The sequence below is a fragment of the Typopeltis vanoorti genome, chromosome 11 (assembly GCF_054136105.1).
Source record: "Typopeltis vanoorti isolate ZY-2024b chromosome 11, IOZ_Tvanoo_1.0, whole genome shotgun sequence".
NCBI lineage: Eukaryota > Metazoa > Arthropoda > Arachnida > Uropygi > Thelyphonidae > Typopeltis > Typopeltis vanoorti.
The window spans coordinates 78,751,233-79,039,590 of record NC_143559.1 but is presented as its reverse complement, the minus strand read 5'-3'; the positions used below and the strand labels follow the sequence as shown (position 1 = coordinate 79,039,590).

At 35.8% G+C, this 288,358-nt stretch overlaps 1 protein-coding gene across 1 annotated transcript; it reads left to right on the top strand.

Moving 5' to 3' along the window:
- The first annotated feature begins 79,833 nt into the window (after positions 1-79,833).
- Positions 79,834-273,370, top strand: LOC150101775 (GPN-loop GTPase 1). The gene is made up of 13 exons (XM_090400383.1): positions 79,834-79,984; positions 101,613-101,776; positions 116,581-116,674; positions 133,256-133,295; positions 150,197-150,263; positions 165,745-165,782; positions 184,841-184,919; positions 195,109-195,249; positions 213,291-213,520; positions 242,198-242,237; positions 250,885-250,975; positions 264,821-264,922; positions 273,204-273,370. Exons 2-13 carry the CDS (start codon positions 101,621-101,623, stop codon positions 273,278-273,280), a joined length of 1,155 nt encoding a protein of 384 aa, XP_090256509.1. The 5' UTR covers positions 79,834-79,984; positions 101,613-101,620; the 3' UTR covers positions 273,281-273,370.
- The last annotated feature ends 14,988 nt before the right edge of the window (positions 273,371-288,358 follow it).

The following is a 288,358-nucleotide window of genomic DNA, read 5'->3' as shown; positions in this document are numbered from 1 at the left end:
GAGGTTTAATATTTCCACAAATTTCGTGCCTATGAATTCAATTAGCTCATTGATACCATCTCCAAAAGATAAAATCCATCTCTATTGCTACCTGGAATCTATTCAGTCCCATGAAATTGCAAGTTATTCTACTTTGGACAAACAGACCAATCTGTTTCTATATGCCTTTCTGAACACCAATCCTACATCTCCCCCTGCCCTCCCCCCCCAAAAAAGAACATATTGGGTCTAGCAGAATATGATAATACAAATACTAGTCACAGGATCCTCCTTTGGAATGATGCTAGATTACTACATAAATGTTCCCATAAATATGAGTGTCTCTTTAAAGAAAGTTCTGAAGTACTTCATCATCATTGAATGATGATGAAGTACTTCGGGGAAATTATCTGGGAAATTCTTAAGAAATATACTGTTTAATTATATGTTTTTATCACATGTACATATATGCCTTATTTTTTTTAATCGCACACATGCTCACTTCAATTGATTCTAATAGTACTGGTTTTTTATCTGGCCTTCTCACGATTGCATATAATGAGAGAGTCCAAACAAAGTTTGCACCTGAAAGTATCTTCATCTTCAGGACTGGGGTAAAGTGGTACAACACCAGGCGACTCCTTGCAAAGGTGGAGCAAGCTACCAACACTCCTATCTCAATATCTCCCATAATGCAAAACACATCTCCTTGTGGATATGTATAATGTTATGCATTAAAGGAAGGGCCACTACGAAGACTAGTTTTGACCTTTATTGAGGTCTCTTCAGTGGGAGCCAGGCCCAAGTGGAGATACCAAGGCAGAAGCATTAGCAAGGTCATCTCCTCCTATAGGAGCTGCCAAATGGTGTGCCACCTTTTTATTAAATTACTCTGGATTTAGAGAAAGATGTTGAAAGTTTATTTTTCACTTGGTCAGACTATAATAAATTTGGTTTAATCCTTTATTCAAGTGTGTGCAAACAAAGTTTGCATAAAGGATTTGGATAAAGGATTAAACTAAATTTATTATAGTCTGACCAAGTGAAAAATAAACTTTCAACATCTTTCTCTTAATCCAGAGTAATTTAATAAAAAGGTAGCACACCGTTTGGCAGCTCCTATAGGAGGAGATGACCTTGCTAATGCTTCTGCCTGGTATCTCCACTTGGGCCTGGCTCCCACTGAAGAGACCTCAATAAAGGTCAAAACTAGTCTGGGTAGTGGTCCTTCCCTTAATGCATAACATTATACATATCCACAAGGAGATGTGTTTTGCATTATGGGAGATACTGAGATGGAAGTTGATATCTTGCTCCACCTTTGCAAGGAGTTGCCCAGTGTTGTACCACTTTACCCCAGTCCTGAAGATACTTTCAGGTGCCAACTTTGTTTGCACACACTTGGATAAAGGATTAAACTAAATTTATTATATTCTCGTAGACAGGCTTATACGTTGGTTATGCATTATTAAACACTTAAGGAATTGAACAACGTAGTTAAGGATATAAATTAAATTATACTTTAATAAATATTTTCCGATATTTCAGCAACGTCACGTTGCCATCTTCTAAAGGAACTTACAAAAAAGGTACATGCACGTAGGTACTACAACACAGAACTGGGAATGAAGAGATGAAGCTATTGTTCTCCTAACAGTCCTGATGGTGCCCTCTAGCGGGCTAAGTAGGTGTTCTTGGCCGTTGGGCTGAAGGTCTGTTGATGTAGGTCTCCCAAATTTGGGGCAGTCGCATACAACCAAATTTGTTGAGGTTTGGAGAATTTCTTAGGGCTGAGGCTGATTCCATAAATAGTCTTTCAAATTTGTATTTGCTACAGTGTATCACTGTAGCTTTCTTCCACCGTATTCTGTGGCATGTATCCAGAGCATGGTCCGCAAGCCCAGAATGGCTGTACTTGTGAAAACGGATGTAGTTCTTGTGTTCAGAAATTCTGATATTCGCTGTCCTGTCTGTTTGGCCAAAGTAAGACAGTTTACAACTGCAAGGGACCTGGTATACACCAGGTAGGTCTAGGGGAAGTGGTTGGTCTTTAGTGGAGCGGATAAGGGATGCCAATTTTCTGTAAGGTTTGTAACAGGAGGTCAGGTCATGTTTTTTTAAGATTTTGGTAATCTTTTCCGAGGTGCCTCAGATGTAGAGAATGGTGATGGATTTAGAGTAATCCTTGTTGTGGAGAGGGGGAGGGGATCTGTGGTGTGTAGGTTCTAATATTTTTTGGATTTTTTGGGGGGGATAGTCATTGGCTGAGAAAGTGTTGAGGATGTGATTTAGTTCAGTGTTTAGGGCCAAGTCGTTTGAACAGATTAGTTTAGCCCTGTTGTAGAGTGTTTTGACTACTCCATATTGTTGTGAGGGGGGGGGGGGATTGTTGGTGAATGTATCTGCCTGTATGGGTGGGTTTTCTGTAAACTGAGAAAACCAAGGTTCCATTAGGCTGGTGGGTGACTAGTGTGTCTAGGAAAGGGAGGCTGTTGTTTTCCTCTTTTTCCAGGGTGAATTTGATTCTGGGGTGTTGGTTGTTTAAGTGTGTTAAGAAGGAGAGAAGTGTTTCAGAGCCATGTGGCCAAATAGCGAACACATCATCAACATAGCAAAGCCATATGGTTGGTTTTTGTGGGGCAGAGGCTAAGGCTTTTTCTTCAAAGGTCTCCATAAAGAAATTGGCCAAGGGTGGGGAGAGTGGTGAACCCATGGCTGTCCCCTCTATTTGTTTGTAGAATTTTCCCTTCCAAATGAAATAGCCTGAGTTCATTGTGAACTGAAATAAGGCTGAGATATCGGGAGAAAATTTAGCTTGGATTAGCTCTAAAGTTTCCTTGAGTGGGACATTTGGAAATAAAGAGGAGACATCAAAGCTGACCATTATGTCAGTATGTTGGAGTGTAAGGTTTTCTATGCTGGCTTTGAAATGGGCTGAGTTTTTTATGTGTGATGGTGTGTTGCCAGTATAGTGTGTGAGCTCTTTGGCCAAATGTTTAGCTAATTTGTATGTGGGGGAATCAATGCCATCCACTGTGGGACGTAATGGCACATTTTCTTTGTGTATTTTTGGGAGTCCGTAAATACGGGGGGGGGGCTATAGAATTAACGTCTTTAATCTGTTGGTAACTTCTACAGGCAGAAGTGACTCTCTTAAGGAGCCTGTGAAGTTTTCTAATTTGAGAGTTGGTGGGATTGTAAATTTATTATAGTCTGACCAAGTGAAAAATAAACTTTCAACATCTTTCTCTACATTCAGAGTAATTTAATAAAAAGGTGGCACACCGTTTGCATCTCCTATAGGAGGAGATGACCTTGCTAATGCTTCTGCCTGGTATCTCCACTTGGGCCTGGCTCCCACTGAAGAGACCTCAATAAAGCTCAAAACTAGTCTGGGTAGTGGCCCTTCCCTTAATGCATAACATTATACATATCCACAAGGAGATGTGTTTTGCATTATGGGAGATACTGAGATAGGAGTGTTGGTATCTTTCTCCACCTTTGCAAGGAGTTGCCCGGTGTTGTAACACTTTACCCCAGTCCTGAAGATACTTTCGGGCACAAACTTTGTTTGCACACACCTGGATAAAGGATTAAACTAAATTTATTATAGAATAAATTGAGTGATTGGGCACGGAAATGGGAATGCGAGTTCAGTGTTGCAAAATGTAAGGTTTTAAAATTTGGAAAACAAAGATGAGATGTAGAATTTATGTTTGGTGAGGATATATTGTTGGAGGTGGAGAAAATAAGAGATCTGGGGGTGATAGTGGATAAGGATCTGAAATTTAGGCGACACATAGCCAAAATTGTGAAGACAACACAAAGGCTTCTGGGAATGATGAGGAGAACACTGACTTGTAGAAGTATGGAGATTCTTGTTTCATTGTATAAGGCTTTGATTAGGCCACACATGGACTATTGTGCCCAGATTTGGTCACCTGGTTTTCAGAAGGATGAAGAGATGTTGGAAAGGTTCCAAAAGCAACTGACTAAGGTAATTTCTAACCTCTGGAATGTCAAGTATGAGGAAAGATTGAGAAGATGCAATTTGCAGAGTCTGGTGGACAGGAGGAAGAGGGGAGATATGATAGAGATCTACAAGTTAGTAAGGGGTTGTTATTGGATCAATGCTGGCAGAAAATAGTGGGAGATCGAGGGAGAACCAGAGGTAAATCTTGGAAACTGTATATGAGTAATGGAGTGAGACGCAGTTTTTTTTTCGTGCAGAGTTGTAAATTATCGGAATGCCTTGCCTGAGAGTGTGGTGTCTGCAAGGAGTTTGAGTGTGTGTTTAAGACACGGTATGATGAGCTGTGTGTGTGATAAAAGGACCTCCCAGATGTGTTGTTGACTCCATGAAATCTTGGGGTAATAATAATAATATCCCTTTAGCATGACATACAATATATTCCTGCAATGTTTCTCAGCAGTTGGATAACTGAATGGCACTCCGGAAGGCCTTAAACAGGGATACTTTAATTGTAATTGCCTTGTGTCTCTGTTCTCACATCAGTCAATGCATTATCTTCATGATGCAACCTCACAAAGTGATTAGTATATAATTCAACTATTTCTTCTGCTTCTCTTATCTCCCCACCATCTGCATTCATTGAAGTTGTCCATAATCAGTTCTTGACAGTCTTGTTGGTTGCAGTTCTTATGTATCATCAGCAAATCCTCCTCTTCCTATGCTGTTATCTATTTGTTATTATTCAGCAATCTCAATTTGATTTTCAGTTTTCCATCACAATGTTTGATAAATTAATTTAATGTAATAACACTGGCACAATTTATTTATTTGTATGGAGTTTCCTCCCTTTTTCTCCTCCGTCCCTATTGGGGCGAGTTGAGCCCCCTCATGGGTTGGTTAAGTATTTATGGCTGTAGATCCGTGTGTGCGTTCACAGGGCTGGTTTGCCTGCTTGTGGAATGAAAAACGCCAGATAAACTGGCGGAAAAAAAACCTACTGCCCACGCCCAAGACCAGCTAACTTGGCTTCGTAGTGTCCCAGGTTTGACTCCCGTCAAACCTGGGACACTCCTTCCCCAGTCATATGGTTGCAAAGCGCACAGCCACTAGGCTAACCACACAGACTACTGTCACAATGAAATATGCTGAATCAATATAGAACTGAGTGAAATTTGAAACTTGGAATTTGTGTAAATATTTTTTTTTCTTATTGTATCAATTTTGATTTAAATCTATCTGTTTTTAGTAGTAAAGTTATTGGAAAAAATACAAAATTATCTTATAAATGATAATAAATCTTCTACAGTAGCAGCCAAAAACAGCTAGTGGTTCAGTTATATTAGTATGCTGTTGTAAAATGATCTTTTTTTTATGTTTATTTCAGATCATTTCCATATTTCTTTAATGTCATGTTTAGACTATATATATATGTATGTATAACAGGTTCTGCTTTTAGAAAAACCTCCAGGGGCTATTGTTTTATTGGCTATTGTGATACTACTCTGTGGTGTGGCAACTTTCTTTCTTCCCCATGAAACTAGAGGCACAAGTATGAAGGTATTTATTATGAGACAGCTTTGATATAGCATGCTAACCCTTGGTTTTTTTTTCAAGCCTAATCGTCAGTTTGTAAAATTTTTGAGAAACCATTGAATATCATAATATTCTACATTGTTCTCTAAAAAAAAAAATTCCAGTTTGCTTAATATATTAAGCAACTTAATGGTAATATTCACCAAAAAGTACCATTCCGAAGCAGAATGTGGCATTTTATCTTTTAAAGTCGATCACGACATAAATTTAATAGGTTGTGTAAGTGCATTTCTTCTCCAGAATTCAAAACTAGGATGTATAGTAAATCATTTATCAGAGAAGAAATAGTGATAATTTTGAGAAAGTGAAGCTTGAATTAAAACAAACAAGGAGCTAAGAAGATGAAGAAGTTAGTTAAAACTGGATTTGGCATTCATGTTAAAGAATGAACACAAAAATACAAGCACTAAAACAATAATAATTGGTATTGAATGACTTATTATCTCAGTTTTTACCAGTCATCCTAAGAGATAAGTTTATTTTAAAGACATGGACAGCTCTTTATAGCTAGCTCTAACTATAGCAAATATGTGATCCAAAGGAATATTTATTATAGTGATTATGGAAAGTTTGCTGAAGTTTCTTTAAAGTTGCATTGATACTCTGGGACTCTTTTTTTTAATTTTTTTTAGTAGTGTGTTATGTAGAGGAAGTTCACTATAATGACATTTACATAGTGAGAGCTAATGGTATGAGGGGGGTACCCAAAAATAACTGGAATTATTTTTTTTTAAAAAATTAATTAAATTTATAATACCATATTCTAGTCTCCTTCAAAGTACTCTCCATGTGAGTCAATGCACTTGTCTCAATATTTTTTCCACTGCTGGAACCAGTTCTGGAACTGTTTAACTGGAATTTGTTTATGGCCTCCAGCGACTTTTCTTTCACTTTATTCACTTCAAAGAATCGTTGCCCTTTCATGGGTTTCTTTATCTGTGGGAATAAAAAGAAAAGTCACATGGAAAGAGAGAGATTCGGTGAGTAGGAAGGGTGGGGAAAACCACCATGTTATTTTTCATCAAGAACTGTTGGACAGATAAGGCCGTGCGGGCTGGGGCATTGACGTGATGCAGCAACCAATCTCCTCTACTCCATGTTTCTGGCCATTTTCGTCGCACTCTACCATGCAGTCTTCTCAAAATGTTGAGATCAAAATTTTGGTTCACTAGTCTGTCCAGGAGGAACGAATTCTTTGTGTACAATTCCATTCACGTCAAAAAAAAAAAAAAAAATCAACCTTGTCTTGATGTTTGATCGAACATACCTTCTTGGGTCTCAGTGAATTTGCATGTTTCCAATGGCTTGATGCTTGTTTTGTTTCTGGATCATAACTGTAGCACCAAGACTCATCCTTGGTCACAACTTTTTAAAAGAAAGTTCTTGTCATTAAGAACTTGCTCCCTCAAATCGCAGCAAACATCACACTTTTTTGGATCCTCTGTGATCAAACAAGGCACAAATTTAGCAGGAATACATTTCCTTTGCAAATCTTCTGTTAAAATTCGCAAGCACTAACTCCAGTGACAAATTTGTCTCTTCAGAAACTTGCTCAATGGTCTTTCAACAATCTTCATTGATTGCCTGGCAAACCTTTTCAATGTTTTCTTCATTTCTGCTTGTCAAAGGTTGGCCAGATTATGGTTGGTCTTCAGTTTACATGTCCCCATTTTTGAAAAATGGGAAAACCACTCATAGACCTGAATTTTACCTAAAGATTTGTTCTTAAAGGCTGCCTGAAGCATAACACTAGTTTCAGCTGCAGTTTTATCCAAAAGAAAAATTTCATGCACACTTTCTGTTCCTTGTGGTCAGCCATCACAAAATCACCAAACTTGTTTGTAAGCATTAACAAAAAAAAAAGCAGCAAGAACAATGAACCAGTTCACACAGGACAATGCCACTTGCCAGACTGGTGCAGAAAACTGCACACCCACGATGCCTAACAGCATCATCCATAACTAGAAAATGCACGCGCACCAAGTTCAGATTCCAGTTATTTTTGGTACCCCCTCATATATCATAAATTGGCCAATATATTTTAATAAGTTCATGTTGAGCTACGTGAGATGTAAGGTTCACAGTTCATTAAAATAAACAAATGACATTTTTTTTTTCCTGTTGATTGATTCATTTTAAAAATATTTATATATTCTGCATGACTGGCATCTTCTCCTTTCTCTACTTATTCTTCTTCTCAGCCATTTTCTGTCCACTGCTGGGCGAAGGCCCATCCTCCAGTTCCTTCCACCCTTCTCTGTTCTTGGCAATGGTTGACCAATTTTTCCCAACAAAATTTGACAATTCATCACTTCACCTTCTTTTAGGATGTCTTCGGCCTCATTTCCCTTCATTTGGAATCCAGTTCGTTAGTATGGAAGTCCATCGCTCATCTTCTCTTCTGGATAGATGTCTAGTCCATTTCCATTTTAGTCTTGTGGTGAAGAATGATGTCAGTGATACGACACTGGCTTCTTATCCAGGTGTTTCACTTCTGATCTTTTAATGCGATGCCTAGCATCAGCCTCTCCATTTTTCTATGAGTTGTTACTAGTTTATTTGTCAATGCTTTTGTTAGAGACTAAGTTTCGCAACAATATGTGATGACTGGACGTATACACTTAAATGTCTTCATTTTTAAACAGAGTGGGATATCATTGTTTTGAAAAATGCTTTTCAATTTTCTGAATGCACTCCAGGCAAGTTGAACTCTTCTATTTATTTCCTTTTGGAGTCCACAGTTTAGATCAATGAGATGACCTAAATATGTACATGAAGAGCCTCTTTCTAAGAAATTGTTTTCTATTATTATGCCAGCCTGGTTGGCTGAATGGTTAGCTTATTCGCTCTCCAGCCAGAAGGCTGCAGGTTCGAATGCCACTGTGGGCATGGATGTTTGTGATTGTCTGTGAAAATAATAGTGATGATGGTGGACAGTAGATGAGGTGGTTTGTGGATGAGGTTGAGTGGTGGAAAAGGAGAGATGTAGAGCAGGTGCCCTCCCTCCCTCGATGAGTCTTAGGACTCCCTAGAGGTGTTAAATAATAATTATAATAATTATTATTATTATGTTTTTTGGTTTTCCATCATTATATTAAGGTCTTCTGGAGTGTTTGCAAAAATTATGATATCATCTGCATATCTTAGGTGTGTTAAGTTTCTGTTATTAATTTTCATACCAAGGTTTGTCCAGTTTATATTATTAAATATTTCTTGAAGGCTGCTGTAAAGATTTTGGGTGATAGAGAGTCTCCTTGTCGGACAACTTTTTTTCAATTGATATTTTAATGCTACTCATGTGAAGTTGGATTGTTGCTGTTGCAATGGTATATTTCGTGGAGCAGGTCCATATATTCTCCAGGAACTCCCTGATTCTGGAGTGCTTTGATTATTGCATTAGTTTTGATGAAATCAAATGCTTTTTCATAATTAGTAAAGGCTAAACGGAGAGGCAATTGGTTTTTTCTGCTTTTTCTATTATTTGTTTTACTGCATGAATATGATTAATTGTGTTAAAGCCTTTACGGAATCCTGCTTGTTCTGTAGGTTGATTTGAGTCTAGAAGAGAGTTAACCTGTTTGTTATTACTTTTATGAGAATTTTATACAGATCAGAGAGAATACTAATTGGTTTAGAGTTCTTTAGTTCTTCTTTGTCACCTTTTTTTTAAATAACAGTATCAGAGTAGCATTTTTCCAGTTTTCTGGTATTTTTCTCTCTTCTAGGCATAGATTTAGTAAGTTTGTGATATGGTGAATTATGTTGCTTCTTCCCCATTTAAATAATTCTATGTGAATTAGGTCTTCGCCATGACATTTTCCATTTGTCATTTGTTTTAATGCTTGTTTTATTTCATCTGAGGTGAATTGGGAGGGGGGGATGAATTCCATATGTGATGGGGAAGAGTTATTTATATTTGATTTATCTATTGAAGAATCACTATAGAGTTCTTTATAAAATTCTTTTAGTCTGCTTAGGATTTGTTCTTGGTTCCTTATTGTAGTTCCGTTCTTATCTTTTATTACAGTTATTTGACTTTTACCAACTAATAAATGTTTTCTTAGTATTTTCATATATGTTTATTGTTTTCAACTGTTTCTTTAATTTTTGTAGTGTTATAAGCTCTTATTTCATTTCTCATATTTTTCCTTATTGTTTTGCATAGTTCTGCATGACTGGCATATTGTATATAATTGTCAGGCAAAATATGACTGAAGTGCATATGTTGAAATAATATGGATATGAACAATATGGTTGATATATTTTATGCATCATTAATTGGGTGGTTAAATTAAAACTAATTCATATGGAATGATTGACTGCACAGTTTATACTTGATGTTGGATAATTCACAGTTGAAAAAGCTCAAGATTAGTGATTTTTCATGAATATTATTATTATTACATGATACCTCCAGGGAGTCCAAAGACTCATCGAGGGAGGGCACCTGCTTTTCAACTCAATTCACCAACTGCAACAAACCACAACGACACCAACGCCATCTACCACTATTTTCATAGACAATCACAAACATCCATGCCCACAGTGGGATAGATTGCACTGCTGCTTTGCATGGAGGGTGGTTGAACCACCCTCCATGCAAATTGTCATTGATATAAAGATTAAACAATATAGGTCCCAGTACTGAGACCTGTGGGACCCCACTTGTAACCCTCTGCCTCCTTGAAACTGCCCCACCATACACAACTCTCTAATACCTATCGGACAGCCAATCCTGAATCCAGTTGACCAATCTGACATCCAGACCCATGTGCTACAACTTAAATATCAGCTTATCATACATTACACTCATCTGCCCAATGCTGTATACAGTCCCTAACTAATTTCTCCAAGATCTTAACAACTACTGATGGAACACAAATTGGCCTATAATTAGACACATCCAGTCTGCTACCTCCCTTATGCAATGACACTATCTTACCTTCTTTCTATTCCTTGAGTACGGTTCTCGTAGCCAGACTTTCATTGAAAAGCCAGGTCAACAGAACTGTCAGTTCTTTAGCACATTCTCTCAAAACTCATGGTGAAATACCATCCAGTCCCACAGCTTTACTGACATCCAGAGTACTCAGTATTTGGAACACCCTCTCCTCCTGCACTTCTAAACCTCGAACCTGCCTTATTCCTCTAGTATTAAAATTTACTTCTCCAGGATGAAATTCACCAATAAAGTGTTCATTGAACAATTCCACTATGTCCTCTGCATCAGTCACTCTATTCCCATTTTTATCCCACAATGTCATTCTTCCACAATCATTTTTCTTCCTACTGACCACATAGCTAAAAAATTCCCTAGGATTTTCTTTGGATCTTAAGGTCAATCTCTTCTCATATTCCAGGTTTGTCTTCCGTACCATACTAGTCACTCTCTGGGCCTGTGTCTTATATTTTTCATGTGCATCTGCTCTTCACCTGTCTCCTTATATCTCTTCCATAGCTTCTTCTTCACATGCAGTTACTGTTTAATATTGTTTGTCATCCACTTTACTCCAAATTGTGTCCTCTTCTTCACTTGTGGACTACCGCTTACTGTTGCTGCTAACAAATATTCCTTCACAATTTCCCAAGCAGTAATGATATCCCGGCCTTCCAATTCCTCCTTCAATGAAACTTCCCCAAATTGATGTCTAAGACTATTATAATTACCTGCCTTATAATTCCACATACATTCCATCTCTTTGATACTCCTGCATTTCTATTCATCTTTCAAGTCAAAACCGCATGGTCATTCTCTCCAACTGGTGGGAGAGATATCATTTCAGTTATTATCAGCTCTTCTGATGCTGTGACCAAATCCAAGACTCTTGAACCTCTTGTTCCCTCTATGACATGTTTCCTAAGACATTTGTCCCTCAAGAATTCTAGAAATTCCATTCCCTTATTTCTACATGCATTTTCCTCTCCTCAATTTATACTGCTGTAGTTAAAATCTCCCATAACAATCATTCTTCTTGCACTTGCCAAGCTCAATTGCCTAAACATCTCCTGGTCCCCACCCTCCTGTCTTGCCCACCTCTACTTCACACCATATGCTTTCAAAATTAGTATTATCACTGCCTTCCAAAGCCTCCACTCTTAGAGAACATAAGTCATCACTTATCATAAGCAGTACCCTACCACCACGCTTTCCCTTCCCCTTCCTATCCTGCCGAAAAATTCTGTACCCTGCTACTTCTATTCCTGTTACTATATCCTCTTCTGTCAACCACGTCTCTGTGATCCCAATAATCTTTGGCCAGGCTGATGCTATCACCGTCACCAATTCCTCTCTTTTGTTCTGTATACTCCTGGCATTAGTGTAAAGCATAAAAATACCACTGTTTCTATATCCAACATTATCCCTTCTAGACTCCACTGTGCTCAGCATTACCTGATGTCATCGCCCTTTTCCCAAGTACCCCTTCCCACAAGAGGCCACCCCTGCTACCATCCACCCTGGGCATTCTAGTTTCCCTGCATTGACACACCAACTCGTTCAGAAAAGTAATCTCTCCAGATTCGTACGTCCTTTCCTCATTCAAAGTGGTTTCTCTCATACAATTCCTTTCTGTCCTCAAACACCCGCCAATCATCCATATATTCCAATCATGTCACGCTCGTCACTATCATACCTAGGCAACACACACGCTATCTTTCCTCTCTGCGTCTTCTTTCGTACCACCTCAAGCAAGAATCTCATATCTCTTGCTGCCCAATTTACATTACCTCTCAAGTCATTTGTTTCTACCATCACAATCATCTCATCTACCCTTTTACCCCTCTTAATAGCCACACTTTCTATCGTTCCTCGAGGCAAACACTCCTTGCGCATGCTATCCTGCACACCATGGATCATTGAGTCCCCATACATTAAACCTCTTACCACCCTGTTCCTCGATTGCTCACATGCATCCCTCACTCTCTCTCTCTCTCTCTCTCTCTCTCTCTCTCTCTCTCTCTCTCTCTCTCTCTCTAACACTTTCTCTCTGTGTTCCCCTACTTACCTGCCTTCTTGACATCCCTCTATCCCTGGTTCTAGTGCTCCCTCGCATTCTTCTCACTCTCTCTCTCCTACTATTTCCATTCCCTCCTCTTCTATCATTCCCATAACTCTCTCTCATTCCCTCTCTTCCACTGTTCCTATTCTCTCCCCTTCTATCATTCCCATCTCTCTCTCTCTCTCTCTCTGTCTCATTCCCTCTCTTCCACTTATCCTATTCTCTCCTCTTCTGTCATTCACATAACTCTCTCTCTCATTCCCTCTCTTCTATTGTTCCTATTCTCTCCTCTTCTATCATTTCCATAACGCTCTCTCATTCCCTCTTCTCCTGTTCCTATTCTCTCCTCTTTTAAAATTCCCATAACTCTCTCTCATTCCTACTTTGATTCCCCTTGCATTCGTCACTTCCATTCACCTAATCTCATCTTTCACACTTCTCATCTCATTTCCTAGATATTCCACCTGCTCTTTCAGCTCATCTATCTCTCCTGAAAGTCAGCCACTCTTATTTGCCATTCATCCTTCCAATTGAGACCATCTCCGAAAATTTCACAATCTTTCAACCTTTCCATACTACCCGCTCTCATTATTTTATTCATATTTCTCTCGTTATTCTCACCCTCAGATATGTCAAGCAAATCTGAAAAAATAACAGCAGAAAGGTGGAAATGAAAGAACACATTTAAAGAGCATATTTATTTATATTTTATTTATTTATTTTTATCATCATCAAATTCCTGACATATACCCTCAAGGGGTATACAGGATATCATAGTACTAAATGAAAAATTTACATCATTACTAACTTCCTATCTACAATTTTTCCCCAAATCAGTGTGTTACTTGTCAAGGCTCCAACATTATCAGATCATATATTTCTATCGTCTAAGGCACATTGTGCCCTATCAATCCACCTATATCTTCGTCTTCCTCTGAGTCGTTTTCCTGCCAACCTGGCAGAGAACACTTGTTTTGCTAATATTTCCTCGCCCATTCTGTTTAACTGACCATACCACCTGAGATTAGCTCTGCTAATGCATTCCTGGATGCTGACAATGTCAAGTTCTTACTTAATATCCTCGTTTTTAATATGATATTGCCATTGATGCCATCTGTTCATGCCTCTAATCTTTCTCAGGACTATCATATCTGCGGTCTCTAGTCTTTGGTCAACTGTTTTACTTCTGATCCAGCTCTCAGATCCATAAGTTAAAACTGGTTTGAACACTGTCTTGTATACAGCTAATTTAGTGTTCCGACTAATTTCTCTCTCTTATTCCATATGAATTTTTTTAATTGACTTCCTACCGTACCAGCTTTGTTGATTCTGTTGTCTATTTCCATATTTAATTTACCATCTTCAGTAAAAATCATGCCTAAATAGCTGAAATGTTCTCCGTTCACAACACAGTTGACATTTTCAACAATTCTACCTATTTTCATTGTCTTTGTCTTTTTAATGCTGACCTTCATACCATATCTATTACAACAGTTATTCAATTTAGTCAGGGAATCTTGCAAACTTGTAGCAGATTTATTTAGAAGTATAACATCATCTGCATAAAGCAAAGAGCTGACATTAACATCTCCAATTCTGATATCATGTTTAATACCACTTTCCTTCATAATGTGATCCATATAGATAATGAATAACAGAGGGGATAATGTACATCCTTGTCTCACACCAGATTTAACATTAAACCATCTTCCTGTACTTACTTCAATTCTAACTGCCGACTCACAACTCAATTACAGACTAAGTATTGCTTGATATAATGCCCCATTAACACAATATAACCATAGCGTATTGAATAGCTTCTCTCTTGGCACCTTATCATATGCTTTTTCCAGATCCACAAAACTTAAATACAGATCTTAGCTATATTCCCATGCTTTCTCAACTATTTGTCGTAAAGTGAAGATCTGATCCTGACAGCCTCTAGTTGGCCTGAATCCAGCTTGTTCTTCACCAAGCTTTTCTCCCACAATTCTTCTCAACCGTTTTTCAAGTATACTTGCATAGATCTTGCCAGGAACACTCAGTAGGGAAATACCTCTGCAATTCTCACATTCAGTTTTATTTCCTTTTTTAAATATGGGTACAATTAGAGTTCTACTCCAATCATTGGGAATTCATCCCTCTGTCCAAGCTTTCTGAACTATGCAGTGCAGCCACTGTAATGTAAGACTTTTATACCACCATACTTTAGCATTTCTGGTCAAATATCATCTACTCCTGCTGCCTTTCCACATTTCAAGCCTTTGATGGCTTTTTCTACTTCAAGTATGAATATGTATTCCTGACTGTATGCCTGTTGAGTGTTTTTTTACCACTGTGTTATCACTGCTTGTTTCATTTAGCAATTTTTCGAAGTAATTACTCCATACTTCAAGGATATCTTTTTCTCCTGTTTTCATTTCACCTTTATCATCTCTAACTCCTTTTACAGTACTCTTTCCTCCATTTCTAAGCTTCTTCAACAGTCTCCAGAATATCTTACCACCTTCTTGATATTTATTTTCTATGTTCTTGCCAAAGTCCTCCCATGACTTTTGTTTAGCTAGTTTTACACAGCGTTTCGCTTTCTTACATTTGTCTCTGTATTCTCTAAGAGCAAAAGCTGACTTATTTGCCAGGAACTTTTGATATGCTTTCTTCTTTTCCTTCACTGCCTCTTTAACTTCCTGTGTCCACTATGGAGTTCTGATTTTTCTATCCTTGCAGACAACCTCACCACATGCCTCTCTGGCTGAATCAATCAGGGTTTCCTTCAAGGCTTGCCACTGAATCTCCAAGGTTTGGTTCCTGTTCTCAAACTCTTTCATTTTTTTTTCAATAATCTTTGTGTATTTTAGTCTACAATTCACATCTGAGAGCTTCTCAACTTTTATTAGCTTTAAAACTTTCTTACATGTTATTCTTTCAATATTAAATTCAGTTTTATCCTGCTCAAGACTAAATAGTGATCGCTTCCAATTTCAAATCTTCTGTACACTCTGGTGTCCTGCACCAGGGAGAAAACATCACTATCAACAATAACATAGTCAGTGAGACTTTTCTTATTCCTAGCCTCTTCTCTCCATGTGAATTTGTGCACATTTTTATGTTGGAAAATGGTGTTAGTAATAATCAGTCCATGTCCTGAGCAGAAATCTAACAGGTATTTGCCATTATTATTTGCTTTGCTCTTTTCTCCAAATTTTCCCAAAATATTTTTGTATGTCTGACAATCATTTCCTACTCTGCTATTTAGATCCCCAACAAGGACCAACTTTTCCTTTTTCATTGTGTCAGTTGCTTTTTCTAAAGCCTCAAAAATTCCTCCACTTCTACCTTAGAAGTGGAGGAATTTTTGTGGGACCATAGGCACAAATAAGTCTCATTGTCCAATTCCCCATTCTGATATTTGCCCACAACACTCTGTTTGAGACTGCCTGCCATTCAAGAAGATTAGCCTCGTATTTTGTGTTGAATACTATGGCTACATCTTTTCCTTGATTGCCATTTCCTGAATATAACATTTTGTATTTATTGTTCAGAAAGATCTCACCAGTTTTTGTCTTTTTTGTTTCAGTCACCCCTGTTATGTCGATCTGGTACTTATCTAATTCTTCAGCTAGCTCCATTTCCTTGCCATTCAGGCTTCTTATGTTGATAGTACCGATCTTTAACTCTGGTGATGTTGAGTTAGGGTGTGCTTTCAGATTTGTTCCAGTAGCCAACTTTTCGCTGTTCGCCCTGGTTCCCTGGCGAAAACAACGGGGGCCTTGTTTAACCAGGCGACACCCCAGCCGGCATGAAATTTTGTCATGTTGTACCATCATTTTCTATATTGGTTTAAGCCAATAAGAATACAATTTGGTCAGCTAAATCCCAAATTGCCAACCCATCCTCGTTCAGTATCCAGGTAGATACCCAGCAGAGTGCACCACGAGAAGGTGAGGATGGGAAATTAGGTCAGAAGCCCTGGTCATTTCTCCGCATTCCTTTAAAGGCTATGTGGAGGTCTCTTCTCAGATATCCAGCTTTGACCCTTAAACACCCCTTTTATTTTTATTTATTTATTTATTTATTTTTAATTTTTTTATTTATTTATATTTATTTATTTATTTTTATTTTTATATTTGTGATGTCTTGAAATAACATGTGGTACTCTAACTACCATAGGAAGCCATACAGTGTGTGCAGTACACATACTCGATTACTAATGCCAGTGTTTCCTACCATTACCATTATGCTGAGAATTTTTCTATGAAGTCCTTCATATTTAATGGCTAAACTCTCCCCCTCCCCGAAGAGAAAAAAGTGGAGTCGTTAATTCTGGAAACTAAGGTAATAGCCAAGGTAGCCAGCTTTCCATATTGGGAATTGAAAATTGCTTCAGCTACTAAGAAAACAGTCATCTGAGGCAAGTCATCAGTTCCTTATAGTGTTTCAAGTTGCAACATCTTTTATGACTAAAGTTTTATGTTACTGATTCACCATGCTGTCCATAGCAGAAGTTAGAAATATGGTGATCATTTTTCAGTAAAAATCGTCTACACCCATAAATGCTTTTCCTGTTTCTCTGTCAGTGAAGTAAGGATAAATCACATTCCTTGGATATGTTCTTCATCCATGTATTTAGGCTCAGGTGCTGGTTTAAGCTCATCTTCAAGTTTAATTCTATGAAAACAGAATAGTGAAGTGATGAAATATAATTTCTTCACTGATATATAGTTTCTGCACTACTTTCAACCCTCATATGAAGCTGGCTGCCCTTATCCATTCTCCTCTCTGTTTCAGGTGTATACAAGATTCCTTGTTCTTGCAAATAGGAGATACAGGGTGTTCGGGATAAATTTGACATATTTATAATTAATTATATTTTTCCGTAAGTTACATGTATTAACACACACTTCTCTTCATTTAAAAGTTTGGACCCTTCTTCATTCATATACAAGATGTCAGAAAGGATGGATAGCTGGAACCCACCTGAATCATGGAAGAGAATAACTTGTATCATGATGATTCGTGCCCGCCATCAAAATAAGGATATTACGACTGCTGCCCAATGCTCCCTGAATACAGTAAAAACAATCAGGCATGAACTAGAGACTTGCAATGGTGACTACGAGGATGTAGCAAGAAGAAAGATCCCTAGCAGACGATCTGATTGCGTTCGTACAGCAGAATTCCTCGCAAATCTGCAGGAACAGGTGTTGAAGAACCCTGGCATTGGAATTCGGGCTTTGTTCATGGAGTTGCTAACTGTAGTCAAGCCCTGGATAACAAGGGTAGCCAATGGTAGGCCGTATGTATGGCAGCAGGATTCGGCCCCTTGCCACACCTCTGGGAAAAGTCAAAAATGGTTGTCTGAAAATTTCTACGACTTCACCAGTCCAAATGTTTGGCCTCCAAACTCCCCAGACCTTAACCCCATGGATTATTTTGTATGGGGCGCAGTTGAAAAAGACACCAATCGCACTTCCAGTAATACAAAAGCCCAGTTAATGGATAAAATTAAAACAGTTTTTGCGGCCCTTCCCAGGGAGACTGTAGCATCAGCTTGTTCGAGGTTCCGAAGCAGAATTGAAGCTGTGATCGATGCTAATGGTGGTTATTTTGAGTAAATCTTGTTGATAGTATTGTAATTAACTCTGCCTGTAATGTTTTTTTGTCAATTCATTAAATTTAATAGATACAAAGAAGATTTTCTTTTTCCTTACGAAACTGTCAAATTTATCCCGAACACCCTGTATTTGCCTTGAAGAACACAAGAACTATATCTTCCACCACAGCTATGATCAGTCAGGTCTTGCTAACGTTTGGACACGTTGCTCAGAATCAAATGTAAAAAAACTACCATGCTTCACCACAACAAATACAAACTTAAACACCTTTTTTGGAATCAACAGTAGATTTAAAATAAATAAATAAAAAAGGTCAGTATGATTGTACAAAACTTCACAAGATTTGGAAACTAGTAATTTTTAGACCACCTGCTTCCCAACAGCTAAGACTAGCTACCATCATCCAGGGCTACCCCCCCCCCTTTGGACTTCAGCTTCTAATCTAACATCTTCCACTTATTGTTTGTGTGTGTTACTACAATTTTTATATTGCATCCTAGATGATGTAATGGCTCCATTACAAAATATTTGAATTATAAAAGCTATAATTCTATTATAAAGCTATTCTATTAAATTCTTATAAAGCTATTTGAATTATAAATTATAAATTACAAATGGATTGCATTTGAATGGATTTGTTGTGAATCAGCTGGAGAGGCTTTTGCTAGAAGGAAAGGTAACAAATGATGCGATCAATGGTTCAATGGTTTGGAGGAAGTCAGAAGTGATGTGAACAAGCATGAGAATGAATTAGGTGATTAGGTGAGACTCAAGTGTGTTTGAGAATGGAGAGGAAAGTAGTGTGTGAGAGATGAGAATGTAAAAAGAAGAATGCAAGCCGGAAAAAGACTGTCTCTCTCCACCAAATGTTTTTGGAGAAAGAGAGACAGTCATACTGATTCAAGTTAGGCCAAAGTAAAACGGCTTCACAACTTTCTTTGAAAAGGCATTCATATATTAAACTACTTCTATGGAGAACACAAGTTTCATCCCACAGGATGCTTTGTTTAATATGAATACTATGCTGTGTCAGATTAGACTTTTGAGGTTTCACATATTCAACGTGCACTGGTAAAAAACCTAAAGGCAAATACTATTTCTGAAGATTACAACTGCAAATTCAGATGAATCAGCTTGCAGCAATTTGTATAACTCACAATTTCGAATGGAAAGCAGGCACACATTCAGATTTTTGAATCACGTGCAAAGGAATCATGGTAGCACCCAACAAGATTAAAGGCAAAAGGCTGCGCTAAGAAAATTGTGTTTGAAGGAAGCTCTTTTTGTAAAAGAATAAAGTTGCAAACTTGGATGTCTTGTAAAGTCTCAAAAATATCATCTAGATGATTTCATGTGGTGAAGAATTATTGGAAAGCTTGAAGAAAGCCACAGAATTATTGATATTGCCAGATAGTTTGGAATCTCCCATAGCATTGTATCCAGGCTCTGGGTAGTGTTTTAAACCAATGGGATGTGTTCCAGACATTTGTTAAGAGGCCTTCCTTATTCTACCACAGAACACGAAGATAGTTTTTGGTTATAACAGCAAAATGTAATGACACACCACAGCAGGTCAGCTTGCAAGTTGGCTCCATTCAAGCACATGTATGCAGATATGTATGGCAAGAAGTTTGCAACAAATAGACCTATATGCCTGAAGGCCTGGAGTCTGCGTCCTTTAATCCATAGCTCATTGTTGAGCGTGTTTTCAGTGGTGCTGTATCCATAAAAATTGGACAAAATACCAATGGGCTAATGTACTCTTTATAGATGAGAGTTGTTTAACCTTTCCTCTGATTCTATATGACACTTGATTTGTCATGAAATTGGTACTGCTTATCATCACAAGAATGTTCTTGAAAGGGATAGATACAGCAGTGCTGGGATGATGGTGTGGGACAGCATTGTGCTTAATGGACTAACCAAGCTACTACTGCTGGGAAAAAAAAAAAAGGACTATGACTAGTGAACGATATTGCAATGAAGTTCTTCAACATCATGTTCGATTGTTCAGTGGTACCATAGGCAAAGAATTCATTTCTATGGACAACAGGACAACAATGACATACCACATTGTACATGAGCAGTAGAGATAAGTCTGGAGACAAATGTCATTAATTAAATTGATTGGCCAGTACACTCACCAGATCTCATCCCCATAGAACATATTTGGGATGCAACAGGGAAATGCATTGCTGCTTGAAATTTCCCTCCAGGAAACAAACAAGGCCTTATCCTTGCTCTGAAGGAGGGGGCCAGTTTTCCTCAAAAATTCCTGACTCACTTAGTGCCAAGCATTGCATGACATTGTGAGAGCTGCATCACAGTTCAGGGTGGACATATTCCATATTGAAATGTCTCACCACATAGTTTTCTGTGAGCACTGTACATTAATTCCTTAACTACGTCCTTTGGAAATTTATAACTTTTGCCAAAAATGTATTGCAATATACAAAATTTATAACACATTTTTTGTGTAATATAATTTATTAGTATGCTATCAATAAATTTGTCCACATTTGGCTGTAGTCATGAAATTTTTTTCATATACAGCTAAAAATGTAGTTCGTCCTTAGTTTTTTGGTCACTAGTGTAGTATCCATGTTCAGTAATCCTTTTTTTTTTTTTCCACAGAATGGCCTGTCTGCCCAAAGTATGTCAAATTACATTCACAAGGGATCTGGTAAACACTAGCTAAAGATAAGAGATGACAGTTTGTCTTTTGTAAAGATAGTATGTTTGTCTTGTGTAAAGATAGTGTCTATGTCACCAGCTAAAGATAGCATATCAAATTACATTCGCAAAGGATCAGAGGTGGCAGTTTGTCTTTTGTAAATGGTAACAGATGAGAAGTTTTGTTGATAGGAAAATATATGGTATTAAGGTGATATTTCTTCAAAATTCTATCAATAAGTTAGAGATAACAGAAATATAAGGGATTGGAACCCTGTGGTCTGTCAAAGAATCCTTTGGTGTTGGAACATAGGAGTCAATTATCTGTTGGATTTCATGAGGGTTGTAACCATTTAATTCCCTTAAAGTTTTGAGAAGTTCTTGTTCTAAGCTTGAAATAGAGGAGTACACATTATATTTGCTCTAATAATTAATATTATTATTATTATCGACATCATAACACCATTTTTTTGAGAAGTATGATGAGCAGACTTTTTGATGAATGCATATGCCAATAAAGAAAGGGTTCTGATTAACGCTTGTTGATAAAGTACTAGAGGATGTGTGAGTAAGAAGGATGTCCAAGAATGGTAAACTAGCATTTTCTTTTTCCATGGTGAATCGAATGCATGGGTGGAGGTTATTGATTCAATGAAGGAAAGTGGTAAGTTCATTTTCAGAATGTGGCCAAACAGCAAAAACGTAATCAATGTAATGAAACCAAAGAGAGGGTTGGAGATGAATGGATGAAAATACGGAGAACACTGTATGTTTCAGTTGGTTCAAAAAATAGTTTGGGAAAAGTGGAGACATAGGGCTACCCATGTCAGTGACTGCAATCTATTTATAGATCTTGTTTTTCCAGCTGAAATATCCTGATTGTATAACAAATATAAAATTACATCAGGAAGGGAAGTCATCATATAGTAAACTAACAGTGTCAGAAAACAGAACATTGGTAAATAGAGAAAGTATGTCAAACTGATTGACATATCTGACTCTTGTATTTCAATATCCTTGATTTTTTTTTCAAGAAAATGTGTGGAATGCTTGATTAATTATTTGGATTGTCCAATATGCAGTTAATAAATGTGAAAGAAATTTAGCAGTTCTGCATGTTGGGAGAGTATACAATTCACTATGGCTCTTACTGGACAACCTTTATGAATTTTTGGTAGACCATATCAATGAGGAGCCCTTCCAAAATGAGTACGTAACGTATACAAAGTAATTTGATCCCAACAAAGCTTATTTAATTGTTTAATCTGTGTTTTTGTACAGTTATGACTAATTTCTTAATAGGCGGATGTATCCTATAAAAGGCAGTCTGTTTTCCTCTCATAGCTGGCCTTATCCATTACTGCTGCAGCTTTTTTTTTATCTGCTTTCAAAATAGATTTTTTTTTTTTTTTGTTTTAATGAAAGCAGCAGACAGAACTCACTAGTAGCTAAATTATATTGAGGTGATTTGCTAAACAAATTATAATTTGCCAAACATTCAATACCATGCAGAAAATCAAGATGCAGAATAAATTTAGGTACAATAGCAAAATCATGGCCTGTAGCTAACCCACTAGTCTGTCTCAACATCAGACAACAGGCATCTGGAAATGTTAATAACCCATGTATTAATAGGAGTGTTGTCAGCAGTAAATTTTTGCTTATGATATGATATTATTATTATTATTATTATTCATGACACCTCCAAGGAGTCTGAAGACTCATCGCAGGAGGACACCTATTGTACAACTCTCCGTCTCCACCACTACACCGAACCTCTACTACCAATCATCTACATCAGCGCCATCTACTGCCCACCACCACAGCTAATATTTTTTGTCTGTAAATTGCATGTGTTCTGAAGGGAAAAACCCTGCTATCTCCGTATGAGATCGGCTAACTCACCTTCGATTGAAAAAGTCCATATAAAGATTCCTCCCATCATGACAAGACTCAAACTTAGGCCTTTTCCAACTGAAGGGCACAACATACCATTTCTTCCAATTGCGCTACAGAGGCGCTGATATAATGATTTATATTTTTGCATCAGTCTGTATGAATATCTTTCATAAGCATAAGTTAATGATTGTTTATTCCAGACAAATTATGGAGTCTACAACCACATTAGAAATAATTATTTTAATTTCTCAACGTTTTGATCTTCACATTAAGGTCATGATCTGGAGTATACACACATATATATACAGAGACATACTATATTACATTTCAAATAGTGTGAAGCAGAATATAGCTTTGATGTAGTAATTTTATTTTATTTCATTTATTTTATTTTATTTTTTCACTAGAGGTCAGGCCAGTAGACTAAGCATTGATCAAATCATTGTCTCTTTAGCATACTATGCAAAATGTGATATAGCTTATCTCTGTGTATATATATATGTGTGTGTGTGTACTCCAGTTGATGACCTTAACGTGAAGGTCAAAACATCAGGAAATTAAAATAATTATTTCTAACACGGTTGGAATCTCCATAATTTATCTGAAATGAATGCTGATCATCATGTAAAACTAAAGGAAAGAATAATGATTGTTTAGAAACACATAGAATGATATTCAGTAATTCATCATCCAGAGTAGCTGAAATCCTTCTTTCTAATACTGAATATTAGAATCTAAATCTTTTTTTTAGCCACTCAAAGTTGGTTTCATATCAAAGAAAAATTTGCGTGAATATAAAATTGCATGAGCTCCATGTGACCGAATAATCCCTCTAAATTTAGAAAATGTAAGAATAACTTTTGTATCGTGACATTTATGCGAATGAGAAAGGTTAGTTTAGTGAATTCTTCCCTTTGATGGATAATAAGTTTAATCTTTAAATATACCTGTGGCATAACTATAAAACAACAAAATTACACAATAACCACAGTAATAAGCTTTAATGCCAATACTGAAAATGCTAATACATCATCAAAGTGTAGAAACAACACACAAATCAAATAACAGGATCTACATACAACAATCAGTTTACCAATCAAAAACAATTGCCACATGCTAGAAATTAATATTAATAAATAGTATTAAAACTATTTTTGATATTTACATAAAATGAGAATCTACCAAGCTCTAGAGAGAGAGAGAGAGAGAGTATGAGTGACAATCATTCCAGTTCAGGTTAGGCTGATGTAAAAAGGCTTCACAACTTTCTTTGACAAGACATTCATGTTTAAAACTGCTTCTATCAAGAAGAACATTAGTACTACATTGAATACCTGAAAAAGTCTGGTCTGGCACAACACAGTATCCTGTGTGATGAAACTCGTCTTCTCCATAGAAACAGTTTCAAATATGAATGGCTTTTCAAAGATAGCTGTGAAACCCCTTTTACATCAACCTAACCTCAATCAGAATGATTCTCTCTCTATTCCCCCCCCCTAAAAATTTGGGAGATTCACATTTTATGTAAACATTAAAAATAGTTTTAATATTATTCATTAATATTAATATTAATTTTTAGCATGCGGCAACTGTTTTTAATTGATAAACCGATTGTTGTATGTACATTGCATTCCTGTTCTTTGATTTATTATTATTATTATTATTACCCCAAGGTATCATGGAGTCAGAGACTCATCTAGGAGGTCCTTTTATCATACACACAGCTCATCATACGCACTTTAAACACTTAAATTCTCTGCAGACACCACTCTCAGGCAAGGCATTCCGATCATCACAACTCTGCATGCAAAAAACGTGCTTCTCACTTTCTTGCTGACACCAAGGATATCCTCTGGTTCTCCACTGATCTCCCACTGTTTGCTGTAAAACCTCTCCAACATTGATCCTATAACAACCCCTTACTAACTTGTAGGTCTCTGTCATATCACTCCTCTTCCTCCTATCCACTAGACTCTGTAATTGCATCTTCTCAACCTTTCCTCATATTTAACATTCCAGAGATCAGAAACTACCTTAGTAAGTTGTCTCTGGAATCTTTCCAACATCTCTTCATCCTTTTGAAAACCAGATGACCAAATCTGTGCACAGAAGTCCATATGTGGCCTAATCAAAGCCTTATATAATGGAACAAGAATCTCCTTACTTCCACAAGTCAGTGTCCTCTGCATCTTTCCCAGAATTCTTTGTGTTGTCCTCACAATTTTAACAATGTGTCCTCTAAATTCAAGTCTTCTTGTAAAGCCCGATATCTTCTCTACTCTTCGTGGTTCATCCCCACTTTGCATCATCTACAAACAACTGAATATCCCATCCAGATCTTCACCAATATCATTAGCATATAAGTTAAACAGCAATGGTCCTAAAACAGATCCCTGAGGTACACTACTGGTTACTTTCCTCTTCTTGGATATTGCTCTCCCATATATAACTTGATACCTATCAGATAGCCAGTCTCTGATCCAATGCACTAATCTAATATCCAGCTCCATCCACTCTAGTTTGACTATCAGCCTGTCATGCGGTAATCTGTCAAAAGCCTTTGCAAAATTTAAGTATACTACTGTGTATCCCTCTCCTCTGTCCAAGGAAGCTGCCACCTTACTGTAATTAGTAAGTAGATTACTAAAACATGACCTCCCTTTAGCAAATCCATGTTGTCCATCAAAGATACTACCATTGTTGTCAACCCACTTCTGGATCCTAATTCTCACCAGCTTCTCTAACAACTTAACCACAACACCTGACACACAGATAATTTGATTCTTGACTTCTATCACCTCCCTTATGAAGCAGCACAGTCTTATCCACCTCCTTCTACTCCTTTGGAACTCGACCCATTGCAAGACTCATATTAAAAAGATATGTCAAAGCAGATGTCAACTCCCTGCCACATTCCTTCAGAATATGTGGTGATATATTATCAAGTCCCACAGCCTTATTAACATCAAGTTTGCTCATTTCCCCCCACACACCATTAAATATCTCCACTATATATTTCAGTAGTTGTCCTTATACCATTTGATCCAATCACTGTCATCTTTCCATAATCATTCTTTTTTTTTTTTTTTTTTGCTGGCTACATATTGAAAGAACTCCCTAGGATTTCTTCTCTGTATTACATGCTTAATCTCTTCATTTCCATTTCATGCCTACCTTATTAACCTTCTGACCCTTAGATTGCTTTTGCTTGGATTGCATTTGCTTATTTCTCTTGGATTGCATTTGCTCATTTCCCCCCACACACACCTCTTGCTTACTTACAGTCAGTCTCTCTTCTCCATCAACAACTGCTCTCAATCTCTCCATGATGTTACATTCACAAGAATGAAAAACATTTATGAACTGCTCATTAAATATCTCCACTATATATTCCAGTAGTTGTTCTTATACCATTTGATCCAATCACTGTCATCTTTCCATAATCATTCTTTTTTTTTTTTTTTGCTGGCTACATATTGAAAGAACTCCCTAGGATTCTTTTTGGCTTCATTAATTAACCTGCTTATACTTCATTTTTGCTACCCTTACAAACCAAATCACCTGTCTTGCCTGGTCTTTGTAATCCTCATGGAATTGGTTATTATCACTTCTCTTATGCTGCCTCCATAATGCCTTTCTTCTCTGTATTACATGCTTAATCTCTTCATTTCCATTTCATGCCTACCTTATTAACCTTCTGACCCTTAGATTGCTTTTGCTTGGATTGCATTTGCTTGTTGTTTTTAAACACTGATTATGTACTATTATTTTCAGTACAAAGTATCTGTGCTTTCATTAAAGTTTGTTACTGTACTCAGCATTTAATTTTGCTGTTTCAGTGTTATGCCACAGGTACCTTTAAAGACAAGCCTATTTGTTGCAACTTAAATTCAATGTATCACAACAACTTATCAAATGCCTTTGCAATATCTAGAAAAATCACATTGTTAGAACCACACACACACACACACCAAACAACTACTCTTATTACACGCAAAACATATCACACAAAGGTGACCCAATTGTAATATTATCTTTACTTGTCCAATTCAATTTCCAAATCCTTACTAAATTTTCCAATATTTTAACAGTCAGTAAGAAATACAAAGTAGTCTCTTGTTTGATGCTTCTATTTTACCACAATCCTTATGAAATATAACACTTCTTCCATACCTCAGGAACTACTTAAGGTTGCAATTAAACAAATAGGTAAATAACACCGTCAGTCCTCAGCACATTCTATTAAAGCATGGTACACTCTCATCCAACCCGCAGCCATGTTGCAAATAAGTAATAAGTCCTAAATACACCTTCTTTAGTCACTTATAATCTTAAGTCTCATCCTCCTCTAGAAATAAAACCTTTTTCACCTGAATGAAATTTGTCATCCAGCACCTGCTCTGCCAAGTAAGGTAATTCTTCCTCAGTCATTTCTTCTCCTACTGACTGAAAGAACATAACGAAATAACTCCTTGGAATTTTCCTTGGATTATTTTGCTGTTCCCTTATGTTTTATTTTGTCCTTCCTTACTATACTAATAATTTTCCTAGCATTGTATTCCTCGTGTAACTGCCCTTCACATCTCTCCTTTATAAGCTTCCTCATCCTGCTTTTGATTTGTAATTCCTGTTTGATTGCCCTGATCACTGATTTCACCTTAAATCTATTTACTCTTTTCATTCTAGGGGAACAGTTTCTATTGCTATTAACAGTATTTCATAATGAACACTCTTACGTGAATAATTTCTCTCTTCAAGTTTTTCCATAACTGATATTGACTCAAGCTAGATATCTAAGTCTGTCATAATAAAGCTTGGGATTTGAATAAGAGGGCGTCTGACAGACAGCTATCAAACAATTGGTTATACGGTTACATGTCTGTCCTTTATTTTTATTATTATTACTTCTATTTTTTAATCATATAATTTGAATTTTTTTTATCCATAAATAGCTGATGTGCTATATTTTGTATTTCCTGAGGGCCAATAAATAAATTGTGGCATGGCACAGCCACAATCCATACTGCGAAATAATGCTGTCTTAATGCATACTTCCAAACTCTCATGCAACCACCCAGACATATTTAGTTTTCACTGAACAACAATTTGGTGTGGTGGGGAAATCACATCAACATGTGGCTTGGATAGGACTGGTTATAGACCTAAAAATGAACTGCTGTGTTTGTTACAAATGCCAGAAGTATCAGAAATAAGGGGGATGAAATGGTTTCAGTTATTGATCTTATTCACCCCAAAATCATTGTAATAAGCGAAACATGGTTAAATGAAGATGATATCATAACTGGAATAGAAATGAAAGGATACAGTATTTTTTGCAAGAATAGAAAGGGCAAGAAGGGAGGGGTGAGTGCTGCTGATGATAGCAGGGAAATTAAGTCCACATAAGGTAGACATGAAAGAGGCAAATAGTGGCAATGGTTAGGAGGCAGTGTGGTGTAATGTGGAGGTTGAGAGCAAGACATATTTAGTTGGATGTTGCTATAGGTCTCGGAATGTGGAAGGTGGTGATGAAGAAATGTATAAAAAACTTGGATTAGTGAACAAAGGAAGGGTAATTATTATAGGTGCTTTTAATTATGGTGGTATAGATTGGAATGAAGAGATAGCATTTGGGAATAAGGAAAATGAATTTCTCAAGTTCTTGAGAGATAACTATCTCTGGGAGCATGTAAAGGAGGCACATAAGGATTGAGAGGTCTAGATCTGATCATTTCATCAGAGGATATAATTGTGAGAGGGGGGGTTTCACACTTTCCTCCAGTTGGTGAAAGTGATTATGAAGTATAATAAATTTAGTTTAATCCTTTATCCAAGTATGAGCAAATAAAATTTCCACCTGAAGTATCTTCAGGACTGAGACAACTCGTGGTAAAAGTGGACCAAGCTCTCATCACTCCTTGTCTTAGTATCTCCCATAATGCAAAGCACATCTCCTTGAGGACATGTATAATGCTATGCATTAAGGGAAGGGCCACTATCCAGACCGGTTTCTACCTTTATTGAGGTCTCATCAGTGGGAGCCAGACCCAGAGGTGGTGATACCAAGGTGGAAACAATGAAGAAGTCATATTTACCTAACGAGTTGCCAAAAGGTGTTTCACCTTATTATTAAATTACTCTGGATTTATAGGAAGATCTTGGAAGTTTCTTTTCCACTTGGTTTAGACTATAATAAATTTAGTTTAATCCTTTATCCAAGTGTAAGCAAACAAAGTTTGCACCTAAGTATCTTCAGGACTCAGGCAACTCGTGGTAAAGTGGACCAAACTCTCTTCACTCCTTGTCTTAGTTCTTGAGAGATAACTATCTCAGGGAGCATGTAAAGGAGGACACATAAGGATTGAGAGTTCTAGATCTGATCATTTCATCAGAGGATGTACTCCTTGCGGACATGTATAATGCTGTGCATTAAGGGAAGGCCACTACCCAAACCGGATTTGACCTTTATTGAGGTCTCATCAGTGGTAGCCGATCCAGGTGGTGATACCAAGGTGGAATTCCCTTAATGCATAGTAGTGGCCTTTCCCTTAATGTATAGCATTATACATGTCTGCAAGGAGATGTGTTTTGCATTATGGGAGATACTGAGACAAGGAATGGTGAGAGCTTGGTCCACCTTTACCATGGGTTGCCTCAGTCCTGAAGATACTTTAGGTGCAAACTTTGTTTGATCATGAAGTAATCACCTGTGATGTGGCTAGTCATATGCAGACTTTTGTGAATTATGACAAGCTTAGGAGACAGCTTGGAGCTATAACATGGAATGAGGAGTTTAGCAGTTAGGAAATAAATGCTGCATGGGAACTGACAAAGAAATACATAACAGCATCAGTGTGTGAATATATTCTACAGTTTCCAGGGATGACCTTTGGTTCTCCCCTGATCTCTCACTATTCTCTGTAGAACTTCTCCAGCATTGATCCTATAACAACCCCTTACCAACTTGTAGGTCTCTATCATATTTCCCCCCTCTTCCTCCTGTCCACCAGACTCTGCAAATTGCATCTTCTCAATCTTTCCTCATACTCGACACTCCAGAGGTTAGAAACTACCTTAGTCAGTCACCTTCGGACCCTTTCCATCATCTCTTCATCCTTCTGAAAACCTGGTGACCAAATCTGGGCACAATAGTCCATGTGTGGCCTAATCAAAGCCTTATACAATGGAACAAGACACTCCCTACTTCTACACGTCAGTGTCCTCCGCATCATTCCCACAAGCCTTCACAATTTTGGCGATGTGTTCCCCAAATTTTAGATAATAATCAGTTTCATGAAGAGTATAAAGAACAAGCCAGGAGAGAGAGACTCAGTTAGTAAGGAAAACAAAAGTAGACTATGAGCAGAAATTGGCAAATCAGGTGAAGAAAAACCCTACAGAGTTTTTTTTTTTTTTTAGATATGTGGCAAGTAGAAAGAAGAATGATCATGGCAAGATGATGTTAACCACCTTTCCGGCCATTATGGATCAAATACCCATCCTCATACGCTTCGTATCCATCATATATTTCAATGTAATATCAATGGTATTACAATTTTAATACACTTCGCATCCATGATAACCTTGACGTCTATAAACGTCTTGGCCGGTAGCATGGTTAATGGATGAAAATGATAGAATGGTAACTGCTGCAGAAGACATTGTTGAGGTATTCAGTGATTGATCAATTTAAGGGTGTTTCATCCTGATCAGGGTGGAATCATGAGGAACTTAATTGTAGAGGACATAGGAGAGGATGGCTTAATTGTGAGTGAGCAGGAGACATTTGAGGAATAAATAAACTTGATGTCAATAAGGTTATAGGATTTGATGACATATCACCACACATCTTGCCTGGCTGGCCGAGTGGCTAGTGTGTCCACTCTCTAGCCAAAAGGCTGTGGGTTCAAATCCAGCCATGGGCATGGATGTTTGTGATTGTCTGTGGAAATACTTGTGGTGGTAGATGGCGCTGGTATAGTTGCAGTCAGTTGGTGGAGACAGAGTTGTAGAGCTGGTGCCCTCCCTCAATGAGTCTTTGGACTCCCTGGAGGTCTAATAATAATAATAATCTTAAGGGAATGTTTCAGGGAATTGGCTGTAGCATTGTCATGCCTGTTTAATAAAAGTCCTGCAGCAGCACAGATTCCAAGGGAGTTGAAGGTCAGTCTGATATCTGGAGTTATTGTTAAGGTACTGGAGAGATTGGTGAGAGGTAGGATACAGAAATAGGTTGATGACAGCCATATTCTCTGTGGCTATCAGCAGGGGTTTGTTAAGGGGAGATCATGTTTCACTAACTTGTGTACTATAACAAGGTGACAAATACCTTGGACAGGGGAGATGCATATACAGTGGTGTACTTATATTTTGCAAAAGCTTTTGATAGACTGCTACACAACAAGCTCTTAAATAAATTGAAACAGATGGGATTCTCCTACTATAGGCTAGTCTGTATAACTGCGGTTGTGTTCAAGGTGTTGAAGAGATCGGTAAGGAATAGAATACAGGATTGGGTTGATGGACATAACATTTTTTATGATGGTCAGCATAGATTTGTAAAGGGTAGGTCCTGTTTTAGTAATTTACTTGCATTTTATGATAGGGTAACAAGTGCATCAGATAAGGGAGAATCATGTACAGTGATATGACTTTAAATTTTTCAGGAAATGACAATGTACACTAAAATATTAATTAAAAAACTTTAATCAATACCTTCAAATATTTCGGCAATGTTTCATTACCATCTTCTGGGAACATAAAACTATGATATGTGCATGCAGGCACTAACAACGAGCAAATGAGACTGAAGAAGGCAACTGAAGTTGGTCCTAGAGTCCTAAAGATGCCCCATAGTGGGCTAAACTGGGTTGTCTTGGCTGATGTTGTTAGAATGCAAGCTTCCCAAATTTGGGGCAGTCTCATGCACTCAAATTTGTTGAGGTTGGGGAAGTTTTTTAGAGCTGAGGCTGATTCCAGGAATAATGTTTCATACTTATATTTGCTGCAGTGCAGTATAGTGGCCGTCTTCCAGCCTACGTATTCTGTGGTGAGTATCTAGTGCATGGTCAGCAAGTCCTGAGTGGCTGTATTGGTGAAAACAGATGTAGTCTTTGTGTTTGGATATCCTGATATTAGCTGTCCTGCCTGCTTGGCTGTACTAGGACATTTTCCAACTGCAAGGGACCTGGTATACTCCAGGTAGGTTTAGGAGAGGTGGCTGGTCTTTGGTAGAGTGGATAAGGGATGCCAATTTCGTATATGATTTGTAACAGGTAGTCAGGTCATATTTTTTTAGGATTTTTGTTAGCTTTTCAGACGTGCCCCAGATATAAGGAATGGTAATAGATTTAGTGTAATCTCTGTTATGGAGGGGGGGGAGGGGGAGTTGGTTAAATTGTTTTAATATTTTCTGGATTTTTTAGAGGTTGTAGCCATTGGCTAAGAAGGTATTAAGGATATGGTTAAGTTCAGTAGTTAGGGCATTGTTATCTGAACAGATTAATTTAGCCCTGTTATATAGGGATTTTATAATCCCATATTGTGAGGGGAGGGTGATTACTGGTGAATGTATTATTATTATTATTATTATTCAGGCCTCCATGGAGTCAAAAGACTCATCGTGGGAGGTCCTTTCTAAGAAACACAAGTCTATCAAGACTCATCGAGGGAGGTCCCTCTTAGGAAACACAAAGTCTATCATACCATTCCTTAAATGCATTGACTGTTCTCACTCTCACCACTCCATCAGGCAATGCATTCCATGGTTCAACCACCCTCCACACAAAGAAACCACTCCTTACCCTCTTTCTCACAGTTTCCTTTCGTAACTTCCAGGGATGGCCCCTTGTCATGACTCCTTCCCGCTGTTCAACCAAGCGAAAGAACTCCCCAGTGTCAACCCTGTAACCACCTCTCAACAGTTTAAAAGTCTCAATCATATCACCGCTCCTTCTTCTATCCACCAAACTCTGCAGTCGACATTCCCTCAGCTGATCCTCATAACTAACACTGTACAGTCTCAACACTATCTTTGTTATCTGCCTTTGTACCCTTTCCATAGTTAATTTATTCCCTTCAAATCCTGGGGACCAGATCTAAGAACAATAGTCTAAGTGTGGTCTGATCAGAGTCTTATACAACAGAATGATAACCATTTTATCTCTGCAGGTCAGTGTCCTTCTCATTATTTCAGCAATCCTCTGTGTTACCTTCACTACCTTCGCAGTATGTCCCCTAAATTTCAGTTTTCTATCAATCATCAACCCCAGATCTCTTGTCTCCCCTTCTTCCTCCAGTATAACTCCTCTCATAGAGAATGCAGCATCCCATCAATGTTTCCCAAACCTCAAGACCTTACATTTTTCTGAATTAACTGACAACCCCATTCATTTGCCGTCTATCTAGCTTATTCAAATCCTCTTGCAGGGCTACCACATCTGCACTCTTACTAATAACCCTTCCCAGCTTCGCATCATCCACAAACAACCGAATATCCCCTTGCAATCCACGGACAATGTCATTGATATAAAGGTTAAACAATATAGGTCCCTCTACTGAGCCCTGTGGGACCCACTTGTAACCCTCTGCCTCCTTGAAACTACTCCACCACACACAACTCTCTGATACGTATCAGACAGCCAATCCTGAATCCAGTTGACCAATCTGAAATCCAGACCTATGTGCTGCAACTTAAAAATCAGCTTATCATGTGGCACCCTGTGAAATGCTTTTGCCAAGTCTAAGAAAATGGCAATATATGCCTTTCCCTCATCTAATGCTCTTGTAACTTTATCATAAAAGACTAGCATATTGCTAAAACAAGAGCGCCCCTTCACAAATCCATGCTGACTCTCACTGATAATATTACCCTCATCTGCACAATGCTGTATATGGTCCCTCACTACTTTCTCCAAGAGCTTACTAACTACTGATGACACACAAACTGGCTATAATTAGACACTTCCAGTCTGTAATGAGATGCAGTCTATAATTAGACACTTCCAGTATCTACCTGTATGGGTTGGTTTTCTGTAAACAGAGAAAGCCAGGGATCCATCAGGCTGGCATGTAATCAGAGTGTCTAAGGAAAGGGAGACTGTTGTTGTTTTCCTTCTCTGAGGTGAATTGTTGGAAATATTGGAAGGTATTAATTAAAGTTTTTTTAATTAATATTTTAGTATACGTTGTCATTTCCTGAAAAATTTAAAGTCATGCAACCAACATATAAGTTTATCTACAAGAATATACATTGATATTCTTGGACTTTGCAAAAGCATTTTATAGATTACCACATAGATAAGTTGATGTACAAGCTGCAGAGGTTGAGAATAGATAGTATATTCGTTAGATGGATCAGAGATTGGCTCTCTGAACAATACCAGCAGGTTGTATATGATGAAGCAGTGTCTGAAAATAAAGGAGGGTAACCAGTGGCATGTCCCAGGGTTCTATTCTTGGGACCCTGCTGGTTAACTTGTTTGTAAACAATAGATCATGTGGAATGACTGGGGATCTTCATTTGCATCATCAGTTGTCTGCTGATGATGTAAAGTTGCAAACAATTATAAGTAGCACTGCTGATGTTAATTGCCTTTGGGTAGATTTGAATAGAATTTTTACTTGGACAAAGGAGGGGATTGTAGTTTTTAACATCAATAAGTACAAATATTGCATTTACGTGTGCAGAAATATAAGGTTGTGTATTATATAGATGATGCCTTACTGCAGGAAGTGGATTAGATTATAGATTTGGGTGTGATGGTTGACAGTAGACTGAAGTTTAGAGAGCATATTGCTAGTGTTTCAAAGGCTGCACAGTCTCTGACTCCATGGAGGTCAGATGTTAATAATAATAATTTTAATTTAGTCAGCCTGGCTGGCCGAGTGGTTAGTACGTCTGCTCCTCAGCAAAAGGCTGCAGGTTCGAATCCCGCCATGGGCATGGATGTTTGTAATTGTCTGCGAAAATACTAGTGGTGGTATTGGGCAGTAGATGGCGTTGGTGTAGTTGCAGTTCGTTGGTGGATTGAGTGGAGGTGGAGACAGTTGTAGAGTAGATGTCCTCCCTCGATGAGTCTTTGGACTCCCTGGAGGTGTCTCGGGTAATAATAATTTCTCCAATTATTAACACTATATTAATGCCTAACATTAAATCCTACAGGCTGTGAGTATGAATTCTGTCATGAGCAGAGATATGTTGTAAATGTCTGTAAGTGGCAGGTGAATTTTGTTACACAGTGTGGGACTGCTATCTTGACTTGAGGCCTGACATGGTTTCAAAAAGTTCCATGTATGTCTAGAGCAAGATTTCAGGATCTACCCACTTTACTAATGCTATTGTGCTACAGGCTAAGAGTCTTTTGTGAGTGGGATTAACATGAAAAAAAATTAAAAATTAAAAAAATAAACAAATAAAAATCCATAATAAAAAACATGGTGACACAGGGGGTCTGTTTTGGGTCCATTGCTATTTAATTTGTATATTAACAATATTGGGATAGGTTTAACTGTGATATTTAGGAAGGATAGACAGGATACAAGAGGAGGAGGTGTGTTGCTAATCATATCGGATGGCTTAGTGTTGAAACCTGCAACACTGGTAACAGTTTTTCATGTGGTAGTGAGTTTGAAGACATCTGGTGTGTAGTGAAATCTAACAAGATCAAATACATAGTGGGGTGTTGTTACAGACCTGGTGGATCGGTTGTTAGTGATTAAGCAATAGGTACTGATGGGATATGCATCACCAAATAAAGACAACCAATCTAATTACAAACAGAGTAATCATAATGGAGACTTTAATTATCCAAACATTGATAAAGTAGCAGTAAAATCTCATGAGAAGAATGAAACTGAATTTATTGAGCTGTCACACGACAACTTCCTCAAGCAGCAGGTGACAGAGTAAACTCAAGATCAAAAACTGTTAGATTTGATTATAGTGTCAGAAGGTGTTTCAGTTAAAGATGTAACTATTCTGCCTCTGGTTGATGACAGTGATCATGCAGTACTCACTTGGAATGTTCTATTCAGAAAAGGATTCAAATGCTAAGGCATTTGACAGACCACATGGAATTCTAATCCGTAAACTACAACATATGGGAATGGATATAAAGTTGGTGAGATGGATAGGTGGGTGGTTGATGGAGAGATATCAGAGAGTAGTTTATTCAGGAGTAGAGTCCAAAAGACTTCCTGTGACTAGCGGTGTGCCGCAGGGTTCTGTTCTTGGACCACTGCTGTTTAATTTGTTCATTAACGACATAGGGAAGGATCTAAGAGGAACAGTTCATTTGTTCGCTGATGATGCAAAGTTAGGTAGGGCAATAGTGAATGCAGAAGATGTCAAAATCTTTCAGGAAGACTTGGATAGATTGGAGTTCTAGACTAAGGAGAATGGATGTCAGTTTAATGTGACAAAATGTGAGGTTATGCATTTTGGGGTGAAAAGATTAGCAGCAGTATACCACATTGGTGGAACTATACTCCATGAGATTGATGAAGCCGGGGACTTGGGAGTGTTGGTGAATAGGGAGATGATTTAGGGGGCACATCGCAAAAGTAGCTAAATCAGCTCATCAACTCACTTGGTTGTTGATAAATAGTTTGACGAGCAGAGACAAGCAAGTTATTGTACCTCTGTACCAAGCCTTGATAAGACCTCATCTCGACTACTGTGCCCAGATAGTAGTCGAGATGTCGCCCGTAATAATACTGGGATCAGTGCAATAGTATCGGTTGCTGGATGGGAATAATATCAACGGTGCATGGGAAGCATTTAAAAAAGACTTAAATGGTACAGTAACAGAATGTATCCTGAAAGTTCGAAGAATAAATAGGGTAGGAGCCAAATGGATGTGTAATCTTATCAAGCAAGACATTCATAAGAAAAGAATAGTGTGGAAGGAATACCGTGTGCCAAAGGATGATGTCTGTTATGAAAATTATAAGCAGCAGGCCAGAAGAGTCGCAACTGTTGTATGAAAAGCAATGTCTGAGTGTTAACAGAAGCTGCAAGCTAAAGACAACCCCCCCCCCCAAAGAATTCTGTCATTATGCTGCAAGTAAAAGAAAGAATGAACATTAAAGAATAATTCAAATGAATGCTGATGGTGTGAGGGTGAACAGATGCAGAAGAGATTGTTCAACTAATGAGTGCCCATTTTGCTAAAAGTTATCAACCTAGGGTATGCAGCACTGAGCTCATTACTACCTCTTCACTTGATTAAGAAACTCAGGCATATGAGGACGAAGTAATAGAGAATTTGCACAAACTGAATAAGAATTTAGCAATAGGGACCGATGGAATATCAACTCATGTGCTAAAAGTGTGTTCCTATTCCTTTGACCAGGCTGTTTTTAATATGAGTCTTAGAACAGGGAAGATTTCGCAGGAATGGAAAGAATGCATGTAATTTCATTGCACAAGGGTGGTGGTGCAAAGATCAATGTTATTATTATTATTATTACGGGCAACTCCAAGGAGTCCACAGACTCATCGAGGGAGGCCCTAACATCATGTCAAGAACAACTATTCAACATTCACACAGTATCTATCATACCTCGCCTTGAACTCATTCACAGTCGTGGCACCCACAACAGACTCTGGCAGCTTATTCCACTCATTCACCACTCTCCAAGTAAAAAACTTAGCTCTAACACCCTTGCTAACCACACTCTTGCCCAGCTTCCACGTATGGCCCCCCTAGTCCTCCCACCACCAGTCCTGTTCTCAAAAATATCTTCTGAATTAATCTAATAGAAACACTTCAGTAATTTGAATGTCTCAATTATATCACCCCCTTTTCTGCAACCCACAAATCTTCAACCTGTTCTCATAAGGTTCATTCCATAGACCTGCTCCCCAGGTTCATTCTCCACCTCCCCCACATCAAGAAGAAACTCTGGCATCCATATCTGTGCACAGTAGTCTAGATGGGGTCTTATCAAGGCTCGATACAGAGGACAATAACCGGTTTGTCTCTGCTTGTTAAAGTATTTTTCAGCAACCAAGTGATTCGATGAACTGATTTAGCCACTTGCAGTGTGCCCCCCCCCCCAAACTTAAACTCCCTATCCACCAACACTCCCAAATCCCTGGCCTCGTCAATCTCCTGGAGTACAGTTCCACCAATGTGATATACTGCTGCTAATCTTTTCACCCCAAAATGCATAACCTTACATTTTGCCACATTAAATTGACATCCATTCTCCTTTGCCCAGTCCTCCAAATTATACAAATCATCCTGTAAAATTTTGACATCTTGTGCACTCACTATTGTTCTACCTAACTTTGCATCATCAGCAAACAAATGAACACTTCCTCTCAGATCCTTTCCTATATTGTTAATGAACAAATTGAACAGTAGTGGTCCAAGAACAGAAGCTTGCAGCACACTACTAGTCACAGGCCGTCTTTTGGACTCTACTCCTGAATAAACCACTCTGTGATATCTCTCCATCAACCACCCTCCTATCCATCTCACCAACCCTATATCCATTCCCATATGCTGCAGTTTACTGATTACAATTCCATGTGGTATCCTGTCAAAGGCCTTAGCAAGGTCCAGTAGAATCACTGTAAACCCATTACCCTTATCTCGTTCAGCCGTCACTGTGTGTTATAAAATGTGAGCAAGTTACTGAGGCATGATCTACCCTTCACAAACCATGCTGTCCCCCATACAGTATCCCATTTTCATCTATCCAATCCTGTATTTTTCTCTTGACTCTTTTCTCCAAGATTCTTGATAACGATTCCCGATATGCTGTTCGGTTGACAATTTACAACAGCAGTCTTGGAACCTCCTTTATGCAGTGGAACTATTTTCCCCTCTTTCCACTCCCCCCCTCGGGACTAACCCAGACCCGTGACTCAAATTAAACAAAATGGTCAAGGGCACTGACAATTTTTAGCCGCTTCACGTATGACACGAGCTGGTATATCATCCAATCCCACAGATGTATTGACATTGAGGTTTTGTAATAGACTATTCACCTTCACTTCATTCACCACAATTCCCCTATAAGCTATTGGTTCATTCATTCCTGCAATGTCACCACCTGGATGATATACTCTTGCAAAGTGCTCGCTCAGTAATTCCACTATATCAACTGATTCGGTTACCTCCCTACCATTGGCATTCTTTAAAATCATTCTGCCGTATACATTTTTTCTTTTACTTGCAACATATCAAAAAAACTGTTTGGGATTCTCTTTAGCCTGCATGGATAATGTTCTTTCATAATCCGCTTTTGCTTTTCTTACCACACTCATTACCCTTCTGTCCTGCGCTTTATACCGTTCATGTGCCTGCCAGTCACGTTTCTCCTTAAATTCCCTCGACAGTTGTTTCTTTTTTTTTGTAGCTCAAGCTTAACGTTGTTATTCATCCATTTAACCCCTACTTGATTTATTGTTTGGACTCTAGGTATACAGTCAGCAAGCCTCCTTCAAACACTCCTTTACCACTTCCCATGCATTATCAACGTTCAACCCTTGCAGTTTTACATGCCATGGCACTGAACCAATCAAACTCCTAAGCTTGTCATACTTACCAGCCTGATAATTCCACATGTACCATGTCTTAATTGTAAATTCCACACCTTTAGCCACCTCCCAAGTCAATACCCTATGATCACTCTCACCAATTGGTGGCAATGTGGTCATATTCATTACAGCCAAATTCTCAGATGCAATTACTAGGTCAAGCACTCTCTGACCCTAGTATTTTCCATTACATGCTGTCGCAGATAGTTATCCCTTAATAACCGCATAAAATCCAATTCCTTCCTCCCATGTGTCCCTCCTCCTTCCAATCAATGTTAGCATAGTTGAAATCTCCCATAATAATTACCCTCCTTCCACTCATTTCTTCTATTTGCTTATGCATTCTATCTCCACCATCTATTCCTTCACCTGGTCTATAGCAGCATTTAACTATATATTTTGTTCTGCTAGTCTCAATCTCACACCAAATAGCCTCAGATGTGCTTGCTCTTTTCTCTATCCTGCAGTTCCACTTCTATTTTCCTTGGCTGCAGCTCATCAGCTATCATCAATAACACTCCTCCCCCCATTTTATTCTCCCTGCCACTCCTGAACACACCATACCCCTCGCATTCAATCTCACTAGCTATATCATCTTCTGTCAGCCATGTTTCACCAATGCCAATAACCTGTGGCCTGGAGGTGCCAACCAAGGTCAAAAATTCTTCCTTCTTGTTCCTTATACTTCTGGCATTGGTATACATGAATTGCAGAAGCCCATTTGTCCCACCCCTATTTTGATGCCTTATACTAACTATCCCATTCTGATTTGTTGTCCTTCATACTCGCTCGGGCATATTACACACATTCATACACTCGACCCTAAAGTCTGCATATCTACTCCTCCCCCCCCCTTTAATAACTCTAGTTTCCTGATTCTGCACATCCACTTCCACTTCATTCAACAACACCTTTTCAAGTCTCCGTATGCCAAATCCATTCAAATGCAAATTATCCATCTTATATAAATCCTTTCCCCCATCGAACTCACTCCACACATCCACAAATTCCACACCACTCTTCCTTCATAATCTGCACATAAAGCCATTAGCAATTATGGCCTTCCTTCTATACTCTTCACTGTCATACCACGGCAACAGACTTACCATCCTAACTCTCTGACTCTTCTCTTTTGCTACCTCAAGTAATTCTTTCAAATCCTCTCTCATAGTCATTTTGTCTCCTTTCAAATCATTCGTTCCTGCTACTACTGTCAATTCTTTCGCCCTCTGCTTTTGCATTCTAATTGACTCGCTTACATCCTTAACGTTCGCACCAGGTTGATACGATTTTGTCAAACTCTCATCTATTACACCTCTTACTAAAGAGTCTCCATACAATACTCGCTCTTTCATTTTGTTGACACTCATGATCATACTCTTATTTTTCTTATCATACTTTTGCCGTTTATTAATTGGCATGCTCGGTAAACATTTTTGCCAACGCTCCAGCTGCCGATTCATCCTGTGTATTGCTTCGCACAGCTGTGCGATCTCACTCATTGCATCTGTCTCATCATTTTTATTATCCGTTAATTCATTCATTCGTTCTATTTTTACCTTCATTCTCACTTTCAACACCACTCTCACAGCTATCTGGTACCACCTCGCAAATATCACTATTCGTACCTCTCATATCACTATTTTCTGCATTCTGACTTTCAACAATGATATCACTCTCACGACCTGAAACACACTTTAAATCCTCACATTCCTTACAATTTCTGTACACATTCACTCCACTGTCATTGTCTAAGCAGCTCCAACCACTCTCCTCAAAGCATACATTTCACAAACGATACACTGAATAAACTCCTCTATATTAAAATTTTTGGACAAAGATGGCGATCTGGACACCATTGTATTCCTTCTTATTGGCGCCATGTGCACACTATTAATCATATCTATCAAATTACTAATTGAAATAACTCAGAAAACACACAATAATCACACTGACACGCTAAGATACGAAAAGTAAATAATACTACGTAAGATTCAAGCAAATTTACCATTTATTACTTAAAATAATGCTTATCTTTTCAGGAGCTTTCTACAAACACTGCACATCATGTAGCCCTCTAGTGGCAGTCCAATCCAACTATCACCCAATTAGTATCTCAGGAGTGGTGGTGGTGAAGATTTGGAAAAAGTTGGTCAGGGCTCACACTCAAAAATTGGCTGACAGAGATTCTCTACTTTGCAGTGAACAGCATGTGTTTACTAAGTGAAGCTCATGATTAAGCAACTTGCTCACATTCTATAATAATGTTATCATTGGGCTAGACAAGAGGAATGGATACACCGTGATACTTTTGGATTTCATTTACCTCCATTGAGTCAGAGACTCGTTGTAGGAGGCACACTCTATCTTACACACACACACACACACAAAGCTCATCCAACTGTGCTTTAAACTGATTAAACGTGTCTACATTCACAACACACTCAGGCAATGCATTCCACTTGCCAACCACTCTCCATGTAACGAACCTTTTACCTCACTCCTCTGCTCACACTCTCCTTATACAGTTTCCAGCGATCTCTTGTTCTGACCCCTCCGCCTCTCTAATTCTATGAAAAATCTCTTCCATGTCAACCAGATAACAACCCCTGACTAGCTTATATGTCTCAATCATATCCCCCTCCCCTCTGCCTCCTATTTTGTTAAGGCTTTTGACAAAATACAACATGGAAGACTGTTGCATAAATTGGAGAATATGGGATTAGATTGGATTATAAAATATTAGTGTGGATAAGAGGATGGCTGATGGGCAGATATCAAATAGTGGTGTATGGGAGATGAGAGTCTGTAGGATTTAAGGTAACTAGTGGTGTACCATAAGAATCCTTCCTTGGTCCACTGTTATTCCATCTGTACTTTAATGACATTGGGATGGATTTGACAGGCAATATACGGCTATTTTCTGATGAAGCAAAGATAGGTAGGGTTATCAGGAATGCAGCTGATATGCAGTACTTGCAGAATGATTTCAATAAGCTGGAATTCTGGGCATGGAAAAATGGATGTCAATTCAATGTCAGTCGATGCAAACTCATGCACTTTGGCGTGATTAGATATACAATGTTGTATTATATTGGTGAGATAATGATAGAAGAAACTGATCAGGCTAATGATCTTGGAGTGTTAACAGATAAGAAGTTGAAGTTTAGTGGCCATGTAGCAAAGATTGTAAATACAATTCAAGAGATAAGATCTGAAATGAACTTTAGCATTTAAGGATAAGGATGTCATTTTGCCTCTTTACAAGGCCTTGATAAAATCTTGGACTATTGTGCACAGGCCTGATTTCCTGGTTTCTGTTGTGATTCTAATACAGTGCAAAGGAGAGTGCTAAAAATGATATCAGGATTATGGAATACTTATTATGAAGACAGATTGATATGATTGATGGAATTTTTCATTTTATGGATGGTGGGGAAAGGACAAGAGGGCATCCTTGGAAGCTGAGAATGAATGCCACCAAGAATGGGATGAGATCTAGATTTTTCTTTCATAGAGTGTGCAGTCCATTCCAATCACGCACCACTCTCATAGAGTGGTGCGTGATTGGAATGGATTGCTATTGGATATTATGTATGCAAGCAGTGTGAATGGATTCAAGAACAAATATGATAGCTGGTGCATGTAGTATGATTCTCGATGAGTCCCTGACTCCCTGGAGGTCTTGCTTAATAATAATAATAATAACAATATACAACTGTTTGCAGATGATGCAAAACTGGAGAGAGAGAGAGAGAGTGATGAGGAATGTAATGGGCAACAGAATGGAATGTCAATTCAATGTTGTAAAGTGTATGGTTCTTAAATTTGGTAGACAACAATTGGATGCAAAGTTCACTTGGTGGGGAAATTTTGGAGGAAGATGAGAAGATAAGAGACTTTGGAGTGGTGGTGGTGGACAAGGATCTGAATTTCAGAGGTCACATTGCAAAATTATAAAGACATCCCATCAGATTATGGCAATGATGCAGAGAAAACCTTTTTATTCAGAAATAAAAAGGTTCTAGTTCCATTGTATAAGGCCTTGATAAGGTCTCGTATGATTATTATGCTTACATTTGGTTCCCTGCTTTTCATGGTAATGAGGATATATTGAAAAGAGTCCAGAAAAGATTAAAGTCATTACTAGTGTTTAGAATTTGGGATGAGGACAGATTGAGGGAATGCAGTTTGCAATGCCTTGTGAATAGGAGGAAGAGAAGGGGGATATGATTGAGACAATTAATTTGGTAATGGGTTGTTACTAGGTTAATGTAGAAGAAATTTTTCATAGAATGTGAGACAGGGGTTGGATATACTTGGAAGCTGTATAAGTAGGGTGTGAGCAGGGGCATAATGAGCAGGTTCTTTGCTTAGAAGGGGGGGTTGGTGAGTGAAATGCATTGCCTGACATTGTGATGAATGCAAGTACATTGAATTAGTTTAAATCATGGTTTGATTAGCTTTGTTTGTAACAATGTGTGCCTACTGATGAGTCTTTTGACTCCATGGAGATCTGGTGTTAATAATAATAATAATAATTTGATCATCAAAATCCAAAATTTAAATGGAGGAGCTGGATATAAACGAACAGTGTCATATCACCATGCAAGCTATTCACACTGCTATATCATTACAATATTATTACCATTTGATAGGCTACTGCATAGAACTCTGTTGCCTAAATTGGAGCAAATGAGTTGAATATGAAGCTGAGATATGAATAAGTGAATGGCTGATGGACAGATTTCAAAGAAAGTATATGTGAAAATGGAATCTAGGAGAAGATGGGTGACTAGTGGTTTACTGCAGCAGCATCTGTAATTGAAAATTATTTAAGGTGAAATATTGTGACAGGTCCATAGAATATTCTCTATGAGGACATACTGAAAGGGCTTTGAGTTACAAAAGCTAGTAGAAAGGCAGAAAAAAAGAGGATATGATAGAAACATATGCTATTAAAGGAGTTTGGGATATTGATACAGACGTCTTTTTTTTTTCATTACATGGTAGGAGATGAAAGCATAAAGGACCACACCTGGAAATTATGTAAGAATGTGATTAGCAAGGGTATAAAGACTACATTTTTGCTTTGAGGATGGTAAATAGGTGGACTGAGTTGTCGTGGATGGTTTTTAGTGCTTCTTCAGTGAAGAGTCCAAGGAGGGGGGGGTGATAGTTACCATGGACTTGTAATGAGTCTTTGACTCTGTGGAAATGTCAATACAATTGACATTTGAAAATAATAATAATTACTTGCCTTGAAATTCCGCATAAATGCCTTTTCCTGAAGACTGCTAAGACTTACCCATATTCCAAGATAGTTCCTCTCATCAATTGGACCAAGAATGATATTTCTGTCACGATCATATACCTGTGATGCGACAGTCACATCCGAAACTCTTGATTCTTGCTTTTCCTCCATCACATAAAGTTGGGGATTGTCTATCAAGAATTCAAATTCATTTCTCTTATTATCATATATTGTTTCTTCTGTCAATCTATATTACAGTCTCCCATAACGATTACTTTTGTTACACTTCCTGAACTAATTTGCCTAAACATTTACCATTTATTACCTTATGTGTTCACTGGCAGCATTCCATTAATTATTCTATCCTGCCCATCTCTATTCACACCATACACTTTCTAAGCTATTATGCTGTTTCTCTAATTATTCTCAATTGTGAGACATAACTAGTTGGTATCATCAGTAACACTTTCCTATTCTGTTCCCCCCCCCCTCTTATCCTAAAATGCTTTTGTTAATCTTTGTTTTAAAAATTCAATAAAATTATTAAAAAATTAATCCAATAGTATTAGTGTTTTATATGTTGTTGTTTTTTTCAGGATACTATTTGAGCTGTTAATGGTGCTGATAAAATGCAGATGAAGAAAATGAAGATATTGTGCTAAATTCTTAACCTTTGCTTGTCTTTATTTTAGCTGGATGATATACAGCAAAGCCTACAACAGTGTGTTACACACACACAACACACAGCACTGTTGTGTCATAGGTCTTGTTGACCTTTCATGGATGGGCCTGATATATATAAAACCATCTTCTTCTTCTTCTTCTCTCTTCCATCATCTATGTAGATGATGATGAGGCCAAATGAACTCTTTCCACTTCTGTCTATATATAAAACCGTAGTAGCACTTAATTCAAAATACAACTAAAAGCAAATTCTCTGTTATGGGGTATATATTCATTTGTTTAAACATTTCTACTTTTAGTTTTTATGCTACATCTTCTGGAGGGAAAATTAAAACAAAGTGTTTTTATTCAAACATCTCAATATGTTGATTTATAATTAAATATGCAATGAGTATGAGTACTTTATTTATTCTGAAGGGGATACCTAAAACTTCTGGAACTATTGACATCCCATCACATCTGTGCCATTGCACCATATTCCATATATCTATTACTATAGATATATTTACAAAAAATTCAAAACATATTTTAATTCTCTTACATGCATTGATACTGATGGTAAACATTTTGAATACATATTATAAAATTATAAAGTATTATTTTACCAGTACTTCCCTAATTTTGAACATTGCAGAAACATTGCTGATATGTATATGAATACTGTTGTGCTATTGTAGATATTATACAGTGTATAAAAATGTATTTTACAAATAGAGTAATCACCCCTTTTTTAACAGTACTATGACATGAAGGACTTGCACAGAGAGAAATTAACAGATCATCGAAACAATCAATGATCATTTCGAAAAAGCAGTATCAAAATTACATTCCTAAAAGAAAAAAAGCCAATCGTTCGATGCTGTTGGCACACTCTCCCTCGATGAGTCTTTGGACTCCCTGGAGGTGTCAAATAATAATAATAATAAAAATTAGAAGAGCAAATGAGTTGAAAGTTAAATGGATGAATGCATCGTTAAGTTTGAAAGCTATCTAAAAAAAGACAATAATGTGAAAAGAAAAGAGAAAGATGATGCAGAAGAGTTGTATAATCACTTAGAACACAGAGCAAAATAATCACAAGTATAATAAGAAAGGCAAAATTAGATTACATGGAGACTAGTTGATTATGAAAATGAAAGTGATTATGAAAGAATAACTTTCTTTATTGTATATAAGTTGTTGAAAAATGACTGCAGCAAAGCTGATTTAAATAATAAACAGTTATTTCTTCAGTATTCTGTTATTATTATTACAAAGGTAACTCCATGAAGTCTGAAGTCTCATCATGGGGGACCTATACTAAACTTTATACTTGCAATGCACATCTCCTTAAACTCATTCATTGTCAGGGCACACTAATTCTGGCAATCTATTCCACTCACTCACTAATCTCCAAGCAAAAAATCTAGTCTTCATAACCTCATTATTATTATTAAGAGAGACCTCTAGGGAGTCAGATTCATTGAGGGAAGCCACATATTACACACACACACACACACACACACCAGCTATTATACTTATTCTTGAATTCATTCACACTACTTACGCTACATCGAATGGCTATCCATTCCAATCACAGACATCATTATTATTTGACACCTCCAGGGAGTCCAAAAATTCATCGAGGGAGGGCACCTACTCTATAACTCTCCGTCTCCACTACTCAGCCTCATCCACCAACCTCATCATCTACACCAATGCCATCTACTGTTCACCACCACCACTAGTATTTTCACAGACAATCACAAACATCCATGCCCACGGTGGGATTTGAACCCGCAGCTTTTTGGCTGGAGAGCAGATATGCTAACCACTCGGCCAAACAGGCCAGCAAAAAAAACCTTGGCAGGGGTGGGATTCGAACCCATGCCTCCGAAGAGACTGGTGCCTTAAACCAGTGCCTTAGACCGCTTGGCCATCCTACCACCGTATGAGAGAAAAATCTAGCCCTCACCCCCTTCTTAGCAACATTCATTCTTGGCTTCCAAGGATGCCTCTTGTCTTTTCCCCACCCTCCATAAATTGAAAAATTCCATCAGTTGAAATCCTGTATGGCCCTTTCAGAAGTTATTAAGTCTCAATCATATCACCCCTCATTCTCCTGTTTACTAGTGTCTGCAGTCTACAAATTCTTAATCTGTCTTCATAATCAGTATTCCACAATCCTGATATCATTTTTAACACTCTCCTTTGCACTCTCTCCAATATATCAGAATCACAATGAAAACCAGGAGACCAGACCTGCGCACAATGGTCCAAGTGAGGTCTTATCGAGACCTTGTAAAAAGGCAAAATGACATCCTTATCTTTACATGTGAACGTTCATTTCAGAATTGCAATTAACTTTTTAGCTGTATTTGCAATCTTTGGTACATTGCCCCTAAACTTCAACTTCCTATCTACACTATAAGATCCCTAGCCTTGTCAGTTTTTTCTAGCATAATCCCACTAAAATAATATGACATTGGATATCTAATTATGCTAAAGTGAATGACTTTATATTTACTGACATCCATTTTTCCCATGCCCACAATTCCAGCCTATTCAAATTATTCTGCAAGTACTGCATATCAGCAGCATTCCTGAATTACCTATCTTTATATCATCAACAAATAGCTGTATATCACTTGTCAAATCCTTCCCAATATCATTAATGTACAGATTGAATAACAGTGGACCAAGCACTGATCCTTGTGGTACACCACTTGTTACCTTAAATCTTGCAGACTCGCATCCCTATACCACTTTTTGATATCTGTCAGTCAGCCACCCTCTTATCCATGCTAATATTCTATAATCCAAACCCATATTCTCCAATTCTGCCATGCAGTATTCTGTCAAAAGCCTTAGCAAAATCCAAAAGTATCCATTCTCCTTGTCAAGTTCAATGGTAACATTGTTATAGAATGGAAGCAAGTTGCAAAAACATAACCTTCCCTTAGTAAACTCATGTTGCTGATTGCAAAGTAGAGATTTACTGTCAACCCATTTCTGAATGCGATCCCTAACCCAATTTTTCCAAAATCTTCACCACCGCTCGAGATACTAATTGGTCGATAGTTGGATACATCGGTCTTTGCACCACCCTTGTGCAATGGAATTACCATACATTCTTTCCATTTCTGTGGAATCTTCCCTGTTCTGAGACTCATATTAAACAGCCTGGTCAAAGGAATTGCCAGTTCAGCTGAACACTCTTTTAGCATACATGCTGATATCCCATCATTCCCTATTACTGAATTATTATTATTATTATTATTCAGGCCTCCATGGAATCAAAAGACTCATCGTGGGAGGTCCTTCCTAAGAACATAAAGTCTGTCAAGACTCATCGAGGGGAGGTCCTCCCTAAGAAACACAAAGTCTATCATACCACTCCTTAAACTCATTGACCGTTCTTGCTCTCACCACTCCATCAGGCAATGCATTCCACTGTTCAACCACCCTCCACGCAAAGATACCACTCCTCACTCTCTTGCTCACAGTTTCCTTTCGTAATTTCCAGGGATGGCATCTTGTCATCACTCCTTCCTGCTGTTCAGCCAAGCAAAAGAACTCCCCAGTGTCAACCCTGTAACCACCTCTCAACTGTTTAAAAGTCTCAATCATATCACCTCTCCTTCTTCCATCCACCAAACTCTGCAGTCCACATTCCCTCAGCTGATCCTCATAACTAACATTGTACAGTCCTGAAACTGTCTTTGTATCCTTTCCACAGTTAATTTATCCCCTTCAAATCCTGGGGACCAAATCTGAGAACAGTAGTCCAAGTGTGGTCTGAACAGAGACTTATACAACAGAATGATAACCCTCTTATCTCTGCAGTTCAGTGTCCTTCTCATAATTGCAGCAATCCTGTGTGTTACCTTCACCACCTTTGCAATATGTCCTCTAAACTTCAGGTTTCTATCAATCATCAACCCCAGATCTCTTGTCTCCCCTACTTCCTCCAGTATAACTCCTCCCATAGAGAATGCAGCATCCCATCGATGTTTCCCAAACCTCAAGACCTTACATTTTTCTGCATTAAACTGACAACCCCATTCATTTGCCCATCTATCTAGCTTATTCAAATCCTCTTGCAGGGCTACCACATCTGCACTATTACTAATAATCCTTCCCAGCTTCGCACCATCCGCAAACAACTGAATATCCCCTTGCAATCCACTGGCAATGTCAATGATATAAAGGTTAAACAATTCAGGTCCTAGTACAGAGTTGTGCAACAGCTCTAATACCTCATCCTCAAACATCTGAGTTTCCTCATCCAGTGAAGAGGTAGTAGTTCAATATTGCATACACCAGGTTGATAGCTATTAACAAAATGGGCACTCATTAGTTGAACAACCTCTTTTGGTCTGTAACCCTCGTGCCATCTGCATTTAGAAGCGTTATTCTTTCCTATTCATTCTTTATTTTACTTGCAGCATATTGATAGAATTCTTGTGGATTGTCTTTAGCATGCAGAACCAGTTTCTTTTCATGCTCCGACTTTGCTTTCCATACAACAATTGCGACTATTCTAGCCTGCTGCTTATAACTTTCATAATGGACGTTATCCTTATGTACGGATAACGTCATAAGGATACTTATGACGTTATCATCCTTTTCTTACATCATCCACATCATCCTTTTCTTACAAATCTCTTACTTAATAAGATTATACATCCGTTTGACTCTTATCCTATTTATTCTCTCGGGATACATTCTGATATCGCATCATTTAAATGTTATTTAAATGCTTGCCATGCTCTGTCGATTTTCTTCTCATCCAGCAACCGATCCCATTCCATTGAACTCAATATATTCCTCATTTGGTCATCATTTCCTGCTTTGTAGTTCAGCATGTAACCTTTTCTGAATGGAACATTCATAAACTTAGCCACTTCCCAAGTGAGTACTGCATGATCACTGTCACTGACTGGAGGCAGAATAGTTACTTCTTTAACTGAAACGCCCTCTGACACTATTAATCAAATCTAACACTCTTTGACCTCGAGTTCCTTCTGTCACATGCTGCTTGAGGAAGTTGTCACACAATAGCTCAATAAATGCTTTCCATTCTTCTCATGAGATTCTACTGCTACCTAATCAATACAGCTAATTCTCTTCAGCCTTTTTTTACACAATTTCTAAATAACACATTTTTCGAAATTATGGAGACAACTACCGTGTTTGAATAAAAACTTTAGTTTAATATTACTAAAATTTTACAATTCGACGTTTCGACCTTTATGTCAAGGTCATCTTCTGGAGCGTACAAATATACACAAGAAACAAGCTATACTACAATCATATTGGTTCGTTAAAGACACTGACTAACCGCTACCACAATTGTTGGCCTGACCTCTGGTGAAAAAAATAAAATAAAATAAATTATACATCAACGCTAGAGTCCTATTATTTGTGTTGTCTACTACATACATATATTAACATCATTCCAGCCAGTTGGAGTGGAATGGTTTCTAATACTAGCGGATTGGCTAGAGTCCTGACTTATGTTGAATCTTTCATATTAGGTTGGCTGAATGTGTGCCATCCAGATCCTTGGAATTTTCATACCATCTTTATTGTTGATATTTGGGTGGTTTATCAGGATTTTGCAGGATTCTTTAAATTTTCTTTCGTACCATGTTTTTTGCGGTGTAAGGAGCAGGTGCTTTTCCAGTTGATTTGGTGTAAGGTGTTAAGTGCATGGTCTGAGAGGCCTGCTTCACCATAATGGTTATATTTAATGTGTCTAATGTGTTCTTTCTTGCGTATAGGGATTGTCCGTCCTGTTTCACCAATGTACGGTAAGTTACAGGTGCAGCGGATGCAATAGACTCCAGGATGTGCTAATGGGAGGAGAGGATCCTTAGAGGAGCTGAATATGGTTTTAAGTTTAGTGGGTGGTTTAAAGGTGGCATTGAGGTTATAATGTTGTAGGATTCTGTTGATTTTTTCTGATAACCCTTAAATGTATGGGATGGCTATGGTTTTACTGTAATCTAGATTCTTTTTTGTTGTGGTTTTGTAGAGTATTTTTGTTATAGCCATTGTTTATGAATGTGTCACTAATGATTTTTAGTTCTTGTTTCAGGGCTTGCTAGTTAGAGCAAATAGTTGCGGCTCTGTTTTTAAGGGTGTTTATGACTCCATATTTTTGTGCTGGGTGGTGGTATGAATTCGCATGTATGTATTGGCCCGTGTGTGTCAGTTTTCGGTAGACCGTGAAGGATAGACTTCCTGAAGGAAGACATGTAACTAGTGTGTCTAGGAACGGGAGCGAATTTTGGTTTTCGATTTCGATGGTAAAATGTGTATGCGTTCGTGTTGTTTGTTTAGGTGGCTGAGGAATGTGTTTAGCGTTTGTCGCCCGTGCGGCCAGATCGCGAACACGTCGTCAACGTATCTGAGCCAGATTGTCGGTCGAAGCGTGGCGGAATCAAGAGCCCTTTGCTCAAAGGTTTCCATGTAGAAGTTCGCGATTGGGGGGGGGGGGCGGGGATAATGGTGAGCCCATGGCTGTACCTTCCTTTTGTAGGTAGAATTTGTTTTGCCACACGAAGTAACCGGACTTTAGTACGTGGGCAAAGAGGGCCGTAATGTCGGGGGGAAATTTGTTCTGTAGTAGGAGAATTGTGTCATTGATGGGGACATTAGTGAAAAGGGCAGAAACGTCAGAACTGACTAATAAGTCGTCTTTGTCGAGTGTTATGTTTTTGATTTTGTTTATAAAGTGTTGTGTGTTTTTTATGTAGGAGGGGGAATGACCTACCAACTCCTTGAGTGTTGCCGCTAATTTCTTGGCTAGGTGATAATTGGGACTGTCTATTCCTTCCACTATTGGTCGAAGGGGCACATTTTGTTTGTGTATTTTCGGAACCCCATATATTCTGGGGGGGGGCGGGCGTAGTGGAGTTTGAGTTTTTTAACTGTGTCTGGTGGCCAAGAAGTGACGGAATTTAGTAGTTTTTCTGTTTTGTCCTTTATCCTTTTTGTTGGGTTATAATTTACCATTTTATATGTATTGTTATCGGCTACTAATTGGTTCATTTGCAGTATGTATGTTGACCTGTCAAGGACAACAGTGGCACTGCCTTTATCAGCTTTCGTTATAATGTTTTGTTTGGCTTATAATGATTTAATTGCTGCTAATTCTGTTTTAGTCAGGTTGTTCTGTATGGTTTTCTTGGTATTTAGGACATTACTGGTTTCTAGTCGTATTTTGTCTGCTATGTTGTTAGGTAGGGATCTGATGCCTCTTTCAATGTGGTAGATAAAATCCAATTTGTTTACCTTTTTTTTTCTTGTTTTGTTTCTTGTGTATATTTGTACGCTCCAGAAGATGACCTTGACATAAAGGTCGAAACGTCGAATTGTAAAATTTTAGTAATATTAAACTAAAGTTTTTATTCAAACACGGTAGTTGTCTCCATAATTTCCAAAAATGCATTCGGATCACCGTGCAAGCCTAAAAGAAAGGATCTGAATAACACAGTTTAGAAAACAGAAGCAATTCTATTTTTACACGGTTCAAATGGCACTTATTTTTAAAATTTCTGATTGAATCCAGTTCTGTTAAAAAGGTTATTTCCATTATAATTATTATTTCCTAGAACGATACATATGTATTTAAACTTGAATTTTGGGAACCCCCCCCCTTGATGTTTTAAATATCAGGGATTACTCTATGCTACAGAATGTAGACAATTGTGGCGACAACAAAAAAATCAATTTTTGTAATTCCGATCTCCCGAAGTTAAGCCAACAGATGATCCGTTGTATTCACTTGCCAATGGTTCCTGGAAGTAGAAGAGTGCTATGCTGCTTCCTCAAAGTTAAGTTGGCCCATTACCAGAGGCTTGCGTATATAAAGCTGCTTGGAAGGAGTTAAGCTGTTTGCTAAACAATTATTTCTTGTTTACAATTTGAAATGTTTCAAACCATTACTCATTAATTGATCCCAAAGACCACGGGCAATAAAAGGTGTGGATTTTAACACATTACCAGTGCAGTGAAAGGCAAACAAAAATTTTGGGTTACAAAATAAATTTAATGAATGGTTCCAGAAGTTAAACACTATTTGATTGGGAAAAAAAAAATCTGGACTTTAAAATGTTATTGATTATAGACAATGCACCTGGCCATCCTGTTTTAGAACCACCGAATGTGGAATTTTGTGTCACCTAATACAACCACTGGACCTAGAGTGTGATCGCTACTTTCAAAACTTACTACATAAGAAGAACATTCCATAAATTAGATAAGGATAATTTACTGACAGTCATTGATGTGTATAAGAAATTTTCTATTTTGGATTGCATCAAACTTGCTAAGTTGACATTATCAGAATTGAAACCATCAACTTTAGATGTATGCTGGAAAGCTACTTGGCCAGAATGTGTGAAAAAGAAAAACCCCATACCTTTGCATACAACTGAATATCCCAATAAAATTAAACATATTTGGCCCACATTTTAATTTGGAAAGTGACCTTTCTGCTGATGCGACTGTAACTGGACTGGTCAATAATATTTTAAATGTCGTAGTAATATTTGGATAAATATCTGACAAATTTGCAGTTATGAATTTTAAAATATTAATGGGTAAATCTTCTGGAACAATATTTCTAAAAATATTTAATTTTTGATACAGCTGTTTGCAGCAAAATTTTAGTTCAATTTCTGTCATTTTTCTTATTAATTTCATATCATAAAGAAATCCAAATGATTTTTTGTGAATTTCATACAATTCAAATCTTTTTTTGACAGATTGTAGAGCAGTATCTAAAATTACAAAAAAAAAAAAGAAATTTATCCTAAAATTATCTTTCTTATCACCTATGTGTGATTCATCAGACATTTCATAATCAAAAAATACTTTTCTTCGACGTACTGGACTTTCTTTAAATTTAATTTCTAATAGATTTGACAGTTCTTTAGCAATCTCAAAACAGATATCAAATCCCGATATTCTCTGCTCTTCAAAGTACTGCACTAACTCTTTAATATTCTTAGTTGCTACGTCTATGGGAATTTTTCATTTTGTAATACTTTACTTACTAAATTAACTTTTGACAAAAGCTCATACCAAATTACAAGGCTTAGTATGAACTCAAATGAATCTATTTGTTCATATATTGAAACCACTTCTACTTTGATAGTATTATCTCATGGTTTTAGATAATTCTTTTAGTGCATTTAAAAATTCTGGAATTTGAAAACATACAGCTCTAACTGATTCTATTCTACATTCCCATCTTCTATCACATAACGGTTTTGGGGTTAATTGTTTAACAAATTTCTTTAATATGTCCCAACGTGAAGTTGAGGCAGCAAATAATACATATATTTTTTGTGTAACATTAAAAAAATGTATTGCTATAATTTATGATTTTGCGACATCCCCTAAAATCAAATTTAAATTATGACAGGTGCAAGGAGTATAAAATGCCTTTTCGTTTTCATTTAAAATGTAAGCATGGACTCCCTTATATACTCCTTTCATATTCGCTCCGTTATCATACCCTTGCTCTCTACAATCTGACAATTTAAGATTTAATTTATTCAAAAGTGATTTTATATTTTCATATATACCTTTACCAGTAGTGTCATTAGTTGTTAAAAACGTCAAAAAGTGTTCACGAATTTCAATATCTGCTTCAAATATACGTAAAAATCTAAACATTACTGAAATTTGCTCCTAATGACTAACATCAGGAGTACAATCGAGAATTATTGAATAGTACTTTGCCTGTCGTATCATTTTTACAATATTTTGTTGAATTTTGATTCCCATATCAACAATTAATTCATTTTGCGCAATGGGTGATAGATACGAATTTTGTTTCTTCCCTATACTTTTTTTTCCGAACATCGCATTAAATGATCTTTTAAAAGTGGATAAAATTCTGCAATTAATTCTATGATTCCTAAAAAAATACCATTATGGGCTGTGAACAAAGTATCAAAATTACATCTAAAAGCTAAATTATTATTATTATTATTATTCAGGCCTCCATGGAGTCAAAAGACTCATCGTGGGAGGTCCTTCCTAAGAATATAAAGTCTGTCAAGATTCATCGAGGGGAGGTCCTCCTTATGAAACACAAAGTCTATCATACCACTCCTTAAACTCATTGACCGTTCTCGCTCTCACCACTCCATCAGGCAATGCATTCCACGGTTCAATCACCCTCCACGCAAAGAAACCACTTCTTACCCTCTTGCTCACAGTTTCCTTTCGTAACTTCCAGGGATGGCCTCTTGTCATCACTCCATGTTCGGATAAATAAAGAATTGCTGCTACTATTAGTCTTAAAACATTTCTTAACCGTTCTGCTTAATTTTTTATGACATTTTGATTTGCCTGATCAATTGTATTGTGATTTTTTAAATTACATTCCATTTGTGTCCATGAATACATGCATTTCATGTGCACCGGATTTCGTTCTTCGACTTTAATCTTTCACTTACATATTGCCAGTCAGAAAAGCCATTAATAGATAAAAATTTATCATCAGAAAAAAATAATTTGCAACAGAAACAAAAAATAGTGTTGGAAGAGTTTGAATATACAAGCCATCTTCTGTTTTGCTTCTCTCCGTTTGTAATTGTCCTAACATAGTGAGCTGTGGAAAGACATCTCTTGTCATCTTTTGGAAAATCGTTTTCAGTCAGAGGAGACGGTGGACCAAGTTGTGCAATTTGTGTTAGTGTTGCGTTGTTCAAAATTTTGGGCCATGTTGCTGGATCATCAATAGTAAATAGTTCACCTTCCTCTGGTGTCTCAGTTTTAGGATCTTCAATACTCATTGTTTGACCAAACGCATCATGTTCTCCGCTTCCTCTGATTTTAAAAACGCGGTGCGATGCCAACGAAAGAACGACGTGCCATTATCTGTATAATTTTAACGTATTTTCATGAAAATTTCGGTGTTTATTTTACCAAGAAAATACATAAAAATATTTCGCTTACTATAACGATAGGTGGTCGTAAAATTATATACATATATTTTTCTATATAAGAATATTTTTTTATATAATAATTACAATATTAATTCATATAATAATTTAAAAAAATTAATTGATTTTCTTTTTTCAATTGGTGCGGGGACCCTGTGCCACCGCTCAGTTTGCACACCAATGAATACGGCCCTGGTTGCCGAGAGTTAAAATACTCAGTGGCATAGCCAGAGCTTTTGCCCTCCGAGGCGGTCCCTGAGTTTGCCGCCCCTCTCAATACACATTAGTTGTAGTTGAGGTTAGTTGGTGGATTGAGTGGTGAAGACAGTTGTAGATGAGGCCTCCCTCGATGAATCTTTGGACTCCCTGGAGGTGTGAAATAATAAAATCGTCGATGACAATGGCGAAGTCTATTGCATAGTAGGTAATTCTTAATTAATTTTAATTTAGAAAATCTCCTCTCACAACTAGCAACACTTACAGCAATTGTGAGGAAAATTCGCAGTAGTATTACAATATTTGGAAATGAGTTCTCGAGACTGTATTTTAGAATTAACTGCAAAAGTTCGAAAAGGTTCAAAGTGTCGCCAGGGGGAGGACCGCACCCCCCCCCCCTTAGCTACGCCACTGTACTTACTTGACCACACTAAATATAGACCAACTCGGGAGCAAATCGAAATATATATATATTTTTTTTATAATTTTATAAATATATCTATATTGTGTATATATATATATATATATATATATATATTATATTGTGAATATTCATTTTTACTCGGTAGAAAATATAAATTATTTTAAATGACTGATACCGAGAGATAAAGAGGTGATATGGTTTATTTAAAAAGATACTACTAGTTTACTAGTTTCGTTGAATGGATCAACTTCTTCAGGTATCACAGTCAAAGAAATATACAAAAAATAACAAACTTAAAAATTGAATTAACAGTACTAGTCCAAAAAAACAGTAGTACATTTTGAAAACACTAATATGAGCTTGAGTTCCAAATAAAAGTTGACTAGATGCTGTCGCGAGTGCGCCAGTATTGAACAGAGGCAATGTGTGCGTCAGAAAGATTGAAACTCAGGGAGTTATTGATATGGGAAGAATCTAAGGCAATTTCTCTGGATTTGACAATCTTTCAAGTTCATCATAGCACACATGGATATTAGAAGTTTGTGTCGCGTCCACAAACTTCTAATATATAATTATATTTGAATATATAATTTATCTAAGTTACTGACTATGATTCAGTTTTTATTATTATCATCATCATTATCTGTTCCATTGCAAAATAAGCTTGTCAAAGCTTTCAAATATTATAATTATGCTAGGGGGAGCTTCCCCCTGACGTCTATGGCTCCCCCCTCCCGAGTTTCGGACTGGTAGGCCGGTTCTCCTTGAATTCTGATGACTCGACACTCAGAGTAGTCCATGAGTTTCAAAATGTTTCAAATAACGTGACAAAAATCATGACACAAAAATTACATAAAAAGGCTTATCATTTTATATCTATAGGGTATTTAAATTAAGGGATATTACATCCCATATTGTTTGTTATATCCCAATGTTACATCCCTATAGGGTATACTGTATGTGATCTCAGAAAATAAACCAAATTTTATTCCAAGCTAAGCGCAAAATTTGATATATTATTTAACGAAGAAAAGGTAATTTTAATTTAATTTAATATAGCAAGCCATTCTGCAACTTCAGTGTAATAATTCGATGGGAAATATAACACCCACATTTGTAATATAAATAGTTAATTATTTAGCTTCTTTCATGATGATTGCTTGATTTGTAAACAATGAGCATGCAAATAACGCGTGCAAATCCAAACAGCACTGCGTGATCTCATATAATATTCTGTGTTTAAAATATTGTTAAATCCATTCGTTTATTTTATGGTTAAAAGTCGGGGTATTGCCAATGAAATGCCATCAAAAGGAGGCAGTCGCATAAGTAAACGATCAGGCCTGACCCAAAAGCGACTGCTGAAGAAGTCACCCGTCCAAAGTAAAAATAGAGTGCCAATCAATGCACCTATACGTAAGATCTTAAAGAAAGTTTACACTAATGTTGATATTTCAAAAAATGCAATGACTGTTTTGGACAGTTTTGTATGGGACTTATTTGAACGAATTGGCAAAAATGCGGGTGCTGACCACAGTGCTGCACTGTATGTAGAAGGCGCCCTTGTGCAAAACCTTTTTCATAAAATAAGTTTCCATGAAAAATTTTTGCGAAAAATTTTATTTTGTGAAAAGTACAAAACAGTTTATACGCATATATAAAAATAAATTTTATTTAACAGTAGTAGAATATTGAAATCACCGAAATTCATTAATAAGGAATATTTAACTATAAACATTTTCAAAAATGTTTATTCCTTAATATATAAATACAACAGAAATACATAAGGAAAATGTGCCATTACGTCCCACAGTGGATGGCATTGATTCCCCCCCACATACAAACTAGCTAAACATTTGGCAAAAGCTCTCTCACACTATACTGGCAACACACCTTCACACATAAAAATCTCAGCCCCACTTCAAAGCCAGCATAGAAAACCTTACACTCAAACACACTGACCAGTTTTGATGTCTCCTTATTCACAAATGTCCCACTCAAAGAATCCTTAGAGCTAAGCTAAGTTAAATTTCCTCCCGATATCACAGCCCTTTTTCAGTTCACAATGAACTCAGGCTATTTTGTTTGGCAAGGAAAATTCTACAAACAAATAGAGGGGACAGCAATGGGTTCTCCACTCTCCCCACCCTTTTCCAACTTTTATATGGAGACTTTTGAAGAGAAAGCCTTAAACTCTGCCCCACTAAAACCAACCATTTGGCTTCACTATGTTGATGATGTGTTCACTATTTGGCCACATGGCTCCGATGCACTCCTCTCTTTCCTAACACACATAAACAACCAACACCCCAGAATCAAATTCACCCTGGAAGAAGAAAAAAAACAACTGCCTTCCTTTCTTAGACACACTAGTCACCTGCCAACCTGATGGAACCTTGGTTTTCTCAGTCTATAGAAAACCCACCCATACAGGCAGATACATTCACCAAAAATTCCACCGTCCCTCCTTGCAACAATATGGAGTCATTAAGACACTACACAACAGGGCTAAACTTATCCGTTCAAATGACAATGCCCTAACCATATTCTCAACACTTTCTCAGCCAATGGCTACTCCCCCAAAAAAATTCAAAAAATATTGAAAGCAGTAAACCACAATCCCGCCCCTCCCACCCTCACAACAAGGATTACTCTAAATTCATCACATACCTTATATCTGAAGCACCTTGGAAAAATTACAAAAATCCTAAAAAAACATGACTTAACTTCTTGTTACAGACCATATAAAAAATTAGCAGCTCTTATCTGCTCTACTAAAGAACAACCCCCCCCCCCCAGACCTACCAGGTGTATACCAGGTCCCTTGCAGCTGTAAGCTGTCCTACTTTGACCAAACAGGCAGAACAGCTAATATCAGAATTTCAGAACACAAGGACTACATCCGGTTTCACCATTACAGCCACTCTGGTCTTGCTGACCATGTGCTGGATACCTACCATAGAATACGGTGGAAGAAAGCCACGATAATACACTGTAGTAAATACAAATATGAAAGACTTTTCATTGAATCATCTTCAGCCGTAAGAAACAATCCAAACCTCAACAACTTTGGCTGCATGAGACTGCCTAACATCAGATGACCAACATTGCCCGCTAGGGGCACCATCAGAACTTGAGGAGAAATAATAGCTTCCTGCTTCTTCCTTATTTACTGTTTGTTGTGCCTGCGTGCACGTGTTTTTTGTTCTTAAGTTTCTTGAAAATGGCACCGTGACGTTGCCGAAATATTGAAGTATATTAAAATTTATAAAAAAAAAAAGAAAAAAATCAGCTAACGCCTTTTTATTCCCGTATACGGGGAGTAGGCGAGGCCATTTAGCCCTATCTAACTTTTGGAGACTGAGTGGGCAGTTCAATCTCCACTGGTACCAATCAGAGATAGATGGCCCAAGGCTATCACTAATTAAGCGGTACGCAGTGAAGAGAGACGGCTCAAATGTGCCGCCATCTCGTGGTCCCTAACCCTAACACAATATATATTTAATGTCTGAAATAATGTGGGTTCTACGGTCGATTTTCTTGAGTTTACAGGACGAAAAACCCGAGTTTCCGGGAGGAAAAACCTGCTTGCCCGTGCCAGAGATCGACTAACTCGGGAACCGGTCGAAAAAAGGCTTAGAAAAATTTCCTCTAGTCGCCGACTAGACTCGAAACCAAGTCTTCCTTCGTGCGGCCAAGCGCCGTGGTTGGCAAACGCCACATCCACTGAGCTACACAGGCTCCTTTAAAATTTATTTTAATGTATATCCTTAAATGACTTAGTAAAAAATGTTCTATAACAGATTGCCAATATTTTTTCTCCGTTTCGTATAATCTTTGTTGTGTGCAGTCAATAGTGCATTTCTTAATCAACGACATTTTAAGTTCGCTGTATTTTGAACAGTTTTTAATGTTCGCGGAACTTGTCTCGTGTATTTTTAGTATATGACTCCAATGTTGCCAATTGTTACAACCGTATTCATTAGTAAGTTGGGAATTTTGACTACCAAATATTTTGCAATAATAACAGAAACCGAATTTCGCGATTCTGAATAAACTAAATAACTTCGTAAAAGTTTTTCTCCATTTGCTAAAGTTCGATAATAGTATGAATCGGAAAACTTGCGTCCAGATTCATCTTTGGGAAATTCTTTATTGACTACTTGACGCGGGCAATGCTCAACTAAACAATCTCTAACTTTGGTAGTTATATGATTCGGCCAAGTACCTGGATCATTAACATTAAAATTTGAAGTTTCGTGTTTTGCTGAATGCACTCAACTGCAGTAATTAAAGGAAAATACTGATTTCCATAAAATAAGGATTAAAGAGTGCTGTTTAAGAAATGAGATGACATTCCAGGATTTTATTTAGTTACTTTTTATTTCTTTAAGTTTTTATACTGTCATTCACCTGTAATTAAAAGTCCCTAGTTAAAGCTATAGTAGACTTCAGGTGATCGATGAACTGCTTGGCCGAGGGGTCGGTATACTCACTGCGGGATTCCAATCCTGCCATGGATGTATATGTGTGAATCTTTACGTGGGAGATTAATTTCATCCCCACTGGAGGTATGAACTGGTCTGAAATGGAAGATTACTGGATTATGTAAAAAAATAAATAAAAATTATTAAAGAAATAAACAAACAAACAAAAAACAAGTAAATAAAAACTTAGCGCACTCGCAGGTACTAATTTACTATTGGTTTAGATATTTTTGTTGGTAGAATCACATAAAAATCTACTATCTGTTTTAAAGCTATTAACATATATTTAAAAAATAACTATATTAGAAAGCAATTAAAATTATGCCGATAATTTCGCATTTATAATACTCTTAAACCACGAAATTCTTTACGTCTAGAGCGTTGTTACATCTGCTAACAATTCATACAGTTTAGAAGGTGATACAGGCACGTTGTTAACCAAGCAAACAGCATAAAGAGATGCCATACACGACATCTCGTAAATTCAATCTCAGAATAGAATTCCATTTTTAACTGTTCGTTCAGTGTTAACTGTACATTTAATTGTATAATTAGGCGAACGTTTTTATAGATAAATTTTAAGTGTTACAGATTAAATATGCCAACTAAAAAGAAAAGCAGCCGACAAGCCACTTCAAGCCCACGTGCTCAAAAGAAAACTGAAGTATTCAGCAAATATGTGTATAAGATCCTGAAACGAAGTCATCCGGAAGTCGCAATTTCCGAAGCTGCAATGGATATGGTAAATAGTTATGTGTGGAATTTATTCCAAGGAATTGCAGCTGAATCGATCAAAGCTCATCGTGGTAAAAAGAGAACTCTAACTACACCTGCTATAGAAACTACTGTTCAACATCTGTTTCCAGACGAGTTACGGAAGCACGCTATCTCTGAGGGAAAGAAAGCGGTAGCCAAATTTCAAAATATGCGATGAGTAATATCTCTTGGTGAGAATGTTTAATGGTTGGTTTCCTAAAGAACTGCTAATGATGTAAATTTATCTGACAATTTAAGTTTCAATTTAATATAACGGCCATTTAGTACAAAATGCATACACAGGAACTTTGAACATTTTCTTTGAATGTGAATGGATTATAAATTAGAATCGATCATCAAACAGTAATTTCAGCATGATCGCACAAATTGTCACTGTATTTAAAAATTAATATGGAAAAAAAAATTATAGTTCATTTATTAACATTTGTAAGACTATGTAATTATTTTCTCCATTTGGTGAATCCGAAAAAAAAAAAAGTTTTTTTTCCTAAACTCTAATACTGTATCTCACAAAATACATTAAGTGCACACACACACACACACATTGCTGTGGATATATCAGTTTATTCATAGATATTGTAGAGAGCTGGAATTTTGAAAATGAAATTTTAAAAAAATCAGTTAATTCCTTTTATTTCCTTTACATGGAGTAGGCAAGATCGTTTTAGCCCTATTTAACCTTTAGTTAAATAGGGCTAAAACGGTCTTTAGGTGAATTTTAATCTCCTTCCGTAACAAATTAGAGCTAGTTGGCCTAAGGCGACTGTGGGTGCCAGGTTATTTTGCGCCCTAGGCAAAGTTTACAAGTGCCCCTTATTTCACAAGTTGGATATTTTTTAAGTGAAATTTTAAATATAAATAAAAATTATTTTGGCATGCTTTATTAATAATATACAAAGTAATATATAATATGTACAGTATATGAAAATCAAATTTTAATTTTTCTTGCCTTCAATTTCGCAAAATTTTTTACCATTTGCTTTAAATCTAGTGTAGAAGCACCCCTCCATGGCTTGTGCCCTAGGCCGTTGCCTAGTTTGCCTAAATTGTAAGGTCAGTCCTGCCTAAGGCTGTGACTAATTAAAAGCAGCATCCTAAGAAGAGACAACTGTGAGCTGTCACCTTCTCGTCGTCCCTAACTCTTACACAGTATCTTTATAATGTCCGAATAGTGTGAGTTGTACAGTCGATTTTCTTGAGTTTACTGGACAAAAAAAAAAAAAAAAAAAAAAATCAATGTTTTCGGGATAATAATTAAAAAAAAAAAAAAAAAAAAAAAAAAAAAAACGCTTGCCCGTCCTCGAGATCTACTAACTTGGGAACCGTTCGAAGAAAGACTTAAAAAAAAAAAAACAGTTCCTCTACTCAGCGACTAAAATCGAATATAGATTATTCTTCGGGCAACAAACACCACTTCTATTTAGTTATACAGGCTTATCTTTCATTCCACATTTTGCCTTAACGAGTGAGTGATTACTCTATATTTCTGCTCTTGGGTTGCTGTAACATACCCTCATGGGGTTTCTGTATCTCTTCTTGACTAGAATTTAGTTAATCTGGTGTCGTCAACATCTGGAAATCACAAAAAAATTATAAACCCATGTTGTTTACATAGCGGAATGTTCTTTTCAAATCACTAAACCATGGCTATTATTGGTATATACGTAAACATTGATACTTAAAAATTATTGGTAAATTAATGCAAATTTCCGGTTTTGTCATTCTAGACTAAAGTTGGCGCTATAAAAAAAAGAAAATATTGTACTTAGATTACATACAGGATTTATATTAGGCGGATTTTAGAAAAAGATCTAAGCGTTGAAAATGTATACAGCTAGCAATATATGATCTGGACAACAACAACAACAAAAAAAAAGGCCTATGGTCAATTTCCAATAAATATACCATGAGACACACACTCGCGGGTAATTAGTTTAATAATGAATTCTTGTGGAGAATTATTTCCTATTCGGTGTTAGCACATCCAAAATAAGTTTTAAAGCTTTCACTCTCTATCTTGCAACATCGCCGATACAGGTGCAGCTTTCTATGACGTGATAGGTTTATGTGATGAGAATATACCATACAACTTTCATCATCTCATGTCCCTAGACTTCTCTCCATCTTTAGGCTTAACTTAAAAAAAAAAAAAAAAAAAACCTCTTGATTCGAAAATATATAAATAAATATAAACATCATCAGAATATATTATATTAGAAAATGGCATACCTGTTAGAAACTCAAATCTGGGATAAAATATTTAATATGAAAATCAGATCCTGTTTACGCTTACGCAAGACCACATTGCATCATGCATGCTTTCGAAACTAAATCCGATGGGATAGGATGGTTAAATCAATTCCCGTAGTCTCTTTTATTTGAATATTGTGTGTGTTCTTTCCAGCTTACAGGTATAAAAAATCACCTTCAGATATAAAGCAGTGATAAAACTTCGTTGCTTACTAGAAGGGATTTGATTCAATGTCTTTTCAACCAAAGTTCATCGTCTGAGATGACGACCACAAGAAGGAATTTTTAATAGCATTGTCCTGTGTAGACTTCAAATGACGTTTGCATCCGTAGCGCGAGGATGTCGAAAAAAAAAAAAAAAGAGGTTATATGGTAGATTCTAGTCGACGACCAAAAGAACTTCATCTAAGCATCTATGGCATGCTCCCGAGTTATTCGATTTTTTGCAACGGCAAATAGAACCCCCCCCCAAAAAAAGTCGTTTTTTAGTTCCGTAAATCGAAAAAAAATCGACTGTAGAACAATTACAGACCATAATACTAGGTGTTATGGCTATATAAGGGACACATATCCTCCAAATTATATCTCCGGAATTCCCACAATGTTATGATTGATTGATAGTTTGAGCTTACTATCAGTGAAGGCTAAAGACTAGCCCTGCAACTTCTTCAAAAAGTTAGTTAATAGGGCAAAAGGGATAACCCCACGAGGTGGGATGACAGGGCTCTAGCCTGGGGGCCCTGGAATTGGGGACCGTTCTTGTCGGGTCAGCCAGTAAGTGAGAAGAACAAAAGACTATAAAATATGAATGAATATGTGCCGAGAGGGACTACTGGCTTTTGTAATCGTTTCCAACCCATTATCCATCTTTTCAGACTTATGGTTACGCTTCTGAAATTTCCATTCGAAAGGATTTACTTTAGTTTTCGTTTTTCGTTCACCTGTCTCGCTTTCTATGCACGCCGTAGTTTCAATGCCGACGTTACCGGCACACTACCGTACAGGTGCCTACGATGCGTATGCTACGGATGCTGAGAGAATTTTATTTTATTCGTAAAAGAGAAAGCGTTATTTGATAGTTTTAGTTGATCTCAAGAAACTAAAAATTTTCTACAAAATTCTTTATTTCAGAAGGATTTGTCTTATTTGAATTAAAATGTTGCTAGTTAGCAGTGGCGGCTCATGGCTTGAAATCATGGGGGATGTTGCAACTTTCGAAATATACATACACACTGTAAGTACAGTGTATACGTGTTTGGATAAAATATCAAAATCATGGTAAAAAAAAAAAAAATCAGCTAACGCCTTTTTTTTTTTTTTTTTTTATTCCCGTATGCGGGGAGTAGGCGAGGCCATTTAGTCCTATCTAACTTTTGGAGACTGAGTGGGCAGTTCAATCTCCACTTGTACCAATCAGCGATAGATGGCCCAAGGCTATCACTAATTAAGCGGTACACAGTGAAGAGAGACGGCTCAAATGTGCCGCCATCTCGTGGTCCCTAACCCTAACACAATGTATTTAATGTCTGAAAATAATGTGGGTTCTACGGTCGATTTTCTTGAGTTTACGGGACGAAAAACCCGAGTTTCCGGGAGGAAAAACCCGCTTGCCCGTGCCAGAGATCGACTAACTCGGGAACCGGTCGAAAAAAGGCTTAGAAAAATTTCCTCTAGTCGCCGACTAGACTCGAAACCAAGTCTTTCTTCGTGCGGCCAAGCGCCGTGGTATGTAAACGCCACATCCACTGAGCTACACAGGCTCAATTATGGTAAAAGTTATGGTAAAATTTTAAAAAATATTAAACATGAAAAAATATTGTTTATTATCTATAAAATTATACAGTTTGGTATAATTCAAAATTACTTAAAAATAAAATATATTCTTCTTGTTTTGTTTCCTGAAAAAATATTGTTTATTATCGATAAAAGTATACAGTTTAGTATAATTCAAAATTACTTTAAAATAAAATCCATTCCTTTAATTTTAATTAAAGGAACGTATTTACAATTTTTGGACATTAGAATTAAATCCTTTGTTGATGATAAAATTAAATATTACAAGCAAATATAAATAAATTAATAAATATATTTGTATATCGAGAAAAATTGGGGGTACTGCAATTCTGCAGTGTTTATGCATGACCCCCCCCCACACACACACACATCAGTGGCGGCCGGCACATAAGCACTGTGACACTGCAGCACCCTCAAGGAAAAAATGAAAAAATTAAATTTTGTTTGTGTTTATAAATAATACAATGCTTACAACGTTATATAAATGCAATACACCGTCTTTAGCTGTGATGACGGTCCTTTCATCAATTCAGGTGAATGTATGCATGGCAGTGTGTTGTAGGTTTCTGATGCTACGGTTGATTCTCACCTGCCAGTCACAACCTTGGGTATGTCATCTGAGTCAGCCATTTCTTCTGTGGTTGCTGGGGATGTCAATCCAGATTAATTAACATCTCTATCATCTTGTGTTTCTATAGTATCCCCTCTTGAATCTGATGTAAGGTAGAAACGAAAGATTGTGCAGTCCATTCCACATCTTCTAATATATTAAATGTTTTGCTTGTATTAATTGACTCGTATGATCGCAGAAGTTTTAATGTAATATATGATGATACATCTGGTTTGACTAATATCCCAAGTTTAAGTGATCATCAAGACTTCGCAGTTAGCTACCATCAGTCACATAGGGAACATATTATACAGCCATATCCCAATGTATCTGATAGAAGCATGTGGAGTAGACTGTGTGCAAGATCTCCTGAAACAAATGAACAGGCAATTTTAAATGACTGTAATATATTTTATAATTTTGATCGGACCAAATTGTATAATCAATCTTAGAATTCCAATATGTTCTAATGTTTTTTTATGGAATAGGAAGTATGGGGGGATTAAGAATGACAAAGTATGAGACCAACAGAAGTGAATATGTGCATGGAATAAATAGTGCAGAAATAGATACACACATATTGCTGAGTGATATACTAAAGAATGTGAGAGAGGTTCAGGAACAAAAACAAGCATCAGTGGGAGTAAACGATGTGAAGTTAATAAGAAGCAAAACAGATGTTGTGCTGTATGGGAATTCTATAATTAAGGGTGTGAAGGATGGTAGAGTAATTAAAGCGTGTTATCCAGGGTCAAAGATTAAGGATATAACTGCGGCTGTGAAATTGCAGAAAGATAGAGTGAGTGAGATTATTGCAGTTATAGGGACGAATGATCTACGTAGTGAAAGATTTTCTGTAAGACGGGTTTTGAAGGATTTAATGATAGCAATGAATGCAAAGAGTGAGAGTGGAAAGATCATGAGTGTGCTACCACGATTTGATTGTGACGAAATGAACAGAAGAGCAATTATAGTAAATGGAATGGTGTCAAGATTGTGTAAAAGGTTTTGCAAAGAAATGAAACTGAATATTCATTTTATGAATGTCTGGGATGAGTTTGATAAAAGGATGGAGTATTTTAAGAGAGATGGTTTGCACTTAAATGGATTAGGAGCTTGGCATTTAGAACATTTATTGATAAAGGACAGAGTAGAGGGTCATAAACAGGGAAATGGGATTTGCTAGGGAAGCAGGTGATAGAGTCAGCTGTAAATAGTACTAAGGTTATTAATCGCTATGATATTGGGATTGATTGTTCACAGAATGTTAACAGTATACAGAGTGGGGTAATTCGCACATAGGGAGATTATGGGAGGAAGGGAGTATTGCAGCTTATGTATACTAATGCTCGAAGTATTATGAATAAGTATGAAGAATTTTTGTCATTACTTAATACAACATGGCCAAAAATTATAGGAATTAGTGAAACTTGGTTAACCAAGAATGATATAGTTATTGGGATTGAATGTAAGGGGTACAGTATTTTCAGGCAGGACAGAGATGACAGAATGGGGGGGAGGGGTTTTTTATGATAGACAAAACATTAAAGCCAAAAAACATAGAAGTACCTCACTGTGACAGTATGTAGAGGGCAGTTCATTAGAGGCTGTTTGGTGTGAGATAGAGATTAACAAGGCGAAATATGTAATTGGGTGTTGCTATAATCCAAGGGGAATAAGGAAGAATGTAAATAGCATGTATTGGCAAATTAGCACGATGAGTGAAGGTTCAGTAATTATTACGGGGGATTTTAACTTTGGGGACATAGATTGGGGGAAGAAATGGTCACAAGGAACAAAGGAAATGGAGTTTATACAGTTGTTAGGTGATAATTACCTGATACAGCATGTGATGGAAGGGACAAGAGATTCTAGAGTGTTAGATCTGGTCATAACATCGGAGAACATATCAATAAGTAATTTAGTTACAATGTCTCCACTTGGGGAAAGCGATCATGTGGTCTTGACCTGGGAGATTGAAAGACGTGCTGAATATTCTATTAAGAATGGGTATATGTGGAATTACAAGGCTGGTGATAATGGCAAGCTAAGAAGTCAGCTGATGGCATGAGAAATTCAAGGGGAGAGATGTTGATGGTGCGTGGGAGATTCTCAAGGAGTATTTGAAGAAAGCTGTATCAGACTGTATTCCCAGAGTCAGAAGGAGAAATCAAGTAGGAGTAAAATGGATGAATAATACTATTAAACAGGAGTTGCAGATAAAGAAAAGGTTGTGGAGGACGTATAAAGAAAAAGGTGATGAGCGTTCCAATGAGCATTATAAGGTACAGGCAAAGAGAGTAACCTGTTTGGTAAGGAAAGCCAAAGCTAATTATGAGAGGAAGCTAGCTGATGAATCCAAAAGAAACCCGAAAGAGTTCTTTCGCTATGTGGCTAGTAAAAGGAAGAATATCCATGGAAAGATTACTTTAAACAGTGTTGATGGTAGGGAAATTACTGAAGCTAATCAAATAGTTGAGTTGCTTAGTGATCATTTCGCAAACGTGTACCATCTTCGTAGTGATAGTGCAGTGTCAGATGTGCCATTGACTGATGAGAGTATAGAGATAGATGAAATTGAGGTGCTTAATATATTAAAGAACCTTAATGCTAACACTGCCATTGGATTAGATGGCATATCGGCCCATGTGTTACAAGAATGTGCAAGAGAATTAGCAACTCCTCTAACCAGAATGTTTAATTTAAGCCTCAGTTCTGGTAAAGTGCCAATGGAGTGGAAAGAGGGGAAAATAGTTCCATTGCACAAGGAAGGCTCTAAAACTGAGGTTGCAAATTATAGACCAATCAATATATCTGGAGTGGTGGTTAAGATTTTGGAGAAATTGGTTAAAATTAAAATTCAGGACTGGGTGGACAGCAATATGATACTTTATAAGGGGCAACATGGTTTTGTGAAGGGTAGGTCTTGCCTAAGTAATTTGCTTACTTTCTATAATAAAGTAACAGTGGAGTTGGATAAAGGAAATCCTTACTCAGTGATACTGCTTGACTTTGCAAAGGCTTTTAACAGAATTCCACATGGAACTCTGTTACATAAATTAGAGCAAATGGGTTTGGATCTGAAGATGGTGATTTGGATTAAAGGATGGCTGGCGGACAGATATCAAAGAGTGGTTTACGGAGGAGCTGAGTCCAAGAAAAGGCAAGTGACTAGTAGTGTACCTCAGGGCTCAGTTCTTGGTCCTCTATTGTTTAATTTGTACATCAATGATATTGGAAATACCTTGAATGGAAATATCCACGTGTTTGCTGATGATGCAAAATTGGGAAGAGCGATAATCATTTCAAATGATGTGGATATTTTACAGGATGACTTAAATAGGCTGACGGTATGGACTGAGGTAAATGGCTGTCACTTCAATGTGGCTAAGTGTAAGGTGATGCACTTCGGGAGGATGACATCGCATGCTGTTTACTATATTAACGGAACTGAACTGCAGGAAGTTGATGAGACAAGAGACTTGGGAGTTATTGCGGACAGAGAACTTAAGTTTAAAGGGCATATTGCAAAGATTGCCAAAACATCACATCAAATTACATGGTTGTTGAGGAACACACTAACAAGCAGGGATAGCGAAGTTATTGTTCCACTCTATAAGGCATTAATAAGGCCGCATTTGGACTATTGTGCACAGATCTGGTCGCCAGGATTTCTTGGTGATGCGGAAGTGGTAGAGAGGATTCAGAGGCGGGTTACAAGGATTGTTGCAGGTCTGTGGGATGTTCCCTATGAGGATAGATTGATGATCTGTGGGCTCCACAAACTAGTTGATAGACGTAGGAGAGGAGATATGATAGAGGTATTTAAATTGTTAAAGGGATTTTACAGGATTGATACTGATGATATTCTTAAGACCAGTGCAGGATGTGAGAGAATGAGGGCCATCCCTGGAGATTGTGTAAGAGTGTGGTTAACAAGGATGTTAGAACTCGATTTTTTACTTGGAGGGTTGTGAATGGGTAGAATGCTTTACCAGAGGTGGTTATGAATGCTTCAACTGTGAATGAATTTAAGGAGAGGTATGAGGTATTGTGTAAATAATGGTTAGTGTGTCAATGTCGGATCTCCTGCGATGAGTCTTTTGACTCCATGGAGACACCGTTAAAATAATAATAATAATAATAATAATAATAATAATAATAATAACAACATGTTAAAGGTTACAGCTTATATTTCGACATTGAATAGTTAATAATTGGAATTGTTCTATTAACGCTTTAGATTACGAAATAAATGCACTGCGATCAAATGCCGATATTCGTTTGTCCTTGTCACTGCAAGTTACATCATTATATAAACTGCCGTCTGGGCAGTGATCTTATTATTGTGCGCGTTATTTCTGTGAGATATGAAACGTTTATTATTGGTGCGGTGCGTGTGCATGAACTATTTTTTGTAAATCTTATTTTATTTTGTTAAAATAACATAATTATTTATTTATTATAGATACAAGTCTGAATTATGATGAGTGTCACCGTTGAAAATATGAAAAGAATTATATTTTTTCAATTATCGTTACACGAAACAAATGCACTGTGGGATATTCGTTTGTGCTTGTCATTGCACGTTACGTCATTAGATATACATCATTATTGCGCGCGTTATTTCTGTGAGATATGAAACGTTTATTACTGGTGCTTGTGCCTGGTGAACTATTTTTTGTAAATCTTTTTTATTTTGTTAAAATAACATAATTATTTATTGATTATAGATACAAGGCTGAATTATGATGCGTGTCACTGTTGAAAATATGAAAAGAATTTTTTTTTTTTCAATTATCGTTACATAATTAGTTAATACAGTAATTGGAATTGTTCTATTAACGCTTTACAAATACACTGCGATCTAACGCCGATATTCGTTTGCGCTTGTCATTGCTATTGATACGAAACTTTTTTTATTGGTGTTTGTCTGTGGTGAAGATGAAATATTTTTAATAAAGTAATTTTTTAATATGTAAATTTATTCATTAATAAATTCGTTACTGATTAGGAAAAAAAGTTTTTTTTTTTTTTTAAATATGCAGCACCCCCACTTAAAATTTTCACCGGTCGCCACTGCCCCCCCCCCCATGCTAGTTAGTAAGTAAAAGAAAATATAAAGGTGGTGATAATGTTTGTGACATTTAATCCAAACAGAATATCATTGTCAAATCGAAAATCAAGTGACTGTTACATGTGAACCTCTTGCAAATGAAGAAAAGGCTGCAAGAGAAAAACCTACAGAAAGAGTGACTATGGAAGAATATAATACAGCTGATGCTTCAGTTGCAGGCCCTTTGAAAAATTTGATATAAAATATGATGCTCCTAGTACTTGGCCCAGAGTAATCTCAAACAACATGCGGCTAGAGACAGTAGTACGAACTATCAGCTTTCAAGAATTCCAAAAGATTTATAAGGAATTGCCAAGAGATCTTAATTGCATGAAATTTCAAGATTCTTTGCTGTATACGAAAATGAAAGATGAAAGAACAAGAGAACATTTTCCAAGAGAATGGTTAACATTGGGTGTATTGAAAAAAACTCTTTATTGTCTACCATGTCGTATTTTTTTGCGACTCTAATAACAAAAACTTAAGCACTTTAGCTCAAGAAGGATTTTCGCTAGAAATAAGCCTTGGAAAAAATTGTACGATATGTTGCCTCTTTACGAAAATAGTGCTGAACACAGAAAACAATATCTGGTTTGGAAATCAATCCCTTTTGTAGTCATTGAAAGGACATGGAATCGATAAAGACTTACCACTACAAATTCAATATGAAACAAATAAGTGGAGAGCAGTTATGCAACGGATTGTAGATGTACGTTATTTTTATCATCAAGAGGTTTAGCATTTCAAAGAGAGAGAGAACACAAAGATTGGAGATGTTCATAATGGGAATTTCTTAGGTATATTAGAATTAATTGGAAAGTACGATGAAGTGACACCACATCTCGGCAAAGTTCAACAAAATCAGATGAAAGGTAAATGTATGAAAGGATATGCACAATACTTCTCGTGAAATTCGCAAAATGAATTTATTGGCCTTTGCACCGCAAAGTTCTCCAAACCATTCTAGACCAAATTTCTACGGAATAATAGTAGACACAATATCAGATATCTCTCTCAATGAACAAAACGTCTTAATTCGCAGATACATATCACAAAACGAAGACTCAAGCGAATTTGAAATCAATGAACGTTTCATTGAATTCATGAACTTTACTGGAAAAACTGGAGAAAAAATAACTGAAGAAATACTTGCAACTCTGAAAAAAAACAGTATACCTCTCGAAGATTGCCGTTCACAAGGCTACGACAATGGCGCAAAGATGCATCAAATGCAAAAATGGCGCAAATATGGAAAAATGAGTGGCGTAAAACCTCGTATTTTACAAAAGAACAAATGTGCCTTATTTTCTCCTTGCAGTGCACATTCACTAAATCGGGTAGGCGTCAATGCTGCCAAATTCAACCAGATGTTATAGTGTTTTTTGGGAATATAGTGAGCTTCTACTCTTTCTTTGCTCACACTCCTGCACGCTGGGAAATACTGAAAAAACACATACCACTATCTCTTCAAATTCTTTCAGAAACAAGGTAGAGTGAAAGAATTCAAGCTGTACGCCCAAATGTTAAACATTGTCCCGGTGTACTTGCTGTATTAGATGTCATTCTTAAAGAGATAGACAAAGAATTAACTCTTTCAACACTGAACACAATTACAGGCTTGAAAAAAAATTTCAGATCTTATATAGGTATGCTAATGACAATGTTTTGGTGCAAAATACTAGCAAGTATTGACAATAAGAACATTATTATAAAAAGTAAAGGAATATCTCTTGAGCTAGAGTCCGCACTTATAAGAGAATCGGTGTAAGAGGTACAACCCTTACGTGACTCGTGGGAAAGTGTCGTCCAAGAAGCAAAAGGCAGTTGCTGAAGCAATCGGTGTGAAACCTCAATTTTGCGAAAATCGAAAAACTACTGTAGAACAGGAACAAGATTTCAAAATTTTTGTAATTTATGCAGTATTGGAATCCATTATGAATGATTTGAAAACAAGGTTTGAAGCAACAGATAATATAGGTGAATTATTCTCACCTATTTTAAATTTCCACAACTTGGATGATGATGATCAACTTATCACAAAACAGCAAAACTTGTGAATATGTATGAAAAAGATCTGTCAGAAGAGTTATTGAATGGAATTCTTCACCTAAAAAAGTATTCATAAGATAGTTTTTGGCACAGAAATAAGTCCGATGAGACCCCTGAACTCAGTTTATGAGAAAAACCTGAAAGGTATATTTGTCAATATCTGACTCGCCATTAAACTATTTTGCACAATACTGGTTACTGTTTCTTCAGCTGAGAGATCATTCAGCAGATTGGCCAATTCCTTGAAAACATGACAAAGAAGCACAAGTAGCCAAGAACGGCTTAATCACCTAGCAATTTTGTGCATCGAAAATGATTTGGCTAAGCTTTTGTGTTATCATTTAAACTAATTGATCCTAAACTCTGTAGAGCAATGTGTTGTCCTTAACCTGAGCGACTGGTAGGTGGCCGGCCAAAAATCCTCTCCTGGGGGCCCCGCTTCAGGATATGGGGCCATGGATGCTCTATTCCCTTTGGGAAATAAAATAGCTTTAAGTGCTTTTTATATATCTTATTTGCATTTGGGATTCTCTACATTAGATGAAATTATTCTTAGTGTACATCACGTCATATCAGTGTGAAGACAAACACTTAAAAGATGATTTTAAGATTATTAGGAGCATTGCTTTTATCAGCATACAGAAAATGCTGTTTTTCGACCACGATTTGCTTTCACATTAGTTATTCAATCTAATGGAGGCGTTCTGTATGAGTTCTAGCTGCTGAAAATCGGACGCAATCTTTCAAATAGAAATCAAATTAAAAAATCAGTGCACCTCCATGAATGTCATGGCATTTCATATTAGGAAAGTTTCTCCTTTCATTGAACCTTGATATGCACAGTTTATTGGAGATTTAGAGAAAGGAACAAAGGGATGCTGTTGCAAAACAGTTTTTTAAAAATAACAATTATACTCAGATATTATTTGGTATGTGGATAGGCTTGGGTAGCGCAGTAAAAGGGGCGCTTGCACCCATTGTGCTAGGCCACCCGAAGATATTCCGAATTTCGTCACAGACTGGAGGAGCTTATTCTTAGCCTTTCTTTGACTGGTTCTCGTGTAAGTCGATATCCGGCAATCGGGTTTCTTCTCCCGGAAACTCGGTTTTTTTCGTCCGTAAATTCAAGGACATCGACCATAGAACCTACATCATTTCAAAAAAGAATATATTCTGTTCTGTTGGTTTATGTACCAAGAGATGGCACAACCTGTTTGCCCATATCTTCATTGGTTGCTACTTGTATTTAATGAATTCTTGGGCCAGCTATCTCTGATTGGCTACCGGTGGAGAATGACCTGCCAACTCAGTCCCCAACACTAGATAGGGTTAAAAGGCTTCGCCCACTCCCTATAATGAAATAAAAGGCTTTATCTAATTTTCTTAAATTTTTTTGGTATAAGGTAGCATACATGTCCTTTAAAATTTTCTTCAGTTTTTATTTTTATTTTCCTGTTGTATGTAATACACTCTATAATAACTATAACTCATTTTTTAGGAATGTTAGTCAAGTGAGTAATATTTATTATCCGACTAGTTTCATTATCCGATTTATTATCCGATTTTTGCTATCGACATCTTCAGGGATACAATTGGTAAGCGATATGAAGGTAACAGACTTGGTTTTAACTGACAGTTCTAATTCATACAAAATTAGTACTGTGCGTGAGACAATACGCGTGTCGCGGGTACATGATTTATTAGTTGACAAACATAATGTAATTGGCGTGATAATACTGTTATCTTAAATACAAAAGATTATGAAGAGAAAATTAACAATCTATTATCAGACACGTCTGTCTATGATGTTCTCAGTAGTACAGATCCTATGCAAAAAAACCATAATGACACCAACTAACTATTACGTGGAATGACTAACTGGCATACAGTGTAATAAGTAAACTAAAATCCATGCACCCGTTGACTCCAAGATTGCATGGCGTTCTTAAAATACATAAAGAAGGTACACCATTACGTCCAATAGTTGATGGAATCTATTCTCCAACTTACCAACTGTCTAAATATCTAGCCAAAATTTGACAACAAGACATTCACAATTCGGATACTTATATCAAAAACTCACAACATTTTATTGAGAAATTAGAAACATCCCTATCTCTGAAGATGATATTCTAACTACACTTGACGTCACATCTCTGTTTACAAGCATTCCAGTTGTGGAAGTCATCAACATCTTAGATAACTTGTTACTAAGAAACATCACTACTTTGTTCAATCATTGTTTAATTTGAACTATTTTGTTTGGCAAAAAACCGTCTACAAACAACTTACCGGATTAGCCATGGGTAGCCCCCCCTCTCTCTCTCTCTCTCTCTCTCTCTCTCTCTCTCCTTGTGCTGACTTATTCATGGAAGATCTAGAAGATAAAATCTTATCTCAAATTACCCCGAAACCTACAACTTGGTACAGATATGTAGATGGCATCTTTATCATTTGGAATCATAAGAAAGAACTAATGGAATATCTCAACAAAATTAATCGTTTCCACCATATTATCAAATTTACATTAGAAATTGAAAAGATGAAAAACTTCCATTCCTAGACGTCCTAATAAAGAAACAAACCAATAACAGTATCAACCTGTCTGTGTATAGAAAACTTACGAATATTGGACGTTACCTCCATTTTAACTCGTCACATCATATATCCCAGAAACTTAGAATTATCCATATGCTTAAGAAAAGAGCTATGCAGTATACCACAAACCAAGGTGACTTACAAGAAGAATTAACTACAATATCCAGAAAGCTATTGTTAAATGGTTATCCTAAAAGACTCATCAAGAAGATTCTCTTTTCAGATATACCACAAAGACAACTTGATGACACCCAATACATCAGCACTGTAACTATTCCATTTGTGAGTACCATTTCCAAAAAATTGGCTATCTTTCTAAAACCACACAATATTAGAGTAATATTCAAGCCAGTCAACACTATTCGGAAATTTTTAAGATCACCGAAAGACCCTCATCTTCTACGCGTACTCTGGAGTATACAATATACCTTGTTCCTGTGCTGATAATTACATTGATCAGACCTCTGGAAGCTTCGAAACGAGACAGAAGGAGCACATAGGCTATGTGAAACAACAGACAAGATATTTCAGGCCTTTCTTCCCACTTCGGCACTACCATTCCATCTTATTGAGTGGGATAAGAGTCATATGCCCTATATAGAAGAGAACTACCACTCCAGAACCTTCAAGGAAGCTGCTATAGTCGCCCGTTCAACAGGAAACCTAAATAAGAATCAAGGTCTAATCCTACCTGATATTTGGAAAACTTTAATTAGATCACTAAACACTAAAGAATAAACTTTCACGCCAATTACATTATGTCTCTCAACCAATAAATCATGTACTCGCGACACGCGTATTGTCTCATGCACAGTACTAATTTTATATAAATTAGAACTGCCAGTTAAAACCTAGTCTGTTACCCTCTATCGCTTACCAATTGTATCCCTGAAAATGCCGATAGCAACAATCGATGAAACTAGTCGGATAATAAATATTACTCACTTGACTAACATTCCTAAAAAATGAGTTATAGTTTCTAATCCAAGTAGTCAAGAAAAAAAGTCACACACTGTATAATAGTTTTGACTGCCTAATATATTATGGAGACACCATTGACACTGTTGTTCATGAAAACAAAACTATATCGTATTACCTTTTATAACTATCATCACATATACAGTTCAGCTTCACTTTTTCTACAAGAATAATTGTAAACACATAATCTAAAACTTGCCACATTGTGTCTTTCAAATGAAAAGGCCTCAATTCTATTCTGGTGACAAGAGGAATCTTTATATGGCTTTGTTCAACCGAATATAGAGAAATAATCAGCTAATGCTTTTTATTCCCTTTATAGGAAGAAAGCAAGGCCTTTTAATACTATCTAGCTTTTGTAAACTGAGTAATAGCCAATGACATCACTTATTATAATAAGTGATGAGCCGGCCTAGTTGGCCGAGTCATTAGCGTATCCGCTCTCTAGCCAAAAGGCTGCGGGTTCAAATCCTGTCGTGGACATGGATGTTTGTGATTGTTTTTGAAAATAATAATGGTGACGGTGGACAGTAGATGGATTGGTGTAGATGAGGTGGTCTGTGGATGAGGTTAAGTGGTGGAGATGGAGAGTTGTAGAGTAGGTGCCCTTCCTCGATGAGTCTCAGGACTTCCGAGGTGTGAAATAATAATAATAATTGGCTACCAATGAAGAAATGGATAAACAAGTGTTGCCATCTCTTCGTACCTAACCCTAACATGATAAGTTACTGTCTGAAATAATGTAGGTTCAACGGTTAATTTTCTTGATTTTATGGAAAACGAAAAACTCGAGTTCCTCCAGTCGGCGACTAGTCTATAAATTATATATTTAGTTTAATCTTTTATCCAAGTGTAAGCAAACAAAGTTTTCCCCTGAAGGATCTTCAGGACTGGGACAACTCGTAGCAAAGCTGGACTAAGCTTCACATCACTCGTCTTAGTATCCCATAATGCAAAGCACATCTCCTTGCGGACATGTATAATGCTATGCATTATGGAAAGGGTCACTACCCAGACCAGTTTCGACCTTTATTAAGGTCTCTTCGGTGGGAGCATTTTTGACCATTCTTGATTCGAAAAAAGTTCGTAAACTTGCAGTATCGAATAACAGTTACAGTTTACGAACTGTTATTCGTAATCATGATTGTAGACCAGGGCTATCCAACTTAGATAATCCGAGGGCCGCATTAGAAAAAAAATTATCCGAGGGCCGCATTACAATGCGTATCTAGTAATTTGGTGAGCAGCAGCGACACAACCTCGAAAGCTGAACAAACGAACAACACTAATTGCTCAATAATCGAACGTCGACGTTCCCCGTGAGCGTTCTTGAATGCTCGTTGGAACAGAACAGTGTAAGAACGCTTCTTTGACACATCTAATATTCGAAAAACATGCGGGTATATACTATATAAAAAAAAATTAAAAATAATCAGCTAACGCCTTTTTGTTCCGCATAGGGAGTAGGCCGTTTTTAAGCCCTATGTAACTTTTGGAGACTGAGTGGGCAGTTAAATCTCCACTGGTAGCCAATCAGAGATAGCTGGTCCAAGGCTATCACTAATTAATCGGCACGCAGTGAAGAAGGCGGCTAGTAAGTGCCGCCATCTGTGGTCTCTAACCCTAACACAATGTAATTAATGTCTGAAAATAATGTGGCTTCGACGGCTGATTTTCTTGAGTTTACGGGACGAAAAACCGAGTTTCTGGGAGGGAAAAAACCCGCTAGCACGTGCCAGAGATCGACTAACTCTGGAACCGGTCGGAAAAAGGCTTAGAAAAAGTTCGTCTAGTCGGCGACTAGAGGAACTTTTTCTAAGAGGAATTTTTTCTATTACCGATTAGTGATAGAATTAGAATATCTAAGAAGCATTCGATTCAAATTGCTATTTTATTTTTTCGCCGGTGAAAATCAAAATCCACACGCGGGCCCCACAAAATCGCACCACGGGCAGTGCTTTGGACAGCCCTATTGTAGACGACCGTTGTTTCTTATTTATAAACTTATAAGGACTGGCTTAAAAGGGCGAAGCAAGAATGCTTTTCATGTTCCCCGTTATCTGTAGAGGACAGTGTAAGGATAAGGTGTTATTGAGCTATATAAATATAAATAAAGCTCTGATCATGGCAGGAGAGTAACAGCAATAGCTAAGCCTCAGTGAGAACTTCATTGGCTACAGCATTGCCATCCATTACCCTCCTAGGGTACCCATTTTAATCGCCTCGTACGACATGCATGAGCTACATTGGGCCTATTCTTATCCCGGCCACCACACTGGAGACCGTTGTTTCTAGAGAGCAGTTATACATTCTACGTTCGCTTATCGTGTGGTGGCGGTAATGTCGTCCGATGGTCTGTGTTTATTGCAGTTTGTGATGTTTTAGTATACTGTGTTTGTAGATAAATCTTTGTGTAGATAATGTTAGAAGCTTGGAAGTTGTTTTAATTTGATTACCAGGTTGAAAAAAAATCCTGCAAGAAACGCTGTACTAATTTACTAGCAGTATCACAACAGGTAATTAGTAGTTGTACAACTTAGTATTTGTAGACCATAGTTTACCATAGTGACAGGTGTAAGCTTTACCAGTTCATCTTGGTATGAAAAGAACACGTGCGCATTGCAGGCTGAGGGAACTGCGCAACAGCCATATCGCAGAATTTAGATTCTTCTGCAGTTTAGTTTATGGAATTTTGTGGGCATTAAATTTAACTGTTCACTAAATGATACAGCCTCCATAACTCTGGTAGTGACGATGTTGTCCTTCGGCTAAAGATACGTGTGTTCGAATCTCTTCGAGGATTCAAAGAACCTTTATTATTATTATTATTGCACCTTCCATGGAATCAGCAGACTCATCGTGGAAGGTTCATTCCTGACAATATATTTATCATATTGACTCTCCCAAAATCCTTAACACTCCTTGCTTTAATAACACATTGTGGTAATTCGTTCCATTTACTGACAATTCTCCATGTAAAATTCTACTCGCACCCCTCTTCACCACACACACAACAATTAATCCAGAGGAATAACCCGGTTTTTCTCCCCACCTTCTACTCTTTTTTATAATCTGATCTGGATTAATCCAATGAACTCCTCTCACTAACTTAAACATCGCTATCATATCACCTCATTTTCTGCTATTTTCGAAACTCTGCAATCCACATTTCTTCAACCTCTCCATAGCCAACATTCCAAAGTCTTGATATTGTGTTAGTCACTTGTCTCTGAATCGTCTCCAGTGTTTCCACATCACAATGAAAAGCAAATTTTTTTGGTTAGATCAGACTACACTTGGACAACCAGTATTTTATACAGTGGCAGAACCACTTCCTTATCCCTACATGTTATCAGGGTCGTCCGCCTGCAGAGCTGAAATTGGCGTCTCAAAACAAATGGCAATTTATTTATTTATTTTTATTTTTGTCATAGTCATGTGGAAATAATTTACAAGGATTTTTTGTAAATTTGTAACTGTAACTTTGAAAATTTGTAACTTTTTTTAACCGTAAATTTGCAGCAATTATATTGACTTACCTAATTATTATTACTTAATTCGTTTACAAAAATTTAAAGAAAGAATGAAACTTCATGCTAACACTTCGAAAAGTCATCCACCTATACTGGCGCCTGCCTGCAATGCAGGCCTGCTTCCACCGGCCCTGCTTCTTATCATAGGAGCACTGTGATATGCATCATTTGCAACACTAACAATATTACCTCTAAACTTCAGTCCACTGTCAACCATTGTTCCCAAATCTCTAATCTTACCCACTTCTTGCAGTATGGCACCATCAATATAGTACACAGCTTTATATTTCTGCACTCCAAAATGCAACACCTTGCTTTTATTAATATTAAAACTACAACCCCACTCCTTTGTCAAAGTCAAAAGTCTATTCAAATGAAGGGAATTAACATCAGCAGTGTTGCTTATAATTCTCCCCAACTTTGCATCATCACAACTGAAATCCCCAGTCGGTTCACATAAGGAACGAGAAGGAAGAATTTTTGGCCTTTGTTGACACTTCCAGGCCACAGGCTATTGGCATTAGTGAAACATGGCTGACAGAAGATGATATAGCTAGTGGGATTGAATGTGAGGGGTATGATGTGTTCAGGAGTGACAGGGAGAATAAGATGGGAGAGGGGAGGAGTGTTATTGATGATAGCTGATGAGCTACAGCCAAGGAGAATAGAAGTGGAACTGCAGGATAGAGCAAAGAGCACATTTGAGTCTATTTGGTGTGAGATTAAGACTAGCAGAACAAAACATACAGTTGAATGCTGCTATAGAGCAGGTGATGGAATAGATGGTGGAGATAGTATGCATAAGCAAATAGAAGAAATTAGTGGAAGGAGGGTAATTATTATGGGAGATTTAAACTATGGTAAAATTGATTGGAAGGAGGAGAGGACACGTGGAAGGAAGGAATTGGATTTTATGTGGTTATTAAGGGATAACTATCTGTGACAGCATGTAATGGAAAATACTAGGGGTCAGAGAGTCCTTGACCTAGTAATTGCATCTGAGAATTTGGCTGTAACGAATATCACCATGTTGCTACCAATTGGTGAGAGTGATCATAGGGTCTTGACTTGGGAGGAGGCTAAAGGTGTGGAATTTACAATTAAGACAGGGTACATGCAGAATTATCGGGTTGGTAAGTATGACAAGATTAGGAGTTTGATTGGTTCAGTGTCATGGCATGTAAAACTGCAAGGGCTGGATGTTGATAGTGCATGGGAGGCAGTTAAAAAATGTTTGCATGAGGCAATGGCTGACTGTATACCTAGAGTCTAAATAATAAATCAAGTAGGGGATAAATGAATGAATTACACCATTAAGCTTGAGCTGCAAAAAAGAAACAACTGTGGAGGGAATTTAAGGAGAAAGGTGACCGGTAGACACATGAACAGTATAAAGTGCAGGCCAGAAGGGTAACGAGTGTGGTAAGAAAATGAAAAGCGGATTATGAAAGAACATTAGCCATGCAAGCTAAAGAGAATCCCAAACAATTTTTTCAATATGTTGAAAGTAAAAGAAGAAATGTATATGGAAGAATGATTTTAAAGAATGCCGATGGTAGGGAGGTAACCAAATCAGTTGATATAGTTGAATTACTGAACGAGCACTTTGTAAGAGTATATCATCCAGGTGGTGACATTGCAGGAATGAATGAACCAATAGCTTATACTGGAATTGTGGTGAATGAAGTGGAGGTGAATAGTCTATTACAAAACCTCAATGTCAATGCATCTGTGGGATTGGATGGTATATCAGCTTGTGTCGTACGTGAAGCATATGGCAATGGATATAGGGTTGGTGAAATGGATAGGAGGGTGGAGTTTATGGAGAGATATCAGAGAGTGGTTTATTCAGGAGTAGAGTCCAAAAGATGGCCTGTGACTAGTGGTGTGCAGCAAGGTTCTGTTCTTGGACCAGTACTTTTCAATTTGTGTATTCACGATATAGGAAGGGATCTGAGAGGAAGTGTTCACTTGTTTGGTGATGATGCAAAGTTGGGTTCCCCCTACTTGAGTTTGGAGGACTGGGCTAAGGAAAATGGATGTCAGTTTAATGTGGCAAAGTGTAAGGTTATGCATATTGGGGTGAAAAGATTAGTAGCAGTATATCACATTGGTGGAAGCTTACTTCAGGAGATTAATGAGGCCAGCGATTTGGGAGTGTTGGTGGATAGGGAGTTGAAGTTTAGGGTGCACATCGCAAAAGTGGCTAAATCAGCTCATCAAATCACTTGGTTGCTGAAAAATACTTTAACAAGCAGAGACAAACAGGTTATTGTTCTTCTGTATCGAGCCTTGATAAGACCCCATTTAGACCCAGATTTGGGTGCCAGGGGGTTTCTTCTTGATGGGGAGGATCCAGAGACGAGTGACCAAGATGATAGCAGGTCTATGGAATGAACCTTATGAGAACAGGTTGAAGATTTGTGGTTTGCAGATATTGGTTGATAGGCAGAAAAAGGGTGATATGATTGAGACATTCAAATTGCTGAAGGGTTTCTATAAGATTAATTCAGAAGATATTTTTGAGAATAGGACTGGTGGTGGGGTGACTGAGGACTAGGGGCCATCCATGGAAGCTGGGCAAGGGTGTTAGAGCTAGGTTTTTTTATTTGGAGAGTGGTGAATGAGTGGAATAAGCTGTCAGAGTCTGTTGTGGGTGCCATGACTGTGAATGAGATGTTAGGGCCTCCCTCGATGAGTCTAAGGACTCCTTGGAGTTTCCCATAATGATAATAATATATCGTTTACAAACAAGTTAAAACAGCAGAGGCCCAAGAACAGAACCCTAGGGTACACCACTGGTTACCCTCCTTTCTTGAGACACTGCTCCATCATACACCACCTGCTAATATTGTTCAGAGAGCTGATATACTATCTATTCCCATCCTCTGCAGCTTGTACACCAACTTATCAAAGTGGTAATCTATCAATGACTTTTGTAAAGTCTCAAGAATATCACTGTATATGATTCTTCCTTATCTAACACACTCATTACTCATAAAAGGCAAATCAATTGCTAAAATAGGACCCTTACAGATCTTTGCTGACCATCATAAAGAATGCTATGTCCATAAATCAATCTGTATTCTATTCCTAACCAATCTCTTCAACACCTTGACCACAACTGCAGTGATACAGACTAATTGGAAAATTCTGTTCTTAAATCATGCTTGCCTATTTTGCCTTCTTTCCACTCCTTAGGAACCATTCCCACTGTGAGACTTTCATTAAATAACCAAGTCAAGAGCATACTCAACTGTGGTGCACATTCCTTAAAAATACGTGATATATCATTCATTCCCACAGCCTTATTAACATCTAACCCAGTCAACACCTGATACACCCCTGATTTTTTCACTTCTAATTCTCTTAATACTCGTCTCCTTTCTCTATATTGTCCTGCATCATTTAAACCACCAGTATGATATATATGTAAATAAGATTTTTTTACCTTGGGAATAATGTATATTAGGGTTACCAAGTAATTGTATAAACTTCGTTATTTTTCTCCTAATCCCAAGTAAGCAAACAGTTAAGTTTGCGTCTGAAACGTAGTTCAAGTCTAATGGTGGTGCAACACCAATGCAACTCATTGTAAAGGTGGGTAAAGCTCTGATCACTATTCTTAGTATTTTCCATAATGTAAAGCACATCTCACTAAGAGATGTATACTGCAATACATTATGGGTGGGGTCACTATCCAGACCGGTTTCAACCTTTTTTGAGGTCTCCTTAGTGAGTAGCTAGACCAGTGGTTCTTAACTGGTGTTCCACAGAAGGAGAATAGGTGTATCACGAGAAGTTCTGGAATTTGTAATTTTTAAATTAATTTGTCAGCACAAATTAATTTAATGATGGTTTTATTGATGTTTAAATTAATTATTAATTAACAATTAATTATCAATTATTGATTAATAATAAATCAGCTAAATTACCAATTAATTATTAATTTATAGATTACAAAATAACCAAGGTGTTCTGTCAAAATTTCAGGATTTGTGAAGTGTAGACCCTACATACCAAGGTTTTAGTAATACAGAGCCTTATCAACTTTACTTATGAAGTTGCTAAAAGGTGTTTTTATTTTGAATAATCTCTGGAGGAGATATAGATGTAAATAAGATTTTTTTATCTTGGGAATAATGTATATTAGGGTTACAAAGTAATTTTATAAACTTGGTTATTTTACTCTTAATCCCAAGTAAGCAAACAGTTAAGTTTGCACCTGAAACGTAGTTCAAGTCCAAAGGTGGTGCAACATCAGAGCTTTACCCACCTGTACAGTGAGTTACCCTAGTGTTGCACCACCTTTAGACTTGAACTACGTTTCAGGTGCAAACTTAACTGTTTGCTTACTTGGGATTAGGAGTAAAATAACCAAGTTTATAAAATTACTTTGTAACCCTAATATACATTATTCCCAAGATAAAAAAATCTTATTTACATCTATATCTCCTCCAGAGATTATTCAAAATAAAAACACCTTTTAGCAACTTGCATAGGTAAAGTTGATAAGGCTCTGTATTACTAAAACCTTGGTATTTAGTGTCTAGCTACTCACTGAGGAGACCTCAAAAAAAGGTTGAAACCGGTCTGGGTAGTGACCCCACCCATAATGTATTGCAGTATACATCTCTTAGTGAGATGTGCTTTACATTATGGAAAATACTAAGAATAGTGATCAGAGCTTTACCCACCTTTACAATGAGTTGCATTGGTGTTGCACCACCTTTAGACTTGAACTATGTTTCAGTTACAAACTTAACTGTTTGCTTACTTGGGATTAGGAGTAAAATAGCCAAGTTTATAAAATTACTTGGTAACCCTAATATAAATATATATATAAATATATATATATATATATATATATATATATATGCTGATACAGTGCTTATTCAATAACTCCACATCCTTTGCAACTGTTATTCTGCTGCCATGACTATCCACTAGTGTCAACCTGCCATAATTATTCTTTCTCTTGCTTGCCATATAGTGGAAAAATTTGCTTGAGTTAACCTTGGCCTGACCAGCCAATTTCCTCTTATTATTATTATTAAACAAGACCTCATGGAGTCAAAGACTCATCTAGGAGGTCCTTTTATCTCACACACATCTCATCATACCGTGTCTTAAACACATTCAAACTCTTTGCAGACACCACACTCTCAGGCAAGGCATTCCAATCACTCACAACGCTGCACGAAAAAAATCTGCCTCTCACTCCCCTACTCACACCCTCTTTATACAGTTTCCAGGGTTGACCTCTGGTTCTCCCCTGATCTCCCACTATTCTCTGTAGAACTTCTCCACCATTGATCTTATAACAACCCCTTACCAACTTGTAGGTCTCTATCATATCTCCCCTCTTCCTTCTCTCCACTAGACTCTGCAAATTACATCTTTTCAATCTTTCCTCATACTCGACATTGCAGAGGTCACAAACTACCGTAGTGAGTTGCCTTTGGACCCTTTCCAACATCTATTCATCCTTCTGAAAACTAGGTGACCAAATCTGGGCACAATAGTCCATGTGTGGCCTAATCAAAGACTTATACAATGGAACAAGAATCTCCCTACTTCTACACGTCAGTGTCCTCCGCATCATTCCCAGAAGTCTTTGTGTTGTCTTCACAATTTTGGCAATGTGTCCCCTAAATTTTAGATCCTTATCCACTATCATCCCCAGATCTCTATATTCTCACCAAGCATAAATTCTGCATCCCATCTTTGTTTTCCAAATTTTAAAACCTTACATTTTGCAACATTGAACTCGCATCCCCATTTGCTTGCCCAATCACTCAATTTATTCAAGTCTTCTTGCAAGGCCACAACATCTTCACTACTCTTTATAGTTCGTCCCAACTTTGCATCATCTGCAAACAACTGAATATCTCCATCCAAATCTTCACCAATATCATTAATATACAAGTTAAATAGTAATGGCCCTAAAACAGACCCCTGAGGCACTCCACTAGTGACTTTCCTTTTCCTGGATATTGCACCCCCATACACAACTTGTTTATACCTATCAGATAGCCAGTCTCCAATCCAATGCACTAATCTAATATCCAACCCCATCTGCTCTAGTTTGACTGTCAACTTATCATGAGGTACTCTATCAAAAGCTTTTGCGAAATCCAAGTATATTACTGTGTATCCTTCTCCTCTGTCAAAGGAAGCAGTCACTTTATTGTAATAAGTAAGTAGATTACTAAAACATGATCTCCCTTTAGCAAATCCATGCTGTCCATCAAAGATTATACCATTGTTGTCAACCCAACTCTGGATCCTAGTTCTCACAAGCTTCTCCAACAACTTAACCACAACACCTGACACACAGATAGGCCTATAGTTTGATGCTTGAGTTCGATCACCTCCTTTATGAAGTGGCACAATCTTGCCCTCCTTCCACTCTTTAGGGACTTGACCAAGTGCAAGACTCGTATTAAAAATATATGTCAAGGCAGGTGTCAACTCTCTGGCACATTCCTTCAGAATATGCGGTGATATATTATCAAGTCCCACAGCCTTATTTACATCTAGTTTACTCAACTCCCCAAACACCTCTTGCTCACTTACAGTCAGTCTCTCCTCCCCATCATCAACTGCCCTTAATCTCTCCATGAAGTCACATTCACAAGATTGAAAGATCTTTATGAACTGCTCATTAAGTATCTCGACCACACATTCTGCAACAGCTGTCTTTATACCATTTCCTCCAATCAATGTCATCCTTCCATAATCATTCTTTCTTTTGCTGGCTACATATCGAAAGAACTTCCTAGGATTCTTTTTGGCTTCATTAGCTAACTGCTGTTCATACCTCTTTAGCTACTCTCACCAACCAAGTCACCCTCCTTGCCTGGTCTTTGTAGACCTCATGAAATTGGTTACTTCCACTTCTCTTATGCTGCCTCCACAATGCCCTTTTTCTCTGTATTGCATGCTTAATCTCTTTATTCATCCATCTCACACCTACCTTATTTAACCTTCTCACCCATGGTATACATTTAGACATTGCATCTACTAAGTAGTTTTTGAAAATCCCCCAAGCTGCATTGATCTCTTTTCCAGCTAACTCCTCATTCCATGCTACACCTGCAAGCTGTCTCCTGAGCTCTTCATAATCACCCCCGTTGTAGTTCCACATATACCCTTTTTTCACAGGGGTCCTTGCACTGCTGGCAACCACCCAGGTAATCACCTCATGGTCACTTTCACCAACTGGTGGATGATTTGACACCTCATTGATAAATACATCCTCCGATGAGATGACCAAATCCAAGACCCTTAATCCTCGTGTGCCCTCTATTACATACTGTCTGAGGTAGTTATCCCTCAAAAACTCAAGAAACTCATTTTCTTTACTTCCAGTTGCTATCTCTTCATTCCAGTCTATATTGCCATAATTAAAATCACCCATAATGATCACCCTTTTCTTATTTGCTTGGCTTATTTGACTATACATTTCACTATCACCACCATCCACATTACCAGGTCTATAACAACATCCCACCAAGTATTTGATTCTATTCACCTCTATCTCACACCATACTGCCTCAAAACCACTGGCCCTATTTCCCTTTTGCATCTCTCTACCTTGTATGGACATAACTCTTTCTCTATCATCAACAGCACTCCCCCTCCCTTTTTACCCCATCTATCCTCACGAAACACATCATACCTTTCCATCTCTATTCCTGTCAGGATGTCATCCTCATCTAACCATGTCTCACTTATTCCGACAATCTCTGGGTGCACAGACGCAATTAGTGCAACGATTTCATCCGCCTTGTTTCTTATACTTCTAGCATTGGTATACAAACACAACAACTCATTTCTGGATCTACAGCTAGTTCCACTGATACCACTCACTCGATGTGATCTCTCCATGCTGGACTGGGGCCATTTGCCTTTCTGCTTCTTTATTTTAGAACCCTTTGCATTTCCATCTGTTTCCTCTTGATCCCTGATCATCCCATTACTTTCCTGCCTACACATGCTCTCACCTCCTCTTGGAGCATCCACCTTTCTCAAGCTGTGTACCCCTGTCCACCCTGAGCCTCCCCGTTTCCCTGCTCCTCTTGCACACCCATTCTCTCATTTTCTATACTCATACCACTCACTTCCCCATTCATTTCCACTTCTTCAATCTCTCCTGTCTTACTCTCCTGCTCTTCCACATCACTCCCCTCTCGATCTGATTCATTCTCTGTATTCACTTCTCTACTTTCCAGCAGCAGTCTCTCCAAGCGACTCACACCATAACCACTCAAATGCAGTCCATCGCTCCCATACAGCTCACTTCGTCCCTCAAACTCATTCCAACTGCACCTTTACTTATACTGCACCTTTTCTTTCTTTACCATGATCGTCACTTTTCTAGCCTGCACTTTATACTCTTCCTGGATCCGATCACCACCAACTGTGTTGTACTTCCTCCATAGACTTTTCTTTTCCAGCACAGCTTGCTTGATTTAACTGTTCATCCATTTCACTTATACTTTATTTAATCACTTAACTGTTGGCATGAGGTTATACGTTGCTTATGCCAGATACTGCTTTGTGAATTTCCATGCATTGTCAACATCTTTTCTGCTCAGCTCATCTATGCAGCATACTGATGCTAACTGACTACAGAGCTTCCTATAATCGCCCACTTTATACTTCCACATATATCCATTTTTGGCAGTAACCTTTTCTTGTTTCACCACTTCCCAAGCAAGTACCTCACTCTCACCAACTGTGTGACAACACCTCATTAATAACTACATCTTGTGAAATTAACACCAAATCCAAAACATTAAAACCTCGAGTTGCTTCAGTCACATGCTGCTTAAGATATTTATCTCTCAGAAATTCAACAAACTCGCTCTCCTTGTTTCCATACACTATCTCCTCCTTCCATCCTATATTCCTGTAATTAGTCTCCCATCAGGATCATGTTCCTTTTACATGCCCAATCAATTTGCCCAAACATTTCATAATCAGTATTCTCTGCATTCCTTGGCCTATAACAGCATTCTATCAGATTTACTAGCCTGTTAATTTTAACTTCATACCACACAGATTCAGAATCCGTGCATGCATTATCAGCTTCCACACTCTATGGACACAATTCCTCTGCAGTCATAACTACACTCCTCCTCCTCTTTTCAGATATGTCCCAGAAAATTATATACCCTTCCATTTCTATCCCCGTCATCACATCCTCCTCAGACAACTAAGTTTTACTTATTCCAATTATCTTTGGGCATAATGACTCAATCAATGCAACAAACTCGGCTCTTGTTTCTAATACTCCTTGCATTTGTGTACAAACATAACAATCCCATACACGGATTGTTATGTTTGTCCCTGGTAGGGAGGTCTACCAGCACAGCATTCGGTATTCTAGCTGCCGTACCGTGCTCCTCTCTCTCTCTCTCTCTCTCTTGTCTGATCACTCCCGTTTCCCTGATTCTGACCTCTGATTTCCATTCCTACCTGTCATTCTACCTGATTCAAATGCTGCAAAACATTTGCAGTAATGCATTGTGTGTCATGCTCATGCACAAGTGATATCTGGGGGGGGGAGTAGTTCCAAAATTCACCACCAGGGACATTCTAAACCCAAATGAATGAAATTTGCCAAATTGGCAGGTGCCAGGAGGGTTTAAAAAGGTGGACACAGGATTTTTCTCTTCATTCTCATTGGTAATACTGTCCAGTGTGGTGGACTAACCTTGCCCCAATGTGCTTTGCTCATGAAGCTGTAGAATGTAAATAGTTGTACTGCTGTTGCTGCACTCCATGAATTTTGTCACCTGAACAAATGTCGACAAGATCCACTATCTCCATGTACTCTGTGACAAATGATTAGTCATTTTGAAGAAACAGGATCATTGGGCATTCGACCTGGCAGAGATTGCAAACTAATCAGTTTCCTGACAAAATTCTTTTGCTATACCTGATTAATGGCCTGCTCCACAGTAGCAGTTTCATTGCTACTGCTGCTGTGGAGCAGGCCATGAATAACAGTGTGGTTCTTGCAGTGTACGTGCTGTATCAAGACATGGATGTGTCTTACACAACTGTCTGGAAAATTTTACAGAATATTCTGCATTTGTACCCATTCAAGATAACCTTGGCACAAGAGTTGTATCCACAGGACTTTGATAGTTGACTGACATTCACTTTAACAGTCTTTGTGGCCATGGATCACATGGATGATTTTGTGGAGAGATGAGACTCACTTTCACCTGAACTGAGCTGTGAATACCCACAATATTGCTGGTTATGGGCTATGCAAAAACTGTACAGAATCCAACAAATTCCTTTGCATCACCAAAAGTTACTGTCTGGCACAGGTTTACAGTTTCATTTATCATTGTGAGGACATTCACCACTCGGGTCCTGTGACCTGCTCAGTTACTTCTGAGAGGTATTGCAATTATGATAAACAATTTTGTTGTGCCACAGCTACAGCAGTGCCTATGCATGGATTTAATCATTTCATGCAGGATTGGGGCCCCCTCCACACATTGGTCGATCTGTACAGGAGGTTCGTCTAGAATGTTTCATGGTAGCCGGAGTGATCAGCATGCAGTTTTCCACTGCATGGCCATCTCGTTCAGTTGACCCCCCCCCCCCCCTTGTGATTTCTGGCTCTGGGGATTTCTGAAAGAGAGGGTTTATTGGAATGATCCTGATAATTTGCTAGTGCTGAAAGACAGCATAACACAACATATGAGCAACGTCAGTCCTGACAGCTGCGTTCTGCCATTGAAGACAGTGTGTAAAGGATGCAGTTTGTGGCATCCAGGAAGGGCAGCACACTGAACAGTACAGCCCGTGAATGCATAACGGAAGTGAATAAAAATGCGTTATTTATGCTTATGTCACTTTTCTCCTTACACGCACACAGAAAAATTACTACATCTTCATCCACTTTCGTCATACAGTGCCCCTGGTGGTAAATTTTTGAGCTACTTTTTTTTCTCCCCCTTAGATATCGCTTCCACATGACACACAATGTATTCCTGCAAAGTTTTGCTGTATTTGGATCACTGGGTGGCACTCCACAAAGCCTTGAACAGGGATACTTTAATTTTCATCACCTTAAAAACATTGACCTTATAGCTTAATTATTTCAGATATAATTCCAAGCGTCTACTAAATTGTAATATTTAGTGATCCCGAATTTCTTAGAGACTTGTATGTAGAGAAATCTTATTAGGAGAAATGAAAAATATCAAGGCAAGTGTATCAACTTGAGAGGAAGGGTTAGCTTGGACAACATTTTTAACGTGGAAAGAAAGAAATGCAAAAGAGCAGGATGAAAGCTTTCTGCTTATTAGTATTGTTCTTAATATTACGTGACACCTCCAGGCAGTCCAAAGACTCAAGGGAAGATACCTACTCTACAGCTCTCTGTCTCCACCACTCGACCAACTACAACAAACTGAAACTACTACCATCATCATCATCCACATTAATGCCATCTAACACCCACCAGTATTTTGACAGACAATCACAAACATCCATGTTCATGGCAGAATTCGAACCCGCAGCTTTTTTTGGGGAGGGGGGGGGAGCGGATACGCTAACCACTCAGCCAACAAGGCTGAGTGGTTAGCGTTGGGACTGTGCTGAAATGTGATAAGTGTATAGCAATAAATATAATTTTCCAAATTAGATCAATCATTCAAACTCTTAATGATATTACCAATGTTTGTATTCTTATGGCATTGGGACTGTGCTGAAATGTGATAAGTGTATAGCAATAAATATAATTTTCCAAATTAGATCAATCATTCAAACTCTTAATGATATTACCAATGTTTGTATTCTTATGAATGAGTTCAACTATAGTTTAATGTATAATGTTTGAATCCACTCTAGAGCCTCCTTTGACACTTCATGTATCTCTTACAGATCACTATGGAAACAGCAAAGGGGAAGTTACTGATGATGTGTTCAATAGTCTGTAGAATAGTGATGCAGTCACAATAAGGACTATTTGCCATATTCCATTTATGTTGGAGATAGCCGCATCCGTCCCGATTCACCCTGATTCTGTTGATAGTTGTCCATAGCCTTTTAGGAAGGATGAAGTCGGGCTGGCAACCACAAGGGTCTTTCACAAAAGAGCCATTTGTTGACAAGTTGTTGAGTCCACATGTTGTGAGTTGAAGGTACTGTACCAGAAAAGGCTGTGGTTATGTCCAAAAATGTGGGTACCTTGACTTCAGCTGAGTTCTAGGGAAATTTATAAGGATTGAGTGGAGAGACAGTAAGGAGTTATTTGTGATTTTCTCCAGTTATTTTAATGAAGCCTGTCTGCGTTTGAGTTAGAATGATTAGTCTTTTGCCACGGTATGACAGTGAAATGTTTAAAAGGAGGGCCATAATTGCGAATGACTTTATGCATGGGTTATGTATGACGAGTGGTGTGGAATTTGTGGACGTGTGGAGTGAGTTCGATGGGCGAAAGGATCTATATAAGATGGATGGCTTGCATTTGAATGGTTACGGTGTAAGATGGCTTGAGAAAGTGTTGCTGAATGTGGTGGATGTGCAAATTCAGGGAAACTAGATTTATTAAGGTGGGGGGGGAGTAGATATACAGTCCTTAGGGAGGCAGTTGAATGTAAGAATGAATATAATATGCCCGAGCGAATAAGGACAACAAATCAGAGTGGGATAGTTAATATAAGGCATCAAGGTAGGGTTGGGGCTAATGGGGGTAATAAATTCATGTACACTAATGCTAGGAGTATTAGGAACAAGAAGGAAGAGTTTTGGGCCATGGTTGGCACTTCCAGACCACTGGTTATTGGTATTAGTGAAACATGGCTGACTGTAGATGATATAGCTAGTGGGATTGAATGTGATGGGTATAGTGTGTTCAGGAGTGACAGGGAGAATAAGATGGGGGAGGGGAGGAGTGTTATTGATGATAGCTGATGAGCTACAGCCAAGGAGAATAGAAGTGGAACTGCAGGATAGAGAAAAGAGCACATTTGAGGCCATTTGGTGTGAGATTGTGGCTAGTAGAACTAAATATATAATTGGGTGCTGCTATAGACCAGGTGATGGAAAAGATGGTGGTGACAGTATGCACAAGCAAATAGAAGAAATGAATGGAAGGAGGGTGATTATTATGGGAGATTTCAACTATGGTTACATTGATTGGAGTGAGGAGAGGACGCACGGGAGGAAGGAATTGGATTTTATGCGGTTATTAAGGGATAACTATCTGCGACAGCATGTAATGGAAAATACTAGGGGTCAGAGAGTGCTTGACCTAGTAATTACATCTGAGGATTTGGCTGTAACAAATATGATCACATTGCCACCAATCGGTGAGCGTGATCATAGGGTCTTGACTTGGGAGGTGGCCTAAAGGTGTAGAATTTTCAATTAAGACAGGGTACATGTGGAATTATCGGGCTGGAAAGTTTGACAAGCTTAGGAGTTTGATTGGTTCTGTGCCATGGCATGTACAACTGCAAGGACTAGAAGTCGATAGTGCATGGGAGGTAGTTAAGAAGTGTTTGCATGAAGCAATGGCTGACTGTACACCTAGAGTCCAAATAATAAATCAACTAGGGGTTAAATGGATGAATAACACCATTAAGCTTGAGCTGCAAAAAAAGAAACAACTATGGAGGGAATTTAAGGAGAAAGGTGACCGGCAGGCACACGAACAGTATAAAGCGCAGTCCAGAAGGGTAACGAGCGTGGTAAGAAAAGTAAAAAAGGATTACGAAAGAACATTGGCCATGTAGGCTAAAGAGAATCCTAAACAGTTTTTTAGATATGTAGCAAGTAAAAGGAAAAATGTACATGGCAGAATGATTTTAAAGAATGCCGATGGTAGGGAAGTAACTGAATCAGTTGATATAGTTGAGTTACTGAGTGAGCACTTTGCAAGAATATGTCATCCAGGTGGTGACATTGCAGAAACGAATAAACCAGTAGATTATATGGGAATTGTGGTGAATGAAGTGGAGGTGAGTAGTCTATCAATGTCAATACATCTGTGGGATTGGATGTATATCAGCTCGTGTTGTACGAGAAGCAGCTAAAGAATTGTCAGTACCCTTGACCATTTTGTTTAATTTCATTTGAAGAGTCAAAAGACTCTTCAAAACACAAAGAAAGAACATTGTAAATTGAGCCAGTGGAAAAGAAAATACTACATATTTTTCTTCTGTTATCTGATTTTGTTTCTTGTAGTACAAAGAAGAAATCAATGCATATAATATGGAGTCTGCATGAGGGAAAAAATCTGGAAATTGGTTACATTATAACGAATAGAGAAATCATGTGAGAAAAATTATTCACGTAAGATTCTAATCTTACGTGAGTAACATAGCAGACATAACATTTTCTTCTAGATTACATATCTAAAGTAACTGAACCTTTGCTACTATTTTACACTAAAATGAATGGGTATGTTCCCCAAGTGATTTACGTTTGTAACAGCTCTCTTGCGAACGATTTATGAAATAAATTATCTGAAATATCCGCAGATTGATTAGGTCTATACCCCCCCCCCCAAAAAAAAGAAGATTATGAAACGCATATGCACCTTTTCTTTGAAAATAATTCAAATCCTCTTTTTCAAGATTATTGTATGATTTAATTTCTAATTTTTCGATAATAAAAGTGAAACTGATCATTATAAATTAAGCAATTATTTTGGCATAAATAATGTATAAGCATGTAAACGAGATGTCAGTAATTCTGTTAGGATATAGGTAATCAACAATCGAAAAGGAAACAAGACATTCTTGACATATTCTGCACTACAACCTGAGGCACTTTAGTGCGACTTTAGTGTTCTCCCCTTTCTTCTCAGTAGCACTGAGAGTAATAAGCCTTCAACTTTTCCTCCAGCTAAGAGGATATTACCAAGTATTTATAAGACGTAGATTATTTCAGAAATAGCTTCCAGCAGCAGAAGTAATATTTAGATTTTTTTAAAGAAAAACAAACAAAAATAATACTAATGAACTTTCTTTTGTGTGGTATGCATATAAACAATTTTGCATGGTGAAAATATAGCATATTATTTCTAAAATTTCACATAATTTCAGCGGACAGTAGAACAGCTGGTTTTAGATCGCAAATAAATAGAACAGAATTAGAAGCTTCACGGTACAATCTGATTGCCGTATATCTTTTGTCAAAATGGTAAAATGAAGTAATTGATTTTGAATACTGTCTAGAAAAGCTTTCAAACCTGTATAGAAATTTAGAGTAGTTATGCAATTGAGTTCCAGGAGAGAATAAGGAGGTGGCGGGGGGGGGGGGGGGGAAGCATTAGAAAATCTTCAAAATGAGCAAAAATTTTGAATCATTCCGTATATGATATTTTTCACATAGTTTCAACATATCTACAAGGATATGCATTAGATATTATCGTAATACGCATAATATAAATAAATAAATAAAAGACCAAGGCGAAGAATCACTGCTAAAATATCATTGGATATAAATTTTTGATACCAAAAAGACTCAATCGGAAACCGAGTAATGCAATTTAGCATTTTAACCTTTTTTTTTTTTATTTTCTCTTTATGAATAACAAAAAATCGTTTCTAAAACTGAAATGTGATGATCCATATAATGCTATTTGGCTAGAAACGAAAGCAAAAGGACATATTTATTTCAATAAATATTATTTAAAAATATAAATATTTGACATAATATTTTCAAAGCAAACATTTGAAAATTCTGAAATTCAAAAAAAAATTATTCAATTATTATATGTAAAGTGAAAGAACAATCAGTGCAACTCTTCCGGTGCACTGATTTGTAGAATAAAATACACAGAATTTTCTATCACTAAATAGATTCATTGCAAAAGCTGATCAGCGGTCATTTCAGGATTGATTTTTTTCGCATATGTGAAATTCGTTTCAATTTTTGGGAAGAGACACAATAAATCATTTTAGAAGCAAGAAAGGTCAAATAACTTAGGACAGTAAATGAAATTCTAAGCAACACAATAAACGTAAAGACAGGGGGACACAAAGGTCACTAAGCAACAGTTAATCCACTAATGGCTATAGAATAGCCGTAACGAGATTAACGGTGGAGGAAGGTAATGGCATGATAAAAGGTAGAATGCCGACGAAGTTTTGATCCATGAAAAAAGCTAGGAAGAGCTAACTATATCATCCACACCAGCCGGTTGGGAGGTTAATGAAATTCAAATCATGATTTCTTGGGAGCAGAGATGCTTCTACTCATCCAATCAAGATTTGCAGGAGTTTTTTGCTTGGCTGCTTTTTTCATAATTTACTCTACATCAGCTAAAAAATTTTACCCAGTATGAATGTGTGTAGGGGGAATTTATTCTGCTAACTTCCCTACAGAAGCCATTAACTGCCTTTGCATCTGCTGCTTCTGTTTCATTCATAGCAGATTACATCAAGTCATTTAGGGAAAAATTCACTTTGCAAATTTCTCAAAGTTGTATCTAGTTATGTATTTATAATTTGTGACATAGAAATTACTTTTACTCTCTTCTGTGGGACTGTACAGTATGGTTAATAGTATATTGCAGGGATTGCCAACTATGCATCCCTTTGGGGCCAAAATGATTCTGGTAAGACTTAGAAGAGCTGCAACCTTTGACCAATGCAGTGGTATGGGAATGAGTGTGCCACATGGCAAGATGGGTAGTGGGGATGCAGAAGCTATACCTGTCCATCACAACATGTTAATTACACTTCCGGTACTCATCTTTTGGTATCGTTCAACATGTGTGAGTCCATTGACAGTGTTTGTTGTTGTTGTTATTATTATTATTATTATGTGACACCTCCAGGGAGTCCAAAGACTCATCGAGAGAGAGAGAGAGTGTGCCAACAGCATCGAATGATTGATCCTTCCAACTACTAACTGCACTTAAACTTGCTTAACTTTTTGCATGAGTCATTAGTAGCAGAGGCTCTACCAATTGACCAACCTTTGCTGGGTAATTTTAGTAAAGAATTTCCTCTTAACTCTGATCTGAGGCAAACTAAACTTTCAACTTTGAAAGAACAACTCCATGGTCAGAGTAAATTGATGTCCATGTTTACTAAAAGGCTGATGTTACTACCGAGGTTGGTTTTATTTTAGTTTTTAATATTGCACAGGCAAAACGTCCGTACATGGAAGGAGAATTTGTCAAGAAAAATATTGCACAAATAATTTCAGTTTTAGACCCAGATAAGAAAAAAAAACTACTCAAATTGATTGAACAGATGCCGGTCTCAAGGCATACAATTGAAAGGAGAATTTCCGTTATCAGTGCTGACATTGTAAATAACTTGCACCATAACTTGAAAAACTGTGCTGCATTTAGCCTAGCTTTGGATGAATCTACAGATATTCAGGACAAACCACAACTAGCTACATTTGTCCACTTTGTATTGCATGACCTGGACATCAAGGAAGAGCTATTTGACTTGATAGTGTTGAAAGATACAACATGACCCAATCAAACAGTTTCTTAGAAGAAGAAATTTTACCCTCATCTCAAAGATACTCAGTGGTGTTTGTTAGACATGCATTTTCAGTAATGTTTTTTCCAACATCTACAGATATTAAAAGTTTCACTTCAAGGGAAAGAAAAGGTAATAACCGATCTCATACAGACCATGCTAAGCTTCCAAAGCAAACTGCAACCTTTCCAGAGAGACTTGGAAAATAAAACTTTCAATCACTTTGTCTGAAGAAAATACTCACAAATTCACCAGGAGTGGAATTAGAAATGGGATCTTATGTTAGCAAATTAAATGATCTGGCTGAAGAACTCAACAATTGATTTTGTGACCTTCGAGAACTTAAGCCAGCATTCGCTTTTACGGAAAATCCTTTCCTCACAAACGTGCTTGAGTGTGGTTGCCCTATTTTAAAACCAATTGTGATGTTTCATCTGCAGAACTGGAGCTTTTGGAACTTCAAGGGAACGAAGGACTGAAGCTAGTGAAGCAAAGTAGATTTCTGTAATTGAGTTTTGGAAGCAAGTTCCAGACCAACGGTTTCTGTAATTGAGTTTTGGAAGCAAGTTCCAGACCAACGGTATCCAACACTTAAGCAATGTGCTAGAAAACTGATCTCCATTTTTGGGACCATGCTTCTCCTGTGAAGCACTATATTTGATTCTTAAATTTATTAAATCTAAATATAGATCTTTTTTAAATGATCATTTGAACAATCTTGTAAGAATTGGTGACTAATTAATTACACGCCTAATTTTAAGGAGCTTACTAAGAAAATAGATACAAGGAAGGCCTCTGCAAGTAAATAAGTAACTAAAATTATTGTGTTCTGACTTTAAAATTATTCTAATTGTTCAAAGTAAACTTCATTTAATCTGTTTCAAATTTTTCTCTCCCTTTTTTTTTTTTTTTTTTTTGTCACCTCTTCTCTTTTTGTTTATTTTTTTTTCTGGTAGAGCGTGAAGTGACGCGTGGACGCGAGCCACATTGTGGCCACCCCTGGTATATTGTATACTGCATTGTACTGTTTCTGTTAAGTAATTTTTTAATATAAAATAAAAAAATCTGCTAATGCCTATTCCATAAGGAATAGGGAAGACTGTTTAGCCCTATCTAACTTTTGGAGACTGAGTGAGAAGTTCAATCTCTGTCAGTAGCAATCAGAGATAGCTCGTGCCCAAGATTATCACTAATTATAAGCGGCATCTGATGAAGAGATGACTGACAAGTGTTGCCATATTCAGTCCTTTGAAATGCATGAATGTATATTCCTCTTAATTAAATTTCAATTTTCATAACAGTGGTTTTTTTTTTACTTTGGTCCACTTCTTCAAATGGTAGCAAAATATGGGACATAATTGATGACTTTGCATCAAGAATGGGGCAACTCCAGTTTTATCAACTTTTGAAAATTAAGTAAAAACTATTAAAAAAAAAAAAAATTAGACTGTTACTTGAAACGTTTTACCAGCATACAGTATACATATGAATACACATTTGAGTGCTATTATTAATGTAAAATCACTTCATCCTCAGAGCTGGATGAATTTTCATAATTTGTAGCAGCCTCTTTTTGCACCAACTTGCATAAAAATACATTAATTTAAGGTATTTATGTATTTAATAAAATACATAAATACATTAAATAATGAAAATAAGTAAGAGTGCTGTTCTGATATACTCCCATATGACTACATGGGAGTATATCAGAAAATATCGATACTCGCAGTTTTATGAGAATCATGACATATTTAGAAATCATAATTGTTAGTCATAAAGTGGTATGGTACAAGTACCATAATCATTATAAATCTGCACTGGCTTATTGGAGCTGCCTTGTTCTTACACCCAGTCTGTTCAGCCTTTTTATAAACATACAGTTTATAAATCAATAACTCAGTTTTTGGCCAAAAATGGAGCTGCCTCCTTTTTGCATCAATGTCTTTAATTTCATTCTGTATAATGCAGAAATAATTGTATTTTTAAGATTCATTTTGCAAATGCAAAACTGATTTGTTTTGTTCATCTGTCCATATTTCTGGCTAAATGGATTTTATTGAAATTGGGTATTTAGAGCCTTGTGAAATTGAGCCATTCCAATTTATTTTGTTTGGAGCATTTTTGCAAGCAAAATATTTTGAACTTATATCTAGCAATAGCTTCTCTGTGACTGGATAGAATTTAATAAAGTTTGGTATTTAAGATACACATTAACATATATTCATGTGATTCAATTTTGTTTTCATTTGAATCATTTTTATTGGCAAATAGTATAAAAAAAAAAAAAAAGATTCAAACCCATCGTAATAATTCTGTGGTAGCTGAAACTTTGGTATTCAGAATCTGAAAAGTTTTCAGACTCATTCAGTCTTGGTTTAATGTAATCATTTGTAGCAGCCAAATTAGATAATACAAAACCATGTAGAAAAATAGGTCAGTATATATCAAAATATAGGTCAGCATTGCAAAAACATGTTCAAAATTTCCAGTGGTTGAATTTTTACAAAAGTATCGCCATTTGATTAGGGCATATTTTTGCGAAAATAACAAATGTGATACAATTAAATTCAACTTGGAACAGTTTAAAAATTGTATTTTATCTACATAATATACATGTAATTTTGATGTCTGTAAGAGACTGACGTGTACATTTTCTTATATGTACAATTCAGCAGTTTTCTGTTATGTTTTAGACTAAAGAGTTTCTTTTTTGCTATTATTTTCAGGTTCAAGATTATTTGAACAATAATTGTTCTAATTTTAGCAGGAAAAAAAAAAAAGTTTAAAATGCCTATGATGCTAATTCCTCTTTAGTTTGAATTGAATGAAATTTAATATTTCATTGCATTTAGGATTATTAAAAATTATGCATAACAAAATTGTCTATAACAGTGTGTGATAGTGAATGGTGTCACTACAAAAATGCTATTATGACTGCATACTATTATGATTATGTACAATCATTTCCTTATTTGTTTTTGAACTGTAATTATAAATTATCATTTAATGAAATAGTTGCTTTATATGTTTGTGCATGTACATACTTACACATGTATATATAATGTTAAATGAACTTTAGTTAAAATGCCTCGTCTCAAAATAAATTATGTTTATTTCTTATTCAGCTATAAAAATGGCAGAGGCACCAATGGAGACAGAGACAAACCCAAAATCAGTACACGAGAAATCACTGATACAGTCTGATGTGACCAATATTAAGTATTACAAAAGACCCATTTGTGTTATTGTATTAGGAATGGCTGGATCTGGAAAAACTACTTGGGTACAGGTAAGAATCTATGTAACTGTGTAATGTAACACATTCATGAAATAAACTAGGATAAACTAAGAAAGCATTCTTAAGAATCTTAATACATGCATATCCATGCCTTTCATTGCCCAGTGAAACACAACTGCCTGACTTATTGGAAACCTGAAGTGGCTGTTATGTTTAGTCCCCCACAGCTAGGTTTCCTGTTTCTGCATCCACTTTATTCTTACAAGCAGTTCAGGTCACTACTGTGGATAACTCAAACCTCTACCATTCTAAGGTTCAGCAGTACAATTGTGCAGGCTGGCTAACAAATAGCACATAGGACTGGACCTACTGGTACTAGATGTTTAATAGACATGCATGTTAGACATAGTATAACGTTTTAAATAATGGCATTATTGATATAAGAAAAAACTATATAGAATTTATTACTTCTATATATTTCACTCAATATGTCATGAGCTTCATTCAGGAAGAAGGCAGAAGAATTGGCTATAACATTTAAATTATGAACACCAGAATGAGTCATACAGCATGCATATAATATCACTTGTTTTGGTTGCATCTGTGCAAGTAGGAAAAAACACTGTTAGAGTTCAGAGAAGTAAGTATAAATGTATAATTAATTTTAAAAAAAAATTATAAACGATTTAATATCAATCACTTCCCAAAACTTAGAGATAGGCATACAACCTATCCAATTAAAATTAGATGGTATTGGGCTTCACACAATTCAAAAAAAAAAAAAAAGCTATCAGATTTGCACCTCCTGCAGTATAGCATCATCTTAGTTTGGTTCCAGTGACCTCTGTGTCTAGTGTCAATGGCATGAAAAGCAAGGCCTGAACCTTCTGATTCCAGAAATCTTATATAATCTTGATGTTCCTGGATTCTAATCATAGCAGAATGGCCAACCTGTCCAAAGCAACAAAGATAACGAGAACAGGGTATATGATAAACACCAGGTAAGGATAGAGGTGATAATGTATTTTTGATAGGCAGTAAGAAAGATGACAACTTTCAGGCTGGTTTGAAGGTGTATATAGATTATATCTGTGGAGAGTACTTTCTATATGTTCAGATGCTCCTTTAAGGTAGAGCATGCTGATCCTTTTAACATCAGATTGCAATCTGGGAGAGGGATGATAATTATCAATTATTTTTAAATTAATTATTAATTATACATCTGTTCTTACTTCTCTGAACTCTAATAGGGTTTCCTCCTCCTTGTGCAGCTGTGACCGAGACACATGATATTATACACATGCTGTATGACTCATTCTTGCGGTTGTAATTTAAATGAGCTAATTTTTCTGCCTTCTCCCTGAATGAAGCTCATGACATATTGAGTAATAAATTCTATTTAGTTTTCTCTTATGTTTGGGAAACTGTTATTTAAAACATTACACTATGAACCTACTGATAAGAAAGCATCCTAACCAATCCAATCAGCTAGTAAAATATCCAGCTGCCATTTACACATGTTGTGCCTGGAGAGAGAGTCGGAGTATGTTGTTATGTGCAGAGAACTGTTGAGGCCACACAGTGGACTGGAGACTGGATGCTCTGTGGGAGAAATACCTGTATCTCAATCATGCTGTATTCCCCTAGTTTTCACAAATTAGATAAGTTAGTATAAGTAATTTCATTAATGTTTACTGATTAATCAGTCCAAAAAGGAGATAAAAAATAAACATCACAGTAAGAGAATTTCATGATGGGTAGGCAGTGGGAGCTACATTTTCCTCAAATAACATTATCTAAATGTTACTGTTATGATGATACAGTACATTGGTATTCTAATAAAGAATATGTAAAAAAAAGAAAAAAATCCTTTTGTGACTTGTTTCTTCAAGAAAATATGTATGTTAAAATTAACGCAGCTGTAAATTATACTTAAAAAATAACATTTAAGAAGCAAATTTTAATGAAAAATGTCTTTTTTGGAAACCTACTCAAAAACAAAATAACACAAATGCAACTTTACTGCATTTTGATTAAAAAAAAAACTGATAAGACATAAAGGAAAAAAAGTTTCCTCTGGCAGTCTGTTCTAAAACTGAACCACATCTAAGGAATAACAGTGCCACACCTTTAGTGTGAGTGGTATTCTCTATAAGAAAAAGCTTCCATTTTTCTACTTTAAGAGAAAGTCGCTCCACTTCACTTATTCTTGGAGGGAGTAAGCCAGGGAACTTTAATGCTCTCCTAATGTTTATCATGTGCAACAAACAGTAAAAAAATTTGGATTCCTGTCTTGGAAGGGATAGATTTTTTACGTTCTTATAAAAGTGAGAAGGTGAAAACTGATTCTTTCTTTAAAAAAGAACAGTTTTCACCTTTTTCAGTTTCAACATCTGATTCAGGATAAACACATAGTTTAATATTAAACTTTGTTCTTAAACAAGCCTTGAATGTTCTATCATGGCCAGGGTCATATGATGACATAATGACTTCAATTTGTTTGCCTCATCAACAATTTCCCTCAGATTTTTGCATAATGAGATCTTTTGTAGTCTATGTATATGCAAGTTCTGATGCAGCTTTTTATTATTATTACATGACACCTCCAGGGAGTCCAATGATTCATCAAGGGAGGGCACTTAATCTACAACTCTGTCTTCACAACTACACCACCACTAGTACTTTCACAGACAATCACTTTGTCTATGCTGAAGATTTCTTTTTCAAAAAAAGGTCTTTGGAATGAGATTATACATGTTTCTCCACATTTTGTGATGTCACTTCAAGGCTGAGATATGCTCAAGCATATCTCAGCCTTGAGGTGACATCACAAAATTCACGTTCTCCCACACTTTGCCACCGTTATGCATAGGTTGTCTGGTGTTTATAACTCTTCCAGATTTCTTTTGTGTGTGTGTGACCACAAAACATTGAACAAGAGCTTACTTCATTGTGTTTTTATGTTGATTCTTTTATGAATCCTTTTTATGAATGCTCAAGGTCTAAGCTACACTGGTGTTCAAAACCTAAGAAAAACACTATTCCTGAAGATTACGACTGCAAATTCAGAGGAATCAGCTTGTGACAATTTGTATAACTTACGATTTCTGGTAGACTTTCAAATCATGGTCATGTGGTAGCACTCTACAGGATAAAAGGCTGTGCTAAGCACAACCTTTAATAAAGTTGCAAACTTGGATGTCTTGTAATGTCTCAAAGACATTATCTGGATGATTTCACATGGGAAAAAATTATTGGAAAGCCTGAAGGTCACAGAATTACTGATATGGCCAAAGAGTTTGGAATCTCACATAGTGTAGTATCCAGCTCTGGGTAGCATTTCAGACCAATGGAATGTGTTCCAGACATTTGCTGAGAGGTCACCCTCCCTCTACCATGAAACATGAAGACATATTTTTGGTTATAACAGCAAAACATAATCAATGCACCACGGCCGGTTAGCTTGCAAGTCAGCTCTCCATTCAAGCACAAGTACGCATATATCTCAAGACAAACTGAGGCAAGACATCTGCGACAAGCAGGCCTATACGTCCGAAGGCCTGTAGTCTGCATCCCTTTATCCAAAACTCATCGTAAAGCATGTTTTCAGCGGCGTTGAATCCATAAAAATTGGTGGCTTATGTGTTCTTTAAAGATGAAAGTAATTTTAGTCATTCCTCCAATTCTAGATGACACTTCATCTGGTGTGAAAGTGGTAGTGCTTACTGTCGCAAGAATGTTCTTGAAAGGAATGGATATGACAGTGCTGGGGTCATGGTGTGGGGAGGCATTATGCTTAATAGACACACCGAGCTACAGGTGCTGGAAAAATGGACTATGACTGGTAAATGATATGGTGTAGGCGAAGAATTCATTTTTATGGATGATAATGCCACACAGCATTGTACAAGAGCAGTGGAGATACTTCTGGAAATAGGATATTAATTGAATTGAGTAGCCAGCATGCTCCCCAGATCTCAACCCCATAGAACACTTTTGGGATGCAGTAGGGAGATGCATTGCTGCTCGAAATTCCCCTTCAGGAAACAAGGCGTATATGTCCTTATACTTGCTCTGAAGGAGGAGGAGTGGATCAGTTTGCTTCAGGAACTCCTGAATCACTTGATGCTAAGCATGATGTGACGTTGTGAGAGCTGCTTCACAGTTCAGGGTGGATATATTCCATACTGAAATGTCTCTCTGCATAATTTTCTCTAAGCACTGTACATTAATTCCTTAACTACATTCTGAGAAAATTTAACTTTTGCAAAAAAAAACATATTGCAATTTAATTTGTACGAAATTTATAATACATTTTTTGTGTGATATAATTTATTAGTATGCTAGCAATAAATCTACCAGTGTTCGCATTTTTCATAAAAATGGAGAAAAATTAGTTTCATGCAGTGATAAAACACTTTTGTTTGAATAAGTGGATGGCTGCGCAGATCAAAGCTGAGTTAGAAGCAGTTAATGGGGACCGCTGAGCGAAAGTGCGTGAGATTGCTGAGATTATAGGCATCTCAACTGAATGGGTGTATAATATCCTGTATAATATTTTTCATGTGCGAAAAATTGCACATGAAAAAGCTGTGTGTGGGACGGGTGCACACATTGTTGACTGTCGATCAGAAATGCATGCAAAAAGACATTTCAATTCAGTGTTTGGTGATGCTTAATCGCAATTCGCAGGATTTTTTGCATCGATTTGTAATTGCAGACGAAACTTGGATCCACCACTACACACACGCACCTGAGTCTAAGCAGCAGTCAAAACAGTGGACAATGTCCGGTGAAAGAGCACTGAAAAAAAGCAAAGACTGTTTAGTCAGCTGGGAAGGTGATGGCCACTGTTTTTTGGGATTCCCAAGGAATTATCATGATAGACTATTTGGAAAAGAGGAATCTATTATGCGTCATTGTTGGACCATTTAAAAGAAGAACTGAATCAAAAACAGCCAAGATTGGCACACAAAAAAGTGCTCTTTCATCAAGACAGTGCACCGTCTCACACATCGGCCATTGCAATGGCAAAATTGCATGAATTGAGGCTCAGATTTGTTCCACATCCGCTGTATTCTCCAGACTTAGCCCCCATGTGACTTCTTCTCGTTCAACTTAAAAATTTGGCTTGGTGGGAAAAAAAGTTTCTTTGAACGAGGATGTCACCAAGGCTGTCAATGACTATTTTGCACAATTTGACAAATCCTTTTTAGATGGGAAAAAAAAATTGGAAACTCTCTGGACCAAATGTGTAAAATAAATAAATTCCATGTGATGATACAGCGTTTCCCCTTTTTACGGGAGTTCACGGTACCATCTAGTCCCCTAAATTTTATCCGGGCTCCGGAACCGGCATATGTCCACATAGGCTGACAAATCAGACCTATGGCTGGGTGAGTATTCCTGACTGTAATCCTTGTGTGTCCTCGGACCGGTTTGCCTGCTTGCAGGATGAAAAACACCAGATAAACTGGCGGAAAAAGCCCTGCTGTCCACACCCAAGACCAGCTAACTTGGCCGAGGAAGATCCTTGAGCTCCTCACGTCGTCGACAGGAATCGAACCTAGGACACTCCTTCCCCACAAAGCTACTAGGCTAACCGCACGGACACCAAATGTGTAGACTTTGATAGAGACTATGTTGAGAAATAAAGGTGAGTTTTTCCAAAAAAAATGTGTTTAACTTATTTTTTTACCAAACTTTTCAAACAAATCTCATATGTCCACATTTGGCTGTAGTCATGAAAATTTTTTCATATACAGATAAAAATGTAGTTTATCCTTAGCTTTTGGATGCCAGTATATAAGCTAATGCTGGTTTTATTTCTGGAAAAATTCTCATGTTACTCTTGTAAGTAAATATTAATTTTATGGCAATTTAGCCTATTTTTGTTTAGGAGTGCCCCTTTTTATAATGTCATTGGCATTTTACTCAGTTTTAGGGCATTACTGAAGTTTTACATAGATTTAATAATAATTTAAGAGGGAAAATTTGGACATACCTTTGTAGGATGTTGCTGGCTGTTTTCTTATTCAGCAGCATCCTGCCATGTGGCGATACACATACTTCCTTCCTTTAACAGGGATGTGTTATTTCCTCAGAGCATGACCTAATTTTTATGTTATGAAGTTCAAGCACTCAGATTATGAAGGGCATTTGGACGTTTATTTAGTTCTTGTCACATTTTATGGCTATCAATTTGCGGGGTTTGTTTCTGTTCAAGGGCATCGACTGCTATTTCTGTTTTTCTTTTGGTTGTTGCATTTTTATTGTTTAAATGTTCTGGAATAGGGATGTTACGGTCGCAGAAGTGTTCTTGTAGTCTTGCCCATAAAGACCTGATAGTAGAACTTGTGTAGGTGGCATCACAGTCTTTTTGGCAAGGAAATTTGTAAACAACATTGTGTTGTTCTAATATTTCTTTTTGTGTGTATGAGATTTTGTAGGTTTTTAGAAGTGTTGCCAATTTTTGGTTTGTGGTGAACACCAGTTTATAGTCAGTGTGTTTGAAAATGTATTTGTATGTGTTCTGGATGTATGGTAGATGATTTTTTGTGTTGGGAAGTTTGTTTTGGTTATTGGATTGTTTTTGCTGTTTTGTTGGCATAATTTATTAGTTGTGTTGGGTAATTTCGATTTTGAAAAATCTGTGTTAACTTCTCAATTTCTGTGTTTAGATAATTATGTGTAGTTGAAAACTTGTAAGCATTGATAAACTGCTAGGATGACCGATTTTTTTAATAGAATAAGGATGGTATGAGTCGAAGTAGAGGTAATGCCTGATATGTGTGGATTTGTGGAATATTTTTGTGGCTATTTTGTTGTTTGTTCTAACCAATGTCAGATTTAGGAAATTGATGGATTTATCCTGTTCTGTTGCTGAAGTCGTTTAAGGACGCTTGTAAGGTGGTGATGCATGTTGGTTTTCCAATACATAGAATATCATCCATGTCAGCCATAAAAGGTGATGCGGGGGGGGGGGGGAGCTGAGAAGGTGTGATTCTTTGTGTGATAGGAATAATTCAGCTAATTGTCCACTGATTTTGGCCCATAGGGAGTCGGAAAATTTGGATATACATGTTTTTGTTAAAAAATGCTGAGATTACTAGTTTGATTAGGTTTATGATATTGCTGGGTGTTAATTTTGTTCGTAGCCAAACTACTCAAACCGTTACTTACCAAGTCGAAATCTATGATAAAAAACATAGATGACCTTTTCCAAAAAAATAAAAAAACTAACTACAAGTAACTTCCTTCCAATACTCAGGACAAACAATGGATCATAGAATTTTGTTTGTGAACCTAGGGTGTGGTCTTCTGTCAGTAGTGTGTGTCCAATGTTCTAGGGAAATCTACGTTGGTGTATAGCGAAGTTGCGTCCAATGAAGTGAGGACATCTTCGTGGGTTAGCCCTTTTTGACCTGAATTTTTTTTTCCAAGTGAAAAAAATTTTTCTTTCTATTTATTTTGTCTTTAGGTCTAAAAAAGCAAGAGTATCAAGTATTTTGATGAAAAATACATTTCTGGATAGGAATTCTGACTGACTGATTCCATATGGAATCATTATATTCTGGTAGCAAATATTCAACTTCTGAGCTTATACTCTATAATCCAATATATGCATATTATTTTACTAAGTCATAAAAACCGATATTAGTAAGATTTATACATATAATACATACCTGTTGTTATTATATTAAAGAAATGGAACTACGATATCAATTGGAATCATTCGCCACGTAATATGGGCTACGAAAGCCAAGACAGTTAGTGATTCCAGTTGGAATCACTAGGGCAGAAAGGGTTAATAGATTTATCTTCTATTCTGATGTTCACAGTATGGGGGTTTCTTTTCTTTCTTATTATCATTGCTTTTGTTTTCGTGAAGTTTATTCTCATGTCATATTTGGATATCTTGTTATTTATTCTTTTCAGCATTTTCTTCAGTCCATTAGAGCAACCTGCTATTATTGCTTGGTTGTCTGCAAATTTAATGACATTTACTCTTTTGCCATTTATCACAATTCCATACTCTTTGTTTAAAGCTTCTCTCATCATTTCATCTGCAATAATGTTAAAAAGGATTGGAGAGAGTAGCCATCCTTATCTTACACCTCTCTCAATTTTAGCTGGTTCTGACCAACTCTCTTGCAGAGACACTACTGCAGTTTGATGTTTGTACAGTTTCTAGATCAACTTTATTATTTGTTCTACTCTAATTTTTCTCAATAATGGGAAGAGTTGATGTCATGAGACCATGTCAAATCTCCTCTAAGAAATGTATATTTCAACTGTCTTCTTCATTTCCCTGGTATCTTCCCTGAAATTATAAATATGCTATAAGGGTATAACAATCAGATGTCACGTCAGCTTATGAATTGCCTAGATATATGTCAGGGAACTAGGTAAACAGTATAAAGTAACTTCTATGAAATAACCTTCACAGAACTAAAGATAGGAAACATCAGAGTAGAAGCATCAGTGGAAAAGAAGCAAAACTAGTAAAGGAATTAGATAAATACAATGACAGCACAATTGGTATTACCGAGACAAAGATGATCAGTACAAGTTGAGCCCCTTCTAAATAATAAATATAGAATTTATTTGGGCACAAGGGATCAGGGTAAAAGAAGCAAGTAGCAATAGTAAACATATAAAAAAAAAAAAATCAGCTAACGCCTTTTTATTCCCGTATACGGGAGTAGGCGAGGCCATTTAGCCCTATCTAACTTTTGGAGACTGAGTGGGCAGTTCAATCTCCACTGGTACCCAATCAGAGACAGATGGCCCAAGGCTATCACTAATTAAGCGGTACGCAGTGAAGAGAGACGGCTCAAATGTGCCGCCATCTCGTGGTCCCTAATCCTACCACAATATATTTAATGTCTGAAATAATGTGGGTTCTACGGTCGATTTTCTTGAGTTTACAGGACGAAAAACCCGAGTTTCCGGGAGGAAAAACCTGTTGCCCGTGCCAGAGATCGACTAACTCGGGAACTGGTCGAAAAAAGGCTTAGAAAAATTTCCTCTAGTGGCCGACTAGACTCGAAACCAAGCCTTCCTTCGTGCGGCCAAGCGCGGTGGTGTGCAAACGCCACATCCACTGAGCTACACAGGCTCTTGTATACAATGTTGCAGGAGAACAAAGAATATCTTGGAAGATATACAAAAGCTGAGTGAGTGACATAATGTAGTGAAACACATCAATTTTTGGCCAAGTAACTTTATTAGCAATTTTTTTTCATCTAATTTTTGTCATCTAATAAAGATGGCATGAAAAAAAATTGCAGAGTGAGCATGGTGTGTGTTTTGGTTTGAGAAAACAAAGTCTGCAACACGAAAAACATAAAATATGAAAATCTAATGAGAGCCAGTTTCAAGGGGATTGTTGTGGGATTTCAAAATCTAATGTCGGATATTCCGACTTACTTGTGCCTGTGGTTACAGAAGGTTATAGTAATGAACTTTTTGAAGTCATATGGTCAGGTAATATAGAAGCAAAAAAAGGGGGAAAGCTGGTTTTGGTTTAACATCAGAGTAGGGATTGAATCCCAGACAAAGGAAAATTTGGAGAAAGTTTTTTCAACTGACTTTCACATCCACCATTTCCTGGTTGATATACTATGTTTATATTAACAGCTTCCTTACCTCAAAAAAAAAAATATATTTTTCTTGTTAATTCAAAATACTGCTTCTCTCCTGACTCAAGATTTTTATAAATCTTAAATCCAACCAACCTTAGAATATTATTCTCACATTTGGGGTAGTGCACTCAAAAACCTTATTAAGAATTCTTGGTTGTATGCAGATGAGGGAAATCTGCCATAAAATATACTCCCTCCCCATCACTTTGTCATAGGAACTCTTTTTTTTATAAGCACTTTCATGGCATTGATCTGCTGAACTGGCCACTACTTGGTCAACACCTTTTATATAGTTCAACTCCAAACTTTTCAAATGATATGTATCTTCCTTCATTCATTGTACTCATTCTCAATGAGTACAACACCAGCTTTTCAAGAAACATTAATAGATTGCTTCTTTTTCTTTAAACACTTGTCTTGTGGCCTTTCATTAAAAAAAAAAAAAAATTATATATAAAACAAAACTAGCGATAATAGTGAGTACTTGCTAGATTTCTGCTTCCGACAACTTGTTACCAACAATGTTCTGACATAAAAATGTGCCTAAATTCTCATGGAGATAATGTGTACACACACACACACATGTCATTGATTGTGAGGTCACAGCTTTAATACATGTCACTGATAGCAAAGCAGCTGTAGTTCGCTCACCACCGTTTGTAGATCTCTCCTTGGCATTTTGCCAAGAATAGTCAATTCATGTTGAAGGGGAGAAAGAAATGAAGGATGTACGAATTGGTCGCCAACATGCGAAATCACGTGCTTTCTTGTCTGTCACTGTACTAGTACTAGCTTGATTTTTGTTGTCGCTTTTTTGCATTATTTTTTTATTATTAATTTGTATGATGGATCCAGTACAGCCAACAATTTCTGTTGTTAAACATTTCAGTAGCTCTTGCAAAAGAATATTGACTAATGTGCTGACATTCTGCAAAAAAGAATCGTTGAAAGGCAGTCTCATTGCTCCACTTGGTCAAGTCATAAAACGTGCAAGTGCAATTGCAGGCGTATCGCAATCGACTGTTAAAAGAATTCATAGGGAATCAAAAGGTGAAGGTAAGCCAAAATTTAAATCTCCTAAAAAAGTGCCAGAGAAAGAAAACCATCGAAACCATAGCTTTGAATGATTTTGATGTAGACGTTATAAGAAGAACTATTCACCAATTTTTCGTAGTCAAGAAAAGATTGCCAACTGTTCTGAAATTGATTCCTGTGCTTATAGAAAAAATTAATTTTCCTTGGAAAAGATAAGCTTTAAGGAAAATACTTCATGAAATCAGATTTTGTTTTAAAAAGTCCCAGAATAAAAGGAAACTTATCATGGAGCGAAGTGAGATTGTTTTATCTTGAGCGCAGTATTTGAGAGCAATACGACGTTTCAGGGAGGAGAAAAGACCGATTGTGTATCTAGATGAAACTTGGATTGATAGTAATTTAACTTATGGAAAATGTTGGCAGTCTAAAGAAGAATGTGGAGTGCTACAAACTGGAAATGCCCCGCGGTGCATAATAATTTTGTGTGCGGGTGGAGAAATGGGTTTTTTACTGAATTCAAACTTACTATACAAAGCCAATTACCATAGGCAAATGAATTCTACGATCTTCGAAAAGTGGGGAGAAGAAAAACCGATTCCAAACCTTCCTGAAAATGCTGTTGTTATAATTGATAACGCTTCATATCTTCATATCACTCTATTCGATCAAACAAAGTTCCAAATTGGTCTAATAAGAAGCAAGTTCTTATGGATTGGCTCTCTGCAAATAACATTTCTCATCCCCCAGATATGCGAAAAATTGAATTGCTTAATTTGGTCAAAAGCCCACAACTAAACTATTTAAATTTGAGACAATGCTCAAAGAGCATGGATTTCTAGCTTTGAGGCTACCACCATGTCATTGCGATATTAATGCTATTGAGTATGTTTGGGCAGAAGTGAAAAGTGTCATTCACTATCGTAACATAACTGGAGATATTGACATGTCGAAACTTTTTAAGCTTTCAGAACAAGCGATTGAAAGTATTACAGTTCAAAACTGGGGAAAATATTGCTTTCATGTCACCTCATTGGAAAATATGTATTGGGACAGAGACGGAATTATCGAAGGATTATATGAACCTTTGGTGATCAGTTTAAGTGAAAGTGATGGCAATTCGGACACCGATTCAGATGACGATTAAAAGGATTTGATAATGGTATTTTTTTCCAACCTTTTTTTGCATGGGTTTGTTAAAAGAGTCACAAAGTCATAAATAATTAATCGGTTTAGGACATTAAAGTGTCTCAGTTCTCTCAACTGTAAGTTTAGAATATCTAAGTTCATTTGAAGAAAATTCTGTTTTTCTGTATAATTATTTTTATTTTATAGAAAACTTTCTTAAAAATAAACTTAGTTTAATTTTTGTTTTGTGCTATACCTTTTTTAATTTTGTTAATACTCTATATAAATTTTTCCAACTGTTATACAAGCAAAATAGTTACACTTTAAAAACTACAATGTTCGTAAAAGAAAAGCTAAATTTTCTGACCTGTAATAATAAACGAACACATCCCAGAAGACAGATTGATTACCCTATTATTGGAATGGATTCTCCTTTTTCTGACATGCGCAGAAGTGTTGAGGGACCTCTAATCGGTGGGCGAACTATACTACCATTGTGCTATTCCACTAGCACAGTGTAATTCGAATATATACATGTTTATTATGTGCACTATGTACAAACAGCTCACTTCTTATTCAGATGGTGCTTTGCCAGTGTTGAAGTTGATTTTCACCTGCCAAGTATTGTAGAAGAATTGAACTCCTCACAAAGAGACAAATCAAGAACATAATGGCTTATATTTTGTTGAATATTATATCATCATCATCATCATCATCATCAAATTCCTGCCATGTACCCTCAAGGAGTGTACAGGATATGATAGTACTACATGAAAAAAATTACATCATTATTAATTTCCTATCTACAATTTTCCTCCAAATCAGTCTGTTACTTGTCAAGACTCCAACATTATCAGATCTTATATTTCTATCATCTAAAGCACTTTGTACCGTATCAATCCACCTATATCTTGGTCTTCCTCTGAGTCGTTTTGCTGCCAACCTGGCAGAGAACACTTGTTTTGCTAATCTTTCCTCGCCCATTCTGTTTAAGTGACCATACCACCTGAGATTAGCTCTGCTAACGCATTCCTGGAATATTATGTTTAAATTATTATTTATAGTATATTAAAATACAAAAAAAAAAATTTCTTGGATTATCCTTATACTGTATAAATATACACCAAATTTAACCTTGAAAGCAATCTCTCTGTGTGTATTTCTGCTTCTTAAGCTGAAATATACACAGAGGTTGCTTTCACACACACACACACACTTGCATACACTAGTGGCCAAAATTGTGAAAACCTTTTGGAAAAAGTGTATTTTTGAGGTTTGATGGCTCATAACACCACTTTTTTTTTGGTATAATACCATAAAATTATATATCAATGGAAATATAATTTAATCAAAAATGTAATGCAATAACTTTTATGAAGGATTTTTTTTATTAGAACAGCAGTTATAAAGAAGAAAAGTGAAACACACAGAAAAAATGAGATATACAAAAATTCTCACAATGTGAGTTAATACTTAGTTGGGTAACCTTTAGTGTTAATTATGGCCTTACAATGCCTTCCCATGGAGTGAACCAAGGTTTTTAGTTCTGCAGCTGTTATAATGTGAAACCAAGATTGAATTATTGCTTCTATTAATTGGGTTTTATTGCTGGGTTGCTTCTGACTAACAAGTTTCTTTAGTCGGCTCCATAGATTTTCGATTGGGTTAAGGTCTGGGGCTATTCCCAGGCCATTCCAGCAGTGGAATATGATTATCTTGAAACCACTTTTTACACACAGCAGCAACATGACATGGAGCTGAATCCTGTTGAAATATAAATACTTCATTATCTTGGAAAAGATCACGTGCAGAAGGCTTCAGTTTGGGCTCAAGTATTTCATTTATGTATTTTTGGGCATTTATATTCCCATTAATCATGCAAATTCTTCCCACACCCTTTGATGTCATACAACCCCAGATCATAACACTAAGTGGGTGTTTCATGGTAGGTGTAATGCAATCGGGATGCAAATCTTCTCCGATTCTTCTCCTTACGTATTTTATGCCATCAATATCAAACAGGGAGATTTTGGTCTCATCACTCCAAATAACACTGTCCCATCCATTGTTCTGCTGTTCAGTTAACATGGGTTTTAGCCCAGTTTAATCTTTTCAACCTTTGTTTGAGAGATAAAAATGGCTTTTTTCATGGAATTCTAGCATTTAGACCAAATTCCTGCAGTCTGCACCGAACGGTCCTTGCACTCAACTTCACATTGTATTGCGCCATTTCATCTTGTATACACCCAGATGATTTTCTTCTGTCACGTAGGCACAGTCTCTCAATTCTTCTATCATCACTTGCTGTTGTGCACCTTTTCCTGCCTTTTACCAGTCTGGTTTTGTGGTGACTGAGTCTCCTTATACCTCTTCAAAAATTTGGAAATGCCATCTTTGGTTAAGTTTCCACCAATTTTTCTTCTAATTTCTTCATAACTGTAGCCTTGTTAACTTAATAGTACTATTTTACATCACTTTCTGGGTGACCAGTCAACTCTTTGTGCCATCTTTAATTTTATTACGTTTTACAAGCTCACTAAATGAAAGAACATAAAAAAAAAAAAAAAAACCAACCAACTTGATAGCAATTGCATAACACACTGACAAATGTCCTCCTCTCAGCTCCAATACATGACATCGATAGCTGAATCCTACTGTGACCTTATTGGCTCATTGCCAAAACAAGATGACACCTGATTGGCTCTCTACACTCATGTCATTGGCTACATTCAAATGAAGGAAAGCTACTTCATATCAACCTAAGCAAGTTGTGCTTCTTTTTTTTCTGGTTATTTGTCTATAACTTTTCATAGAATACAGATAATTGAACAAACTTTGTTGCATTACATTCTTAATTAAGTTATCTTTCCATTGATATATAATTTTATGGTTTTTACACCAAAAAAGAGTGATGTTATGAGCCATCAAACCTCAAAAATACACTTTTTCCAAAAGATTTCTATAATTTTGGCCACTAGTGTATATACGTTATTTTTGTGTTAATTTTTTACATATGTACTTATGAAGTGATGCATATTTATTATACAGAGAATCGTAGCTCATCTACATGCGAAGAAAAATCCACCATATGTTATCAATTTAGATCCTGCTTGTCTTGAAGTACCGTACCCAGCAAATATCGGTAGGTGTTCAAAATAATATTTATTAAATTAAGAGAATTGCTTAACCTGACATTCATTTAAAAAAAAAAAAAAGGATTTGGTGCACTTTTAAATGAATCTTGAAAAATGTGAAATAAGATTTTATTGTTTAATAACCAGCTCATTCATAATTGTGCAGCACAAAAACGAATACTCAAATGAGGATTTTCTTCTAATATCATGCATCATAAGTTTGTCTCCCTCCTTTGGTAAAGTGCAAAAGATACAGATTGGTAAACATGCAGTTCCAACTATTTCTATATAAGCATTCAGAATTTGTTAGCAAATTCTTTAATTATTCTGTTTATATGAATTTTTGCAATCAAGCTTTAAATGATACAATTTTTTTTTCCTCTTCCTAATTTTCACAAGATGTCTGGTGTTGTAACTTTCATTATGCTAATTCTACTGAAGAAAGTCCATTACAGGTTTGATGTGCTTGCCATTGACTTAAACTTTCCCCTCCTCAGCATATTCTAGAGTTATCAATCTGTGATACAGGCAAGTAGAATTTTTCTTCCTCAAGAGCACAGGTAAGTTTTTAATTCTGCAATTCAGCAAAAATTGCCTGCTTTATCTGTCATTTTGTGGTAAAGCACATCAACCTTGGTGATAGTAAGAGGTGGAGTCTGGCTGCCTATGTAGTATAAAAAGTGTTACTTTAACTCCCTTTAGAGAATGAAAACAGAGAATTTATTTATTTACTTACTTTCATACTTGCTTGAAATTTTAATGTAAAAGTTGCATTACTGACATTAGTTGAATAACATGCAGCTAATATCATGGCTGTTATTGCATGTATTGGAATACTGAGAACAAACAGATTATGGTCTAAAAATATCAGTAACCAGATCTGCCATTACAGACTTTAATAATAATCACAGCAAATTTTTTTGTTGTACTCCTTCCTAGAAGTTTACAGAGATTTATTAGAGGTTACTAGAGATTTACAGTAGTTGATTCTTCACTGAATGTGGTTTGTTTCTGCTACTCCAGAATATCCATCCCAGGTGTACTCACTAGGATTGAACTAAGGCTTTGGACAGGCTGACAGGTTTCTACTGTTCTCAAACATCTTTGTTATGAGCAGGACAGCATAAGAGGTGTTATGCTTTACTGGTGGCATAACACCCCTATTCTAGATTTTTTTGTTCAGAGAATTCTGTTAATGCAGATGGTTGTTAAGAACAGCATTTCTCTTTATAAAATTGTTTTTTTTACTGTCTTACTAATGTAGTGTCTTTTGTTACCTTACACAGCAAGAATAAGAAACCAGCAAACTCCCACATTATCTAATTTTTTAAAAGGAACATTGTCACAGAGGTATATAAGCACTTCAAGAATCACATATTATCCTTATTATTATTATTATTATTATTATTATTGTATGGACACCTCTATGGAGTCAAGAGGACTCGTTGTTGAAGATCCAGACTATCCAAATATATATATAAACAGAATAGATAGTAAATAATAGACAATAAACAGAAGATGCTGTAGAATTTCTACAATGAAAGATGGCTGCAATAAAAGATATATAATGTTCCGATTTAACCTATCACAATAATTCAGGATTTAATTTTGATTTTATCTGCATAAAAGACAGCTGAATAAATCTACTATAATGAGTTATAGAAACATGTTCACAAAGGTGGCTTTAAAAACCCAATAGCTTCTATGACACCTAAAATTAAATCATGAGTTCAAAAATAAAACTTTTTTTTAAGACAGTGAATTGAATTAAAAGAGTGATTATATGACTAATAATTGTCACTACTACACATAGTTTATTTAAAATGTTCTTATTTAATAGCAATTTGCACAGCCAAATAAAAAAGCATTCACAGTCACAGATGGGAAATGACTAAAAACTTATGAAATATTTGTGGCAATTTGTAAACAAACAAATATATAATGATACAATTAACAGATGAATTAATGAATTTATTCATCTGCTAATTGATAATATAGAAATCTTAATTGTAAAAGTTATAAAAAAACATGAGTTAGATGTATCAAATGTAGCCATATCTAATTTATGTTAGATATGTTGATTATGACTCGAAAGTTATAAAAGAAAAATTTGTATTATCTGTAGTTTTAAAAATATATTCAGTTTAAAGATATATCAGCAATTGTTTCAATCGCAAGATAATAGTGGCTTGGTTGATGAATGATGTAAGATGCCTGTATTTATGTATAAAAAACAGTTCTTCATTCGTTGAGAATAATTGGCTGCTAAAGACAGGGACAAAACCTAAATGGAATTTTAAAATCAATGCATGCAAGTCAAATTTCTGAACTCTTACAGTGACTAGCATTGTATTTATACTTAAAAAATGAGTTGACCATTTTTGTTATATAGACACACATATGGTCATCCCTAGACTTACATCCTTTGAAAGCTACGTCCATGATTCCATAAGGGAATATAACATTTTTGGCTATTATATAGAAGACCTGAACCAAAAGCGCATACCCCTTATCACTGTGACTATAACCGCTAAGGCACTAAGTCTCTTCAGCATATTGAAGGAGATAGCAGAACTCAATCATGACTACGAATTCAACACTTCTTCTGGTTGGTTGATGAGATTCAAGCAGCGTTTTGCGCTGCATAATGTGAAAATGTATAGGAATCTGCAAATGCTGAGAAGGCTGCCAAGGTGTTTTGTGGAAAAATTGGATAAAATTATTATGGAGGAAAATTATTTGCCACAACAAATATTTAATATGGATGAAATGTCCTTGTTTCTGAAAAAAATGCCCGATTGGACATTCATCCAAAAAAAATCTGAAATCTATATCTAGTTTCAAAGCTCTTAATGGCCGTATTACGATTCTGTTCAGGGTAATGTGACTGGATATAAACCGAAACCATTTGTGATATGGCACAGTGAGAATCCACGAATCATCAAAATCATTAGGAAGCATACTCCCAGTTCATTATCGGAGCAATAAGAAAATAAGGGGATAAACATCCTATGTTGTTTTATAGCCAGTAAGCAAAACTAAAGATCGATAACTACGATCTATAAGTTTCATGCCAAAAAACTATCGGCAAAGGCAATTCGAAGTAAAGGTGGAGCAAGCTCCATCACTATTCTTGATATTTTCTCATAATGTAAAACACACCTCCTAGGAGATGTAATACTGTCATTACATTATGAGGAGAGGTCACTACCCAGACCGGTTTCAACCTTTTTTGAGGTCTCATCAGTGAGTAGGTAGACCTGGAAGATATCAAAGCTTAGTGAAAAGAACTTACGTACCTTCACTATACGAATGCCATAAAGGTGTAATTATATTTTAGTTAAGATAAAAAGCCAAATGGTTAGTTTTCTGGCATCTTAATATAGAAAATAAGGGGATAAACATCCTATGTTGTTTTATAGCCAGTAAGCAAAACTAAAGATCGATAACTACGATCTATAAGTTTCATGCAGAAAAACTATCGGCGAAGGCAATTTGAATTGCCTTCGCCGATAGTTTTTCGGCATGAAACTTATAGATCGTAGTTATCGATCTTTAGTTTTGCTTACTGGCTATAAAACAACATAGGATGTTTATCCCCTTATTTTCTATATTAAGATGCCAGAAAACTAACCATTTGGTTTTTTATCTTAACTGGAGCAATAAGAAGTCATGGATGACTCAAAAATTGTTTGAGGATGTCTTAATCAACTGTTATGTGAGTGAAATAAAAAGCTACTGTGTGAAAGAAAATGTAGTTGGAAGTTTTATTTTGCACTTGGTTAGACTACAATAAATTTAGTTTAATCCTTGCCTCCCACTGATGAGACCTCAATAAAGGTTGAAACTGGTCTGGGTAGTGGCCCTTCCCTTAATGCATAGCAGTATACATGTCTGCAAGGAGATGTGTTTTGCATTATGGGAGATACTGAGACAAGGAGTGACAAGAGCTTGGTCCACCTTTGCTCCAAGTTGCCAAGGGATGTACCACCTTACCTCAGTCCTGAAGATATTTTCAGGCGTAAACTTTGTTTGCTTACACTTGGATAAAGGATTGAACTAAATTTATTATAGTCTAACCAAGTGCAAAATAAACTTCCAACATCTTTCTCTAAATCCAGAGTAATTTAATAATAAGGTGGCACACCGGTTGGCAACTCGTATAGGTAAATATGACCTCTCCATTGCTTCTGTCTTAGTGTCACCACTCTGGGTCTGCCTCCCACTGACGAGACCTCAATAAAGGTCGAAACCGGTCTGGGAAGTGGCCCTTTCCTTAATGCATAGCAGTATACATGTCCCCAAGGAGATGTGCTTTGCATTGTAGGAGATACTGAGACAAGGAGTGATGAGAGCTTGGTCCACCTTTGCTCCGAGTTACCAAGGGATGTACCACCTTACCTCAGTCCTGAAGATATTTTCAGGTGCAAACTTTGTTTGCTTACACTTGGATAATGGATTAAACTAAATTTATTAAAGAAAATGTAGAATTTAAAATTTTATTAATTCTAGATAACGCTCCAGGTCATTCTTCTTGTAAGTCTTATAGAGGTAATCTTCACGAAGTTCAAGGTCATGTTTCTCCCTCCAAACACTACTTCATTGATAACTGATGGATTAGTGAGTTCTTGCAGTGTTTAAGGCTTGTTATCTACGGGCAACTTTTTCACAAGCCATTTCTGCCACTGAAGGAAATGACCAGACTCTCATGCAATTCTAGAAAACATTCAATATTTATCATGCTATTAAAAATATTGCTGTGGCTTGGGACAAAGTGACCTCTCAATGTATGAGTGGCATATGGAAAAAAACATTAAAAAGGTTTGTGCATGATTTTGGAAGTTTGTAATAGTGGGACTAACAAACAATCTGAATCTCAAAGTGAATGATGACGACATAATTCAACTCATAAAAAGTTTCCCTGAAGAGTTGACCAACGACGAATTGGTCGAACTGGAGGAACAACTGTTGCAGAAGAGAAAAAAATGAGAAAAGTAAGAGGGAAAAGAGACACTGGGAAAGGTAGTTAAACAGTTCACATTGAAGGGTCTTGCAGAAATGTTCTCTGCAGTTAGCGATGTTCTCAAAATGGCTGAAGACATGGACCCCAATGTTGAATGCTGCTTATTAGTAGAAACAAAAGTATGTGATGCATTTGCTTGCCATGAACAAATTTATGATAAAAAGAAGAGTAATATGCAAAGCACATTGGAATAGCGGCAGTAACACACACAGTTTTATAATAAGGTTTAAAAATTAAAATGACAGTATACTTATTACGGTTAAGTCCCTAACCCCTATAACTCTGTTGATTTAATGTATCGACTTACGTCCTGCCGGATGGAACGGAATCTGGACATAAGTCAAGGGTTGATTGTATATTGATTATTTCAGGGAGAATGCTAATAGAATTGTTCACACTTAGAGAAAAAGAAATTTTTGCAAAAGACACAACTTCATTAGTTGAATATTTTAAGTCTGTTGTGTAGTTTGCTAAAAATTGATTGATATCTTGATGTTGAATTTAAGTGTCAAAGTTTTTAGACCATCTTTTATTTTCTAAATTGCTGGAATAGAATAATTAAGGAGTTAATTAAATAATTCTTATTTAATTAACTCCTGTCTTAAAAAAGTTTCTCCTTTTTTCAAATGGTAAAATTTAAAATATTGAATCGAAATGGAATTATCAAAAAAACCTGTTGAAATTAAATGACAAAATTCTGCATTGTTTTCCTTCGTGATATTTATTTAGGTAATATGTGGTTTTGTAATAACCTTATAATCTAAAACAATCTTATCAGATGAAGACAGATTGATACAATGATATTTAGATAATCCTGTTAGTTGCACTTGTCATTTAATGGGGAGAGGAAAAAAAGGTACGTTCTTTTGTGTGTGTGGGTGGGGGACATTGTGTGCTGGGAATGTGAAATATATAGCCTTTCCTTCCCAGCCAGGTGAACCTCACTTCCCATGGTATAACCCGTTTTCACAAATGGGGGCTTTAGCAAGTGTTGCAACCTCATAGGCATATCTTCCCCTAGTTAGTGGAGATGCCAACATGTTTCATTCCCCAGAGTATGGTCTCCAGTTTCTGTTTCCGTCTTTTCTTCACACACGCAGTGCAGGTGATGGCCTTGCTGAGTATGCTGTTCACACTGTAATTAACTAGAGAACCAGTACAACTTCGGTTTGAGGGTACAGTAGTAAAATCGATTACGCAGAACTTGAACCTGTTAGTAAGGTATATTGGGCGTCTGTGACAAGCTTTGGTATGCTTCCTGATCAGCTGTCAAATAATCCTGTTGCTATTTACTTTGTCAAGTTATGCTTAGCTTGGAGTCTGGGCACTCTCTCTATGTGATAATCATGTCTGGATGTTCTTTTTCACCCTTGTTGTGTACCATTGCTCTGTAGATTTTTCCAGTATTTCACCACTAAGAAAGTTAGTATAACAAATTATAGAGTTACTGCAGCTAAGATCCCTCACAAAAAAACTTTAAAAAAAAAATCAAAAATGCAAAAAACAACAAAAACGTACTGCAAATTGGAGGAAAAAAAAAACTATATCAAAATCTTGTCTCAATACAAACATCAGCGATGCACACCACCGCTTACAGGCATCCAAACAGCTCTCATAATCTTTCCACGTTACATCGTACATTTTGCCTTCCATAAAAAGGGTGGAATATATGCTTTTGGCTGGTCTATATCCTATGCCAAAGATTATCAGCTTGGAATTCCCCTTATATGATCTGCTTTAGCTCATGATTTCCTTGCCTCATTTTCTTTCCTTCATATGCTACCTTTACTATTCTCCTAATTCTTATGACAGTACTGATCTCTGAAAGTTGATAATATACAGTCTAGTTATACAAACTATGAGATAATCTTCCTTGGAGAATTTATTATCCATAATTCACATTAGTTCTCCTTCTCTAACTTTTTATACCAAACTGCAAAAGAAGCAGAATTGTTTGCTGTCAGTAATGATCTAACACAAAATGTTTTCTCATCTACTAAAATACCAGATAACCCCCATCATTCTCCTGACATCCTAGATATTTGCATAACCAGCTCTACTTTCAATTGCAAACTTTTTCTAGAGATCTCAAGAACTCGCTCTGATTGAATAACTGAAATCTTCAGGCTGGAATGAGTGCCTTTGCCAACATACCACTCAAAACTCCTGATCCTTATCCAAGCCCTGGATCTCGAAATAAATGGGCCAAAGCAGTCCAAGACAAAAATTCAGCATATCAGTGGCTTAAAGTAAACTCCATCGTCCCAATCAGTTTACACTACAGCTTGTAACAACCATAAAAAAATTAAGTCTAAAGCAGACTTTTGTAAGGACACATGCCTTCTGCTCATATGGCATTTGAACCTTGCCAAGGCTGTTTAGGTAAAACTTCTGCCTACTATGTTTCCACCTCCATCATCCTGATGGAGCAATGGTAATATCCTAAAGATAAAGCAGACCTCATTGGCATCAGTCTTTTCCTCCAACTTTTGTTTAGATATCAAAGAAGATCTCATCTCTTCCCGCTATCCACAACATACCTTCTGATCTTTTGCCAGAAGAACATCACAAAAATACTCAATACTCTTGATACTAATATGTCTCCTCTAATTCAGACATATGCTAAAAATTTGTGCTCCGTAATTAACGCTCATTCTATACTGTCTATATAAGCTGTCTTTTTTTTTTTTTTTTTTTTTTTAATCCCATGGTATTATTACACCAGATCATAGAGGTCAATTTCATATATTTTATAAAGCACCTTTTCTGGATTGTTATGAAGTTTGCATTTAGAAATATTCATACAAGTTAGTAAATGCAGTGGTGATGCTTCCTCGATGTTACAGATTTTGCAGATGGGGAAGACTTTTATGCCAATGCTAAACTCGATTGGTCTTGTGTGGCTGGGCTTGAGGCAAGAGATCATAGTAGTGGTACAGCTATTAACACGTTGACTGCCAACTACGAGATAGCTAATAGTTGGCGGTTTGCTGCTGGATGCCCACTATGAGTTATTTCGTAGTGCCCGGGATGAGCTATGATGCCAACCACGATCATTCTCATAACAAATATGTGCTAACTATACATCTGGGGCAAGTCCATTAAAAGCCTTGATCACAGCAGGAAATGAAACAAGTCATAAATAAAATGGATTTATTCAGAAAATAATAAGAACATATTTTCAACTAAAAGTTTTCTAGTAGGCAGGTTTTTCTTCACAAACTGAGCAAAAATATCTAATTTTTCATCAGTGTTTTTCAGTCATACAAACACTGTCTCACTAATGTTTTATCTATAAATAGCATGTAGCCTTTGTCCAATTAGTCTTCTATAAATTCAAAATCTACATCTGAGGCATGGCCCATTTTAGTTGATAATTTAATTCTCAGCACCATCCTATTTTGAAACAAAACTTTTAAAATTTGACACCATACGTGTGTTTTTTTTTTGTTTTTGATATATTGCTGGAAAAACAGTCTTCCACACCAAAGTACCATTGTTGGATCCTACTTCTCAATTTGTACTTTGGATCCGACATGTTAGTCACTATGATGTTCTTAAACAAAATAATAAGTTGCTAGTTGATTTCTAATACAAATATAGAGAAAATTTATATTTATAGACTGCGCCACTCTATATCTGGATTAGTTCAAGAATTGAAGATAAATCAACCCTCAACTATTTCTCCTTTTAGGTGTTAATATTGTATATACTGGCCGAGTATATTTAACTTATTTATCTCTCCCGCTTTGGTTCGAATATTTTATGAATAGTGCAGTAAAAGAGATTCAGGCAAAATACAACTTTTGATTAACAAAAACAAACATTTAATTTTAGAATCATAAATTTTACACTTAACTTCAAATCAGTAATTAAAATATCACAAACATTTCAGCGTCTCTGATAAATTTAATCATACAAACTCAGACCATGGTAAATCTGTCATCTCTATAATACAGTCTTCTCAAGTTCTTTCAAGTCTCCTTAAGTTCCAAATACAATAAAATCGCAGTAACACACCTCTTCACAAACAAACACTTTTAATTTTACACTTCAGCTAATTCTCACCAATAGTTACTGTTATTAAAAGGAAATTCTAAGATGAAACTCACACACTTCTCTGTATAGGAATATTAATGGTTGGAATAATCTTACCGATTAATCTTTTTTCTTCATTTACTTATACAGAAGTAAACACTTTTTATAACTGTAAACACTTAAACAGAATACGGCACTCATTAAATAAATCTTCTAAGCAATAACTGAATTAATCGTCAGTCACTATACACATAAACAAACGTTCTTGCATGAAATACTACTGATCACTTATGAATTAAGGCAATACAGAATAATTCCTTAACTTGAGGTTTTATATGTACAGTTGTTCACTCTTCCGGCATTCAATTAATTCTTAGACACTACAATTCTAAACACAGCTATCGGTAAACTTCAACTTTACAGCTCTACTGTTCTCTAGTAACTCCGTGCTTTGCTTCAAGGTTCCATATGTCCTTGAAAGGTCGGCCCTGAAATTGAATCTCAACTCAAATATCGCTAGTCTATATAGTAGTCACTTAGCTGTCTTCCGTAGCTATAATTGTTATTCTACAACTTATTAGCTAACCGCCTCTCGACTAGTAGACTTTATTTAGCTGCTTGAGTGACTTGCCAACCCGCTATTATCGCACTGTGATTCCCGAATGCCCCGATTCCAACCTAATGTCAATCCTCTCCTTTTTCTCTCTCTCATTAATAATTTCAGTGTTCATCGCTTTTTATATCCGTTGTTCCTGCCTAAATTGTTCTCGTGATCTAAAACTCTTTTCAATAAACCTTCTCTTTACGTGGTGTTCCAAAACTCGCACTCGCTTACTTACATGCATCTCCATGACAACAAAACAAAACATAATAAAATTGAGCTATTACATAATGTTAAACTTCTGTAAACAGGAATAAATAGAGAATATTAAAATTTCAATTAATGCGCAGTTAAATTATCAAATACAAGTTCTTATAATATTAATATAGTAATAAATAAAATAGCTTAATAATATTTAAATACAGTCTTTTCATTATTAATACATATCTTTGATTAAATAATTAGATATTAGACAAAATTAAAGTAGTTATATGAATATTAAATTGTAAAATAAGTTGTTTACATTAAATAATATTTACAAGTCTAGCCTTTGTGATGGAAGATCATGTTGGATTCTGAAGCAAATAATAATTACTCTAATCTCTACATAATCAGAATCCAACACCATGGACTGGACTCGTCTATACACAAACTTCTGTCTGGAACATATTTCTCATGCATTGTTTTATTGAAATGGTTCAACACTGGTCTTATTTTATAGTCTGCATTGCTGTCTAAGTGAATTATCAGCAAAATGTAGGAAACATAAAATCAATTGAAATCGGTTACTGCCAATAATCGAACTCCAAAATGACATTTTGTATAGAATATCGATATTCCAATAATGTTCAATACTGAATGATATCTAGACTGAATCTACACTCTGCAAGAATCAACTAGTTCACACAAGCTGCTGCAGTGAAACAATATGCAGTGATAAGTAGAACCGGTAGAAGGGGACGATACGAGATAATTCGTAGTTGGTGTACGGAAGTACTACTTTCAGGATGGCAACTATGAGATAACTCGAGCGTTTTTTTTTTTTTTTTTTTTTTTTTTTTTTTTTTTTTCAAAAAAAAAAAAAAACTCGTTGTCACAAAAAGTATCAAAATTCTTCATTTTCCTATTGAATAAAGTAGTCTACAGACCGTAGATTTTCAAAAAGTTCACTTGTTCTATGATGTGCAAGGTTGGCTCTTTTTTCTACAAATTTACTAAGATTTTCTTGCCACCTAATTTTCAAAGGGAACAAGGTTGGATTCGAATTCTGCTATTTTTCCAGGAGTTGTATTACTTAGTCCACATATGATTCTAGCCTCATTTTTTGAATTTTTATAAGCTGGTCTAACAAGTTTGTGATGTTTGCATCACAGAAATGAAGCATATTCCATTATGGGTCATATAACAGAGGTGTATGTGACTTTTAAGGTTTTAGCATCAGCTCCTCACTCTCTACCAGAGATACTTTTCATAATATTTAGTCTTCTCTTTGGTCTGACTGCAACATTGTTGATATGTTTATTGAAGCTTAATGATAGATCCAGAGTAACTCCAAGGTATTTGGGGTTTTCATTAAATGTAATTAGTTGATTGTTTAGCTTAATCTTTGATCTCCACTTTCTGAGGTGGTTAATACACAAATAATGGTAAAAACGCAAATTTCTGATTTTAGTAGGGTTAATTTAAATTTTTTGGTTTTGACAGTGTGTAAATAAACTTTCAGTGGCTTTGTTTAAGTGACCTTCTGCTGTTTCTAAGTCATGAGCTGAGGATAAGACTGAGGTGAGAATAGGAAATCATCAGCAAACATAGCTATCTTTGTTTCTTTTTTTTTTTTGTCTAAGTTGTTTAAGTAGATGGAAAAAAGGAGTGGGCTCAAAATGCTGCCTTCAGGGAGTCCTTGCCTTGTTTTCACTTTCTTGGAAAAAGTATCATTTATTCTAACTCAAATTGTTCTATTTCTTATAAAGTCATAAATCCAGTTTAGAACCTTTCTCTTTCAATTTGATATTTCCATCCGGGTCTTTTAGCGTGTTAGTCTCACTTGCCTTTGGCAAGTCTTTTTGTAAATTAGCAATTATGTTGAAAGTTTATTTTTCACTTGGTTAGAGTATAATAAAATTAGTTTAATCCTTTATCCAAGTGTGAGCAAACAAAGTTTGCACCTGAAAGTATCTTCAGGACTGGGGTAAGGTGGTACAACACCAGGGCAACTCATTGCAAAGGAGGAGCAAGCTACCAACACTCCTGTCTCAGTATCTCCTATAATGCAAAACACATCTCCTTGCAGATATGTCTAATGTTATGCATTAAGGGAAGGGCCACTACCCAGATTAGTTTCGACCTTTATTGAGGTCTCTTCAGTGGGAGCCAGGCCCAAGTGGAGATACCAGGCAGAAGCATTAGCAGGTCATCTCTACCTATAGGAGTTGCCAAATGGTGTGCCACCCTTTTTTAATAAATTACTCTGGATTTAGAGAAAGATGTTGAAAGTTTATTTTTCACTTGGTTAGAGTATAATAAAATTAGTTTAATCCTTTATCCAAGTGTGAGCAAACAAAGTTTGCGCCTGAAAGTATCTTCAGGACTGGGGTAAGGTGGTACAACACCAGTCCTGAAGATACTTTCAGGCGCAAACTTTGTTTGCTCACACTTGGATAAAGGATTAAAATAATTTTATTATAAATTAGCAATTAGTTTCCAAAGTTTGATATCTGAAATGTTTGGATTTAAGTTGTGGCAGAATTCTTACCATTTAGTTCTTTGTAATATATTATATTTTTGTTTGTTTAATTTCAGCATTTGTCTTATTGTACTCGATCCTTTTTTCTGGAGAGCTTACAGTTTTTAATATGTTAAATAATTCATTTCTTTTAGTTATTTGCTGGCAAGTTCATGATGAATCTTTATGTAGTTTGAAATAACTGTTCTCCTGTAACCCTTGGGGATACTTTTCTCTGATGCATTTAGGATAGTGTTCTTCCAAGTTATGTACTCTTTGTCTAGATCATCATGGTATGTGTGATCTTTTAGCATTTTGTTTACTTCATCCTTGTATTTTTCCCAATTTGCCTTTTTTTTGGGGGGGGGGGTCTGGTCATTTTTGGGTTCAGGTTAGTTAATATTGGGGTATGATCGTTTCCTACTGGTTCCAAAACAGACCAATTAGCTTTGTCATGAAGATCTAAAGACACGGCAGACCTGCTGCAATCACTGGACTTCTCCTCTTACTGTCAGCAATACTGGCTGGAAGTGGAAGAATATTCACTAAGTAGAAAGGCAATGAAAATATTACTTATATGTTAATAACTTTTATCCCACAAATGAAGTTGTGTGGCCAATTAGTTCTAACTTTTGAAGACTGGTAGATATCTTGGCTCCACTCTTAGCTATCACTGAAAACTGGCCTAAGGCTGTCAGAATAGCATTATACACACCCAAAAGGATGTGTACTTCCCATTGTGGAGATACTAAGGCAATTGATATGAAGTCATCAGCTTCTATATACAAGTAGCCCAGTCATGAAGATGCACTGCTTGGAAAGAGTCAACAGACACCCGATGGGCAAGGTGCATTGTGTGCCATGTAATGAATCACATATTTGTAGCCAGTATAAATTGGAGGAATATGACGCTCTGAAGTCAGTGCAACTGTATCTGGATGAAATGACTGTGAGAAGGGAACTGACAGAGTTTGAAAGAGGCATTGTGATTGGATGTTATGTTGCAGGCCTATCTGTTTGTCAAATTGATGACACATTAGGTCATCCCATGTCAACAATCAGTGATATACAGCAATTCCCCCCCCCCCCCGATGGTTTTGCTTTCCTTGGTTTCAGTTACCCACAGTCAACCCCGGTGCGAAAATATCGAATGGAAAATTCCAGAAATAAACAATTCATATGAATATATCCAAATTTTCAACCCCACAACTCAGAAAACAGTAGTGAGAATTAGGAACAGAGGATGATAGCAATAGTCTGCCATGTTCTTGTCTCATTTTTGTCTGTTTGTACCAACTATAAATTACATTAATTTTCTTGTGGTGGTGAAGATGAGAGAATCTGCTAGCCAATTTCGTGGAAGTTGGAGAATTTAAAAGGCAGAGGATATTTTTTATTCAAGTATAGAATTGTAACAGATAAAATTTATAATACAAATTTAGTTCAAATCTTTTAACATAATTTATTCATTATCCAGGTATATAACAGAATGCACCATGAGAATATAAGGAATGGTTAAATAGTCCTATAACTTCTCTTCATTCATTACAGGCTATGTGAAAGTCATCTCCCAACTATTTAACTTGGATTCTTTTAAGCATTCCAGAATATTATTAGTAAATTTTATATATACAGTAAAACCCCTTTTTTACACTTCTCAGGGGACTGATGGAAAAAAGTGCAAATAGCAGGAAATGTAAAAAAACATTAAAAAAAAGGCTAAAAGATGACTTGCTGCTAGTATGTGAGTCTACATACTAGATTACAAAATTTAATAACTGAAAATAAATGAATTTACAATGTACTTACATTTATCTACTTAAAAAAATCCTTAATTGTTGATTTTTTTTTTTTTTTTGACTTAGCACCAGATTGCTTTGCATTGAGTTCAATGCTTGACCTGTTTTTTTACTATCGTGTTCAAAGTGGACACGGAGAGTCCAAGATCTTATGCTAAATGCACACGTGTTCCGGCATGCCAATTTACACATCGCAGAATTGCCATCTTTTCTTCTACCGAAATACATTTTCTGTCTTTTTTTCTCCATGTTACTAACATGGATAATCCACCACAGCAACTTTCACACGCTAAATTACGTTGCAGAAATTCTGCAATATCAATTCGTACTGTGATTGAAAAATCACAGTATCGCTCATCACTACAGTACTGCTGTATGCACGCAAGTCACCGTGATGGCGGAAACGAAACTACAGCCGAAAGCAACATCACCTGAGAACAGAAATGTGCAGATTTCCGCTGAAATCGATTTGAAAATCGGTATTGCCACCGAAAAAAAAAAACGCAAATCATGGGAAATAACGTCCACATCAAGTTGTTAATGGCAGGAAAACAATACATCGTGAGAATAGCCCTTAAGATGGGACCAACAGAAAATGACGTAAATGGCAGGAAAATGTAAATTGCGGGAACGTAAAAACGGGGTTTTACTGTGTGTGTGTGTGTGTGTGTGTGTGTATATATATATTTTTTTTTTTTTTTTATTCCAGTATAGAACTAACATATTAAAATTTATATAATCCCCATCTCATAAGCAGTTTACTAATAATCTGGAACTTTTAATGGTTAAAGCTAGTTAGATAAATTAAAAATAAAGTTAGATAACTTTATTTTTATTTATTTTTTTATACATATATCTGACCTGCACACAATAGGTTGCAAGACTTGTAGCCTATCTGTGCTGTTTGTGAGAAGACTGTAAGAGAGAAGTAAAGAGAACTGCTGAGTTTTTTTGTAAAGCTAAAGGTTGTATTGTTTGTGGAAGGCAGATTGGTTGAGGCTTCTCCAAAGAAAAATAGATGGAATGAATGAGGATGCAGAAAAGTTGGGTAGGTGAGTTTCAGACTGTAAGTGGGTGTTTGTTGGTAGCAGCTTTTGTTCTTATCAAAGGAAGAGCCATGTGGCTCATTTTGCCAATGTAAAATAAATAGAAATAGATATCACACAGTCCTACTATTTGATTTCACTACGCAGATGATGTGTTCTCCATTTGACCACATGCTTTGAGGATGTTAACACATCTCAATAACCAACACCCTAGGATCCAGTTCACCTTGGAAATAGAAAAAAATAAGTCTCTTCTTCTTTGGATGCCTTAATTACACACCAACAAGAGAAGGGGACTCAGTTTGTGTTATGAATGTTAGTCTTCCAGGAAGATAATCTCATAGTTTGGAAAATTGAACTATGAAATCAACTTTTACAGATAAGTAGTTAAAGAGGATAACAATGATTATCTGAATTAATAGCATGGGACAGCAAATGAAAGCTAAATCTCGAGGTGGATTTAGCCAGATCAGATCGTAAAGTGGGAATTCTAGGTTTGATATCCTTTGTCAATGAATGTCAGATTTGATAAAAGTGCAGGGCCTTCCTGTTTTTAATAAAAGCACAGAAACATTAATATTTGTTTATCTTCCATGGTTGAGGTTAGTACAGGACATGCAGCACATTTGAGGGACTTTTGCACATAACTCCAAACAGGAAGTGCCCAGACTCTCAAGTTTGTTAATAATAGTGTTCCCCTACTCATGTATGCTGCTATACTTGGACTGCTTCCATACATAACCTAGCAAAGTAAACAGAAACAGGATTATTTGCCAGCTGATCAGGAAGCCTCTGTTTGTTTTACCATAAGGTTTGGCCTCATGTACTTGTCTAGTGACCAGCTTTCAGAAATCACTTTACTGCTCTATGCTCAAATGGTGGAGATACTATCTGCTCCATTTGAATCTTCAGCATAACTGTATTGAGAATGTTCTGCAAGGCCATCTGCACTCCATGTGAGAAGAAGGGAGGAGGAACAAACCGGGGACCCCTTACTCTGAGGAAAAGACATAGCATTACCCATTTCATGACTCCAGTAACCAGGGGAAGTGGAATGGTGTTTCACTAGGAAATGAAGGTCATCTACTTAGATGTCTTGTTGGCATTTCCTTCATCGAGAGAGGATATGCTTACAAGTTGTCAATACACACCTCGGCAAATTGCAATTTGGGGGAACAGGCCATACCACAAGAATTGCAACTTAATTTTGCCCTGACTACCAGTTTGTTATCACATCAATAAAAAAAAATAGATAAATAAAATAAAATATTTTGTATGTTAGTGCAGAAAAGCATTTTAAAAAGTTAGTTATAATTTTTTTAAAAACGTTTTTCATCAATTTTTATTTATTTTTTTTTAGATATTCGTGACACTGTGAAATATAAGGAAGTTATGAAGCAGTATCCTTTTGTGTTATATTACTCATATGTTGTGTATTGGCATATGAAAGAAAATCTCATTCTTTCCATTGTTTAAATTTCATTCCGTAAAATGTGCACACTGAGATGAGAACCTGTGCCATTATTATTACAGGCAACTCCAAGGAGTCCCTAGACTCATCGAACGAGGCTCTAAACATGTCAAGAAGTATCCAACATTTGCGCAGTATCTGTCATACTTTGCTTTGAACTCATTCACAGTCATGGTACCCACAACAGACTCTGGCAACCTATTCCACTCATTCACTACTCTCAAAGAAAACACCTAGCTCTAACACTCTTGATAACTACACTCCTCGCAGGTTTCTGTAACCCACAAATCTTCAGCCTGTTCTCATAAAGTTCATTTCATAGACCTGCTACCATCTTGGTCACTCACTGCTGGATTCTCTCCACCACCTCCTCATCGACAAGAAACTCTGGCACCCAGATCTGCATACAGGTGGGATCTTATCAAGATGCAAAAAAAAGGAACAATAACCTACTTCATCAAAGTATTTTTCAGTAACCAAACGATCTGATGAGCTGCTATAGCCACTTTTGCTGTGTGTCCTTTAAACTCCCAAGTCTCTGGCTTCATAAATTTCCTGGAGTACAGTTCCATCAATGTAGTATACATGTGGTAACCTTTTCACTCCAAAATGCATAACATAACCTTACATTATGCTACGTTAAACTGACATCCATTCTCCTTTGCCTAGTTTGCCAGTCTATCCAAATCGTCTTGCAAAATTTTGACATCATCTGTATTAACTATTGCTCTATCCTACTTTGCATCATAGGCAAATAATTGAACAGTTCCTCTCAGATCCTTTTCTATATCATTAATGAACAAATTAAACAGTAGAGCAGTCCGAGAACAGCCCTGTGGCATGCCACTATCCATCTCAGTAACCCTATATCCATTCTCATGTGCTGCAGTTTACTGATTAATTTCCATGTGGTATTATTATTATTATTATTATTATTACGGGTATCTCCATGGAGTCAGTAGACTCATCGCGGGAGACCCAAACTAGCAAAACAATATCTGTCATATCTCTTCTTGAATTCATTTACAGACGAAGAGCTCACAACTAAGTCAGGCAATGAATTCCACTCATTCACCACCCTCCAGGCAAAAAACCTTGTTCTGACACCTTTGTTAACCACACTCTTCTTTAATTTCCAGAGATGACCTCTTGTTCTTCCATCACTATCACACAGCTGAAACATTTCCCCTGCATCAATCCTATAAAAACCTTTTAGTAATTTGAATGTTTCTATCATATCACCTCTTCTTCGCCTATCAACCAATCTCTGCAATCCACAAGCTCTCAATCTATCAATGTAGGGAGCATTTTTTATATCACTCACCAACTTGGTCACTCTTCTCTGAACCCTCTCCACAGCCTCCCCATCTCCAAGGAATCCAGGTGACCAGACCTGAGCACAGTAATCCAAATGTGGAAGTATCAATGCTTTATAAAGGGGAACAATAACCTCTTTATCTCTGGATGTCAGTGTGCTCCTCAACAACCAAGTAATCCTATGTGCGATCTTGGACACCTTAGCAATGTGTCCTCTGAACTTCATCTCCCTATCCACCAATACCCCTAAGTCCCTAGCCTCATCAATCTCTTGGAGTACCATTCCATCGATATAGTACACAGCTGGTAATCTTTTAATCCCAAAATGCATGACTTTACACTTTTCCACATTGAACTGACATCCATTTTCTTTTGCCCATTTTACCAGCTTATTTAAATCCTCCTGCAAACTTTCAACATCAGCTTGATTTTTTATTGCACTACACAACTTTGCATCATCAGCAAACAACTGAATATCTCCCTTTAAGCCGTTTCCTATATCATTTATATACAAATTAAACAACATTGGCCCAAGCACAGAGCCCTGAGGCACACCACTGGTCACCTGCCTCATTCTGGACTCGGCTCCTCCATACACCACCTTATGGTATCTCTCCCTGAGCCATTCTCCTATCCATATCACCAATTTAATATCCATTTCCATCTGCTCCAATTTGCATAACAGTGTTCTATGGGGTATCCTGTCAAAAGCCTTAGCAAAATCCAGAAGTACCACTGTGTAGCCAGTTCCTTTGTCCAACTCAGATGTTATTCTATTATGAATAGTTAATAGATTGCTAAGGCAGGATCTACCTTTAACAAAACCATGTTGGCCTCTATAGAGTATCATATCCTGATCCACCCATTCTTGAATTTTGTCTTTAACCAACTTTTCCAATACTTTTACCACTACTCCTGAGATGGTGATTGGTCTGTAATTCAATACCGCAGTTTTAGAGCCACCCTTATGCAAAGGAACCACTTTGCGTAACTTCCACTCCCTAGGGACCATACCAGAGTTCAAACTTAAGTTAAATATCCAGGTGAGAGGGGTTGACAATTCATTTGCACATTCACGCAACACCCGAGCTGATATTCCATCTAAGCCTACCGCAGTGTTTGCATTTAAGTTTTGCAATATATTTAATACCTCTGATTCTTTAGCTTCAATTCTCACATTAGGTATTGCTGTAGGTATAGAGATATCCTCACTTGGGTGATAGACTTTTGAAAAGTGATCACTCAGTAACTCGACTATTACATCTGATTTTGTCACCTCAATACCATCAGCACCCACTAAGGTTATCCTTCCAAAGTCATTCTTCCTCTTACTTGCCACATAGCGGAAGAACTCTTTGGGATTACCCTTGATCTCTTTGGCTAAGGTCTTCTCATAATCTGATTTAGCTTTTCTTACTATGCTGGTAACCTTCCTAGCTTGAGCCTTGTACTGCTCATGGGTGTCCTGATCGCCTTTCTCCTTGTAAATTCTCCATAACATTTTCTTTTTTTGCAGTTCAAGCTTGATACTACTGCTCATCCATCTAATGCCTGCCTTGTTTGACCTCCTAACCATGGGGACACAATCTGATATTGCTTTCCTCAGATACCCGCTGATTTTATCCCAAGCACTGCTAACATCTTTCCCTTGCAATATGTTCTGCCATGGGATGGCTGCAAGCTCACTCCGAAGCTTGTTATAATTGCCTAACCTGTAGTTCCGTACATACCCCTTCTTAATAGAAAAATCCACAGATTTTGCAACCTCCCAAGTCAATACCACATGATCGCTTTCACCAACTGGAGGTAACGAGGACACCTTACTTATGCATATAACCTCTGAACCAATAACCAGGTCCAACACTCTCACACCACGTGTCCCTTCAGTTACGTGCTGTTTCAAGTAATTATCTCGTAGAAGATGTATGAATTCCATTTCCTTTTTGCTGCGTGATATTTCCTCCTTCCAATTGATATCACCGTAATTAAAATCCCCCATAATAATTACCAAGCCTTCACTCATTGCACTAAGTTGCTGATGCATGAATTCAATATCTCCCCCCCGTACTCCCTGGCCTATAGCAGCATCCAACTGTATATTTGGTTGCGTTGGTCACTATTTCGCACCAGACTGCCTCAAACGAACTCTCATTCACATGTCTATCATCATGATATACTACTTTCTTTGGCTGCAACACATCAGCTATCATCAACAGTACTCCTCCTCCTGTTCTATCTTCTCTATCCTCCCTGAAAATACTGTACCCATCACATTCAATTCCAGTGACCACATCTTCTGCTGACAGCCAAGTTTCACTAATGCCTACAACTTTTGGTGAGATTTCACTGACTAATGCCAAAAATTCTTCTCTCTTATTTCGAATGCTTCTAGCATTGGTATACAAAAATTGCAGATTCCCTCTAGATCTTGTACCGGCTTTAGAACTGATATATAAGTCACTAACTACCGTAGTCCTATGCCGATTTTTATCCCCTCTCTTCTGCAATTTATTCAGCCTATAAGGATCAATAAATACACAATCAGTGCTAAAGTTTCTCTCTCTTACACTCAACCTTTTCAATATTAGTTTCCCTGCCCAATAACTTCAACCTGTTCAGAAAACAATAACTTCTTCAATCGCTTATGTCCTTCCATGTTAAGATGCAGTCCATCTCTAGCATACAACTGCCTTTTTCCTTCAAACACACTCCAAACATCAACAAACTCCAGACCTCTTTTTCTGCACATTCTTGCAATCATATCATTCATTATCATTGCTCGTCTACTTAACTCGTAATTGTCAAAACGAGGCAGCACACACACTATTCTCCCATTGACACTTTTCCTCTTCACAATATCTAATAATGTTCTTAAATCTTTTCCTACCCGATTTATACTACCTCTCAGGTCATTCGTACCCACCATAACTATCATCTTGTCTGCTTCATGCCCTCTCTTTATTGCTAAAGCCACTCTTTCTATTGTCCCATCAGCCAAGCACTCCTCATGCATACCACTCTCCATACCCTTAATCATAGAATCACCATATATTTTACCACTCTTAACTTCATTCAAGTCCACACTCATGGACTCATTCTCTACACTATTCAGCATGACTCTCCCAGCTTCATTACTCAACTCTCTATTACTTACCCCCCCACTCTCACTACATCTCATTTCTTCTAGGCCACTTGTGGTTTTATTATGTTGACTCCCAATCACTCCCATACTATTTATTACTGAATCATTCACCAAAGACTCACCCATATGTAATCCTGTTCTAGTTACTTCAGCTAAAGTAATCTCTATAGTCCTAATTTCTCTGTTTAACACATTAAACTCCGCTTTAACTTCCAGTATCTCCTTACCGATCACTTCCACTTCCTCATGAAGAAGATGAAGGTCATTTTTCATTTTCATAAACTCCCGTCGAAGTTCTTCCGCTACGGTCCCGATGTCAGCTTCCATTCCTAAACGCTCCAGCCTATCCCGACACTTCTCACATACGTCGACATTTTCGTTCTTCTCATTTTGCCAGACCGACCACAGATCCTTCACATTTTTCGGTGCATACATATATCAGTTTCCGCAACGCATCCATTGCGAAAAATCTAACGCTGAGCCAGCCTTTCGTGTAGTCCCCCATAATAATCTTGTCAAAGACCTTTGCAAAGTCCACCACTATCCCTGTAAACCCATTACCTTTATCCAACTCTGCTATCATTGTATTATAAAACATTAGCAAATGACTGAAGCATGACCTACCCTTCACAAAACCATGCTTTCCCCCCCCCCATACAGTATCCTATTTCCATCTATCCATTCTGTTTTGCTCTTGACCAAGTTCTCCAATACTTTGACAACTACTCCTGATATGCTGATCGATCGGTAATTTGCTACATCAGTCTTGAAACCTCCTTTACGCAATAGAACAGTTTTCCCCTCCTTTCCACCCCCTCGAGACCAGCCCAGAACTGAGCCTTAAGATTAAACAATATAGTTAAGGGCACTGAAAATTTCTTCGCCACTTTACATAAAACTCAAGCTAGTATACCATCCAGTCCCACAGCTGTATTCACATTAAGGTTCTGTAATAATCTATGCACCTTCATTTCATTTACCTCATTGGGATTCTCTTTAGCTTGCATTGCTAACTTCCTTTCATAATCTGCTTTTGCCTTTCTTACCATGCTAGTTACCCTTCTGGCCTGTGCCTTGTACTGTTAATGTGCTTGCAGGTTATTACCTTTCTCCTTAAATTCCCTCCACAATTTTTTTTTTTTTGCAACTCCAGCTTGATGATATTCATCCATTTAACTCCCACTTGATTTACTTTCCTGACTATGTATGTAGTCTGCCATTATCTCCCTCAAACACTACCACTTCCCATGCACTGTCAACATCCAGCCCTTGCAGTTTTACATACCATGACACCAATCCAAGCAATCTCCCAAGCTTGTCATACTTACCAGCCCCGCAATTCCACATACCCTGTCTTAACAGAAAATTCCACACATTTAGACCCCCCCACACACCCCAATTCAAGACTGTATGATCACTCTCACTGATTGGTGGCAATGTGGTCATATTTGTTATAGACAAATTATCAGATGCAGTTATCCCAAGCACTCCTGAGCCCTCAGTACGCTCCATCACATGTTGTCTCAGGTAATTATCCCTTAGTAACTGCATAAATTCAATTTCCTTCCTCCTATATGTCCTCTTCCCCTTCTAATCTATGTTCCCATAGTTGAAATCATCCATAATAATTACCTGTCCTCCACTCATTTAGTTTATTTGCTGATGTACATATTCAATTGATTACTATCAATTGAATATGTACTGGTTTCATAGTTGCTTAAGCTGTAATGTTCAACATTACATGCAGAAAGTAGTTTCAATGAAGCACTCTAAATTATTATTAAATTGCCTAGTGATTTCATGCAACTTTAAATACTAATATTTGTCAAAACAACTTTGATATTTTTCAATCAGTATGCTAAGTGGCCACAGTTTATTACAAATGATAGCTATGTGATTAAGACATTTTGAAGAATTTAGAGAGAATGTAGAATATTGGCTTTATTCACATTGGTTGGGAGTCATATAGTCTTGTAATTGCTGTATGTCATATACATTTTTATCTGTGTATCAATATTGTTAATAAAATTATCATAGCACCTCCAGGGAATCCAAGCACTCACCAGGCAAGGGCCATTTTTAGTCACTTATGCCTAAATATATCATTTGCTGAATATTCACTGAACACATGGTGAGAACAGTTAACAGTAGCTCATCTCTCTCTCTCTCTCTCTCTCACACACACACACACACACACACACACAGAAATATAGTGTAAAGGAATTCTTAAGCCAAAAAGGTGGAAAAGAGTTATCAGGAAAACACAGTTATCCCAAAGTTCACGGATGAGTTTCTTTTAAATGAAGCTGAGTTGTGGCATAGATAAAAGTGATATCTAGTTTCTCCTGAAGCAATGGACAGTTCCTTTTGATACATTATGCAGCAAACATACTCTAGTTAAGTACCATAAACCTGAAAGCGATGAATTCTTTTTGTGTTTAAGGACTAGGAAGAATTTTCCACAAGAAAAAAGGTAACTTTAAAAAACTACTTTGTATTTCAAGGAAATATATTGCAGAGAAGATATGAAAGAAGAATTACCTTCTTTGTTAAGGAAAGTTGTACAGAAATGATCTTTTTTTACTTTAAAAAAAAAAAAGGTATGAGCTAATTAGATTTCTTTGGCTACTGTTTAGAGTGGAAGAAACCCTGTTATAAGATTGAAGTTTGTATATTCTCATCAAATCCCGTGATCATGAAGAGAAGGCAAGAAATCTTGTGTGGTGTTTGTTTTTTTAACTATTAAGTGTGTCAGCCCTTTTCTCTTTTTGAGATAAGTTTTTATTTATTGTGCAAATTTGTATATCTTCTTCTTTAAGTGCTCTTTCCTACCGAGTTCATTGACCACCCTTACAAATTTACTTCTGTCTTTCGTGACTCTGATTAAGAGCTCTGTTTTCAGTTCAGTCCAGTTTTTTATATTGTCTAGCCATGATATTTTTCTTCTTCCAAGCTTTCTGAATTTTTTATTATTATTATTATGTGACACCTCCCAGGAGTACAAAGACTCATCGAAGGAGAGCACCTACTCTACAACTCCCTGTCTCCGCCACTCAATCCACCAACCCCATCTACTACCCACCACTACTATTTTCACAGACAATCACAAACATCCATGCTCACGGCAGGATTTGAACCTGCAGCCTTTTGGCTGGAGAGTAGATATGCTAACCATTCGGTCAACCAGGCCGGCTGATAATTTGATATTGAAGAGTGTGTAAGAAAATTTTAAAATGAATCAGAATTGAACAGCTATCAGATGTAAACTGTAGACTCAAATACACAAACATTATTCAAGAAAAACTGAGAGTTTGAAAATGAGAACCAAACCTTGAAGATTCAGTGCCAAACCCTAAAGAAAACTTTGATTCAGCCAGAGAGACATGTGGTGAGGAAATCTGCAAGGATAGAAAAATCAGAACTCCATGTTGGATTCAAGGAAAAGAAGAAAGCATATTGAAAATTCCTGGCAAGTAAGTCACCTTGTGCTCTTAGAGAATATAGAAAAAATGTAAGATGGCATAGCATTGTAAAATTAGCTAAACAAAAGTCATAGGAGGACCTTGATAAGAACATTGAAAATAAATATCAGGAAGGTGGTAAAATCTTCTGGAAGTTATTGAAAAAAATCTCAGAAATGGAGGAAAAAGTAGTGTAATTAGAGGTAATAAAGAAATCAGGAATTAGAGGTAATAAAGGGGACATGAAAACTTGAGGATAAAGATGTTATTGATATAGGGAGTAATTTTTTTTGAAAGATTGCTAAATGAAACGAGCAACATGGCAGTAGGAAACACTCAACAGGAATGCCATCTGGAATATATATCTGTACTTGAAGTAGAAAAAGTTATCAAAACCTGAAATGGAAAGGCAGCTGGAATTGATAATATTTGACCAGAAATGCTAAAATATGGAGGTATAAAAGTTTTACAGTAGCTACACTGCATAATTCAGAAGGCCTGGTTAGAGGGTTGATTCCAGATGATTGGAGCAGAGCTCTCATAGTATTCATCTATAAAAAAAAAAAAAAAAAAGATGCTTAAGGTTCAACGCTGTATAACTGAGAAGAGACCTCCACATAGCCTTTAAATGAATGCAGAGAACCGACCAGGGCTTCTGACCTAATGTCAAATTCTCACATTCTTGTGGTGCTCCCTGTTGGGTATCTACCTGGATACTGAACGAACGAGGATGGACTGGCAAATTGGGATTTAACTGACCAAATTACATTCTTATTGGTTAAACCAAAATACAGAATGATGGTACAACGTGACAAAATTTCATGCCGGCTGGGACGTCGGCCGGTTAAACAAGGCCCCCGTTGTTTTCGCCAGGGAACCAGGGCGAACTGCGAAAAGTCAGCTACTGGAAGAAATCTCAAATCTGAAAACACACCCCAACTCAACATCACCAGAGTTAAAGATCGGTACTATCAACATAAGAAGCCTGAATGGCAAAGCTGAGTTAGCTGAGGAATTAGATAAGTACCAGATCGACATAATAGGGGTGACTGAAACAAAAAAGACAAACTGGTGAGATCTTTCTGAGCAATAAATACAAAATGCTATATTCAGGCAATGACAATCAAGGAAAAGAAGGAGTAGCTATAGTATTCAACACAAAATACGAGGCTAATCTTCTTGAATGGCAGGCAGTCTCAAGTAGAGTGATGTGGGCAAATATCAGAATGGGAAACTGGACAATCAGACTTATTTGTGCCTATGATCCCATGGAAGGTTCTACTAAGGTGGAAGTGGAGGAATTGTTTGAGGCTTTAGAAAAAGCAACTGACACAATGAAAAAGGAAAAGTTGGTCTTTGTTGGGGATTTAAATAGCAGAATAGGAAGTGATCGTCAGACATACAAAAATATTTTGGGAAAATTTGGAGAAAAGAGCAAAGCTAATAGTAATTGCAAATATCTGTTGGATTTCTGCTCAGGACATGGACTGGTTATTACTAATACCATGTTCCAACATAAAAATGTGCACAAATTCACATGGAGACAAGAGGCAAGGAATAAGAAAAGTCTCATTGACTATGTTATTGTTGATAGTTATGTTTTCTCCCTGGTGCAGTACACCAGAGTGTACAGAGGATTTAAAATTGGAAGTGATCACTATTTAGTCTTGAGCAGGATAAAATTGAATTTCATATTGAAAAGAATGACATGTAAGAAAGTTTTAAAGCGAATAAAAGTTCAGCAGCCCTCAGATGTGTGAACTGTAGACTAAAATACACAAAGATTATTGAATAAAAAATGAAAGAGTTTGAGAACAGGAACCAAACTTTGGAGATTCAGTGGCAAGCCTTGAAGAAAACACTGATTGATTCGCCAGTGAGGCATGTGGTGAAGTTGTCTGCAAGGATAGAATAATCAGAACTCCATGGTGGACACAGGAAGTTAAAGAGGCAGTGAAGGAAAAGAAGAAAGCATATCAAAAGCTCCTGGCAAATAAGCTAGTGCTCTTAGAGAATACAGAGACAAATGTAAGAAAGCTAAACTCTTTGTAAAACTAGCAAACAAAAGTCATGAGAGCACTTTGGCAAGAACATAGAAAATAAATATCAAGAAGATGGCAAAATATTCTGGAGGTTGTTGAAGAAGCTTAGAAATGGAGAAAAGATGCTGTAAAAGGAGTTAGAGATGATAAAGGTGTGGGAGAAAAAGATATCCTTGAAGTATGGAGTAATTACTTTGAAAAATTGCTAAATGAAACAAGCAGCGATAGTATACAGTGGTAAAAAAACACTCAACAGGCATACAGTCAGGAATACATATCCATACTTGAAGTAGAAAAAGCCATCAAACGCTTGAAGTGTGGAAAGGCAGCAGGAGTAGATGATATTCGACCAGAAATGCTGAGGTATGGTGGTATAAGAGTCTTACAGTGGTTGCACTGCATAGTTCAGAAAGCCTGGACAGAGGGACGAATTCCCGATGATTGGAGTAGAGCTCTCAAACTACCTATATATAAAAAAGGGAAATAAAACTGAATGTGAGAATTACACAGGTATTTCCCTACTGAGTGTTCCTGGTAAGATATATACAAGTATACTTGAGAAACGGTTGAGAAGAATTGTGGAAGAAAATCTTGGTGAAGAACAAGCTGGATTCAGGTCAAATAGAGGCTGTCAGGATCAGATCTTCACTATAAACAGTGAGAGTCCTGAGAAAGATTAGAGGTGTGAACAGATGGCATCAATGGCAATATCATATTAAAAATGAGGATATTAGGAAAGAACTTGACATTGTCAGCATCCAGGAATGTGTTAGCAGAGCTAATCTCAGGTGGTATGGTCACTTAAACAGAATGCGCGAGATAAGATTAGCAAAACAAGTGTTCTCTGCCAGGTTGGGAAAAAAACGACCAAGAAATAAGTGGATTGATATGGTATAAAGTGCCTTAGACGATAGAAATATAAGATCTTATAATGTTCGAGTCTTGACAAGTAACAGACTGATTTGGAGGAAAATTGTAGATAAGAAATGAGTAATGATGTAAATTTTTCATGTAGTACTATCATATCCTGTACACCCCTTGAGGGTGCATGGCACGAATTTGATGATGAAAAAAAAAATTAAAACTGAATGTGAGAGGTATAGAGCTATTTTCTTAATCAGTGCTCCTGGTTAGATTTATGCAGGCATACTTGAGAAATGGCTAAGAAAAATTGTGGAAAGGAAACTAGGAAGGATTCAGGCCAAATAGAGATTGTCAGGATCAGATTTTCACTTTAAGACAAATAGTTGCGAAATCATGAGAACATAACAAGTATCTGTATTTAAGTTTTGTAAATCTGGAAAAAGCATATCGCAGGGTGCCAAGAGGAAAGCTGTTAAAAATGCTCCAGTTATATGGTGTAAATTGGACATTATATCAAGCAATGCATAGTCTCTATTCGAGTTGTAAATCAGCAGTTAGAATTGAAGGAGGTACAGAAAGATGGTTTGATGTTAAGTGTTTGACACGGGTGTACATCTCCACTGTTATTCATTATCTGGATCACATTATGAAGGAAAGCAGCATTAAACTTGATATCAGGATTGGAGATGTTGGTCTCAACTCTTTACGTTATGCAGAGGATGTTATACTCCTAAATAAATCCAGAACAAATCTGCAGGTATGTTCCCTGACCAAATTGAATAACTGCTGTAATAAATTTGGTATGAAAATCAGCATTAAAAAGACAAAGAAAATATTCAGGAACATTGAATTCAACTGGATTCTGAGAACCTATAGAACAAATAAAGCATTTCAACTGCTTAGGCACAATTTTTAGTGAAGATGGCAAATTAAATTTGGAAATAGCAGAATTAACGAAGCTGGTATGGCAGGAAGTCAACTGAATAAATTTATATGGAATGAGAGAGAGACTAGTCAAAACACTAAACTAGCTGTATACAAGACAGTGTTGAAATCAATTTTGACTTATGGATCCAAGAGCTGGGTTAGAAATAAAGTTTGATCAAAACTGGACACCATAGATATGAGAGTCCTGAGAAAGATTAGGGGACTGAAGAGATGGCATCAATTGGCAATGTATTAAAACTGAGGCTATTAGGATAGAACTTGACATTGTTAGCAGAGATAATCTCAGGTGGTATGGCCACTTCAACAGAATGGGAGAGAAAAAATTAGCTAAACAAGTGCTGTTTGGCAAGAAAAAGACCGAGAGGAAGACCAAGGTGTAGGTGGATTGATACTGTAAAATGTGCCTTAGAAAACAGAAATATAAGATCCCTCAGTATTGGAATGTCATCATCATCAGGAATTTGATGATGACTTTTTATTGCTTATGTGTGTGTGTTCTCTGCCTATGCATTTATTCATGTGGTGGAAAATATTGGTGATAGTTTGTTCTGAAGAGAAATCCAAATTTTTTTCAGAACTATTTTTCTAGATTACTGATTCATTTCCTAATTTACTGTTGAAATATTTGGTGACACCCAGTTCATCCATTTTCTTTGTCAACCATATCTAATAACTCAAAGAATTCTCATACTTCACTATTAGTAGGGATCTAGCTTCAGGATCACAAACAAATTGGTTACATATTTAAATTTCCTAGTTCAAAATTTGCACACATGATTCTACTTGAAATTGGCTGCCATTCAAGAAGATTCACTTTGTGTTTACTTTGTGGGCCTTCTTTTTCTTATTCCTTAAATAAATCCTTCAATTGGAAAAGGCCTAAGTTCAATTCTCATTAGAATGAGAAGAATCTTTATATGGGTTTTTCATTCGAAGATGAGTTAGCTGTTCTCATATGGAGGTAGCAGGTTTTTCTCCTGGAAATTGGTTTTTCACCCCACATACAGAGAAATCAGCCTTGAGAAAACATGCAGTTTACAGTGGTGGTGGGCAGTAGTTGATGATGTTAGTTGCAGTTTGCTGTAGTTGGTGGATTAAGTGGTGGCGATGGAGAGCTGTAGAGTAGGTGCCCTCCCTCAATGAGTCTTTGGACTCTTTGGTGGTATCATATAATAATAATAATCATTTTCTTTGTTATTAGAAATATCTCACTTGTTTTAATCTTCATCTCAGTAACACCAGTTAAGTTCACATGGTATTTCTGTAATTCTTTTGCTACTTCCACTTCTATAATTAGTTTGAGGTTATTTTAGTAGCTGATTTTTCATTGGGTATATATATTCTGGTCCTCTTGCTGAAAAGAGCAGTGATTCTTGTTTAACCCAGAGATACCTAGTTTGGATAGCATTTATGTTCTGTCATCATATGGTAGGTCATATATCATTTAAGCTAATACAGAATACTTTTTTGGTATAACTAGGGCTCAGTTTGTCAGTTTTTATCCTCATCTTTTTTTTATATCTGGGTGACTATTAATTTAATACCTATTAATGGTGTACCTTTGGAAGGCACTTAAATTATTTTTTTATAATTTTGATTTTTTTACTGCTGATTGTCATTCAAAATGTTTTACAGGTATTCAGTTTGGTTGTTTCTTTAGAAAATTTATTTAAGAGGATGATGTGCATAAAGTTAAATAACTGAGTTGTATATTATTCTTGTTTTTGTCATTTGTTCTTCCCACCCTCAAACAACATTTGGTATTGGTAACAGAAATCCCATTTCAGTACCTGAGATGGGAATTCAGTGCCTGTAGTAAGTAAAATCTTATTAAGAATTATTTCTTTAAACTTTTCTATCAGTTAAATTCTATTACTTTGGTTGAAGGCTTTTCATTAAGCTGTTCAGCAATGGAAGACTATCCTAATGCAGAATAAGAATTACGTCATGTGGCGTTAGATTTATATGTTCTATGCAGAGTTATTCCCAAAGTTGTGCAGCATAGCATTTGTATTTGAATTAAAAGCTTAATTCAAACAGTAACCGTAATTACTGTTAAAGAAATTACTTTGTTCTTAATAATAATATAAGTGAGTTGTGTATTCATGAGAATTATTTTATTAGCAGTATTATTGTGATGCCTCCAAGGACTTATTTTGGGAGAGGACTTTACTCCTCTCCTCCTCAGTCTACATTACTTAATCCTTCATCTGCATGGTACACTGTTATCCATCATCCACATGCACTATGCTATCTTCTGCTAATCTACCTATTATCAATTATAGGTGGATTAGCCAATCTCATAAGGAGGTAGAAGAGTTTTTTCATTGCAGGAACTCAGGTTTTTTCATTCTGCACATAAACAAATCAACCAGAGAATACATGCAATTAACAGATAAAAAGTACTATAGTGGGTGATTTGTTTATGTGCAGAATGAAAAAACCTGAGTTCCTGCAATGAAAAAACTCTTCTACCTCCTTATGAGATTGGCTAATCCACCTATAATTGAAAAGGTCCATATAAAGATTCCTTTCATGATGATAAGAATTGATCTTGGATCTTTTCCAGTTGAAGGATGCAGTGTCCTGTCATTTTTCTAACTATGCCACAGATGCATAAATGTAGTTGAATTTTCTAGCTTTAATAGAATTTTGACTAGAATTTAAAATTATCCATTAAATTAAATGGTTGTGTTTGAACTTGATAATTTATCACACTTTTTATTAAGCCTTTGCTATAATTTAATTTCATTCTTATGCAGAACTCCTTTCCTTTATTTTTGGCTTCTCATTAGCAGTTTTAATCGAAATTTTATTTGCATTTTATAACATGTGAAAACATGTTATAAAATGCAAATATTGAATAATACTTTATTTACAAATATTTTGACTTGAAACTAAGAAGCCGTCATCAGTGTAGATAAAATGTTACATGACGTAGAATGCTAACAGTGAATTGTTTAAAATATTAGCTGCACTTACATGTGACATAACAACATAGTTATGAATAAGGAGAATGAGACTTGTTCATATTTTTTGGCAAAGACATCAGATTTATTGCTGTGTATTAAGGCTTTAGCATTTTTCTTAAATAAGTTCTTGTATTTAACAGTTCTTGACCAGAAGATTATGTTTTGTATCTACACAGTGCTGTGCTCAACCAGACTTTTCAGGTTTATTATAAGTGATATAAGATGAAAAACAACCAGTTTGTCTAAAAATAATGATTACATTCACAAGGAACTTAGTAAATGCCTGGAATCATAAGAGGAGATCATTTGTTCTGTTCTTGAAGGAAGGTAGCCAAGATGAGAGTTTATTGATCAGAAAGAATGTTGGTATTAAGTTGTATTTCCATCCTGAAATCATGAAAGGAATCTTTATATGGATCTTTTCAATTATAGGTGGATTAGCCAATCTCATAAGGAGGTAGAAGAGTTTTTTCATTGCAGGAACTCAGGTTTTTTCATTCTGCACATAAACAAATCACCCACTATAGTACTTTTTATCTGTTAATTGCATGTATTCTCTGGTTGATTTGTTTATGTGCAGAATGAAAAAACCTGAGTTCCTGCAATGAAAAAACTCTTCTACCTCCTTATGAGATTGGCTAATCCACCTATAATTGATAATAGGAGATCATTTATTAAAGCTAGAATCATAAGAGGAGATCATTTGTTCTGTTCTTGAAGGAAGGTAGCCAAGATGAGAGTTTATTGATCAGAAAGAATGTTGGTATTAAGTTGTATTTCCATCCTTGAAATAGGTTCAGAAACACCAGAGGTGTAAGGAAATCGAACTTTTCATACACTATCTTGGTTTTTTTGAGCTGTAGTATAAGAATCACAGATCTGCTGTGTTTATCTTTTGGAGAACCTTTTTTTTGCATAATGAACATATGTGACTAGATATTATGAATCTCTAGCAGGAGGACTTGAGGATTGGAACAAACATTGCACAGTTCAGTAGATTCTAGCTAATGCCTATCTTCTGAGAAAGGTGATGAGCTGAATGATGTTGCACATATCACTGTGATGGTTTGGTTTATGGTATACAGAAATAGTAAGTTCACCAGGAGGAAAACATGAAAGCAAAATATCCAAATAAGGCAGCTTACCCTCATTTGCAGTTTCCATGGTGAATTTTATACAAAGGTGGGGACACAGTGTTTATCTTTGGGATGAGCCCACATTGCGAATATATCATCAATATATCGTTTCCAGAAGGATGGTTGGAATTGTATTTAAGAGAATCAGGTTTCCTCAAAATATCCAGGTGCAGAATAGCCAGTGCAGGAAAGATTGGACTGCATGTTGGAGTTCCTTCTGCTTCTTTGAAGAGTTTATTATTGTGACTGAAGTAGTTGGAGGAAATTATGAAGTCAAATAGTTTTTACTATATCAGAAGGAAAGATTTGTGATATCATCTTGAAGTGAAGCATCAAGCATAACATTGGTAAACGATTCCACGTCTGGACTGATCATGATATCAGTAGCCTGAAGGGGATGACTATTGATTTTTGCTAGAAAATCTGTTTGAAATTTTAATAAATGAGAATTTCCCATATGTGAACTTAATGCATCACTTTAAACCTTAATACACTGCCCTAGCTTAAATTGGAATGATTGTTTGTTTTTGCCAAAAATATAAGGTGTCATTCTCCTTAGTCATTACTGGTATAAGTCATCTCTGTATTGTCAGCATTGTACCTAATGTAACCATTTTTGTTATCTATATCAATGATGGCTGGCATGTTAGTTTCAAGCCAAAATATTTGTACATAAAGTATTATTCAATATTTCTTGTTTTTACATATTAAATGCAAATAAAATATTTGGTATGACACAAGTGCCTCTAAAAATGCATTTGATGTTGAACAAGTTGTCTTCACTTTTGACTGAAGATGAATTGAAGATGACTTTCAACAAGGTTTATCTTGACTGAACCTTGTTTGCAGGTAAATAGACTTACTTTCATTTTTTTTTTTTATAAAGATTAATATGTTGCATATGAAGAAAAAAATAGTTCAATATCAATTTCTTTAACTAGGTGATAGATATTCATTAGGTCCCAATGGTGCTATTATTACATCTTTAAATCTTTTTACAACAAGATTTGATCAGGTAACAATCAGATGAAAATGTAGTTTCATTGTATGAATTAGTATAAGTATTTCAGTCAGCTCTTTTTATACCAAACTCCATTTAAGTAAACTTACTGTAAAACATTACCAAAAAATCCCATGCAGCACCTCAGCATCATTGCTGTTCTAAAAGAATTTGCGGTAGGAAACCTTCACAGGCAATTTCTTTGAGCCTACAGATTTTAATAAGAGAGCTGTTTTTATGGGATGAGTTTTTATTACCATTAAATATGTGGTTGACTGAGTGGATACCACTTTCACTCTAATCAGTATACTGTGAGTTTGAATTTCACTGCTGGCATGGTTTGGTTGCTTCTGGATGTCTTTAATTATTGGAAAAATTTCATTGCTTTAAGACATCCACATTACTTACTGGACATTCTATTACTTTATGCACAGTCTTGCCATAAGTACTGTTACAACTTCTGCACAGCCCCACACTGCCCACAGAACTGCATGTGCCCAGTTCCATTAGTGGTGCTGTGCACAACATTCGTATATTTACAGTAGGGGAAAGAATTATCTACCTATTACAACTATATGTTTCTCTTAATCTCCACACTGCATGTTTCCATACAGGTAGAATGGTTGGAATGCAGCTCATCAACCTGTTATTTTCAGACTATTAATCACTATAACGAGACAGAAGATGTATCTGATCCCAAAAGAACAGGTCAACCTTGCGAAGGCATGCCTCCATCACAATCCTGTGAGAACAGAAAGCAATGATATGAGAGATGAATGTTTTACTGAGAACGATGTCATGTGTACTAACTGATGACCTGGGGGTGAGAGCCTATTGTTGTTCTACTAGACACTTCCTAACACCACAACTTATGCAGCAGAGGGTCATAAAATTAAACACACTTCTCCAACAGTATGCAGACACAGAGATATCCTGTTGTAATAGGTTTCACGGTATAATAAGAACACAGATGGTTAAGAAAATAACTATTTATTAACTTAAAGGCTAATATTTCGCTGGTATTATATCCAGCATCTTCAGAGCACACAACAGAAAGTTTGTTACAAAGGCAAGACAACCACAATCCGGTGTAACAGTGGGGCTAGTAAAAGTGATTGCAGCGTGCAACACAAGACTAAAGTCCTGTATTGTTACACCGGATCGTGGTTGTCTTGCCTTTGTAACAAACTTTGTGTTGTGTGCTCTGAAGATGCTGGATATAATACCAGCGAAATATTAGCCTTTAAGTTAATAAATAGTTATTTTCTTAACCATCTGTGTTCTTATTATACCGTGAAACCTATTACAACATGTCTGACAAACACATAAGCCTATCCACGCGTACAGAGATATCCTCTTCACAGATGAGAAGATTTTCACCCATTGAATAGTTGTTTAACTGCCAAAACAATTGGTGCTCTGAATGGTTGCATTTCTATGAAAAGTGATTGAAACCTCTTCAAAATGTAGCAAAACATCATGCTGAACCTGTGGTACTGCAGCCCCTGAACAGCATCTTGTTATACGGTAGGCATCAGATCTGCCAACAGGACTCATCCCCTGCACACAAGGCAAGGACCACACAACAGTGGTTGGAAGCAGATGTGCCTAACCACATATCACAATTGGATTGGCCATCTGGAAGTCCTGATTTGAATCTGTTGGACTTCAAATTGTGGTCAGAGCTGGAGAGAGAGAGAGAGAGGATAGCCTGCAAGAAACAACACCCCAGCATGAAGGTGGATTTGGAGCAAGCAGCAGCAGTGTTCTGTTGGATGTTGTTTATTCTGCTCTCAATATGTGGTCTCACAGACTTCAGGTGGGCATGAAGGCAAAGTAGGGACATTTTGAACATCAAGTGCTGTTATATGCACATTGTACATGTGGTTTGTAGCCTGCGTGATTAGCCTAGTGGCTTTGCACTTCGCAACCATATGCCTGGGGAAGGAGTGTCCTAGGCTCGATTCCTGTCGCCGATGTGAGGTACTAAAGGATCTTCCTTGGGCGTGGACAGCAGGATTTTTTCCCACCAGTTTATCTGGGGTTTTTCATCCCACAAGCAGGCAAACCGGTCCTGTGAACACACAGGGATACAGCCAGGAATACTTGGAGGCATAGGGGGTGACCATCCTATCCTCGTACTTTGGTTACGAAATCCAAGCTTGGAAGGTTGTGGGCCTTAAAGGTCTGTTAAAGCCATTGGGATAGGACATGTGGTTTGTATGTGCTAAAAACTGTAAATGATTTACTTGATGGATTAAAGGTTTATATGCTGTTCAAGTTGTAACAATATTTATGGCTAGACTAGGTATATCAGAGTAAGGTTTCTGGATTATCTATGATCCTAGTACAGCAGTCCCTTGATTAATGCGCCCCGATTAGTGCGTCATTTTTTTTTTTTTTTTTTTGATACCCAAATTCGATTAGTGTGCCTATAGACATCTTAAAAATAAATGTTACAGATTTTAAAAATTTTTGATGTATACATTTTTTATCTCTAACTATTTAAAAAATCACTCACCAGGACGAAATAATTTAGTTACCGATTTGAAACATTTTGCAAAGTTAATTTTTAATGGCATACTACACTATTTCAATGTACACTATGTTTCAAATTTACCACCAAAATTTGTCGTCTGCTTTACATAGCATTTTGCTGATCATATCATGTGCAATTGTTTTCCTTATTTTTTTATTTTAAATTATTTTCCTAACCTTTAATCATGAGTAAAAGAATTAGTGAACAAAAAATAGAAGTGTAAAAATGATTCGAAAAGTAATCTAATTGGAAGAAAAACTTGAAATAATAAAGAAAAATGAACAAGGCGAGTCCAGTGCAGAGATAGAACAAGAACACAAAAATTGGTGAATTAACTGCTGAATATAAAGAGAAAGGTAAGGCTGCTTTAAGTTCATCATGCATGCATTCGAAATCAAAGTGTTATAATGATTGAATTAGAGAGACTTCTTTTTACATGGGTCGAAGATTGTAACCAAAAACGGATCCCGCTAAACACTGGCCTTATTAAATCAAAAGCATTGTTGTAACCTGGAAAGAAAGGGCTATCAATGAGAAAAGAAGAAGAATTCCACGTTAGTGCTGGGTGATTTGAGCATTTCAAAAAGAAATAGGCTACATAATGTTCTAATCACAGGATAATCTACAAGTGCAGATAAGGAGATATCCTGAGAGTTTGAAGAAATTGTGTAAGAAGGAGACTATTGTGATCAACAATTATTTAATGTCGATGAAACTGGCCTTTTTTTTTGGAAGCGAATGCCTTCCAAGACTTTTCTAGCCAAATCAGAGAAATCTCAGCCTGGTTATAAAGTTGCAAAGTCAAATGAAATTACTGGTAGCAATATGCGAGCCATTTGGAAGCACATTTTTCCACATATGCAAATGATTTTATAGACTTTTCAAATGAATCTAAGTTAATTAAATCTCATTCTGAGAAGTTGAGTGATTCTGACCTGCTAAATTTAGATACACAATGAGAAGATCCTGAAGAATATGAGGAAAATTTAATCACTGACAAGCCCAAAGAGGTTTCACAGAAACAATTTGAAAATAGTTTTATAATCGAAGTTTTTAAGCAGCAAGGCTTAGAAACTGACCCTGGTGAAGAGAGAACCAGTAAAATTTGCAGAAGAGGCAATAGGGCCATATCGTCAGTTGTATGGAAAAAAAACCAGAATGCCTGCCAAAACATGTTAGCTCAATTCTTTGTTAAGAAGCAGAATAATAAATTTATATTCTGAATATGTTTTATTGTCTTTCAGCTTCATGGTTTTCCTTTAACTAGGCCCTGAGACATACCCTAATTCTTTTATAAAAAAAATTAAGGGTCAAAAAAGAAATCTGAGGAACGAATTATACATTTTCCCATAGGTTATTATATTCAATTAGTGCATTTTTGATTAGTGCACCTGTTTTAAAGAACTCATTAGGTGCACTAATCAAGGGATTGCTGTATACAATAATTTTTATTACCTTTTGTGGACTGGATTAATATTTAAAAAAAAAAATTAATGTATCTAAATTTTTGAATCCTTTTTATTTAGGTCTTCCAAATAAGTAATTGGTTAAACCACACAATTCTACTTAAAAAAATAAAATAAATAAATAAACTGTTATGTCATAATCCTTGAGGAAAATTGCATGAGGAAAACTTGTTCAAAAAAAAGAGATATATTTAGTAAAAGAGGAAGATGAGAGGTTGCTTTTGATGTTTGAAGCTAAACTATATATAAATGTGCTCATTTTTGCATGTTTATAAGACACTGAAAGAATCATAGTGACCAGTTTGGAGAAATGCCTGTAGAAAACACATAATGCGGAAATCTTTTTACAAGATTGGAGAGTGTGTGTGGAGGGGATCATCTGTTATGTGGGTTGCACTCGTTGGGTTAACAAGGTTAGGAAAATTTGAGATTAATAAACTTACTTATCCTCTTCACTTCATGTGGAGCATAGGGCCTCAATCAATATTCTCCATCGGACTCTGTTCATTGATTCTTTCTTGATCTCATTCCATTAATTTCCCAGCTGTTTCATTTCTGCTTCGATTTCTCTCCTTCAGGTCATCTTGGGAGTTCCCTTCCCTGTGGGTTCTGTTCCATGACTGTCTTTGCTCTATCATTATCTGGGTTTCTGATTGTGTGACACTATTTTCTTTTTATTATTTGTCTTGATGTCATTGATTTGTTTTGTCCCATAATGTCTTGTTTGAAATTCTGTTTTGCTAGTATATTCCTACTATTCTTGTAAGACATTTATTTATGTAAGTCTGCAGTTTATTTAAATTACTTTTGGTTAATCTTCAGGTTTCAGATCAATATAGTAGAATAGATTTGTGTTGAGTCTTATTTTTGTCTCAAGATTTATTTCTTTACTTATACATATATTTTTCATTGTATTCAAGACAATTTGTGCTGTTTGTATTCTATTTTTATGTCCTCTTCTGTTCCTCTGTCATTGCTCACCACTAAAGTTCTAGTGGTTCTTTGATAAGTTGGAGTGTTAGATTTCATTTGGGTTAATCTTCATTATTTTGGTTTTCTTTTGATTTATTTTTAAGCACACTTCAAAGCTTCCAGGTTTGGATTATTTTTCCTTTCATATGTTGGTGCTTTTGAGCTAGCAAGCATATGTCATCAGCAAACTCAGTCATTTAATTTATTTGTCCATCCCTATTTGCATGTTAATGCTTGCATCTATTGTATTTCTCATCACCCAGTCTATTACTGTTAAGAAGATTGTAGAGCAGAGTATGCACCCTTACATCTCTTGTTGTTTTTATTGTTTTTAATAAATTAAATGACTGAGTTTGCTGAAAAAAGAAAAACTAGATTTAGATAGCGTTGAGAAACTGATTGAAGAATTGAAGCTGATATCACCACCAGGTAATGAGTATGATGTAGACATTTTAAGAGGAGAGGTAGAAAAAAGCAATAGGACAGCTAAAATACAACGAATCCTGGTAATGATAACATCACTGGAGAAATGATTAAATGTGTTGGCGAAAGTATGGTTACAAAAATGTACCAACTATGTAATATCATATGGAAAGAAGGGAAAATGCCAGAGGAGTGGGCAAAATCAATATTAGTGACATTATACAAGAAAGAAAATAAGCTAGAATGTAAAAATTATAGAACAGTTGCTTTGAAGAGTCACCTTGGTAAGGTGGTGGTGATGATGATATTGACAGAAAGATTGAGGACACAATTGGAAGCATACCTTGCAGACAAGCAAGCAGGATTTAGGAAAGATAGAAGCACAGTTCAACAGATTCAATAGAAAGCTAGGAGGAAAAAAACATATATACCTGCTTTGTTGATTTTCAGAAGGCATTTGACAGTATTGAACAGTAAGTGACATTAGCAGTGCTAGAAACCTATGGAATTGATAGAAAACTAATAGATATATTAAGAGATGTTTACAGGAATGCAGTCACAGCAGTTAGAATAGGTGATGATTTGGGGAAATAGTTTAGAACGAGCAGAGGTACTAGACAAGGGACCCAATATCACCAAGCATTTTCATCGCACATTTAGAAAGAGCAATAGATAAAATGAAGGAAGGTGAAAAAGAATATCGGTAAATGGGATGAGAATTAACAGTAATTATTTTTAGTGATTTTATTGTTTCGTGCTCATCCTTTACACATTCACTTGTTTGATCAAGAGGCATCATGTGTTAACAGTGGTGCATCACAGGTTTTTGTCAATTTACAATTGATACTCGTGAACTACAGAGTTGTGCTTTTTGTTCGTCCTTTGTGAACATTTGCAGTGCACTTTATTGAAAAATTAAGCCTTGTTTTTATATTAAATCAATATATCATGCCTATATTAACATACACTATCTACCAATAATTGTTCGGACACTTAAGCAATTTACAATTGATACCAGTAGGCGAACCCTAATATCAGGTATGTCCACCTTTGGCTTTGATCACCTCCTGCACCCTTTGAGGGAGGCTTTCCACCAATGTGCAGCAGACAGAGATTTGCAGATGACATTGTTATTATGAAAGAAGAAAGGGAACTACAAAAAACATTGAACTGTTAAATAAGGAGGGAAAGAGATTTGGACTTGTTATTAACTTGGAAAAAACAAAGACAGTGGTATTTGGTGAGAAGAACATGAAACAAAAGATACAAGTGGATGGAATTGATATAGAAAATGTAGAACAGTTCACATATTTGGGAAGTAAAATGACATATGATTTGGTTGCAAAAAAAATAAATAAATAAATAAAGATCAGGATTGCAAAGGGAAGAACAAATCTGAAGGCCATGGATAACATATGGAAAAGTAAAGCGATCAGCCTGTAAACAAAACTAAGAGTACTGGAAACATGCATCTTTAGTGGTGTACTGTATGGATCTGAAACATGGGTAATAAATAAATAAGGAATCAAGAAAAAAAGAATTTTGCCATTTGAAAGAACTTGTTACAGGAAGATTCTAAGAATAGGATGGGTACAGAAAATCACAAATGAAGAGCTCTATCAGAAGATACAACCAGAGGAGAATCTAATGCAGAAGATTATAAAATGGAAGCTGCAATTATTTGGACACATCTACAGAATGAGTAAGGACTGGAAAATAAAGACATTCATGTTTGGTATTATGGATGGTGTAAAACAGAAGAGGTAGACCATACAGAGAATGGATAGACGACATAAAGGACTGGTGTGGAATGTGAAAACTAATGGGCAATGAGCCCATGGTTCATATTGATAATGATTACATGGCTTTTGCTATATTAGTTATTTTCTCTACTATGTCATAATATTTCATTCATTTCCAAATTACTTCTCTGTTTATACTACCGAATGCTTTTCAAAGTCACTGAATCCCAAATACAGATACTCTGCCATTCTATTGATTGTTTAATAATTATTCTTAGAGTTATGATTTGGTTTATGCATAATCTGTTAGGTCAAAGTTGCTTGTTTGTTCCTCAGTTTACATTTGATTTCATGTTTCATTCTTTTTAATATTATTCTAGTGAAGATTTTACTAACTGTGCTTAGAAGAAATATTCCTCTCCAGTTTTTGCATTCTGTTGTCTCCTCTTTCTTTGGATTGATAATCCTGTATTTCAGTCATCTGGCCATTCTTCCCCATCCATATTTCATTTAGAAAGGGATATGGTATCTCTGTAGATATATGTACTTGGGGGGGGGGGGGTCTGGAAAGTTCTGATAAAAAACCTAGAACAGAATTGATATTGAAGCAACTGATATAACCACAAGAAAGAAAAGGGAAAAAATTATTACAATTTGATGGAACATGGAGGTTAAAAGGTTTTAAGATGTTTTTTCCAAATCCAATACACTTTTGTTCTAAGTGTTTTTCAGACCCCCCCCTTATGTCTGCTTTAAGTAGTTCTACTTGTTTATTGTCTATCCCTGCAGCTTTGCCATTTCTGAGTTTCTTTATTGCCTTGGTTATTTTTGCTTTTATCTCTCCTGTATTTATATTTAATGTTTCCATTTCAGTATTTTAAAATTTTCTTGGAGTATAGTTTCTTATATATTGGAGTTTCACTGTTTAGTATTTCCTGAAAGTGTTCTGTCCATCTCTTTTCTATATCTTTTTCTGTTGTCAGTATGTTTCCTTTTTATTTTGAAGAGTTTCTTGAAATCAAAGTTTGCTGCAATCTGTTCAGCTTGTTTACAGAGTTCTTCAGTGAATTTTCTTTACTTGTCTATTTTTTCCTTGGACATTTTATCTTCTTTTCCTCTTCTTTATTTTGATTTTGGAGTAATTTTCTTCTAACTTCTCTTCTTTCTTCACTTAAAAGCATAGTTTTCTGTTATCTTATCCATTCTCTTGTTTTTCTAGTCAGTTGTTTGGAAGTTTTTGTACTTGGTTGGACTATAATAAATTTAGTTTAATCCTTTATCCAAATGTAAGCAAACAAAGTTTGCACCTGAAAATATCTTCAGGACTGAGGTAAATATAGGTAAATATTGTTGGATTCTAATTATGTAGAAAATAGAATAAATGTTATTTGATTCAGAATCCAACATGATTTTCCATCACAAGGGCTGCGTTTGTAAATATTATTTAATGTAAATAACGTAAATTATAATTTGATATCATATAACCACCTTAATTATATCAAATAACCACCTTAATTATATCAAATATTTAATTATTTAATCAAAGAAATGTGTTAATGGTAAATAGATTCTGTATTAAATATTATTAAGCTATTTTATTTATTGTTATGTCAATATTATAAAAACTTGTATTTGCAATATTAACTACGCATTTATTGAAAAGCAAATATTCTAATTATTCCTATTTGTGTATAAAGCTTAACGGTATGTAATGACTCAATGTAGTAGTATAGCCTTGTCTAACATTGGCAAGAATGTTTGTTTGTCTGTTGACATGGAGACGCATGAAATAAACGAGCGCGAGTGGAACAGAGCGTGGGCTAAAGAGAGAATAAAAAAAATATATAAAAAGTAAGGAGTTGGGGCGGAAACTTGGAAGTGAAAGGAAGCAGGGTGATAAAATAAAGAAGTAGAAGTAAATAAAAGGTTCTTAAGGGTAGGAGTTAAGTGGATAATTTTTATAAGTGAGCAAGAACGTAACGAATTTTATAATTAGCTGAAAGTGAAATCAGCAGTAATAATAGAAGGAAAATTAAAGCTACAAACGGATAAAATAAAAAGCTGAACGTTCAAGGAAGAATTCTGAATAAACCCAGCTGATCTAGTATTGCAGCTTATTTCCGATTTGCCCTAAAGAGAACCTCACAGTGTTTCAATTAATTTATGAGTGGTAATAAGGATAGTTGAAGTGCCCTAATTGATGCCAAGAATTCTGAAGCGTAATTGATAGGGCTTTAAGTATAACTGTGGATAAGTTTTGTAGATGTGTTTTTATTCTTTAAGTGTGATAAGTAAATTCCAGAAGTTTGCTCACAACTTAATAGATGTTCTAGGAACCATTTCCGGTAAGGTCTATCATATTGTATTATTAACTTTAACTGTGGAAACCCTTCGTGATTGAGAGTTGGAGATAAGAATTGTTTGAAAGATATTTTCAGCTATTAGATCCTGTAATATTTTGAACTTATAGCATGACTGAAAAATGTGTGAAAACTAATTAGATTGAATGTTCTATTATATTCATTTAAGTGTAAAAAACTTTATAACCCAGAAGCTAAGAAGGTGTATGTGAAGACTTGGAAGATTGTGCTAATGTAATTGACTTGACTTAATGTTGGACTTATTTATGTAAGTGTTATATGACCTATATTAAATGCTTTATTTGTTAACCTAACTGTTGTATTTGCCTGAAATTCTTTTTACTGCACCGTTCACAAAAATTCGAATCTAGCGGGAATCCCAAAGAGAGAAAATAAATACTTCGGCCTGAATGAATGAAAAGACTGCTAACTAATTTTGAATTGATCCTACTATTTCATATAGACTTATCTAAGGATAGAGTGGCGCAGTATAATAGAAATTTCTCTACCCTTAGATTAGTAATCAATTTACAATTAGTTTTGTTTTATTTTATGAAAGTGACTTTTAACAAGATGGCAGATTCGAACATCAAGAGAACAACGTCACGACAACATGACCTCTCCTATTGCTTCTGCCTTAGTATCTCCATGTTTGGGTCTGCCTCCCACTGATGAGACCTCAATAAAAGCTAAACAAGTTGAAACCGGTCTGGGTTGTGGCCCTTCCCTTAATGTATAGCAGTATACATGTCCACAAGGAGATGTGCTTTGCATTATGAGAGATACTGAGACAAGGAGTGATGAGAACTTGATCCACCTTTGCTGCAAGTTGCCTAGTGTTGTACCACCTTACTTCAGTCCTGAAGATATTTCCAGGTGCAAACTTTTGTTTGCTTACACTTGGATAAAGGATTAAATTAAATTTATTATAGTCAGTTGTATCGTTGTGTAATTGCTTTATATTTTGCCATTTTTCTTCTATATCTCCATTTTTTCCCTTCTTGTTGTGTTATTGTTTCATATTTGCTTTTGATTGTATGCACAAAGTTTTCTGTAATATCCTTATTTTTCAGTTTTCTTTTGTTCCTTGATTTAAGCAAATGGTCTGTGTATGCATCAGCTCCTCTCCACACTCACATCCTGCAGGGAGAATATCCATGTTTTTTGTGATCTGTTTGGTTTTTACTCTTTCCACTTAGTGAGATCCAGGTTTGTTTTTGTATATTTTTATGTTGAAATATTGTTCCTGCTGTGATTAAATTGTTAAATAGGCAGAAGTCCTTGAATAATATTTCATTTTCATCTCCTCTCCTTCTTATCTCATCACTATTTCATATCCACTGTTGTCTTTGCCTACCTTTGCATCTCCTAGAAGTAAGATCATATTTCTTTTGCTACCCTTGTTTGACTCTCTATGTAGAAGGTCATAAAAAACTTCTTTTTCTTCTCTATCAGCACTGTTTATAGCTGCTGCTTTTTCATCAGCTTTTGAAACTAAGGTTCTTTGCTGCATGTACCAACTTCTTCTATTCCTTTCTGTCTTGAGCTTTTTCATTCCAGTTTTGAATTACCATCTCAACTAAGTCATTTTGGATATTATCCTCCCAACACATCTGAGGTTTACCTCTAGGTTGCTTTCCATCAGGCTTCATCTTGAATGCTTGTTTAGCTATTCTGTCCTCACATATTCTTTCTGCATGTCCAAGCCATCTCAATCTGCATGCTCTAATTTCATCAACTAGAAGTGGGGATATATAGTTCTTGATTATGTCTTCTTCTCCATTCATCTGTTGTGTTATCTCTTACATGTTCATAGACTTTTCTGAGGATTTTATTTTCAAAGACCTGAAACATTTTTGCATCATGGTGTGTTATGCTCCAGGTTTCTGCTCCATATAGAACAATACAAGGATGATCTGAAAAGTTCTCGGCCTAACAATGAAAAAATGAATTTATAATTTCAAAATAATTTTTATTTTTCAACATAATCTCCCTCAATACTAATACATTTATTCCAGTGATGCTCCAGCGCCATTATCCCGTCCCTGTTTAGAAGACTAAACATGGAATTCTTTTCTCTTCTCCAGTAAATGGGCACTGTTGCATGAGAACATAATACTTCATCATCAAATTCCTGCCATGTACCCTACATGAAAAATTTACATCATTACTAACTTCCTATCTACAATTTTCTTCCAAATCAGTCTGTTACTTGTCAAGACTCCAACATTACCAGATCTTATATTTCTATCATATAAGGCACTTTGTACCATATCAATCCACCTATATCTTGGTCTTCCTCTTTTCATTTTCCTGCCAACTTGGCAGAGAACACTTGTTTTGCTAATCTTTCCTCGCCCATTACATTTTTTTAATGTATTATAAACATAGTAAAATATGCAGTTTGGCAGTTATATTCATTTATAAAATATGTTTTTCCCCTTAATTGACAATTTGTCCTTTTATACACACACACAAGGGTGATCTGAAAAGTTCTTGGCCTAACAATTAAAAAACGAATTTATAATTTCTAAATTATTTTTGTTTTTCAATATAATCTCCCTTAAGACTAATACATTTATTCCAGCGATGCTCCATCACAATTATCCCGTCCCTGTAGTGGTTCTCAGTAAGATCTGCAAAATACCCCTCTACAGCTGCAATGATTTGAAGAAAAATGCTGACCTTTTAGTTTTGGGAAGAGATAGAAGTCAGGGGGAGTCAAATCTGGGGAATAGGGTGGATGTTCCAACAATTCATAGTGCAGAAACCCTTAATTTCCCCCATTGCCAAAACACCTTTGTGGGCAGGTGTATTGTCCCGATGAAAGGTGATTTTTTTTTTTTTTCTTCTGCAAATCGGGTATTTTCTCATGAATTTTTTTGTATAGTCTGGTTAAAAGATCGGAATAATATTCCCAGGTTATTGTTTTACCCTTTTCAAGATAATTAATAAACAAAATGCCTTTAGCATCCCAAAACACCGATGCCATGATCTTTCCTGCTGATGGAACCGACTTTGGTGCTGAACAACTGGCTTTTGTCCACTGTTTTGACTGCTCTTTGGATTCTGGTGTGTAATGGTGAATCCAATTCTCATCCATAGTAATAAATTGATGCGCAAAATCAGTTTTATTCTTGTTAAAATATTCCAAGCACTGTTCAGAGATTTTCATGCGAGTGCGTTTTTGATCTGCTGTGAGCAAGCTGGCACCCATCTTGCACAAAGCTTTTTCATTTGCAATTCTTCTCACAAAATACAGGGTGTTCGGGATAAATTTGACAGTTTCGTAAGGAAAAAGAAAATCTTCTTTGTATCTATTAAATTTAATGAATTGACAAAAAAACATTACAGGCAGAGTTAATTACAATACTATCAACAAGATTTACTCAAAATAACCACCATTAGCATCGATCACAGCTTCAATTCTGCTTCGGAACCTCGAACAAGCTGATGCTACAGTCTCCCTGGGAAGGGCCGCAAAAACTGTTTTAATTTTATCCATTAACTGGGCTTTTGTATTACTGGAAGTGCGATTGGTGTCTTTTTCAACTGCGCCCCATACAAAATAATCCATGGGGTTAAGGTCTGGGGAGTTTGGAGGCCAAACATTTGGACTGGTGAAGTCGTAGAAATTTTCAGACAACCATTTTTGACTTTTCCCAGAGGTGTGGCAAGGGGCTGAATCCTGCTGCCATACATACGGCCTACCATTGGCTACCCTTGTTATCCAGGGCTTGACTACAGTTAGCAACTCCACGAACAAAGCCCGAATTCCAATGCCAGGGTTCTTCAACACCTGTTCCTGCAGATTTGCGAGGAATTCTGCTGTACGAACGCAATCAGATCGTCTGCTAGGGATCTTTCTTCTTGCTACATCCTCGTAGTCACCATTGCAAGTCTCTAGTTCATGCCTGATTGTTTTTACTGTATTCAGGGAGCATTGGGCAGCAGTCGTAATATCCTTATTTTGATGGCGGGCACGAATCATCATGATACAAGTTATTCTCTTCCATGATTCAGGTGGGTTCCAGCTATCCATCCTTTCTGACATCTTGTATATGAATGAAGAAGGGTCCAAACTTTTAAATGAAGAGAAGTGTGTGTGTTAATACATGTAACTTACGGAAAAATATAATTAATTATAAATATGTCAAATTTATCCCGAACACCCTGTATATCCTACATGTTCTTTGTGAATTCATGACTTATTTTTCACGGTATTAACAACACCACAAACACTTTTATCAACAAAGATGCTTTATTAACGCTTATATTTCGCTGATTTTCAACTCAGCATCATCAGAGCACAACACACATGTAATATAAGCATTAATAAAACATCTTTGTTGATAAAAGTGTTTGTGGTGTTGTTAATACCATGAAAAATAAGTCATGAATAATCATCAACACCTAAGCTTATCTGTTAGATCTTTTGGAAATGCCTATAGTCATTTCATCCAGTTTTCTGCCAGTCATCCAATACCATATCATGCACTTGATCAATGATTTCTGGTGGTGTTACCCTGTTTTGGACATCCTTCATGTGGATCATCTTCAAGGCTGGTACGGCCATGTTTAAACTTGGCAGCCCATTTCTTAATTGTCGAAAACGAAGGAGGAGTCCCATAAATTTTTATGGACTTTTGAATGAATTTTTTTTGGCGTTAAACCTTCTTTTAAAAATAATTTTATAACTGCACGATACTCAGTTTTATCCGTTTCAAGGGATACAGACAACACTTGCTTCAGACAGCTGTATAAAACAAACTCCTTGATAGAATGACTTGCAATTTCACATGGATGCTTATAACAGATGTACCAACTTAGAAAAAAAAAATCTCGACCATAGATGGCTGAGAACTTTTAGATCACCCTCGTATTACTGTTCTGTTCCATCTTTTACAGTTTCAAAAATACATTTTTCTAATGCTAAATTAAAAAGGACGGCTGATATGTGGTGAAACTAGCCATTGAGATCCCTAAAATTGATATACCTACAGTGTAATTATGACTGAGTGCCTTTGCTGTGCATTTAGACATCATGGACTCTTAGGTTGGAAAGACTGTTTGAATTTAATCCAAGAATTCAAGGAATATAAGTTTTTACTTCCTAGGAAACTGTTTTTTAACCTCTCCATTAATTAGACTTACTGACCAGAGAACATGCAATTATCAAACAGTATCCTTGCTTCATACCATTAGTTGCTTTGCTCTGATTTCAAACTACAACAGAAATATAATAAAATATAGTTTTGAATGTAAAATTTTTCTATCTTCATGTGGAAAAAAAATGACATTCTTACATCTTACATCTTTTAAATATTTAAAAATATTTTTTCAAAGTGTGCAAAAGCAGTCTTATTCTAAATTTTATATACAAATAATTTTTTTTTAAATTGGAACATAATTTGAAAATATTTTGTAAACACATTCTGCATAATTTTGATTAATTTAAAGTTAAGAATTTAAGATTCTATGCACTTTGAATTAATAGATTTATATCAATCAGTACATATTCATGTCTTAACCACCTTATCGGCCATTATGGATCAAATGTGCATCTTCATACGCTTCGTATCCATCATATATTTCAATGTAATATCAATGGTATTACGATTTTATTATACACTTCGCATCCATAGTAACTTGGACGTATATATACATCCTGGCTGGTAGCGTGGTTAAGTGTCATAAAACTGCTCAAAGATTTAAAACATCCTTTTGCTTTGAATAAAGAAAAAAAAAATTTTTTTATATTTTATTCAGATTAAGAAATTTGAATTATTGTACAAGAACTGGAGCCTCCATAGCTCAGTTGGTTTTGACAGTGCCCTTTGATTGGAAAGATTGGAAATTTGAATAAATAAAATATTTCTTTATTCAGACGATTTAATTTTGTTTGATTTTTTATTAATTGTCTTTATTGTAAGTACCTTCCTCAAAATAAGTCACTGTGTGAAAGTAAATAATGCTCTAATTGGCTTTTTACAGGTAATGAAGCTGCTTGAAAAACGGAGCTCAGAATGTGAGTGAGTAAATCTCTTTTGTCCTGTCAGTATAATATGATGATTTTTCATAAAATTAAATGAAATACATACTGAGAGACTGCTTTGTTTATTTAATCACCCTTTGCATTTCTTCCCATTTCATTTGTTACATAATATGACTGATGTCTTCTGTATTATATGCATAGGTTTGGTCTCCTGTGTTTCTTGGAAATGAGGAAGTGATAGAGATGTTCCAGAGGCAAGTGACCAAGATGGTGATGGTCTTTAGAATGTTCCCTTTGAGGACATATTGATAATTTTTGGGTTACGGAAGTTGGCTGTTGTGGAGAAAAGAGGTGACCTGATAGAAATATTATTGAACGTTACGAAAAGAATTTTACAGATTAATACAGAGGAAATTTTCAATTCTTAGCTGGAGAATAATAAAGGATCATTTCTGGAAATTGAGTAAGAGTGTGGTTAGTAAAGATCTCAGAATTGCATTCTTTGATTGGTGAGTGAGCGGAATGGGTTTCCAGTCTTCAGTGCTTTTGTCAGTGAATACATTCAAGTGTGGTCTGGGCCTTCCACAAGGAATCTTCAGACTCTGTAGAGTTCCCATGCAATAATGTTGATGATGATGATAGAAAGTTTCATCTGTTTTGAGAGTGTTGTTTTAAAATACTGCGATTTAATATTTTAAGCTGTATTCCCTAAAAGATGAACTAGCTAGTCTGTAGAATACTAATGAATTATCTTGCCACTGTGTTTTCCTAGTTGAGAGAGTTAGTAGTGGTAATATGTACAATGTATGGGGAGAAGATCACTACTGATACCAAAATTTGTTTATAAGTAGCATGAAATTTTCATGTTACTTATAAACAAATTCAATCTGCATTGTATGTATCCTTTCCAATTTCAACTTATCTGAAATTGTGAAAACTCAGAGTTCACAAAAAAAATTTGCAATGCTGTTTTTTTTTTTTTTTTTCATGAAAGCTTTTTAGATCAACTTTACAAACACTTGTATTGTTTCTAATGTATCCAAGACACATTAGCCAAAAGGCACAAAAAATTAAATATTAATTTGTTGCTTGACTAATATTTCATTGATTAATCATTGCTATTGGGGACAATTTGAGGGGAATATACAGTTGTTTGCTGATGATGCTAAAACTAGAATAATGGTGATATAGAGATCTTGCAGGATAAATGAATTAGACTTGTATGGGTAAAGGATAATGGCTTCCAGTTCAGTGTGTCAAATTATGCACTTTAAGAAAATCTACAGACTGTATATTGATAACAGAGATGGCATTGCACTGCAAGAAACCGAGCCTAGGGGATCTAGTTGTAATGGTGGATAGAATGTTGTAGATCAAAGGACATATTGCAAAAGTGGACAAAATACCTCAAAGGATTGCTTTGATAAGAAGCATGATAAGTCAGAATAAGGAAGTTGTATTCTCCATAAGCCCACATCAGGACTGTTGTGTACAGATTTAGTTGTCAGTTTCTTGGGGATGTGAATGTTGGAGGTGACTGGTCTTGAATTTTCCCTTGAGTATAAACTGAAAGTTTGTTGTTTACAAAATTTTGCTGATAGGTGGGGGAAAAAAGGGAGGAGGAATATGATAGATGTTAAAGAAATTTTCCAGTACATGACAGAAGAGAGAAAGAAAGAAAGAGAAAGTGCAAGTTATCACCCCCCTGAAGTGGTGTAAGAATAGTTACAGTAGATTTTTTCTTAGTGGTAAATGGGTGGAATAGGTTGCCAGAGGTGGTTGAGTGCTTTGTCAGTAAACAGCTTTAAAGAAGAGGTATAGTGGACATTGTGTCAATAATGATTTGCATGCCACCCGTGATGAGTCTTCAGATTCCATGGAGATGCCCATATAATAATAATATTTTTGTTTATTACTTAAGCTAATATTTCATTGATGTTAGTGATTGTCATCAAATCTATAAAACTAAATCTGTTTCAACATGATGGAAGCATGTGATATGTAGTGTAAGTGTTACAGTTAGGGTTATGTTTGCAACCTTCAGAATGGGGAAATGGACAATGAAACTATTGTGCCTATGGTCCCACAGAAAGTTCTTCTAAGGAAGAAGTGGAGGAATTTTTTTGAGTCATTAGAACAGACAGCTGACATAAAGAAAATGGAAAAAGTGGTCTTTGTTGGACACCTGAACAGCAGAATAAAAAAATGAATCTCACCAGGCATATAGGAACATTTTTGGGAAAATTTGGAGAAAAGGGAAAAGCTAATAATAATGGTAATTATTTACTGGACTCTTCCTCGGGACATTACTAACAGCATATTACCACTACAATTTTGTTAATAGTCATTACTAACACCATGTTTCAACACAAAGATTTCTCTCCATGTGAACTTGTGCACATGGAGAGAAAACACAAGAAATAAGAAAAGCATCATTGACTATATCATTGTCGATAGTGATATCATGGTTCAGGATACAAGAGTGTACAGGGGATTCGAAATTGGAAGTGACCATTACTTAGTACTAAGCAGAATAAAAATAGATATCATATTGAAAAGAACAGTTTGTAAGAAAGTTTTAAAAAGAATTAAAGTTGAGCAGCTTCTATGGGTAAATTGTAGACTCAACAATGGAAACATTTATTTTTTTAAAAAAATTGCAGCAGTTTGAAGACAAGAACCAAAAATCTTGGAATCTCATTGGCAAACTCTGAAGAAGACATTGATTGATTCAGTTAGAGAGATTGTAGTTGTCTGCAAGAATAGAAAAATAAGAACAACTTGGTGGACACAAGAAGTTAAAGAAACAGTTTGGAAAAGAAGAAAGCATACCAAAAGTTCCTAGCAAATAAGTCAGTAGATGCCTTAAAATAATACAGGAAAAAATGTAAGCAAGCTAAGCTGTGTGTGAGTAGCTAAACAAAAATTATGGGAAGACTTCGGTAAGGATATAGCGGTGAGTGGAAAAGCTTAGAAATGGAAGAAAGAGTACTATAAAGGAAATCAAAGATGATAAAGGTGACATGAAAACTGAGATAAAGATATCTTGGATGTCTGGAGTAATTATTTTGAAAGACAGTTTAATGAATGAAACAAGCAATGACAGAACAGTAACAAAAAATATTTCAATAGGAATGCATGCAAGAGTACAACTTGAGGTAGAACATGCCATCAAAAATCTGAAATGGGGAAAGACTGCTGATGTAGATGATATTTGACCAGAAATGCTTAAATATGGAAGTATAAAAGTTTTGCAGTGGCTACACTGCATAATTCAGAAGGCTTGGACAGAAAGTCAAATTCCCAATGATTGGAGTAGAGCCCTCATAATACCCATCTATAAAAAAGGGAATAAATCTGAATGTGAGAAGTACAGAGGAATTTCTCTACTAAGTGTTTCAGGTAAGATTTATGCAAGCATACTTGAAAAGAGGTTGAGAAAGATCATGGAAGAGAACCTTGGAGAAGAACAAACTGGGTTCAGGACAAATAGAGGTTGTAGAGATCAGATTTTCACTTTAAGACAAATAGTTCAGAAATTGTGGTAATATGACAGGGAGCTGTACTTAAGTTTTGTAGATCTGGAAAAGGCATATGACAAGGTGCTTAGAGAAAAGCTTTTCAAAACACTACACTTGTATAGGGTTAATGGAACATTATACAGAGCAATACATATGCTTCAATTCTAAATGCTGACTGACAGTATTTAGAATTGAAGGAAATACAGGAAGATGGTTTGTAAAATGAGGGGTAAGACAAGGATGTACATCATCTTCATGCTTATTCATCATTTATATGGATCGTATTATGAAAGAAAATGGCATTAGGTCTGATATCAAATTTTTCAAATTGGATATCAAACTTTGCTTTTTGTGATGTACTCCTAAACTCATCTAGTGCAAGTCTTCAGGATTCTCTAACTAAATTGAATAAAAACAGTAACAAATTTGGCATGAAAATCAGCAATAAAAAGACCAGAACTATGAAAATAGGCATTAATAGAAAACTTCAGCTGCATACTGAATGGAGATCCTATAGAACAACTAAAATATTTCACCTATTTAGTCACAGTTTTCAGTGAAGATGGCAGGTTAAATCTGGAAATATACAACAGAATAAGCAAAGCTATGTGGATAGCCAGCTGTCTAAATTTATATGGAATAAGAGAGAAATTAGCCAAAACGCCAAACTAGCAGTATACAAGACAGTGTTTAAACCAGTTTTAAGTTATGCATCTGAGAGTTGGGTTAGAAATAAAGCACTTGTTCAAAGACTAGAGACCACAGATATGAGAGTTTTGAGAAAAATTAGATGAGTGAACCGATGGCATCAATGGCAGAATCATATTAAAAATGAAGCTATTAGAAAGGAACTTGATTAGTATTCAAGATGGCAGGAAAGAGACCCAGAAGAAGGTGAAGATTTAGGTGGATTGATTTAGTTGGAACTGCCTTCAAAGAACGAAATATTAGATATGACAATATTGCAGTGCTTATCAGTAATAGACTAATTTGGAGGAAAATTGTTGATAGGAGATTAATAATAATGTAAACTTAATTGTGTAGTGCTGTCATAGTGACCCCCTTGGGGATACATATATATCAGGAATTGATGATGATAAATATTTGTTGAGTTCTTTCAATAGTTATTACAACACTTAGACCATTAACAGATAAGCAAAGGTGAAAAGTATGTCAGTTATATTGCAGCTAACTTTACTCTTGCCTGATTGAATAATAAAGTTTGGATTCAGGAAGTTACATCATATATCCATATGGTTTAATTGAATTAAAAATTATAACTGAATTAACTCACATAAAATATTATTTATTAGTATAATTTTCTTATTATAAGAAATTATACTAATTATTAAAAGTTATTATTAGTATAAATTATACTAATAAATGATATTTTATGCGAGTTAATTCCGTTTTATAATTTTTAATTCATATGTCCACCCACGGTATTTCCTTACTGAAACATATGGTTTAATATTGGTTTTAGTTGGATCATTTTTGTTTGGTAAAATGATTCAAATTATTAATATTTCCACACTGGCTAAATAAAATTTAATGAAATACGATATTTAGATTCTCTCTCTCTCTCAATCTGTTGAATCATTTCAGTTTTGTTTTTAATTCCATCACTGAAATGTTATGCCTAAAGAGCAAAAATTTACTGATTATAAATACACTAACTTTTGACATACTCATCAGATATTATAAAATAATCAATAGTCAAAGTTCTTTAAATGACATAAATCCGTTGCACACATGTTAGTCCTCAAAAACAGTGAAAATGAGTTCTCAAACACCATGAACCTAAAGGCGTTCAGTTCATAGATAAGAGATCATCTTAAGAGAGTCATAGTTACTGCCGCCGTTTATCCGCGCTTGATTGAATTTCTTCACTTTGACATTCAGAGCACTCAACTTTGATCAGTTTCGAACTATTGCTTTCCATTATGCAGAATGCAACAGTTTGAAATTATTATTATTATTATTGTTGTTCTGGGAAACTCCAAGGAGTCGAGAGACTCATCGAGGGAGGCCCTAACATGTCAAGAACAACTATTCAACATTCACACAGTATCTATCATACCTTGCCTTGAACTCATTCACGGTCGTAGCACCCACAACAGACTCTGGAAACTTATTCCACTCATTCACCACTCTCCAAGTAAAGAACCTAGCTCTAACACCCTTGTCAACCACGCTCTTGCCCAGCTTCCATGCATGGCCCCTAGTCCTCCCACCACCAGTCATATTTTCAAAAATATCTTCTGGATCAATCTTATAAAAACCCTTCAGTAATTTGAATGTCTTAATCATATCACCCCTCCTTCGCCTATCGTCCAATTTCTGCAACCCACAAATCTTCAACCTATTCTCATAAGGTTCATTCCACAGACCTGCTATCATCTTGGTCACTCGTCTCTGGACCCTCTCCACTTCCTCCCCATCACGAAGAAACCCTGGTGCCCATAGCTGGGCACAGAAGTCCAGATGGGGTCTTATCAAGGCTCGATACAGAGGAACAACAACTTGTTCGTCTCTGCATGTTAAAGTATTTTTCAGAAGCCAAGTGATTTGGTGAGCTGTTTTAGTTACTTTTGCAATGTGCCCCCTAAACTTCTCCCTATCCACCAACACTCCCAAATCCCTGGCCTCATCAATCTCCTGGAGTATGGTTCCACCAATGCGATATACTGCTGCTATTCTTTTCACCCCAAAGTGCATAACCTTACACTTTGCCACATTAAATTGACATCCATTTTTCCTAGCCCAGTCCTCCAAACTATCCAAATCATCCTGTAAAATTTTGACATCCTGTGCACTCACAATTGCTCTACCCAACTTTGCATCATCAGCAAACAAGTGAACACTTCCTCTCAGATCCTTTCCAATATCATTGATGAACAAATTGAAAAGCAGTGGTCCAAGAACAGAGCCCTGTGGCACTCCACTAGTCACAAGACGTCTTTTAGACTCCACTCCTGAATAAACCACTCTTTGATATCTCTCCTTCAACCACCCTCTTATCCATCTCACCAACCCTATATCTATACCCATCTGCTCCAGTTTACTGATTAGGGTTCCATGTGGTATCCTATCAAAGGCCTTGGCAAGGTCCAGTAGTATCACTGTAAACCCATTACCCCTATCCAGTTCAGCCGTCACTGTGTTATAAAACATGAGCAAGTTACTGAGGCATGATCTACCCTTCACAAAACCATGTTATCCCCCATACAATATCCCATTTTCATCTATCCAAACCTGTATTCTTTTCTTGACTAATTTCTCTAAGACCTTGACAATGATTCCTGATATGCTAATCGGTCGGTAATTTACAACAGCAGTCTTGGAACCACCTTTATGCAGTGGAACTATTTTCCCCTCTTTCCACCCGCTCGGGACTAACCCAGACCCGAGACTCAAATTAAACAAAATGGTCAAGGGTACTGACAATTCTTTAGCTGCTTCTCGTACAACACGAGCTGGTATACCATCCAATCCCACAGATGTATTGACATTGAGGTTATGCAATAGACTACTCACCTCCACTTCATTAACCACAATTCCCGTATAATCTACTGGTTTATTCGTTTCTGCAATGTCACCACCTGGATGATATACTTTTGCAAAGTGCTCACTCAGTAACTCAACTATCTCAACTGATTCAGTTACCTCCCTACCATCGGCATTCTTTAAAATCAATCTGCCATGTACATTTTTCCTTTTACTTGCTACATATCTAAAAAACTGTTTAGGATTCTCTTTAGCCTGCATGGCCAATGTTCTTTCGTAATCCTTTTTTGTTTTTCTTACCACACTCGTCACCCTTCTGGCCTGCGCTTTATACCGTTCATGTGCCTGCCGGTCACCCTTCTCCTTAAATTCCCTCCATAGTTGTTTCTTTTTTTGCAACTCAAGCTTAATGGTGTTATTCATCCATTTAACCCCTACTTGATTTATTATTTTCGGACTCTAGGTATACAATCAGCCATTGCTTCATGCAAGCACTTCTTAACTACCTCCCATGCACTATCAACTTCTAGTCCTTGCAGTTGTACATGCCATGGCACTGAACCAATCAAACTCCTAAGCTTATCATACTTTCCAGCCCGATCATTCCACATGTACCTTGTCTTAATTGAAAATTCTACACCTTTAGCCACTTCCCAAGTCAAGACCCTATGATCACTCTCACCCATTAGTGGCAATATGGTCATATTTGTTACAGCCAAATCCTCAGATGTAATTACTAGGTCAAGCACTCTCTGACCCCTAGTATTTTCCATTACATGCTGTCGCAGATAGTTATCCCTTAATAACCGCATAAAATCCAGTTCCTTCCTCCCGTGTGTCCTCTCCTCACTCCAATTAATGCGACCATAGTTGAAATCTCCCATAATAATCACCCTCCTTCCACCCATTTCTTCTATTTGCTTGTGCATACTGTCACCACCATCTTTTCCATCACCTGGTCTATAGCAGCACCCAATTGTATATTTAGTTCTGCTAGCCACAATCTCACACCAAATGGCCTCAAATGTGCTCTTTTCTCTATCCTGCAATTCAGTTGTACCATATTAATTTATTTAATTGGCTAATTTTGTATTTTGTATAGTACAGTTATTTAAATTGACTAGTTTCACAAGCTCTTTGGTCTGCTTCCTCAAGATTAAGTTTACATAAAATATAATTAATGTTAAATATACAGCGAATTAGCTACATCATTCTTAAAAATGAAAAGTATTATATTCTGGGAAATTTCCCATAAAAAACTTATTCTTGAGAATGATATCATAGTGATTGTTATTGTTGATCCATTTGACATATTGCGTTTCGTTTTCCATCTATGCTATGATGATCTAATTTATAACATGGTTGGATAATAAACCTTGACTTATTTATTTCATTCTTTTTTTTTTTATCTTGACCCCATAACACAACAGCAAGTGATTAAGGAGAAAGAAGTGATGTTTCTTGAAAAGCTAGGGAAGGGATTTTACCTATTGAAAAAAAATAGTATGGGGGAGGCTGATCTAAAGAGCAGAGATAGATGACATAAAAATTGAGATTGGTGGTTCATTATGTTTAGAGTTGGGCTATGTGCACATGTTGACTGGTGGCTGCTTGGGTTCTTACATGATGAGAGGAAAGCAAATCAATGCCAATGAAAGTACCCTTAAAAAAAAATAAAAAAGCTTAATGCAGAAAAAGAGCACCTATAAGAAAGTGACTAAGAGAGAGAGACTGTGTCTGCAGAAAGGGGGGGGGGGTTCCAAGAGGATGGAAGTAGATGAAATAAAAGGGGAAGAAGAAAAGCAGGTTCACTGTGGTTGTAGTTGCACAGTAAAGAAATTGCTGGACAGCTGCTGCTCCACTTTCTAGTTGCACCTGTATTAACAGGTGCAACTAGAAAGTGGAGGAATGATGGTTGCCCAGTTCAGTGAAGCAGCAACCAATGAAGTACATGTAGAATAGACCCAAAGCTGAAACACTGCACCTGTAAGATAGAAATTGAAGGGAATCTATAAGAGAGGGATCATCTATGGGCTGAATTGCTCTCCTCTGGACAGTGTCAAGAATTTTTAGGAAGTTTTAGGTGCATTACCCCAAACATGTGAGCTGTATTCTAAGTATGGGTAGATTTTGGATAGCATCTTGAGTGAAAGAGAATGCCTAGGTTTTTTGGATGCTGAGGAAGCTATTGTTGATGTGTTTTTTCCAGGAGAGGCTGGAAGTGAATGTTAGTTCCAAACAGAGAGAGATGTGTATTACTGAGGGTAAGAGAATGTGAACTGAGATTTCTTTTGCGAAAGGAGAAACAAGATTGTGGTTTGGTAGCATTGAACATGACCAGATTATTTTTGCCCCATTGAAGGAAAGTACGTAGATCAGTGTTTAAGGCTAGTTGTAGATGATCTTGATGTTTGGGATATATGTGCTATACTTGTGAACAAATTCTATACTTATTATTTAGAAAGGACTCATTTATACTAACAGCTTAGTCTCAGTAACTGAGTGAGTAACTCAGATAGCAGCATCAATTGTGCTTCCATTTATCTAATTCCTTTACTAGTTCCACTCTTCCTATCTTCAGTTCTGCAAAAACTATTTCGACAAGTGATTTTACAGGAAAAGGACTGGAGGAATTTCAGTTTGAGAACAGGTGGCTGATGACAAGTGGGAAACCCTGCAGAAAGTAAGAAAGAAAGAGTTTACACTGTCCATCTTGTTTCCTGATATATGAGGTGGTATCAAAAAGTTTCGAGACTAGCTCTGTTTACGAGAAATTACTTTATTTATCTATGTTTACACACTATCACCTTCAAAGTAGTTCCCTTGTATATCAGTACAGGGCTCCCAGTATTCTTGCCACTTCTGGAACGTGTCCTGGAAGTCTTCTTTTCGAAGCATGTCAAGCAACCTCTGCAATGGTGACCTTTGAGCTGGATCTTCATCTTCCGGAAGAGGGCGAAGTCTGCAGGAGCAAAATCTGGCGAGTAGGGTGAGTGCGGAAGTGAGATCGTGTTGTTTCTGGCGAGAAACTGACGTGTGAGGAGAGCTTGGTTACAGGGTGCATTGTCATCGTGGAGCATCCAGTTTTTCCCTGCGCTACAGATCTGTCTGCTTTCGCCAAATGTCCTCCCTCGGATGCATTAAAACCTGGCAGTAGAACTCGCTATTGACGGTCTGGCCCCTGAGGACGAATTCTCGATGCACAATGCCGCGAATGTCGAAAAAAGTTAAAAAAAAAAAAAAAGAGCATGCACTTGGTCAAGCTGTGGACCTGCCTCGCCTTTTCGGTCGTGGAGATGATGGGTTCTTCCACTGTGAAGACTGTTGCTTCGTCTCAGGGTCATACCCATACACCCAAGTTTTGTCACCGGTAATGATCCTTGAATTTCACGTTTGCTCTTTGTTCTAACTTGCTGTCGATGATGAAATCACAGATGTGGTAATGCAGGTGGTCAGAATAGCATCAGTTGCACAGCTCCCGATGTACACAGGACGATGTCTTTTGGCACACTGACTTATGAAGGTAGGTGCTCCCTGTGACTGTGCATGCAGCCTTGTGCTGCCATCTGTTGCCGTGTTACAAACCTAGTCTCGAAACTTTTTGATACTACCTCATATATCTGGGCAATGCCCAAGCTGCCATGATATCTGATTATATCATCATAGTGTATTTGTTGTTCTGGCTAAATTTTGAATTGCCAACCCATCATCATTCAGTTCATATATTTCATATGTAACCATTCAGATTTTACCTGTCTGATTCAGATTTTACAAATTCTGCAAACACAGTATATCTTGTACAATCTTGGTTTTTTTAATGGTAAAGATAGCATTGGTTATTGTAGAGCACTGGTACTTTGTTTAGAGGAGTGAATGCAACTTTTATGTTGTGTTGGTTCAAGAACTGGATTATACTGTTTTTTTAAGTTGAAGTGCCAGCACCTTTTGTAATTAAGATTACGAGCCACCATTCTTGACTGGTGGCTCTTCAGATACTTGTAAATTATTAATGACTGATTTTATGTTATATCCATTTTTGATTAGGATATCTTTCAGGTATTTAGTTTCCTCATTTTTCTTCTTCTCATTACTCATCATCATCATCATCAAATTCCTGCCATGTACCCTCAAGGGGTGTACAGGATATGACAGTACTACATGAAAAAATTACATCATTACTAACTTCCTATCTACAATTTTCCTCCAAATCAGTCTGTTACTTGTCAAGACTCCAACATTATCAGATCTTATATTTCTATCGTCTAAGGCACTTTGTACCGTATCAATCCACCTATATCTTGGTCTTCCTCTGGGTCGTTTTCCTGCCAACCTGGCAGAGAACACTTGTTTTGCTAATCTTTCCTCTCCCATTCTATTTAAGTGACCATACCATCTGAGATTAGCTCTGCTAACGCATTCCTGGATGCTGACAATGTCAAGTTCTTTCCTAATATCCTCATTTTTAATATGATATTGCCATTGATGCCATCTGTTCATGCCTCTAATCTTTCTCAGAACTCTCATATCTGCGGTCTCTAGTCTTTGGTCAAGTGTTTTACTTCTGACCCAGCTCTCAGATCCATAAGTTAAAATTGGTTTGAACACAGTCTTGTATACAGCTAATTTAATGTTCCGACTAATTTCTTTCTTATTCCATATGAATTTATTCAATTGACTTCCCACGATACCAGCTTTGCTGATTCTGTTGTCTATTTCTATATTTAGTTTACCATCTTCAGTAAAAATTGTGCCTAAGTAGCTGAAATGTTTTACTTGTTCCACAGGTTCTCCATTCACAACACAGTTGACATTTTCAATGATTCTGCCTATTTTCATTGTCTTTGTCTTTGTCTTTTCATTGCTGACTTTCATACCATATCTATTACAACAGCTATTCAATTTAGTCAGGGAATCTTGCAGACTTGTAGCGGATTTATTTAGAAGTATAACATCATCCGCATAAAGCAAAGAGCTGACATTAACATCTCCAATTTTGATATCAGGTTTAATACCACATTCCTTCATAATGTGATCCATATAGATAATGAATAACAGAGGGGATAATGTACATCCTTGTCTCACACCAGATTTAACATTAAACCATCTTCCTGTACTTCCTTCAATTCTAACTGCTGACTCACAACTCAAATAAAGACTAAGTATTGCTTGATATAATGCCCCATTGACACCATATAACTGCAGCGTATTGAATAGCTTCTCTCTTGGCACCTTGTCATATGCCTTTTCCAAATCGACAAAACTTAAATACAGATCTTTGTTATATTCCCATGCTTTCTCGACTATTTGTCGTAAAGTGAAGATCTGATCCTGACAGCCCCTATTTGGCCTGAATCCAGCTTGTTCTTCACCAAGCTTTTCTTCCACAATTCTTCTCAACCGTTTCTCAAGTATACTTGCATAGATCTTGCCAGGAACACTCAGTAGGGAAATACCTCTGTAATTCTCACATTCAGTTTTATTTCCCTTTTTATATATGGGTACTATGAGAGCTCTACTCCAATCATCGGGAATTCGTCCCTCTGTCCAGGCTTTCTGAACTATACAGTGCAGCCACTGTAAGACTCTTATACCACCATACTTCAGCATTTCTGGTCGAATATCATCTACTCCTGCTGCCTTTCCACATTTCAAGCCTTTGATGGCTTTTTCTACTTCAAGTATGGATATGTATTCCTGACTGCATGCCTGGTCAGTGTTTTTTATCACTGTGCTGTCATCACTGCTTGTTTCATTTAGCAGTTTTTCAAAGTAATTACTCCATACTTCAAGGATATCTTTTTCTCCTGTTTTCATTTCACCTTTATCATCTCTAATTCCTTTTACAGCACTCTTTCCTCCATTCCTAAGCTTCTTCAACAACCTCCAGAATATTTTGCCACCTTCTTGATATTTATTTTCTATATTCTTGCCAAAGTCCTCCCATGACTTTTGTTTAGCTAGTTTTACACACTGTTTAGCTTTCTTACATTTGTCTCTGTATTCTGTAAGAGTAAAAGCTGACTTATTTGCCAGGAACTTTTGATATGCTTTCTTCTTTTCCTTCACTGCCTCTTTAACTTCCTGTGTCCACCAGGGAGTTCTGATTTTTTTATCCTTGCACACAACCTCACCACATGCCTCTCTGGCAGAATCAATCAATGTTTCCTTCAGAGTTTGCCACTGAATCTCCAAGGTTTGATTCCTGCTCTCAAACTCTTTCATTTTCTTTTCAATAATATTTCTGTATTTTAGTCTACAGTTCACATCTGAGAGCTGCTCAACTTTTATTCGCTTTAAAACTTTCTTACATGTTATTCTTTTCAATATGAAATTCAATTTTATCCTGCTCAAGACTAAATAGTGATCACTTCCAATTTCAAATCCTCTGTACACTCTGGTGTCCTGCACCAGGGAGAAAACATCACTATCAACAATAACATAGTCAATGAGACTTTTCTTATTCCTAGCCTCTTCTCTCCATGTGAATTTGTGTACATTTTTATGTTGGAACATGGTGTTAGTAATAACCAGTTCATGTCCTGAGCAGAAATCCAACAGATATTTGCCATTATTATTAGCTTTGCTTTTTTCTCCAAATTTTCCCAAAATATTTTTGTATGTCTCACAATCATTTCCTACTCTACTATTTAGATCCCCAACAAGGACCAACTTTTCCTTTTTCATTGTGTCAGTTGCTTTTTCTAAAGCCTCAAAAAATTCCTGCACTTCTACCTTAGTAGAACCTTCTGTGGGACCATAGGCACAAATAAGTCTCATTGTCCAGTTCCCCATTCTCATATTTGCCCACATTACTCTACTTGAGACTGACTGCCATTCAAGAAGATTAGCCTCGTATTTTGTGTTGAATACTATGGCTACTCCTTCTTTTCCTTGATTGTCATTGCCTGAATATAACATTTTGTATTTATTGCTCAGAAAGATCTCACCAGTTTTGGTCTTTTTTGTTTCAGTCACCCCTATTATGTCGATCTGGTACTTATCTAATTCCTCAGCTAGCTCCATTTCTTTGCCATTCAGGCTTCTTACATTGATAGTACCGATCTTTAACTCTGGTGATGTTGAGTTGGGGTTTGTTTTCAGATTTGTTCCAGTAGCTGACTTTTCGCTGTTCGCCCTGGTTCCCTGGCGAAAACAACGGGGGCCTTGTTTAACCGGGCGACGCCCCAGCTGGCATGAAATTTTGTCATGTTGTACCATCATTTTTTATTTTGGTTTAACCAATAAGAATACAATTTGGTCGGCTAAATCCCAAATTGCCAGCCCATCCTCGTTCGTTCAGTATCAAAGTAGATACCCAACAGGGTGCACCACGAGAAGGTGAGGATTGGACATAAGGTCAGAAGCCCTGGTCGGTTCTCCGCATTCCTTTAAAGGCTATGTGGAGGTCTCCTCTCAGTTATACAGCTTTGACCCTTAAGCACCCCTTCTTTCTTCTCATTACTTGATATTATTATTATTATTATACAGGTATCTCCATGGAATCAGAAGACTCATCATGGGAGATCTATTATTCACACTAACCATCATTCACACAATACCTATCATACCTCTCCTTAAACTCATTCACTTATAAACACCATTCCATCCATTCATCATCCTCCAAACAAAAAATCTAGTCCTAACAATCTTGCTAATCACACTCTTACACAACTTTCACTGGTGACCCCTTGTTCTCTCCTTCTTGCCATGTACCGAAAAAAGTCATCAGTGTCAAACCTATGAAACTCCTTTAATAATAACCTAAATGCTATCATGTCAACTTTTTGTTTGTTTGTCTATCAGCTAATTTTTGAAGCCTACCGAATGTTAATCTTTTCTCATAGGAAGCATTCTGCATACCTTCCACAATTTTTGTCATTCGCCTCTGGATCCTCTCCACTTCTTCATCCACAGAATATGGGAGTCCAGATCTGTGTGCAGTAGTCCAGATGTGGCCTTATTAAAGCCTTATATAGAGGAATAATAACCTCTCTATCCCTGCTTGTTAGTGTATTCTTCAACAACCAATTAAACTGATGTGCTGTTTTAGTTACGTTCACAATATATCCTCTAAACTTCAACTCCCTGTCCACAATCACACCCAAGTCCCTGTGCCTCATCAGTTTCCTGCAGTTCAGTTACATCAGTATAGTACACAGCTTCAATCTCAAAGTGCATCACCTTACACTTGACTACATTAAACTGGAAGCTATTTGCCCATACTGCGAATCTAAATCTTCCTGCAGGATCTCTGCATTATCTTTATTTACTATTGCTCTACCCATTTTAGCAGCATCAGAAAACAGCTGAATATTTTTCCTGTCAAATCATTTCCTATGTCATCGATGTACAAGTTAAACAACAGAGGGCCCTGTGGTACACCTGGTCACTTGAATTCTCTTGGACTCAACTCTTCCATAAACCAGAAGCCACTCTCTAATCTACGTCACCAGATTCATACTCATCCCCAATTTGCTCCAATTTATACAATGGAATTCTACTAATAAAATGATTTTGCAAAGTCTAGAAGTATCACTGAGTAGCCATTTCCCTTATTCAACTCCATTGTCACATTTTGTCTTTCACCAATTTCTCCAGTACCTTAACCACCACTCCTGAGATGCTGATTGGCTTATAATTTTTTTCTATTTCTGTCTTAGAGCCTCCTTTATGCAATGGGACTATTTTGACTTCTTTCCACTCCATTGGCACCTTCCCAGTACTGAGGCTTAAATTAAACACCTTGGTCAGAGGAGATAATTCCCTTGCATATTCTCAGAATGTACATCTAGAGTCTGCAGGAAAAATCAGAAGTTAGATGAATGAATAGCTTGATTAAGCTAGAGTTGCACACAAAGAAAAGTTGTCGAGGGATTATAAAGAAAAAGGTGATCAGCATGCCCATGAGCAGTATAAGGTGTAAGCAAGAACGGTGACCATTATAATAAGGAAGGGTAAAGCTAATTATGAGAGAAAGCTATCTGATAAGGCCAAAAGAGACCCTAAAGAGTTCTTTCACTATGTGGCAAGCAGAAGGAGGAACGACAATGGAAAGATTACTTTAAAAAGTACTGATGGTGCGGAGGTAACAGAACCAAACCAATTGCAGGAGTGTACTAGGTGGTGATAATGGAATGCCAGACACTGATAGGAAAATAGAGGTTGGAGAAATGGAGCAGATTAAAATATTGCAGAACCTCAATACAAAGACAGCCATGGGATGAGATGGCATATCAGTCTGTGTGTGTTATGTATACTGCTTTCTTTAAAACACTCTTTGACTACCTTCTATACACCATCATTTCCCTTTCTCTCCAACTTCTTATGCCTTGGTTCTGCTGAAAGCTGACTCCTCAGCATGTTATAATTGCCTTATTCTAATCAGCTAGATTGGTTAGTTTTTAAGTTTTCTGATGCAATGATTAGATCCAGCACCCTTGAACCTCATGTTCCCTCCATTACATGTTGTCTCAGGTAATTATCTCTCGGTAGCTGTATAAATTCCATTTCCTTCACTGTCTGTGACCATTTCTCCTCCCAATCTGTTCCCATAGTTGAAATCCCTTATAATAATTAGCCAACCCTGTACTCATCATGCTAATTTGTGAATGCATGTCATTTACATTCTTCTTTATGTCCTCTGGATTAGTAGCCGCAGCAACCAATTACATATATAGTCCTGTTGACTTGTATCTCATACCAGAATAGCTTCAAACGAATTGCCCTCTGAATCCCTGTCCCCATAATGTACTTCTACTCTTATAGGCTTTAATTCCTCTGCTACCATTAACCCCTCCCCCCTTTCCTGTCCTGTTCCTTTTGTTCTCTGTGAAGACAATATATCCCTTGAATTCTATTCCTATGACCATATCATCCTCAGTCAACTACATCTCACTAAAGCCTATAACTTTTGACCAAGTTGTGCTAACCATTGTCGAAAACTTCTGTCTTATTTCGAATACTTCTGACATTGTTATATATAAACTGCATACCCCCTTCATTCTACAACCTTCCTTACACCTTGTGTTACTTAACCCACTAAAGTTAACCTGTTACTTTTGCATCATATGACTTTGTACTTCTAAACTTTCACTGAACAATGCTTTCTCAGGGCACAATTCATTCCTTAGCTGCTGCTACTGTCACATTTATATTTTGGATGATGGTAGTGTGATATGCTGCATATGAGTATATGCATGTGTTTCATTTCTTTATGTATACTGACATGTATGTTTTTCTTTAATGAAGAAAGAAAGACTGAGATTAATATGTACAGAAAATGGAACATTCTGCTTTCTTCTGTTTTAAGCATGGAACTGATTCTAGATGCAAACAGACAGTATGAAGAAAAGTTGTCAACATATCTGATCAGTTTATTTAGTTTTAAGTGATATCCTTTCAAGGTCTCTTTGAAGGATTCCATGTAAATGTTGTTGCAGTAAGATTGATGATCCAATCACTAAGCCTTGCTTCTATTTGCATATTTTGTCATAGTGGAAAAGTGCTGGCCTGGTATATTATGGTAGGCAACGATACTGTAATAAAGTTACATGTCTGGGTACATTTGCAAATAGGCTGACATCATTCACTTTAGCTAATGTCTGTGCATTCTAGGATCGTGTCATTTCTATTTTCAATAAAATCCCTGTTAAGACTATGCAATAGACTGGAACTGGAACCCATTGTATGGTCTCAACAGTACCTCTCTGCATGCTACAACTATACTATTATTCTGCATTCTGCCACATCTGATTTTTGCATTTTCTCTAATTCCTGCATCTGTTGGTTATACATAGCTTTTAATTTTTCAGGAAATGACAACATATACTAGAATATTAATTAAAAAACTTTAATCGATACCTTCCTATATTTCAACGATGTTACATTGCCATCATCAGGGATCACAAAAAACAATGTTTGCATGCAGGCACTAACACTGAGCATGTTAGGCTGAATGAAGGTTAGATAAGTCTGGCCTAGAGTCCTGAATGGCATCTCCTAGTGGACAAAATTGGATTGTCTTGGCCGTTTGGCTGACAATCTTAAAATGTATGCTTCCCAAATTTGGGACAGCCTCATGCACCCAAATTTGTTGAGATTTGGAAAATTCTTCAGAACTGAGGCAGATTTGGTGAACAGTCTTTCATACTTGTATTTGCTGCAGTGTAATAGAGTGGCCTTCTTCCAGCGATGGATGTTCAAAGTATGGTCAGCAAGTCCTGAGTGGCTATATTGGTGGAAACCAGATGTAGTCCTTGTGTTTAGATATCCTGATATTGGCTGTCCTGCCTGTTTGGCTGTAGTAGGACAGTTTGCAACTGCTCCCTGATGATGGCAATGTAACATTGCCAAAATATAGAAGCTATTGATTTAAAGTTTATTAATTAATATTCTAGTATACATTGTCATTTCCTGAAAAATTAAAGGCCAGTAGTGTACCTTTTCCAGGTATAGATGATGGAGTTGGCTTTCAAGTGAAAAGCAGTGAGGAGGTAATGTCATCCATATTCAAAGTTGGGAAGGAGAGGTGTAGTTGAAGAAAAAGTGATAATACATTGTATATAAATATATAAAATGGAACAATATCATAATTCTGGATTAATTAAGAAGTTTTATTGAAAGTTGTCGGAATTTAACCACTTTACAAGTAATGACCTAGTCGTGTTCCAAAAAAGTACAGATGTCAGACATATTAGGTGTTGTGTAGTTGATATTTTTTAAGTTGTTCAAAATACAATAGAATACTCAATTTGCAATAGACAGCATACACAATTGTCTGATATTCTGTTTCTAGTTTTAGATTTGTTCATTTTCTTACAAGGAAAAATAAAAACAATTAAAATAAATGCTTTCAAAAGTATGATGATGTTGCAATAGAATTTTTTTTTTTTTAAATATAATTCAAAATGTGTGGTACATGATATTTGTGCATTCTTTAATGGCTTTGCTTTTCTGTTGTTCCAGTTTTGGAAACCAACATACAAAAATAATTTTTAAAAGCAAATTTATGTTCTGAGAAAATTTTATCACCCTTGAATTAAAAAAAATATTCTTATTTTGTATTTAGATATGCAATTTTTGATACCCCAGGACAAATAGAAGTATTTACATGGTCAGCATCAGGATCCATTATAACAGAAGCACTGGTTAGTATATAATTCATTAAGTTTTTAATGTAAGTTAGTTCATACTGCTCGGTTAGCATCATATATTCTAATTTGAATTATACCAGACCGATGATGTTAGACAGTTTGGAGGGAAAAATAAAACTTAATCAACCAGCCATGCAGTTTTAAAAAATGAATAATGCGGTATAACATTTGACTGCCGTCTCGTCAGCTGAGTGACTAGCTTATCTACTATCCAGCCACCACACTATGGATTTTAGTCCCACCATAGATATGTACGTTTGTGATTGCCTTTGAGAGATGAACATCTTTGCATATTGTGAGACAACAGCCTCCACTTATTATGGTTTATACAAAAGATGTATAAAATTAATAAGAAAAAATGAATGACATCCTTAATCCACTCGCGTATGAATGTATTCTAGGTTTACATAAAATCTTTCATGGGTGGGAGTCGCATAAATATATGTATACACCCACTAATGCCTTTGATTCCCTTACTGGGAGTAGATGAGGCCATTTTAACCCTGTCTAACTTCTTGGAGACTGAGGAAACAATTCAGTCTCCACCAGAGGCTAATTAGAGATAGCTAGCCCAAGACTATCACCAACAATACATGCCATTCGGTGAAAAGAGGTGGCTGACAAGTGCTGCATCTTGTGGTAAGTAAAGATCTGAAAGATTTTAAATCGCATCATGAAATGTGATTAGAGAATGTTGGTGAGTTCAGAGTTATGGGGAATTAAGTATACAAGATCTTTTTAAAAGAAGAATGAGTAATAAGGATAGGTTTCCATTTCTCTCAAAACTTCTTGAAATTATAACTTATACCAGCAAGTATATTATGTGAATTTCATTATGTGAATGAAGTTTTATTCTGAATGTAATACAAGGGACATTGAGGTCATCATTGAATCTCTCTGCTCTGGATGATTTATAATGCAAATTGTCTCTTCCTTGTTTATTCTATATAAATCAGTGGATAAGTGGTATCTGCATCCAGGAAAAGACATGCTGGAAAACATAAGAAACACTTATGTAAATAAATGTGTTAAAGAATGCTTTACTTTTGTTTTGTCATCATAACATTTCTCAGTTTATAAATATTTTATAGGTGATTTTTTATATAAATTAGACTAATTGGGCCACATGCAAGTAAATTATTTTTGTGGCTGTTAAGTTATATTTCTGGAACCCTATACATAACTGTTCTTTGCTTCTAATTTCAATCCTACCTCCTTACATTAGAAACCTATACTCCATTTTGCATCAGTTAAATCAAAATTTACACGACTTCACTGCATTGGCTTGTTTTCCCCCAAACATAGCATTTAGCTCTCTTGTAGTCAGGTAGGAAAGCCTTCCTGAAATGTTTTTGACAGTTCAATCTATCAACTTTAGTATTCTGACAGAATTTTCCATGTAGTTATACTGTGTGAATGGTTGTATTTTCTTGACTTCAGACTCACTAAATTAGTTTCTCTACTTTCTTTCCATCTCCTTCTGCACCAAGACTACATTTTCCAGCCATAAAAAAAATTCTCTTTAATAATACAAAATACAGTATACAGTTATCCTATTTGCAGATGAAAAACCCCTGAGATAGTGGAGGGAAAATTCTGCTGCTTCTCTTTGAGATTGGATAGCTTCTCTTCATCTGCAAGATCCTTATAAGTGTTATTTTTGTATGGTGAAGGAAATTAAACCCACGGCCACCAAACAGGTATCATTACTACTGATTATAGTGCTCAACTAGTGAGAGTCAACTCACTATAACAAAATAGTGGGGATCAAGTGTATTTGAAGGGCTGCTGATTACTTCAGAACTTTATATCTAAATGAGAAAATAGTGGGGATCAAGTGTATTTGAAGGGCTGCTGATTACTTCAGAACTTTATATCTAAATGAGAAAATTAATTAAGCAAATTAATTCATTTTCTCATTTAGATATAAGGTTCCAAAGTAATCAACAGCCCTTCAAATACATTAAGTTGAATAGAAACTAATTTAAAAGTAGTTAGTGTGTAGTTATCGAGGGTGTTAGAACTAGATTTTTTGCTTGATGAGTGGTGAATGAGTGGAATAGGTTGCCAGAGTCTGTTGTGGGAGCCATGACTATGAATGAGTTCAAAGCAAAGTATGAGATACTTTGCAAATGTTGAATAGTACTTGGCATAATGTTTAGAGCCTCCCTCGATAAGTCTAAGGACTTCATGGAATAGCCCGTAATAATACTTTTGTAGATTTTGAAACAGTGAGCAAAGGATTTTCTAATACTAACAGGAATTATTATATTATCTGCACCTAATAAGCTTAAAAATAAACATTGCTTAGTTAAGTTGCAAAATATTTCATTTAAATTTCTTCTCAATTTGCTAAAGAGGAACCTGACTTTTGCAACCTAAAGTTTTTATATACATAGTTGGAAAAAAAAAAAAAAAAGTTTTAGATTTTTTATTCATATATTAGCAAATAAACATAAGGTTCCTTGTCATCCATTAAACATTGTGGTTTTCAAACAGTGTAGTTTGAGAACATAACCAGAAGTTCATGGGTTTTCAGAGTGCTATCATTCCTTCTTTAGGCAGTACTGGTCTAGTTTTTAAGCTTATGTTTAGCTTATATCAACTTCTCTTCAAACCAGTGTGTTGTGTTTTGCAATGAAACTGCCCATTTACATTCCTTATGTGTCATTAATGTGCAGTACAGGCTTTTTTTTTATTTGTGATCACCAATACAGAATAATGGATTTTCCTAACTAGCATGCTCATGAAACTCTGCAATATGAAGTCCCAGGAGCTTAGATAATCCAGTGAAAGCTGTAAATAGGATCTGTGAAAATCCCAAAATTGAAATATAAAGCTTTTTGTGAAAAGGTCAAGAAATTGCAGTGTACAGAAACTAAAGTAACTTTGTGTACTTTTAGTTTTTCTCAATATGATTTCTCTTATTTTTGTCAACAGGCCAAGTAGCTATATCTAGAGGTTAAAACTCTGGGTCTAATTTCATCATTTTTGATTCCAGTTTTTCTTAATTTTGAAAGAGGCAGTATTTTTATGTAAATCCTACCCACTAAAGATCGTAAACCTTGTAATGCGAGTGTAAAGACCTGCTCTAGAGACCTAATATAGAACTTTTGCAAGTCGCTTCAGACCTCCAGTGAGTGGAGGTCTCACACCAAGTGATGAATTCTTCCCACTTAAAGACATTCACAAACATCCATGTTGGGATTTGAAACTTAAACCTTTTGGTTGGAAAGAAGGTATGTTATTCACTTAGCCAACCAGTCTGACATCCCATGTTAAAACTGCAGCTCTGATTATTATGTTTTGTTTATTATGTTTTTTGTATAATTTTATCATATTTTTTTTTGCTTTTTCATTATCTTTGTTATTTGCTTTATCATTAGTTTCTTGTGTGTTAAATTTCATAATTCACATTTATCATAATGCACTTACTGAAGTACATTGCTCTGTCATTTCTGTTACTACTTATTACAATATTTATAATTCAACCTAAATTATTCATTTAAAATGTAAAAGTTCAAAGATTATTATAAATTAATTTTAAAATATTGAATCCCCTGGAAAAAAAGTATGAAGTGTGTTAATTTTGTATTATTTTTTGTATGATGAATATTCCAAACAATTGCCTCCATTTGTAATAGTTTCCCACCCAGATGTTAGGGAAATAAAAATTTCATCCCTCCCCTTTTTTTTAAGCATTTTCCCCACTGTGTAACAAGTTTTTCAAAGCTGTTTTTAAAACTCTTCAGTTTTTTTTCAGAACCATTTTCTCATTTCTGTTTTGGTCTATTTGTCATTTTTGAACTGGATACCCTTATGAAATAACCAGAAGTCTAAAAGGCTAGGTCTGAGTTGTGAGCAGGATGTTCCACATCTTCAAATCTCATCTCTTTTGATAGCTGTTGAGGTGAATGAAGTTATAGAATTTATAGAGTCATACTCCCTCTCCATTTACTAGCTTAACTTAAAGCTTTATACTTGTGAAGAAGAAAAAATAATTTCATCGTTACCACAAAAGTCAACAAAGGAAAATTAACAATTCAGTGTTGGAAATAAAGAAACTTACCTTGTTGCTTTGGAATTACTTCCTATATCGCCAACTTTTTCATTATCCTATATCAAGTCAGATCAACAGACTAAGCTCACCCATGGACAGTCTTCTATAAAGAAGTTGAAATTAAGAATATACTAAAGATCTATTTTCATGCATAAGTTTCTGTTAAGAAGTTCAATAGAAATATTCTGGTTTTGTGACAACATGTGTATTAGAGAACTGTTTTTAAAAAACTAAACAAGTACTAAAAATAACCCGACAAGTTTTGTTAATCGTAAAACTAACATCTTCAAGGGTAAAGAGGACTAACAGTTTAAAGCACAAAAAAACAAGTTCATTTGTTGGTATTATGAGCATCAAAAAAAGAACATCTGAATAAAATCAGCTATATTATCACTCCAGTTTTTGTGATATGAATTAAGTACTGAATATAATTATACAGAGGACCCACATAAAAATAGTTATGTATTTGGCGAAAAACTAGTATAGTACTACTGTTTTTTATTTTGTTTTTATATTTATCCTACACACAAGGGACATAAGAACCTATAGCACGTTAGTGCCATGTGTGGGGTGCAGCGAGAGAAGAAATATGTCCTTTTTTTAGGCTTACACAGTGATCAGAATACATTTTTTGGAAAATTATGGAGACAAAATTATAGAAGAAATATGTCATTTTTTTTTTTTTTGAAGAGCCAGATGTTCTAGTTGTTAGGGGAACATGAGAAAGGTTGTTCCATGAGGACAGAGGTAGATGGAATAAATGAAGAATAGAAGCAGATTCAGTGTGTTTGCAGTTGTGCAGAAAAGTGAAGTTGGGAACTGCTGCTCTTGTTTTAACAATTAGATAGTTTGCTAATTTTTTATGAAGCATATAATTTAAATTGATAAATGCATGCAATTTGAATTATTGAAGGATAAAGATTTTACTTCAGCTTCCAGTACATATCATAATTTAATTGGAAGAACAATATTATTAGTGACCAGTGCTTTGTGAAAAACAGGGAAACAGTATAGTTTCTATTTACTGAAAGAAAGGATTGCCAGGTTTCCATGAAATCAGTGTAATGAGACTCCCTATTTCTATTTTGATATTTGAGGGAAAGAGTAAGTTTTTTTTATTCCAGATTCATCTTGTAACACATGCATGCGCGCGCGCGCGCACACACACACACACACACCAAGTAAAACACATGGATGAAAGACTGTAGCTTAACTAGGTGGAGCATTCTCTGTGGGTACATGTTGGCAGCCTAGTATCTTGAAAATTAGTAAACTAGGATCTCAAAATATTACTGCTTCCCATATATTGGGAACGTTTATGCAACCATATTTATTCAAATTAGGCTGATATTTGAGAGTAGATGCAGATTTGTAAAATAGTGTCTTTCTCTTTTAAATTTCACTGACTTTGTTCTGATGAGGCAGCAGAACTCAATCATATATACCACACCTTATCTAATGGCTACAGTTCCCAAAATAAATATAAATAAAAAATTATCAGTCCTTCCTGATGCATGACTGTCTCTTCAGAAGGAATTAATGTGCTATCACCATTCCCTATCCCCTACATCAGAGGAATAATAGCCAGAATCTTAAAGAAATATATCCTCTGCACAGCTCTCAAGCTCCACTTGAACCTATCTATCCTTATCTCTTCCACCATGGACCAGTTCCCTCCTCTTTGGACCTCCTTTAGCTCAAATTACAACCCATCTATGGTTTGGCATAGATTTAGCTGTTGGATTTTATCTACATCTACAACATATCAGGCATTCACCAAACAGTTCTTTAACTGGCCCTTCTAGAACTTCTTGTTCTGTACTAAATGTTAATACAGAACAAGGTGTACCATTACTCCAATCTTCCAGTATCCAGTCACGATGTTCCTGACATAACTGTAGATGAGTTTTCTCTTTACATTGGACAGTAGCATTGTCGTCCATGAAATAAGGACTTGATGAGCAACAATGTTCAAATATTCCCTGGATGATACCCAACCTTCCAGCAAAATCAGAGGACCTATCCCATACCAACAGATCATGCCTCACACCATGACACCACCTCCAGAATCTTGAGTTGTGTTTACAAGGCAAGCTGGCTCCCGCCAAACTTTCCACCTAATGTTGGTACACCTCATTACAGAACAAGGTGTACCATGGCTCCAGTATTCAGTCACGATATTCCTGACATAACTTTAGACAAACTTTCTGGTTCTTCACAGAAATCAGTGGTTTCTCTATAGGCATGCAACTGCCAGCACCACCTTTTTTAATTCCCTGAGCATAGTTTAGCAAGATATGGGTCAGCAACAGTCTTCATTAAATGCTTTGATCAATTACTGACACAGGAAGTTCTGTTTGTCCATACAAGCTCTCTCAGATGATGGCGATCTCATTCCTGACACACCATCTTAGGACCACAGTTACACCTCTTAGACAAAGAATATTTGGTTATTTTGGTTATTTTTCCACTGATTAAACACCTGGGATAGTTTGCCTATCGAGAAATTATTCAGCTGTGCTGTTTTCAAAATTGTGGCTCCAGCCATACAGGCATCTACAATAAATCCTTTATCAAACTCCAAAAGATTCTTTATTTTTCCCATTGTGATCAACACTACTGATAATTACTGACCATCGGCATTCTTAAATATTTGCCTAGAACATGTGGTGGTGCATATGACTAAGTATTTTGCATATATGCTGTGTAAGTGATGTTTATGTACATCGGCATAAAGGTTTCTAATTCAGTGACTAGTATGTGTACATTACTGCATGACTGAAATGAAAAAAAAAAAAAAAAAAAAAAAGATGATTCTTGAAGACTTATAGCAGATTTGAGAGGATATTGCTTATTTGAATATCAGATTAATTAATACCACTTATTAATATAATCGTTGTAGATTATAACTAACAATGAAGATGGTGTCCAACCTTACCTTAAACCTAATTTAACATCAAACTCTCTCTGGTTCCATTTAGAATGGAACTGCCTCTGTGCCCGTGACTTCAGTTGTTTGCCATACAGTAAAAATCTAGTCTTGACAGCCCTAACTAATTGCTTGTTTATCAGTTATATGATAAAATATGCCCTCCTTTATTCAGGTATGCTTGCATAATTCTATCCTGAAATAGAAAGATTCGTTAATAAAAAAAAATTCCTTTGTTAATCTTTGCATTCATTTTTATTTCTCTTTTTATAAATTGATACAATGAAAGCATTACTGTTATCATCTGAGATTTGATCTGGTGACCAAGTCTTCTGGAATTTATGCATTATTGCCATACATTATATACTGCTGGCTGAATGGTTAGTACATACGTTCCCAAGCCTACACCTACAGAAGCTGTGGATTCAAATTCCATTGTTGATGTTTGTGAATGTTTTTAGGTAGTAGATACATTTCATCATGTGGTGTTAGTCTGTCACCTTGCTTACTGGGGATTGAAGTGGTATGAAATAGTTTCTGGATTATGTTTTCTAATCCAGAAACTCTGTTTTTATGTAATACTAATGTACTACATTAAAACAGATGTACTAATGCAGCATAATGTACTCTAGCTTGTCTTATCCTACCCAGTTACAGAAGGCTTATAGCCTTCTGTAGGTGGGTAGGATTCACACACACACACACACACACACACACACACACACACACCTTTCCTTTAGTGTTACACAGAGATCAGCATTCATTGTTAGGAATAATTACTTTAATTTCCTGATGTTTTGACCTTCATATTAAGGTCATCTTCTGGAGTATACAAATGTTATATACAAAGACAAGCTATATTACATTTCAAGCACCATACCAAATAGTGATAATGATTTGATCAGCTATTATTCTATTGGACTGACCTCTAGTGAAGAAGAAGAAAGAAAAAAAACTACGTCAAAGCTATATCCTATTTATAACATCATCAGAGAACAAATTCACATAAATACTTTTAACACAGTAAAATTGGTGGCCTGATTAATATTTAACATAAGTGTTTGTTATATTAAAGATAGTAATCCTAGATTACTACAGTCCCAACTATAATTAACTCTTAGAACCAAGGTTTGAATATGTGCCATTCATATTCTTGGGATTTTTGGACTAGCATTATTGTTAAGATTAGGATGGTTGATAAAAATTTCACAAGCCTCGTTAAATTTATGTTCATACCATGTTTTGGTATGATGTAAACAACAAGTACCTTTTCAGTCAATTCTGTGTAGAGTATTTAGGGCGTGATCAGAAAGGCCAGATTTACTGTAATTATCAAATTTAATGTAGCTGGGTAGGACTTGCATACTCAGCTACATGTTTCACCTATATAAGACAAATTACATGTGCATACCATATGGGTGTGTTGGTGGCTAGGGAGTTGAAGTTTAGGAGGAATAACACATATCAAAAGTGGCTAAATCAGCTCATCAGATCACTTGGTTACTGAAGAATAATTTGAGCAGAGAGAAACAGGTTATTGTTCCTCTTTATCGAGCCTTGATAAGACCCCATCTTGATTACTGTGCCCAGATCTGGGCTTCAGGGTTTCTTCTTGATGGGGAGGAGGTAGAGAGGATCCAGAGGTGAGTGACCAAGATGGTAGCTGGTCTATGGAATGAACCTAATGAGAACAGGTTTAAGATCTGTGGGTTACAGAAATTGGTTGATAGGCAGAAAAGGGAGTGGTATGGTTGAGACATTCAAATTACTGAGGGTTTTTTTACAAGATTAATTTAGAGGAAATTTTTCAGAACAGATCTGGTGGTGGGAGAACTAAGGGTCATCCATGGAAACTGAGCAAGGATATTAGAACTAGGGTTTTTACTTGGAGAGTGGTGAATGAATGGCATAAACAGCTAGTCTGTTGTTGGTGCCATGACTGTGAATAAGTTCAAAGCAAAGCATAATAGATATTGTGCAAATGCTGAATAGTTCTTGATATGATGTTTAGGGTCTCTCTCGATGAGTCTAAGGACTCCTTGGAGTTGCCTGTAATAATAATATTTGTGAAAAGGGCAGAGACATCAAAACTGACTAACAAATCACTTTTTTTGAAGTGTGATGTCCTTAATTTTGTTTGCAAAATGTTGTGTGTTTTTAATATAGAAGGGAGGGGGGATGATCTACCAACAGCTTCAGTGTTGATGCTAGTTTCTTGGTGAAATAATGCTGAAATAGTATGTTATTTTTTCACTAGAAGTCAGGCCAGTAGAATAATAGTTGATCAAATCATTGTCACTTTGGCATACTGCATTGTAATGTAATGTAATATAGCTTGTCTTTGTATATATATGTGTGTGTGTACTCCAGATGATGACCTTAATATGAAGGTCAAAGTATTTGGAAATTAAAGTAATTATTCCTAACATGGTTGTAGTCTCCATAAATTAAAAATGAAATTTTTAATGTATTTCATGTCATTTTCAGTGTTAACTTGAAAGATTGCCAAATGAAATAAGTGGTGGCAGCATAATGATAGAAAACATTCAAAAAGAATGCAGGAGTACGTAAATACTTGATATAGAAGTCATTGAAAACCTGAAGTATAGAAAGGCAGCTGGAGTAGATGATGTTCAACTGTAAATGCTCAAATGTAGAAGTGTAAGTTTTAGTAGCTGCACTGCATAATTCAGAAGTCCTGGTCAGAGGGTGGTATTCCAGATGATTGGAGTAGAACTCTCATGGTATCCATCTGTAAAAAGGGAAATAAAACAATGTAAGAATTAAAGATGAATTTCTCTATTGCATGTTCTAGGTAAGATTTATACAAACATACTTGAGAATGGATCTAAATCATTTATACAATCCTGAAATTAACCCTTATCACAATAAAATGTATTAAGGGAATAAATCATGGTCCACTGTATACATTCATACTTATGACTTTAAGACATGACATGAAGAATTCCTGTGTGTGTGTGTGGGGGGGGGGGGCAAATTAGAATTGAAAAAATCACTTTAATTTTTAAAATTCCTACATTGTAGCAATCTTTTTGCTTATAGAAAATTTATTTGTATTGTATACATTTAAATGTTCTTTTAAGAGTAGTGTAAGGTTCCCCCCCCCCCTTCTTTGAATTATCTTTCATGCTCTTAACATGTATTAATTGTAACTTTATATAAATTATTTTCAGGCATCAGTTTTTCCCACTGTGATTATATATGTAATGGATACAGCACGCAGCGTGAATCCTGTGACTTTTATGTCTAACATGCTATATGCATGTAGTATTTTATACAAGACTAAACTCCCATTTGTTGTAGTGATGAATAAGGTAGTGTTTGAAGTTCATAATGATATATTAAATATTGTTGTATTATTGCTTTTTAATTAATGAATAACCAGTTAGATAACAAATTTGATAAGTGTTTATTTTTGTGAGATTATTTTTCCTGTAATTATAATCTTTCTCAAGTCATCTGTCAGTTATATATAAATAGATCTTTTGAGGGAGAGATGTTAAAAATCCTCATTTCCATTTGGTGGAAGATGGATTTCATTGGATGCCTAGCATCCAATGAAAGGTGGCCTCATGCCTGGCATGAGACCACCTTGCTTATCAGAAGCCTGAAGTGGCTTGAAAAATTACCTTATTTGTTCTTTGAAGCAAAGTTTCTAGAGTATATTATAACCCCTGGCAAAAAGTATCCGATCAATGTTGTTATCACTGCAATATACATATATTTCTTGGAAATTTAACATATGAACATTTTAGCATGCAAGAAATAAAAGAAATGAAATAGCTCACTTAAAGTATAAAAAGAAAGGAACATTTTGTATGATTTAAAGGTTAATTTGAAGAAAATAAATTATCTGTGATAGAAAAAAAATATCCAATCAAGCTGACAGTTAGGAAAAAAGTAAGCAATTGCTGAGGAAACAAATGTGTATCATTCTTTAATATGCAAATCTACAAATGTCTGTGCACGTGTAAAGCATAGAGAAAACCTTTATAAGGAGCAGAATTATGGTTGCAGAATCTGAATCTCCTGTGTTTAAGGATGGTTCCTGTGAAAGAACTTTCGAGCAATTTAAAAAGTAGAATGATTGAATATCTGAAAGATGGAAAGTCTCAATGACGAGTAGCCTAGATTACTAAAATATTAATCAACTAATAGTCTAAAAAACAAGATGGCAGGAAAGATACCCAGCGGAAGACCAAAGTCTAGTTGGATTGATTCAGTTAGAACTGCCTTAGAAGAATGAAATGTTAGATATGACAATATAGGAGTGCTTACAAGTAATAGACTAATTTGGAGGAAAATTGTGAATAGGAGATTAATAATGTAAAATTAATCATGGACAAGTGGACATCCACTTGCTACCTCATGTAGACAGGACAGAAAACTGGCATGAACTTGCAAAACCATGCTGTTCAACATCCAAACAACTTAATGCTGTATGGTCGAAAGTAACTGCTGCAGTACAAAATCAGCTGAATGGGCAAGAATTTCACTTTTGCAAAGCGAAAATGAAACCTTTTTTTTTTTAACAAAGCAACATACACACACACACACACACACACACACACACACACACACACACACACACACACACACACACACACAAAAAGAGCATTTCTAATGATGTATAAATTGGAAATTTGATGACTGGATGACTTCGGGGATGTCCATTTTTAGTGATGAATTACAAATTTGCCTTGGAATCAGTGATGATAACAATACCTTTGTGTGGAGAAGAGTTGGTGAAAAGTTTTTCAATGAGTGCATTAATACCAAGGCTAAATTTTCACCTTCATTTACCATTTGGGGTTGTATGACATCAACATCACAAAGTGTTGGAAAACTATGTATCATGTTACATACAGTCAACTCTGAAGTCTATGAAGAAATTTTAGAGCATTTTTTCGTTCTAGTATCAAAGAATGGTTCCAGGATTCTAATGACTTCATTTTTCAAGGTGACAATGCATCTTGTCACTACAGCAGATAAATCAAGAACTATCTGTGAAATGGTGGAAACACTCCAATTAAAACTATGACTTGGCCTTCAAATAGCCTGGACCTTAATCTGATCTAAAATGTTTGGAATGTTTTAAAGCGAAAAATTGACACTAAAAGGCCTGCAAATGTCATTGAATTGCATCAAGGCAATCACGGGAAGCTGGAGTGAAATTCTGACAACTGACTGTCAAAAGCTTATTGAGTCTGTGCCACGAAGGATGAAAGCAGTCATTCTGGCTAAAGGAGGAATAACAAAATATTGAGTTCAATGATCGGATATATATTTCCGGATCAAAGAATGATCTCATACTTTTTTCTTCAGTGTTTGATTTCCATTCACCTAATTTCTGGTTAAAAGTAACTATAAAATATTTTTTGTAATAAATTTTATTTCTTTGTTCATTGAATATTTATATTCATAACTGTTCAAATTGAACAAAATTCATGTATTGAGGAAAATAAATCCTAACACACACACATGCGCAATGTTAGTGTTACCGTTGTTAATCAGATACTTTTTTGCCAGGGATTGTATTATTATTATCATTATTGCGTGTCACCTCCAAGGACTCATAGAGAGAGGGCACTCTCCATTTCCACTACTTACAACTACACAGAACATCAACATAATGCCATCCACCACCATTAATATTTTACCATTAGCAGGAAACAGAACAGAGGAAATTGCTCGAAATCCTGTATTGACTACAGAACATAAAGAATTTTCAGGAACCAAACATAAAGAATATAAAGAAATTTGCTGCAATATATAGTATTTCTTTAATTTTCAAGTTTGTGAGGGTAACAGCTCATTTTGTGTTTGAAAGATACTTTATCCATGATTTAAAAAAAAAAAAAAACTGTTCATATTTAGAATTTTGGATTTCAATAGCACATATCTACTACATTGAATTTAGTAGCTATATTTGCATGATTAAAGAGGCCTTTGAAATGACACAGTACAATTGAAATCAAGGCTTTATACTAAACCAGCTGTGATTTGGCAGAAAAGGCCTAAAATTCATGGAACTCGGTTATGAGAGAGATTATACAGCATGGATCAACAACAATTGCTTAGTTCATTATGAAGATTTCAGCTAAATGACATTAATTTAAGCTAACATAAAATTTTTGAACTTAAACATTAATTCTGTACTTTCATTTTTATAATTTCATACCATTCTAGTTCTTTATTAATAGCTCCCATTATCTGTTTGCATTTGTACTTTTTTCCAGACGGTGTGGTCAATGTAAAATTTTCTTCCATTTCCTTTGTTTATGGTTACATTGTTCTGTCATCAGTGTATAATTTCTGTCCATTTCCTTTGAATACTGATTATGACATAATTTGCAAGGGAATTCAGTTTATCATGCAGGTTTTGAGCTTTTGCTGTTTGCAATAGTGAGCTTAAAATAGATTTTATGGGACTTGATTACAAATGATGGTACAACATGACAGAATTTCATGCTGGCTGGGGATGTCGCCCGAGACCCCCTGTTGTTTTTACCAGGGCAAACAGCAAAAAGTCAGCTACCGGAACAAATCCTAAAACTCAACCTCACCGGAGTTCAATATTGGTACTATCAACATAAGAAGCAAAGAAATGGAGCTAACTGAGGCATTGGATAAGTACCAGATCAACATAATAGGGGTGATTGAAACAAAAAAAGGCAAAAACTGGTGAGATCTTTCTGAGCAATAAATACAAAATGTTATATTCAGGCAATGACAATCAAGGAAACGGAGTAGCCATAGTATTCAACACTAAATACGAGGCTAATCTTCTTGAATGGCAGACAGTCTCAAGTAGAGTGTGGGCAGATATCAGAATGGGGAACTGGACAATGAGACATTTATGCGTATGGTCCCACAGAAGGTTTTACTAAGGTAGAAGTGGAGGAATTTTTTGAGGCTTTAGAGAAAGCAACTGAAACAATAAAAAATAAAAAGTTGTCCTTGTTGGGGATCTAAATGGCAGAGTTGGAAATAATTGTCAGACATACGAAAATATATTGGGAAAATTTGGAGAAAAGAGCAAAGCTAATAATAATGGCAAATACCTGTTGGATTTCTGCTCAGGATATGAAATGGTTATTACTAACAATGTTCCAACATAAAAATGTGCACAAATTCACATGGAGAGAAGAGGCAATGAATAAGAAAAGTCTCATTGACTATGTTATTGTTGATAGTGATATTTTCTCCCTGGTGCAGGACACCAGAGTGTACAGAGGATTTGAAATTGGAAGTGATCACCATTTAGTCTTGAGCAGGATAAAATTGAATTTCATATCGTAAGAAAGTTTTTTTTAAAGCAAATAAAAGTTGAGCAGCTCTCAGATATGAACTGTAGACTAAAATACACAAATATTATTCAAGAAAAAATGAAAGAGTTTGAGAACAGGAACCAAACCTTGGAGATTCAGTTGCAAGCCCTGAAGAAAACACTGATTGATTCAGCCAGAAAAGTATGTGATGAAGTTGTCTGCAAGGATAGAAAAATCAGAACTCCATGGCAGACACAGAAAGGGGTAGTGAAGGAAAAGAAGAAAGCATATCAAAAGTTCCTGGCAAATAAGTCAACTTTTGCTGTTAGAGAATACAGAGACAAATGTAAGACAGCTAAACACTGTAAAACTAGCTAAACAGAAGTTAATGGAGGACTTTGGCAAGAACATAGAAAATAAATTTTAAGGTTTCAAAATATTCTGGAGATTGTTGAAGAAGCTTAGGAATGGAGGAAAGAGTGGTGCTGTAAAAGGAGTTAGAGATGATAAAGGTGACATGAAACTGGAGAAAAAGATATCCTTGAAGTATGGATAATTACTTTGAAAAATTGCTAAATGAAACAAGCAGAGATGACAGCACAGTGGTAAAAAAACACTGACCAAGCATGCAGTCAGGAATACATATCCATACTTGAAGTAGAAAAAGCCATCAAAAGCCTGAAATGTGGAAAGGCAGCTGGTATTCCACCAGAAATGCTGAAATATGGTGGTATAAAAGTCTTACAGTGGTTGCACTGCATAGTTCAGAAAGCCTGGACAGAGGGATGATTTCCCGATGATTGGAGTAGAGCTCTCATAGTACCCATATATAAAAAGGGAAATAAAACCAAATGTGAGAATTACAGAGGTATTTCGCTACTGAGTGTTCCTGGCAAGATCTATGCAAGTATACTTGAGAAACGGTTGAGAAGAATTGTGAAGAAAAACTTGGTGAAGAACAAGCTGGATTCAGGCCAAATAGAGGCTGTCAGGATCAGATTTTCGCTTTACGACAGATAGTTGAGAAATCATGGGAATATAGCAAAGATCTGTATTTAAGTTTTGTGGATCTAGAAAAGTCATATGACAAGGTGCCAAGAGAGAAACTATTCAAAACGCTACGGTTATATTGTGTTAATGGGGGCATTATATCAAGCAATACTTAGTCTTTATTTGAGTTGTAAGTCAGCAGCTAGAATTGAAGGAAGTACAGGAAGATGGTTTAATGTTAAATCTGGTGTGAGACAAGGATGTACATTATCTATTCTCTGTTATTCATTATCTATATGAATCACATTATGAAGGAAAGTGGTGTTAAACCTGATATCGAAATTGGAGTTGTTAATCTTGGTTCTTTGCTTTATGCAGATGATGTTATACTCCTAAATAAATCTGCTACAAGTCTGCAAGATTCCCTGACTAAAATGAATAACTGTTGTAATAAATATGGTATGAAGGTCAGCATTAAAAAGACAAGAAAATAGGCGGTAACATTGAAAATATCAACTGCATTGTGAATGGAGTTGAACATTAAAACAAGTAAAACATTTCAGCTACTTAGGCACAATTTTTAGTGAAGATGGTAAATTAAATATGGAAATAGACTACGGAATCAACAAAGCTGGTATGGTAGGAAGTCAACTGAATAAATTTATATGGAATAAGAGAGAAATTAGCTGTATACAAGACAGTGTTTAAACCAATTTTAACTTATGGATCTGAAAGCTGGGTCAGAAGTGAAACACTTGACCAAAGACTAGAGACTGCAGATATGAGAGTCCTGAGAAAGATTAGGGCTCAGAAATGCTGAAACATGAACAGATGGCATCGATTGCAATATCATATTAAACATGAGGATATTAGGAAAGAACTTGACAATGTCAGCATCCAGGAATGCATTAGAAGAGCTAACCTCAGTTGGCTTGGGAGAGGAAAGATTAGCAAAACAAGTGTTCTCTGCCAGGTTGGTAGGAAAAAGACCCAGGGGAAGACATAGGTGGATTGCAGAATACTTCTTGAGTATTCTGCAATTGAGCAGGTTCTTCTCTTAGTAGCAAAAAACTTTCCTTCCACTCTCTTCTGTTCTGAGCCTTCTCTTTCAAAGTTGTGTACTTGTCTTCATTCAGCATGTCATCTAGCATTGTTTTCCTTACTCTTCCTCTAAAAAAACGAGTTTCCGGGTGAAACCCTCCTACCTCATATGAGACCGGCTAACTCACCTTTTGGTGAAAGAGATCAGATAAAGGTTCCTCACGTCACTGACTGGAATCAAACCCAGGTCTTTCCGACCAAATGACTTTATCTATACCGACTGAGCTATGGGGGGTGCTCCTATGGGACTTAGGCCAGCATTTTTCCACAGTTTGTTATTGTGGTGTTTGCTATAGCACACATCTATTATATTGAATTTAGTAGCTATATTTGCATGATTAAAGAGGCCTTTGAAATGGCGCAGTACAATAGAAATCAAGAGTTATCCTAAACCAACTGTGATTGGGTAGAAAAGATCTAAAATTCATGGAACTAGGTTATGAATATTAACAGCATGGGATCAACAGTGAATTGCTTTGTGATTTTTTCCCACTTGTGAAAGGTTGTAGGCCTGTTATGTGCAATGGGTGAATTAAGGATTTTTTTTCATCATCAAATTCCTGACATGTACCCTCAAGGGGTGTACAGGATATGATAGTACCACATGAAAAAATTACATTTTTTTTCTATTTTATCCATTTTTTTAATTTTTTTTTTTTTTTGTATTTTTATTAATTTTTTACCAAGTCCAGAAACCCTACTCTAGAGACCAGACATGGAACTTTTTTTTCAAGGCACTTCAGGCCTCCAGCAATAAGTGGAGGTTGCGGTCTCACAACAGGCAATAATGTTCATCTCTCACCTTAAGACAGTACACAAACATCCCTGCCCATGGCTGGATTCAAACCCGTTCGAATTGATTGGAGAGTAGATATGCTAACTACGCAGCCAACCAAGCTGGCATGACATTTCAACTCAATTATATGCACTATCAGTTTATCAATTATTCCATTAAAGTCAGTTGATGTGTGGAAATCATTCTGCTACTATATGTTTTCCGACAGAAAAGTAATTTTATTCTGATGAAGATGCCTTAGCATGTTGGAAACGAGTTGAATGAATAAATAATTTGTGCTTACATAATTATATTGCAGTTATACTGGACTCGTTACAATGGATAACAAACCACAAAAGCTTGGCATCATTATTTAGCACTATCCTTGTCCAAAAATCTTGCGATGTAGAAACCAGTATGATAAGAATATCTATAGCAAACTTCTTTAAATATGGATTTGAATACTACAATTCTCTAGTGGAAGAAAGGTAACTTAATTGGTTTAAGTCTTCTTTAAATCTGGTCCTGTTATTCCCTCAAAATGAATCAGTCTGATCTTACGTTTGATTAATACCAAAATTTAAGATTTTTTTTTTTAATAACAGTGGCTGCCAACTTTTAGCATAAACATTGCATCTGTAGCTGTTTCAGCATCCAAATAGCTGACACACACACACTCTCTCTCTCTCTCATGTTCCAGATGTTTCTTTGTATCCGAGTAGCTATTGTCAAAGAAGAACTTATATATCAGGAAATTATAAACTTCTGGCTAAAATATACAAATTTTCTTTGGTGTGTGTGTGGGGGGGGATAAATAGTATGAAAACTCTGTAACAATTTGAATTTAACAACAGCTCAGCTATCAGCGTGGCTGCTTTATCCTGATCATGAACGTTGTAGTGGAAGTGTTAATATGCAAATAGTTTCACCTTATGGCATTGAACCACTGCTTTTATGGATTTTTATGGAAGCATCTTAGTATGATAATGTATTGTGGAGATCTAAAATTTTTGCCTCCTGATTTAGGGAAATGCAATAAAAATTCTTGATTTTCTTTATTTTTAAATATTGTGAAAAGTAAATATATCTCATAAACTTCTTATTTCTAATATTTTCATAATAGGAAGTTAATTTTAAAAAGAGTGAGAAAAATTAGATAAATCCTACATAATTCATTTTATTATTTAGTGTTTTAATATCATTTTGTTATTGAATCCATAATGAATTGAATGAAATATTTAAAGTATGATTGAATTACATTGGATATTTAGGATATTTGTCAGTTGGAATGGGATCAATCGTTCGATGCTGTTGGCACATTCTCCCTCGATGAGTCTTTGGACTCCCTGGAGGTGTCAAATAATAATAATAATAATATTTAATTATATAAAATACATTCAATTCTTCTTTCTAAGGCTCTATAGCCCAAACCTGTCTTTCTAAAGCTCTATAGCTCCAACCCTGTCTGTCCAGGACCTTATTTCTCCAGTTTGGACATTCCAATATGATGTTGCTGTCTTGATTAATGGTGTCTATCCATTTTGTTCTTGGTTTTCCTCTTGGTTTTTTAACAAGACTTTTATTATTTATATTCATCTTAGGAATGCTGTCATTTTCTATACAAAAAACATGTCCTGTCCACTTCGTATAACCAAATTAAACTTTTTGAACTTGGTTATACAAGATATTAGTGATTCTTGATAGAGTTAATATAACTCATGTTTGTTTCAGATCTTCCAGAGACCATTATCATTCACTAGGTCAAATATTTTCTAAGTATTTTCTTTCAAAAGCTGAATCAAATTCTCTACTCTCACCATAAATATCTAGGTTTTACATCCATAGGTAACATTTGGATGAATTATTGATTTATATATTTATACTTCAGTCTTCAAGTGATATATTTTGAGCTGAAAACCTATGAGAAAGAATAAAAACCCCAATCCACCCCTCTATTCTATTTTGCACTTCTACTATTTCATTTGGTTGGCTTGTGATCATTACTCATAAATATTTGAATTGTTCAACTTTTTTTATTTCAGGGTTCCCAATTTTCACATTTGTGTCAGTTAACTGATTCTACCTGATATGAATCATTATTTTAGTTTTTTGTTGATTAATTTTAGCTCTATCTCATATCCTGATTTTTCTAATTCCAAATACGTTTCTTCTGCTTTGTTTGGTTCTTGATATGATATTAATGTCATTGCAGATACTACAATCTGAACTGATTTGTTTATCATCATCATCATCAAATTCCTGCCACGTACCCTCAAGGGGTGTACAGGATATGATAGTACTACATGACAAAAATTACATCATTACTACCTTCCTATCTACAATTTTCCTCCAAATCAGTCTGTTACTTGTCAAGACCCCAACATTATCAGATCTTATATTTCTATCGTCTAAGGCACTTTGTACCACATCAATCCACGTATATCTTGGTCTTCCTCTGGGTCGTTTTGCTGCCAACCTGGCAGAGAACACTTGTTTTGCTAATCTTTCCTCGCCCATTCTGTGTAAGTGACCATACCACCTGAGATTAGCTCTGCTAATCCATTCCTGGATGTCGAAAATGTCAAGTTCTTTCCTAATATCCTCGTTTTTAATATGATATTGCCATTGATGCCATCTGTTCAAGCCTATAACCTTTCTCAGGACTCTCATATCTGCGGTCTCTAGTCTTTGGTCAAGAGTTTAACTTATGACCCAGCTCTCAGATCCATAAGTTAAAACTGGTTTGAACACTGTCTTGTATACAGCTAATTTAGTGTTCCGACTAATTTCATATGAATTTATTCAATTGACTTCCCACCATACCAGCTTTGCTTATTCTGTTGTCTATTTCTATATTTAATTTACCATCTTCACTAAAAATCGTGCCTAAGTAGCTGAAATGTTTTATTTGTTCCACAGGTTCTCCATTCACAACACAGTTGACATTTTCAATGATTCTGCCTATTTTCATTGTCTTTGTCTTTTTATTGCTGACCTTCATACCATATCTATTACAACAGCTATTCAATTTAGTCAGAGAATCTTGTAGCGGATTTATTTAGAAGTATAACATCATCCGCATAAAGCAAAGAGCTGACATTAACATCTCCAATTTTGATATCATGTTTAATACCACTTTCCTTCATAATGTGATCCATATAGATAATGAATAACAGAGGAGATAATGTACATCCTTGTCTCACACCAGATTTAACATTAAACCATCTTCCTGTACTTCCTTCAATTCTAACTGCTGACTTACAACTCAAATAAAGATAAAGTATTGCTTGATATAATGCCCCATTAACACAGTATAACCGTAGTGTTTTCAATAGTTTCTCTCTTGGCACCTTGTCATATGCCTTTTCCAAATCGACAAAACTTAAACAGATCTTTGTTATATTCCCATGATTTCTCAACTATTTGTCGTAAAGTGAAAATCTGATCCTGACAGCCTCTATTTGGCCTGAATCCAGCTTGTTCTTCACCAAGCTTTTCTTCCACAATTCTTCTCAACCGTTTCTCAAGTATACTTGCACAGATCTTGCCAGGAACACTCAGTAGGGAAATACCTCTGTAATTCTCACATTCAGTTTTATTTCCCTTTTTTATATATTGGTACTATGAGAGCTCTATTCCAATCATTGGGAATTTGTCCCTCTGTCCAGGCTTTCTGAACTATGAAGTTCAGCCACTGTAAGACTCTTATACCACCATACCTCAGCATTTCTGGTCGAATATCATCTACTCCTGCTGCCTTTCCACATTTCAAGCCTTTGATGGCTTTTTCTACTTCAAGTATGGATATGTATTCCTGACTGCATGCCTGGTCAGTGTTTTTTACCACTGTGCTGTCATCACTGCTTGTTTCATTTAACAGTTTTTCAAAGTAATTACTCCATACTTCAAGGATATCTTTTTCTCCCATTTTCACGTCACCTTTATCATCTCTAACTCCTTTTACAGCACTCTTTCCTCCATTCCTAAGCTTCTTCAACAACCTCCAGAGTATTTTGCCACCTTCTTGATATTTATTTTCTATATTCTTGCCAAAGTCCTCCCATGACTTTTGTTTGGCTAGTTTTACACAGTGTTTAGCATTCTTGCATTTGTCTCTGTATTCTCTAAGAGCACAAGCTGACTTATTTGATAGAAACTTTTGATATGCTTTCTTCTTTTCCTTCACTGCCTCTTTAACTTCCTGTGTCCACCAGGGAGTTCTGATTTTTTTATCCTTGCAGACAACCTCACTACATGCCTCTCTGGCTGAATCAATCAATCTTTTCTTCAGAGTTTTCCACTGAATCTCCAAGGTTTGATTCTTGTTCTCAAACTCTTTCATTTTTTCTTCAATAATCTTTGTGCATTCTAGTCTACAGTTCACATCTGAGAGCTGCTCAACTTTTATTCACTTTAAAACTTTCTTACATGTTATTCATTTCAATATGAAATTCAATTTTATCCTGCTCAAGACGAAATAGTGATCGCTTCCAATTTCAAATCCTCTGTACACTCTGGTGTTCTGCACCAGGGAGAAAACATAACTATTAACAATAATATAGTGAATGAGACTTTTCTTATTCCTTGCCTCTTCTCTCCATATGAATTTGTGCACATTTTTATGTTGAAACATGGTGTTAGTAATAACCAGTCCATGTCCTGTGCAGAAATCCAACAAGTATTTGCCATTATTATTATTAGCTTTGCTCATTTCTCCAAATTTTCCCAAAATATTTTTGTATGTCTGACAATCATTTCCTACTCTGCTATTTCGCTCCCCAACAAGGACCAACTTTTCCTTTTTCATTGTGTCAGTTGCTTTTTCTAAAGCCTCAAACAATTCCTCCACTTCTACCTTAGTAGAACCTTCAGTGGGACCATAGGCACAAATAAGTCTCATTGTCCAGTTCCCCATTCTCATATTCTGATTTGTTTATTAGTGTCTTTATATCTGCTGGTAGTGATCAGATAATGTATTCTAGAGCTAAGTTAAAAATTATTGGAACTAGACTATCTCTTTGTTTTAATCCTTGAGTTATTAGAAAGGAATCTGTTAATTCATATAGTATTTTAACCTGTGTTTTCAAGTTTGCCATTGTTGAAATTTAAAAATAGCAAACCAGTGACCCTAAGCAATGTTATTAACATAACAAAACTGAAAGATATAACTATACAAAACAACTCCCCAAACATAAAAACAGAGTTAAAGAAAATAACCTTTTGACAATGTAAAAATACATAGAAAAATGGGCAGTGCAGTTATGGTAAATGCTGCAAGAAAACACTTGATACAACAATTAGCACAAATAACGAGTGGATAACCACAGAAATTTTGGAAACTTTGCATAGAGAAAATACAGAGGAAAATAAGCCACATTATAAAAAAAAAAAAAAAAAAAAAAAAAAAAAGATAGAATGTGCAGATCTGCTAAAAATGCTTGTTTAGAAGAAAAAAGTAAAAATGTGTGAAGAAGCCAATAAAAAGAATGATAACAAGACTGTATATAAAAGAATTAACAAAAACCGACCACTAAAAAATGAAAGATAAAAACAATATTGAAATTGGAATAACTCATCTCATCTCATCTTCCTTATACCCTCTTTTACCTTGCGGTGTCGAAGGTCCATTGATCATCGGACCTCACTCCATTTACAGGATAAGGTGGTCAGCCTTATGCCCCGCTGTATCCTATAGCCTGTAGTGTTGAGTTCTCAAGGCCAGTTTGCCTGCTTTGCGGGATGAAAAACCCCAGAATAAACTGGGGAAAAAACCCTGCTGTCCACGCCCAAGACTGGCTAACTTGGCTATGGCTGAGGAAAATCCTTCAGCTCCTCACGTCACCGACGGGAATCGAACCTAGGACACTCCTTCCCCAGGCATATGGTTGCGAAGCGCATAGCCACTAGGCTAACCGCGCGGACCTTGGAATAACTCAAGGGATTAAAAAATTTGGAAAGAATATTAATGTACTTTTCCCGAAGGAAGATGACTAGAAAAACACAAAGAGAAAAAGCATCATAATAAAAGAAAAAATTTTGAATGCAATAAACCAAATGAACTTATCTAAGTCACCTGGTTATGATGAACTTCCTACTGAACTGTGGAAATATGGTGGCATGGTAGCCATATATCAATTTTCTATTTGAACATTTTAATCAAATACTATATTCTGGTGGAATTCCAGAGGACAGGAAGACACACATCATACCAATTCTCAAAAAGGGAGATAAACAAAGGTCTGAAAATTATAGACCCATAACATTGCTAAATCATAGCTATAAAATCTTCACATGCATTATTCAAAATAGAATCCAGACTTTAATGAATGTGACAATAAAAGATCAATCAGGATTCAGATCTGGAAGGTCTAATATAGAAACATATTTTTACAGTTAATAGCCTGGCTGAAAAGGCTGGGCATACAACTTACCTATATCATTTTGTTCCTATCAATAGAATCAAACACACATTTGATTCACACACATTCTATTGACAGGAACAAAATGATAAACATCTTAAAATCTATGATGTTAGATTCAGAACTACAAACCTTTATTATGAATTATTATAAAGATACCAAAGCAACTGTCAAATTTAATGAGATAAAAACAGACAAATTCAAAGTAGAAAATGGAGTCATGCAGGGGTTGCCCACTCTTACCAAATTTATTTATTATTTATCTTGAAGAAATATACAAATCCATAGCTGAAGAACCATGTCTATAAATAAATGGTACAAATATCAACCACATCAAATATGCAGATGATAATTATTATTCATGCAGAATCTAAAGAACAATTGAAAAAAAAAAAAAAAACATTTTAAATGAATGCAAAACTTTTGGAATGAAAATCAATTTAAGCAAAACTAAAATAAGGAAAAAAAGAAGAGAAGAGATAAGGAAAAAATTTCAATAGCTGGAGAATCACATACTTGAACAAGTAAAGCAATTTACATATCTTGGCAGTCTCATTACTCACAAACAGTAAAATACAGATTTAACAAAGGATGGTCTAATATGAATAAATTGACCAAAATATGGAAAAATAACAGCATTTCAAAAAGCCTCAAACTAAAACTATAAAACCATTATTATACCTACAGCAGTGTATGGAGCCGAGACTTGGACACTCAATCAGAAAGAAATACAGAAAATCAGAGCATTCGAAATTAAATGCTTAAGAAAAAATAAGACTCGCTGATCAGAACACAAAACAAATGAGCAAGTCAAACTGAATTAAACTATAGAGAAGATATCATAGCTATAAAATTTTTAAACAGCAATTAAGATGGTTTGGACACCTCCAGAGAATGTCCTTTCAAAGATTACCAGATATAGTCTTGAAATTGGAGAAAGACTATCAAGAGGTAGACCAAAAAGAACTTAGCTACAGTCTTTAAAGGGAAAGGTCACAATTATCGAGCTTCAGAAAGATAACAGAAATGGCAAGAGATAGAACCAGATGACAAAAAATTTGTATATAGGAGACTCAACCTGTCATCTGAGGATGAGAAAGAAGACGACTGTTGTAAGTCTTACTAGCTTATGTGGTATTTCGAAATCATAATCTCATATAATTTTTCTCTATTAATGCTGGAAATCAGTAGAAATTTGGTGAATATTAATTGTTTGTATGTATCTGATCAGTTGTTGATTGGACACATGCTTTATAGAACACCGATTATCTTCTCCATAAGTAGGTTTAATCTGTTTTCAGAATAGAAGTAAATGCTTTGTATGTTGCACATAACAGAGGAAATACCTCTGTAATTTCCATAGCTACACAAAAAATACACAAATTTATTTTCATAATGTGGGACAAAGAACATATGCCAAAAGAATGGAGAAAGAGCTCCCAATCTCATCCGTCCAATGCATAAAAAAAGAATGACAAAGTAGATGGACAGATGAGATTTGGAGCTCTTTCTCCATTCTTTTGGCATTTGCTCTTTGTTCCACATTATGAAAATAAATTTGTGTATTTTTGTTTCCTAGTTCCTTTCCTCTACAGGAGTTTTATCTGTTCCTGGGGATTTGTTTCTGAATGAATGTACTACAGTAATCTACCATTTATCCCACCCTTCAATTATCAGAAGAGTTGAATAATTGAAGTACAATTACATAGGTGGGGGGGAACCCTGCTACCTTGGTATGAGATTGGTTAACTCACCATGATTTAAAAGAGCCCATATAAAGAATGCTGCTCATCTCATGAAGGATCAAACTTGGGCCTTTTCCAATTGAAGGGCGCAACATATCGTCATTCTTCCAATTGTGCTACGGAGGCACGAATTTGATTTTTAGAGAAGGACAGAACTTGCTTCTACTATAAACACAGACTATTCATGGCTGGCATGTTTCAAAATGTTTTTTTTCTCTTAATCCTTTAATTAATTGGCTTATTTCATCTTTCTTCGAGAAAATGAAACATGCCAGCCGAAAAAATTGCATTTGCAGTAGAAGCCAGAATCTTTATTTACTATATAGATATCTTATAGAATCTTATTTACTATATAGATATAGTGAATTACTTTGTTAAAATTTACTGTAATATCTATAAAACCTACTACTTATTTGATATGTTTGTAAATAATTTCCTGATTTGTATCCTCAAGGAGTATATGGGAAACTGTGATAGTAGAACATAATTAAAGTTGCATTATTATTATTATTATTATTATTATTATTATTGTGAACTTAATTTTTTAGTGAACATCTGAAATGAACACTAATTGCATGTACTGTCTTTATGAGAAATTATATTTATTGAAATACAAAATAATTGTTTGGTGTTTTTCCCAATATGGTGCAAAAAATTTTTATAGCATTTTGTATAAGGCTGAATATTCAATTCACAGTTACCTCTCATTAAGAAAACAGATGCTTTTTACCTGCTTAGATACACTCCGACAGTATGACAATAGCAAATTTTTCTACAGTTCCAGCATCACTCATATATATGTATATACAGTCATCCCTCGACTTACATCTGTTTGAGTTACATCCTCTTGAAGATACGTCCGTGATCCTATAAGGGAATAAATAACATTTTCAGCTATACTTTCGAACAAGATGCAAGCAGGCATGAGGTAAAGCATACATATTGGCAACAGTGCTTTCAGTGGCAACCTCGCTCGGCAGTCAGCACACGTCTTCAACAGTTCCTCTGTTGATTTTGTGTTTGAGAAGTGGATTATTTGTGTATTTATCGTTAAATATTTTGTGATGTTTTGTGCAGCATGGCCCCTACACGCACAATCAAAAAACCTAAAAGTGAAGAATCACAGAAAGAAGATAGCAATTGATCATGAAACGAAGTTGCAAGTTATAAAGCAACGTGAAGGTGGTAAGCCCGTCAATGTGATCGCACATGATTTCGGATGGTCTCATTCTACAGTGACGACCATTTCGAAAAATAAGGATAAAATCATGGAGGCTGTGAAAGGATCTGCTTCCATTAAATCGACGATAGTGACAAAGCAGCGACAAGGTTCTATCGGTGATATGGATAAACTACTTCCATCATGGATAGAGGACCTGAACAAAAAGTGCATACCCCTTAGTACCCTGACCATAACCACGTATGGATGAGTTTCTTCAACATGTTGAAGGTGAAAGCAGAACCTGATTATGACTAAAAATTCAACTTCTTCATGAGATTCAAGCAGCGTTTTGCACTGCCTAATGTGAAAATGTATGGGAATCTGCAAGTGCTGAGAAGGCCGCCAAGGAGTTTGTGGAAAAATTGGCTAAAATTATTACGGAGGAAAATAATTTGCCACAGCAAATATTTAATATGGATGAGACATCCTTGTTTTGGAAAAGAATGCCCAAGCGGACATTCATCCACAAAGAGCTGAAATCTATACCTAGTTTCAAAGCTCTTAATGCCCATATGCCAGTTCATTATCGGAGCAATAAGAATTGTTTGAGGATGCCTTAATCAACTGTTATGCAAGTGAAATAAAAAGCTATTGTCATCCGTCTTATTGCATTGATCTTCACCAAGTTCAAGGTCATGTTTTTCTCTCCAAACATTGATCCAACTGATGGATCATGGAGTTCTTGCAGTGTTTAAGGCTTATTATTTATGGAGAACTTTTTCACAAGCCATTTCTGCTACTGAAGGAAATGACCAGACTCTCATGCAATTCTGGAAAACTTTCAATATTTATCATGCTATTAAAAATATTACTGTGGCTTGGGATGAAGTGACCTCTCAATATATGAGTGGCATATGGTAAAAGACATTAAAAAGGGTTTGTGCGTGATTTTGGAAGTTTATAATAGTGGGCCTAGCAAATAATCTGAATCTCGAAGTGAATGATGACGATATGATTCAACTCATAGAAAATTCCCCTGAAGAGTTGACCGACGAAGAATTGGTAGAATTGGAGGAACAACTGTTGCAGAAGAGGAAAAACGAGAAAAGGAAGAGGGAAAAGAGAAACAGGAAGAGGCAGTTAAACAATTTACAATGAAGGGTCTTGTAGAAATGTTCTTTGCAGTTAGCGATGTTCTCAGAATGGCTGAAGACATGGACCCCAATGTTGAACTCTACTTAATAATAGAAGTGAAAGTACATGATGCGTTTGCTTGCTGTGAACAAATTTATGATGAAAAGAAGAAGAGGAATAAGCAAAGCACATTGGACATTTTCATCAAAAAAAACAACGGCTACACCAGAAGAACCACAGCCTGATCGTTCACACGGATGGTAATGAAGATGGGATTGTGGAGGGAGATTGGGTGATTATTCTCCTGTTTTATAGTGGCAGTAACGCACAGTACAGTTTTTATAAGGTTTACAAATTAAAAGGACAGTATACTTATTATGGTTAAGTTCCTAATCCCTATAACTCTGGAACGGAACCCGGACGTAAGTCGAGGGATGACTGTTTGTGTGTGTGCGTGCGTGTAAATAAATTTTTTATTTAATTCTTTGCCTGTGATACCTGAAGAAGTTGAAATTTCAATGAAACTAGTCTTAACATTAAACTTTTCTTTCTCGGTATAGAGTCATTTGATTTCTTTTTTACATACATTTTCTACCGAGTAAAATTATGAACAACAATATATATCTGTAAATCAACTCCTAATCTAATTTTTTTTTCTTTAAATGGGTTTAGATACAGATATTATATCAAAAACCATTTAAAGAAAAGAAAATTGAAGTTCAAAGTTAATTACTTATTTATTTAATTATACTTGTTAGACAGACTTAGTTAGCCATCATTTTGCTGTGGAATGGATGAGGGACTTTGAGGCATTTCAGGAATCACTCTCTTCAGAGACCTCTTATGTTTCTAACTTGAGCCATTCTCTTAGCTTGGTGCTTGATGAGTTTTATAAAGATCTGAAAGCTGTTGGTGTATCAGCTGTTACAGGAGTTGGAGCAGAAGACTTTTTCGTGGCAGTACAACAAGCTGCTGAAGAATATGAATCGTAAGTCAATATTTTTTATTATAATAGATTCAAAAGGCATCTGAGATTTGACACCTTTTTATTTTAGTATCTTTAGTTAAGAATCAGATTTCATTGTACTAGTTATGAATTCATACTTTTTTTTCTTTATCAGTACCACATATAAGGTGATAAATTGCCATCTGTTGTCCATAGATATATCTAATTTGTAATTAATCTACTCTATACTATAAAATGATAAGCTGAAATTGGCAACGGATGTGACATTGGCTTGAAACAGATGTAGGCTGTAATGTTTTTGTAACTTTTTGTCAAGTTATTTGGAACGTTTTGAAACTCGGGCTACCTGAGTGTCGAGTCATCAGAATTCAAGGAGAACTGGCCTAGTCTGGAACACGGGGGGGGGGTTGGGCACCGTAGGCGTCAGGGGGGGGGAAGGCCCCTAGTATATTATACAGAAATAGGATACTGTTACAACTTGAGCAGCACATAAACCTTTAATCTATCAGTAAATCATTTACAGCTTTCAGCACATGAAACATGGTTTGTATAACATGCATAAAGCAGCACCCAATGTTCAAAATGTTCCGTTTTTGCCTTCACACAAGTCTAGAGAGTCTGTTGTGTATGTGTCTGTGGCACACACACACACAACATCCAGCAGAAACACTGCCACTGCTTGCTCCAAATCCACCTTCAGGCTGGCAATGCTGGGGTGTCATTTCTTGCAGGTTACTCTCTCAAGCTCTGATCACAATTTGAAGTCCAACAGATTCAGATAAGAATTTCCAGATGGTGATATGTAGTTAGCACATTTGCCTCCAACCACTGTTATGCAGTCCTTGCCTTGTGTGCAGGGGCTGAGTCCTGTTGGAAGGTCTGCTGCCTACCGTGAAACAAGATGTTGTTCAGGGGCTGCTGTACCACAGGTTCCAGCACAGTGTCTTGATACACTTTAGCAGAGATTTTGATCCCTTTCTCCTGGGTGCTATGCAACCATCCTGGTCTTAAACCCGATCATTTTGGTCATTAAATAACTGTTCAATGATGAAAATCTCATCTGTGAAGAGGATATCTCTGTGTCTGTTGTTCATATACTGCCAGAGAAATTCCTTTGATTTTATCACCCTCTGCTGCATAAGTTGTGGTGTTAGGAAGTGTCCAGGAGAATGGCAATAGGCTTTCACCCCCAGGTCATCAGTTAGTACACATGACATCGTTCTCTGCAAAAGGTTCATCTCTTGTGACATCACTTTCTGTGTACTCGCAGAACTACACCGGGAGGCATGCCTTCACAGCCGGCGCAAGCGGTTGCATCCTAATGCAACGTGGTCAACCTGTTCTTTGGTGGTCTGATACATCTTCCGTACTGTGGTTAATAGTTCGAGACACAAACATCCTACTGATCCCGAGTGTTTTTAGTTTGTTGAAAATAACAGGTGGCTACATTTCAACCTTGTGAAGTGCTATTACAGCTGCTTGGTTCTCATAATCTCTCCACTGCATGTTAACCCATACAGTTAGACAACCTTCTCTTTACTGATGAACACTTGAATGTTGGCTGTGCACAGTGCCACTAACTGAACTGGGCTCATGCAATTCTGTGGACAGTGTGAGGATGTGTTGAAGTTGTATTTGTGGCAAGACTGTGTAGATAACTGAAAGGAGATACTCTTCATCACTTATTAAAAAATGCAAAAAACTTCATTGGGGCACTAATCCACTGTTCACTATCTTCTCATGGTTTACCCTGTTACTTGTTATCCATATGGGTCTGATGAGCTCAGTCAGTATCAGTGATGCCCTTTTGTTGAAAAGACTTGGCTTCAAATTCTAGGATGAAAAGAACCTTTATAAAGACTTTTCAGTTGAAGTGAGGTCAAAGTAGCAGGTTTTTCTCTCTTGGAAACCCTGGTTTTTCATCCTGAAAAAAAAAAATGCAAACTAGCCAGAAAAGTACACACAATTAACATACATAATATGCTGGCCTCATGACCTTAGTTGCTTTGGCCATAATTTAAAATCACCCAAGCTGAAGAGAGAATGATTGAACCTATTTAGTCATCATCATTACTTTCGTGATATTTTCCTTGAAGGGATGTTCAGGCTACTATGACACTACATGACAGTTTACTTTACTATTAATCTCCTATCAACTATTTTCATACAAATTAGTCTATTACTTGTCAGCACTCCACTATTGTCATATTTTAGTTCTAAGGCACCTCTGATTGAATCAGTCCACCCAGACCTTGGTCTTTCTCTGAGTCTCTTTTGTGCCATCTTAGCATCAAACACCTGTGTTGTTAACCTTTCTTTACCCCCCCCCCATTCTATTTAAGTGACCATTGAAGAATCTGCTAATAATATATAATATCACGTCTTTTCTAATATCTTCATTTTTAATATGATTCTGCCATTGATGCCATCTGTTCTCTCCTTTAATTTTTCTCAGAACTCTCATATCTGTAGTCTTTGATCAAGCACCTTTAATCCTAACCCAACTCATCAGATTCATAACTTAAAACTGGTTTGAACACTGTCTTGTATTCTGCTAGTTTTGTGTTTTGGCTAATTTCTCTCTTATTCCATATAAAATTATGGAGTATGCACTTTCTCCACTGGCCCACCCTGGAGTATACTGTATTCATTGCACCAGTAATTTGCCTTACGTAGGTGAAATAGGATGCACAATTCCTATCCAAACAAAGGAACATAAATGACACATTAAATTTAATTACTATAGTAAATCTGGTCTTTCTGATCATGTCCTGAATACTCTACATAGAATTGACTGGAAAGTCCATTCTATGTAGAGTATTCTGGACATAATCATTTAACCTCCCTACCGGCCGAGGTGGATGAAATAGCCAGACCACCCTAGCATTTTTGATGGATCAAAACTTCATCAGCATTCTACCTTTTATCATGTAATTATCCTCTTCTGCTGTTAATCCCTTAACGGTGATTTTAGAGCCATTAGTGAATTAACTGTGGTGGAGCAACCTTTGTGTCACTTATCTTTACTTGTACTGTGCTACTTGGAATTTCCTTTACTGTCCTATGATATTTGACTTTTTTTTTTTTTTACTGCAAAATTTATTTATTGTCTCTTCCCCAAAATAAAAATGATTTTCACATGTGCTGAAATAAATAATCAATCCTGAAATGACCACAGATCACCCTTTGCAATGAATATATTTAGTAGTAGTAATTTGTTATCTTTTATTCTTCAAATCAGTGCAACAGAACAAGACAACTTTATGTTCCTTCACTTTACTAACAGTATATATGGAATGTTTTTTCGCATATTTTCAAATGTTTGTTTGCATTGAAAATGTAAAATATTTCATCATCATCATCATCAAATTCCTGCCATGTACCCTCAAGGGGTGTACAGGATATGACAGTACTACATGAAAAAATTACATCATTACTAACTTCCTATCTACAATTTTCCTCCAAATCAGTCTGTTACTTGTCAAGACTCCAACATTATCAGATCTTATATTTCTATCGTCTAAGGCACTTTGTACCGTATCAATCCACCTATATCTTGGTCTTCCTCTGGGTCGTTTTCCTGCCAACCTGTCAGAGAACACTTGTTTTGCTAATCTTTCCTCTCCCATTCCATTTAAGTGACCATACCATCTGAGATTAGCTCTGCTAACGCATTCCTGGATGCTGACAATGTCAAGTTCTTTCCTAATATCCTCATTTTTAATATGATATTGCCATTGATGCCATCTGTTCACGCCTCTAATCTTTCTCAGGACTCTCATATCTGCGGTCTCTAGTCTTTGGTCAAGTGTTTTACTTCTGACCCAGCTCTCAGATCCATAAGTTAAAATTGGTTTGAACACAACAGTCTTGTATACAGCTAATTTAGTGTTCCGACTAATTTCTTTCTTATTCCATATGAATTTATTCAATTGACTTCCCACGATACCAACTTTGCTGATTCTGTTGTCTATTTCTATATTTAGTTTACCATCTTCAGTAAAAATTGTGCCTAAGTAGCTGAAATGTTTTACTTGTTCCACAGGTTCTCCATTCACAACACAGTTGACATTTTCAATGATTCTGCCTTATTTTCATTGTCTTTGTCTTTTTATTGCTGACCTTCATACCATATCTATTACAACAGCTATTCAATTTAGTCAGAGAATCTTGTAGCGGATTTATTTAGAAGTATAACATCATCCGCATAAAGCAAAGAGCTGACATTAACATCTCCAATTTTGATATCAGGTTTAATACCACATTCCTTCATAATGTGATGCATATAGATAATGAATAACAGAGGTGATAATGTACATCCTTGTCTCACACCAGATTTAACATTAAACCATCTTCCTGTACTTCCTTCAATTCTAACTGCTGACTCACAACTCAAATAAAGACTAAGTATTGCTTGATAGTATTTATATTTTCAAAATAGTATTTATTGAAATAAATATGACCTTTTGCTTTCTTTCTTTGCAAAATATCATTATATGGATCATCACATTTCAGTTTTAGAAACAAATTTGTTTTTTGTTTTTATGAACATCAAATGATGTTGAACTGCAATAATCAGTTTCCGATTGCGAGTCTTTTTTAGTATCAAAAATTGATATCCAATGATATTTTAGCAGGGACTCTTCGCCTTCGTCTTTTGTTTAAAATTGCAACAATTTTTTTTAAAAAAATTTTTTTAGGATGAATATCATTATAATATCCAGTGCATAATCACTATAGATATATTGAAAATATAATATGAAGGATGTCCTATATGAAATGATTGAAAAGTTATGCTCATTTTGAGGACTTTCAACTGCTTCCCCTCCAACTCTCCTGGAACTCAGTTACATAACTACTCTAAACTTCTACTGGTATGAAAGCTTTCACAGACTGTGTTCAAAATCTATTACTTCATTTTAGCATTTTGACAAAAAAAGAAATAAGGCAATAATATTGTTATACCGTATTTCTTTGCAATCTAAAATCAGCTGTCTGCTGAAGTTATTCTAAGTTTTAGAAATGCTATGCTATATTTTCACCATGTAAAATTGTTTAGATGCATACCACACAAAAGAAAGTTCAGTAGTGTTATTTTTATTTCTTTTTCTTAAAAAAAAAAATCTAAATGTTACTACTTCTGCTGCTGGTTGCTACTTCTGAAATAATCTACGTCTCAGAAATACTCAATAATAATCCCTTCAGCTGGAGGAAAAGCTAAAGGCGTCGATTACTGTCACTGCTATTGAGAAAGAAAAGAGAGAACACTTCGCCTGAAGTTGCACTAAAGTGCCTCAAGTTGTAGTGCAGAATACATAGAGAAGGTCTTGTTTCATTTACAATTGTTGATTAGCAGACATCCTAACACAGAAATACTGACATTTATTTTACAGGCTGATACATTATTTATGCCAAAATAATTTCTTAATTTATAATGATCAGTTTCATTTTTATTATAAAAAAATTATAAATTAATTGATACAATTATCTTGAATAAAAGGATTTGAATAGTTTAAAAGAAAGGGTGCATATGTGTTACGTAATCATTTATTTATCTGTCTGTTTGTTGAAGGAATGTTCAGCTGAATTGGCTAGGCCTTTCACATATTTGTATAACTTGAGTCTCAGTTCAGGAATGATACCACAAGAATGGAAGGAATGTATGATAGTTCCATTGCACAAGGGTGGTGCAAAAACTGATGTGTCTAACTACCGACCTATTAGTATCTCTGGTGTGACAGTGGAGATTTTAGAGAAGTTGGTAAGAACTCGCATACAGAAATGGGTAGACAAGCATTCTGTGCTCTGCAGGGAACAGCATGGGTTTATTAAAGGAAGGTCATGTTTTAGAAATTTGCTCATATTTTATAACAGTGTTATGGCCGAGTTCGATAAAGGGAATGGATACACTATGATAATGTTGGATTTTTCTAAGGCATTTGATAGGATACCACATGATAAGCTGTTGTGTAAACTGAAGAATATGGGATTGGAACATAATCTATTGATTTGGATCAGGGGATGGTTGACAGACATATCAAAAAGTGGTATACAGTTGGTGTGAATCAGATTTAAGGTAACCAGTGGTATATCCCAGGGTTCAGTCCTTGGGCCATTATTGTTCAACCTATACATTAATGACATCAAGCAGGGTCTATCATCAGATTTGCAATTGTTTGCTGATGCGAAGATAGGCAGGGCAATCAGGGATGTTACTGATATTCAGCAATTACAAAATGATTTGAATAGGCTGGAAATCTGGGCAAATGAAAATGGCTGTCAGTTTAATGTTAGTAAGTGTAAAGTAATGCACTTTGGCATGATTAGAGTTCCAGCGGCATGTTATATTGGCAGGGTTATGCTACAAGAAACTGAAGAGGCAAGGGATCTTGGTGTATTGGTAGATAAGAATTTAAAGTTCAAAGGTCACATAACAAAAGTTGCAAATACAACTCAGAGGATAATTGCTATGTTGAAGCGAACCTTGACATGTAAAGATAAGGAAGTAATTTTGCTTCTTTATAAGGCTTGGATAAGACCACACTTGGATTACTGTGCACAGATTTGGTCTCCCGGGTTCCAATTGGATAAAGAAGCTGTGGAAAGGGTGCAAAGAAGAGTTACAAAGATTATATCTGGATTATGGGATTTAGATTATGAGGACAGATTGCGAGTATGTGGATTACAGACTCTGGTTAACAGGACAAAGAGGGGAGATATGATAGAGGTCTATAAAGTTTTGAATGTTATAGCATTTCAACTGATGAAATTTTTTGTTATATGGAAGGTGGGGAGAGAACACAGGGGCATCCATGGAATAAAATTTATTTGCATTCAAGAAAGGGGTAAGAGCTAGGTTTTTCTCTCAGAGACCAGTTAGTGAGTGGAATAATTTGCCCTTACAGGTATTGAGTGCATCTAGTGTGAATGAATTCAAGGGTAGGTACGATAGCTGGGTTGGGTAATTTACAGCCTCCCTCGATGAGTCCTTGACTCCCTGGAGGTCTCAGATAATAATAATAATCGGTTTCATTTTTATTATCAAAAAATTATAAATTAATTGATACAATTATCTTGAATAAAAGGTTTGAATTATTTAAAAGAAAGGGTGCATATGTGTTATATATAATCATTTTTTTTTGGGGGGGGGGAGTTGTATTCAATCTGCAGATATTTCAGATAATTTATTTTAAAAATCGTTCACAAGACAATTGTTACAATTAGATCACTTGTGGAACATTCTCATGCATTTTAGTGTGTAAAATAGTAGACTTTTATACTTGTAATTTTATAATTGTAAGACTTTTATACCACCATACTTCAGCATTTCTGGTCGAATATCATCTACTCCTGCTGCCTTTCCACATTTCAAGCCTTTGATGGCTTTTTCTACTTCGAGTATGGATATGTATTCCTGACTGCATGTCTGGTCAGTGTTTTTTGCCACTGTGCTGTCATCACTGCTTGTTTCATTAAGCAGTTTTTCAAAGTTATTACTCCATACTTCAAGGATATCTTTTTCTCATGTTTTCATGTCACCTTTATCATCTCTAACTCCTTTTACAGCACTCTTTCCTCCATTCTTAAGCTTCTTCAACAACCTCCATAATATTTTGCCGCCTTGATATTTATTTTCTATGTTCTTGCCAAAGTCCTCCATTAACTTTTGTTTAGCAAGTTTTACAGTGTTTAGCTTTCTTACATTTGTCTCTGTATTCTCTAAGAGCACAAGCTGACTTATTTGCCAGGAACTTTTGATATGCTTTCTTCTTTAACTTCCTGTGTCCACCATGGAGTTCTAATATTTCTATCCTTGCAGACAACCTCACCACATGCCTCTCTGGCTGAATCACTCAATGTTTTCTTCAGAGTTTGCCACTGAATCTCCAAGGTTTGATTCTTGTTCTCAAACTCTTTCATTTTTTCTTGAATAATATTTGTGTATTTTAGTCTACAGTTCACATCTGAGAGCTGCTCAACTTTTATTCACTTTAAAACTTTCTTACATGTTATTCATTTCAATATGAAATTCAATTTTATCCTGCTCAAGACGAAATAGTGATCACTTCCAATTTCAAATCCTCTGTACACTCTGGTGTCCTGCACCAGGGAGAAAACATCACTATCAACGATAACATAGTCAATGAGACTTTTCTTATTCCTTGCCTCTTCTCTCCATGGGAATTTATGCACATTTTTATGTTGGAACATGGTGTTAGTAATAACCAGTCCATGTCCTGTGCAGAAATCCAACAGATATTTGCCATTATTATTAGCTTTGCTCTTTTCTCCAATTTTTCCTAATATACTTTTGTATGTCTGATGATCGCTTCGTACTCTGCTATTTAGATCCCCAACAAGGCCCAACTTTTCCTTTTTCATTGTGTCAGTTGCTTTTTCTAAAGCCTTAAAAAATTCCTTCACTTCTACCTTAGCAGAACCTTCTGTGGGACCATAGGCACCAATAAGTCTCATTGTCCAGTTCCCCATTCTGATATTTGGCCACATCACTACTTGAGACTGCCTACCATTTAAGAAGATTAGCCTCGTATTTTGTGTTGAATACTATGGCTACTCCTTCTTTTCCTTGATTGTCATTGCCTGAATATAACATTTTGTATTTATTGCTCAGAAAGATCTCAACAGTTTTTGTCTTTTTTGTTTCAGTCACCCCTATTATGTCGATCTGGTACTTATCTAATTCCTCCGCTAACTCAGCTTTGCCATTTAGGCTTCTTATGTTGATAGTACCGATCTTTAACTCTGGTGATGTTGAGTTGGGGTGTGATTTCAGATTTTTTCCAGTAGCTGACTTTTCGCTGTTCGCCCTGGTTCCCTGGCAAAAAAAATGAGGGTTTTGTTTAACCGGTTGACATCCCAGCCAGCATAAAATTTTGTCATGTTGTACCATCATTCTGTATTTGGTTAAACCAATAAGAATGCAATTTGGTCAGCTAAATCCCAAATTGCCAGCCCATCCTCGTTCGTTCAGTATCCAGGTAGATACCCAACAGGGTGCACCACAAGAATATGAGGATTTGACATTAGGTCAGAAGCTCTGGTCGGTTCTCTTCATTCCTTTAAAGGCTATGTGGAGGTCTCCTCTCAGTTATACAGCTTTGACCCTTAAGCACCCCTATTTTTTTTTTTTTTTTTTTTTTTTTTTTTTTTTTATAGATGAATACTATAAGAGAGCTCTGTTCCCATTATCTGGAATCAACCCTCTAACCAGGCCTTCTGAATTATGCAGTGTAGCTACTGTAAAACTTTTATACCTCCATATTTTAGCATTTCTGGTCAAATATCATCAACTCCAACTGCCTTTCCATTTCAGGTTTGTGATAGCTTTTTCTACTTTAAGTACAGATATATATTCCAGATGGCATTCCTGTTGAGTGTTTCCTACTACCATGTTGATTGTTTCATTTAGCAGTCTTTCAAAAAAATTACTCCATATATCAAGAATATCTTTATCCTGAAGTTTTCATGTCCCCTTTATTACCTCTAATTACATTACTTTTCCTCCATTTCTGAGGTTTTTTCAATAACTTCCAGAAGATTTTACCACCTTCCTGATATTTATTTTCAATGTTCTTACCAAAGTCCTCCTATGACTTTTGTTTAGCTAATTTTACAATGCTATGCTGTCTTACATTTTTTCTATATTCTCTAAGAGCACAAGGTGATTTACTTGCCAGGAACTTTCAATATGTTTTCTTCTTTTCTTTGAATCCAACATGGAGTTCTAATTTTTCTATCCTTGCAGATTACCTCACCACATGCCTCTCTGGCTGAATCATAGTTTTCTTTAGGGTTTGTCACTGAATCTTCAAGATTTGGTTCTCATTTTCAAACTCTCAGTTTTTCTTGAATAATGTTTGTGTATTTGAGTCTACAATTTACGTCTGATAGCTGTTCAATTCTGATTCATTTTAAAATTTTTTTACACACTTCAATATCAAATTATCAGCTGGCCTGGTTGACTGAGTGGTTAGCATATCTACTCTCCATCCAAAAGGTTGCAGGTTCAAATCCTGCCGTGGGCATGGATGTTTATGATTGTCTGTGAAAATACTAGTGGTGGGCAGTAGATGGGGTTGGTGGATTGAGTGGCGGAGATGGAGAGTTGTAGAGTAGGTGCCCTCCTTCGATGAGTCTTTGTACTCCTGGGAGGTGTCACATAATAATAATGATAAAAAATTCAGAAAGCCTGGAAGAAGAAAAATATCATGGCTAGACAGTATAAAAAACTGTACTGAACTGAAAACAGAGCTCTTAATCATAGTCACTAAAGACAGAAGTAAATTTGTAAAGGTGGTCAATGAACTCGGTAGGAAGGAGCACTTAAAGAAGAGGATATACAAATTTGCACAGTGAATAAAAACTTATCTCAAAAAGAGAAAAGGGCTGACACACTTAATGGAGTTAAAAAAAAAAAAAAAAAAAAAACACCCACAAGATTTCTTGCCTTCACTTCAAAATCACAGGATTTGATGAGAATATTCAAACTTATAACATTGTTTCTTCCACTCTAAACAGTAGCCAAAGAAATCTAATTAGCTCATACTTTTTTTTTTTTTTTTTGAAAGTAAAAAAAGATCATTTGTGTACAACTTTCCTTATGTAGTATTTTCTTTTTCATTTGGTGAATTTACAATATTCTTTCTTTGTGTGTTTTGAAAAGAAAGTGCAAATGATTTTTTTACTATTTTTGCCAACAGAACATCTGATATAAGAGTGACATTCTACCATTTTTCTCCCACATGAGAAAAAGAAATATGGCAATAATATTGTTGAATCTGTCAAACTTTATTGTAGTGGAAATTTTTTATTACAAAACTTTGCTGTTTTGTAATAAAAAAAAAATATTATTAGTGCTACTTTGAAAATTTCTAATCTGTTGCACAAACTGTTATGAAAATTTAATAGGCAAAGTTTCACTTTTGGCAAACTGTATTCTTGTTTACTAAAAGCCATCTTATAATAGGCAAATTTCAAAAACAGTTGCATTAGACAGGATTGTGGCTCACAGAATGTTTCAAAACTTAAGAAATAAAACATCTTAAGGAATGATTTAGCCTACTATTCAGAATATGTATAAATCTCCCACACAAAAAATTTGAAACTCATATCACATCAATGCTGTGTGTGTGTTGGTAAGAGGAAAATGTTCACATTATTATTTATATATTTTATTATTTATTTATTTATTCATTTTTATATAATGAAAAACAGAATTTGAGTATTATGATATACAGGAGCATCTTCTGTTGACGATTACTCTATAGATATTCTGAAAATTGCGTGTTCTAATAGTAATGTTTTTCTCTTTTTTTTTTTCCCATTAGAGATAAAAATTTGATAACAGTAATAGTTAATCTTATTTTATTTGTTCTCCCGGAGTGAATGAGAATAATAGAATATTATATTATTGTTATGTAACGATTATTATTATCACTATGCTGTTATTATAGAATACAGTTTACATTATGATAGTACAATAAGTTTTTTGAGATAAATTGATATGTACATGAAAAAAGTCCCTTTATCCCACATTTAGTAAAATATTACTACTAACAATAATAATGCCATTTTCTATGTTCTATATTCTGAAAGTAGCCATATTTCTTGTTTTTCCTTTCAAGTAATGTAAAACTTGAAGTCTGATATGTTCTGAGATGAATAGTGGACAAACACTCTTTTCTAAGTGTTACTTTTATATTTACTAGTTGTGGAAAACTGAGGATTTCATAGCTCATCCAGAAAACTTTTGCTCTGTAAGAACTGTGAGCATGAGATTTCTGAAACAACAGAAAAATTATCCCAGTGTCATTCCTTTTTAGAAATTGGGGCCCTTCCCCATGCAAAACAAACAGATTTGCTGGCAAACATCCATTTTCCAGGTAATGAGATATGGCATCCATAGTATATGCCTCTGAAGCAGATGTGAGGAGAGTGCAACAGTTTTCTTCAGTTAGAAAATCTGGGTTTCAAACCCATGTAGCAGTATGAGAACTTTCATTTGGGCTTTTCAACTGAAAATAAATTAGACGGTCTCATACTGAGATAATGGTTTTCTCCTCTAATTACAGTTGCATTTTTCAACTTTATTTGTTATTATTATTTATAGTTATTTGCTGAGAAACGCAACTTCCTGTTGCGTTTTTCAGCAAATAGGCAAAACAATGAAAAATAAACACACAATGTACTTGCCTCATAGTTGCTTCTGCTATAATTCCATTCAAAATAAAATCACGGCCTTAGTTGACTTAATCATTTTCCTGATTGAGACAACTAAGCTTTGACCAAGTATCGCTGCTTTTTTTACTGAGTGGCTGTGGATTAGAATCTTCAATACCGACATGAACGCTTATGAAAATATTTAGGTGATTAGATGAATTTGGTTCTGCAAATAGCCTAGTGCAAGGCCATCACCCAGTTTATTGGAGGCTTGAATTGTGCTATAGATTTCCAAACTTTTGTGGTTGTAAACAAAAAAAAGAAAAAGTGTTTGCACCTAGAGGGCATGTGTCCTGATAATCCTCTTTATTTTTATTTTATTCCCTGAAAAAAGGTACTATTAGCCATGTCAAGAGGAACAATATATTGTTCTGCGTGTGTTATAAAAACAACTTAAACAAATTCCTCTTCAAGAGTGACTGCAATCATTACACTCAGCTATCTCTCTATCAATACTTATAGCCCAGAAAAGGACCGTCTTGATGGCCCTGAAAGGGAACATTTTTATTTTCATACTGGTCAGAATTTACATATCATGAACAGTATGGAACAACCTAAAACAAGGATGAACGCACTAAGCAGTTTTACATTCTGACCACCAAATTATTGTCTCCTTTCTGAATTTTTTTAACCAGACATGACATTTACGTGCAGTGTTTATTTATTTATTTTTGTGGATGATAAAGTTTCTAAGAAATAGAGTTAGCAGCATTCAACTACAGAAGTCCGGAAGGATTGCCTGTTTTCTTGCTTGCTGACGAAGGGCCATAAACTTGTAGCAATGCTTTGGCGATTTCTACTCTGTAATCTAGATATGTTATGGTAGATATCTTTTTTTATACAGGAAGAACCTGTTCCAAATAATAAAATCCAATATATGTCCAAACGCTGTTTTGTAATATTTTTTACCCTTTTTCCTCATTACAGAGTAAAATAATAGCTACTGATCACACATGTAGACGCTTCCCTTAGTGTCGGTATATTCACATACAGCAATGGGTTTATCTTTCTTGAAACCATGCTACTCCATTGATGGATTGTGTAGGGAAGACAGCAGAAAAACATCTTTTTTGTCTTTCTAACCTTGGACAGTTTTCCTGATGCCAGTTCTGGAGGATGGCTTGCCTTTTTGCATTTAGGTATAATAACAATCTGCACGATGCTGTAAAAGCAAACCAGCGAGTTCAGGACACATATGGTAGTTACCCATTGTAACTAAGTAACCTTTCCCAAGCAAGGGGTCTACTAATTCCATTATTACAGCATCCATAAGGGAAGATCTCATTTATTATGTTCCAGTACAGTCTGCTTTCCCCTATAAGGTTTAATTTACCCCATACTTTGCTCTTTTTTAGGGACTATACTGCTTACATTTCAATCTACCTTTGAATGGCATAAGGTGCAGCACAACACTTACACATGAACTTTGTTTGTATAAGGTAAAAAAAAGGATAAGTTCTGGAGATGCAGAAAAGTTGGAACTTTTGCCTTTCAAGTAGTTCTTGAAAGGCAAAGGCTCTACTGATGTTGATGAGGAATTTTTTTTAGCTATGAAGATGGCGATTGTGTGTGTAGTTTAGACATGTCTTCAGGCAGAAGATGGATGATAGTCAATAAACAGGAAAGAATCAGCACTTCAAAACTGACGCTACTGTTGCTACTATTTGCTATCTCAGAAATGAATTGTGTCTTAGATATATGCTAATCTTCTTACTCGAGCTTTCTGTTCGAGTAAGAGGCTGTAAGCTAAATAAAAATTATTGAGAAAGTGAGAAAAGAACACGTCCAGTAGACACACACTAAAAAGTCCCCAACAATACCAAATACACACAGAAATTTGTTGTTTTTTTTTACACATTTCTGATTGATTTATGGACATTTGAAACATTTTATTCTGATATTGCTTTTGTAGGATAGCACGTTTTTAAAACATTAATTTCCTCAATATCACATAATTTAATCATTTATAATTATCAGGAAATAATATAAATGGGGATGCTTAAGGGTCTGTATAACTGAGAGGAGACCTCCACATAGCCTTTAAAGGAATGTGGAGAACCGACCAGGGTTCCTGACCTTCTTGTGGTGCACCCTGTTGGGTATCTACCTGGATACTGAATGAACGAGGATGGGCTGGCAATTTGGGATTTAGCCATTTTTTTCGCCAGGGGAACCAGGGTGAACAGCGAAAAGTCAGCTACTGGAACAAATCTGAAAACAAACCCCAACTCAACATCACCAGAGTTAAAGATCGGTACTATCAACGTAAGAAGCTTGAATGGCAAAGAAATGGAGCTAGCTGAAGAATTAGATAAGTACCAGATCGACATAATAGGGGTGACTGAAACAAAAAAGACAAAAACTGGTGAGATCTTTCTGAGCAATAAATACAAAATGTTATATTCAGGAAATGACAATCAAGGAAAAGAAGGAGTAGCCATAGTATTCAACACAAAATATGAGGCTAATCTTCTTGAATGGCAGGCAGTCTCAAGTAGAGTGATGTAGGCAAATATCAGAATGGGGAATTGGACAATGAGACTTATTTGTGCCTATGGTCCCACAGAAGGTTCTACTAAGGTAGAAGTGGAGGAATTTTTTGACACAATGAAAAAGGAAAAGTTGGTCCTTGTTGGGGATCTAAATAGCAGAGTAGGAAATGATTGTCAGACATACAAAAATATTTTGGGAAAATTTGGAGAAATGAGCAAAGCTAATAATAATGGCAAATATCTGTTGGATTTCTGCACAGGACATGGACTGGTTATTACTAACACCATGTTTCAACATAAAAATGTGCAAGGAATAAGAAAAGTCTCATTGACTATATTATTGTTGATAGTTATGTTTTCTCCCTGGTGCAGGACACCAGAGTGTACAGAGGATTTGAAATTGGAAGCGATTACTATTTAGTCTTGAGCAGGATAAAATTGAATTTCATATTGAAATGAATAACATGTAAGAAAGTTTTAAAGTGAATAAAAGTTGAGCAGCTCTCAGATGTGAACTGTAGACTAAAATACACAAAGATTATTGAAGAAAAAATGAAAGAGTTTGAGAAAAGGAACCAAACCCTGGAGATTCAGTTGTAAGCATTGAAGAAAACCCTGATTTATTCAGCCAGAGAGGCATCTGGTGAGGTTGGCTGCAAGGATAGAAAAATCAGAACTCCATGGTAGACACAGGAAGTTAAAGAGGCAGTGAAGGAAAAGAAGAAAGCATATCAAAATTCCTGGCAAATAAGTCAGCTTTTGCTGTTAGAGAATACAGAGACAAATGTAAGAAAGCGAAACACTGTGTAAAACTAGCTAAACAAAAGTCATGGGAGGACTTTGGCAAGAACATAGAAAAGAATATCAGGAACGTGGTAACATATTCTGGAAGTTGTTGAAGAAGCTTAGAAATGGAGAAAAGAGTGCTGTAAAAAGAGTTAGAGATGATAAAGGTGACGTGAAAACAGGAGAAAAAGATATCCTTGAAGTATGGAGTAATTACTTTGAAAAACTGTTAAATGAAACAAGCAGTGATAGCACAGTGGTAAAAACACTCAACAGGCATACAGTCAGGAATACATATCCATACTTGAAGTAGAAAAAACCATCAAAGGCTTGAAATGTGTAAAGGCAGCAGGAGTAGATGATATTCGACCAGAAATGCTGAAGTATGGTGGTATAAAAGTCTTACAGCGGCTGCACTGCATAGTTCAGAAAGCCTGGACAGAGGATGAATTCCTGATGATTGGAGTAGAGCTCTCATGGTACCTATATATAAAAAGGGAAATAAAACTGAATGTGAGAATTACAGAGGTATTTCGCTACTGAGTGTTCCTGGCAAGATCTATGCAAGTATACTTGAGAAAAAGTTGAGAAGAATTGTGGAAGAAAAGCTTGGTGAAGAACAAGCTGGATTCTGGCCAAATGGAGGCTGTCAGGATCAGATCTTCACTTTACGACAAACAGTTGAGAAAGCATGGGAATATAACAAAGATCTGTATTTAAGTTTTGTCGATCTGGAAAAGGCATATGACAAGGTGCCAAGAGAGAAGCTATTCGATATGCTACAGTTATATAAGGTGTCAATGGGGCATTATATCAAGCAATGATTAGTCTTTGTTTGAGTTAAGTCAGTAGTTAGAATTGAAGGAAGTACAGGAAGATGGTTTAATGTTAAATCTGGTGTGAAACAAGGATGTACATTATCCTCTCTGCTATTCATTATCTATATGGATCACATTAAACATGATATCAAAATTGGAGATGTTAATGTCAGCTCTTTGCTTTATGCGGACGATGTTATATAGTTCTAAATAAATCCGCTACAAGTATGCAAGATTCTCTCACTAAAATTGAATAACTGTTGTAATAGATATGGTATGAAGGTCAGCATTAAAAAGACAAAGACAATGAAAATAGGTAGAATTGTTGAAAATATCAACTGTGTTTTGAACAGGGAACCTGTGGAACAAGCAAAACATTTCAGCTACTTAGGCACAATTTTTAGTGAAGATGGTAAATTAAATATGGAAATAGACAACAGAACGAACAAAGCTGGTATGGTAAGCAGTCAATTGAATAAATTCATATGGAATAAGAGAGAAATTAGTCGGAACACTATATTAGCTGTATACAAGACAGTGTTCAAACCAGTTTTAACTTATGGATCTGAGAGCTGGATCAGAAGTAAAACAGTTGACCAAAGACTAGAGACTGCAGATATGAGAGTCCTGAGAAAGATTAGATGCGTGAACAGATGGCATCAATGGCAATATCATATTAAAAAACGAGGATATTTGGAAATAACTTGACATTGTCAGCATCCAGGAATGTGTTAGCAGAGTTAATCTCAGGTGGTATGGTCACTTACACAGAATGGGCGAGGAAAGATTAGCAAAACAAGTATTCTCTGCCATGTTGTCAGGAAAACGACCCAGAGGAAGATCAAGATATAGGTGGATTGATACGGTCCAAAATGCCTTAGACGATAGAAATATAAGATCTGATAATGTTGGAGTCTTGACAAGTAACAGACTGATTTGGAGGAAAATTGTAGTAGGAAGTTAGTAATGATGTAAATTTTTCATGTACTACTATCATATCCTGTACACCCCCTTGAGGATACATGTCAGGAATTTGTTGATGATATAAATGACAAAATATACCAAAATTGCTTGTTTTATTATAAACTCTTGAATCACAATATAATATCAGTATCGGAATATTAAAAGTTATCTGGTACAATTACTTTGGAAAAATAACGAATTCAAACAAAAAGAAAGTACACATAAGTTACCTAGCAGTGTGTGTGAGATAGTCGTGTGGGGGAGCCATCAAAGGCGAAATACAATTATGAAAATTTTGGAAATAAAATTTCATTTTATTTCCAAAATGCACCTATACATGTTTCGAATGATAAACTGTAGGGAAAGTATCGCTACTTCAAAACTGCCTCATAATATTAAAATTAGCCAAAAATATGTACATACAGTTGACTTCATAACCAGTGATAGTGAGTGATTAGAGGAAACCAAGAAAGTTGAATTGCAATGAACTACAGATTACATTATAAAGATTAAACATTACATGATATGATTCAAGATTTATGTATGATTCTCAATAAAGCAAAATCGTTCAAGTGCGAACCTTCACGCAATCGGTGAACTAATCTTCGAACTAAGATTATGAATAAAAAATAAAGAAAACTTGATTTGGAACAGATGGAGGCTGCATTTATTTTAAGATTCGGATTTTTGTGAATTTATAAAATAATTGTTTGACAAAAATAATTACCTTGAATCAAGTTCTGGGAGAATAAAATGTATTGGCGACTAAGATAATCAGCAAAAAAAAAAAATTGATAGTAACATTGATCTTTCATACTGATGCAATATTAATTGAAGATAATATGAAAGGATCTCTTATATTGCACTGACGTTAAAAACTATAATTATACAATAAAATAAGTAGCAAAAATAAATATAACTTGTAGGTATTTAGTCTTATTTAACTTAGATTCCAGTTACCAAGCAAACAGAGAAGCATCTGCGTTTCTTGTACGTAGCTACGTACGCGAGGTAATCTGGCCAAGTGTTCTCCTCAGCATGAAGGATCATCACACATTCTGATGGACATGACAGTCAAATTGCACTTCATATCCATGTTCTTTCAGCAGGTGATCTGAATCTTGTCCAGATTTTGCTGGACGTATATATATATATATATATATATATGTCCTGGCCAGTTATGAACAAAAATAAAGAACATAAATGAAACATTAAATTTAATAACTATAGTAAATCTGGCCTTTCTGATCATGTCTTGAATACTCTACATAGAATTGACTGGAAAGTCAATTCTGTGTAGAGTATTCAGAACATGATCATTTAAAGAGGCTGGTGAAATTCTTATCAACCACCCTAATCTTAACAGTAACGATTGTCTAAAAATCCAAAGAATATGGGTGGCACATAACCTTTTCTTCTAAGAGTTCATTATAAATTATAATTAGGACTGTAGTAATCTAGGATCTTATCCTTAATATAACAAACACTTATGTTTAATTATTGATTAGCCCACCAATATTGTTGTATTAATATGAATTTGTTTTCCAATGATATTATAAATAGAATATAGCAGGGATGTTCAAATTTAATTAAAACCAAAAACATAATATTTATTTATCATTATTTTGTATTATTTTTAATTTGCTTTAAGTGTATTGCTATTGTTTATTTTTCGTTCAAATTGTCAAATCAGTAATTTTCTTATGAGTCCGGGTAAATGAATTAATTCGGATTAGTGGAAGTTAAACAGCGAGCTGAGTGAACACGATTATAAGCAAAGTGTAAAAACTCGATTATAGCTTAAATATTAAATATTTCAAAGCACATTACATCAATTTTTTACTTAGGTTAAGTCCCATCTGAATATTGTATAAAAAAAACTTCATCTCGGTATAGTTTGTATTAGATGTGTTTTTGTAAATAACTCTTTTGAAGCTAACTGTATATACTGCTTTAATAAGAATATGTTAGAGTGTTAAAAACAAAGGCAATATTTTTGTCACCGAAGCTGTACATGGCGGCATTAGAAAGATTGTTATTGAAACTTGTATGTATGAGAAAGGCTTGCAAGCTCTAAGTGTAAACATCTCCGAAGTCAGTCAGAGTTCGGACAACTTTCCGATGGCTGGCAACTTGCAATCAAAAGATAGCAGAGGAGAACAAAAGGTGTGCCGAACTTGAAACTTAAGAGGAAAGACTCATACCGATTCTTTGGGGTTGCCAAACTTTATGCAAGGTCTCAGAGGAGGCCTAATAAAAAGGGACTGAAGCAATTAAAAGGGGTCCCGGTTCCAGAATTGCTGTCAGAGAGGAGGCCGCCCGGTCCAGAGTCGCCATCAGGGAGACTGCCTGGATCCACGTTGCTTGAGAGAGGAGTTTCCCGCTTCCAGAAAGGAGCTTCTCGGTTTGAGATCTCGCTAGAGAGAGAGAGAGAGACTACTTCTAGGCCACAGACAAGGTTTCAAATTGCCGTAAGAGAGTTGTCGGAGAAAGGTTTCCAGGCCAGGTTAATGGTATTTATTCTCATGGTATTTCAAGATTATTCAAGTAAAGAAGAACTTTTGAAAATTATACCATTATTGGGAAGGATTAGGGGAGAAGACATTTTTTCGGCATTTGATGAATTTGTGAAACAACACAAACTTCCGCTTTTAAAACTTGTGTCTATTACTACTGATAGTACTCCTGCAATGATAGGTAATAAATCAGGCTTCATTTCATTATGTAAAAAGGATGGCAAATATCCATATTTTTTAACGTACCACTGTATTATTCGCCAACAAGTACTGTGTAGTAAAAGATTAAACACAAAAGATGTTTTGGATATTACATTTAAAATTGTAAATTCTGTTCGAGGAAAAGCCCTGCAACGAAGGTTATTTAAATTACAGGTAGATGATGATAGGGAACTTCTGTTGTACAATAATGTTCGCTGGCTCAGCAGAAGTCAATTGTTAGAAGGATTTCTTGTATTAATTAACAATATAAAAATTTTTCTTGATGAAAAAGGAGATATTTATCCACAATTGAGTGATAAAAGATGGTTGTTACACTTATCATTTTAGTAGATTTCTGTACAAAATTAAGCAATTTAAACTTAGAGTTACAAGGTAGAGATAAAAATTTAATTGACATGTTAATTCAATAAAAACTTTCCAACAATACCTACTTTTATTAAAGAAAAATATAAATGACCGCAAATTTAGACATCTCCCATATTTATTAAAATTTTTTGAAAAATTAAGAAATGCTTCGCTATGATTTAAAAGAATTTATTCGTGAAATAGAATTAGTTGAGGAAGAAATAAATTCAAGATTTAAAGATTTTAATAAAACTGAAGTGATTGTATCTTTTATCAATAATCCATTTCAAGAAAATTTGAACATCGTAGAAATTTCAAATAAAATTAGTAGGCTGTTTGATATAAACCAAGCTGAAGTAGAACTTGAGATAATAAACATTCAGAATAGTTTACATTTAAAATCAATAAACAATGAAGTCATTTGGAAGTATGCACATGAAAATTTCCCAATATTAACTGATATTGCACGAAATGTTCTGTCATGTTTCGGATTGACATACTTGTCACAATCCGCTTTTTCAAATATGACCGTCACAAAAAATCAATTAAGAAACCAAATTACAAATGATCATTTGGATGATTGTCTGCAATTGGCCACTTCTTCATATCAACTAGACTATGAAAATATTGCGAGGTTCTAGACAATGCCAAATTTCACATTAACTTTTTCTTTTTTTTTTTTTAATCAACCAGCATTTCCTGTAACTTGTGAGTTTGTAATCAATCTGTTGTTTTTTCTAACTTTGGTTTTCCAAAATAGAGAAATAAATATTTTATTCCAATATATATATATATATATATATATATATATATTTTTTTTTTTTTTTTTTTAGTTGTATTAAAATAATTAAAAGTGATAAATAAATTTTTAAATATAGAAATAAAGTTTTTTTTTTTTAGGGGTTGCTTAATGGTCAAAGCTGTATAACTGAGAGGAGCCCTCCATATAGCCTTTAAAGGAATGTGTAGAACCGACCAGGGCTTCTGACCTAATGTCCAATCCTCACCTTCTCATGGTGCACCCTGGTATCTACCTGGATACTGAACGAACGAGGATGGGCTGCGAATTTGGGATTTAGCCGACCAAATTGTATTCTTATTGGCTTAAACCACAATATTAAATGCTGGTACAACGTGATAGAATTTCATACCGGCTGAGGCATTGCCGTGTTAAACAAGGCCCTTGTTGTTGTCGCCAGGGAACCAGGGCGAACAGCGAAAAGTCAGCTACTGGAACAAAGCCTAAAACGCACCCCAACTCAATATCACCAGAATTGAAGATCGATATTATCAACATAAGAAGCCTGAATGGCAAAGAAATGAAGCTAGCTAATGAATTAGATAAGTACCAGATCGACATAATAAGGGTGACTGAAACAAAAAAGACCAAAACTGGTGAGCTCTTTCAGAGCAATAAATACAAAATGTTATATTCAGGTAATGACAATCAAGGAAAAGAAGGAGTAGCCATAGTATTCAACACTAAATATGAGGCTAATCTTCTTGAATGGCAGGCAATTTCAAGTAGAGTGATGTGGGCAAATATCAGAAAGGGGAACTGGACAATGAGACTTATTTGTGCCTATGGTCCCACAGAAGGTTCTCCTAAGGTAGAAGGGGGGAATTTTTTGAGGCTTTAGAAAAAGCAACTGACACAATGAAAAAGGAAAAGTTGGTCCTTGTTGGGGATCTAAATAGCAGAGTAGGAAATGATTGTCAGACATGCAAAAATATTTTGGGAAAATTTGGAGAAATGAGCAAAGCTAATAATAATGGCAAATACCTGTTGGATTTCTGCTCAGGACATGGACTGGTTATTACTAACACCATGTTCCAACATAAAAATGTGCATGAATTCACACTGAGAGAAGAGGCAAGGAATAAGAAAAGTCTCATTGACTATGTTATTGTTGATGTTGATAGTGATGTTTTCTCCCTGGTGCAGGACACCAGAGTGTACAGAGGATTTGAAATTGGAAGTGATCACTATTTAAACTTGAATTTCATAGTGAAAAGAAGAACATATAAGAAAGTTTTAAAACGAATAAAAGTTGAGCATCTCTCAGATGTGAACTGTAGACTAAAATATACAAACATTATTCAAGAAAAAATTAAAGAGTTTGAGAACAGGAATCAAACCTTAGAGATTCAGTGGCAAGCTCTGAAGGAAACATTGATTGATTCAGCCAGAGAGGCATCTGGTGAGGTTGGCTGCAAGGATAGAAAAATCAGAACTCCATGGTGGACACAGAAAGTTAAAGAGGCAGTGAAGGAAAAGAAGAAAGCATATCAAAAGTTCCCTGCAAATAAGCAGCTTTTGCTATTAGAGAATACAGAGACAAATGTAAGAAAGCGAAACACTGTGTAAAACTAGCTAAACAAAAGTCATGAGAAGTCTTTGGTAAGAACATAGAAAATAAATATCAAGAAGGTGACAAGATATTCTGGAGGTTGCAGAATATCTTGATTTCTAATTCCTTTTACAGCACTCTTTCCTACCATTTCTGAAGGAAATGGAGGAAAGAGTGCTGTAAAAGGAATTAGAGATGATAAAGGTGATATGAAAACTGGAGAAAAAGATATCCTTGAAGTATGGAGTAATTACTTCGAAAAATTGCTAAATGAAACTAGCAGTGATGAGAGCACAGTAATAAAAAACACTGACCAGACATGCAATCAGGAATACATATCCATGCTTGAAGTAGAAAAAGCCAAATTCTGAAATGTCGAAAGGCAGCCGGAGTAGATGATATTAGACTAGAAATGCTCAAGTATGGAGGCATAAAAGTTTTGCAGTGGCTACACTGCATAGTTCAGAGGGCCTGGACAGAAGGACGAATTCCAGATGATTGGAGTAGAGCTCTCATAGTACCCATATATAAAAAGGGAAATAAAACTGATTGTGAGAATTACAGAGGTATATCTCTACTGAGTGTTCCTGGTAAGATATTTTCCAGTATAACTTGAGAAACAGTTGAGAAGGATTGTGGAAGAGAAGCTTGGTGTGGAACAAGCTGGATTCAGGCCAAATAGAGGTTGTCAGGATCAGATATTCACTTTACGACAAATAGTTGAAAAGTCATGGGAATATAACAAAGATCTGTGTTGAAGTTTTGTAGATCTGGAAAAAGCATATGACAGGGTGCCAAGAGAGAAGCTATTCAAAATGCTACAGTTTTATGGTGTAAGTGGATCATTATATACTTGGTCTTTATTTGAGTTGTAAGTCAGCGGTTAGAATGGAAGGAAGTACAGGGAGATGGTTTAATGTTAAATCTGGTGTCAGACAAGGATGTACATTATCACCTATGTTATTCATTATCTATATGGATTACATTATGAAGGAAAGTTGTATTAAACCTGATATCAAAATTGGAGATGTTGATGTCAGCTCCTTGCTTTATGCAGATGACGTTATACTTCTAAATAAATCCACTACAAGTCTGCAAGATTCCCTGACTAAATTGAATAACTATTGTGATAGATATGGTATGAAGGTCAGCAATAACAAGACAAAGATAATGAAAATAGGCAGAAGCATTGAAAATCATCTGCATTGTGAATGAAGAACCTATAGAACAAGTAAAACATTTCAGCTACTTAGGCACGATTTTTACTGAAGATGGTAAATTTAATATGGAAATTGACAACAGAATCAACAATGCTATTGTTGATTCTGTTGTCGATTTCGATTCCTACCATTATTATGGTAGGAAGTCAACTGAATAAATTTGTATTGAATAAGAGAAAAATTAGTCAAAACACTAAATTAGCTGTATACAAGACAGTGTTCAAACCAATTTTAACTTATGGATCTGAGAGCTGGGTCAGAAGTAAAAGACTTGACCAAAAACTAGTGACTGCAGATATGAGAATCCTGAGAAAGATTAGGGGTGTGAATAGATGGCATCAATGGCAATATCATATTAAAAACGAGGATATTAGGAAAGAACTTGACATTATTAGCATCCAATAATGCATTAGCAGAGCTAATCTCAGGTAGTATGGTCACTTAAACAGAATGGGCGAGGAAAGATTAGCAAACAAGTGTTCTCTGCCACGTTGGCAGGAAAAAGACCCAGTGCAAGACTAAGATATAGGTGGATTGATACAGTAAAAAGTGCCTTAGAAGATAGATATATAAATATATGATCTAACAGTGTTGTAGCTTTGACAGGTAACAGATTGATTTGGCAGAAAATTGTAGGTAGGAAGTTAGTAATGATGTAAGTTTTTCATGTAGTACTATCATATCCTGTACACCCTTTGAGGGTAAATGTCAGGAATTTGATGATGATGATAAAGTTTTTAGTTGTGTAATTTTTTTTTAGTTGTTTATTTGTCCGATATCAGATTGGGGGAACGTGATCTGTATAAGCGAGTAGATCGTCAAATAACTTTTTATAGAAAAGTAGCTCGCGTAGTAAAAAAAAAGGTTGAACACTACTGGAATATAGCTTTGATACAAGGTTTTTTTCACTAACATCAGGCCAATAAAATAATGGTTGATTAAAATTATTGACACTTTGGCATACTGTTTGAAATGTAATATAGCTTGTTTGTTTGTATATATGTGTATACCCCAAATGCTGACCTTAATAATGAAGGTCGATATGTTGGGCGGTTACGGTAATTGTTCTTAACACAGTCATAGTCTCCATAATTTACTGAAATTAATGAAGGAAGATGACTTGATGCAAAAATCAGCTGTAAGACAATGGTGCACTATCTCCACTTTCATTGATCATCTGTATGGATTGCATTAAGAAAGAGACATTAAACCTGTCATTAGGATCAGAGATATGAAACTTAGTGTTTCACTTTATGCAGATGATGATGTGATCCCAAATACATTCATTGCAAGTCTCCAGAATTCTAACTAAATGGAATAACAGTTATAATAAATTTGACATGAAGATCAGCAATAAAAGGACCAAAACTATGAAAATAGGTGAGAATATAGAAAACTTCAGCTGCCTTCTCAAATGAGTACCTCTAGAACTAGTAAAATATTTTTATCTGGAAATAGACAACAGAATAAGCAAAGCTGGTATACGTGGGACGTATAAATTACAGTATACAAAACATTGTTCACACTGAGAGCTGGGTTAGAAATAAATCACTTGAAAGATTAGAGATCACAGGTATTAGTGAGAAAAATTAGTGGGCTGAACTGATGTCATCAATGGCAGAATCATATCAAAGTTGAAAGTTTTTTCCCACTTTCGTTATACTATAAATTAAACATGCCAAGAAATTATATTCATGGTTTCATCTTTTATCCAAGTGTAAGCAAAGTTTGTGTATGAAGTCACTTCACAACTGGGCTATATAGAGGCTAAATGACCACATCAATTGCCTTAGTATCCCATAATGCAATGTACATATCCTTATGGACATGCATAATGTTATGCATTATGGGAAGGGCCACTACCTAGATTAGTTTCGACCTTTATTGAGGTCTCATCAGTGGGAGCCTGACCTAGAAGTGATAGCAAGGTTGAAGTAATGCAGAAGTCATATTTCCATATTAGTCAAAAGGTGTCACACTTATTACTAAAATACTCTGAATTAGAGAGAGAGATGTTAAAAGACTGCTTATGTATGGAAATGTAACTTTTGCATTACTTCAACCTTGGTATCACTTGTGGGTCTGATTCCCACTAATGAGACCTCAATAAAGGTAAAAACTAATCTGGGTAGTGGCCCTTCCCATAATACATAGCATATATGTATCTGTAAGGATACGTGCATTGCATTATGGAAAACTGTGGCAATTAATGTGAAGTCATTAGCATCTATATACAAATAGCTTAGTCTTGAAGTTACTTCATGTACAAACTTTGTTTGCTTACACTTGGATAAAGGATGAAACCAAGAATATAATTTCTTGGCATCTTTAATTTAATCATATTAAAAATGAAAATATTAGAAAGGAACTTGACATTGTTAGCATTCAAGAATGTGTGAGCAGAGCTGATCAAAGGTTTTATGGTCACTTGAACAGAATGGAGGAGGAAAGGTTGGCAAAACAGGTGTTTGATGTCAGGATGTTTGGGGAAAAGACCCAGAGGAAAACCAATATCTAGATGGAGCGATTCAGTCAGAAGTGCATCAGAAGACCGAAATGTTAGAGTGCTGATGAGTAATAGACTAATTTGGAGGAAAATTGTTGATAGGATATTGGTAGTAATATTCTCTTGATTGTGATACCCTTGAAGGTAGGAGTCAAGTCAGGAGACATGTTAGGAAATTGATTTTGAGGAAAGTTTTGTGAATGAAGAAGGTAATGAGAGTACTTTCATCAGCAAAACTATGATTAGGATTTGAAGTTGGAGAGAGATCATTTAATGTATAGGAGAAAGAGTGTGGTTGACAATACAGAACTCAAAGTACCCCAGTGTTGATAAACCGATGAGAGGAAGCTATCTTCCATGACACAGTCATGACCAGAGAGGAAGCAGGCAATCTAGTCACAAAGCAATATGAAGGTCATAAGATGATTGGAAATATCAAAAGCGACCATGTGTGTTGTAACATATCTTTTTGTGGTCTGTGTCCAAAAGTTTGGATAAGTCAGGAGGCTTGCTGTGGAACAAGAATGGTGGAATCCATACCAATAAATGCTAATTAATTGACAAGTCTCCAGTTAGTAAAGAAGCTAGTTGTTGATGACCTTTTCTGTCACTTCACTTTTGAGAACACTGAGGTTGAGAGTAATGGTTTGGTTGACTTTTAGTCTCTTTTAGGACAGGCTTGCTTTCATTTTGTTTGGTAGATCCCAGACAATTATGACAGCTTATGTATGACATACAGGATGGATGCTAATTCTGGAGCACGTTTTGAGCATAACTAGAGAGTGATAATATCTAGACCAGGAGACTTAGCATCAAGACTAATGTAGATTTTTCTGATGTCCTGCTGGTGAAATATTGAAAGCATGCAGTGAACAGTTTGTGGAACTGCAGAAAAGGCTAATAAAAATTGAAGGAATTCGCAGGACCAGATTTTAGCGTATGACAACTGAGAAATAATTAGAATATAATAAGGCTTTGTTTAAGTTTTGTTTATATTTGAAAAGTACATGATAAGGATATGGTGTGAAATGAAAACTTATTCAGAACCCTGAATCAGTATTGTGTAAATGGAACCTTTTATAGCAGTTAAATCAGCAGTGTTAGAATATTGAAGGATATGTAGAAAGTTATTAAATTGGATGTAAGACAAGGATATACCCTATCTCCATTGTTATAATTTAGATCTGACACATTATTAAAAACGTGGTTTTATAATGTTGTATTCAAGTCTTCATGATTCCTGTGACACAAGAATAAAAATCACCAGTAAAAAAAGACCGAACTATGAAAATATGCTAGGGCTTCTCATTAGTTCACTAATGAGAAGATGGACATTGATTAAAGAATAAATAAGGCTTAATATGGTGATGTGAGAGAAATTAGCCCAAATTCCTAAATAACAGTTAGTGTTCAAACAGATATTGTATGGATTTGAGAATTGGGTTAGAAGTAAATAAAACTGTGGATTAAAGACTGGAGACCATAAGTATGAGAGTTTTAAGGAAATTTAATGTTTCAATAATAGCCGGCCTGGTTGGCTGAGTGGTTAGCGTATCTGCTCTCCAGCCAAAAGGCTGCGGGTTCAAATCCTGCCGTGGGCATGAATGTCTGCGATTGTCTATGAAAATATTAGTGGTGGTGGTGGTTGGCAGTAGATGGCGTTGGTGTAGTTATGGTTTGTTGTAGTTGGTGGATTGAGTGTGATGGAGACAGTTGTAGAGTAGGTGCCCTCCTTCGATGAGCCTTTGGACTCCATGGAGATGTCACATAATAATAATAGAAATATTTTAAAAATGAAAATATCAGAAAAGAACTTCATGATATAAATATTCAAGAATCTCTAATCAGAGATAATGTAAGATGTATTTCCACGCAAAAATATCAGGAAAAATAACTAGATGTCTAAGATATAGGTAGGTTCATGCATTTAGAAGATTGAAATGCAAGAGCTTATCAAATCAAAGGTCTTAAGATAGAAAAATATATTCTTTGTTCAAAACTAGTCATGAAATATCATTACTGCCATAGTATCTGGTATCTTTCTCCCTTAGAGTATACATCAGAACTTGTTTGGTAGTTTTTGATTTCTTTTCTGTTTAGTAAAATAACATTTTAGCATTTATATTTGGGATATTTACCCTCTGTTTTCTCAAATTATTTCATATAAATTTTATGTGAATGTTTTGTTAGTATTCTGAAATATGTAAGAATTTGCCATTTATGGATATTTCTTTTACAGATTATATCGACCAGAATATGAAAGATTAAAGAAAGAAAAGGTGAAGAGTTTGTCATTGATTTATGTGCTGTGTTCACATTTTTATTATCATTTGTTTGAAACTTAGTTAAATGTAATAAATAATGTTGCAGATAGTAATTCACATTATTTTCATTTTTTACTATTATATATAGTAGGTTGTTTTATTATATAGCATTGACTTGAATATGATCTTTATAATTTTGTTTCTATTATATAAATGAATGGAAGAAATGTTTAGGTTGTACTTAATAATCAGGAAAGAGAAGTGTGAAATAATACAACAAAATAGTATCTCTTTATTTATACAAAAGAATGCATTCGTTAATTGCTATAACCATTTCTCGAGCACAGTTTCTAGATATCTGACTACAAATGCATTGTCTATTATTTCACATGATTATAGAAGCTGCCTTCCTTCGTTTATTAAAAAACTTATATAATTGAGCCTTCTGAGGTCTGAGTGGTGTCATCAGACATTTCAATAACAGAACAGCTTCCTCAAAACATAAGCATTGCTCTCTATGTTCCATCCATATGCATGGCTCAACAAATTATGCAAAATCCTACTGGCCATGTAAAAAATGTAGTGAAGTGATTAGTGGTGCCGTATCATTGTTTGGAAAATATTTTCTTTGTTCAAGAACCATTCCAAGAAGAGGGGTTAATAAAGAATAAGAATAAGATAAAAAAAGAAAGAAAGAAATTTGCTAATGCCTTTTATTCCCAAAGGGAACAGGTGAGGCCATTTTAGCCATATCTAACTTTTGACTTCCCCCTGAGGGACAGTCATGCTCTGTTAGCCAATCAGAGATAGCTGGCCCAAGACTGACTAATTTAATAGAAATGGGAAGAACAGTAAAAGCAAAATTGATTTTCTTGGAAAATGCGAGGGTGGTCTGAAAAGTTCTCTGCCTAAAAATGAAAAAACGAATTTATAATTTCAAAATTATTTTTATTTTTCAACATAATCTCCCTTAAGACTAATACATTTATTCCAGTGATTCTCCAGCACCATTATCGTGTCCCTGTAGTAGTTCTCAGTAAGATCTGCAAAATACCTCTCTACAGCTGCAATCACCTCTTGATTCAAAGAAAGACATTGACCAGTGAAGAAGAGTTTTTAGTTTTGGGAAGAGATAGAAGTCAGAGGGAGCCAAATCTGGGGAATAGGGTGGATGTTCACAGTTCAATTCATAGTGCAGATCCCTTAATTTTCCCATTGCCAAAACACATTTGTTGGCAGGTTCATTGTCTTGATGAAAGATGATTTTTTTTCTTCTGCAAACCGGGTCTTTTCTCACAAATTTTTTTGTCTAGTCTGGTTAAAAGATCGGAATAATATTCCCAGGTTATTGTTTTACCCTTTTCAAGATAATAAACAAAATGCCTTTTTCATCCCAAAACACCGATGCCATGACCTTTCCTGCTGATGGAACCGACTTTGTCTTCTTTGGCTGAACAACCAGTTTCTGTCCACTGTTTTGACTGTTTATATTCTGGTGTGTAATGGTGAATCCAAGTCTCATCCATAGTAATAAATCGGCACACAAAATCAGTTTTATTCTTGTTAAAACGCTGCAAGCACTGTTCAGAGATTTTCATGTGAGTGTATTTTTGATCTGTGAGCAAGCGCAGCACCCATCTTGCGCAAAGCTTTTTCATTTGCAATTCTTCATGCAAAATATATCCTACATGTTCTTTTGAAATGCCTATAGTCTCAGCTATTTCATCCACTTTGACTCTCCAGTCATCCAATACCATAATTGTGCACGTGATCAATGATTTCTAGTGTTGTTACACTTTTTGGACGTCCTTCAAGTGGATCATTTTCAAGGCTGGTATGGCCACGTTTAAACTTGGCAGCTCATTTCTTAATTGTTGAAAACGAAGGAGAAGAGTGGCCATAAACTTTTATGAACTTCGAATGAATTTCTTTTGGCGTTAAACCTTTTTTTTACAAAGAATTTTAGAACCGCACGATACTCAATTTTATCCATTTGAAGGGATACTGACAACGCTTTTGCTTACAACAGATGTATGAAAAAGCTACTTGATAGAATGACTTGCAATTTCACATGGATGCTTATGACAGATGTACTAACTTAAAAAAAAAAAAAAAAAAAAAAAAATCTTGCTGATAGTGTTGCCATATATGGTCGAGGCCGAGAACTTTTCAGACCACCCTTGTATATTTGTTACAATGATTTTTGTTAATGGAATGGCCCTTTATATTACACACTCTTCTGTGTGTTCTTAAAGGTAAGAGATTTTGCTTAAAAATTATTTTTTATAAAATAAAAATTATATTTTGTCCGGGTTGTAGCTAACTCACCAAATGGAATAATCTATTTGTCATGGTCAAGTGGACAAGTGTATTTGTTAAGATGCTCTGTTACTATGACTTGAGGATCACTGAAAGACAATTTGCATTAGGCCAGTAACCTTCCTTCCTCATCAGTTGTAAATGGTTTAAATTTTCACAATAGAAGACTGTGTGCACTTATGCAAATGTGATCTTCCTGATCCAGAGTTAAGACTTGGGGAAAACAGTAATTTTAGTTACACCTGCAGTAAAGCTCTTGTGGTTTCACATACTTGGTTAAAAAAAAAAAAAAAAAAAAAAAAAATTAACATTCCTACCATGTATATATTTGCTGAGGGATAATTGCAGGAGGACAGTGAACATTCTTTGTAGTCTCATCTGTAGGGTGTCAACCAGTGTTCTTCTTTGCTTCATCTCCACTGAACCTTCATCCAGTTTGAACTTGACCATTTGGGAGTACTGTTTCTTCTTGAAATAGTATTCTCAAATGGTACATCAAAGCAAATGAGCCATTGCTGTTGTTTCAATTTCAGCAGTTGTCTCTGCAGTATCAACTCAGAATCCCTATCAGACTATGAACAGCATTTTCCCACTGGCATATAGAATCCACACCAGTGTGTCCAAAATTAACTAACTTTGGAACTAAAAAAAAATCAAGTTCTAGTGCTTGCTCTGGAAGTAAACCATTGTCATAGGACTAAACAAAAACCTGATACAACTCCTGTTATATCAGTTAAGGAGCCTGTCTAGACTTTGGGTTAGATACCAAGAAGCTGCTGTCAGCTTGTCTTTTATAAAATCACTGCTTATGAGCCTTCAATGCTGATTATCTGCACATCATGAGACAAAAAAACTAATATCCCAGTTTCAGACATCATTGAAAAGAAAGGAGAGATTACTAAAAAAAAAGTATCTGATTAACCTTGAAATTAAACTGTTGCAGTTAGTCTGCACAGGAATAGAGGTCTTGCTCAACTATTAGAAAATGACATATTTGTCACCTCATCACCGCTATACTCAAAAAAACTCGCCATTGTCGGCGATAAATTGTCTATGTTGCAACCCTGACTTTCTGAGAAAAAAAGCTGACATCACTACTACAGCAGTCAACATAAATACAGTATCAAGAAGAACTCTCATAAAAGCAAAATGATGAGTCTATTAGAAATTTATTTAACATAAAAGGAACAATGCCGTGGCTTTCTGATGAGGCAGAAACGAAATACCGAAATTCAACTAGTTTTGCAAAAAAAAAAATACTGTTGCCCTTCCCGTCGTCATATTTAGTTGAATGTGGCTTTAGTGCTGTAAATGACTTGCTACTGAAAAAAAAGAAATCATCTAGATATCACAAACCATGGGGATTTGAGATTGAAAATGACTAAATTAGTACATCAAATAAAAACTCTTTGCAGCAGACATCAAGCTCAAGGATCGCATTAACTTGGACTTTATTTTCATGAGTTCAGTTCGATTTATGTTTTATAATATACAAAGTGTAATATAAAATTTACATTCATTGAAGAAAGTCAAATTAAAAACAGTTTTACCTATGTTCCTTGTTTATTTAAAGTGCATATTTATATTATACTTTCTCAGAACTTGGCTGACTATTATGCTGGGGGGGGGAGACATCAAAATCTTCGAGGTGTTGAGGTGGGGCATGATCCAAAAAACGTTGGGAAACACTGATGTAGACTATTTTACATTTTCCAGGAGGCAGCTCACTTTACATCCTTAAAAAAAAAAAAAAAACTAAACAATGTTGATGCTTCAATTTTTGCCTGGTTAGTTATATGGATAGCATCTCCACTCCATTTGAATTTCACTGCCTAAAGTGAAGCCATTACCATGTTGTTGGAGTCCATGTTTGGTTTTTCAGAGAAATTGTATATTATAGTTGTACAATCTTTCATAAGTGAGATTACAATTTTTTAAAAAAAAATTGTACTTGAATGATATTGAGGATGATTTGAAGGGAATATCCATTATTTGTTAATGATGCTAAGCTGGGAAGACAGTAATAAATGAAAGTAGCATAAAAATCCTGCAAGAGGATTTGCATATTGATATTATGTGGTATGGGTGCCTGGTTGTTGTATCATTCATGTTAATGTTTTGTGGAAAAAATAGATGTCTAAAACTAATAATTAACTAAATTTATCTAATTAGATTTATTAAGCCAATATTTCAAAAACTTGAATAATGGAAAGGCAGCGGAGTAGATGAAATTTGACCAGGAATGCTCGAATATGGAGATATAAAAGTTTTACAGTAACTGCACTGCATAATTCAAAGGCCTGGTCAGAGGTCAAATCCAGGTGATTGGAGTAGAGCTCTCATAGTACCCATCTATAAAAAGATAAATAAAACTGAATTTGTTTATTCTATAAAATTCCTGCTTTCTGCCTATCAACCAGGTTTGCAACGTAATCTTTAATTTATCCTCACAGCAAGCATTTCATAGACCCTGGTTCCACCTTTCAATGACTTGAGTCTTGGCATATGTCTTTAATGACAAGAATCTTCTGGATGTTGAGAAGGAAAGGGATATGCTGACTCTAAGATGAGCTGTGAGTAGTTCTGAGAATTCTCGGGATATATTTGGCCTGTAGACAGCCTAAATTTTTGAACAAAGAATCTTGAATTCAGATTTGTGCCAGATGAAGTAATTTAAAGACCTTAGTAAGTACAAAGAAAAGATAATCGTTAACTTGCTTTGAATTTATCAAATAGTTTGCACATGGCACAAGTTTTGTTAATGCATAGAATATTTTCTAGGCATTATCAAGAAATATGAACTCAGTATTTTATTTTGGAAGGGGGGATGTATGAGTGGTGATCTGCAAATAGTTCTGAAAACTTCCCAGATGTATTCTGGATCACAGGTATCAGTTATTTCTGTAAGCACTTCCATAGTATAGTTGGCAGGAAGCGACACTGCTCGGTGGGTGGAAATAATGAAGTTTTGCTGTTTATAATGAGCTTAAAATAGTATTGATCCTATAGAACTTGGAATTTTTCTGTAGTTCATTATAATGGTGTTGAAAAAAGTGCACATCTACTGTATGTGATTTGTTAATCTTTTGCATCCATCTTATTGAATGGATGTACCATCAGATAAGCAGCTCTGTTTACACATTTTAAAATTTTTTTTTTTTAGACTCATCCTTGAAAGATTGTAAATGTTATAGTACATTAGTACTGTGGGTGGGCTTCGGTTTTTAATTTTATATTTTGTATTTATTTTTTTTACATAATCTGGAAACCCTGTTTAGAAGACTAAACATGGAATTCTTTTCTCTTCTGCAATAAGTGGGCACTGTTGTGTGAGAACAATAGTATAGTATGCCCATAGATACGAGACCCTTCGACACTTCTGCGCATGTCAATGGATGAGTGTTTATTATTACACGTCGGAAAATTAACTTCTCTTTTATGATCATTGTAGTTTTTAAAGTGGTAAATATTTTGCTTGTATAACAGTTGGAAAATTTTACATATGAAGCACATGATTTTTGACCAATTCGTACATCGCTTTATTTCTTTCTCCCCTTCAACATGAATTGACTCTTCTTGGCAGTCTGCCAATGACAGCTCTCGCTTATGTGGTCAGACTATACTTATAAGTACTTAAATTTGCAAGTGTTTATAACATTTTTTTTTTTTTTTTTTTTTTTATGTATTGTAAAAATAGTAAAATATGCAGTTTGGGAGTTATATTCATTTATAAAATACATTTTCCCCCTTAACTGACAGTTTGTGCTTATACATATAGAAATCATTAAACAATACTTATCCAAAATTATGTTTTTGCATCCTTGTCCACAAGTGAAAAGTCCTTGTTGATCAGATTAATCTTGATATCAGAGTTATCGCATATTTTGGAGAGCAGTACAACACTGGCACATGAAAATTTTGAGTTGGACAAATCAAAAAAGGAGATTTCAGGTTTGATATTTTCTGATATGGGATCATAGATCCCATATCACATGTACAGATATCACTGTTATCATGGAGAGAATCATGCAACATGCAAAGTTTGATGATAAAATACTGAGAAGTAGCTGACAGAGAAAGAACAGGTCTGCTGTTTTTCATCCATTCTGTTCTTTCTCTCTCAGTTGACAGCAAATCCAATTCAGTTTTTATTTTATTTATTTATTTTTTTATTATGGCAGTGCATTACATGCCTCTTTCTTGACAGACCTTGCACATTTTTGGGCACTACAGATAAACAAGATATGTACTGACCTGTAAATTATTTCTTTCACTGAGTGTGTATTAATTTTTGAAAGTTTGATGCCAGTGAAACCCATTGCTGTCTTATTTCTTTTTTTTAAAAAAAAAAAACAATCGTCGTCTGGATATATGATAATACGTATGTTTCTAGACGAGATGAGTTCTCCATTTTGGGATTATTTTAATCTATTTCTTGTCATAACAAACAGTCTTCTCAACGTTCAAGAAACTAGATTTTTCTCTATTGCTTCTAAACATCTATTAATCCTCTACAAATTATAAATCTATTCATCAGAATGCTGTTCTCACATCTAGAGCATCTCTTTTAAAAGTTTCCTAAATCCTTGGCTCAGTGCAGAAGAGACCATTTTGGTTAAACTGATCAATCTCTCTTTTTTTATATTTGATAGTCTCGTCTAGTACTTTTTTAAGCTCAGGTACCAATGATTTTGATGCTAGTACTTCTCTGTGGAGAAAACAGTGTGTAGAAATAATTCTACGATTCTTATTTTGAGCCAGTGTAACAAATCTTTTTACATTTCCTGACATCGAGCGGGCACCATCCGTGCAAATACTAATGCAAGAATCCCAAGACAAGTTGTGGCAATTAAAGTAATTATCAACAATATCAAAAATATCTTGCCCCTTCGTTGTTTCCGGGAGTGGTCGACAAAATAAAAACTGTTCTATAATATCTTCCTTATAAATAAATCTACTGAGAGCTGGAAGTTGAGCTTTACCAGTTACATCAGTTGATTTGTCCAACTGAATAGCAAACATATCTGCTACTTTAATGTGAGATACCACTTGCAACTCAACATCTTTGGCCAAATCCTGAATACGTCGATAAATGGTAGATAAATTATCTGACATAGGAATTTTTAAAATCTCCTTTTCATATTCCTCGCCAAACGTGATATTAACAATTTTACAGCATGCTGGCAGAATTACAGATTCTGCAATTGTGAGATTTCATTTTTTTAGCAACAATTTCTACGATTGCGTAACTGGCTTTTTCGGACACAGTTACAAATTTAGTCCATCTTTTTTGCTTGAATAGCTTTATCCGGTACAAGTCTTAAAATATTCAGCTTATTTTTCGCTCAAGTGAGAATTAGATTGTAAATTTTTTTGTTATTTACTTGGAACCATAGCATTGTTTGCTCATTTTTCGCCAAAAACTATGCATGTAGGACATGGCAGATCTTCTTGACTGGAAACAAAGCCAAATGACATAATTTTTGTACTAATGGCGAACGTTAGTTTTTAATTTAGTTTTAGAAGAACCAGTGCTAGATATGGTTTTGCCCAGCACATCAGCTGTTGATGTGCTGGGCAAAACTAGCTTTACTTTCTTCTTTCTTTTTTTTTTTTTTTCTTTCAAAGTACTAGCTTCACTTTCTTCATTGTCTTCAAATTTTTGTTTTTTTTATTACAAATTTATCCATGTTAAAGGAATACTATTGAATAAAATTAACTGAATGGAGAAAAAAAACAATAAAAGAACTCTTACCAGTTACCTTAAAAATAAGAAAATTAAATGAAGTTATTTGTGAACTTCTATAATATCTTATCATTCCTATAATTACTTATCAAAAGATTAAAGCTAATTAACACACAATTTTAAACCGATTCACCAACTGTAAGTTTTGTAAAATATAAATAAGGGAGCTTCAGGTGCAGATGGAAGACCAGACACACTAATAAATAAATGTGCAAATTATGACATTATTTCTTTCAATTAATTTATTTTCACAAATCTCGTGGCACACTAGTTGAAAATTGCTGATCTGGAGTAAAGTTTCCACTTTGTTGGTCCAGATGATTTCTTTAAACATTGGAAAAGGATGCATACACAGTTCTATAATTGTTTATCTGAAATGAAATGCTAGTTAAAGTTTTAATTTTCTGTTTTGTTTTTAGAAGCATGCAGGTAATGTTTAAATATATAAATTGTTGTAGATATACAAGAATCTCTTAATGTGCATGGGTGTGTAAAAATTAACTTATAGAAAAATCAGTGCAAATGCAGAAGTTGCAGACATCAAGAGTTCAATTTGTTTTTGCAACTTTTCACTTTATTCATATTTTTGTTTGTTAGGAAGAAGCAGAGAAACAAGAACAAGAAAAACAACTAAAAGCCTTTGAGAAGGACTTAGGAAAAGGTGATGATGTACCTGTAATATCCTCACGTAAGTATGAGCTTAATTAATTATAACCACAATCAAATCTTGAATTAACAGGCTTTTTGCTCACAGAATAAAGCTGTATAAAATTAACACATACACACAGATAAGATTATTTATATACATATAAATATCTTATCATCGTATAATATACATAACTTTCTTATCAAAGATAACATGATTTGCATCTTATTGTCTTTTTTTTTTTTTTAATTTATTACAAAATTAAAATCGATGGTATGAAAGGAACAATGCAGTGTGGGTGATGAGATGTAGTAATTGATTTAAAAACAAGTTATTGATGACTGATAAGAATGACTTTCCAAGAATTTTGGTAAGGAAAAGTAGTCGTTTTGATTCATACTGAGACAGTGATTCAGGGCTTCGACACTCTCCTTAAATAAGCATTTAAACTTGTAGTAAGCATGTTTTAGACCACAAGATTCTGTGGTCAGTGTCAATTCCATGTTGCACTAGGCCAGATTTCTTATTAGTGGTATAAGATTGGTGTTCTTGCAATCTTCTTTCCACAGAATGTCATCTTTTTCCAAAATAGAAAAAGGATGGTAATCAAAGGGAACTTGGTGGATGCTAGGAAGAGAAAGAAGATAGTTATTTATTCTAGCTGAGTGGACAGCATCTGTTTTATCACTAAGAGGCTGTTGGTTTCAATTTCACTGTGGTTTAGCTATTTGTGAAAGTCTTGATTGTTAAAAAAAAAAAAGCTTTACTATATTCACATTATGCACAAAAGGTTACAGAATCCAGCACATTCGCACCAACTGTGGACAAGAGGATGTAGTCTTTGGGGAACATTATGTGAAGAAAGCTCTTCCAGAAAACACAACAACCTTGAAGGAAAAGTTAATTTGGTAGGAGTGAAGTTGGACTATGCATGAATGTTGCCTGGCAGTTATTTGTTTTTCATAGGCTTTGAAGAAAGTGGAGAAATAATAGAAACTAATTCAGGAGAACAACACATGTAATTGTTCACAAACAACTACAAGTTGTTTGTAGTTCATACACAAACAAGCATCTATATTTTTATTTGTTTCATATAAGTTTTGTTCTTATAACTTACACTTCCGTGTAAGTGCTCCCGGGTAGAAACAAAACATCAGTGAGAAAGTGGCTGATATAAATCTGTGAAGGAAGGATTATCAATTAGTTGTATTAGATCCTATCCTCCTCTGGATAACATCAAGAATTGTTAGAGAAGGATTTGGCATATCACTCCAAATGACATTTCTAAAGTTGAGCAGATTTGGAATTTGTGTAGTATATGTAGTTGTGCAGGTGAAAAGTAGTTTTGAATACAAAAGGACTCTAAAGTTTTAGGAAGATATCAGTCTGTGAATAAGATGTTTGTTACAATTGTTTAGAGATAAGTTAGCCCACAGGAAGAGACCTCTGACATTTCAAAATGAGAATTATCATCACATCCTGATAGAACTTCCTCTCAGCAATTTTCCTCCAAGTTGTTAAGATTCCAATATTGTCAGTCTTATATTCGATCCTCTGAGGCACCTCCAAATGCATCAATCACAGAGATCTAGATCTTCCTCTCGGTCTTTCCCTGACATCCTGTCATCAAACACCTGTTTCACCAACCTTTTCCTTTTTCCATTCTGTGTGTGACAATAGTACCTGAGATTAGCTCTGCTCACACATTCCTGAATGTTAACAATGTTAAGCCCATCGTTAATGCCTTAATTTCTAATATGATTCTGCTATTTGGAGCCAATATTTTCAACGTTCCTGCCTATTTTCAAAGTGTCTATTTATTGCTGAATATCATATCAAATTTGTTACAGCAGTTATTTAGTTAATGAATCATACAGGCATGTTCTGAATTTATTTAAGAGTATTTCATCATCTGCATAAAGTAAGGAGCTGAGTTGGATATCTCAATTTTGATATCTGACCTAAAGTCACTTTTCTTCATAATGTAATCCACATAGATAATGAATAACAGTGAAGGTATTGTGCATCCTTGTCTCACACCTGATTTTACATCAAACCATCTTCCTGTACCTCCTTCAATTCTAAATCTTACATCTCAAATGCAGACTGTGTATTACTCAACTTAATTTCCCTTTACACTATATAATTGTAGCATTTTTATTTTGAATAGCTTTTTATTCAAAATTCAAAAGAAACATAGATCCTTGTTTTACTCCTCTGTTTGGATAATGGACAATGCAATTTTATTTGTACTTGTGATCTACTGAAAGTGCTGAATGATGAAAACTGGAGGAAGTTACGAAACAGCAACTGACATAAAGGGAAAAATAATTTTCTTAGAGAACTAAATGACAAGAAATGATTTGCAGATCTACAGAAACATGTTTGGACAACTTCGAGAAAATCCACACCTAATAAGGTAGATATGAATTTTAGCTTATACAATATACTAATATGATATATTCATCACTGGCACTGCATATCATATCAGTATTTATTTATTTCATGTGAGGTTCCCCCTTTCCTCAACTTAGGACAGGTTGAGCCCTCCTAATGAGAGGTTAAGTATGTATTTTATGACTGTATCTCCGTATGTGTTCATGGGATTGGTTTGCTTGTTCTGAGGGACGAAAAACCTGAGTTTCCAGGAGAGAAACAACCCTCTACCTCCATATGAGACTGACTCACCTTTAGTCAAAAGAGACCAGATAAAGGTTCCTCACATCATGGACAGGAATCGAACCCAGGTCTTTGTTTGTATCAGGAATATGTATCAGTATTCAATGTAAAAAAAAAAAAACAAAAGTCAGCAAAAACTTGAAATGTGGAAAGGTGGCTAAAATAGATATTCCACCAGAAATGCTCAAATATAGAAGTATAAAAATTTTACAGTGACTGCACTACATAATTCAGAAGACTGGTCAGAAGGTTGCATTCCAGATGATTAGAGCAGATCTCTTATACTACCTGTTTGTAAGAAGGGAAATAAAACAAGGTGAGAATTACAGAGGAACTTTTCTTCTCAGTGTTCTTCCAGGTAAAATTTATGCAAAAATGCTTATAGGCTAAGAAATTTTGAGAAAAACAAGCTGATTTCAGGCCTATAGAGATGGGCAAGATCAGATTTTCACTTTAAAACAAGTAATTGAGAAATCATGGGAATATAACAGTATTATAAAGTGATTAAATCTCTCTAGCCATTTGTTATAAAGAGGGATTATTTATTAATTAATTTTTTCAATCCTCATTTGTTGAGATTTTCTCTATAACGATTATTTTTATTTCAGAATGTTTTTATTTTATTTTTTATATATATGCACAAGGGTTCAATTCCGATTGGTGCAATGACTTTTAACTGTTTCTTTCAGAATCTGGAAAATCACTGACTCAAGACAAAATGCAAAATATACACATTTAATAAAACAAAAACAATATATACACTTCAAATAACATTACACAACTAACTACAAGGGGTGCTTAAGGGTCAAAGCTGTATAACTGAGAGGACACCTCCACATAGCCTTTAAAGGAATGCGGAGAACCGACCAGGGCTTCTGACCTAATGTATAATCCTCACCTTCTCGTGGTGCACCCTGTTGGATATCTACTTGGATACTGAATGAACGAGGATGGGCTGGCAATTTGAGATTTAGCCGACCGAATTGTATTCTTATTGGTTAAACCAAAATAAAAAATGATGGTACAACATGACAAAATTTCATGCCGGCTGGGGCATCGCCAGGTTAAACAAGGCCCCTGTTGTTTTCGCCAGGGAACCAGGGCGAACAGCGAAAAGTCAGCTACTGAAACAAATCTGAAAACAAACCTCAACTCAACATCACCAGAATTAAAGATCGGTACTATCAACGTAAGAAGCCTGAATGGCAAAAAAATGGAGCTAGCTGAGGAATTAGATAAGTACCAGATTGACATAACAGGAGTGACTGAAACAAAAAAGATAAAAACTGGTGAGATCTTTCTGAGCAATAAATACAAAATGTTATATTCAGGCAATGACAATCAAGGTAAAGAAGGGGTAGCCATAGTATTCAACACAAAATACGAGGCTAATCTTCTTGAATGGCAGTCAGTCTCAAGTAGAGTAATGTGGGCAAATATCAGAATGGGGAACTGGACAATGAGACTTATTTGTGCCTACGGTCCCACAGAAGGTTCTACTAAGGTAGAAGTGGAGGAATTTTTTGAGGCTTTAGAAAAAGCAACTCACACAATGAAAAAGGAAAAGTTGGTCCTTGTTGAGGATCTAAATAGCAGAGTAGGAAATGATTGCGAGACATACAAAAAATATTTTGGGAAAATTTGGAGAAAAGAGCAAAGCTAATAATAATAATGGCAAATATCTGTTGGATTTCTGCTCAGGACATGGACTGGTTATTACTAACACCATGTTCCAACATAAAAATGTGCACAAATTCACATGGAGAGAAGAGGCTAGGAATAAGAAAAGTCTCATTGACTATGTTATTGTTGATGGTGATGTTTTCTCCCTGTTGCAGGACACTAGAGTGTACAGAGGATTTGAAATTGGAAGTGATCACTATTTAGTCTTGAGCAGGATAAAATTGAATTTCATATTGAAAAGAATAACATGTAAGAAAGTTTTAAAGCGAATAAAAGTTGAGCAGCTCTCAGATGTGAACTGTAGACTAAAATACACAAAGCGTATTGAAGAAAAAATGAAACAGTTGAGAACAGGAATCAAACTCTAAAGAAAACATTGATTGATTCTGCCAGAGAGGCATGTGGTGAGGTTGTTTACAAGGATAAAAAAATCAGAACTCCCTGGTGGACACAGGAAGTTAAAGAGGCAGTGAAGGAAAAGAAGAAAGCATATCAAAAGTTTCTGTCAAATAAGTCATCGATGATCAGGATCAGATCTTCACTTTACGACAAATAGTGGAGAAATCATGGGAATATAACAAAGATCTGTATTTAAGTTTTGTTGATTTGGAAAAGGCATATGACAAGATGCCAAGAGAGAAGCTATTCAATACGTTGCAGTTATATGGTGTCAATGGGGCATTATATCAAGCAATACTTAGTCTTTATTTGAGATGTAGGTCAGCAGTTAGAACTGAAGGAAGTACAAGAAGATGGTTTAATGTTAAATCTGGTGTGAGACAAGAATGTACATTATCCCCTCTGTTATTCATTATCTATATGGATCACATTATGAAGGAAAGTGGTATTAAACATGACATCAGAATTGGAGATGTTAATGTCAACTCTTTGCTTTATGCGGACGATGTTATACTTCTAAATAAATCCGCTACAAGTCTGCAAGATTCTCTGACTAAATTGAATAGCTGTTGTAATAGATATGGTATGAATGTCAGCAATAAAAAAGACAAAGACAATGAAAATAGGCAGAATCATAGAAAATGTCAACTGTGTTGAGAATGGAGAACCTGTGGAACAAGTAAAACATTTCAGCTACTTAGGCACGATTTTTAGTGAAGATGGTAAATTAAATATAGAAATAGACAACAGAATCAGCAAAGCTGGTATGGTGGGAAGTCAATTGAATAAATTCATATGGAATAAGAGAGAAATTAGTCGGAACTAAATTAGCTGTATACAAGACAGTGTTCAAACCAGTTTTAACTTATGGATCTGAGAGCTGGGTCAGAAGTAAAACACTTGACCAAAGACTAGAGACTGCAGATATGAGAGTCCTGAATAAGATTATAGGCATGAACAGATGGTATCAATGGCAACATCATATTAAAAACGAGGATATTAGGAAAGAACTTGACACTGTCAGCATCCAGGAATGCGTTAGCTAATCTCAGGTGGTATGGATTACCACCTGAGTAAATGCTGAACTAGTGAGTACTAGTTCATCATTTTGGTCACTTGCCTGTGGATCCATCAAACGCTTCAACACACACAACCAAATCTGTATTCCAAATTTGAACTATCTCTTATGTGTATCCTAAAGGGTATAATGTGTAGATATTTAAATTCAATGACAAGTTTCCTCTTTCTCCAAAAGTTTCTGCCCATCCATGATATTATTAATTAGTATATTCCTCCAAATTGCAGATTCCAAAAGAATAATAAAAAATGTCGAAATCATTGGGAAAACTTACTGCAACATTCATTCAGACCACCGTCCAATAAGAACCACTCTCAAAATACATAAAAAAAAAAATGAAGAACGCATACGAGCACAGTCCAACCATAAAAAACACTCAAAACAGATAAACCCAGAAGATTTTAGAAAAAAAGGTGGAAGAAACCGACTGGAAATTAAAAAAGGACATCGACAAAGATTTAACAAACTTTAACAATAAATTAATGAACTGCAAAGAAAGAACCTCGTATGAACTTCCTCCTAAGACCAGGAAATGCCTATCAGCAAGAACAATAGAACTGTTGAAGAAAAGAAGAATACTGAAAGATACAGGGAAAGATCGTCTAGAATATAAAATTATTTGTAAACAACTGAGGCAGAATATCAAAGACGACTATAACATGTATAGAACAAAAAAATTGGCAGAAGCAGCTAGGCTCCGCAGTAGCCTAAAAAAAGTAGAAAAAGAAATAAATCTAAAGCAACCACTACCATTAGCCTTCATAGACAATCAAGGAAACAGACACACAAACAGAGGCGAAATGGAAAAAATAGTAAAATCGTTTTATGAGAACCTTTACTCATCTAAACAAGTAATCACAGCTCCAGTACTAGATGAAAATTTAGAAAATCTGGAAATACCATCTGTCCTACCTGAAGAAATAAAAATGGCTATCGACCATATGAAAAATGACCAATCACCAGGAATTGACGGTATAAAATCTGATGAATTAAAAATGGGTGGACAAATACTCTTGTATTTGTCCACCCATCAAAAAGCTCTAGCAGAAAGGTTTACCCGATATATACCCAATTAAGGAAAGTACCTACTGAATGGAAAACGTCAAAGACCATAATTCTGCATAAAAAAGGTAAAAAAGAAGACATCAGTAACTACAGACCTATCTGTCTATTAGCACACACACAAAATATTCGCCAGAATCATCCTAAACCGAATACAAACCTCCATCAATGAAAATAGCTGCAAAGAACAGGCTGGTTTCAAAAAAGGCTTTTCAACAATAGATCACATTCAAACTATTACTCAGTTAACAGAAAGATGCAGAGAATACCAGATCCCACTTTGTCTTCTTTTTATAGATTTTTTTGACACTGCTGAGCATAATGCAGTATTCCAAGCTTTAATAGAACAAGGCGTAGAAAAAGCATACATCCAACTCATAAAAGATATGTACTAAGAAAGCACAGCAAATATCACCCTTTTCAATCACCCGATTAAAATTAACTTAAGTAGAGGAGTACGTCAGGGTGATGTCTTATCACCTAATCTCTTCACATCTACTCTAGACAGCATCATTCGAAAAATTGACATGAAAGATGGAATAAACATTGATGGTGAAATATTAAATATCCTATTATTCGCCAATGATGTGGTATTAATATCTCGCTCACCCAAACTCCTAGAATCAATGCTGAATAACATAAGCCAAACTGCCAGAAAATTGGATTGGAAATACACCCTGACAAAACAAGATGGATGAAAAACAAATACTGTAAAGATCATACAATCACTCTAGAATCTCACACCATCGAAAAAGTTGAACAATACATCTACCTTGGCCAGTCCATAAAAATGAATAATGATATATCAAATGAAAGAGCAAGGAGAAAAAAGAGCTGCTTGGATAGCCTTCAACAAAATAAAATCAACAATTACCAATCAAAACATAGATATAGACATAAGAGCCCATCTTTTCAATAGTCACATCTTACTAGCATTGACTTATGGCAGTGAAACATGGAACACAACTTTAAAAGAAGAACAAAGCTTAATAACAACTCAACGTGCAATAGAAAGAAGAATATGAAATATAAACAAAATAGACCACGTAAGACACACAGAAATCAGGAAGAAGTCTGGACTCACAGATATAATAAAAACAATCTACAACAGCAAAAGAAGATGGGCAGGACAACTCGCCAGAATGAGAGACAACAGATGGACAGTCAGAGTTACAAACTGGTATCCGAGAGATACCAAAAGGAAACCTGGAAGACCAGCCTTAAGGTGGGAAGACCCAATGATTAAGAAAGTTGGAAGAAAATGGAGAAGAAAAGCCCAAGATAGGAATAGTTGGACTCTTTACAACCTGCAGTCATGGAGAAATCCTGACTGAAACCACAGGTCCATCAAGATAATATTCCTCCATAGGAGTCCAAGGACTCAAGGAAGGGGCTTTTTTAGTTAGTCATACTAAAATATCTATCATAACACATCGCTGAAGATGCACTCATAACATCCAGTGGCAGGCCATTCCCGACTCACCATGGGAAAAAAAACTGGACCTCACATGCTTCCTAGCTAAACCCTTAACCAATTTCCTGAGAGGGGCTCCAAGTTCTGTTTGCACCCATATGCTGCAGTGTTTCATACATATTTGTTATAAGTACCCTTACTAATTTTGCATGTTTCTATCATATCTCCTCTCATCTTTTCCATTCCTCTGACTTTGAAGATCACATTTCTTTAATCTACGTGCATATGCACAAATCCATAGACCATTATCATTTTAGTTGTCCCCTGCCTCTAGATCTTTTCAGCTGACTCCCCATCTCCTTGGAACCCAAATGGCTATGTCTTTGCACAAGATGTGTGTGGTCTTATCATAGTTTTGTCAAGTTGGAGTAAAGAATAGCTTCCTTTTTTTTGTTATAAGTTAGTGTTCTCTTTAACAGTGCAGTTATTCAATGTAGTGACTTAACCATCTTACTAATATGGTTCCTAAAGTTTAACTCATTGTCCACTATAACCCCTTCCCATGTCTCTAGGTTGAGTAACTACTAGTAGCAAATTCCCATTAATATGATCTCTGCTTGTAATGTCTTCAGTCTAGTATACATAACCTTGCAATTATAATGTTAATCTGAACACTACACTCATTAAAACTGCCCGTAGAAATAGTCAGTTCAAGTCAACTTGAAGTTCTATCACTTGCCCTAACTTAGTATCACCAACAGATAACTGGATATCCCTCTCAAAACTATTTATTTTATCATTGATAAAGTTAAACAAGTGGCCCAAGTATGGAACTGTGGTCCACAACTAGTTACTCTCCTCCTGTTAAGACTCAGCACCTTCGTATATCATTTTGTTACCAGTCCACTTCCTATCCATGTCACCAGTCTGTTTTGCATACTCATCCCTGTGAGTTTATATAGCAACACTGCATGGGAAATCTGTCAGATGTCTTGGCAAGATCTGGAAGTATTGTAGATATCCATTTCCCCATCTAACTGAACTGTCACTCTGTTATAGAATGTGAGTAGAGATTCCTAAAGCAATGCCTACCATCAACAGTCATGCTGTCCCTCAAGGGACTTTCAATATATGAACAGTGGATCTGATAACAGCATGCCTATAAATGAGATGGAATGTTGTGTCTGGTGAATTATCATGCAGTCTTAACTTGGTGTGGTGGCACACTCAGGATTCAATCTTGGAGGGGGCCGAGCACTCAAGATTTGATCTTGGGGGGGGGGGGGGGGAGTTGAGTAGACGATTTGAGAATACACACTACGCATTGCATATGAGCTATGACTGAGATACAAGCTATGACCCGTGATCTCCTCTGACTCGGCTCAGGCAAACCAAGCACGCCCAAGCACTACTTCATTCCCCTTGCATTCACAGCAGCCAAGATTCCCGAGAGCTATAGGGTATTCCCACCTTATGTGACTGCTAATTCATAAGTTACATAGAACTAGAAGACACGACACAACATAAAATTAAAAAAAAAAAAAAATTTAATTAGGAAAATATTTTTGGAAATTTTTCTAGTGTTTTTTTCCTTTTTCTTTTGGGGTCCAGGGCCCCTTAGCCCCCTCCCTGGGTGTGCCAATGACATGGTGAAAGCTCTAAAAAGGGATACATGTGGAATTATAAGTAGGTGATTATAATAAATTGAAAAGGGCAACTTGAAACAGTACCTTGGAGTGAGAAACTGCATGGTAGAGGAATAAGAATATGGGGAAAATAATCAAAGGATGTTTGAAAGAAGTACTACCCAGATACATACTCAAAGTTAGGAGAATAAATCATATGGGTGTTAAAAAACACTTTAAAACAAGAGCTACATAAAAGCATAGGATCTGATACTATGAAAAGAATAATGATGATTCTTGGAAGCAGCACAGCGTTCGGGCCAGAAAACTGAGGACCACAGTGAGTTAGATCAGATAAGATTATGAAAAGAAGTTAGCTGACAGGCCAAAAGAAATCTGAGAGAACTTTATCTGTGCAGCAAGTAAAAGGAAGAATGATCACGGAAAAACATCCCTAGTGATGCTGATAGCAGGAAAGTGACAAGTTCACGAGAAATAACTGAGTTAAGTGTTGTTAACTCTGTTATTAAGTGTTCACTTGAGTAAACTATATATACATTCTGGAGAGATCTATTAACTCCCCAAATGCCAAAGAACAGAGGTGGCCGAGCACTGGTGAAGGTATTAAAGCTATTACAAGGCCATTATTGAAATACAGCAGTTGGAATGCAGAAGAGTTAGCAATGCTTCTGACTTGTGTACTCAAATCTTAGCACCTGTATGATTCTAATGAATGGAAGGAGCGCAAGATAATTCTAATATAGAAGGGAGGAGTAATAACTGGTGCAGTAAATTAATCAGTATCTCTGGTATGGCCATCAAGGTTTTTGGAGAAGTTGATCAGGAATCATATCCAGATGTAGGTAGGTAAGACAGCAGTCACTTGCTGCTTAAGGTAGTTATCCAAGTGATTCTATGAATTCATAATGATCACCCCTTTTGTGTCCATAAGAGTTATCTGTTTATACAGTTTGCAGATAACCTCAGCCTAATCTGTGCTAACACTCAGTTGCATATTTTGTCTTGTTAATTTCTATCGCTTGCTAAACAGGCTTGATCCCATTGCATGCTGTATTGCTCATATTACCATTAGAGATTTCTACTCAAGTTGGATTTCAGCCTTCTACATCATTAGCAAAATATCTTCCTATCTTGTCTGTCTTTTCTAACATGCTGAATCCATCACATTGTATTCCTGTGATGGTATCCTCTGTCAACCAGGGCTCGCTAATGCCAGTAATATTGTCAGATTACATTTTATAAAATGTGATGAGCTTTTCACCTTTATTACTGATGCTTTAGGCATCAGTGTATATATGTATGCAAGTCAATCACTAGGTTCTTCAGAATCGGCCTTGAAACATGTCTGGTTCAAACCGGTAGCTGGAATCAATTCCTTAACCATTTCCCCCCCCTCCTCCTCCTCCTCCCTCTTTCCTAAGTAAACATTTATTGACAAAATTAGTCCTTCATGTCATCTATAACAAGCTGTCATTCTCTCTCTCTTTCATTACACTCACACTTTGTACCACTTAATTTAAGCATTATATATCTCTTTCCCTGATAATTATGGGAGTACTATAAAATAAAATAATCTAATATGTAATGTCTGTGTGCATAAAGCAGCAATATTTCATGAACCCATGAAGTATTGCTGCTTTATGCACACAGACATGTGTGCATAAAGCAGACATGTGATACAAACTAAGTGCTCTGTTTTTCACTATACTTACAGTTTGTATCACTTAATTTAATGCATTACATATCTCTTATCCCTGACAATTATGGAAGTAGGAAGTTTTTTACCTTGGGTTTATTATATGTTAAAGATACCAAGAAATTATATACTTGGTTTTAATCCTTGTCCCAAGGAAGCAAAATGTTTTGCACATGAAATATATTCATGTGTGAGCTACTTGTATATAGAGGCTAATAACTTCATAACACTTGCCTTAATATGTATCTCATAATGCAAAGGGCCACTACCTAGACCAGTTTCGACCTTTATTGAGGTCTCTTCAGGGAGCCAGACCTGGGAGAGATACCAAGGTTGAAGTAATGAAGAAGTTATATATATATCTCATATGCAAGTAGCCGAAAGGTTCTCAACCTTATTGATAAAAATCTGTGGATGAGAGAAAAATGTAGAAAGTTTTTTATCTTGGATTTATTATATGTTAAAGATACCAAGAAATTATATAAATGGTTTTAATCCTTTTCCCAAAGAAGCAAAACAATGTTTTGCATGTGAAATATAAGTAGTAGCCTTTTCCATTATGCATAGCATTATACACTTCTTCTGAAATGGGGTGTGCTTTTCATTATGGGATACATAGGTAAGTGATATGACGTCATTAGCCTCTATATACAAGTAGCTCAGACATGAATATATTTCATGTGCAAAACATTGTTTTGCTTCCTTGGGAAAAGGATTAAAACCAAGTATATAATTTCTTCGTATCTTTAACGTATAATAAACCCAATGTAAAAAACTTTCTACATCTTTCTCTCGTCCAGAGATTTTTATTAATAAAGTCGAACACCTTTTGACCACTTATATGTGAAATATATATATATATATATATATATGAATTCTGCATTACTTCAACCCTTGGTATCTCTCCCAGGTCTAGTTCCCACTGATGAGATCCTTGGAGGGTAATAGATGGCAATGCTCTACCAATGAAGTTTAACTGAGGCTCGGCTGTTGCTGTTATCCCCTGGGGTGCAGAGATTTGAGAGTTAGAGTTTGCTCTCTTAAGGGAGCAATTTGAGTCTCTGGGGAAAGTGTACTCCGGCACGGCCCGCTGAGGGGCTTTGTCGGTGAATGCTTTTCTTCGGAATATGAGCGGTTCTGCTCGGTGGTGGTGGTGGGTGGGTGAAAGGCCATCACTGAGTGGAGCCAACGCTCAGATGGACGGTCTTTCACCCATGATTGAGTGGCCTAGGGATCGTCCGAATTTTTAGAGATGGCTTTACCTTTACATATCTTAATAAATGTTGAAACCAATCTGGGTAGTGTCTCTTCGCATTATGAAACAAAGTAAATGTCATTTTTGTATTCAATGCATACAGTTACGTTAAAATCGCCTACTTCTGCCTAAATGTAACTTTTAACTATTGTTCAGTGTTATTAGTACATCAAAAAAAAAAAAAATGGGAAAAAATAAGGCAAGCGATATGAAATCATTAGCCTTTACATGCAAGTAGCTCAGATGACGTGAATATATTTCACACACAAAACATTATTTTCCCTCCTTTGGAAAAGGATTAAAACTAAGTATATAATTTCCTGGTATCTTGGACGTATAATAATGGGAGTACTATAGTGCAATGCTTCTGCTGACTTCTGTTAAATAGAAGACAGTTTCTTAAGCAAAATTGTAGTGATGAAACAAAGTGAGTGTAATTTTTGTATTCGATGCATACAGTTAGAATCACTTACTTCCGCCTAAATATAACTTTTAAGTATTTTTCAGTGTTATTGGTACACTCAAAAAAAAAAAGATAGAGAAAAATAATAGCAAAAATTTTTGTAGACTAGGGAAACATTCAATTCTCTCTATGACAGGAATTGTTTTGCAGGTGAAGTAAGTTAGCTAGACTTAGAGATTATATAGAGTTGTTTTTTTTTTTCCTTCCAGAAAAACGGGCAAATCACAATGCACACATTGTGATCTCAGCTTTTGTTGATAATTCTAAACAGGACAGATGCTGCGTATCTGAGATTATGAGAGTCAAACTGTACATTAGAGTTTTTCTGACCACCATTATGTGTTATAAACTTATCATGGATATTTTCTATTAACTGTAGTTTTCATCCTATATTTTAAGAAAATAAAGTGACTGCATTAGTGCACACAGAGAAACATTTTTCTTTGTAAAGCTAATTGAAGTTTGTTCATATTTAAATTTTCTACATTTGTATGCTCTTTTACTATATTTAGTATCACAGCAAGCAGGAGGTACAGAAATCTATTTAGATATTGGTGCTGATGAGGATGATAGTTCAGATGAAGAACGTAGACTAACAGCACAGGAAGAAGGAGGTAAACTTTGACTTTTGCAGTTCGCTATAGAGTTAAAATCTAATGAGTAAGAACAATTGTATAGCAAAGGATTCAGAGGAGAAATAATTTCTGTTTTCTTCCCTTATTTTCCAATAGGCAGAGGGAGATTTGTGCCGGCATGTTCTCATCACTGTTCTACTGATACCAAAATAACTATTTAAATTGTGTCTATACAAAAAACATACTTATTTCAGATATTTAGTTTTATTTTATTATTATTATTATTATTACGGGCAACTCCAAGGAGTCCTTAGACTCATTGAGGCCCTAACATCATGTCAAGAACAACTATTCGACATTCGCACAGTATCTATCATACCTCGCCTTGAACTCATTCACGGTCATAGCACCCACAACAGACTCTGGCAGTTTATTCCACTCATCTACCTCTCCAAGTAAAAAACCTAGCTCTAATACCCTTGTTAACCACATTCTTGCCAAGCTTCAATGTATGGCCACTAGTCCTCCAACCACCAGTCCTATTCTCAAAAATATCTTCTGGATTAATCTTATAGAAACACTTCAGTAATTTGAATGTCTCAATCATATCACCCCTTTTCCACCTATCAACCAATTTCTGCAACCCACAAATCTTCAACCTGTTCTCATAAGGTTCGTTCCATAGACCTGCTATCATCTTGGTCACTCTTCTCTGGATTCTCTCCACCTCCTCCCCATCAAGAAGAAACCTTGGCACCCAAATCTGGGCACAGTAGCCTAGATGGGGTCTTATCAAGGCTTGATACAGAGGAACAATAACCTGTTTGTCTCTGCTTGTTAAAGTATTTTTCAGCAACCAAGTGATTTGATGAGCTGATTTAGCCACTTTTGCAATGTGCCACCTAAACTTCAACTCCCTATCCACCAACACTCCCAAATCCCTGGCCTCATCAATCTCCTGGAGTATGGTTCCACCAATGTGATATACTGCTGCTAATCTTTTCACCCCAAAATGCATGACCTTATACTTTGCCACATTAAATTGACATCCATTCTTCTTAGCCAGTCCTCCAAACTATCCAAATCATCCTGTAAAATTTTGACATCCTGTGCACTCACAGTTGCTCTACCCAACTTTGCATCATCAGCAAACAAGTGAACACTTTCTCTCAGATCCTTTCCTATATCGTTAATGAACAAATTGAAAAGTAGTGGTCCAAGAACAGAACTCTGCAGCACACCACTAGTCACAGGCCGTCTTTTGGACTCTACTCCTGAATAAACCACTCTTTGATATCTCTCCATCAACCACCCTCCCATCCATCTCACCAACCCTATATCCATCACCATTTTGTTGAATCATGATCTTCTCAAATAACTTGACTTCTTGTTTTGTTAGTTGATTCTGCTTGGGTGTACTGTCATCAGCATATAATTTCTGAAAAGCTAAATTTTAGTTAATTGGTTAATGTTTGCTGTTTGGGATTTCATGTTCCCATTTCAGAATAGCTGAAACTTATCTGTATGTATGGACAGTGCTCAAAGATTGATACTTAAATGCATGGTTTTTGTGGTTTATATTTAGTTTATGATAATTGCTGTATTCCAACATTATGATATTAGTTGGGATATAGCATGGCTCAACTACGCATAATTTCCCTAACACAGAATTCCAGTACTTTATGGCTTTCTCAAAAACAGGGTTTAGCTGCAAAATAATTATGAGTACATCGTGTTAAGTTTTTGTCAATTTTTTTATGAAAGTTGAAAACTGAGAAAGCATGGGTTTAAATTTCTTACTTGTTCATTTGGATGGCATTTGGTTTTTACTTATAAAGTAAATTCCGACCATTACATGAAAAAAGAAAGAGGCAGACCCAGAACTCAATACCGGAAATATATCATCAGAATATACGATGACATGAAAAAAGTCACATCATTGTATAAGTTTTGAATAACTGCTTTACACATGTAAGAGAAAACTAAATATAATTTATTACTCTTATTATTTTGCTCAGTATGTCATGAGCTTCTTTCAGGAAGAAGGGGAAAAGAAAAAAAAAAAAAAACTGGTAACATTTAAATTCTGAATACAAGAACAAGTCATATAGCATGTGTATAATATTGTGCGTCTCAATACGCAGTTGTATAGTAGGTGGAAACTATTAGAGTTCAGAGATGTGGGAATAGATGTATAACTAATTAGTTTAAAAATAAGTAAATAAAAATATAAAAAATTATAAACAATTAACATCCAATCACTTCCCAGAACTTAGAAATAGGCATACTGTTTGTCCAATTAAGATTAGCATGGTGGCATAGGGCTTCACGTGATTCAAAAAAATGGGCAATTAAATTTGACCCTTCTCTAGTTTATCACCTTGGAATGGTTCCAGTGAAGTCTGTGGCATGAGAAGTAAGGTTCTGAACCTTCAGAATCCAAAAATCTTATATAATACTGATGTTCTTTGATTCTAATAGTAGTAGAATGGCCAGTCTGTCCAAAGTAGCAAAGATAACAAGAAGAGAGCATTTGATAAACACCAGGCAAGGATGAAGGTAATAATATATCTTCAATAGGTGGTAAGAAAGATGCCAGCTTCTGAGATGGTTTGAAAGTGGTGGGTCCTTGCTATTTGTTCATCTTCAAGAGTCTGAAATGATGGTTTCCTTGGATGTAGTTGCACTGTTTACAAATATACCACTTGAAGAAACTCTACAGCTTTTACAAGTAGATTTCCCTGATGACATCAGTTTATTCAAGTTTACTATCATTGCTGGCTATTTTACTTGGCATAATAAATTATTTCAGCAGATTTGAAGGTACAGCAATGGGTAGTCCAATGTCACCTGCTTTGGCTGATTATTTTTTGGAGTATTGAGAGGATCTGATTTTTAATACCCATTTCTCCTTGACCTCGCATTTGATTTTTTTGTGTTTTGTGGGTATCACCTTTCCAGTCTGGTCTGACTCTGAAACAGAACTACTTCAGTTTCAGGATAAAATTAATTCTTTGTATACTCACATCAAGTTCACTATTGAACAAGAATTTAACAACAGTTCACCCTTTTGGATACTTTAATACATCGTAACTGCTGGTAATGTTGAATTTTCTATTTACAGTAAGCCATCCTTGACAAAAAAAAAAAATAGGTATTATCAAAAGCCTTGTACACTGAGTATGCACAAGTTGTTCTTCTGAGTCTTTTATTACAAGAATTAAATAAAACTTACTCTATTACTTAATGGATACAAAGAGACTTTGATACAGAAAATATTTGATAATTATCATTCCTCTTCTAGATTGCAATCTGACATTAAAAGGATCAGCATACCCTACCTTAAAGGAACATCTGAACAAATAGCAAGGAGACCCTTCACAGATATAATTTGTACACTACATTCAAACCAGCCTGGAAGTTGACATCTTTCTTATCACCTATCAAAGATACATTATCATTTCTATCCTTGCCTGGTGTTTATCAAATACCCTGTTCTTGCTATTTTGGTTGTTTGCTACTATTAGAATCAAAGAACATCAAGATTTTTAGATTCTGAAGCTTCAGGCCTTGCTTCTCATGTCCTCAACACTAGACACAGAGTTCATTGGAATCGTACCAAGTTACACTACAGTAGGTGTTCAAATTTGATTGTCTTTTTTTTAAATCATGTGAAGCCCAACTCCACAGTCCTAATCTTAATCAGACAGACTGTATGTCTATTTCTAAGTTTTAGGAAGTGATTGCTGAATATAACAAGTCATACAGCATTCGTATAATATCATGTGTCTCGGGTATAGCTATATGAATCGTTGTTGTATTCAGAATTTGAATGTTGTTACCAGTTTTTTTTTTTTGCCTTCTCCCTGAAAGAAGCTCATGACATATTAAGTGAAATATATAAAGAAGTAATAAATTATATTTAGTTTTCTCTTATGTGTGAAGCTGTTATTCAAAAGTTATATTATGTCTAACACATGTTTCTATTAAATAACTAGTTACTTATTCTTGCATCATTGTGAATTAAAATTGTCTTCTTAATGATCATATTATTTTAAATGAAATTTTTTCTAATACTATTTAAAAACACATTACAATTTCAGGTTATGGAATGCTATTTTCATTGAAGCATTAGAATATATGAAATTGAAATAAGATTCTGAGATATGCACATTTCAAAAGTTGTTCATAGGTCTTTGGCTCATATCACGAATTTACCAAATAGTGGTATAAACTATAGTTTATCCACTTAGACAGGCTATAAATGCATCTTTATCATGATTAGTTTATAATTTTCAATAACTATTTGCAATTGATAATTCATTTTTAAAAAAAATTCAGATTTTCTTGTTTGCCCCTCCCTTTCATGAAAAGAAATCCTAAATGGCATTTTCTAGAGTTTGACCAATATTAAACACTTGTGGAGACAACTTTTTCAATAATTTTACCATTGTACTACTTGGGTATCAACCAGTGTTTTTTTCTCCCTGAACAGAAATGTTATTTTGTCTTGAACTTTTTGAACCATGTTTTCCATGTAAGAAACAACTCTTAAACTCTTAATTGGAATTCAGCCCCCCCCCCAAATCAGTTAGCCTGAAAGCCTTAGCCTGTTCCTGAATGAGCAGCATAGCAAGAGCATGCATTGTTGAGTTGAAGATTCAACTCTGTATTGGGTGTGCATAGGATACCTGTTACATCAAGTGCTTTCCTGCTTTTATTCATTCCTCCTGCCATCCTGTGCACGTGCCTATCAGCCCAACAGCTATATATATATATATATATATATATATATATATATATATATATATATATATATGAGATAGATAAATATGTTTCAGTTCTTGCCATTATACAGTTCATTGCACATTTAACTTCAATGATTAATTACCATGGTAAAATCAGTTTAAAAATACAGACTACAAAAGTTTTCAGTATTAAAAAAAAAGTAAAATAAGGATGGGCAACATAAGCTACTGTTATAACTGTGTGTGTGTGTGTGGTCGTATGTTCTTTATTCTCATTGGCTGCATCTCTTGCTATACTACATACTTCCACTACCCTTCTTTGTCTTTGTATCTTCTTTTACTTAACTATGGTCAACTGCCTAAAGCTATGGACTGCTGCCATATATTTATTTCTCTTACCTCTTGCGCTCTATAGTCTAACAAATTTATCTGTTAGACTATAGAGTTAGACTAACAACTGCGCCAGTTATACTATATGTTGAGTGTGAGCATATAAGAACTTAACCGAAGACAAAGCAGATGTCAATTATCCCCCCCACACACACACATATTATCCTTTAACTTAGCCATGGCTTAAATTGTAAATCATATTAACATTTATCTTATGCAGGTTCAAATATTTTGGGGATGGCACATTGACAGAAATCAGTCCAGTATGTTGTTTACAAATGTTTTAATTAAAACAAACAGAATTATTTACAGAGCAATACAATATTTACACAAAGTCATTACAGTATTCTGGCTACTCTAAATTTTTTCAACTCTAAACTTAGTTCTACTATAACTTGCAATCTACCATAACATTGCTTGAACATAGGACATATCTTGGTTAATCCTAATTCACTTTTAACATAGAATATTTCACAAACAGACATGTACTCTTTAGTAGTACTTCAGCTACTTACAGTATTCATTCAGCAGACAGCCTCTCACAACAAATTCTTGTATACACATAAGTTTCTCTTTGTCTTTCTTTCTGCTTACCGGCACGTTCCTAATTTTCCCCACCAAATTTCTTCCTTGTTTGAGTAGTCGATTGTGTCCTCCCTCATTGGATCCTTAGCATAGCAGCGATGTATAATTCCTTCCTTCCACAGTGACTTGACACATTTCTCACTACGTGGCGGTGATCCAGGTAGATGACTAGGAGCTCACAACGCTTCTCTTCTACTTCCCACAGCAATCTTGGCGTTACAGGGACTTAGGCAAGAGAAGTCCTAAGACAGATTTCTTCTTGGAAGAATTGCCTTTTATAGGCCTGAACCTCCATTGTGCAGAAGCGCATGTCTCTTGAAAATGGTCATGTAGCATGCAGCATCTCCCGAAACTGGTCATGTGTACTTTCAGACTTGCTGACGTCATTGTTCGTGCATCTTTGGAATTCTTTGTCCATAGCAACTACGGTCACGTATTGACCTCTGGGCATGATGTCAATTTTTGCGGGTCTCTGGAAATTTCCATTCATATGCTAAATTAGTTTAACAAAGACTCGATACAATACTTTTACGCAAAGGAATATTTAACAATTTTCTTATTGCATTCTCCTAAAAAAAAAGCATGTAAAACCGAAATATGATAAGTTATAAAGTCACTTTATCATGAGATATTTTACACTACCTTTTAACTTGCACAAGGACACACCGTGTAAAACTGCTGCATGGCATATAATCCTCACATGGTCACATGAATTCTGGTAGAAAGACTTACATTGGAAAGATCCAACCAGCACACAAATCAGAACAAGTCACCTCTTGACTTGTTGAAATTATGAACAAACTAAAACCATACTAGACCCCCCCCCCCCCGAATATATATAGGCTACCTAAAATCCACAAACAAAATGGGCCATTACTTCCTATTGTGGATGACATTAATTCATCCACATACAAATTAGCCAAAGGCTCTCCCACTGTACTGATAGCATCCCCTTTACATGTATAAAAGCTCAGTCTACTTTAAATCCAGTATGGAAAACTTCACACTCTAACATACTGACATAATGGTCAGTTTTGATGTCTCCTTTTTATTTGCCCATGTCCCACTTAAAGACACCTTAGACCTCATTCAAACTGAATTTTCTCCCAATATCTTAGATCTGTTTAAGTTCACCATGTACTGTGGCTATTTCATTTGGCAAGGAAAACAAAATTCCACAGAGGGGACAACCATGTGCTTCCACAGCCAATTGTTTCATGGAGACCTTCAAAGAGAAAGCCTTAAACTCTGTCCCACATGAATCCACTGTTTGGCTATGCTATATAAATGATGTGGTTTCCATTTGGCTATGTGACCTGGATGTTCTCAAACATTTTTTTGACACATCTAAACAACCAATATCCCAGGATCCCTTAGAAAAGGAAAACAACAGCTTTCCCTTCCTGGACACTGATTACATGCCAGCCTAATGAATCCCTGTTATTTTCTGTTTATAGAAAACCCACACATACTGGCAGAAACATTTACTAATAGTCCACATATCACTCCCCTCCCAGTGATATGGGATTACAGAAATCCTATATAATGGAAAAGAACTCATCAGTTCTGATAAGAGTACCCTCATCATTGTACTTGACCTCATTCTCAACACTTTCTTAGCCAATAGCTAAAATCCCCACCAAATTCAAAAAAATATTAACCTCCTCTTTTCAGAACAGACTACACCAAATCTGTCACCATTCCATATATCCAGGATACATCAGAAAAACCAGTAAAAATCCCAAAAAATACACTATTACAACTGCTTATAGACTGTATAGGAGATGTGTATCCCTTATCAAGACCAGCCAGGTGTTTACTAGGTTCCTTGCAGTTGCAGCTGTCCCACTATAGTCAAACAGGCAAGACAACCAATATCAGAATTGTCAAACACAAGGACTACAGCCATTCTTGAACATGCTTTGGACACCTGCCACAAGATATGCTGGGGGGAAAAAAAGGCCACTTTATTACACTGTAGCACATAAGTATATGAGAGATTATTCCTAGAATCTGCCTCAGTGCTAAGAAACACCCAAACAAGTTTGGTTGCATGAAACTGTCCCCAAATTTGGGGGGGAAACTCATCCCCTGAACTACAGTCCACCATCCATTTAGTCCACTAGGAGACACTATTTAACATTTTGGGACTCACTTTGCCATGCTTCAACCTCATTTATCCATTATTAGTGCCTTAGTGCACATATCATACTGCCCTGATTATGACAATTTGACTTTTCCGAACTATCGGAAATATTAATTACATTTTTAAAATTATTTAGTCTGTAGTTTCCTTGAAAAATACAGTGACATTATAATGAAACTTGCTATGAATTCAGAACATCAAGCAAAAGTTACGTTAGTGTGTGTGTGTGTGTGTGTGTGTGTGTGTGTGTGTGTGTGTGTGTGTGTGTGTGTGTGTGTGTGTGTGTGTGAGAGAGAGAGAGAAATTTTTTTTTTCTTTTTCCCTTTGTTTCATTCAAGTTGCACACTTCATATGGATAAGAATTAATTTACCTTGTTCACTTTCATTTCTTTATTAGAAATTCTAAACACAGATTTATGTTCCTAATGAATATATATATTGTTTCTTTCAGATGAAGAGGAGAAGAAAGAATATGAATCATTCAAGCAGTTTTTGAAAAATCAAAAGAACAAGGAACAGTCAACATAACTTTGAATATATATTTTTAATGTACCCAGGCATTTCTTATCATATTGTCATTCTTTGTACCATATGTATATAAATCATTTATAAACTATCCTTCCGCATGTTTGTAAATCATGTTCAGAATAGAGTAGTAGAATTTTATGCTAAAGGGAATAGAAACCTTTAAAAACAAATATGCTATAACAAAGTGATTTGGTTTCTTAGAAATGTTAATCCTATGTCCATTGTTCACCAAATGTTTGCAAATATGTTCTCTGGCCAGTTTGTCTGTTTTGCAAGAGGTGTGCATGTTTGAGAAGGAAAACCTAAATTTCTAGGATGAAAATCTCTCTCTCTCTCCCCCCACCTACCATATGACATTGGCTAATTCATCTTTAGTTGAAAAGCTCAGATAAAATACTCATCTCTTTATATAATTAGGCAAACTTGCTAGATAACATATGCTGCTAACAGAGGTGATGCATCTCAGTCATTTCAGCTGTAATTCCTAACCCAACCGCATTGTAAGAAAATGTAAATAATTCACAGCTATCACACTGAAAATACAATTAATTTATAGTTGGGTATTAGTTTTATATTCATTTTATTTTCAGACTTTATATTTAAAAAAGGACCATAGTATATTGTCCTATTTTAGCTAGTCTCAGTTACTGCTTTTTGAAGTACCACACTTATAGAAAACTAGTAACTGAGATTCAATTGAAAAAAAAAAGAGCAAAAAGTTTAATTTTTGCAGTTGCTTTATTTTCATGATCAGTTGTATAGGTATGGAGGAGATAAGGTGGCAATTTGTCTATAGAGCATTAAGGCATAAACTGATTGAATAATACAGTAATTTCTTTACCAGCTGAGTTGTTAGGTGCGAATGCAGTACGCTTGAAAAATTAAAGTTAGCATGTTTCATCACTAGAGTTATCCTAATTAATCACATTCAGGCTAATTGCATTCATAAATCCTAGTATGTTCATTTTCTACTGTAACAGCTATTTCTTCACATAGCATGTGCAGTTTTTGATTATGGCAAAACAGCTAAAGCAATTCAGTAAGTAGTATTTTTGCATCTCAGGATTATGTATTTCATAACATTACAGAAAAAAAAAGTTTTTTTAAAAAATAAAACAAAACTAGCTTTAAACGATAATGCTACTATTTTAAAAACTGACAATGGAAGATTTACCACAGCTTGTTGTTGAAGAGTGGGTATTCTAACCCAATCACTCAACCAGGCCAGCAAATATTTTCAGTGTTTAGGCATATAACTTTATTCTCAACACAATCAGAATTCCTAATGAGTGGAAGGAGAGAAGCCAAGATAATTCTGCTATACAAGAGTGGAACCAGGACAGAGGCAACCAATTACTAGGGTTTATACAAAAACCGGTTTTAGAATTTTCACAAAAAAAAATATATATATATATATAATTAAAACAGTAAAAAAAATTTATACTTATTTTAAAATTTTTCAGTTTAATATTTATGGAACTACAAAAAAGATAACAATAAAATACTCTCTCTCTCTCTATATATATATATGCACAGTCATCCCTCAACTTATGTCCATTCGAGTTACATCCTCTCAAAGATACGTCCATGACCCCATAAAGGAATAAATAACATTTTTTGGCTATACTTTTGAACAAGACTCAAGCGAGTGTAAGGTAAAGCATGCACAGTGGCAACAGTGCTTTCAGCGGCAACCTCCCTCGGCAGTCGGCATGTGTCTTCAACAGTTCCTCTGTTGATTTTGTGTTTGAGAAACGGATTATTTGTGTTTATTGTTAAATATTTCGGGATGTTTTGTGCAACATGGCCCCTACATGCCCAAATCAAAAAAACCTAGTGAAGAATTGCAGAAAAAGAGGTGAACAATTGATCTTGAAACGAAGTTGCAAGTTATAAAGCAACATGAAGCTGATAAGCCTGACAATGTGATTGCACATGACTTTGGATGTTCTCATTCTACAGTGACGACCATTTTGAAAAATAAGGATAAAATCGTAGATGCTGTGAAAGGATCTGTTTCCATTAAAACACCCCAACTGGCTAAGACGTATATAGGTGTAAAAGAGGTGAACAATTGATCTTGAAACGAAGTTGCAAGTTATAAAGCAACATGAAGCTGGTAAGTCTGACAATGTGATTGCACATGACTTCAGATGTTCTCATTCTACAATGACAACCATTTTGAAAAATAAGGATAAAATCATAGATACTGTAAAAACATTAGGAAGTATACTCCCAGTTCATTATCAGAGCAATGAGAAGTTGTGGATGACTCAAAAATTGTTTGAAGATGCCTTAATGAACTGTTATGCAAGTGAAATAAAAAGCTATTTTGTGAAAAATTTTGTTTAAACTTATTAATTCTAGATAATGCTGTAGGTCAGTGTTTCTCAAACTTCAGATATCCACGTACCCCTTCTTAAATTTTCATTATTACCAAGTACCCCTAATTAATTAATTAAAAAATAAATTCAATAATTAATTAAAAATAAATTTATTAATTAAAATTAAATATCTATTTTATTTGAATTTATGTTCATGTAAACAAAAAATATGATTTATTTTTAATTTTTGGTTCTCTAGAGATGTCAGACGACACACTTATCAATTTCATTTGATCCAGATGCAATATCAACGTTTTCTTGTTGCTCACCGCTACTTGTATTTGCTTATTGCTCTCTTTTGAGGGTTTTATAAATCCAATCTTTAACTAATGATCCATATGTAAGAATTTGAAAGCTTAAAAAAATACTGTATTTACTCGAATATAACTAACTTTTTTCCCAAAATTAAAGCTAAAAAATCGTGTTGCAAGATACGTGCGGGAATTTTCGGAAATTAAGGTTTTCAGAAAAAAACTGAAAATGGTGCGACTTACCAAGAAGCTCCTACTCGCTATCACTACTTTTGGCATCGAGAACAGTTTCTTTGTGTGCATCGTCAAAGTCATCTACCCAAATAGCATCATCTTTCCCATTATTTCAAGCAAAAATTACCAGTAATTTACAAGACTTGAGATACGTAGAGCAGCAAAGAACTGCATATGATTGGTGTGGTATTAACAAAAGATTGTGCGAACCAAAGACAAATTAGCATTTCAACAGTTGAGTTGAAATGCTAATTCCCTTCAACCGAATTCCATAATATCTGAAACACATTCACTATATATTTCTTAGTTTTAACACGTTAACGACGGGGGTGGTGTCAAGCACAGCCATATGTTCTGCCGGCAACGTATAGTTTTGCTTGTCTATAAATAATTTTCTGTTGGAGAGGGGATGTGATTCATTAGTTAGTGCTGTTTTATCCAGGTTTTGCACTGTTTGTTGAAAAATATGACTCCTTTAATTAGCCGAAAATTGTCACACAATTTGAGAAACGTACCACACTTTGAGAAACACTGCAATAGGTCATCTGTCTTATAGCAGTAATCTTCACCAAGTTAAAGGTCATGTTTCTCTCTCTAAACACCACTTCATTGATCCAACTGATGGATCAGGGAGTTCTTGCAGCGTTTAAGGCTTATTATCTAAACTTTTTCACAAGCCATTTCTGCTACTGAAGGAAATGACTAGACTCATGCAATTCTGGAAAACATTCAATATTTATCATGTTATTAAAAATATTGCTGTGGCTTGAGTGACCTCCCAATGTATGAGTGGCATATGGAAAAAAGACATTAAAAAGGTTTGTGCATGATTTTTTGGAAGTTTGTAATAGTGGGCCTACTAGCAAACAATCTGAATCTCGGAGTGAATGATGACATAATTCAACTCAGAAAGTTCCCCTGAAGAGTTGTGACCAATGAAGAATTGGTCGAACTGGAGGAACAACTGTTGCAGAAGAGGGAAAAGAGAAACGGGAAGAGGTAGTTAAACAGTTCACATTGAAGGGTCTTGCAGAAATGTTCTTTGTAGTTAACAATGTTCTCAAAATGGCTAAAGACATGGACCCCATTGTTGAATGCTACTTAATAATAGAAACGAAAGTACATGATGCATTTGCTTGCTATGAACAAATTTATGATGAAAAGAAGAGGAATAAGCAAAGCACATTGGACATTTTCATTTAAAAAAAAAAAAAAAGAGTGACACCAGAAGTGCCACAGCCTGATTGCACAGGGAAGGTAATGAAGATGTGATTGTGGAGGAAGATTTGGGTGATTATTCTGTTTTATAGTGGCAGTAACACACAGTAGTTTTATAATAAGGTTTAAAATTTTAAATAATGATATACTTATTATGGTTAAGTCCCTAATCCCTATAAACTCTGTTGATTTAATGTATCGACTTACGTCTGACTCAACTTGCGTCCTGCCTGATGGAATGGAATCCAGGCGTAAGCCGAGGGACGACTGTTTATATATGTTACGGTTAAAGTGATAAATCCGGTTATTATTAATAATTACCGGTTAAAGTGAATAATTCCTAGAGGAGTCTGGTAAATGTAATAAAAACATGTTTATAGGTTTTATATATAGGTTTTCATTCTCAATAGAAATAACAGCTTAGGTTAGGTTAGTTTATAATGAAAAAAGTAAGGAAAGTACTTCTTTTGCGCTCAGTGAAATCAGAAATCATTATAAACTAACCTAACCTAACCTTTATCAGTTGGAAATCATTATAACCTAAACTAACATAAGCTTTATTGGTTTGTTGTTTATTATTTTAACGGTATAATAGAACACAGAAACTAAGTAAATAATTAATTTATTAACTTGATGCTGATATTTCGCTGGTGTTATAACCAGCATCTTCAGAGCACAAAAACACTTTGTCACAATACGCGAGACTAAAACAACATGGTGTACTTAAACAAAATTGTAGCAGCAACACAAAGACTAGAGTCCTGATTTTGGCGCCCTCTATCTGAAAAAAAAAAAAAAAAAGCTATCATATATTACTAGAGTCCTAGAAAAGTGCTAGTTTTTTCCTAATATGACTGTCTCCCAGATCTTCGGCAAGTTAATACAGCCATATTTGGAGTGTGTTTTAGGGCTTCTGTCGCCTCTAAGAACAATCTCTCTGATTTATACGGGTTTCTGTGTAGTACTTTTGTGTTTTTACAGTTGATCCTGTGTGCAGGGTTATCCAGAGCATGGTCTGCTAGGCCCGACTTCCCATGATGATAATTCCGGACGTATCTTTTATGTTCGCTGATGCGGATGTTCACAGTTCTTCCTGTTTGACCATAGTAGGCTTGATTACATGAGCAGGGTACTTGGTAGACTCCTGGATGTGATAAAGGAGGAATGCTGTCCTTGGGTGAGCGGATGAGGGTGGCTAATTTGCTACATGGTCTGAATGTAGTGCGTAGTTTATGTTTATTGATATGGCTGTATTAACTTGCCGAAGATCTGGTAGACAGTCATATTAAGAAAAAACTAGCACTTTTCTAGGACTCTAGTAATACATGATAGCTTTTTTTTTTTTTCAGATAGAGGGCGCCAAAATCAGGACTCTAGTCTTTGTGTTGCTGCTACAATTTTGTTTAAGTACACCATGTTGTTTTAGTCTCACGTATTGTGACAAACAGTGTTTTTGTGCTCTGAAGATGCTGGTTATAACACCAGCGAAATATCAGCATCAAGTTATAAATTAATTATTTACTTAGTTTCTGTGTTCTATTATACCATTAAAATAATAAACAACATGTTCGACGAACACATAAGTCTGTCCACACCTTTATTGGTTTGGTTAGTTCAGTAAGTAAGGAAAGTACTTATGCACCTCAATGAAATCAGAAATCATTATAACCTAACCTAAGCTAATCTGGATGTCGAACCAGAGTGTAGCCGTAGTTTGTCATGAGCAGATTAATGGGGATGAAAGATAAATGTTGTTGTGGGCCGAGCTTAATGATTGCGGGCAGATAAATGGGGATAACAAATAAAATTTGTTGTGGGCTGATGAATTGGGATAATAGATAAATCAGAGAGGAACTGATCAGTGTTTTTCTCCATTGATGAGGAAAGAGGTACAGCAACGACGGTTATATATTATCCCCATTTATCTGCCCACAATCATTACGCTCGGCCCAAAACAACGTTTATCTTTCATCCCCATAAATCTGCCCTCGACAAACTACAACTACAATCTGGTTCGACATGTGACATACAGGTTAGTTTAGGTTAGGTGATAATGATTTCTGATTTCATTGAGTGCAAAAGAGTAGTTTCCTTACTTTTTTCATTATAAACTAACCTAACCTAAGCTGTTATAATTTCTATTGAGAATGAAAACCTATAAACATGTTTTTATTACATTTACCAGACTCCTCTAGGAATTATTCACTTTAACCAGTAATTATTAATAATAACCAGATTTATCACTTTAATCGTAACACACACACACACACACATATATATATATATACACACACACACACACACATATATATATATATATATACACACACACACAGTAAAACCCCTTTTTTACACTTTTCAGAGGACTGATGGAGAAAAGTGTAAATAGCAGGAAATGTAAAAAAAACATTAAAAAAAGGCTAAAAGATGACTTACTGCTAGTATATGTGAGTACATGCTCGATTACAAAATTAATAACTAAAAATAAATGAATTTACAATTACATTTATCTATTTAAAAAAAGCTTTGATTGTTTTTGCTTTTCGGTTTTTTTTTTTTTTTTTTTTTTTTTTTTTTTTTTGACATAGCGCCAGATTGCTTTGCATTGAGTTCAGTGCTTGACCTGTTTTTTACTATCGTGTTCAAAGTGGACACGGGGAGTCCAAGATCTTTTGCTAAATGCACACGTGTTCTGGCATGCCAATCTACATGTCGCAGAATTGCCATCTTTTCTTCTACCGACCCACCGCAACTTGAAAGCACGCTAAATTACGTAGCAGAAATTCTGCAATATCAATTCGTACTGTGATTGAAAACTCACGGTATCGCTCATCACTCCTGCAAGCGTGCAGGTCACCGTGATGGCGGAAACAAAACTACAGCCGAAAGCAACGCCATCTGGGAACAGAAATGCGCAGATTTCCACAGAAATCGATTCGAAAATCAGTATTGCCACCCGAGAAAAAATGCAAATCATGGGAAATAACTTCCAGATCAAGTTGTTAATGGCGGGAAAACAATATATCGTAAGAATAGGCCTTAAGATGGGACCAATGGAAAATAACGTAAATTGCGGGAACGTAAAAACGGGATTTCACTGTATATATAATTAGTAAAAAAAAAATTTATACTTTAAACATTTTTCAGTTTAATATTTATGGAACTACAAAAATATACTCTATACAAAACCAAATATAACAAAATAAAATATACTCCATACAAAACCAAACAAGAAACTAAAATCTGTACAAATTATAAATTTTTATATCGTTTGGTTTTTTTCTTCATATTTTTTCAGGAAATATGATTTCAAAAAATATAAAATGTCCACTGAACGATTTCTTAATCTTGTTCTTATTCTAGATACAAAATTATCTGAAATCGAAAATACTCTTGCTGGCTACTGAACTTGGTTTTATCATTTTCAGTGCATCAAATAAATCAAAATTCTTTGTTCTTTTATTGGTTGCCTCAAATACTGAAAATTTTGCCTTCAGATTTGATATTATTTCTTCAGGTTCCTCAAGAAACCTATGAATTGATTTTTCCATTGCTTCTTTTAGAGCATGCCCTGATTAATAGTTTCTCTATCTCCATATACGTAATCAGAATCTGTTTCCATAAATTTGGATATATTCTAGACAATATTTTTCCAGATAACTTGATATTAAATTTTGAAGCTAGTGGAAATAAACGATTTCTTTGTTGTAATGTTTTGTGGATTTTGTAACTATAGCAAAAGGGTTACCAATCCAACTTGTCTTCTTTCTTGAATTCGTACTTCTAAAGCATTTAATAATTTGGAACTAATTTCAGTCTTTAAATTTTTTAGTTCATTTAACAGAAATTCAAATATGAGGGTTGTTTGAAAAGTTTGGTAAAAAAAAATAAGTTAAACACATACTTTTTGAAAATATCACCTTTATTTATTTCTCAACGTAGTCTATCGAGGTCTACACATTTGGTCCAGTGAGTTTCCAATTTTTTCATCCCATTTAAAAAGTAGGATTTGTCAAATTGTGCAAAATAGTCATTGAGGCCTTGATGACATCCTCGTTTGAAGAAAAAATTTTTCCCACCGAGCCAAATTTTTAAGTTTGGGAACAAGAATTCTCACAGGGCCAAGTCTGGAGAATATAGTGGATGTGGAACCAATTCGAACCTCAGTTCATGCAATTTTGCCATTGTCCTGGCCAATGTGTGGGACGGTGCATTGTCTTGATGAAAGAGCACTTTTTTGTGTGCTAATCTTGGTCTTTTTTTCTTCAGTTCTTTTAAATGGTCCAACAATAATGCATAATAGGCTCCTGTTATTGTCTCACCCTTTTCCAAATAGTCTATCATGATAATTCCTTGGGAATCCCAAAAAACATTGGCCATCACCTTCCCAACTGACAAAACAGTCTTCACTTTTTTCGGTGCTCTTTCACCGGGCATTGTCCACTGTTTTGACTGCTGCTTGGACTCAGGTGTGTAGTGGTGGTGGATCCAAGTTTCATCTATAGTCACAAATTGATGCAAAAATTCCTGCAAATTGCGATTAAACATCGCCAAACATTGCATGCATTTTTGATCGACAGTCAACAATCATGGCACCCATCGTGTGCACAGCTTTTTCATGTGCAATTTTTTGTGCAGGATATTATATTATACACCTGTTCAGTTGAGATGCCTGCAATCTCAAGCACTTTCTCTCGGCGGTCTTCCATACCGATATCACGGATTTTGTCAATCATTTCCTTCATAGTGACCTCAGTTGGGCATCCACAGTGCGCTTAATCTTCAATGGAATTACGACCACGTTTAAACTCATTTATCCCAAAATAGTTTTTAATGTTGGTGCAGAGTCCCCATGAATTGCATCTACCTCAGCTTTGATCTGTGTGGCCATCCACAAAGTGTTTTATCACTGCACGAAACTCATTTTTCTCAGTTTTTAAGAAAAAGCAAACATGGTCATTTTAAATATTTGCCAAACGAGAATTACATGTCACACGCAGCTAAAATTATGCCAGGGGTCATGAAAAAGATGATACGTGCCAACACTGGTATGAATGAACGAATTGTGTCGCTGTCTATTGGAAGTTTACCAGACTTTTCAAACACCCCTCGTATGCCTTCACTTGTTAATAAATTGGCATCTCGCCATCCTAAGGTCTCACCTGCTAGACATACTGGTCTAGCAGGATATTGAGCTTCATTCCAATTCAGATCTTCATTCCATTCAGACCTTCTTCGATGATATTGGCTTCATATGAGAAGCACCAATATCATTCAAAGCTAAAACAACACATTCTTTTAATGTTATAAATCTTTCATTCATGGCCTCTAAACTATTCCATCTCATTTGGCAGTCAAGAATCAGACTGAATTAGTTCCTTTCCTTTTTCTTGTTTAACATAATTCTGAAGGATGCTATCTATCAGGAAATTTTCTAAAAAAATTGCAAATTTTTATAATTTAGGAAATTATTGTCTGACAAATACAAACATAGGGAATCCACAGTCATTATCTAATCCTTGCCATAGTCTTCATACTCTACGTCATCTTCCGATTCCTCACTTGTAACATATACATTGGTTTCAAGTCAAAATGTTAACGTTTTTAATTAAATATTTAATTTTTGCATATTAATTCTAATATCTAAAACCAGTTTTTAAAAACCGACAATCCCTACTAATTACCATTTAGTATATCTGGAGTGATCATTAAGGTGTTGGAGGTACTAATTAGGATCTGCATTCAGAGGTGGGTAGATAGCAACTTAATCCTGTATATAGAGGTAATTTCAAGTTGGAGGCACTGCTAATTCTTTTGCACATTCTTTCAGCAGCCTTGTTGATATTCCATCCACTCATTTGGCTCTATTTCATCTCATTCCACCTCAACATCCAGAGAGCTAATGGGTGTCTAGGATGTATACTTTAAGGTGATTACTTAACTAATTGGCTATTAGGCATTTTCTTACCTTCTGCATTCACTATGGTTATTCTTACATGGTCACTTGTTACACGGTAATAGAATTCTCTTGGATTTCCCTTTGTTAACTCTTGGTCTGATTTTGCCTTGCTCGCCATAGCGATCACTCTCCCAGCTTGCTTTTAATACTGTTCCTAGAGCTATTCATTGCATTTCTTTTATTTTTACTAACATGTTCAAATTATTTGTTTTTAATATTATCATTTATACATCAAAATTTTATTTTTTTGTACTATTTAAAGTTATTGGGATATAAATGGTTAGTAATCATAATAAACCTTTCATTATGATTACTAACCCTCATGGAATCCAGAAACATTGCAGGACACCCATACTATCTATCATACCTCTCCTTGGAAAGCATTGACTGACCAAATGTTTATAATAAATATTGGCAACCCATTCCACTCATTTACCACACTCCAAGTGAAAAATCTAGATCTCACACCATTGCTGGCCATATTTGGTTTCCAGGAATGACCCCCTTGTTATGTCCTCACTAGTCGAATATTGAAATATTTCCTCTCCATAATTCCTATAAAATCATTTTAGTAATTTAAATGTTAACTCCTACCTTTTATATCTTAACTTTTGAGTTAATTGTCAGTTGTGAAGAGTTACGTTAACCATTTTTATACATAATTTTATTTTGGTTGCTTTGAATGTTTCAGGTATCATACCCATGATAGTGCATTGACTTAAAAAAAATTATTTCTTGTAAACATATATATATACAACACATACAATTCTGTGTATTAAGTCAGTCTCTTTATCCATCTAAAGAGATCTGACAGTCATATTCTTTACAGAATTTCAATTAGCAAAAATGAATTTCTTACTGTCCTAGATCTAACCTTAAAATTATCATTTAAATATAGAGGATAATTTTTTTAAAAAATTTAAATGCAGCTCCCATCCACAAAAGGCATTAATAAACCTATAGTACTTGTACCTTGGGTGGATGAAGTTTTTTTTCCTATTTTATATATATATTTTATCTGGTCCAGAAACCCTGCTCTAGAGACCAAACATAGAACTTCTTTTCAAACCACTTCTGGCTTCCAATAAGTGGGGAGGTGGTCTCGCACCAAGTGATGAAATCCATCTCCCACCTAAAGACATTCACAAACATTAATGGCCACGGTAGTATTCGAACCCACAGCCTGTTGGTTGGAGAGTGGATACACCTAACCACTCAGGCAACTATGGCAGTTCTAGAATTTACTTTGTGCAAGCTAAAAAGAAAACATCTCTCACTCTTAAATTTCTGTGGAATAACATAAAATACTATACAGAAAAAAATTGAACATAGCATTCAACTAAAAATCAGTTCTGTAGTTTCTCTTGATTATATGGGAACTTTCTGTCCTCTTTATGCTCCTTTATCTTATTTCTTTCTCTTGTTTTTACTCCTTCACTCATTGCCTTATCTCTCAGATTCCTTAATCACAAAAAGTAAAAGATCTCACATGATTATTATACTTATATATAACCTCTTATTTCTTGAAGTAGACATGAAGATAATCTCTTTGACAATAGGAATACATTTAATTGAGCAGTTCCAAAGGCACTTCTGAGAAAAAGAACTTTACTGCAGGTGCTATTTTGCTTCATGGAACATATACCACTTGCTTCCATTCAGCATGTAACATTCTCACTAATATACAAAGGCTTGATACATTATAATCTCCTTCAGTATGAACTTCACAGTTCCTCATTGGAGAGTAGATAAAGATGCATATAAAAACTTTTCTGTGACTCACAGAATTTAACTTGGTAGTTTGTTTTTTCCCCCTCTTTTCCAGCTCTCCTTCCTCTACTCTCTTCCTTGCTTGCCAGCTACCATTCCTATTACTTGACAAACAGCTGTTCCAAAAATAATGCATGCCCATTACCAAAATTCAAAGGGAAACTCGAGTGACGAAATGGCTGCCATTAGTATAGTGATTGCATTGCAGCAGTGTATGATAAACATGCAGTGCCAGATTTACGTATAAGCTAAAAAAGCTACAGCTTAGGGCCTCGCAATCTGCCGGGGCCTCAAATGAAAGAACAAAAAGACCAGCTGATGTAATTTAAAACAGTAGGAGGGCCTCTGGGTTTTGTATAGCTTAGGGCCTCAGCAAGTCTAAATCCGGCCCTGCAAACATGCATAAAATAATATACACACAACATTAAATTCTATGTAATTCCTTAAAGATTACAATATCAAGGTAAGTAAGTGCATTGCTTAAATACATTTAAGTCTCTTTTTGTGTAGCCACCACTTAATCATACGGTAGCTCTGGTAATACTAATGTGTACAATTGCATTAACAAATGTGGACAAATATATACACACACACACACACACATTTTAATTGCTTTATTGTATAACAAAATTTGTCTATGAAATTTACGCTTGGTATATATAATATTGTAAACAAACATAAGTAAATCACAATTATGGGAGATTTTTTTTTACAATATCCCATCTTTCCACATATCAATCATCTTTTGCAGCCTATAAATTCTCAGTCCATTGTTATAGGAAACATTACACAGAACGCTCACCATCTTGGTCACTTGCTTCTAGATCTGCACTGCTTCATCTCCAAGAAATCCATGCCCAGACCTGAGCATAGTAATCCAGATGTGCCCATATCAGGGTCTTATAAAGAGGAATGACAACTTCCTAATTTTGCTTATTAATCTTATGAGTTACTTTGACTGCCTTTGCAAATATGCCTCTTCATTTCCCTGTCTGCCAACACTCAAATCCCTATTCATTTTAAAAATTTATGGAATTTACAACCGTGTTAAAAATTTTTTTTTTTATTATCCCAACGTTTTGATCTTCACATGAAGATCATCTGGAGCATACATCAATATACAAGACAAGCTGAGTTACATTATTAACTGTAAGCTAAAGAAACAATTATTTGATCACATGTTATTCTACTGGCATGACCTCTAGTGAAAAAAAAAAAATTACATCAAGCTAAATTCTATTTACGATGACGGGAATAAACATTCTATCAGATGGTTTTTTTTCAGAAACAATGATGTCCTATTTTTAGTATTACAATTCTTATTTTTGCTTTTAAGATACTGGATTTTCTACAGTCCTGTTTATAGTTGTTCTTAGTGAGGAACGTTGAGTGGGTCGAATATATACCTTCCATATGTTTGGAATTTTTAGACCATCATTATTGTTCAGATTGGGGTAGTTGATAATAATCTCACATGCTTCCTTAAATTTCCGTTCATACCATGTTCATACCATTGATGCATGACCAGAAAGGCCAGCTTCACCATAATTATTATATTTAATGTGTCGTTTATGTTCTTTTTGTCTGATAGGAATTGTGCATTCTGTTTCTCCTATATATGGTATGTTGCAAGTAATAAATCCGGTATACTCCAAGGTGGGCTAGTGGAGGGAGTGGGTCTTTGGATGAGTTGAGTAAGCTTTTTAATTTTGCAGGAGGTTTAAAGGTGGCTTTGAAGTTGTATTTTCGTAGTACTCTGTTTATTTTGTCTGATGTTCCTTTAATGTAGGGAATGGTTATAGTTTTGCTGTAGTCTAGTTTGTCTTTGTTTTTTATTGAGATTTTGTAGAGAATTTTGTTAATAGTATTTTGGCTGTATCCGTTTTTTTAAATTCGTCTTTTAGTGCCTGTTCGTTGGAACAGATCGTCTGCGCCCTGTTTTTTAGTGTGTTGATGACACCTAGTTTTTGTGTTGGGTGGTTGTAGGAGTTTATGTGTATATGTTGTCCCGTATGTGTCGGTTTCCGGTAAACAGCGAAGGAAAGATTGCTAGAGGGAAGACGTGTGACAAGTGTATCCAGAAACGGAGGTATGTTGTGTTTTTCAATTGCAATTGTGAATTATATGCGTTTGTGTCATTTGTTTAGGTGGCTAAGGAACGTGTCTAATGTTTCGCGGCCATTGGACCAGATTGCGAAAACACCGTCAACGTATCTAAGCCAGACTTTGGGTTTTAAAGGGGAGGAACCTAAGGCAAGTTGCTCAAAATGTTCCATGTAAAAGTTAGCAATAGGGCGGGGGGAATAATGGCGAGCCCATGGCTGTGCCTTCTTTTTGTAAGTAGAAGGCGTTTTGCCATACAAAATAACCTGACCATAATACATGGTCAAAGAGCGCCGTGATATCTGGGGGGAATTTGTTCTGTAGGAGAAGGATTGTGTCATTGATTGGGACATTTGTGAATAGGGCAGAGACGTCAAAACTGACTAATAAGTCATCTTTTTCTAACGTAATGTATTCGATGATGTTTATGAAGTGTTGTGTGTTTTTGATATAGCAGGGGGAATGATCTACCAACTCCTGAGTGTTGCCGCTAATTTTTTGGCTAAGTGATACGTCGGGCTGTCAATTCCTTCAACTATAGGTCTTAACGGTGTGCTTTCTTTGTGAATTTTCGGTAGCCCGTAAATTCTTGGGGAGCGCGCGTAGTGAGGAAATAGTTTTTTGACCGTATCTTCGGGCCAAGTGGTAATTGACTTAAGGAGTTTCTCTGTTTTGTTTTTTATTCTGTTGGTTGGGTTGTAGTTAACTAATTTGTATGTGTTATTGTCAGAGACCAGCAGATTCATTTTTTCTACGTAAGTGGTACGGTTTAAAATAATGGTGGCATTTCCTTTATCGGCTCTGGTTATCACTATGTTCGGATTTGTTTTAAGTGATTTTATCGCTGTTAATTCGTGTTAATGTTGCTTGTTATTGTTTTGTTATGATTTAAAATGTTGGCAGTTTCTAAACGTGTTTTGTCTGCTATATTATTAGGGATGAATCTTAGGCCTCTTTCAATATTACACATAAATTCAAGTTTGTTTATCGATTTCGGTGCTATAGCAAAATATCTATACTTAACCTTTGTTAAGTATAGAGATTTCGTCTTTGTTTAGAGCGTGGTTAGATAGGTTGATAGTGATGTATGCTCCAGATGATGATCTTGATGTGAAGATCAAAACGTTGGAATAATAAAAAAGTTCTTTTAACACGGTTG

What these genes read in the sequence shown, in the direction of transcription:
- LOC150101775 (XM_090400383.1), top strand. Translation starts at nt 101,621, where the DNA reads ATGGCAGAGGCACCAATGGAGACAGAGACAAACCCAAAATCAGTACAC. An exon ending in TATAAGGAAGTTATGAAGCA is followed by an intron (nt 133,296 to 150,196) that starts GTATCCTTTTGT and finishes ACTAGGTGATAG; the next exon opens with ATATTCATTAGGTCCCAATG. An exon ending in GCTGCTGAAGAATATGAATC is followed by an intron (nt 213,521 to 242,197) that starts GTAAGTCAATAT and finishes TTTCTTTTACAG; the next exon opens with ATTATATCGACCAGAATATG.